This window comes from Carcharodon carcharias, chromosome 19, assembly GCF_017639515.1.
Source record: "Carcharodon carcharias isolate sCarCar2 chromosome 19, sCarCar2.pri, whole genome shotgun sequence".
Taxonomy (NCBI): Eukaryota; Metazoa; Chordata; class Chondrichthyes; order Lamniformes; family Lamnidae; genus Carcharodon; species Carcharodon carcharias.
The window spans coordinates 95,567,230-95,855,587 of NC_054485.1; the positions used below are offsets into that span (position 1 = coordinate 95,567,230).

At 44.5% G+C, this 288,358-nt stretch overlaps 3 protein-coding genes and 3 pseudogenes across 6 annotated transcripts; 3 read left to right on the forward strand and 3 right to left on the reverse strand.

Annotated features, from left to right (window-relative positions):
• Positions 1-34,962: 34,962 nt before the first annotated feature.
• Positions 34,963-130,611, reverse strand: LOC121291391 (zinc-binding protein A33-like). Of its 2 annotated transcripts, none has more exons than XM_041212493.1 (6): positions 130,174-130,611; positions 51,803-51,898; positions 51,476-51,709; positions 50,374-50,396; positions 46,413-46,531; positions 34,963-36,771 (listed from the first exon to the last, which is right to left on the reverse strand). In XM_041212493.1, exons 1-6 carry the CDS (start codon positions 130,582-130,584, stop codon positions 36,248-36,250), a joined length of 1,407 nt encoding a protein of 468 aa, XP_041068427.1. In that variant the 5' UTR covers positions 130,585-130,611; the 3' UTR covers positions 34,963-36,247. The 2 variants fall into 2 exon arrangements, with proteins under 2 accessions (XP_041068427.1, XP_041068428.1); XM_041212494.1 differs by lacking the exon at positions 130,174-130,611 and adding an exon at positions 51,989-52,445.
• Positions 89,584-89,730, forward strand: LOC121292080 (annotated as a pseudogene).
• Positions 106,020-211,648, reverse strand: LOC121291389 (zinc-binding protein A33-like). 3 transcript variants are annotated; one of them, XM_041212489.1, is made up of 7 exons: positions 211,157-211,648; positions 210,971-211,066; positions 210,644-210,877; positions 210,381-210,464; positions 207,928-207,950; positions 204,007-204,125; positions 187,437-188,416 (listed from the first exon to the last, which is right to left on the reverse strand). In XM_041212489.1, exons 1-7 carry the CDS (start codon positions 211,565-211,567, stop codon positions 187,866-187,868), a joined length of 1,518 nt encoding a protein of 505 aa, XP_041068423.1. In that variant the 5' UTR covers positions 211,568-211,648; the 3' UTR covers positions 187,437-187,865. The 3 variants fall into 3 exon arrangements, with proteins under 3 accessions (XP_041068425.1, XP_041068423.1, XP_041068424.1); XM_041212491.1 differs by lacking the exons at positions 187,437-188,416; positions 204,007-204,125; positions 210,381-210,464 and adding exons at positions 106,020-107,820; positions 122,675-122,793; XM_041212490.1 differs by lacking the exon at positions 210,381-210,464.
• Positions 142,847-142,988, forward strand: LOC121292076 (annotated as a pseudogene).
• A 12,235-nt stretch (positions 211,649-223,883) lies between the features above and the next one.
• Positions 223,884-224,025, forward strand: LOC121292074 (annotated as a pseudogene).
• A 12,448-nt stretch (positions 224,026-236,473) lies between these two features.
• On the reverse strand, positions 236,474-274,603 carry LOC121291394. The gene is made up of 10 exons (XM_041212496.1): positions 274,218-274,603; positions 269,274-269,588; positions 263,273-263,542; positions 261,936-262,013; positions 261,615-261,716; positions 260,508-260,630; positions 257,257-257,352; positions 245,938-246,039; positions 244,217-244,277; positions 236,474-240,632 (listed from the first exon to the last, which is right to left on the reverse strand). Exons 1-10 carry the CDS (start codon positions 274,312-274,314, stop codon positions 240,479-240,481), a joined length of 1,398 nt encoding a protein of 465 aa, XP_041068430.1. The 5' UTR covers positions 274,315-274,603; the 3' UTR covers positions 236,474-240,478.
• Between the last annotated feature and the right edge of the window lie 13,755 nt (positions 274,604-288,358).

The window sequence follows — 288,358 nt, forward strand, 5'->3', positions numbered from 1 at the left end:
GGAATGAGTTATAGCTTTAAAGTTTAAATTTGATTTGTATTTCTGTATCTGTGTGTTAAGAAAGGTCAAATTGAGTTTTAGTTTCACTTTAACAGGGTGCTTGCATATCTAATGAGAGTTTTATGGCTGTAAGCTAAATTAAGCAAAACAAGAGTAGAAGAATTGGGCTGTTGCCTAGCAACAGGTGGGGGCAGAGAGTCCCATAGACACACAGAAAAACTAAAGAAACAGCAGTTTTAAATTCAGTTGAAGCCAGGACCCCAGAGAGACTGGACACTGGGAGGGGGAGCTGCAGATTTCTCAAATGGGCCCAAGGCCAAAGGAGTGAGACAGGAACAGGGTAAAGTCTCAAGAAGACCTAGTCAAAGGAAGGACAGGAACCTAGAAAAGGTCTTGTTAATGGAGCTAAGAGTGAGATACAGAGAGAAAGGCTCCAAGCTTCAGATTTAAAGAGATAAAAGCTGCAGAGAGCATATTTAAAGTGAGAACAGCCTGCAAGAGGCAAGAAAGTCCAAAGAGATGGCTGAAGATCTGTAACTCTTGCTCTGAGCATGTGAAGCAGTGGTGTACTGTTGACGGCTGAATTAGTGAGAGAGAAAGCATGGAGGACAGCTTGAATGCATGTGGTGACCATGGATGAGGAACATTGGAAGGAGAGTTCAAAACCCTGGAGGTAAACCCTTTTGGAAGGCATCTGAGAGAAAGCGTCAGTTTGGGAGAAGATACCAAGGTGAGGTCTTGGAGAATGGAGATTGGAAAACCTCATGTGAAAGATGGGGTGCAGTGAGACCGATTGTCTCACAGTGTGACAAGCATCTGGGGGAGTTGATGAGAGATCCATAGCATCTGGTTGAGGTGACATCTGTCGCTTGGTTACAAAGTGTGGGGTCTCTTACCACAGGGTGCCATAGATTTATATGGACTGTGTATTTACTGTGAATATTAAAGTATAATATGGCTTCTGTAACTTCAGTTATCCTTACAACACTGTATATATCTATAAAGGTATAGTTGTGGGTGAAAGAGTGTTGTAATATAGTTAATCTTTTCTGGTTTAATAAATGTTTTATTCTTTTGTTAAAAGTTAATCAGCTGACTTCTGTGACTGTATTCAGTAGCTACTCTCCGTGTATCTAAACAGACAGAAGTTAGGATCTATCAAGCTTGGTTCCACTCTGGGATCAGACTTGCCCGGGGATAACCTCAGCTGGGATCATAATAGGGTGTAATGTGGGCCACTCCATCCCAGGTCCGGAACCTCTCCTTGCTGATGTGATCCAGCTTCTCCTGCATGGAAACAGATGGAGAGTGTGTGAGCAGGACATATTGGCATTGTGTGGAATGTTTGTGTGGTGGCAGAGCCATGTACAGGAATGAGGAGGTGAGCTCCAGAGGTTATGAGCTTGGTGTGTGTGGGAGAGTTAGCGCGTTGTCCCTTAAGGTGTGAGATCCCTGTGGATGTGTGATGGGTTTGTGAGTGTGTGAGTCGAGGGTGATGAGAAGAGTGAGTTAACCTAGCAGAACTGATGAGACCATTCATCCTGTAAGGGCATTGGTTAACTGTTTCCTTTTGGCAGGGCATTGGAACTAGTCACCACTGTCATGCTGGATTAGTGATGTTGCTGCCCGTCCTGTGGCCAGAGGCGAGCACACAGCTGGAATTTAAATATGTTGCCCGGCGTGATGAAGCGGAGGGCTGATGGTTACCTGCCTGATACTGCACTTGGTGCAAATCTGGGACAATTCCACCCATAGCTCCTTTATGCTTTTCACACAGGTAACACTTTTGACCTTGCTGCTCAAATATCAGCATCAACAGCAACTAATTTATATGTAACATCTTTAACCTAGTACAAAAAAACCCTAAGGTGCTTGACAGAATTTGTCACTGAGCCAATAAAAGGAGCTAATAGGACAGATGGCCCAAAACTTGGTCAGAGGAGTGTTTTGACGTGGCAGGTACTGTGTGCCAGGTGGACCAAGGGAAATGTGGTCACACTATCACAATGGTTTTGCAATTTGTATTTATTATGAGATGTGTGCACTGAATCCAGAAGTACTAAGTCCACCAAGAACTTTAGAGATTTTTTAAAAATTAAATTAAAATATTTATTAACAAAATAAAAGATGTCAAGCACATATATAAGACGACAATTACCACTATAATAACTCCTAAAATTCCTAATTAACCTGACACCCAGTTACACTCCCTTTAAGGCAATGGTTCACAATAGATTTTAGATTTAAAACAAACTCAGCAAGTTAACACAATACCCTGGGCAGTGAAATTCCACATGGCTTTTCTTCGGCTTCAGTATTGGTAGATAGCAGACTTATGCACAAATGCTGGACACTTCATTAAGGCTATTTTACACACTTCTGTTAGATCTTACATGGCCTTCTGACACATAACCTTTCATTCTCCTTTATATATGTTTCTCTCTTTTTAATATTTAAATTCTATTGTTCCATATGTCTTTGTATCTTTATGGTAATATAAAAACTTTTATGTTGCCAGTATTATCAGTAACCTTTGGTAAAAATAAACACATTCGTTAGCCTTGCTTAGCTGGCTACTTGTAAACAGACTAAGATCCCTTTGAAATCCAAATACCCCTCCATTTATCTAAAAATGCAAATTCCCTTAACACCTAACATGCTAAGCCATCATCCATGTTTACTCATTTGCATGTCAAGCACCTAGTTTCTTTTCAGCAGGTCTGGCAGCATCGGCGGAGAAGAAAAGAGTTGATGTTTCGAGTCCTCATGACCCTTCGACAGAGTTCTGTTGAAGGGTCATGAGGACTCGAAACGTCAACTCTTTTCTTCTCCACCAATGCTGCCAGACCTGCTGAGTTTTTCCAGGTAATTCTGTTTTTGTTTTGGATTTCCAGCATCCGCAGTTTTTTGTTTTTATTTTGTTTTTACCTAGTTTCTTTTGATGATTTAAAGCTCGCAGTCTACTTCACTACAAAATGTAATTAAATCACACACAGACCCAACTCTACTTACCCCCATAAACCTACTTCACAATAAATCAGAAAAGTATTATGACAAAAATGTTAGTTTCATCACAGCGGTAAATTTAAGGAGTGCTTTAAAAGGAAGATAGAGAGGCAGAGAGATTTAGGGAAGGAATTCCAGAGCTGAAAGCTGCTAGGAGAATTTGAATCAGGTTTGCCAAGAGATCAGAATTGAAGAAGCACAGATATCTTGAGGGGTATAGTGCTGGAGGAGGTTACAGAGATAGGGAGACTTGAAACCATGGAAGGATTTGAAAAAAGGTTGAGAATTTTAAAATCAGCTCAGGATTTCGGCATATTGGAAATTGGCAACAAATAATATGAAACTCACTGTCTTGCTTACTGATCTCGTCGTTGACAACTTTCACCTTGTTTTCCTACATTAACTGTTCATTAAGTGTTCAATCGTTTTGTTACCATTCCAAACTTGAACTATTCATTCCTATTAATGGAGGGAAGGGAGGGTTGATGAAGCCATGTGGGAGAGAGGGAGGGGATAGAAAGGATGGGAAAGGAAGAGTTTGAAAGGAAGACAGGAAATATGGTGGAGGGAGGGAATGAGTGAGGAGAAGAGAGGGAGGGAGTGAGTGAATGTGGGGAACGAAGGGGGAAAATGGAGGGAAGGAGTAGCAAAGAAGTAAAGGAGTGTAGAGAGGGAAGGAGAAAGCAAAGGAGCTGGGGAGAGAAGGGAGGAATGTGGAGATGTGAGAGGGCTGGAAGGACAAAGGGAGATGGGGTAGGAGTGTAATGGAGAGAAGGAGTTTTGGAAGTGGGGGTGAAATAGAGAGAAATGGAATGTAGAGGAGGGAGGATTAGTGGAGAGGATTATGGGAAGGGAAGGAAGGAGTGAGGAAATGTGGGGGAGGGACAGGAAAGGAGTGCGGGCATGAGAATGAAATAGGGAGGGAAGGAGTGTAGTGGTAGGAGGGAAAAGAGTGTGGGCATGAGAGTGAAATAGGGAGGGAAGGAGTGCAGGGGTGGGAAGGAAAAGAGTGTGGGAGTGGGAGAAAGGGAGGAAAGGAGTGGAAGAGTGGGAGAAAGGAAAGGAGTATGGGAGTGAATGTGAGGAGGGAAGGAGTGCGGGGGAAGTTGCAGTGAAGGATTGTTGGGGAGAGACAGGGTAAAGGAGTGTTGGGTGGGGGTAAGGATGGGGTGAGAGGAGGGAAGGATAGAGGGAAGAAGAGACTCGGGATGGGAGGAAGGGAGGGTGTCTGGGAGAGGGATGGGGTGGTGGGTGTGTGGGGAAGAGAAAGATGTAGGGCGTCTGTAGGAAAAAGAGAAAGGGAGCATGAGGGAAGTGAGAGAGAGGAGGAAAGGATCAAGTATGGGGCACAAGGTTGGGAGGGAAGAAGGGAGTGTGAGTGAAGGAGAGACAGAAGGAACGAGAGGGTTCAGGGGAGGAAGGGTAGGAATGTGGGGGCAAGAGACTGAGGTAAAGAAGGATTGTGCATATAGAGGGCGCACAGGAGAGGGAGGGAGGTGTTGAGTGTTGTGGAGGGATTGGGGAATAATTGAGCATGGGTTTGGGAGAAAGACAGGGGAGGACTGTGGAAATGGGGAGAGAAATGTGGGTACATGGCTGTAAATGTGGACGAGGGAGTACAGTGGAGGAAAAGGGGCAAGCGGTTTGAGGAATGGAGGTAGAGAAAGAGTAAAAACAGAAAATGCTGGACAAAGTCAGCTGCTCTGGCCGCATTTGTGAAGAGAGAAAGAGAGTTCCTGTTTTGAGTCTGTATGACTGTTTTTCAGGTAGAGAAGGAGTGTGGGGGAGGGAGGAAAAGAGTTTGTTTCAGAGGAAGAAAGGTTGGTATGGAGTGTGGGGGAGGGGATGAAGAAAGGAGTTTGCAGAAGGGAGGGAGTGTGTGTAAGGAGGGAGGCAGGAAGCAAGTGTTAGAGAGAGGGGAGTGAGTGTGAGGATGCGCTTATAAAGGAATGAGTGGGAGGGAGGGAAGGAATGTGGGGAAAGAAACAAGAAAAAAAGCAAAGCTTATTTCGTGACCACCAGAGAGTTCAAAGCACTTTACAGCAATGGAGTAGTTTTTGAAATGAGGTCAATGTTATAGTGTATGAAGCGCAGCAGCTGATGTGTGCAGAAAGCTCCGATAACAGCAACGTGACAATGGTCAGGTAATCTGCTGTGATATTGATTGAACAGTGTATTTGTGTTTTTGTGTGTATATTTAACGCTTGGAGTGAGTAATTCAATTTAAAATGATCCATCCTTGATAAGGTAAAAAGGGTAGGTTATTCCACATTACTGCTCCAAAGTCACTTACGAAAAGATAATATGATTAACATATACACACACAAAGATTAGTTACAGATGAAGTAAAATGATGCTTACAAAAATGGAATCAGTTCATTTTTTATTGTTCAATGCAAGTCAAAGTAATGTTTGAAGTTGAAATGTTGCATTTTCTGAAATGAAGGTTTTGAGGTTATCGGATTGCTCATGCAGCTGTGACGGCCTCCATAGCTGAATTTCCAGAGTTCACTTTCACAGGTGGCTGGGCAGTTGGAATCAGGTTTACAGGGAGGAGAGAAGGTTCTTCAGGTGCAGTACTTTCAAACTGCCTCGATACTGAAAGACCTCTCTCCCTGGGTTGGAGCTTTTGTCTCTTTCTCTGAAGGTGTTTCAATATGGATTTCCAAGATGGTTCTGTTTTGTAGACAGTTTGTCCCACCTTTTCCATGCTTTCTTTATTTGCAAGCAAGTCAAGATTCTCAAAAAGGCTGAATGATACCCTAAATAAGGAAACTGGAGAGCCCAGTCCTGATTTACCACAATTAATTTCTATTTGAGTACCATTGAACTTCAAATGTCTTATTTGATTCCTCTTGAGGTAAATATTGTTTGTTTGGTCCATGTCTGGGTGGTAAGAGTCAAATCCGCAAGAAATTATGTGACCATCAGAATATGTCAGAAATTGCAGGGGCACTGGCCATAATTTTTCAGTCTTCCCTAGACTCAAGGGAGATGCCAGAGGACTGGAGAATTGGAAACATTACGCCCTTGTTCGAAAAAGGTTGTAAGAATAAGCCCAGCAATTATAGACTGGTCAGTTTAACTTCTGTTGTGGGCAAGATTCTAGAAACAATTATTCGGGATAGAATTAGTCGCCACGTGGAAAAAATGTGGGCTGATGAGGAAGAGCCAGCATGGTTTTCTAAAGGGGAAATCGTGTTTAGCTAATTTGCCGGAGTTTTTTGAAGAGGTAACAGAAAATGTTGATGAGGGTAATTCTGTTGATGTGGTGTACATGGTCTTTCAAAAGGCATTTGATACAGTGCCACACAACAGACTTGTGAGAAAATTTCTTGTTCATGGAATAAAAGGGACAGTAGCAACGTGGATACAAAATTGGCTGAAAAATAGGAAGCAGAAAGTAATAGTCAATGGATATTTTGGGGGCTGGGGGAAGGTTTGTCGTGGAGTTCCCCAGGGTTCAGTATTGGGACCCTTGCTTTTCCTGATATATATTAATGATCTAGATCTTGATGTGCAGGGGACAGTTTCAAAGTTTGCGAATGATATGAAGCTTGGGAGGGTTGTGAACTGCGAGGAGGATGGTTTGGAACTTCAAGAGGACATTGACAAGTTGGTGGAATGGGCAGAAAGGTGGCAGATGAAGTTCAGTATGGAGAAGTGTGAATTGATGCATTTTGGTAGGAAGAACATGGACAGACAATATAAAATGAGGGGTGGAATTTTGAAGGGGGTGCAGGAGCAGAAAGACTTGGGTATATATGTGCATAGATCATTGAAGGTGGCAGGACAGGTGGAGAGAGCAGTTAATAAAGCATATAGTATCCTGGGCTTCATTAATAGGGGCATAGAATACAAGAGCAGGCAGGTTATGCTGAAAACCTCTAATATGCAAATTAGGTTGACTATCGGGAGAAACGAGTTGTAAACCCTTGTTTGATGGTCTCCATAATCCTGGAGTTTATTAAGTCAGGTGACAGCTCACTGAGAACCCTGATTTCTAAGTTGGTGGATTGGGGTACGTCAGTTTCAGACCCCCGGGAGGTGTCAGCAGCACTTGCACTGTTTTTTGGGCTCTTACAAACGTGGCCTTGCTTAAGGGGCAGTGATTTTACCCAGTTCTGTTATTGTGGAGAAGGGTTGGTGCCCATTCTGTTCCACGTCTTTTGGGACACACTTGCTCACATGTGATGGGCTAGCTGCTGCTGTTCTGCCCTGTGGCTGTTTGACTGGGTGAGGCATCACTGTCTCTGTTTGGGAACTCCCCAGGACCCAGTTCAACTCTGACAAGAAGGTGTCTGTTAACCCAATTTCTGGGTCACGCCCTTTATCACTTTGGAATTCCATGGGCCAATCCCCTTTTAACTCGGATGGCCTGGCTCCAACCTCTTTAAATTCAAATAGCTTTCCCTGAGCTACTCCAGTCCTGATGGGTTCAATCGCCTCTTGCAGGGCACCTGATCCCTTTCCAGCTTTCTGTCCCCCTGCAAAATTCTGATGGAATTGTCCAGTCTGTTCAGCCTCTCTGGACTGCCCTTAAATTTTTGGGGGTAACACCTCCCTCCCCCATCCCCCCTCCTCCCCACCCCCTCCAACCAGCAGGCCAGGTCATTTCCCAAAAAAAGGTCAGCTCTTTGCGTGGGCAGGCTCGGCATAACACCCATTGTTACCACTCCCGTAATAAGCTCACTCTTTAAATGAACTCTTACTAACGTCGCTTATACATTCTCCACTGTGCCCTTTCACCAAGACATTGGAATTCATCCTGCTTCCGTGTGGGAAATCTTCAACTATATTGTCCTCAACAATAAAAACAGGCGGTGTTGGTTTATTTTATTTTTATTCATTTACAGGACCTTGGCTTAGCTGGCTAGGCCAGCATTTATTGCCCATTGCTAATTGCCCTCAAGAAGGCAAGAAGGTGGTGAGCTGCCTTCTTGAACATGTGGTCCATGTGGTGGAGGTACACCCAAAGTGCTGTTAGGAATGGAGTTCCAGGATTTTGACCCAGCCACAGTGAAGGAACGGCGATATATTTCAAAGTCAGGATGGTGAGTGGCATGGAGGGGAACTTCCAGGTGGTGGTGTTCCCATCGATCTGCTACACTTGTCCTTCTAGATGGTAATGGTCGTGGGATTGGAAGGTGCTGCCTAAGGAGTCTTGGTGAATTCCTGCAGTGCATCTTGTAGATGGTGCACGCAGATGCAACTCCAATCATTCCAATATGGTCATTACAGACAATCAGAGAGTGCAATGGTATTGGAGTTATCAACATACATCATGTTGCACTCTGAGATGCTTCAATACAATTATAATACAATTAGTATTCACTAGATACATTCATTGTGAGCTATAAAGCCCGAGGGGTCTATGTAATTCCCAGCCCCTCGGTGCACTATGGCAGAAAGGTCTTAGGCAATGACCTTTCCCCATTGAGCCTTTGCGGCGGCTGCCCCAAGCTTTACTGTGTCCCTCAGCACGTAGTCCTGGACCTTGGAATGTGCCAGTCTGAAACACTCGGTTGGGGACAACTCTTTGCATTGGAAGACCAACAAGTTTAGAGCAGATCAAAGAGCGTCTTTCACCGAGCTGATGATCCTCCAGCTGCAGTTGATGTTTGTCTTGGTGTGTGTTCCTGGGAATAGTCCATAGAGCACAGAGTCCTCTGTACCAGAACTGCTCAGGATAAACCTCGAGAAAAACCACTGCATCTCTCTCCAAACCTTTGCAAAGGCACAATCCACATGGAGGTGAACAATGGTCTCGTCCCCACCACAGCCAACTCGAGGGCAACGTGCAGAGGGGGTGAGATTCCTGGTGTGTTGGAAGGATCAGACGGGGAGGGTCTTTATCATGACTAGCCAAGCTACGCCTTGGTGTTTGTTGGAAAGTTCTGGCAGTGAGGCATTCTGCCAAATGACTTTGACAGTTTGCTTGGGGAACCATCCCATAGGATCCACCATCTCCTTTTCCTTCGGGGCCTCTAAGACGTTACGTGCCGACAACTGCCTGATGGACTTGTGGTCAAAGGTATTTTGCATAACTCTGCATAAATTTTTCCATGAGGGACAGGTGGGACGGCACGGTCCAACTACTTGGAGCATTCCCCAGCAGCGTGGCCAGTCTCATCCTTCACAATACCGGGGACAGGTAGAACCTCAGCACAAAGTGACTCTTGGCGTTTGTGTACCGAGGGTCTACGCACAGCTTGATGCAGCCGCACGCAAAGGTGGCCATCAGGATGAGGGCGATGTTGGGCACCTTTTTTCCCCTCTTATCTTGAGGCTTGTACATCGTGTCCCTGTGGACACGATCCATTTTCGACCTCCAGATAAAGTGAAAGATGGCTCAGGTGATCGCCATCGCACAGGAGTCTGGAATGGGCCAGACCTGCGCCACATACAGAAACAGCGAGAGTGTCTCACACCTGATGACCAGATTCTTACCTGCCATGGAGAGGGAGCATCGCTCCCACATGCCCAGTTTTCTTTTCACCATAGCCACTCGCTCCTTCCAGTTTCTAACACATGCCCCAAATGATCAGTTAGCCCAGTTCCCAAAGAACATGGCCTCACTCTTCCCATGATTTACCTTGGCTCCCCAGGCCAGTTCAAACTGGTCGCAGATGTTTATCAGTCTGCACACTGACAGCAGATCCGAGCAGAAGATGGCGACATCGTCCATGTACAGGGAGGCTTTGACCTAAGTGCCTCCACTGCCTGGGATCGTCACTCACCCTATGCCCGGATCCTTCCTGATGGACTCAGCACAAGGTTCTGTGCAACACACAAACAGAACAGGGGAGAGAGGGCAGCCCCGCCTGACTCCAGATTTAATTGGAAAGCTTTCTGATTCCCACCCATTGATTTGAGACTACGCTACTGGTGTTAGTGTAGAGCAGTTGGATCTAGTTGCAGATTCCCTCCCCAAACCCCATTTTGGAGAGCACATCCACCATGTAGGTGTGCGATATTCTGTCAAAGGCCTTCTCCTGATCCAGGCTGATGAGGCAGGTATCCACACCCCTGTCCTGCACAAAGGTAATCATATCCCTGAGTAGCACAAGTCTGTCAGAGATCTTCCTGCCGGGCACAGTGCAGGTCTGGTCAGGGTGTGTACCTGACCCGATTGGCGATGAATTTGGACAGAATCTTATAGTCCACATTCAACAGTGAAATGGGTCGCCAATTTCTAATTTCCTCCCTTTCCCCCTCATGCTTGTAGATAAGGGTGATGATGCCTTTCCTCATGGATTCTGACATGCTGCCGGCTAGGAGCATACTCTCATACACTTCTAGCAGGTTTGGGCCGATCCAATCCCACAGAGCCGAATAGAACTTAGCCGGTAGTCTTACTCTTCTTGAAGGACTCAAGGGCCTTAGTCAGTTCGTCAGGAGTTAGCGGTTTGTCCAGGCTCTCCCGTGTACTGTCGTCTAAAACCTCCGTGATAGTGGACAGGAAGGACTGGGAGGCTGTGCTCTCTGTGGGCTTCATATCATACAATCCGGCATAAAAGGATTTGCTGATCCTCAAAATTTGGATTGTGATGACTTTACTGAGCCGTCTTCTTCCTTCAGGCTGCTGATCACAGAGCTCTCTCTCTGCACCTTTTGGAAGAAGAAACGTGAGCACTTCTCATCCTGCACCACGGAGCGGACTCTGGACCAGAAGATGATATTGGAGGCCTCTGAGGCAAAGAGCGAGGCTTGCTGGCTCTTCACCTCTTGGAGTTCCTCCTTGACATCGACCCCCATCAACTGCAGCCAGAGCAGGTTCTGCATGTTTTTCTGTAGTCAGGACATTTCCCTCTGTTCCTTTCTAGCTTTCTGGATGCCTTTGAGAATGAAAAACCTCTTGATGTTTTCTTTGATCGCTTCCCACCAATGTGTCAGGGACTCAAAGAGGGGTTTCATGGTTCTCCAACCTTTGTAATCCCTTTTGAGCTCCTCAATGTTCTCTGGGGTCAGCGGTTGCTTGTTTAGCTTCCATATCCCCTTGCCAACCCTCTGGTCTTCCTGTAAATGACAGTCAGCCAGTAGGAGGCAGTGGTCAGAGAAGAACACTGGCTTGACTTCGGTGGATCTGATTGCGAAAGCTCTGGACACAAACAGGAAGTCTATCCTGGAACGGATGGACCCGTCAGGCCGCCACCAGGTGTATCTACACTGTGCTCCGTCTGCAGGGTTGCTGAAGACGTGCAGCTTGGCATCCTTAACTATTTCCATCAGGGATCTGGACATAGCGTCCAATCTGCTGTCGGCCCTGCCGGGTCGTCCAGCCGCATCGATGATGCAGTTGAAGTCACCGCCCAGATTGACCGGCCTGGAGATCGCCAGCAGCAGTGGGAGCTGCTGAAAGAACGCCAGCCACTCGCCCTTTTGTTCTGGGGCGAACACGTTAATTAAACGGAGTGGAGCATTCTTGTACATTACATCTGCTACGAGGAGGTGCCTGCCCACCACCTCCTTAACCTCGGGAGATGGTGATGTTGCCTCCCTGCAGCAGAATACCTAGGCCAGAGGAACGTGAGTCGTTTCCTCCTGACCAGATCGATGGCCCATGGGACCACCATCGTGACCATTGCCTGTAGGAGCTGATGTGTGGGATCACATACTCCTGCAGAAACAACAGGTCAGCTTTGACCTTGGCAAGGTAATCCAAGGTCGCAACACATTGCATAGTAAATTTGATGCTACGCACATTTATGGATACAATCTTTATCCCCATTTTTAAAGAATTTTGTCGCTTACCAAACCTGCTGTCTTTGAGGCAAGTGGGGAGTATTCCACTACACTCCTGACTTGTGCCTTGTAGATGGTTTCCAATTCCTGGCATCGAGAAAGCTCTCCCCAATTAAGTCGGGTGTAGGAAATTCCTGATACAGGAATCCCACCCACAGGTAGCAGGATGCTAATTAGGCTCATAACTGAGCCACTTAAAGATGTAAATTGTCTGTACGGCAACGCACACAGTGTCCATAATAAAACAGGAAATCTAGTAGTAATCACATGTTAGGAGGAATCAGAAATAGTAGGGATGGCTTTCGCAAAATCACGACCGGGAGTTAAAGATTGCTGGGCATAATACTTTTAGAAAAAATACAGAGGGAATGAAATGGAGGCGAGTTGCTTGTATTTTTAGGGATAACGTTATGTCAGCTGGAAAAGGGACAGAGCTTTTCCGCAAGACCAAAACATAATCCAAATGGATAGAGATAAAAAGATAATGAAAGGTCAATTAGGTGTTGTCTGTAGGCCATCTAATTGTGGGATAGAGGTGTTGGAAGAAACATGCAAATCAAGAAATAGAGTAAAAAGACCTAAAATAATAATCAGGAGGGTTTCAACTACCCTGACATTAATTGGATGGAAGCGGTAGGTAAAGGGGATAAGGGAATGGTGTTTGTACAACATGTACAGTAGGCCTTTCTAAACTAATATCGCTATTGGAAGATTCGCTATTGGACCGAGTAATGGGGAATGAGCCAGTGCAGTTAAGAGAAGGAAAAGAAAGGGAACACACCAAGGCAACAGTGACCATAACGTGATGATAGAGAAGGAAATAATTGTGACAAAAACCAGATTAATCAATTTGAAAATTTGATTTTCAAGGGCTGAGAATAAAACTTGGGAAAATAAATTGGACAACAACATTGCCAAACAAAAAGGTACAACAATGGAAAACATTTAAAACTGTGTTCAACAGAAGGCAGGAAAATATATTCTGCGAAACACGAGTAACTAAATAAGTTGTAGTGAGACTCCATGAATCAATAAAGACTTAAGGGACCAAATGTACATTAAATACATGGACAGCAGAGGGTGTATGACAGAAGGAAATATGAAGTGATTAGGAGCGAAATCAAAAAAGATTAGAGAAGCAAAGAAGAGCCCTATAAAAGCAAATTGTCAAGAAAGATAAAAATATTTTGCAGGCACATTAATAAAAGTAGGGAAATAGGACCATTAAGAGATAGACAGGATAATGCCACAGATAAAGAAAGACAGGGCAGAAATATCAAATGATTACGTACTGTGGGCACCATTGTGTGCAGCTGCATCAAGCTGTGTGTAGACCCTCGGGATGCAAACACCAAGTGTCACTACATCCTGAGGTCCTGCCTGTCCCTGGTGTTGCGAAGGATGGGTCTTGCCACACTGTCGCGGAATGCTCTAAGTGGTTGGACCGAGACGTACCATTGTATACAGAGAAACACCTTTCGCCACATTACGTCCTAAAGGCCCTGTGGGAAAAGGAGATGGTGGATCCTGTCAGATGGTTCCCCGAGCAGACTGTCAAAGTCATTTGGCAGAATGCCTCACTGCCAGAACTTTCCAACAAGCACCAAGATGTAGCTTGGCTGGTGGTGAGAAAGGCCCTCCCCGTCAGATCTTTCCAACACACCAGGTGTCCCACCCCCTCTGCACATTGCCCTCGAGGCGGCTGTAGTCGGGAAGAGACTCCTTGTGGAATGTGCCTTTGCAAAGAAGGTCTGGAGAGAGATGCAGTGTTTTTTCTCGAGGTTCATCCCGAGCAGTGTTGTGATACAGGACTCTGTGCTCTGTGGGCTGTTTCCAGGGACACACACCGAGACAACATCAAATGCAGCTGGAGGATCATCAACTCAGCGAAAGACGCTCTTTGGTCTGCCTGAAACTTGTTGGTCTTCCAATGCAATGAGTTGTCCCCGACTGAGTGTTGCAGACTGGCACATTCCAAGGTCCAGGACTAGGTGCTGAGCGACGCACTAAAGCTTGGGGCAGCTGCCGCAAAGGCGCAATGGGGAAGGTCACTGTCCAAAAGGGTCTGTGAATTGTATAGACTCCTCAGCTGTATGACTCACATTGAATGTATGCAGTGAATACTATATGTATCACAATTGTATTGAAGCACCTCAGAGTGCAACGTGATCTATGTAGATAATTTAAATACCATTGCACTGTGTGACTGTCTGTAATGACCATTGTGCAATGTCTGTAATGTGCATTGATTATATTGAAGCACCTCGTGACCTATGTGGAAAATTTCAATATGATTTCACTTTTGCTGATGGCCATTTTGAAATGTTTTGTAATGTTCATTTAGATATTTTAATGAATAAAGTATATTTTTGCAAAAAAAATTAAATTATTACTTACTGATCAACATCTGCAACCAGTTTGAACTGGCCTCAGGAGCCAAGGTAAATCATGGCATGAGTGAGGCCATGTTCTTTGAGAACTGAGCTGACTGATCCTTTATCTTCTTCACCATCAGGTCAGACTGCCTGAAGGTGCTGGGGATACGGTTCAGAGGGACCAGGTCATGAGTCCATGGTGGAAAGAAAACTGGGCATGTGGAAGCGACGTTCCCTCTCTATTGCGGGTAAGACGCTGGTCATTAGTTGTGAGGCACTCTCGGTGTTGCTATATATGTTGCAGGTCTGGTCCATTCCTCACTGCTGCGCTGTCACAATCACCTGAGCTTTATCTGGAGGTTGAAAATTAATTGTGTTCGCAGGGATATAATGTACAAACCTCTAGATTATGAGGGAAAAAACGAGCTCAACATTGCCGGAATCCTGATGGCCACCTGTGTGTGCGACTGCATCAAGCTGTACGTAGACCCTCAGTACACAAACACCAAGTGTCACTATGTGCTGAGGTTCTACCTGTTCCTGGTGTTGTGAACGATAGGTCTGGCCACGCTGCCGTGGAATGCTCCAATTGGATTGGACTGTGCCGTACCACCTGTCCCTCGTGGAAAGATTTATGCAGAGAAGCACCTTTGACCACAAGTCCATCAGGCAGTGGTCAGCACGTAACATCCTAGAGACCCTGCAGGAAAAGGAAAGGGTGGATCCTGTGGGATGGTTCCCCGAGCAGACTGTCAAAGTCATTTGGCAGAATGCCTCATCGTCAGAACTTTCCAACAAGCACCAAGACGTAGCTTGGCTGGTGGTAAGAAAGGCCCTCCCCGTCAGATCCTTCCTACATACCGGGAGTCTCATCCCCTTTGCATGTTGCCCTCGAGGTGGCTGTGTTGGGGAAGAGACCGTTGTTCACCTCCTTGTGGAATGTGCCTTTGCAAAGAAGGTCTGGAGAGAGATGCAGTGGGTTTTGTTGAGGTTATATTGAAGCATCTCGGGGTACGACATGATCTATGTGGAAAACTTGAATATAATTCCACTTTTTGTGATGGCTATTTTGAAATGTTTTGTAATGTTCTTTCAGGTATTTTATGAATAAAGTATTTTTTTAAATTGAATGATTACTTAATTTCAGTATTTAACAGTGAGTTAGAACAGGTAGACATGTTATTGAATGATGATCTAAGTCATCAGGTAAGTGCAATTAAAATAAGAGAAAAGGGATTTAATCAAACTCAGAGGATAAAACCCCAGCCCAGAAGTTTCACACCCATACATTTAAAAAAAAATCTATGGCAGAGATAGCAGAGGTATTACCGCAGATAAAAGATATTTTCTTAGGAAAAGGTGTAATGCTGGAGGACTGGCGGATAACGAATGTAATTCCTATTCTTAAGAAGGCAGGACAGAATGTGCCCAGGGAATTGTAGACAAGTTAGCTTAACGTTGGTTTTTAGAAAGGATAATGCAATCCCTACTAGAGAACAGAGAAAAAAAATAATCATTAGCTTGGGTTTCAAAAGTTATGAATTTGTTTGTTGAGGTAACAGAGATAGTAGACAATGGTAATGCAATTGATGTAATTTACCTGGATTTCCAAAGGGCCTTTGATCAGGTGTCATATAATAGGCTATTGAACAAGGTCAGAGAAGAGGAGTCAGGGGGCAAATGAATTGCTAGCTGGCTTCAACGTAGAAAGCAGAGAGTCGGAGTAAAGGATAGTTATTCAGAGTGGCAAAATGTGGTAAGTGCTGGGATCACTGCTGTTGGCAATTTACATTAATAGTTTGAACTTTAGAATCAAAGATGCAATTTCTACATTTGCGGACACAAAATTTTACGTACACATTTGTGTTGGTGTGTGTGGAGGGAGGGATTGTCAATACTGAGGAGGATGATAAATTACAGGAGAACATTAAAAAGCTCACAGAATGGGCAAATAATTGACAAATGAAGTTCAACGCAGTGGTTGTGTATTTTGGTCAGAAGAACAGGGAAGTCAGCTATTACACTGAAGGTACAAGTCTAGTTAAGGTAAAGGAAGAAAGGGAACTCGGAGTACAAATACATGAATTGCTAAATGTTGCAACACAGGTTATCAAGTCTGTAAAGAACCAAGCATTAGGATTAATCTCTAGCAGAATAGAATTGGAAAGTCAGGAATTTATGCAAAACCTGTATCTAACTTTGATTAGATCACACAGAGTACTGCATACAGCTCTGGTCAGCGTATTAAAGAAAAAGGATATAGAGATATAGAGGCACTGGAGAGGGTGCAGAGAAGATTTACAAGGATGACATGAGAAATATGTGTGTATATGCATATCAGGAATGGATTGACAGACTTGGTCTCTTTTTCTCTTGAAAAAAATAAGGTTGAGGGGGGCGACCTGACAGAGCTCTTTAAAATGAAAGATTTTGATAGGACAGTGTTTCCTCTTGTGGGGAAGAGCATAACTAGAGGTCATCAATATAAGGTCGTCACCAACAAATTGAACAGGGATTTCAGAATTAAGAAAATGTTTGTCCAAAGTGCAGTGATAATGAGAAACTTGCTCCCACGGGGAGACTAGTTGATGTAAATAGTATAGATGCATTCAAGAGGAAGTTAGAGGGAGAAAGTAACAGATAATCCCAGGTTAGATTTAGATGAGGAAATATGAGTGGAGGTTTGAATACAGCAACATGGAATGGATTTGTTGGGCCAATAGCTCTGTTTCTGTGCCATATAACTTATGTAATCCTATGTAACAACTAGGTATTCCCTTCATCCCTGTGTACTCTAATGATTATTGAATTTATTGACAAAAAGCTTTCACTCACCAAATTCATAGATAAACCAATGCTCACTGGTATCCTCACTGCCAGGTTGATTTTCAATATTTGAAAAGACCCAAGGAGAGAGTTCTCTTATTGTTGTACAGCTCGGTCATTACTGTTTTTGAATTTTTGAGATAACTTTTCATCTCTTGACTCGGAACAAAGCCGAGTCATGAAGGCCAAAGTCACTGCAAATATGAATTTCCCTGGTGATTGCCGCCACTCACTATTTTCATTGGTTTGGGAATTGTCTCAGTTTGTGACCCAGCGCTCACAGCTACAGAGGGCAGTGCAAACTTTGTTTGATTGTCATCTTTATGACCTTGAAATAAGTTATTATTTCTTTGATGTGGTTTTTCAATGGCTGGAGGATATGAGGGGGCAATGGAATGAGCATGAGAATATTCAGGACATAGGGGTAGGTGGAGAAGGGGTGAAGGGGCCGAACAGTTACCCGCGTAATTGGGCTGATGTCCTAGAGTGCCGACTTCGGATTTTTTATTGGGCCCGAGAAGTAAGAACCCATCACCACACCTGACATCTTCTGGGACCTCCCCCTTCACATCTGCACTCACTCAGGATGCAGCAGACCAGACTCCAGTCTGCACCCCTGTTGAGTGCATGAGAAATTGTGGGTGTTTCGGTTGACTTGCCGAATTCACAAAAGTTTGGGAAATGGCCTCCCTCACTGAAGAGGGAAATTCAGCCCTATAAATCCTGAATCCCACAAGCTCTGACCCAGTGGTGAGTGAGCTACCTGCTGGTCCATGGTTAACACATACGTAATCACTGACTTGATTTGAAGCACAAAACTTTAAATGCAATTCATTTGGTGGAGGTGACTAATATACTGATTATAAAATCTCTCAGGGCAGAATCGTCCCAGATTTGCACTGAGTGCAGTAGAGGAAATGAAAAAAGATGTTCCACCTGCTGTCTAAAGTGCCGGGTTTTCGGACCGTATTATCCCCTTACTGACATATCCCGCCTCATTAATTATGCATTCACGGGAACACACTGGATCGCTGGCGGGAGGGCTCGGCTTTGCCCACCACGCCATGACCTCACTGCTTCCTCGCTCTGGGCGCCATTTTTAAAGCGCACCAGAGCGCAGCCTACTTCATGTCTACAGACCAGGACTGCTCCAGGCGATAGGTGGCCCCAAAAGCAAAGAAATTGGCAGCCCCCAAATTTAGTGATGCCTCTCTGGAGCGCCTGCTGGACACAGTGGAAGGCCACTGCAATGTCCTCTGCCCACACTTTGGCTGCAGGAGGTCCACCAGAGTCAGCAATCAGGCCTGGGAGGTGGTAGCAGTGGTAGTCAGCACTACCGGAACACAGAGGAGGTCAGCGCAGTAAGAGGATGAATGCTCTCATCCATTCCACCAGGGTGAGTCAACCATAACTCTCAATTCACACTCTCTCAAACTCATCACACATCCACTGGGATCTCACACCTCAAGGGGCAACACCATTAACTCTCACACACCCTCACATCCCCATCAGCCTCATATCCTCTGAAGCTCATGTCCTCATCCCATCCATGGTTCTGCTCACCACACAAACATTCCACGCAATGCCATTCATCCTGCTCACACACTCTGTTTTCATGCAGGAGAAGCTGGCTCACAACATCAGGGAGAGGCCATAGGTTGGGGGTGGAGTGGCCAACATTAGGCCCCTCACTCACTTTGAGGAGTGTCCCATCGCACTGACTGTTGAGGATGTGGACCTTGCCTGCGGTGACAGTGAGGTCGGCGGTGAACACCCTCGTGAGGATCCTGCACCCATCATCCCTCTCTCAAGGCAACTGTGAGGGCTCTCGCTTCTGCTTTTGACTCTGCTGCCGTGCACTCATTATCTTTACTTTGGTTCACAGGGAGCTCTGCCCAGTGACCAACGCCCTTAGCCTGCTAGTCCCTCAGCTCCATTCAGATCCTCACCTCCAGCTAAGAGGACACCTCCTCCATTGAAGAGCTGGTAATAAGCAGCCTGGAAGACCCATCACAGCGCTTACCCACACCCTCCACCAGCGCAGAGACACACCACTCGATGGGACCTAGATCTAGAGCAGGCTCGGGTTCACAGTCTGGTGGACACCGCATGGACACATGTCCGCAGCAGGAGGAGGCAGGTTCAGCTGAGCTCCCTGGCACTCAAAGGACTGCTGTGGGAGAGGCACCTGTGAGGTCCCAGTCAGATGATGAGTCTCTGAATTTGGCCTTCGAACTCGTCGTGGAGAGTCAACAAAGGGAAACATCACACAGAGCTGTTGGAAGCCCTCAGAGTGGTACGCAAGTCAGAGGAGTGTGTCCGCCTGCCCTCTGAAGTGGTACCCACATGTGTCTCCAAGGGAGGGATGGCAGACACCATGGAGACCCTGGTCCAGCAGAGCCCAGAGATGCGCACAGACCTGCACTCCATCGCTGTACCCGTTGGTGAGTTTCTGCAGTGGTAAAGTGAGAAGGAAGCGGGGCACCTCGACAACCCTCGAGGTGCTCCTTCCCCTCAAGGAGTCAGGCTGGGGCCCTTAGGCACCCAAAGAGAGGCGGAGTGGCAGCTGGACACCCTTGGGTCATCCACTCAGAGGCTGTCTGCTCCCTCTGAATCCCCTTTCCCTGTGACACCCTCAACCTCATCCTCCGTCACCACAGAGGGAGCAGCTATCCCACAGGAGGAAAAGCCAAAGCAAGCAGAGGCCCTCAAGGCCTTGGCTCTCCAGAGGATGCTTGCCAAAGTCACCAGAGGCAACAAGGCCAACCATTGCACAGGCTGTCTCCACCCTTGCTGCAGATGTCAGGGCAGCACCTAGGAGAACTGGTAGGCCTGGAAGAGTTAAGAAATCCTGATCACAAGTGTTTGCATGGGTGAACGCATTTTGTCACTTATAATCTGAAAATAAATCTACTTTCACTGAATAACATGCAATGGTGTCTTTCAGCTTCATTGACAGGTTTCACAAATCCTCCCACTGCATCTCCCCAGCCCGTCACTAGCAGTTCAGCTGCACACAACCAGACCGTGAGTGATTCTGGAGGGAGAAGTGTGTGGGGGCCTTGTGCAAGCTCTAGCCCACATTCGCGGAGCCTTTAACCATCACAGTCATCTCAATATCCCGATGATTTTCAATGCTGCCTGCTGGGGTTCTCTTTCAGTTGACTATCTGAGCTGACCTGCATCTCCGCCCACCTACTGATCACACTCCCATGCAGATCCTGTCACCACCCAACACGAGGCTCCACTCACTTTTGATTTTGAAAACCACGGTCATGGTCAAGTATCTCATCTGCACCCCCATCCATTCCCCTCCACCCAGTCACCCATGTCCTTTCCCCCATCACCATGGACACCCCTGGCATCACCTTCCACCTCCCCACTGTCACCTACCAACCCGAATCCTTGTCGTTCCAGGATGTCCAGGTCAATGTGCGCATTCCCTACCTTCCTGCGAATCACACCCTCATCCACACTGACCTTCCCAACCTCCTTCTTTCCACCCCAAGGGTCCGTGTCTGCCTCCGATTTACCGTTACGGTAAACCAACCACCCTCACTGTCCCCTTACCATTACCAATGAACCCTCACCCTCCCACTTTACCAGCTCCCTGTGCCCTCTCTCACACTCGCCATTCCCTCTTACCACACCCACCCTCAGCTCGCTCCCCAAGAGGCGGTCATTGACTCGACAGACGACTGCCTTGCACGTTCACCCGAACATCCCCTCACAGCCCCACTTCCTCCATCCTGCTGACCCCCCAGACACTTTTCCCTCCTCCAAACTCCCTCCCTTACACGTTCCTTCCCTACTTGCTGCATTCTCCTCCATTACACCCTCCTCTCCCCCGACACCTTTGTCACCCTCACTCCCAACCTCATCGCTGCCCCCCACCCCCCACCACCTTCACACCCGGTACACCTTCCCCTCCCACTGCCACCCCAGGCACAACCTCCTCTCCCACTCACAGCTGGACCTTCCTCTACCCCCCGCCACCTCCGTTGCAGCCCATGGCCAAGACCGTGATGTTCCAAAGCAGACATGAAGCATCAGCGGAGACCTCCCACCTTCCGAGAGCTGCTTTGCGGCAGAGCCATGTGCATGAGGATCCACCCAGCATGCGATGCACCTGTTCCTCCAGGGTCCGGGAGTTGTCAGGCTCCAACATCTTCTGTTCCTCGGATTCCCGCGATCTGAGCAAGGCCCTAACGGTAAATCCTGACTTCTGAGCGTCACACTTGTCCAGACGTGTTCTGTGCCGGTGTGTTTTTGCACCAGCGAGAAGGTAAATCTGGTGTGGGGGTGGTGAGGGGGAGTGTTGGCGATTCCAGTCAGGCCTTACTTTGCATCCCGTTACTGGCATTCCCGTCACATCAGGGGGACATGTTAATAATTTTTTAATTTTCTGTTTTTAAAGTTTACAAAGCTTTCACCGATCTCCCTGAGACAGCACCTAGTCTCAGGGAGCAGTATGTGTGTGAAAGAGCGCACTTTGACAGATGGGGAATCCCTCTCCGCCCCCCGCACAGGAAGCGCATAGTGCTTCCCGTCGGACAGCCCGCTCGGCGGGCTTTTAATTGGCCTGTCCACTCAAAATAGCGGTAGAGTTCAGCTGCCCGCCCGTCGCCGCCGAGTCGGTGGGGCCCGCCCGCCCATCGAGGGCTAAATTCTACACTTCGCGCGTCCGTATGGCCCTTCTTCAGAGTGAGGCTTCAGATTGGATAATGCCTGCTTTGCTCTGCCACCGAAGGTGAATTTCTACTTCACAGGTTTCTACTGAAGGATTCATTTGACGGGTTGTTTGTGTGATCGTTTTGTTTGCCAGCGACGTTAGACACTAGAAACATGTCAGGGCCTGTATTGGTAAAGCTCTGTCACCTTCCTCACCCCTCTGGTAGTGACGGAGGCGCCTTGTTAGGGCCAAGAGGCAGCGAATCCATGTTAAGGAGTAGAGATTATCAGAATTAGCTTCTTTCATATAATTAAACAGCAAAGCAAAGATAAGCATCAGCTTGTCATTCTTCATGAGGTAAGTGCTGAAGAAATATTGTCACCATGTTGAAGGGCAAGTTATCAGGTACAACATGCATCACAAATTAACCCTTACGCTTTGAAATAACATTTCGCAATCATTAAAACTGCAATTCCACTACATTTATACAATAAAACAGAACAAACAAAATCTGTATTTCTTGCAGAGCAGGTGTAATTTTAAGTTTGGCTAAGTGTAAACGGGCGATATTGAATTAGCTGCCGGTTGGTCGCCGCACCCGATTTTCCTTTGTCTCAAAGTCAAGAGTTGGAATTACTTTCCCACCGCCCAACCTGCCCCGTATAAATCTCCATCTCGGTCACCCAGAGTCACGGTGATGAAGTACCGAAAAAAAAGCTTTAAGGATAACCTTGGCACAGGGATACGGAGCTTTACGGTAAGAGGGGGAGGGGGGATGCGGACCCAAAAGAGGAGAGGGGCATATGCGGACCCAAGAATGGGGAGTGAGGGGTTATCGCTTCTGGTTCATCAATTCAGTCGGAGTGCTTTCCAGCATCAAAACTAATTACATGCTGGGGAGACACACGGAAGCGAAGGAAGTTCGCAAAAGAAGAAATCGGGGACAAAATTCATCCCAGGAAGGCCTGATCTGGGACTCGAAACGAAATTCCAAACCACGTTGGAGCAGGAGGAGGCCATTCAGCCCGTCGAGCCAGCTCAGCTATTCAATACGATCATGGCTGATCATCCACTTCAATGTTTTTTCCCCACACCCTTATAAGGATACACTTATCCCTTTAGGCATCATTGGTATTTTGAAATCTGTCAATCTCTGCTTCAAACATACTCAATGACTGAGCTTCCACAGCCCTCTGAGTAAAAGAAATTCTCCTCATCTTGATCCTAAGTGACTTCCCCTTATTTTGAAATTGAGTCCCCTGGTTCTGGACTCGCCAACCAGGGGAAGCATTTGTAGGTTTCAATGTGATCACCTCTCATTCTTTGCAACCGTAGAGAATACAGGCCCAGTTTCACCAATCTCTCTTCATAAGACAGTCCCGCCATCATGGGAACAAGGCTGGTGAACCTTCATTGCACTACCTCTGTGGCAATAATCCTTCCTAAGGTGAGGGGACCAAAACTGCACACAGTGCTCCAGGGGCAGTCTAACCAAGGTTCTATAAAATTGAAGTAAGACTTTGCTCCTCCTGTACTCAAATCCTCTTGTAATAAAAGCAAACTTACCATTAGCCTTCCCAGTTGCCTGCTGAACCTGCCTGTTTGCTTTGTGATTTATTGACAAGGCTACCCAGGTCCTTTTGTACATCTACACTTTCTAATCACTTACCATTTAAGAAATACACTGCACACCTGTTCCTCCTACCAAAATCACATTTTTCCACATTATATTCCATCTGCCATGTTCTTGCCCACTCACTAAGTATGTCCGAATCCTCTTGAAGCCACTTTGCATCTTCCTCACAACACACATTCCCACCTAGCTTTGTGTCACCCATAAACTTGGAAATATTACATTTGGTCCCCACATCCAATGCATTGATATATATTGTGAACAGCTGGGGACCAAGTACTGATCCTTGAGATACCCCTCTCATCACAGCCTGCCAACACAAGAGTCACCCCTTTACTCCTACTCTGTTTTCTGCCTGTCAGCCAATCCTTAATCCATGCCAGCATATTACCTCCAATCACATGTGCTTTAATTTTGCTAACCAACCTCCTGTGGACCATTTTATCAAAATTTCTGAAAATCCAAGCAAGATATGTCACCAACTCCTCTTTAAAAATTGTAAGTAACATCCTCAAAAAAACTCCAACAGTTTCATCAAACATCATTTCCCATTCATAAATCCATGTTGACTCTGCTCAATCAGATCATTATTATCCAAGTCACATCCTTTGTAATAGATACTAGCATTTTACCTACTACCTATCTAAGGCTAACAGGTCTGTAGTTCCCCATTTTCTCTCTCCCTCCCTTCTTAAATAATGGGGTGACATTTGCAATCTTCAAATCTGCAGCAACCATTCCAGAATCTTTAGCATTTTGGAAGATGATCACCAATGCAAAATAGCTTTTTTCACCATATCATAATTCATTGATATTCCTTCTGAAAGCGAAGCATACACCTCATGTGCCCTACCTAACATTTGGACTGTTATAATAATGTCCAGTTTTCCTGTGGCCATTTCAACTGCTTAGCTAGCTTCTCAAATAAATAAAAAATGCTTCAATATCTTTTCCCTCAAACTTTGGAAGTGCGTGTACAAATTTAAGCATATCCCCACTAGGTTCTACTCCAGAGATAAATCCTTCCTTACCCACTAACAGCTCTTTTTTAACTGCCAACATTTGCAGTTGGAATTCTCTCTTTCTCTTTCCTCCTTCTCGATCCTCACAATTTCTAATTCCATTTTAAAAGCCATTTCTCTGTCTTTTGCTTCAAATTCAACCTTTTGCAGTTCCTTTGCTTGTTCAGATTCTAGCATCTTCATTTGTTACGGAATGAATCTGTGCAACACCTCTATTTCCAAACCCTGTTTTGAATTAGGCAGTAGAAGCAGCACTTTAAAAACAATAACATATGGATTTTCAATTAAATCCCAGATGCACAAAATAATTTTTTTTTGTTTGCACCTTGCTCCAGACTGGTCAACGCCCATGCCCAATTTATTGGGTCAATTCAAAAAGCCTGATGTAAATCGAATGGTAGTCATGTGAAAATGGCACAAAAACTGGTGCTTTAGCTGTAGGCATCTTGATTAGGGTTGTGAGGTGAGCATCGAGAATGCCTGTTACAGGTAGAGGAACCAGAGTCCCACAATGTACAGACGGCCCAGTTTGCAATTTTGTGGTCGAAAGGGGTGGATCCGAAACAACTGCTGTTCAAAGGACCATTGGAGGCTGCTCAGAAACAAAGTTTATTTCCTTTTGAGGCCTGGAAGCGCAGAGCCAACATGAACTAATCCTAGCCCTCTGCTGGGCATTTAAGACCCCTCACACCCTGGTCGATTACCCACCAAACTCAATCTCCATTGGTCTGAGACACATTTGGTCAACATATTTGAAACGACTGGAAGTGCTCTCAGGTCAAATCCGTTCAGAATCTTCTTTGTTTCAATGAAATCACTTCTCATTCTTCAAAACTCCAGAGAGCATAGGGCCAATTTATTCAGACTCATCATAAGAAAATCCTCCATTCCCATGTACCAGTTCAGACTGTACTGACAGATACTTTTTCACGATAGTTTATTCCTTCTTTTTTTCAAAAATAGTTTTTAGTATTATTTGAACTGTAAGCTATGAATCAGGTATATTAAATGCCACTTCATTTATTTTTCATTTGATGCCAGCATGAATAATATTAACTTTTTTATTCATTCAAGGGATAAGGGGGTTGCTGGCACGGCCAGCATTTATTCTGATTGCCTTTGAGAAGGTGACAGTGTGCTGCCTTGTTGAACTGCTGCAGTTCATGTGGTGATCGTACACCCAGAGTGCTGTTAGGAAATGAGTTCCAGGATTTGGACCCAGCGACAGTGAAGGAATGATGACAGATTTCCAAGTCACAATGGTAAGTGGCTTCGAGGAGAACATCCAGGTGGTGGTGTTCCCATCTATCTGCTGCCTTTGACCTTCCAGATGGTGGTGGCTGTGGGTTTGGAAGGGGTTGCGTAAGGAGCCTTGGTGAGTTTCTGCAGTGCATCTTGTAGATGGTGCACGATGCTGCTACTGTGTGTCAGTGGTGGAGGCAGTGAATATTTGTAGATTGGGTGCCAATCAAATGGGCTGCCTTGTCCTGGATGGTGTCAAGTCGCTTGAGTGCTGTTGGAGCTGCACTCATCCAGGCAAGGGGAGAGTATTCCATCACACTCCTGACTTGTGCCTTATAGATGGTAACAGACTTTAATTGCCCTTGAGGAGGTGTTGGTGAACCACCTTCTTGAATATAACTCAGTGGCATGCCAGTAAATTTCAGAGGGCAGCTAAGAGTCAACCACAATTCTGTGGGTCTGAAGTCACAAATATGGTAGAGCAGGTAAAGACAGCAGATTTCCTTCCATAAAAGAAGTTGGTGACCCAGATGTGTTTTACAACAATCCTGTTGTTTCCCAGTCACTCTTTTGATCCTAGCTTTTTATTTCAGATTTGTTTTCAGTTCATTGAATTTCAGTTCCCCAGCTGCCGTCGTGAGATTTGAACTCATGTCTCCTGATCATTATTTTAGGTCTCTGGATTACTAGTCCAGCAACATAACCATTCTGATGTTTTTCTTGTGACAAAAGGAGAGGTGAACAAATAAAAGCAATGGAACCGGTCAGGAACATTGAAGTAGCTACAAGAAGAATTTATGCTGGAAAGAAGAGAGAAGACCAGGAGAAAATGTGATCCCATATGACATTGATTAAAGAATGAAATCCACAGAGCAGCTGAGTGATTTGCAAGGACCAGGTAACATTAACAAGGGTAAACTACGGACCAATATGGTAATAGCTACACTCAGCTTTATAAACATGAATGCTAAATGCATTCAGAATTAACAATTCTCAAAGACAAGACCACTGTCTAGGGAACTAGAACGTTGTAGGAATATTATAAACATAATTGAATGCCCTTCGAGCCAGTTCCACCATTTGGTTAGATCATGGCTGATGTATACCTGAACTGCATTTACCTGCCTTTGCTCCGTATCCCATGTTGCCCTCAATCAACATAAACCCATCCATTCCAGTCTTTAACATTTGGAAATTCGTGATTCCAGCACCTAGTATTTTGAAGGGACAAGTTCCAAATTTCCAGTGCCCCTTCTGTGAAAGCATAAAATATACAAAAACGTATTCAGAGATAATTGAACAGATTGGAGGATGGTGTGATATGCCCCAGGATCTCAAAGACACACAGGAGATTAAAGATGGTCATCCTGAGGGCAATGCAAAGTTACACCATTAAACGCGCACAGTCAGATCAGAACATGAAGGTGGGCTTTACTCCATGTAGAGATGAGGAGGGAATGGGAAAGCAGGAAGGGTTATGTTAATGTATCCTTCAAACAACCAAGTGGATACCAAAATGGTTCCAAATCTAATTTGATAAAGCTAATGCATGGCTTCTTCGTGACCCATTGCATGAGGGAAGTCACGGAAGGCAATGCACATTTCGACGTGATGATGGTAAGTGGTTTATGAGGCCAGGAATGAATGTAGCAGAAGCCCTTGCAGCAGTAACCATAGGTGCTGCGGTATAAATATCACTGTGAGACTGGACACAATTCCAGGTCTGGTTTATCCTGACAGGAACAGGAGAAAGCTGTGGTATTCCTTATGGATTCTAGATTGGATTGAGGTGGGATTCAGTGAACTGGAGCTCAGGTGAGTAAATGGAGTTCAGGTACATGATTGAAACTAAATCAGGAAAATCACTGAATCATAGACTGGTTACAGCTCAGAAAGAGGGCATTTGGCCCATTGCGTCCGTGCTGGCTTTCTGCAAAATCAATTCACCAAGTGTCACAAACCTGCCTTCACCCCATAGCCTTGAAAGTTATTCCTCTTCAGACAATGATCCAATTCCCTTTTGAAAGTCCTGATTGAACCTGTCTCTACCAAACTCTCAGACAGTTCATTCCAGATCAGAAACACTCGCTGTTAAAAAACTTTTTCCTCATGTCCCTTTTGCCTATCACCTCTGGTTACGGACAGTTTTTCACTCTCTGGGATTTTTCTTGATTTTGAAGACCTCCACAAAGCAACACTCCACTTTCTCTTTTCGAAGGTGAATAACCTCACCTTCTCCAAGTTACCCTTGAAACTGAAATCCCTCATTTTCGGAACCAATCCCTTCAAAGTCTACACATGCTTCCTAAAGTACCGTGCCCAGAATTGGATAAAATGCTCTAATATCAGTCAAACCAGTGTTTTATAAAGTTTTTCCCAAGTTCCTCGCTTTTGTGCATTTATGAAAGGCTAAGATTCCTTCTGCTTTTTATTCACTTTTTCAAGCTGCCCTGGCACCTTCACAAATTGTGCACACATACACATAATTCTCTCCATTCCTCCACACCTTTAGAATTGTACCCTTTTGTTTTTATTGATTCTCCAATTTTTCTACCAAAATATATCACTTCATATTTCCCTGCATTAAATTTAATCTGTCACATGCCTGTCCATTCCACCAACCTGCCGATACCTTCTAGTTGTCCCCTCACATTTCACAGGACTTACAAGTTTTGCAACATTTGCATTTTTTCAAATTGTGCCCCATACACACAAGTTCAAGTCATTAATATGTACAAAAATAGCAGTGATTCTGGTACCGTGTTATGAAAATATAATAACTTTCAGAATATGTTTCTAGTTTATGGTAAAGTCGGCTTATGGATGTGAGTATTGTTGGTGTCTGTGATTTAATTACATTTGGAATCAGGTAGACTGCAAGCTGGAATCATCAAAAGAAGCTTGGTGTAGAAAAGTGCTTGAAATACTAATAAGTAAACATGGATTCTGGTTTAGCATGTAAGCTATGAAGGGAATTTGCATTTTTAGATAATTGAAGGGATTGTTGGATTTCAAAGGGTGTTGGAGATAAATCACACCGAGGCATCATTAATACATAGAAACCCCATTTGTTACTTGTGCACAAAGGAGAACAATACAGCGAGAGCTATTGTACCATCTCGAAGCTGAATACACAAAGACTTGCTTAAAAGCATTTTTCAACCAATCAGTAAATTTTGTACATCTCAATCCACTTATTTGCATAAGTTTACTGACCAATCCATGTTCCAGTAAATTTCCATTCCTACACCACAAGTGCGGTTGTTTATAATTTGACTATCACAACTTTGATTATATTCGGCCCAGGAGAGTGACACATGGGATGTCTCAAGGCCCATCCTGCTATAGTGGTCAGACAAGATGCTATTGTTCTTCAAGGTTGCAGTGCTTTTCTCTTAGGCCTAAGCATTTAATTCAATTTCTTCATTAACCCTTTTAGTACTAAGTGGGTTCCCTATTTGTCTAGGCCACCACACTTCCCCCCTTTTGTCCTAAAAGGACAATCCACCACCCTTAGCCAAGTTCTATGTATCCTAGTTGCCAAGCTTCTTCCTCAGTGGAATCCTGATTCCAGAGGATAGGGAGGGAATAGATAGCTGACTTGAATCAGCAAGGTAGGCACAGGAACCCAATGGCAACTCACCCACCCAAGTACTACCGTTGGTATAATTTCTCCTGACGCATAGCCAGGCCGGGCCGTTAACAACCACAAAGGTGGGCTCCCGTCTCCAAATGGATGTTCGATGAATGAGGGCCCCTGTATTAACTAGGGATCATGTAGAATCTGAGGGGAAAGCCAAAAAATGAATCTCTGAGGAGAAGGCGTTAACAGGAAAATGAGTACAAATACAACTTTTAGACTGATTAACTTGTGGGGCGACGGCCTGCATTCGTTGAACCGCAGAATTGGTATTCCATGCCTCCGCAAGGACCATGCAGGACAGGGGCCAAATCAGCATTCTGACGGCTCAGTTAAAGTTCTTGCACAAGCACTTCCATCCGAGGTCAGCGTTCGCTTGATGTGTGATGCGTGGATCCACACGGGTCGTCCTTCAACCCACGGCCGTATGGGTGGTGAGCAGGACTTGGAAAGGCCCCTCCCATCGAGGTTCCAAACAGTTCTTTCTCCTGAAGGTCTTTAGCTGGACTAGATCCCCGGGCTGGTATTGATGGCAATCTTCAATGGTCTGCTTTTTCTGAGCTTCTACTACCTGTATCTGCAAGCTCTTGAGAGAATTAGTGAGCGCTATACAGTATGTAATCATTCCATCATCCAGAGCTTGGATGTCCATTTCCCTAGCAGACAAAGGTGGGGCCACTGGAGGCGCATAGGCCATCCCATTAAAACTTCATAAGGAGAGAGGGAGGTGGTACAGTTAGGGTGAGAGCGCATTGTCATGAGCGCCAAGGGTAGAGTTTCAGGCCATTTTAAACTGGTTTCTTCACATAATTTAGCTAGTTTGTTTTTCAAAATACCGTTTTGTCTTTCCACCGCCCCAAAAGACTGGAGGTGGTATGGGCAGGAAAGGTGATGGTTGCATTGTAAGACCTTCAACAGTTCCTTTATCACTTTAGCAGTAAAATGAGGCCCATTATCACTCGATAAAATCTCTGGTATCCCAAATCTGGGTATGTATTCACATAACAACAATTTTACAACAATAACAGCATCATTTCGTCGGGTGGAATACGCCTCCACCCATCGCGAGAACAAACACACTATAACTAAAACATAATTATATCCCATACATTTAGGCTTTTGTATAAAGTCTATTTGTAGGTGTACAAATGGGCCCCATGGCTGGGGTCCCGTACCAGCAGTCACTGTGGGCGTCTTGTCTGGGTTATGTCATTGACATAGGAATGACAGGATTATGAATACAATGCCTATTATCATATTACTATTCACTTTACATTCAACATTCATCCTATATACACGTGTTAAACCTCTGAGCTGGCAACCGAAAAGTCATGATTCTTGTGTTGTGAGAGATTCAATAAATGCTCATTAGTTACCCATAAAGGGACTACTCTTTCTTTAATCTGTCTTAAATTTTCTTGGGCTTGTTCCAGTGCCCAAGATCTATAGGTGCTGCATACATCATTTTTGCTCGCTTCTTCTGAAATATTTTTCCCTATTTCAATTAATTTATTGATAGTCCCGCATGATTTTCGAGCATGGTAGCCAGGCTTTGGATTAACCAATGATGTCCCTATACTGAATATTGTAGCGGCATCATTTATCTGGCTGCACTTAACGCGGTTCCCTCCCAAGCCTGATCGCATCTCGCCATTGAACTGAACTGCTTCAGTCATTAATTGGTGCGTCAGAGCCGTATAGAGTGCTTGGGTATGGGTTGAGCACCACTGGGGCAGGACAATTCCGGATATATTCAAGACTACAGGTACCAGCTCATGGTGTACATTATCATACAAAACTTCTGATTAACCAGAACCAAACAATTCGTCGGTCCTGGATGCATAGTCGGACAAGATGGGTCAGTCGGTGTGGTTTGAGGGTCTTCAATTATCTCTACGAGGACTTTGAAAGTAAAGGTGGGAGGTGGCTGGGTAGTGGCGGACCTCCCATGCCCGATCTGAAGCAAACCCTTACTACAATTTGAAAGCACTCGTTCTCCTACTGTTACATTTAACATTCCCCGTTGCGTGAGGCATTCGGCACTGTCCGTGCTGTACCAAAGTTCCTCCTGTGGTGCGGGATGAGCAATGATGATCCCCGACCTTGTTACCAGTACTGATATGCCCACGATCAATATCGTAGATCTGTGGAGACATTAACATCGGCTCTTGTTCTCATATCTACAAGTGCGCATGTATCACCTGTCATAATTACCTCGTATGGTCCATGCCTGTTCGCTCTGAGCTCACCTTGATCATCACCTTATCCCCCACTTGGGGGGTTCCGTTGTTGCTCTTTGGATTTGCCTGTTTCCATAGCCTTAATCATCTGTCACTCTCTAACTTCCTCTCTCAACTCATGTAATTGCCTACTTAATTCCTTTACATTGTCCTGTATTTTTCCTTTCAGTGGCCCTACACCTCCTACTATAATGCCCTTCAGGTAATTGCATGGCACTTCCTGTTATCATTTCAATGCGGTGAATCTGGTAGTCCTATTTGGTGTAGCCCTAAGGTGCATCAGAATGCTGGGCAATACTGTGGCCCAGTTGTTGCCTGTCTCCTGAATTGCTTAGGCTATAGATGTTTTTAAAGTTCAGTTCATCCTTTTCCACCATCCCTGGACTCTGGGGTGGTAAGGAATATGGAATTTCTGTTTTATCTCCATAAGATTACACACTTCTTTAATGACTCTTCCTCTGAAATGAGTTCCCTGATCTGAATCCATCTGGGTAAGCAACCCCACTCCTTCCAGTTTACACTCTCCTGCTGCTGTCTCATGTCAGACCTCAATTCCTTAAACAACTCTACAATGCATCTTTTTATCCTATCTTTCAATGGCTCAGTATCTTCACTTCCTATGATGTTTCGCTCTGGGAACCGCTTAACTCTGCCTGTCATCAAGGTGTTAATCCTGTGGTCTTACATTTTGTAGCTCGCAGGCATAGTAATATAATCAGTAATACACCTACTTAGCCTTTTTCCAACTTTCCCTTTACCTGTATCCATCTTGTGGTAAATTGTTATTAAGTATTATTTCTCCTTACATTTCAATTCCTGAACTACAGATTCCACATGGTTTTACCTCTAAATTTTTTCCCTGACCACGATCATCCTAAGATTCTCTTGAGTTCAGTTTTTCTATTGTCTTGATTGTTTAAAATGTTTCCTTACTCTTTAGGCCATATTAACTATTCCATTTCAATGGGGATCTCTGTCTCTAGATCTTTGCTTATCTCCCCCTGTGCAGTTCCAATGCCTCAGTTGATGGCCAGATTATCAAATTCATTTCATTTAAAACAGTTTGTACATTATGTCCTCTTTCCCTAACTCATTCTCCTACTTGCCTCATACCATTTTACACATGCAACAGCTACCATCTTATCTTGTTCAGGTTGCCTGGAGAGACTTTAAAATAAATAAAATATTCTCATAACAGTTTTAAAACAGAAATCAAGCATTGACATGTTTTGCTTCCTTATCTTCTTCTCAAACAACTTCTTATTGTCTCAAAAGTAACTCACTAAATTATGTCTGACTTTTTTTTTGCATTATCCCAGATTCATTAACTCGGCCAAAAAATGGATTTCTGCCAAAGTTTGTCAAGATCTTGAGCTTAACTTCACATTTTGGGAACAGACTTACAAACACAAAAGCTTGCAGCATTTGAATTAGTGCCAATTGTTGTCAAAACTTTTAAAATGAAAATTCCCTTTTGAGAACTTTATCAAGAACCAAACCTCAAAATTTCAAACTTTGTAAGAACTGTAATTTACACTACCAAAATTAAAACAACCTCTTTTTCATGTGTAACAATTTGTATCCAAGTTATAATTTCCTTATGTTTATCGACGCATCCTTTATCTTTATATAGCATCCTCGTTATTTAAAGTAACCTGTTAAATTACACTGCACTTTACATCTCAAGATTGTCCCAAATTCAAATTCCAGTGCTTTTGGAAAGCAGATTTCCTTTAATATTTAATTCATCTCTTCATAATAAACCCCTTTTTATCCAATGGAACCACCTAGACCTTGTGTTTATGTCTTTTGGTTTTCCTAGAATACTTCTGAATTTCAAGTAATTTTTTTCCCTCAGAATTTTAGAATACGAACTCGTATGTATTAATCCCAATCAGTTTGGAAGCTGATGATGAGGTTATTCCCTACTAGTCTGCAAGGGGGTGCTACAAGGGTTGGTTCATCTCAAACAAAGGCAAGCCCTGTTTTATCTTCACACTACCTTCAAATTACGATTTTTGCCAGAAATCTCAACTCAAACCTTATACTCAAAACTTTGGAATATTTGAATAAACTTTTCCTTTAATCTATTATGAGGCTTTTGACTCTAAAGTGCCCAACTACACACACAAAAGACAATTCAGGGAAGAAAATACATTAAAGCTCACATACAAATGCTTCATTGCACACAAACAAACACGTAGATAAAGGTATGTATCGATACTCATATAATATTGAACTTAACACTAAACGAAGCTTCGAGTAGCAGTGAGGGAATAAAGGGATCTTGAAGGGTCCATCTACAGGGACCTTCAAACTGACGAAAGCTCACATTTTTTCTGCTGCTGCTTGTCAATTGCTCATTAACCCTTAGGGGTACCCCCTCTCTCTCTCTCTTTCTTCAGCACAAACAGTTCTTGTAACTTAGATCAATTCATTTTTTTTTAAGTTACAGAAAATTCAGTAGCGGACTATCTACCTCCCTTAAAACATATTATAAGCGCTCAATTCTGTCCCGATTGAAAGTTCCAGCTGGTGGGAAGCTCTCTCCTGTACCTTGAGTCCATTTAACCCAATCAGAAACATATTGGACAACTTCAGGACTGTAATGGACATACACACAAGCATTTTGGGTTCCCTTCAAAGGGGGCCCCTGGGGTTTCTTTGATGTCATATTTCCCATTATTACTTAATAATATACACAAAAAAAAACAGAAACTAAATCTTCAACTCCAGGGGGCTCAAACCCCTGGGTATACTACGACTACTTTTTTCCTCCCTGGGTATACTACTAATAACTTACACTAAATTACTGGCCAAATTAATCTCCCAAATATTTAAATAGATGACTTACCCTTAGAGTCAGCCACAGGCAGGCGAAGGCAGATCGCAAGTCAACAAACCCCAGAAGCCCAAATGGGGCTGCCGCGGACTGAAGAGTCCTTGAACCATCAGGTCCTAACGCTGGCGTTCCGTGACTCAACCCCAGGGGTTAGTCATCTCGGTGGAACTTCCAGAAACTGTCGGAAATTAATCAAACCGAGGCATCATTAATACATAGGAACCCCATTTATTACTTGTCCCTATCCACGGTAGCGATGGCTGAAGTACCAGAGTAAACTACAGGACCATTTGCAGGCAACTGTCACTCCATTTACTCCAGCCAGAAGCTCTTCAGATCATCCAGCTGAATTTGGAATGGGGGCTGTAAGGATCCAGGCTCTGGAGCCATTTGAAAATGAAACAAACAGCATGTTTTGTTTCTGTTTCTTAGATTTAATGATGAGCTTGTCCTTTTTGAGAAAACTGCTTACATTTCACTCGTTTTCAGATTCTTTTGGATGAAGAACCAATTTACAAAGGTAATCATGGACTCTCAATGTAAATTATAATTCTATATAAAAATGACAATATGAACAGGTTACGTGTACAGAGAGCTTTAATAATGTTTTTAATAAAATAGGTAACTACATACTAGTGATTTAAGGACTTTTTCACTGACACAGACAGTCATGAGGCAGAACAGACAAACCAGAGATAAATGATAACTGTGACTCCACATTTTGTTTTGCACGATATACTTTATTCCTAAAATATCTTAAAGAACATTTCAAAAAGACCATCACAGAAATTGCAATGATATTCAAATCTTCATGTTGCACTCGGAGGAGCTTCAGTTCATGAGAAAGACCTTGACAAGCATTCTCGTGCAGCAACTGAACTACTTTCCATGTGGTTAACACTGCCTGTTAATGGCATACATACCCGATCAGTTCACACATCACGTTCAATGCAGACAGACAATCACATCAGTATTCACAGCAGTGTCACATCATTTACATGCTCAAACAGTCTCAAAGCACATTCCAATTTTAATGTAAAACAAACCACAAACGCCTCTCCATTTTTATTACAGAATACCCACTTGGATATGACAGTCTGGGCAATATTTAGAGACCTGAACAAACCCAGTCCAGTTTCTCAGTGTTATTGAAACATGGTGAGAGTTTGAAGAAATTCAAACTGACAGTTTTATCGCGATTACAAGAAAGAAGCCAATAAGAGATTAATACAAACAGAAAATGATAGAAATACTCAGCAGGCCAGAAAGTATGATAACGGCACTTGCTCACTGTCTGAGCCGAAATTCAAGACAGACAAATATCACAGCAGTAGCTGGACTGCCACCTCCCCTCCTATCGAAAGGAAATGTCAGACTCGCCGCTGAAAACCATGACAGCCGAAATGTCCATCACCGTGAAGAAGGGAGAGAATTCGGGAGGTTTGGGGGTGGAAATCTTGACAGCTGCTCATGCAGAACTAACACTAACTCCTGGGAATTTATCCAAAGTGGGGAGCTCGTTATTTCCCCCACTTCACTTCCTCTCCCTCATGTGCTTTTCTCTCTCTCTCCCACCCTTTGGAGAAATTATTTCTTGGACCCCCCCTGGAAAGACTCCCTGGGCCCCAGTTTGAGAATCACTGAACTGATTCGTCTCAAACAAGCTGATGTCCCACCACCTTCCGCCTGTGGAGCAACATTACAGGCAGGAAGGTCACCAGGTTCCTGCAGTTCACAGCTCATTCTACCCAGTAAGTTCCTCTCTACAATTGAGCTTCTATTTGTTTCTTCTCTCCACCTCCTTCTTTCCCCCAGCCCTACAGAGTCCTCGCTGATCTTTCAGTTCCCAGTTCCCATACAGGGTTTATATCCGGAATGTTAACCTGGCTTCTCTCTCCACCTGTGGCTGAGAGCGACACCCATCAGTTTACAGCTGGCAGGAGGCAGGGAGACAGTGTGAAATTATGGGATGAATCTGTTAGTGACCTTGAATCCCGCAGATTCTCAGCGGTGCCCAGTTTTACCACTGTCATTCAATCCTGGGTGGAAGAAGGGAAAGATTCTCTCAGTGAAGGTGTGGGTGAAAGTGTGGAGATGGGACATGTTGTCCGCATTGTAAAATGACACCTGTCCACCCTCGTAGTCCAGGAAAACCCCGATCTTCCGGGGATTCACACTCGGAGTGAGGGGGGTCCGTGAGGGGGAGGTGGCGGCTAAATAACCACTTCTGGGAACCAGCCCCACAACCCACAATCCGGACTCGGGGATCGGGCAGATTCCCCCTTTCCTGTTTACAGACTCTCGGGCCACCCCGAGCCACCACTCAGTCTCCTCCCCCACCTCCACCTCCCAGTAATGTCTCCCTGATGTGAATCCCTCTGATCCCAGGACACAGACCCAGGAATCAAACCTCTCCGGGGTGTCAGGAAGCTGCTGCGGGTTGACTCTGAGTCTCACACTGGTCCGGTCCTCAGACAGGATGAGCTGAGAATTCGCTGTATTCAGATCCAGAGTCAGAGAGGCTGGAGCTGGGGGAAAGTTAAAATAACACAGTCAGTGATTTAGAGAGAGGGGCTGGGGAGGGGGAGAGAGTGTGAGGAAGGAACCTGGAGGGGGAGAGGAAGTGGGAGAGAGAGACAAAGAGAGAGAGGGAGCTGGAAAGAGATGGAGGGGGGGCGGGGAGGTGAAGTTGAGGAGAGAAAATGGCAGCAGAGGAGGGAGCAGGAACGTGGAGAGGGAGAGTGTGAGTGGACTGATTGCGAGGAAGAGGTGGCAGAGAGTGAAAGCAGGAGGGTTTGATTACATGCAAGCAGGAGAGAGAGAGAGAGAGATACCAGGACGACAGAGATTGGGAGAGTGAGTGAGAAAGAGAGGGTGGAGTAAAGAGAGCAGGGGAATGGCAGGAAGTGTGTGGGGATGTGAGAGTGAGATGGAATGGCAGAGAATGCAGGGGGGCTGGGAGAGTGCGAGGGTGAAAGTGAGATGAAGGGGTCAAGAGTGCAAGGTGGCTGGGGGAGAGGGTAGATGTGAGAGAGCGAGATGGAGGGGTAGAAAGTGCAGGGCGGCAGGGAGAGTGTGATGGTGAGAGAGGGAGAACGAGATGGAGGGGTAGAGAGTGCGGGGGCAGGGAGAGTGTGATGGTGAGAGAGGGAGAACGAGATAGAGGGGTAGAGAGTGCAGGGGGCAGGTCGAGTGTGATGGTGAGAGAGGGAGAATGAGATAGAGGGATAGAGAGTGCAGGGGGGCAGGGAGAGTGTGATGGTGAGAGAGGGAGAACGAGATGAAGGGGTAGAGAGTGCAGGTGGCAGGTCGAGTGTGATGGTGAGAGAGGGAGAACGAGATGGAGGGGTAGAGAGTGCAGGGGGGCAGGGAGAGTGTGATGGTGTGAGAGGGAGAATGAAATGGATGGGTATAGAGTGTAAGGGGGCAGGGTCAAGGGCAATGTTGTGAGAGGAAGAGCGAGATGGAGGGGTAGAGAGTGCAGGGGGCAGCTTGAGTGTGATGCTGATAGAGGGAGAACGAGATGGAGGGGTAGAGAGAGCAGGGCGGCAGGGAGAGTGTGATGGTGTGAGAGAGAGAGAGCGAGCAAGAACTGGTGGGTGAACACAAATCGGGGAGAGTGAAAAAGAGAGAAGGGGAGGGCTTGCAAGGGTGGGAGGGAGAATGTGAAGGTCTGAGAGAGAGAGAAGGAAAGGGGATAGAATGTGCAAGACAGGAACGAAAGCAGAATGGGAGGGGTGAAAGTACAGAAGAGGAAAGGGAGAGGGTGGGAGGAGGGGAGGGCGTGGGAGAGGTATAGTGGAAGGATGAGGAAAGGGGAAAGGAGAGGAAGGCGAGAGAGTGTCTGGGTCAGTGGAAGAAAGAGCGAAAAGCCCAGACAGGGACAATGGGTGGGGGATGGAGGTAGAGGGCAGGAGGGACTGATGTTAGATCGAGCAGGAGCAGGGATGGGATGGTGAGTGCATGGCAGGAAGAGGGAGAGTGTGTGTGGAAGGGGAGAGAGAAAGATTGTGGGAAGGGCAGAGGTAAGAAAGAGAGCAGAAGTTAAAGAGAGAAAGAGAAAGGGAGAGTGAGAGGTGAGTGAGAGAGTGTGGGAACAAGGGGAGTGAGAAAGTGTGGGTGGAGAGAAGGATGGGGAGAAGAGGGAGAGCGTGAGGAGGGGAGAGCATGAGCGACAGGGTGTGGAAAGAGATCGTGGGGCAGGGAGAGACAGAGTATGAGAGAGGGAAGAGAGATTGTGAGAAGGAGAGCGGGAGTGGGAAAGATAAGGTTGGAGAGAAAGGAGGAGGAAACAACAGGCAGGAGAGAAAGAGAGCTGGAGAGAGTGGGTGGGGAGTAATACTTCTGCAAAACAGGTATGAAAATGTCACCACACAGGTTGCATACAATCTGATCCTGTAAGGTACCAAAGAAAACTAAATTACAAGAACACTATGATTAGGAGCAGGGGTGGGTCATTGGGTCCCTCAAGCCTGCTCGACCATTCGACAAGATAACGGCTGATCTGATTGAATATATTCAATGACCCAACCTCCACTGCTCGCTGGGGAAGAGAATTCCAAGACTGCAAGACTGAGATGGATAGTTTTCTACATATTAAAAACATCAATGGATTCGGGGATAATGCAGGAAAATGGTGTTGAAGTAGATGATCAGCCATGGTCTCATTGAATGCCAGAGTGGACTCGAAGGGCTGGATGGTCTACTCCTGCCGAGAGCAGTTCTACTCCAGCATCTTGAAAGGGTTAAACAATTTTAGTTAGAATTGTCTTTTAGTAAAAATAAAATATAAGCAGAAAAGCAGAATGGGAGAATAGCAGACGTGTTTTAGACAGAATAAGAAAGGAGACGGGCAAGGCAGTAGAACAAAGAACAAGGCCAGGGAGTGAGTGGCTGTTGAAGTCAGGAGGCACAGACTCCTGCACAATCAGCAAGAGATGGTGGTCTTGCGAGGATGAGAACAATGTCGAGTGTCTGTACACATGGGAAATAAGTGACAAAGGTCGAAGGCGTCTTTAAGCATGTGATTGTGAATTGACAAGATTAGATTACGAGTCTGTGACTAATTGTGTATAAGTAGATTTCGCTGTAATCTGCACAGCTTGGTCTAGGACTGCCCAAGGCTGTCTCTCCCTGCTTGAATCACTAATGTTATTAAACATGAGGTTTTAATGAGAAACAATGACCGAGATGATCCATCTTGGTCTCCATCCAACCTCACCAATGTCACAGATGCCAGTCTTCAGATGATGCAACTGACTCCACATGATCACAAGTAATGGATGAACTCACTGGATACAGCAAAGGCAATGAGCACTAACAACATCCCAGCTGTTAGTACTGAAGATTTTAACTCCAAAATTAGTGACACCCATAGCCAAGTTGTTCCAATAGAGTTACAACACAGGCATCTGCCTGACAATGTGGGAAATTGCCCAAGTATATCCTGTCCACATAAAGCAGGACAAATGCAATGCGGACAATCACTGATCCATCAGTCTACTCTCAATCTTCATGCAAGTGGTGGAATGTGACGTTGACAATGCCATCAAGTAGTACTTACACAGCAATAAAATGCTTATAATCCTCTGTTTTGCATCCCACCAGAGCCACTTGAAATCGAATCAGTTAGATAAAAATGAAATAAAGATGGGCAGGTGATATGTTGCTGTTGCAGCAGGTGGGGACCGGAGACTACTCGCCTGATTCACGGCAACCACATCTGCAGTAAGTGTCTGCAGCTTGAGGAACCTCAGCTCCGAGATGATCCACTGGAATCTGTGATTTGGACAGTGCAATGCATTGGAGAGGGGTAAAGTTACCAACACATTTTGTTCCAGGAGGCAGTGACACCCTTAGGTATTTCCGATTTGTTTAGTGTCAGGGAAAGGGAAGAAAGTCAGGTAAGAAAGTCCAACACTTGCAATTGTCCAACAGATTCAAAGCCCTTGCACTTTATGTGGACGAGAGCATGAATGCAGGGAGGATGAGCAAACTGACTATGGCACAGTGGTGCAGGACGCTATCCAAATTCAAAAAGGAATGTAATTGGAAGGATAGGAGGAAAGGAAAAGGAGATCGGGTAGCTCTGTTAATCAGGAACGTAATCAGCACAGTTGTGAGAAATTATTTTGTTTCCGAGAATCAAAAGGTTGTAACAATTTGGGTGGAGATAAGAAGCATCAAGGGAAATAAATCATTAATGGGAGTGTAGTAGGGGACAGGTTAATTAGGGGGATAGAAACTGTTCACTTCAGGCAAATGCATGTATTCCAAAGGCTGCATTGCCTGTCCTGTGCCAGAGTCAAAGTAATCCTCTCAGGGCTGGCGAGGAACTTGGATTGGGAGGAAAAGCATCCAGTTCTTATAGTCCCCGTGGGTACCCGTATTGATAGGGCTAAGAAAGTGGTTCTCCTGAGAGAGTGTGTGCAGTTAGGCACTAAATTCAAAGGTAATAATCTCTGCCTGAGGCATGAGCTCATTAGCATGGAGTGAATACGATCAGAGAATTGAATGTGTGGCTCAAAGATAGGTGTTGGAAAAATTTGTTTCAATTCATGGGGCACTGGCACCAACACTGGGGAAAAAGGCAGCGAAACTATTAGAATGGCCTTCACTTGAATTACACTGGAACCAGTGTCCTGGCAAATTGTATAACTAGGGCTGTAGAGAGGACTTTAACCTAAAGAGTGGGGGAGGGGGAGGAATTGTTCATGTGCAGCGAGATTTTGAACACTGAAGAAAAAGGACAAGGCAATAATGCAGGATAGCATTGCAGGTGATGATAAACAGAGTGTAACAGGAAGCGATAGAGCTTACAAACATAAGAGTATCCCAGCTAATAAGGTCAGGGTAGGGAAAAATTGTCCAAAGACCAAAATAACAGCTCCTTATCAGAATGCACACAGAATTCGTATCAAGATGGATGAATTGAAATGATGGCATTTACAGAGATATGGTTGCAGAGTGTCCACAGCTGGGACCTAAATATTCAAGGGTATGTGACATTTTGGAAGGACAGGAGGAAAGGAAAAGGAGATCGGGTAGCTCTGTTAATCAGGAACGTAATCTGTACAAATATAAAAACAAAAAAACTGCGGATGCTGGAAATCCAAAACAAAAACAAAAACAGAATTACCTGGAAAAACTCAGCAGGTCTGGCAGCATCGGCGGAGAAGAAAAGAGTTGACGTTTCGAGTCCTCATGATCCTTCGACAGAACTTGAGTTTGAGTCCAAGAAAGAGTTGAAATATAAGCTGGTTTAAGGTGTGTGTGTGGGGGGCGGAGGGAGAGAGAGAGAGAGAGGTGGAGTGGGGGTGTGGCCCCAGCTATGCCTGTCTCTTTATGGGGTATGTGGAACATTCCTTGTTGCAGTCCTACTCCGGCTCCCTTCCACAACTCTTTCTCCGGTACATCGATGATTACTTCGGTGCTGCTTCATGCTCTCGTTGGGACTTGGAAAAATTTATTAATTTTGCTTCCAATCTCCACCCCTCCATCATTTTCACGTGGTCCATCTCTAGACGCTTCCCTTCCCTTCCTTGACCTCTCTGTCTCAATCTCTGGTGATAGACTGTCCACCAATATCCATTACAAACCCACCGACTCCCACAGCTATCTCGACTACAGCTCCTCACACCCCGCTTCCTGTAAGGACTCCATCCCATTCTCTCAGTTCCTTTGCTTCCGTCGCATCTGTTCCAATGATGCTACATTCAAAAACAGTTCCTCTGACATGTCCTCCTTCTTCTTTAACCGAGGTTTTCCACCCATGGTCGTTGACAGGGCCCTCAACCGTGTCCGGCCCATCTCCCGCGCATCCACCCTCACGCCTTCTCCTCCCTCCCAGAAACATGATAGGGTCCCCCTTGTCCTCACTTATCACCCCACCAGCCTCCGCATTCAAAGGATCATCCTCCGCCATTTCCGCCAACTCCAGCATGATGCCACCACCAAACACATCTTCCCTTCACCCCCCCCTTATCGGCATTCCGTAGGGATCGCTCCCTCCGGGACAGCCTGGTCCACTCCTCCATCACCCCCTACTCCTCAACCCCCTCCTATGGCACCACCCCATGCCCACGCAAAAGATGCAACACCTGCCCCTTCACTTCCTCTCTCCTCACCGTCCAAGGACCCAAACACTCCTTTCAAGTGAAGCAGCATTTCACTTGCATTTCCCCCAACTTAGTCTACTGCATTTGTTGCTCCCAATGTGGTCTCCTCTACATTGGAGAGACCAAACGTAAACTGGGCGACCGCTTTGCAGAACACCTGCGGTCTGTCTGCAAGAATGACCCAAACTTCCCTGTCGCTTGCCATTTTAACACTCCACCCTGCTCTCTTACCCATGTCTGTCCTTGGTTTGCTGCATTGTTCCAGTGAAGCCCAACGTAAACTGGAGGAACAACACCTCATCTTCCGACTAGGGACTTTACAGCCTTCCGGACTGAATATTGAATTCAACAACTTTAGGTCGTGAGCTCCCTCCCCCATCCCCACCCCCTTTCTGTTTCCCCCTTCCTTTTTTTTCCAATAAATTATAAAGATTTTCCTTTTCCCACCTATTTCCATTATAAAAAAAAACCCCACTAGAGCTATACCTTGAGTGCCCTACCATCCATTCTTAATTAGCACATTCGTTTAGATAATATCACCAACTTTAACACCTATGTGTTCTATTGTACTCTTGTCGTTGACATCTTTTGATGATCTGCTTCTATCACTGCTTGTTTGTCCCTACAACCACACCCACACCCCCCCCCACCTCTCTCTCTCTCTCTCTCCGCCCCCCACACACACCTTAAACCAGCTTATATTTCAACTCTTTCTTGGACTCGAACTCAAGTTCTGTCGAAGGGTCATGAGGACTCGAAACGTCAACTCTTTTCTTCTCCGCCGATGCTGCCAGACCTGCTGAGTTTTTCCAGGTAATTCTGTTTTTGTTTTGGATTTCCAGCATCCGCAGTTTTTTTGTTTTTATCATTAATGGGAGTGGTTTATATGCCATTAACGTTTCGAGTTCGAATGACCCTTCTGTTGAAGGGTCATTCGGACTCGAAACGTTAACTGTGTTCCTCTCCGCAGATGCTGCTAGAGCTGCTCAGTTTTTCCAGGTATTTTTGTTTTGGATTTCCAGCATCCACAGTTTTTTGCTTTTATCTTAGTGGTTTATATGTCTCCTGAAAGTAGCTAAACTGTAGGACAGAGTGTAAATCAAAATATAATGGGAGCTTGTAAGAAGGATACTGCAATATCTGTAGGCAGTTGTAATCTTCATTCAGTTTGGCTGAATCAAATTGGAAAAGGTAGACGGAGGATCAGTTCGTAGATTGTATTTGGAGCAGATTCTTTGAACAATATGCTCCTGAACCAACCAGGGAACAGGCTATTTTATACCTGGTAGTAACTAATGAGGCAGGTTTAATAAATGACCTAATGGTGAAAGATCCTCTAAGTAAGAGAGATCACAATAAGATAGAATTTCACATTCAGTTTGAGGATAGCCAAATTATGTCTGAAACTCATGCCTTAAACTTAAATGCAGGCAATTACAAGGGTTAGAAGACAGTGTTGGCTAAAATAGGTAGGGAAAATAGATTAAAGGCAAGTTGGTAGGGAAGCAGTGGCAGACATTTAAGGGGATATTTCATAACTCTCAACATAAATACATTCCATTGAGAAAGAAAGGCTCAATGAACAGAGCACACCATCTGTGGCTGACTTAGGAAGGTAATGGTGGCATCAAATTGAGATAAAAGATGCACAATGCTGCAATGATTAGTGGTAGGCCAGAAAATTTGGAAAATTTTAGAATCCAGCAAAGATTGACTAAAAAAATGAAGGAGAAATTGGAGTATGAGAGGAAACTTGCAAGAAAACTAAAAACAGGCAGTAAAAGCTTCGACACATACATAAAAAAGAAGAGTAGTGATAGTGAGTGTGGGCCTCTTAGAGGGTGAGATTGCAGAATAAATAATGGGAAACCAGAAAATAGCAAAGACATGGAACAGGTACTCTTCACAGTAGGAGGCACAAGAAGCATCCCAAGAATAGTAGAGAAACAAAGGGAAAAAGGAGAGAGGGATTTGAAACAATCAAGATCACTAGAGAAAAAGTAGGAGGAAAATAATGGGACGAAAGGCTGACAAGAAATTTGGACCTGATGACTTGCATAGTTGGGTCTATGAGGCAGTGACTGCAGAGATAATGGATTCACTGGTTGCAATCTTCCAAAATTTTCTGGGCTCTGGAAAGGTCACAATGGACTGGCAAGCCATGAATATAACACCACTGTTCAAGAAAGGAGGGAGACAGAAATCAGTGAACCATAGGCTAGTTTAATATCTGTCATTAGGAAAATGCAGGAAACCATTGTTTAAAGTAGTAGCAGGACATTTAGAAATCATGACATTATCAGGCAGAGTCAATACAGTTTTGTGAAAGGGAAATCATGTTTGACAAATCTATTGGCACTCCTTGATGATGGAACAAGCAGGATGGAAAATGGGGAACCAGTAGATATCGTGTATTTTGATTTCCAAATGGCATTAGATAAAGTGTCAATAAAAGTTTATTGCGGAAGATAATTGTTAGGGGTGATACAATGACATTGATAGAGGATTGGTTAATGAGCAGGAACAGAGATTCAGGATAAGTGGGTCATTTTCAGTCTGGCAAACTGTAACTGGTGGAGTGACTAGAATCAGTGCTTGGGCCTCAACTAATTACAGTTTATAGACAGGACATATTAAAAGGACTGACTATATTGCAGCCAAATTTGCTGATGATGCAATAAGTAGGAACGCTAGTTGTGAGGAGGGATTAAAATTGTCTGCAAAGGGATATGGATAGATGATTTAAGCGGGAAAAATTGGCAGCTGGAGTATAATGTGGGAAAATGTGAGGTAGTCCGCTTTGTCAGTAAGAATTAAAAAATAGAATATTATTTAATGGAGAGAAGTTGCAGAATGCTGGAGTATAGGGGAATGTATATATTAATTACAAAGGTGAGCACAAGAATAGAAGTATTAGGAGCAGGAGTAGGCCATTTGGGCCCGCGAGCCTGCTCCACCATTCAATAAGATTGTGGCTGATCTGATTGTCGCATTAGCTCCACTTCCCTTGTGCCTCCCCATGCAGGTACAGAAAGTAATTAGGAAGCAAATGGAATGTTGGCCCTAATTGAAAGGGAGACAGAGTATAACAGTGGGGAATTCTTGATATAGCTGTACAGGTCATTGGTGAGAGTAACAGTACAGTTTGGGTGTCGGTTAGCTCAGCTGGCTGGACGGCTGGTTTGTGATGCAGAGTGATGCACCAGTACAATTCCTGTACTGGCTGAGGTCATTCATGAAGGTCCTGCCTTCTCAACCTCACCCCACACCTGAGGTGTGTTGACCTTCAGGTTAAACTCACCACCAGTTGTCTCTCTCTCAGGAGAGCACAGCCAATGATCCTCTGGGACCATGGTGACTTTCACTTCACAGTTATCGTTTCCTTACTTAAGGGAGTTATATTTATGTCTTACAAGCAGTTCAGGGAAGGTTTGCTAGGTTGATTGCTGGATGAAGGAGTCGTCTGATGAAGAAAGGTTAAACAGTTTAGGCCTATACTCTTGAAGTTAGAAAAATTAGAGGTGATCTTATTGAAATATATGTGATTCTGAGGAGCTTGATAGGGTAGATAGTGGGAGGATGATTCCTCTTGTGGGGGCATCTAGAAGCAGTGGACATAGTTTATAAATCATGGGTCTGTCTCCCTTTTAAGACAGAGATGATATGGAATTTATTCTCTTTGAGGGATGTCAGTCTTTTGAATTCTGTTCCACGGAGAGCAATGGAGACAAGGCTGTTATATAGACTCAGGGCTGAATTAGGCAGATTTTTGATCGACAGTGCAGTTAAGGGCTATAGGGAACAACAAAAAAGGGCAGTTAAAGCCACAGTTAGATGAGCCATAATCTTATCGAATGGTGGAACAGGTTTAATGGGCCAAATGGCCTCCTGCTGCTCCTATTTCTTATGATCTTATGATGATCATACTACCACAACCCCTCCCTGGAGGGACGTTGGATTTCCTGTTTCCCCCACACCCCTGGAACTTTGGAGCCCATTTATTTCCTTCACAACTGGAATTATAGTTAGGAGAATTAATATAAAAGTTTTACCAGGGTTAATGGAATTGATCATTTCCCTCCAAGCTGTGTACTGTAATGGTCCTTTGAACTTTCCGACAGACCCGGCTGCAGCATCTGCTACTGAGGGTTTCAGAAAGTCATCACTGATCCTGTAAATATTAAAGAATTGATGGTATAAATTCACCCCATTTAAGCAAATAGACATGACTGAAATGGTGAAGATACCCCAACATTCATATCTTGCAGCATTTTTCATATTAGAACAAATGTGATAGAAGGTGAAATTTCTCTCTATAACTAAGCAAAAGGTAACTTGGAAATGCAAGGGCAGAGGATGGAAACACTCATGTCCTGCAAAAGGCCCACAGCCTGATAACAAATTAGTTGCCAGTATATCACAGATCACAGGAAAGATAAACATTTAGCCTGTCCACGAGCTATATTACAAACAAAGCTTGTAGAATAAAAGCAAAGGCTGAAAACATCAAACCAACTCTCCGAGACGCCTGCGCTCCTCTACTTCTGGCCAATTGAATATCCCTGATTTTAATCGCTCCACCATTGGCAGCTGGACCTTCAGCTGCCGAGGCCCTGAGCTCTGAAATTCCTTCCCTGCACCTTTCTGCCTCTCTATTTCTCTTTCTTCATTTAAGACGTTTTAAAACGTACCTCATCTTTGGTATTAATATCTCCTTGTGGCTTGGTGCCAATATTGCTTTATATCTTAAAACACGTTTCTGCTGCTGCGTTTTTTTTTTCATTCATTCATGGGGTGTGGGCTTCGTTGGCTGGCCCAGCATTTATTGCCCATTCCCAACTGCCCCCTGAGACGGTGGTCATGAGCTGCCTTTTTGAAACCCTGCAGTCCAAGTGGTCTAGGTACACCCACAGTGCTGTAAGGGAGGGCGTTCCAGCAATTTGACCCAGCAATGAAGGAATGATGATAGAGTTTCAAGTCAGGATGGTGAGTGGCTCGGAGGGGAGCTTCCAAATAGTTGTGCTCCCACACATCATCTGCCCATGTCTTTCCAGATGGTAGCAGTGGTGGATTTGGAAGGTGTTGTCTAAGGAAGCATGGTGAGTTCCTGCAGTGTATCTTGTAGATGGTACATACTGCTGCCACTGTGCGTTGGTGGTGGAGAGAGTTAATGATTGTGCATGGGGTGTCAGTCAACTGGACTGCTTTGTCCTGGATGATGTCAAACTTTTTGAATGTTATCAGAGCCACACTCATCCAGACAAGTGGAAAGTATTCATCATGCTCCTGACATATGGCTTGTAGGCTGAGTTACTCATCACAGGATTCCTAGCCTCTGACCTGCACTTGTTGCCATTGCATTTATATAGCTAGTCAAGTTCAGTTTGTGCTCGATGGTTCAATGGTAACCCTCAGGATGTTGATGGTTGGGGGATTCAGTAATGGTATTGGCAAGCAATGGAATATCAAGGGTTGATGGTTAGATTCTCTCATGTTGGCAATGGCCATTGCCTTGCACTTGTGTGGGGAAAATGTCACTTGCCAGTTGTCAGCCCAAGCCTGGATATTGTTTAGCTCTTGCTGCATTTGGACATGGAGTGCTTCAGTATGGTGCTGAACATTGTGCAGTCATCAGCGAACATCCCCACTTCTGGCCTTATGATGGAAGGTCAGCGATAAAGCAGTTGAAGATGGCTGGGCATGAAACAATGCCCTGAAGAACTCCTGCAGTGATGTCCTGGAACTGAGATGATTGACCTCCAACAACCACAACCATCTTCTTTTGTGATAGTTATGACTCCAACCAGTGGAGAGTTTTCCTCTGATTACTATTGACTCCAGTTTTGCTAGGGTTCCTTGATGCCGCACTTGGTCAAATGATGTAATGTTCAGTCACTTTCACCTCACCTCTGGAGTTCAGCCACACTGTCCATGCTTGAACCAAGATTGTAATGAGGTCAGCAGCTGAGCAAACCTGGCAGAACCCAAACTGAGCGCCAGTGAGATGATTATTGCTAAGTAAGTGCTGCTTGATAGCACTGCTGAAGACCCTTCGTCACTTCACTGATGAGCGAGAGTAGACTGACGGGGCAGTACTTGGCCAGGTTAGATTTGTCCTTCTTTTTGTGTACATGATATACCTGGGCAATTTTCCACATTCCTGGTTAGATGCCAGTGTTGTAGTTGTACTGGAACAGCTTGGCTAGGGGTGCGATAAGTCCAGGAGCACAAGTCTTTAACTCTATTGCCAGAATATTGTCAAGCCCCATAGCCTTTGCAGTATACAGTGCCTTCAGTCATTTCTTGATATCACGTGGAGTGAATCAAATTGGCTAAAGGCAGGCATCTGTGATGCTGTGGACTTCTGGAGAAGGACGAGATGGGTTATCCACTGGGCACATCTGGCTGAAGATGGCTGCAAATACTTCAGCCTTAATCTTTTGCACTGATGTGCTGAGCTCCCCATCATTGAGGGTGGGGTATTTGTGGACCCTTCTCCTTATGTTAGTCAATTAATTGTCCACGACCATGCAACGCTGGATGTGGCAGGACTGCAGAGCTTTGATCTGATCTGTTGGTTGTGGGATCGCTTATCTCTGTCTATACATTGCTGCTTACGCTGTTTGACATGCAAGTAACCCTGAGTTGTCGCTTCACCAGGTTGACACCTCCTTTTTAGGCATCCATAGTGCTACTCCTGGCATGCCTGCCTGCACTCTTCATTCAACCAGGGTTAATTCCCTGGCTTGGTGATAATAGTCGAGTGCATGATATGCCGAGCCATGGGGACAGAGTGTGGCTGAGTCAAAAAATGCTGCTGCTGATAGCCAACAGCGCCTCATGGACGCCCAGTTTTGAATGAGGATATCCTCAATGCGAAGGCAGGAATTCATCTCCACAAGGAGTGTGCGGTGGTCACTCCTTCTGCTGCAGTCATGGACAGATCCATGAGCAGTAGGCAGATTGGTGAGGATGAAGTCAAGTGTGTTTTTACCTTCTTGTTGGTTCCCTCACCACCTGCCACATACCCAGTCTAGCCGCTATGTCATTTGGGACATAGCCAACTTGGCCAGTAGTGGCACTTTTTAAAAAATTCATTCATGAAATTTGGGCATAGCTGGCTAGGCCAGCATTTACTGCCCAACCCTAAGTGCGCTTGAAAAGTTGGTGGTGAGCTGCCTTCTTGAACTGCTGCAGTCCATATGGTGTAGGTACACCCACAGTGCTGTTAGGGAGGGAGTTGCATTAACGAGTCACTCTTGGTAATGGTCATTGAAGTGCCCCATCCAGTCTATATCCTGCACCCTTGCCACTCTCAGTGCTTCCTCCAAGTGGTGTTCAACATGGAAGAGTACTGATTCATCAGCTGAGGAGTGGGTGAGGTGAGGTGGGGGGTGGGGGGGGGATCGAATTGGTTAGTACGTGGCCATCAGCAGGATGTTTCCTTGCCCATATTTTACCCTATGCCATGAAACTCCAATGGGTCCCGAGTTGATGTTAATTACTTCCAGGGCAACTCCCTCCAAACTTTATACCACCTCTGCTGGGTTTGTCTTGTCGGTGTTAAGGATACAGGTCAAGGTTCTACACTGGAATAAAAATGAAACCCGTTCCCACTTTAACATGTGACTGTCTCAGTTTGGTCAGGAGACTTGCATGGATGTGGATGGTCGACACCATGGAAACATGGACGCTGTGGCTATCTCAGGGTCAGTTGGAAGGCCATAGCCACACTATCAGCAGTCTGCAGCCTGCAAGTGAGCACTTCAGGACTGCATAGCATCTTGTAATTTAATACAATCATGTAGACCAGTTATATGAAATTTAATTTAATATCTGCAAAAAGCATGTCATCACAATAAAAGACTAGTACTTAAACCATAAGCAGAGTTATTGTCGCCCGATGAACGACCCTTTAATGTTGCAATGGGAACTAGAAAAGAAATTCATAACAAAATCTTTCTGACTTATTTTACCAAATTGTGCAGAGTTTCAGCAGAAAACATGTCCTACCTTTTCTTCCAACAAGCTTCCTCCTGAAATAAATGAATCACGAACAGTGAGGAGCATAGGAACAGATTTAGAACCATAGTAAGTATACGGCACAGAAAGAGGCCATTTGGCCCATACTGTCTGTGCCAGATGAAAAACAAGCCACCCAGCCTCATCGCACTTTGCATCATTTGATCCACAGCCCTGCAGGTTACAGCACTTGATGTCAATATCCAGGCAGCTTCTAAATGAGTTGAGGGTTTCTGCCTCTACTACCCTTACAGGCAGTGAGTTCCAGATCCCACAACCGTCTGGGTGTAAACATTTTCCTTCATCTTCCCTCCCATCTTTCAATGCACTTTAAATCTGTGCCCCCTTGTCACTGACCTCTCTGGTCAGTAAATAGGCCCTTCCCCAACCACTCTATCAGGCCCCTCACAATTCTGTATATCTCAAATCTCCCCTCAGCCTCCTCTGTCCCAGGGAGAACAGCCCCAGCCTTTCCAATATTTCCTCATAGCTGCAATTTTCTAGTCCTGGTAACATCCTTGTAAATCTCCTCTGTACCCTCTCTAATTCAATTACACCCTTTTTGTCATGAGGTAAATAGAAGCACACACATTTCAGGGGGACATAAACAGGGTGGCTGGTGAAATGAGCAGACCCAGAGCATATTAGATTTAAGATAGAAGGGTAAAGTGATGCATTTTGGAAGGAAGGTTGTGGAGAGTCAAATAAACTGGATCTCAACATCAGTCCCGCTCACAGACACAGTGACTCTCACACACCTTACCAGGCATATCCACACACTCAAAACATGAACTGGAACGGGATTACAATGGGCGTTCCAGGAGAAAATTAAACTTGGCAACACGGAGATAATCACAAAGCAAGTGTGAAAATTAGGAAAACTCATTCTTGGGAGGTTACTGGTATTCCCGGGAATTTGTAGACAATGTGGAAGGCGATTATTTTAGGGAGACCACAGAACTGCCATGAAACAGACGGAAATTTGTTTAACTCAGTTTTTATTCATTCAGTAAATTCTATATTTAATCCACAGTTATGTTATTTTGTCACTGTGTGACATCTCAATGAACTGACCCGCAATATATTCCCTCACCTTCAAGAATATCAACTCGTCCTTTTGCTCCATCTGTTTCTGCAACTTTGAGAGCTTCTCCTCAATAGAATTTAAATTTTCCTCAATCTCTCGAATGTTTTTCTCCGTTATTTCCAGAATCTTCTCCTCTTCTTCCCTGAGATCTCTGAGTAGTCGCTGCTCTTTCTCAGTGAGAATCTGGTGCATTTTAGTGAACTCGGATTTGATGTGGCTCTGCAGACTGCTCGACTGTTCCTACCAAATGAAATGTGAAACATAATTAATGTTCCGCGATAAAGGGAGCAAAACTAACCGAGATCCCAGAAAATCAGCACAGGGAGACCTTACCCTGATTTCGGAAATCTTCCGCCTCTGTTTGTGTTCCGTTTCTCGAACCGCCGATTTCTTCTGTGTGAGAGAATCTAAGGAAGATTTCAGCTGATCCTGGGGTTGGGAGAGAAAATCACAGAATTGAAGTGTTAGACAATGAAAATGTGATCAAACTATCAGCTTAGAAAATATTTCCCCTTTTACCTTGTAGATTTCAACAGCTTCTTTAATCGGCAGGAAGTTGTGAGATTTGTGTTCCCGAGAAACTACACAACTAACACAGATCAATTTCTTGTCAGTTTCACAAAACAGCTTCAGCTCTTCCTGATGTTCCTCACAGTGAAGTTTACTTTCCTTCTCTTTCGGATCTAGCTTTAATTTTCGAGTTTTCTCCGCCAGATTCGCTAAGGCCCGATTTACCCTGAGGTTTCTTTCCGGAAATTCCTCTCTACATTCCGGGCAGGAGTTTATCTCCTTTTTCCAACACTGGGTGAAACAGGAGCGGCAGAAGTTGTGTCCACAATCCACTGTTACGGGATCAGTGAAGAAATCAAGACAAATGGGACAAATTGTCTCCTCGGTCAAACTCTGGACCTGTTCTCTGGAAGCCATGTTCACACTCACCACTTCCTGATTCAAACCACTTTCAGTTTCGATGTAGCTGCCGCGCACCCTCAGTTCAGAATTTTCGTTATTACGTTCACTGCGATTCTCAGGGAATTATTATTCCATCGTGGTCTATGTCCTCGCGACTTTCACACAGGAGAGTAAAAATAACACGCCCAGTCTAAAGGGGGAAAAGCAGAGTTAAAGCACGGAGGGGAATAATTGACCCTGTCGAGGGCGGGTTGGGCTCCAGGGAATGTTGACAGTGGACAGAGAGAGAGAGAAAGAGGGAGGGAGAGAGGTCGGGGGATCGAGATTCCATTGCAATTTTCTCCAGTCTGGACTCACTGCCGATTACAAACCCTCTGGTGAAACAAGCTGTGAGATCCAGAACCTTGAAATGCGTTACTGATTGCAGTCGCTCACAGTAAGGCAAGAAGTATCATAACTTCAAGAAAGCATTTCGAGTGATAGATACAGAGAATTTAGAGGGTTCGACCTGTCAAGTTCCTTTATATTTTTTAACAGAAAATCTTGCGTTTTAATTGCACCTTTCGCAGCCGCTGGACGTCCCAACGCGCTTTGAAGCAGAGGAAGTACTTTAGAAGGGGAGTCACTGGTGTCACGTTGGAAAATACATCAGACAACATGAGATAAAAACAAAAAACTGCGGATGCTGGAAATCCAAAACCAAAACAGAATTACCTGGAAAAACTCAGCAGGTCTGGCAGCATCGGCGGAGAAGAAAAGAGTTGACGTTTCGAGTCCTCATGACCCTTCCACAGAACTGATTGAATATTAGAAGAGGGGTGAATTATAATCTGGTTTAAGGTGGAGGGGGGGGGGGGCGGAGAAGTAGGGGGAGGGTGGGGGTTGGTGTGGTTGTAGGGACAAGCAAGCAGTGATAGGAGCAGATAATCAAAAGATGTCACAAAGTAACAAAGAAGTGTTGAAGGTGGTGATATTATCTAAACGAATGTGCTAATTAAGAATGGATGGCAGGGCACTCAAGGTACAGCTCTAGTGAGGGTTGGCTGGAAAGACTAGCAGGGCATACAAGATTTAAAAATAATGGAAACAGGTGGAAAAAGAAAAATCTATATAAATTATTGGAAAAAAACAAAAGGAAGGGGGAAGAAATGGAAAGGGGGTGGGGATGGAGGAGGGAGATCAAGATCTAAAGTTGTTGAATTCAATATTCAGTCTGGAAGGCTGTAAAGTCGGAAGATGAGGTGCTGTTTCTCCAGTTTGCGTTGGGCTTCACTGGAATAATGCAGCAAGCCAAAGACAGACATGTGGGCAAGAGAGCAGGGTGGAGTGTTAAAATGGCAAGCGACAGGGAGGTTTGGGTCTTTCTTGCGGACAGACTGCAGGTGTTCTGCAAAGTGGTCGCCCAGTTTACATTTGGTCTCTCCAATGTAGAGGAGACAGCATTGGGAGCAACAAATGCAGTAGACTAAGTTGGGGGAAATGCAAGTGAAATGCTGCTTCACTTGAAAGGAGTGTTTGGGCCCTTGGATGGTGAGGAGAGAGGAAGTGAAGGGGCAGGTGTTACATCTTTTGCGTGGGCATGGGGAGGTGCCTGAGGTAGGGGTTGAGGAGTAGGGGGTGATGGACGAGTGGACCAGGGTGTCCCGGAGGGAACGATCCCTACGGAATGCTGCTGGGGGGGGGGGGGGGGCGGGGTGGTTGGGGGTGAAGGGAAGATGTATTTGGTGGTGGCATCATGCTGGAGTTGGCAGAAATGGCAGAGGATGATCCTTTGAATGCGGAGGCTGGTGGGGTGATAAGTGAGGACAAGGGGGACCCTATCATGTTTCTGGGAGGGAGGAGAAGGCGTGAGGGTGGATGCGCGGGAGATGGGCCAGACACGGTTGAGGGCCCTGTGGAAAACCTCGGTTAAGAAAGAAGGAGGACATGTCGGAGGAACTGTTTTTGAAGGTAGCATCATCGGAACAGATGCGACAGAGGCGAAGGAAATGAGAGAATGGGATGGAGTCCTTACAGGAAGCGGGGTGTGAGGAGCTGTAGTCGAGGTAGCTGTGGGAGTCGGTGGGTTTGTAATGGATATTGGTGGACAGTCTATCACCAGAGATTGAGACAGGGAGGTCAAGCAATGGAAGGGAAGTGTCAGAGATGGACCACGTGAAAATGATGGAGGGGTGGAGATTGGAAGAAAAATTAATACATTTTTCCAAGTCCTGACGAGAGCATGAAGCAGCACCAAAGTAATCATCGATGTACCGGAGAAAAAGTTGTGGGAGGGGGCTGGAGTAGGACTGGAACAAGGAATGTTCCACATACCCCATAAAGAGACAGGCATAGCTGGGGCCCATGCGGGTACCCACAGCCACACCTTTTATTTGGAGGAAGTGAGACGAGTGAGAACAAGACTGAGTTCTGTACCGAAGCATCTGGAGTGAGACTCGATCCCACCACTTTCTGACTCAGAGGTAAAAAGCTACCAACGAGCCACAGCTGACAGGTGGCACTAAAACGATACATTTGTTCACCTGTTTCTGGAATGTGGAGAGATGAAGCAGCGGATTTACTGGCGAGTGTGTCTCCTCCCAGGTAACCCTGTATCACAGGCCTCTGTGCTTCATGGATCCTTCCCAGGGACACCTCAACTGATGCAGGAAAGCTTTGGGGTGCCATATTTCCCTCAATATTAGGAAGAATTTCTCCATCTGGTGATTGGTCACAATGTGGAACTCGCTGCCACATGATGTGGCTGAGGTCGAGAGCATTAATGCATTGACAAGGAGGCTTGAAATCCAAAATGTTGTTATGCAGAGTGTATTTTGAGTTTCTGTGTAAATGCTTGAGAAAATAAGATTTAGTTTCGGAAATCGAAAAAAAAATCCAGAGATATTCAAACTCCGCCTCGGGGATTTTAAGCTCTGTGCATTCATGTCTCAGGCAGTGCAGCCCTCCCAGTCCCTGGTAAAGAGGAAGGACATTACAGGATGTGGGGGCAGGGCTGTGGGACAGGCCAATGGAAAATGGGAGGGGGGGTCAAACGGCATCCTATTGGGATTAAACTTGAAGAGCTTCCCCCGACCCTCGTGCTACGGCCGCAAGGAAAACCACAGGCTATTGAAGTTTTGAGCTACATCAGAATTACAAACAGACAATTCAGTAAAGTTGGAAAAATATAGGTCAGAATTTAGCCCTCGATGGGCGAATGAGCCCCGCCCTCGACTCGCCAACGTAAAAATTCTGGCCATAGAGTTAAGGCGGCAGGGGCGAAGTGGAGAGATCCAGAAACCCCTTCCTCCACCTGGCTGAACTTGTTCTCACTTTGAACTACTTCTCCTGGAACTCAAATCACTTCTTCCAAACAAAAGGTCTTGCTCTGAATATCCGCATGGGTCCTATTTATGCCTTTTTTATGTTTCGTGCAATAGGTGCAACATTCCTTGTTCTAGTCCTACCCAGTCGCTGTCTCTCACCTCTTTTTCTGCTCCCCTTCGTTCTTGCTGCCTTACCTGAGACTTTGCGACAAACTCTCTGAGATCTCTGCGCTTTCCAAATTCTGAGATCTTCTTCAAACCCCGGTTTCCTTTTCTTCACCATTGGCGGCTGTGCCTTCAGCTGCCCTGATTCTAACCCCGGAATTTCCCCTGCACCTCTCATCCTCTCTCTCACTTTAAGATGCTCCTTGCTGTTGAGCAAGCTTTTGAACACCTGGTAAATATCTCCTGAAAGGGGCTCAATGCCTTTCCCGGGCTCCCCTCCCCATCGCGCGCTTCCCGCCACGTGATGCTGTGCTCAGTACTGCCCCCGCCCCTCCCCGCTGACGCTTTCTGATCCTCCAATCAGAGCCGCGCTCCTTCCCGCGCACCCCTCTCTCTCTCTCTCTCTCTCTCGCGCTTCCCACCACGTGATGCTGCGCTCAGTACTGCCCCTCCCCACCCCCAACCTCCAGCTGACACTGTCTTATCCTCCAGTCACACCGAGCTTCTTCCCGCTCTCTCTCTTTCGGGCCGCTCCCGCTCTGACCTTGGGCATGGAGGTCAGCGCGCGGCGGTTCCTCGCGCTCAGGCCGGAGCTTTTCCTCCCGAGCGGCTGCTTTCCCCCTTCAGCCGCCCAGAACCGCCTAATGGGCGTTCATCTAACTCCTTTTATAGGAGGGCAACAGTTTCTCGTGGGGTGTCCAGTTTGACTCCATTCCATGGCCGCCTGAGAGTTTGGACCAAGGCTGGAATGAGGTCTGGAGCCGAATGGTCCTGGAGGAACCCGAACTGAACATCTCCCCGAGCCGGAGCAAAGAGCTGGATTCCAGAGGTGGAGTGAGAGTGACTGCCCTGAACATCAAGGCAGCATTTCACCCAGTGTGGCATCAAGGAGCCCCAGCAAAACTAAACTCAATGGCAAAACTCTCCACTGGCTGGAGTCAGACCCAGCACAAAGGAAGATGTTTGACCCCCAACAACTACAATCATCTCAGCCTAATCTAAACTTTCCAGCGATGCTCACATCCCATCAACATGACATTTATTATTCATGTTTGAGATGTGGGTGTCACTGGCTGAATGAATTCATTGCCCATCATCCCGAACTGCCCTGAGGAACTGAGTGGTTTGTTGTTGGTCTGGAGTCACATGGAGGAGGTCTGGAGACCGGATAAGGTGTGTTTTTAAACACATTGATAATGGTTTCATGGTCATCATCGAACTTTTAGTTCCTGATTTTTATTGAATTTGAATTTCGCCCTCTGCTGTGATGGGGTTTGAACCTGAGTCCCCCAGATCAGTAATCCTGGGTATTTGAAGGACTGGCTCAGTGACAATACCACCACCTGACTGCCTCCCTCCCCAAACCCCTGATGTTATGAGCCTTCATAAGCTTTGGTGTAAATGTTGAGAATTCACAGGTCCACCCTTTACCTCTTTTTGCCACTGTGCTGTCATCTCGGGTGTTGTTGTCCTGCCATTGGGACAGGACATGACTGGGGTGGGGGGTGGGGGTGGGACGTTGATTGTGGAGTCTGGGTCATTGGCTGTAAGGTGTGACTCAGTGAGTTTGAATGTGTAAGGCAGTCCTTGACTAATCTGTGGATAATTCTCACAGTTTTGGACAATTTTCCACATGCTTCTCAGCAGAACTTTGAAGAGTTGATTGGGCAGATCACGCTTTCTTTATATCCCATGTCTGGCTCAAAGCCAGGCAATCCAACCAGTTTTATTCTTATTTTATTTTTCTGCAGCAGTTTTTTTCCTGAATGGTTTACTGGGGCAGTTCAGAGTCAACCACAATGCTGCCGGTGTGAAGTCACATGTAGACCAGACCACGATTTCTTTCCGTCGTGAACCGAGTGTGTCTTTACTACAATCCATTGGTTTCATGATGGCCATTACTGAGGCTAGCTTTATATTCCAGAATATTTTACTAATTTAAATTCTAAGGTGTCATGCTGGGAATTGAACTCTTGTTTCCGAAGCCTTATTCCAGAGCTCTGGATAAATACTCCAGGAACATTACCATCATGCTGCTTGTTCTAGATACAGGTGAACCATCTTCCCAGCATCTACCATGTGTCAAGCCCCTAAAGAATATTATGTGTTTCAATGTGATTATCTCCCATTCATTTAAACTCTGGGGAAAACAGGAGCAGTCTATCCATCCTCTTCTCATAGAACAACCTCCTCAGAAATCAGCCTATGAGCCTTCATTGCACTCAGTCAAATGTATCCTTCCTTCAGTAAGGAGAGCAAAGCGGTACACCCAGTTCTCCAGGTGTGCTATCACTGATGAATTATGCATTTGCAGAGACTTCTTTACTCACAGAGTCACAGAATCACACAGTGCAGAAGAGGCCCTTCGGCCCATTGAGTCTGCACCAACACGTGAGAAACACCTGACCTACCTACCTAACTCCATTTACCAGCACTTAGCCCATGGCCTTGAATGTTATGACGTGCCAAGTGGTCATCCTGGTACGTTTTAAAGGATGTGAGGCAACATGCCTCCACCACCCTCCTAGGCAGCACATTCCAGACCATCACCACCCTCTGTGTAAAAAAGGTTTTTCCTCACATCTCCCGTAAAACACCTGCCCCTCACCTTGAACTCGGGTCCCCTCGTGACTGACCCTACAACTAAGAGGAACAGCTGTACTCTATCCACCCTGTCTATGCCCCTCATAATCTTGTACACCTCAATCAGGTCGCCCCTCAGTCTTCTCTGCTCCAACAAAAACAGCCAAAGTCTATCCAACCTCTCTTCATAACTTAAATGTTTCATCCCAGGCAACATCCTGGTGAATCTCCTCTGCGCCCTCCCCAGTGCAATCACATCCTTCCTATAATGTGGCGACCAGAACTGCACACAGTACTCCAGCTGTGGCCTCAACAAGCTTCTAAACAACTCCAACATGACCTCCCTACTTTTGTAATCTATGCCTCGATTGATAAAGGCAAGTGTACCTTTTACCTTTTTCGCCACCCCACTAACATGCCCCTCTGCCTTCAGGAATCTACAGACACAGATGCCAAAGTCCCTTTGTTCCTCAGAACTTCCTAGTGTCATGCCATTCATTGAATACTTCATAGTAAAGTTACTCCTTCTAAAGTGTATCACCTCACACTTTTCAGGTTAAATTCCATCTGCCACTTATCTGCCCATTTGACCATCCCATCTATATCTTCCTTTAGCCTAAGACACTCAACATCACTGTTAACCACCCAGCCAATCTTTCCGTCATCTGCAAACTTACTAATCCTACCTCCCACAGTCATCCGTCATTTATGTAAATGACAAATAATAGGACACTGGACACTGGCTTCCAGTCACTAAAGCAGCCTTCTGTCATCACTCTCTGTCTCCTACAACTAATCCAATTTTGAATCCACCTTTTCACATGTATCCCATGCGAATTTGCCTTCTTTAAAAGTCTTCCATGTGAGCCCTTGTCAAAGGCTTTGCTGAAATCCATATAAACTACACCAACTGCACTACCCTTGTCTACACACCTGGTCACCTCCTCAAAAAATTGAATCTAATTTGTTAGGCATGACCTCCCTCTGACAAAGCCATGCTGGCTATCCCTGATCAAACCGTGCCTCTCCAAGTGGAGATAGATTCTCTCCTTCAGAATTTTCTCCAATAGTTTCCCTACCACTGACGTGAGACTCACTGGTCTGTAGTTCCCTGGCTTATTTCTACAACCCTTGTTAAATAGCATTAGCTGTTCTCCAGTCGTCCGGCACCCCGTGGCCAGAGAGGAATTAAATGTTTGGGTCACAACCCCTGATTCTCCTCCCTTGCCTTCTTCAGCAGTCTGGGACACAAATCATCTGGACCTAGAGATTTGTCAACTTTTAAACCTGCCAACGGCTCCAATCCCTTGTCACTCCTTATATCAATTTGCTCAAGACCCTCGCAGTCTCTCTCCCCGAGTTCCGTACCTTGATCTTCATTCTCATACAGCCCAATCCTTCTGTAATAGAAATAAATACAGTAGTTAACGGTGAACACAAAACAAGGAGTTAGAAATAAGAACACACTTTACATGGATGTCACTGCTTACGTAATCGATTTTCAAAAGTTATTGGCCCCATAGGATCGATCCTTTGCTAAATCTAACGAGGTCCGGAGAGAGTCTTGAGCCTCACACATTTTGCCTCGCCGAATAAAACTCATTGCGATATTCACTTAGAATACCCTGATGTCAATCAGGTGGTTTTTGTAGCGCAAACCAGAGTAACCTAAATATTTCCTATACATATCAAACCTCATTAATGGGAAATCTTAATGCGTATAGATTTAACACATAATTATGGATATCAACGTGGCAGATTATAACTAAACTTTCTTAATAATGGCCATCGAACAGAAACAAATCATGGGATTGAATGAAGTCAACTTTAAAAAACTGGATTTGATGCAATCGAAATATAAGAATGCACAACAATCATTTTACGATGCTGAAGGAAACCATTCGGCCCCCACCCCCCACCCCTTCTCGGTCTGTTTTTAATTGGGAATTATTTCCTGCAGCACTGAGATTCTGTCAGCAGCTGGCAGTGTTGCACTTTGTAACAAGGAAAGGCGCGTTCACACAGTCTCAACCCATCCCAGAAACTTACTGCACCCGCGATGAATTACTCGCAAGTGGAGAAGCCGCCAATAATTGGGAAAATGCAGCAGCCATTTTACGCAAAGCACGATCCCACAGAGTGAAAAAACAGATGAGTGATCAGTTAATCTCTCTTTGGTGGTGCTAGTTGAGGGAGGAATGTTGACCAAGACACAGGGAGAATTCTCCTGCTCCTATTTTCCGTGGTGTCCGAGACATCCACTTGAGGCAGACGTGGCCTTGGTTTAACCTCTCAGCGGAAGAGCTGAGCTGGTCAGAGGGAGTGGGCCATTCAGCCCGTCAAATCTTTTCCTACTGTAAAGGAGGTCATGGTTGATTTATAACTCTACTTCGTTTACCCACCTTAGCGCGATAACCCTTGATACGCTGGAAACCTCCAATTGTCCCAGTATCGACAGGCTTTGGGTGGAGCGAATTCCACATTTTTCCCACACAAAAGATCGAGGTGACTGTTGTGGTTCAGTGGTAGCGCCCTTACCTCTGAGTGAGAAGAGCGCGGGATTGAATCCCCCTTCACATACTTCAGCACACAACCTATATTGAAGGGATCTCGCGGATCTCAAATTAGCTTAGGGGACGCGAGGGGGTGGTGAAAGAAACAAAATAATTGCAAGTCTTTCGTTCTTTCTAGCAGATAAAACAAAAGCTTCAAGTTCCTTTCCTGCTAAAGACCTTCTCTGAATGATGATTTCCCTGTACCAAATCAGTGACTACACCTCAAACCTACTTAGTGGCCCTTTAAGCGCTTTGCGATGCCACAGAAAGGCGCTATAAAAATGCCCAGTGTTTCTGTCTTGTAAATAAGATCGAATCTCACAGGTTCAATCCCTGGAAAGATCTCTGTACCTGTCATCTAAAATCTCTCCTTGACATTTGTAGTACTTATTTGTTAGTGTAAGTGGTTGCTAACATTAACACAATTCATTTTTTGAGCTGTGTTTCACCAGAGGGCTTGTAATCGGCATCGAGTTCAGGTTGGAGAGAAGTGCAATGGAATCTTATCCCCGCTCCTGGCCCTCTATCCAGCTCTACCTGTCCCCCCCACCCCCCAACCCTTTAAACCAGCTTAAATTTCGCCTCTTTTCTATTTTTCCTTAGTTCTGTTGAAAGTCATACGGATTCGAAACGTTAACTGTATTCCTCTCCGCAGATGCTGTCAGACCTACTGAGTTTTTCCAAGTATTTTTGTTTATGTTTTGGATTTCCAGCATCCGCAGTTTTTTTGCTTTTATCCGCCTCCTCCCTCCCTCCCTCCCTCCCCCTCTCTCTCCCCTTCTCTCTCCCCCTCCACTGTCAACATCTCCTGCAGCTCACCCCGCCCAGACTGGGTTCACTTATTCTTCCAGCGCTAACACTGTTTCCCCTTCATACTGTGCTAGGTTTTATGTTCCCGTCTGAGACAATCAAATTGCTTAACGAGATTAGATTATACTATTAATTTCCTGCATATTGCAATGGACTCCATCAGGAAATCACGGAACTGAAGATAGCGATTAGAGAAAAGCTTAAACCTGCTCTCGGATCCAGATTATGTTATCACTGATGACCGTGACTTGTGTCGAATTCAGGAGTCTTTACACTGGACAAGGGAGAGAGAATGATCTTATTGAATTACTCAAGATCCGAAACATGAAGAGAGAAGTGGACCAGGAGTGTTGAGAATGTGTTCGATGATCCATGATGAGGGAGGTAAGAGAAAGGAAATGAGGGATTGTCCCTGGGTGAAAGCGAGTAGGAGGTATTTAGAGTGTGAATGTAGGGTGGGAGTGGGGTTGGTTGGGGAGATGGTGAATGCAGTGTATCGGGGCTGTGGAAAGATGAGGAGCAGCCAGCAGCAGGCAGGATATTTCATGCAGCCTCCTGGGCACAAATTGTCAGTAAAGAGAACAAAAATAAATAACTTTGCATTTCTATAGCGCCTTTCGCGACCACATGATGTCTCAGAGCACTTTACAGCCAGTGAATTGTTTACAACGTCTGTCAACTGTTGTAATACAGGAAATACAACAGGCAATCTATAATAAAAACTCAGCAGGTCTGACAGCATCTGCAGAGAGGAACACAGTTAATGTTTTGAGTCCGTATGACTGTTCAACCGAACTAAGGAAAAATAGAAAAGAGGTGAAATATAAGCTGGTTAAGGGGGTGTTGGAACAGGTAGAGCTGGATAGAGGGCCAGTGATGTGTGGAGATAGCCAAAAGATGTCATAGACAAAAGGAGAAAGAGGTATTGAAGGTGGTGATAATATCTAAGGAATGTGTTAATAGGTGACATTGAGGGTAGAAAGCAGGATGAGCAAGGTACAGATAGAAACAAAAAAACTGCGGATGCTGGAAATCCAAAACAAAAACAAAAACAGAATTACCTGGAAAAACTCAGCAGGTCTGGCAGCATCGGCGGAGAAGAAGAGTTGACGTTTCGAGTCCTCATGACCCTTCGACAGAACTTGAGTTCGAGTCCAAGAAAGAGTTGAAATATAAGCTGGTTTAAGGTGTGTGTGTGGGGGGCGGAGAGAGAGAGAGAGAGAGAGAGAAGTGGAGTGGGGGTCTGGTACAGATAGCCCTGGTGTGGGTGGGGAAGGGATCGAAATAGGCTAAAAGGTAGAGATAAAACAATGGATGGAAATACATTTAAAAATAATGGAAATAGATGGGAAAAGAAAAACCTATATAAATTATTGAGAAAGGGGGATCAGAAAGTGGGTGGGAATGGAGGAGAGAGTTCATGATCTAAAATTGTTGAACTCAATATTCAGTCCAGAAGGCTGTAAAGTGCCTAGTTGGAAGATGAGGTGCTGTTCCTCCAGTTTGTCTTGAGCTTCACTGGAACAATGCAGCAGGCCACGGAAGGACATGTGGGCATGAGAGCAGGGTGGAGTGTTGAAATGGCAAGCGACAAGGAGGTCTGGGTCTTGCTTGCGGACAGGCCAACGGTGTTCTGCAAAGTGGTCACCAAGTCTGCGTTTGTCTCTCCAAAGTAAAGGAAACCACATAGGGGGCAGTGAATGCAGTAGACTAAATTGAGGGAAGTGCAAGTGAAATGCTGCTTCACTTGAAAGGATGTTTGGGCCCTTGGATGGTGAGGAGAGGGCGAGTAAAGGGGCAGGTGTTGCACCTTCTGCGGTTGCATGGAAAGGTGCCGTGGAGGGGGTTGAGGTGTAGGGGGTGGCGGAGGAGTGGACCAGTGTGTCCCGGAGGGAACGATGCCTGCGGAATGCCATTGTGGAGGGGGGGTGGGGGTAGGGGGGTGGTGGTGAAGGGAAGATGGTGTTTGGTGGTGGCATCATCTTGGAGTTGGTGGAAGTGGCGGAGGATGGTCCTTTGAATGCGGAGGCTGGTGGGGTGATAAGTGATGACAAAGGGGACCCTATCATGGTTCTGGGAGGGAGAGGAAGGTGTGAGGGCGGATGCGTGGGAGATGGTCTGGACACGGTTGATCTATAATCACGGCAATCTATCATCTACAGATGTGATAATAACCAGATAATTTGTTTCTGTGATGTTGTTTGAGAGATAAATATTGATTAACCAGGACACTCAGTGACATTCACTTCAACCTAGACTGTCACCCACTTTCACTGATCTGGTTTCAGTTATTTACAGTTTTTATATCGCCAATTAGATACACATCTAGCTCTGTTCTGATATGTTATACCAATATTCCTATTGGGGAAAAGCGGCAGAATTCGGATCAATCTTTTGATATTTTTACTTTATTCTCATTCCACTATTCTCTTTGCCACACATATTGTCACAAGTTGATATCCAATCAGAATCTGGGCTGCAGAATGGAGCCCCAGTCTCCTCTCCTGCACTGTTTAAGATTCCTGCCCCTAATGGTTGGTACAATTTAGCTCAGGCTACAAAGCCCTAAACTACAAGGTAAATCTAGGTACAGAACACATTGCCCATCCTCTCCTCTGTCTGTCCTGCGTCTGAACCTCTGCTCTTTTCAATGGCTGGAACTCTGTTATCCTATTAGATTTTCTGAACTCTGTAATCCCTGAGCCATTAGGACTGTCCCACCCTGCTGAGGAATGCTCCAGCCATATAAATGGACATTGGCCGGTGGTCAACACAGACCGTACCCAAATGGTTAGCTGTTCTGCTCTCCGCCAGATATTCACTTTCATTGACTTGAATAGAACACAACATCTGCCCTGTCAGTGGAAGGAGGAGGGGAAAAGTTGGGTAGGAAAGGAGTGAAAGGTGGCATAGTTGTACTGTCACTAGATTAGTATTCCAGAGACCCAGGGTTATGCTCTGGGGACCCAGTTTCGAATCCCACCACGTCAGAAGGTGAAACATAAAATCAATAAAAATCTGGAATTTAGCGTCTAATGATGACTGCAAAACCATTGCCAATTATTGGAAAAACTCATCTGATTGATTAATGCCCCTTTAGGGAAGGAAATCTGCCGTCCTTACCTGGTCTGGCCTACATGTGACTCGAGACCCACATCCCATGAACAATTGAAACAATTGAAAAAAATGTGATTCCACTGTTTTTCATCTTCACTGATTTCCCATATCACCCCCAGTGTTCACTGGATACCGTGACTCTGCTCTTCCACTCAATTGCTTCAAGTTTAAGGTCATTTGTTATAAACTCATGGTCAGAATAATACGTCACTGCACAGCTGGTCTCTGAGCTTCACTCTGCTACTTTGCTGGGTACTGCTCAGAAATTGGCTTTCGTCTGAGCTGAATTCCAGCTGTATTGTGATCTCCGTATTTGCTGCAGCTTTTTACTGAGATTGGATTCTCTTCTGGACCCTCCTCCAAGCTCCATCAACCACATTCCCACTGAACTGCTGCTTTCCAACTTCTCGTCCTGTTCCCATGTTAGCTCACATTGTAAGTGGGGGCATCTCCTCACTTCCTGTCCAGCTTATTTACAAATTCCCCCACTTTCATAACGCCCATTTCAAAATTACCGACCCTCAATCGCTCTATTCTTGCACTTGATCTCCAACCTTACCTTGACAAAGTCTGTGAATGTGTGCTTACTTCTGAAATCCATTTCCGTTTTCCAGCAGTTACATGTTTAAACCAACAACAGGATTTTCATCCATCATAGTGTCAGTGGGTCCAATAATTGTCACAAATGACATGTCCTATGACAGTGAGTATAGCGCATTAAACCTCATCATCCTTTGGAACATCCTGTAACCATTAACGTGGCCGTCATCACCATTCTCCTCCAATGTCTCTCCTCAATTGTCAGTGTGACTGTATTGATTTGGTTCCACATTTGCCAATTTGATCAACCGAAGTGTTTCTACAGCAATAGTTTCTCTTCCCCCCTCAGCACTGTATCCGGAATCCCCTCAAGATTTATTCTTTTCTTTTCTCTATTACTGATCCACATATTGCAGAGGTCAATCTCATCCACAAAATCAGGGTCAGTTTTCAGATGGACACCAATGACAACCACTCTACCTCTCCATGACAAAAACAGAATTACCTGGAAAAACTCAGCAGGTCTGCTAATTAAGAATGGATGGTAGGGCACTCAAGGTATAGCTCTAGTGGGGGTGGGAAGAGCATAAAAGATTTTAAGATATTTAAAAATAATGGAAATAGGTGGGAAAACTACCTCTCCATGATCTGTCTTGGACCTTCCACCACCAGTTTGTTTTCAGGCAGCTTATTTGGAATCCAGTTATGTAGGAACCGGAATTTCTTTCAAATGATTATTGAGAAGATTTCAGTTATCACCTTCCAAAATTGTCAACGATTCTCCATCCCCTCCTTGTCCATGGTATCTAGTTCTGACTGTGTCTCTAACTGAACCAGACTCTTGCTGTCCTGTTCAATCTGGAATCGCACTGCTGGTTGTGATCAAACTAAGAGTGTCTGGGACATTCTCTGGAGTACATGGTGTATCCTGTCTTTCCAATCTCCTCTGCTGAGTGTTTTTTTTTAATTCAGATTCCTTGGGTGATTTTTGGATCTCTTCATTTCTGCATTTGTTCTCCACTCACTTTTTCCATTTTTTCTTCCCTTCGCTCTGATGTTGTGAATTTCTCCCTCTCCCCACCTCAAAAGCATTAATTAGTGACACGCTAGTCAAGCCTCCAGAAATTGCAGGTTAAATTTGTTGAAGTGGTAAAGCAACATGTGGGATAGCAAATCAATAGCTCATTTCACATTGCACACTCCCGGGCTCATAATTACTTTTACCCTTCTCTATCTCTTGCATTCCCTGTCCTCTCCACCATTGCACTCTCTCACTCGCTGTGCACTGCCAAACATCCACCCCTGCACTCAACCATTCACAACTCTGCTCCCCCTGCAAAGTCTCCACCACCACCTTGCACAAACTGCAACTGTACAATCTCTCCAACCTCCTACTAGGGACACTCTACACTCCCACCTTACATATTCTACCCTGCCCTTATGGACTCTTCTCTGCACCATCCTCCTTAACCCTGCTCACTCTCCCCTTGCCTCAATGTACTTTCCCCTTACCCCACCATCATGCAGTTTGCCTTCCCCACTGAGCACTCTCCCTCTCCAACCACACTTTCCGACACTCTGCAGCCCACCCCTCCAGCCAATGTTTCCACTGAATTTCAGGTCTTTATCTCCAGACACCCAGGGTGGAAACTCGCAGGTAACAGTAAATTCCAAGCATTTAAACTACAACCTGACTGAGATCTTAAAAAGGAAAGCATTCAAATAAAACACAACAGGAAATTAAATCACTGACTGTGTTATTTTAACTTTCCCGCTGCTCCAGCCTCTCTGACTCTGGATCTAAACACAGCGAATCCCCGGCACATCCTGTCTGAGAACCGGACCAGTTTGAGACCTGGAGGCAAATGGCAGCCCGGAGACGTTTGACATTTGGGGCTGCATCCTGCGATTAGGGCAATTTACAAAAGGAAGACGGTACTGGGAGGTGAAGGTGGGAAACAAGACTCGGTGGGATCTGGGGATGGTCCAAGAGTCTGCCAGCAGTAAAAAGATGATCAACCAGAGACCTGAAACTGGACATTGGATAGTGTGGCTCGAAGCAAGAACAGGTTATTCTGGTGGAACCACCATCATCGAACCCCCTTACCCCAAGTGTTAATCTCCGGAAGATCAGGGTTTTCCTGGACTATGAGGGTGGACAGGTGTCATTTTACAATGCGGATAACATGTCCCATCTTCACACTTTCACCCACACTTTCACTGAGAGAATCTTTCCCTTCTTCAATCCAGGATGGAATAACAACAGGAAAATTCTGCTGGCATTCCGTGGTATTTAAGGTCACTAACAGGACGATCTCATAATTTCACAGCGTCTCCCTGCCTCCTGCCAGCTGTAAGCTGATGGGTGTCGCTCTCAGTCACAGGTGGAGAGAGAAGCCAGGTTAACATTCCGGGTGTAAACCCTGTCTGGGAACTGGGAACTGAAAGGTCAGCGAGGACTCTGTAGGGCTGGGGGAAAGAAGGAGGGGGAGAGGAGAAATATATGAAAGCTCAATTGTAGAGAGGAACTTAATGGGTGGAATGAGCTGTGAACTGCAGGAACCCGGTGACCTTTCTGCCTGTAATGGTGCTCCACAGGCGGAAGGTGGTAGACATCAGCGTGTTTGAGATGAATCAGTGCAATACCTTTGCTGCCAAGCACTGTTATTAAAATAGAAGCAGCACTTGCTCTAAAAAGAGGACTTGATGTTTAATTACATTCCAGAAGCCTCTCCAAGGCCTCACGGTGATAAAGGACAGGCGTTGGGAAACTCCACCATTGAGCACTTGACCGTAATCCTTCCTTTCGGTGAAAATGTATCAGTCAACCTCTTACATCACTTGATGGGAAAATTATAGTTTAACATCTCTGATCTCTCTCTCCTATAGGTTTTAAAAACACATTCCACACATGAACCATTACTTTCTGATTTTCCTCATTTCATTTTCAAATGTTTTCAACTTTCCTCACATTCCACACCCTTCAAATCCATTTCTTACTCTTTAATAATTCAAGTGCAAATATTTAATGCTGTAAGTTTTTTTTCTCTATTATCACTCAAATGTCATTTGACAAATCAGTTGTGAACATCCGTCTCAATTAATTTTCCAGTTTTAAGCATTTAAGAACCCACTGTGCTAAGCTTAATGTTTGAGATCAGTGTTTCTTATTAATGAATTGTTTTGATTAGACCAGAAGAACAAAAGAACCATGAGCAGGGGTAGACGATAGAGCCCAGACACTGCTCCATCATTCAGTATGATCATCTCTGATATTCTGCATCATCTCCACTTTCCTGCCCACTCCCCATATGCCGTGATTCCTGGAGAAATCAAAAATCTGTCCTTAATATGAAATACATACCAGGACACCCAGATCCCTTTGCGTCTCAGAGTTCTGCAATCTCTCAACATTTAAATAATGTACTGCTTTCCTATTCTTCTGGTGTAGAGAATTGCAAATCATCACAATCGTATGAGTGAAGAAATTTCTCATGGTGTCGTGCGTAACATATTAGCGTGGGTAGAAGATTAGATAGCTAACAGGAAGCAGAGAGCAAGCATAGTAGGTCATTTTCGAGTTGGCAAGATATGGTGAGTGGATTGCCATAGGGATTAGTGCTGGGGCATCAGCTGTTTACAATTTATATCGATGGCTTGAATGAAAGAACTGAATGTGTGATTGCTAAATTTGCTGATAACACAAAGATGGGAAAGTGAGTTGTGAAGATGACATAAGAAGCCAGCAAAGACACATAGATGGGTTAAGTGTGTGGACAAAAAATTGGCAAATGGAGTGAGAAAATGTGAACTTGTTCACTTTTTCAGAAGAATAGGAAAGCAGTACATTATTTAAATGTTGAGAGATTGCAGAACTCTGAGACGCAAAGGGATCTGGGTGTTCTGGTACACGCATCACAAAAGTGAGTATGTGGGTACAGCAGTGATCAGGGAGGCAAATGGAATGTAAGCATTTATTGCAAGGGGGATGGAATATAAAAGTGAAGATGTTTTACTCCAGTTGTACAGGGTGCTGGTAAGACTACATCCGACATATTGTGTACAGTTTCGGTCTGTTACATAAGGAAGAATATAAATGCATGTGCAGGACAGAGAAGGTTCACTCAACTGCTACCTGGAGCTGGGGAGGTGGAGTGGGAGTAATTTTGGCAGGACAGGTTGAGCAGGTTGGGCGTCTATCCACTGGAGGTTAGAAAAACGAGAGGTGATGCTATTGAAGAACATAAGATCCTGAGAGGACTTGACAAGGTGGATGCTGAAAGGATGTTTCCCCTTATGATTTGAACCAGGGGATACAGTTTTAAAATTCAGGATCTTCCATTTAAGACTGAGACGAGGAGAAACTTTTGCTCAGAGGGTTGCTCGTCTTTGGAATTAACTTCCGCAGAGAGCATTAGAGGCAGGGTCATTGAATATTTTTAAGGCAGAGATAAATAGAACATGGATCAACAAGGGAGTTAAAGGATATCGGGCATAGACAGGGATGCGGAGTTGAACCACAGTCACATCAACCATGATCTCATTGAGTGACAGAGCAGGCTTGAGAGGCTGAATGGCCTGCTCCTGCTCCTGAATTATACGTTTGTACATTTCTCATCTCAGTCCTAAATGATTTACCCCTTGCCCTGAGACTATGTCCCATGATCTAGATCCCCAGCCCAGAATCTTGTACATTTCAGTGAGATCATCTCTCATTCTTCGAAACTCCAGACACTATAGGCCTAATTTACTGAACCTATTATCACAGGTCAACCCTCTCTCATACCATGAACTAATCGAGTGATCCTTCACTGTAATTGGCTGATTGATTGCTGAGACCAAAATATTTATTTCCTGTCTTCCTTCACAAATATTTTTATTTATTATTTGCATTCAAAGCCACGAAGCAGACAAATAATAGCCAACATTTCATTTGTTTTTTCATTTTAGGTCAGTATGTATAATATTTACTTTTTTCATTCATTCAGGTGATGTAGGCTTCCATTGAGAAGTTGGTGGTGAGCTGTTTTCTTGAACCGCTGCTGCCCATGTGGTGCAGGTACAGCCACAACCTTCTAGGGAGGGTGTTCTAGGATTTTGACCCACCGACATTTAAGGAATGGCGATATATTTTCAAGTCATGATGGTGAGTGAATTGGAGGGGAACTTCCAGGTGGTGGTGTTCCAATCTATCTGCTACCCTTGCCCTTCTAGATGGTAGTGTTCATCTTGTTGCAGTCTAAGGAGCCTTGGTGAATTCCTGCAGTACATCTTGTCATTGGTACACACTGCTGCTAATGTGTGTTGGTGGTGGAAGGAGTGAATTTTTATGGATGAGGGGCCAATCAAGTGGGCCACATTGTCCTGGATGATGTCAAGCTTCTTGAGTGCTGTGGGAGCTGCACTCATCCAGGCAAGTGGGTCACACTCCAGCAAACTCCTGACTTGTGCCTTGAAGATGAATTACAGGCTTTGGGGAGTCAGGAGGTGAGTTACTCATTGCAGGCTTCCGAGTCTCTTAACTGCTCTTCTATGGCTGGTCCAATTAAGTTTCTGGTTAACACCCCAGAGTGTTAATAGTGGGGAATTCAGTGATGGTAATGCCATTGAACGTCAAGGGGTGATGGTTAGATTCTCTCGATGGAGATGGTCATTGCCTGACATTTGTGTGATGCAAATGTTACTTGCCAGTTGTCAGCCCAAGCCTGGATATTGTCCAGGCCTTGCTGCATTTGGACATGGACTTCTCCAATGTCTGAGAAGTCATAAATGCTGCTGAACATTGTGCAATCATCAGCAAACATCCCCACTTCTGAACTTATGATGGAAGGAAGTAGATTGATGAAGCAGCTGAAAATGGTTTGGCCTAGGACACTATCCTAAGCAACTCATGCAACGATGCCCTGGAGCTGAGATGACTGGCCTCCCAACAACGACACCTATCTTCCTTTGTGCTGGGTATGATTCCAACCAGTGGAGAGTTTCCCCCGACTCCCTGTAACTCCAGTTTTGCTGGGGATCCTTGATGCTTCACTCGGTCAAATACTGCCTTGATGTCAAGGGCAGTCTTCTCACCTCACCTATATCTGGTATTTGGTAGATGTGCACACTCGAGGAGTTTGTGGGTTAAATAAGTAAACAGCAAAGTATCTCCACACCAGTTTTGAGAAGGTCTAATAAGTCATTCCATTCTCCATCCTGGGTGCATCCAATAAATGCTCCCAGAGACAGACAGCTTTCTGCTTTGATTGGCTGATAGACTTTTTCACTAATTATGTAAATGTGATATATTTAATCGCGGAAACTGAAACAAACACTTCATAATGTTGCTCAGTAATTTTTCAAGAACATGTCATCAGATGTACTGTCCTGGAATATACAAAATTCAAATGTTAACACACTGTAGACTGATGAAAGTCCAAAAATAGACTCAAAAAGCTTTGATTTTCCAGCATGAAAGAGTACAAGAGTCAATAATAAAATGATGAGCAACTGGCTGATCTCAGCTGCAAAGAACCTGAAGGGAGAGATTTGGGTCTTGGACAGGAGTGGAGGTGAATGAATGGAAGGAAGCGATTGAAAAGCTAATTAGGAAAGGATATTGAATAATACAGGACTAATTGGGTAAAAGTTCAGTGCACAGGCTGGTATTCAATATTGAGGGGGATCACTGGAGAATTTTGTTATGGATTTTTACCAACAGACAGAGTCAGCAAGAAACAGAACTAAGTGCAGGGGGAAACCAAACAGATAAAATAATAGGGGATGCACTGACAACAGGGAGAACACTTGTAAAGACACTGATAAAGCCACAACAACGGGAAGCTACAGGAACAGGAGTAGTCCTTTCAATCTCTTGAATCTCCCCACCATTTCATTAAATCAAACACTAATGCTTAATACAGAAGATCCAGTCACGGAAGAGGTAGCAGTTCAGAAGCTAGAGAACGTGGTTAGGACAAACATGCTGTTGGGAAGGTGCAGCGAGATTCTGGCTGTGAGGAGTGATGAGTGTGGGAATGATGATGAGTTGAGTATCTAGAGATAGATATGTGTACATTGAGGATGAATGAGAAAAGGTATTAGAGGAGAGAGAAGGACTAAATAACAAAGTAAGAAATGATGGAAAACAATTCTTCCTTCTTCCTTAACTGAGATTTTCTACCAACGGTGGTTGACAGGGCCCTCAACCGTGTCCGGCCCATCTCCCGCACATCAGCTTTTACACCTTCCTCTCACTCCCAGAAACATGATAGGGTCCCCCTTGTCCTCACTTATCACCCCACCAGCCTCCACATTCAAAGGATCATCCTCCGCCATTTCCGCCAACTCCAGCATGCTGCCACCACCAAACACATCTTCCCTTCAACCCCGCCGACAGCATTCCGCAGGGATCTTTCCCTCCAGGACACCCTGGTCCATTCCTACATCAACCCCTACATCTCAACCCCCTCCCATGGCACCATCCCATGCAACCGCAGAAGGTGCAACACCTGCCCCTTTACTTCCCCTCTCCTCACCATCCAAGGGCCCAAACACTCCTTTCAAGTGAAGCAGCATTTCACTTGCACTTCCCTCAACTTAGTCTACTGCATTCATTGCTCCCAATGCAGTTTCCTCTACATTGGAGAGACCAAACGCAGACTGGGTGACCGCTTTACAGAACACCTTCGGCTTGTCTAAAAGCATTACCCAGACCTCCCTGTCACTTGCCATTTCAACACTCCACCCTGCTGTCATGCCCACATGTCCGTCCTTGGCCTGCTGCATTGTTCCAGTGAAGCTCAACGCAGACTGGAGGAACAGCACCTCATCTTCAAATTAGGCACTTTACAGCCATCCAGACGAATATTGAGTTCAACAATTTTAGATCATGAACTATCTCCTCCATCCCCACCCCCTTTGCGATCCCCCCCCCCTTTTTTCCAATAATTTATATAAATTTTTCTTTTCCCACCTATTTCCATTATTTTTAAATGTATTTCCATCCATTGTTTTATCTCTACCTTTTTGCCTATTTCGATCCCTTCCCTTCACCCCACCCCACACCCAGTAGGGCTATCTGTACCTTGCTTGTCCTGCTTTCGACCCTTAATTAGCACATTCCTTAGATAATATCACCACCTTCAACAGCTCTTTGTCCTTTTGTCCATGACATCTTTTCGCTATCTCCACCTATCACTGGCCCTTTATCCAGCTCCACTTGTCGCACCCTCTTAAGCCAGCTTATATTTCACCTCTCTTCTATTTTTACTTAGTTCTGTTGAAGAGTCATATGGACTCGAAACGTTAACTCTTTTCCTCTCCGCAGATGCTGCCAGACCTGCTGAGTTTTTCCAGATATTTTTATTTTTGTTTTGGATTTCCAGCATCCGCAGTTTTTTACTTTTAAGATATGATGGAAGTTATTCTGGAAAAACGAGCCAGACCTTACAGGAGTGAAATGAGGAAATACTTCAAGATGAAAAGAGTGGTGGAAGTCTGCAACTCTCTTCCCTAAATGGCAATCGGTGCTAGATCAATTTTGAATTTCAAGTCAGAGATAGATATTTGTCAGCCAAGGGATAAGGGAAAAGGCAGATATGTGGAGTTAGATCAAAGCTCAGCTATGATCTCACTGAATGACAGAACAGCTCCAAGGGGCTAAATAGCCCCTCTGCTGTTCCTATGTTCCTTTAGGAAAATGATGGCCTGGACAAATGTGTATTTTGATGCCCTTTGAGTTGTATGTAGTAATATTTAGTGAAAGTTTCAGAAAGAAAACTGCAATCTCGGAAGTTTCTCTACGGTTGGTTATTATTTAAATTATAAGAATAACGTTGCATTTAAGTGGCAAATAATCTACACGTTAAACACTCAACTAATAAATAATAATAAAGATTTAAAAAAAAACCTTGTTCACCAAGATATTTTGAATCACATAATTTTCGATAGACAGGGTCACAAGTGAAGATAGTCTGTCCTCTCCCATATTTGATCACTAATGTGATTTTCTAAGCTACAATTGTTGACTGCTCACCACTGATGGGAGTTAACAGGGTCTTGAGTGATATCCATGTGTTCAGAAACCTGAAATTTGTTCTGTTTAACTGACACTAGTGTTAGTTGGAAGCAGATGTTGGAGTTAGCCAAATTCTTTGCAGAGGTTGATTTCAGTATTATCAGGCTCTCCCCAGGCAGTCAACCAACATTAAGACTGGCCCTGTCTAAACAAGTCCATTTAGGTTCTGATGTCTCTACATCTTTCCACTATGGAAATGCATCACTTATCCACATTAAATCCCATTTGCCTTGAGCCTGTCCATTTCACCAGTCCATATGCTCCTGAAGTCAGCTACTCTTCTCTTCACTGTTTAGGTTGCTGTCAAGTTTAGTATCATCTGCAAATTTTAAAAGTGTAATTTTTATAACCAAGTCTAACTTATTATATATGAAATATTTTCTTGTCAATTTCCTTGTATTTCTCGTGGATCTTTCTGCATTTGTCTCCTCAACACCCCAACTCACCTCCTTCTCAGCCTCTTACCCCTCCTCCTCAACTACCATTCGTCCCTCCTCCTTTCCCCATCTCAATCCTCCTTAAGCCATCCTCCCTCCACCTCACCCCATCTCCCTTTTTACCATCACCCTCCTCCTTCTTCCTCACCCCAGTCCCCTTTTCCCCGTCTACCACTCGTCAGCCCCCAGATTCCTGCTCCTCAGCTCCCCATCACATCCTCCTCCTTACCCTCACCATGCCCCTTCCTCTACATCTCCCATTCCCTTCTTTCTTAACCCATCCCCCTCCTCCTCACCCACTCATTCCCCCTCGTCCTCACCTACCCATTCCCCCTCCTGCTCACCCACCAATTCCCTTTACTTCTCACTCACCCATTCCCCCTCCTCCTCACCCAACCATTCCCCTATCCCTCATTCACCGTCCTCCTCAACACCATCCCCCACCTCCTCAACCTCATCCCACTCCTTCTCACCCCCATCTCCCCACCCTCATGCCTCCTGCTCCTCACCCCATTCCCTCCTAACCCAGATCTCCCCTGCTCTTTACCCCACAAGCCCTCTTCTTCCTTACCCCATTCCCCCCTACTCCTTACCACCATCCCCTCTCCTCCTCACCCCCATCTCCCTCCTCCTCACCCCCATCCCCCCTCCTCCTCACCCCCATCCGACCTCCTCCTCACGCCCATCCCCTGACCTTTTTACCCCTAATTCTCTGACCTCCTTACACCCCATTCCCCGACATTAAAAATAGAAAAAAAATCCTGACGTGTACCCTCATGTGACAATGTCACATGACTTGGGACATATCCATAATTTTTAAAAAAACTTTAATAAAATGTTTTAAAACCTACATGCAACCTTATCCCGCCCGTGGATGAGATTTCATGTTTTTTCTAGTTCCCGCCGGGGCTTCTGGCCTGCTCGCCAGCCTTAAGGTTGGTCGGGCAGGTCCATTAATTAGTTTAATTGCTGTGTCAATGGCCTCAATTGGCCATTGACAGGTCGGTGGACGCGCAGCTGATTTTGCTGAGCCCCCGCCTACCTGAAAATTTAAATGGGGCGCGGTGACGTCGGGAGTTCTGCCCGCTCACCGACGGGAAAGTCCTGCCCAAGGTCAACTGCGCTTCTTGCATCACAACAGTGACTACATTTCAAAAGCATTTCATTGGCTGTCAAGCACTTTGGAAGCACTGAAGCTGCGAAATACATTTCATAAATGAGCCGTTTTTATTTCTTCCATCACTTTATTGATTGGAGATAGGAGGCTGATAGGTCAGTAAATGCCTCTTCCCTGAATTAAGCTTTCAGAACTAAACAATTAGCACAACATTGCACTGAATGAACTGGTATATGATAAATGAAAATGAAGTTGTATACTAACAGATTTAAACAACCAAATAAAAAACTTAATCTTAAACTAGGATGTCAAACTCACTTTCTTTGGTTGGCCTGATCCAATATCTTGGCAAAAGTTATTAAAATAGAAATGAAAGTTAAACTATATCGGTATTTATTTACACTTAGATTTAAATTACTACTGTTACTGCTCTGCAATAATTGGCATCTTGAATATTACTGAAGTCTTTCATCTTACTCCTCAGGACAAACTCAAGGATGCCAAATTTCAGACAAACAATCACAACAACTATACCACAGGGGAAGAGGCTGCAGAGTGAGACCTGTACTGGGGAAGTGGAGGGTATACCAGGGTTTGTGTGGGGCACCAGTTGATCTGTGCAAGTGAGTCAAGATGGTGAGGGCTGAGGAGGCAGTCTCCAGAGCAGATAAGGCCAGATGGAGATGTGAGGGTGTGTGTGAAAGGGCGAGTTGGTGGTATCCCTTAAGCTGGCAGTGAGTGAGATACCAGTGCATGTATGATGGGCTTGAGTGTGTGAGTTTTGTGTGATGAGATGGTTGCCATAACCTGGCAGTACGGGTGAGAGCATTCATCCTTTATCTGCATTGGATGGCCAACCTCCTCTGTGCAGCATTGACTCTGATCACCAGAGCCATCATCCACCAAGCCAGGGTGGTAATGTTGCTGCCCTTGCTGTGGCCGGAGCGGAGGTAGAGTACATCATGGCGAGCCCCCACGGTGTCCAAAAGGCGCTTGAGAGACACATCACTAAACCTGGGGGCTGCAGTCTTCTTGCCTTTAAGGGCCAGGTCTTACTTGTAGCTGTCCTGAGCTGGAAGCACTGAGAGATGTGCGTGTGGCTGTAATTTGAATGTGGCACCTGGCATGATGAAGTGGCAAGATGATGGCATGGCAGGCAAATCAGAACCTGCCCACCATCGAAATGGCGTGTTTCCCGGGAATGCATACTTAAAGGCGGCAGGTTTGGGATGATATGAGATAAGAAGCCACCATTGTGGCTGGCTGGCAAAACATCATTTTTCCTTCCTGCTACTGCACTTGGTGCAAATCTGGGACAGTTCTTCCCATTGCCTTTGAGAAGCAACAGGGAACTATAAGCTCCCCAAGCTGCCGGGTAATTCATAAAAGCGCAAAGCTTGAACTTATTCCTTTTGGTTGTAGGGAACGGATCTCTATATATGAAAATGTGTTGCTTTTAACAAGCATGAATGAGCCACATTATGAGCTCGATTGTTATCGTAACTTGGTTGTTAGTGTAGCTATTAGCACAATCAGGATTGTTTAGTAAGTGCTGCCCAATCACGGAATCACATCGGACAACTTTGCAAGTGTGGGCTGGTTGCTTACTCTGCCTATTATGAACAACCAAAGGAACAAGCTGTTTGATTCCAACAGCTAATCGCTGAGACATATGACATCCATAATTAGCTCACACCAGCACTGAGATTCATCTCTGACATCTCTTAGCTTGAATCAATGCATCAAAACTTGGAGCAAAATGATTGGGCTGAGGCCTGAATTGTGTAAACCCCTTGTCACGATGGAACATTTTGTTCCAACCACTAACCCCGGAAGTGAATTCCACAGCCTCGCTGTTCTGCGTAGAGAAGTTTCTCTTGATTACTGTTCCAAATCTCATACATTTCATTTTGTACCTATGGCCCTTTGTGTTGACCACTCACTGGAAATAACCTGCTGCTGTCTATCCCATCACATTTTTGCATAATTTAATCATTTGTATGCTATCAACCTGGAACATCTGTAAATTTGAGATAGTTCAATCCTACCAGAAAGGGTACAAAGTCAGAATAGACCTAGGACTGAGCCACCTAACTTTCTGGTGAACTATATACCTGTCTTGTTAAATTCCTCCATTCCTGCTCTGTTTTACAATCACAACTGGCCGCCTTCACGATTATTACATGTGACCCATAAAGACCTAATGCTAAAAACAAAAATAAAACCAAAAAACTGCAGATGCTGGAAATCCAAAACAAAAACAGAATTACCTGGAAAAACTCAGCAGGTCTGGCAGCATCGGCGGAGAAGAAAAGAATTGACGTTTCGAGTCCTCATGACCCTTCTGTCGAAGGGTCATGAGGACCCGAAACGTCAAGACCTAATGCTTTCTGCTTCAGGGGTGTGGTGCCAATTTTTCAGGTGCAGAGCTCCAAGAAAATATGTTGACCACATCATCTCTAAATCAATTATTATGTCGTTTTCCTACATATTAACTTTTTGAGTCCTCAAAAATCAGTAAAACTATGCTTTTTAAGTGAAAATATGACTGCCGGTGGGCAAATGGGCATTTTATTTTCAACTGTGTGGTATTTTGAATCATTCCTCTCTAGCATAGCTAGAATTTCATTACTCAATATCCTACAGGTTGAGTATCTGTTATCCGAAATCCTCGGGGCCAATCGCGTTTCGGATTTCAGATCATTTCGATTTTCGGGATACTACATATAGGACTGGGCCTACTTACATTACAATAGTCCAAGCCTAAATTGAATAAAATGGCTAGAAAAGTAAGATGCATAACTGAATATTAAATGCAGGCTACCTGTTATTGTACCCGCCCATGGCACCGTCTGCAATTCTGCTTGTACGAGAGGGTTCAGAGTGTCGATGTTCTCTCCTGGGAGGCATTCTTGAATATTTCCCCCAGCTTCATTTGCCTCATCAACATTGGCTTTTCTTTCGTAAGTTTGCCTTTTGATTGACGTTATTTCTTTCTCACTTATAATTGCACGTTGTTCGAATGCATCTATCAACCTGTCACACATCTTAATAATATCCTCTATAGGCAATTTCTCTCCTGGGTTCACTCATCAATACTGTATTTATCAAGTAGATCTTGATGTAACACCATTCCTGCAATCTCCCTGTCAGTCGAAGAATGCCATTGGGAGCATTGTTAACGGTGTTAAACACTTCCTCAATATCCACAGCCTCCAATATATTCACACATTCCATTCATATGCATCTTGAGCAATCAAGGAGCTAGTTTACCAGATTGTTTTCCCTTGTTCACATGAAAATCTTCAAAGTTCTTTGTCAATATTATCGTTTCGATGAACACTGGTGCAGTCCAAAGTTTGTACCAGCGTTGGTCGGTGTCTTTATCAACAAGGCACCACACAGTAGCAGATGCATAGATGGTGTCAGGGGGAGCTGGTGGCATTGTGGTATTGTCACTGGACTAATACTCTAGTGATCTAGGGCAATGCTCTGGGGCCGCAGATTCATAATCCCACCAAGGCAGATCGTGAAATTTGAATTCAATCAAAATGTGGAATTTAACATTTAACAATAACCATGAAACCATTGCGGATTGTTGTAAAACCCCATCTGGTTCACACGTGTCCTTTAGGGAAACAAATCTGCTGTCCTCACCTGGACTACATGTGACCCTGAACAAGGTCAATAAATGCTGGTCTGATCAACAACACCCATATCATGTGAATGAATTTTAAAAAAAAAACTTTAAACTCCTTTTGGAAGCCTTCCACCCCCCAGGCCTATGTCATAGCACCAAATATACTATTCAAGAAGGAGTCTTTATATTTACATTTCATGATCCGAATATTGCCTTGGTCCGTTTACTGATGTTTATGACGTTACTTTGGGAGAAAAGTAAACAGCGAAAATATTGTTCTTCACCAAGAGTTCAGCAGGAGGATGTGCTTAACCATTGTCCAGGAGCAACATGATTTCACAGCTACCCAACGTGCCTCTGGTATAAAGTGGTTGTGAAACCAATCAGAAAACATGTCCCTGGTTATCCTCATTGGCAGAATAGTGAACAGGTAATATCCGAACACTCTTGAAGTATCTGAGGCATTTGCTCTTCCCAATTACAGACAATTTACATTTGCTTCTGCCGGCTGCATTGGCACAACCAAGGACAGTCAGTCTGTCCTTAACACCCTTAACACCTGTTGGTGCACTCTCCTCAGCCGCTGTTAGCATTTTCCTGGGGGTGTATCACCAGAGCAGAGGCACGTGTTGATCGCTGAAACAATTGGGGAGGGTTCGGTTACATGCGGCCAGACATAGTAGTCAATGATGAGCCTGTGATGGAAGGATCAGTGGATGGGTTCAGAGCCCGGGAGGAGGCAACCTTCAGATGCAGGCATTCAACGTTTCGAGAGACACTGGCAGAAATTTCCTCACAGTCAGTCCGCCTCTGAGGGACAGTCAGTAGCCCTGAATAAATCTACCCCACGGGAACACGGGCCTAGCGTTTGACATCCTTTGCCTTTGCCCAGGATGCTTCATTTTTGTCACATCATTGTCCCGCCATCCATTCTGAAACTGAGACGCATTTCTTCCAAGTAGCACTCTCCAATTTTAAAGAAAGTCTGACTGTATAGATAATTCCATCACCACCACCACCATCACCCCACCCCCACCCAAGTAATTCAAACCCAAAACATTGAACACTGATCTGGTTGAATTAATGAGTAAAAATGGTCAAGTCATGATATTTAATATTTGGTATTTGTTGAGCAAGGTGATTGTGATCCTCAGCAAGTAAACATTGCAGATCATCAGTGGCATTTTAAATTGCAGAAAAGATGTATGGTGCATTTGGTGAGCACCCTGGCCTGGAGCCTCTTAGACCTGAGCACCTTTACTGCCCAGTCTCCTCTCTCTCTAAGGACCCCTGGAAAGCTGGTTTGCCAGTCAAACCCAGCTCCCAGCTTCACATCACAATGCTGGTTATAATCCAGCATCATTTTGATAATTGTCTTGGGTTACTAGCTCAAAATGACCTGACATGGTTCCTCTTAATGTGGACCTGTGCAGAGATTTAGGTAAGAAAGAGATTTGGTGTCATTGTGAAAGGCTGATGAGTCAGATGGGGTTCAGCGTCTGTGTGAACTGGGTCCAGAGAAGATAGGATACTTGGGAATAACTGGTGAGCTAAGTTTGGTTAAGTGGTATTTGTTGATCATAGAAATGTCACTTTATCTCTCCCATTTCTAAAAAAACATTAAATCTGATCATTCTGAAGCAAAAAAGGGATTAAAATTACGAATTATTTTCTGGGGGACAAGCCCCAAGGAAATGCATCACCAATCTTCCACAATTGTTCATGCTTTTGTTCACTTAAATTTTCTTAGAACATACATACGAATTAGGAGCAGGGGTAGGCCACTCAGCCCCTCGAGCATGCTCCGCCATTCAATATCATGGCTGATCTGATTGTAACCTCAACCCCATATTCCTGCCTACCCCCGATAACCTTTCACCTCCTTATTTAATCAAGAATCTATCTACCTCTGCCTTAAAAATACTCAAAGGCTCTGCTTCCACTGCCTTTTGAGACAGAGATTTCCAAAGACACTCAACCCTCTGAGAGAAAAAAAAATTCTCATCTGTCTTAAATGGGTGACCCCTTATTTTTATCCTTTCCACATCAACCCTGTCAAGACCTCACAGGACCTTAAAGGTTTCAATTAATTTACCTCTTACTCTTCTAAATTCCAGTGGATACAAGCCTAATCTGTGCAACCTTTCCTCATAAGACAGCCTTCCCATTCCTGACATTAGTTTAGTAAATCTTCTCTGAAATGCTTCTAATGCTTTTCCAACATTCATTAAATAAGGAGACCAGTACTGTGCACAGTACTCCAGATATGGTCTATGCAACGCTCTGTACAACTGAAACATAACCTCCCTACTTTTGCAATCATTTCCCCTCACAATAATTGATAACATTCTATGAGCTTTCCTAATTATCTGCTGGACCTGCATTCTAACCTTTTGTGATTCACACATGAGGACACCCAGATTCCTCTGAATCTCAGAGCTCTGCAATCTCTCACCATTTAGATAATAAGCTTTTTTATTCTTCCTGCCAAAATGAATAATTTCACATTTGCCCACATCATTCTCCATCTGCCAGATCTTTGCCCACTTAACCTATCCATGTCACTTTGTAGTTTCATTTCATCTTCTTCACAATTTACTTTCCTACCTAGCTTTGTGTCATCAGCAAATTTTCCAATTATTCCTTCGGTCCCTTCATCCAAGTCATTTAAATAAATTGAGGACCCAGCTCTAATCCCTAAGGCATACACTCGTCACATCCTGCCAGCCAGAAAAAGGCCCATTTATGCCAACTCTCTGTTTCCTGTTAGCTGGCCAATCTTCTATTCTTGCCAGTCTGTTACCCTCTGCACCATGAACTTTTATTTTCTGCAATATCCTTCAATGTGACAATTTATGGAATGCCTCCTGAGAATCCAAGTACAGTACATCCACCCTTTTTCCATGGCACATGTGACTCCTTCAAAAAACCTCCAGTAAATTGGTTAAACATGATTTCTCTTTTACAAAACCATGCTGACCCTGTCTGATTGCCTTGAATTTTTCTAAGTGCTCTGCTAGAACATATTTAGTAATAGCTTCTAACATTTAACCCGGGACAGATACTAGGCTGACTGGCCTATAGTTTCCTGCTTTCTGTCACCCTCCCTTTTTGAATAAAGGAGTTACATTTACTATTTTCCAATCTACTGGAATCTTCCGCGAATTTAGGGAATTTTGGAAAAGTAAAACCAATGCATCAACTATCTCACTAGCCACTCCTTTCAAGGCCTTAGGTTGAAGACCATCTGGACCTGGGGATTTGCCAGCCACAGCCCCAACAATCTGCTCAAAACCACTTGCCTGGTGATGGTAATTTTCCCAAGTTCCTCCCTTCCTCCCATTTCCTGATTTACAGCTAGTTCCAGGATGTTACTTGTTTCCTGTATAATGAAGACTGAAGCAAAACACCTGTTTAATTCACCACCATCTCCCTACTTTCCATGATCAATTCCCCAGACTCATTCTCTATAGGACCAACACTCGCTTTGTTAACTCTTTTATTTAAATATCTATAGAAATTCTAACTACCTGTCTTTATATTACTAGCTAGCTTTCCCTCATACTCTAATTTTCTCTCCTTATTAATCTTTTTGTCATTCTTTGTTGTTCTTTATATTCTTTCCAATATTCTGACCTGCCACACGGCTTTGTGTAAGTATATGCTTCCAAGTGAAGACTTTTGTTTACGATAAAAGGTATAAAACCTGTTTTCACGCAAGGGAAATGTTCTTGAGGATACAGCACTTTTGGATTCTGTACAAGTTTGACACTGGTTCACTGGGAGATAATGAACGAAGAGATAAGACAACATTATTAATTTGGACTATGTTAGACTAGTTAATCAGTGCGCTGTCTTTCACACATTTCGATAATGCTCCAACCCGGAAATGAACTGCGGACCCCATGATCACAAAAACTCCATTCCTGTAACATTGTCGAGCTTTGCACAGACTTCAGCCCGACTGACACATTCAGCCATGACTCTGACTCCAGTCCTGACTATTCCAATGTTCCCATCGCCAGTAAGCCGCCCACCGCCCAACATAAACTTGAGTTCATCTGTAACTCTATCGCTGATATCCCATCTCTTGCCAAGTCCCTGTTACACATCACCTCCGTCCTCACTAGTCTACAGGGGAACGAAGCGAGTGGCCTGTCAGAAACTCAGTCAAACGGAATCTCTGTCTCTGCTTCCCGCCACACTTACAGACACTATTCCTTGTATATGGGAGCTAATGGCAGCGGCCTTCCTTTGCCTACCTTATCTAAACCTGTCATAATCTTGTCCACCTCTATTAGACCCACCACCTTCGCTCCAGGGAGAACAAGCCTAGCTTCTCCAACCTAACCTCAAAACCAGTGGGGGTTAACCCCAGGGGCCACCCAGCAATCCAAAGAGAAATTTGGGCGGCACAGAGGGGTGGACCAGAAAGGAAGGGAGAAAAAAACTTCGCTTTTTAAAAAAAAATTGAAGGAGACAAACTGAGTGAAGCGTTGAGAATGCCTTGGACCAGGCCAGGACTGTTTTGCCGTGAGGATGCCTGAGTTTTGGAGAAAGCAAAATGAGGAGTCAGCCTGAGAGGTGAGGGAGTGGCGCCACCAAATGGGGAATATCCATACTGCAGGCAGCATTCCTTCAGTGAGTTCGAGCGAGCCTGCCACAGACCCCATCACCGCCAGGACCACACCGTGACCTCCGATAAACCCCCTGCCGTGTTCCCACCAACATTATGCTGAACTCCAATAGTCACCCGGTGCCCCCAGTAACATTATCCTGAACCCCAATAATACCCCGGTGCGCCCAATAACATTATGCTGAAGCCCAATAATCCCCGTCCCCACAAGCATTATCCTAAATCCCAATAACCCCCATCCCCAATAAAATTATCTGGAACCTCAATTAACACCCGTGCCGACTAACATCATTTTGAACCCCAATAACACCCCCCGTCCCCCTAACATTATCTGGAACCCCAATAACCACCCCTGTTTCCCCACCAACATTAACTTGAATCCCAATAACATCCCCCCACTAACATTATCCAGATCCCCAATAACCACCCCTGTTTCCCCACTAACATTATCCTGAACACCAATAACCCCCACATAAACCCCAATAATGGAGCTTTTAATGATCTCCTCAGATCCTCCCCATGGCTCTAATAGCCTCTCCTGGAGACAACAAACTACATCAGAAACAACAGAAAATGCTGGAAAATCTCAGCAAGCCTAGCAGCACCTGTGGGGAGACAGACAGAGTTAATGTTTCGAGTCTCTATGACCCTTCTTCAGAGCTGTATTTAGGTTTTACGATAAAGAACATCTTTACGACTCCAAAAACCTCCTCGTCAACCTTACCCCAACCACCAATTTTTGAATGGTGCTCCAAGTGGGAGAGCCTGGAAAAACCGCTATCGCCTGATGCCCTTGAGTCCTTCGAGAAGTGTAAGACTCCCGGAAGCAATGGCTTACCGGCTGAGTTGTATTCAGCTCTGTGGGACTGGATCAGCCCAGACAAGCTAGAAGTGTACGAGAGTATGTTCCTGGCCAGTAGCTTGTCAGAATCCATGAGGAAAGGCATCATCACCCTCATCTACAAGCACAAGGGGGAAAGGGAGGAAATTAGAAATTGGTGACTCATCTCACTGTTGAATGTGGACTATAAGATTCTGTCCAAGGTCATTGCCAATCCGGTCAAGTCACTCTGGAGTTGGTGATCCACCCTGACTAGACCTGCGCTGTGCCCGGTAGGAAGATCTCTGACAGACTTGCGCTGCTCAGGGATACAATTACCTATGTGCAGGACAGGGGTGTGGATACCTGCCTCATCAACCTGGATCAGGAGAAGGCCTTTGACAGAATATCTCAAACCTACATGGTGGATGTGCTCTCCAAAAAGGGGTTTGGGGAGGGAATCCACAACTGGATCCAACTGCTCTACACTAACATCAGTAGCGCCGTCTCAATCAATGGGTGGTAATCAGAAAGCTTTCCAATTAAATTTGGAATCAGGCAGGGCTGCCCTCTCTCCCCTGTTCTGTTTGTGTGTTGCATAGAACAGTTTGCTGAGTCCATCAGGAAGGATCCGGGCATAAGAGGAGTGACGATCCCAGGCAGTGGAGGCACTCAGACCAAAGCCTCCCTGTACATGGACGATGTCACCGTCTTCTGCTCGGATCCGCTTTCCCTGCGCAGACTGATAAACATCTGCGACCAGTTTGAACTGGCCTGGGGAGCCAAGGTAAATCATGGGAAGAGTGAGGCCATGTTCTTTGGGAACTGGACTGACTGATCCTTTGTCCCCTTCACCGTCAGGTCAGATGGCCTGAAAGTGCTGGGGATATGGTTCAGAGGGACCAGGGCATGTATTAGCTACTGGAAAGAGTGAGTGTCTATGGTGGAAAGAAAAGTGGGCATGTGGGAGTGACGCTCCCTCTCCATTGCAGGTAAGAACCTGGTCATCAGGTGTGAGACACTCTCGCAGTTGCTGTATGTGGCGCAGGTCTAGCCCATTCCAGACTCATGCGTGATGGTGATCACCCGAGACATCTTTCGCTTTATCTGTAGGTCGAAAATGGATCATGTCTGTTTGGACGCAATGTACAAGTCTCTAGATAAGGGGGATAAAACGTGCCCAACATTGCCCTCATACTGATGGCCACCTGTGTGTGCAACTGCATCAAGCTGTGCGTAGACCCTCGGTACACAAACACCAAGTGTCACTACGTGCTGAGTTTCTACCTGTCCCCAGTGTTGTGAAGGATGGGTCTGGCCACACTGCCATGGAACGCTGCAAGTAGTTGGACCGTGCTGTACCACCTGTCCCTTGTGGAAAAATTTATGCAGAGAAACACCTTTGACCACAAGTCCATCAGGCAGTGGTTGGCACATAATGTTTCAGAGGCCCTGCGGGAAAGGGAGATGATGAATCCTATTGGATGGTTCCCCAAGCAAACTGTCAAAGTCATCTGGCAGAACGCCTCATCGCCAGAACTTTCCAACAAGCACCAAGATGCCTCCCCATCAGATCCTCACCCTCTCTACTCCTTGCCCTCGAGGTAGCTTTGTTGGGGGGGGGGGGGGGGGTGGTGGTGGTGGTGAAGACCATTGTTCACCTCCTGGTGGAGTGTGCCTTTGCAAAGAAGGTCTGGAGAGAGATGCAGTGGTTTTTATCGAGGTTCATCCCGAGCAGTGCTGTGACACAGGACTCAGTGCTCTACAGGCTGTTCCTAGGGACACACATGTAGACAAACATCAACTGCAGCTGGAGGATCACAACTCAGTGATCAGTCTCAATTTCTCTGCTCCTCTCACCCATTCTAACCTGTCTCTCTCTGAACTTACTGCACTCCATTCTCTCAGGTCCAACCCTGACATTGTCATCAAACCCGCTGACAAGGGTGGTGCTGTTGTTGTCTGGCGCACTGACCTCTACCTCGCGGAGGCTGAGCGTCAACTCGCAGACACTTCCTCCTACCTCTCCCTGGACCATGACCCCACCACTGAACATCAAGCCACTGTTTCCAGGACTGTCACTGACCTCATCTCCTCTGGGGATCTCCCTCCCACAGCTTCCAACCTGATAGTCGCCCAACCTCGGACGGCCCGCTTCTATCTCCTACCCAAAATCCACAAACAGAACTGCCCCGGTTGACCGATCGTCTCAGCTTGCTCCTGCCCCACAGAACTCATTTCTCGTTATCTTGACTCCCTTCTCTCTCCCCTTGTCCAGTCCCTTCCCACCTACATCCGTGATTCCTCTGACACCTTACGGCACATCAACAATTTCCAGTTCCCTGGCCCCTACCGCTTCCTCTTCACCATGGACGTCCAATCCCTCTACACCTCCATCCCCCACCAGGATGGTCTGAGGGCCCTTAGCTTCTTCCTCGAACAGAGGCCCGAACAATCCCCATCCACCACTACTCTCCTCCGTCTGGCTGAACTTGTTCTCACGCTGAACAATTTCTCCTTCAACTCCTCTCACTTCCTCCAAATAAAAGGTGTGGCTATGGGTACCCGCATGGGCCCCAGCTATGCCTGTCTCTTTATGGGGTATGTGGAACATTCCTTGTTGCAGTCCTACTCCGGCCCCCTTCCACAACTCTTTCTCCGGTACATCGATGATTATTTCGGTGCCGCTTCATGCTCTCGTCAGGACTTGGAAAAATTTATTAATTTTGCTTCCAATCTCCACCCCTCCATCATTTTCACGTGGTCCATCTCTGACACTTCCCTTCCCTTCCTTGACCTCTCTGTCTCAATCTCTGGTGATAGACTGTCCACCAATATCCATTACAAACCCACCAACTCCCACAGCTATCTCGACTACAGCTCCTCACACCCCACTTCCTGTAAGGACTCCATCCCATTCTCTCAGTTCCTTCGCCTCCGTCGCATCTGTTCCGATGATGCTACATTCAAAAACAGTTCCTCTGACATGTCCTCCTTCTTCCTTAACCGAGGTTTTCCACCCACGGTCGTTGACAGGGCCCTCAACCGTGTCCGGCCCATCTCCCGCGCATCCGCCCTCACTCCTTCTCCTCCCTCCCAGAAACATGATAGGGTCCCCCTTGTCCTCACTTATCACCCCACCAGCCTCCGCATTCAAAGGATCACCCTCCGCCATTTCCGCCAACTCCAGCATGATGCCACCACCAAACACATCTTCCCTTCACCCCCCTTATCGGCATTCCGTAGGGATCGCTCCCTCTGGGACACCCTGGTCCACTCCTCCATCACCCCCTACTCCTCAACCCCCTCCTATGGCACAACCCCATGCCCACGCAAAAGATGCAACACCTGCCCCTTCACTTCCTCTCTCCTCACCGTCCAAGGACCCAAACACTCCTTTCAAGTGAAGCAGCATTTCACTTGCATTTCCCCCCAACTTAGTCTGCTGCATTCGTTGCTCCCAATGTGGTCTCCTCTACATTGGAGAGACCAAACGTAAACTGGGCGACCGCTTTGCAGAACACCTGCGGTCTGTCCGCAAGAATGACCCAAACCTCCCTGTCGCTTGCCATTTTAACACTCCACCCTGCTCTCTTGCCCACATGTCTGTCCTTGGCTTGCTGCATTGTTCCAGTGAAGCCCAACACAAACTGGAGGAACAACACCTCATCTTCCGACTAGGGACTTTACAGCCTTCTGGACTGAATATTGAATTCAACAACTTTAGGTCGTGAGCTCCCTCCCCCATCCCCACCCCCTTTCTGTTTCCCCCTTCTTTTTTTTTCCAATAAATTATAAAGATTTTCCTTTTCCCACCTTTTTCCATTATTAAAAAAGATTAAAAAAAAACTCACTAGAGCTATACCTTGAGTGCCCTACCATCCATTCTTAATTAGCACATTCGTTTAGATAATATCACCAACTTTAACTTTAACACCTATGTGTTCTATTGTACTATTGTCGTTGACATCTTTTGATGATCTGCTTCTATCACTGCTTGTTTGTCCCTACAACCACACCATCCCCCTCCACCTCTCTGTCTCTCTATCTCTCCGCCCCCCCCCCACACACACCTTAAACCAGCTTATATTTCAGCTCTTTCCTGGACTCGAACTCAAGTTCTGTCGAAGGGTCATGAGGACTCGAAACGTCAACTCTTTTCTTCTCCATCGATGCTGCCGGACCTGCTGAGTTTTTCCAGGTAATTCTGTTTTTGAACAGGATGTATGTTGATAACTCCAAAACCATTGCACTGTCTGACTGTCTGTAATGACCATATTGAAATAACTGTAATATTCATTGATTGTATTGAAGCACCTCGTGATCCATGTCTAAAAGTTGAATGTGACTGCACTTTTTGTGATGGCGATTTAGAAATGTTTTATTATGTTCTTCCAGATATTTTATGAATAAATTATATTTGTCCAAAAAAGAGGTGGTTCTCCCCGGACGAGTCCAGCCCATTGCATTTCAGGTGTGCTGACGCCTGCGATGTCCCCAAATTCGGGATACTCGACTGTAACATTTATGGTAGCGGGGTGACTGCGTTCGTGCTCTCCCCTGAATAACTAATTAATGTCAGAATTTACTGTAACATATTTGTTAAACAACCGAGACCGCTGTTGCATGTACTACAAAGTACTCGAAAAATTAACACATACAGTGGGTAGTAGACATGTATGTGGAGAAGCAAACAGTGTTAACGTTTCGAGCTCCAAGATCACCAACATCCGCAGTGTTTTGCTTTTATTTTAATGTTAGCATTTGAGGGCGCTCTGCACTCACTGCATTTATCATGATTTCCTATCTGTTTCTGTACTAACGTTCATCCGCCAACAGAGGGTGGCCTAAGCAAGAGAAACGGTTTTGAGGAAGAGAAGCTTTTTAATTTCATTCACCTAGAAACAAATGATTCCCCCATTGCAGCAGCGAGCTGCTTCTAATATGACTTTAGGCTTTTAACTCCCAATGTCAAATCGGCTCTTGAAATAATCTTTTTCATTTCTCTTTTATTATTTATCCAATTCCCTTTTGAGCAGCATCTGATTCACAGAATGTGACGGGGAAAGATAATGTCATTGTCGGTCTGCACAGGCTGAACACGTCAGGATCAACAGCAGAAGAGCTAAAGGATCCCCAAAAGATATTGGGCGACTGGTGCAGAATCAGGTTCAACTTCTGTCTTCATCAATTTGAGTTCATGTCATTTCGACAACAGCCTACAGAATCCATGCCCACATGTCCTTGGCCTGCTGCAATGTTATAGTGAAGCTCAATGCAAATTGGAGGAACTGCACCTCATCTTCCGATTAGGCACTTTACAACCTTCTGGGCTTTACATTGAGTTCAACGACTTCAGGTCATGACCTCTCTCCTCCATCCTCACCCCCTTTCTGATCCCTCTTTTTTCTAATAAGTTGTAATTTTAAAAATATATTTTTTTAAATATACTTTTCTCTTCCTACCTGTTTCTATTATTTTTCAATTTATTCCCATCCATTGCTTTATCTCCACCTTTCAGCCTATTTTGATCCCTTCCCCTCACCCCACCCCCACTCGGTCCATTTGTCACTTGCGCATCTTGCTTTCTAGCCTTAATGTCACCATTAGCACATTCCTTAGATAATATCACCACCGTCAACACCCTTTTGCCCTTTTGTCTATGACATCTTTGGTAATCTCTTCTTTGCCTCCACCTATCACTGGCCCTTTATCCAGCTTGACCTGTCCCACCCCCTCAACCAGCTTATATTTCACCTCATTTCTATTTTTCTTTAGTTCTGATGAAGAATCATATGGACTCGACACTACAACTGTATTCCTCTCCTCTCTGCAGATGCTGTCAGACCTGCTATGTTTTTCCAGCTATTTTTGTTTTTTTTTTTACAGAATCCATAGACCACTTCATCAGCAGGTGCAGAGAAAAGGGTGCGTACTGTGATTTTTCAAATGCAGGGCCAGAGACAGAATTGTTGAGTTGGTGATCACATCCACTCCCATGGAAGGATTCCAGGAAGACCTGTTTAACAAGCCAAAAACATGTACCATTGAAGAGCGACTGAAGAGGGTGGATAAGTACAAAGCGATCCTCACAGGTTGATGAAACTTACAGGTCCAAAGTACAACCCAGTTGTTGACGCACTCACTAAGGCGCACAAACCCAGCAGGATGTATGGAAGGAGTGCTTTTCTGCATGCACCAAGGAAATGCCCTGCTTTTCGTCGATTCTGTAAGGCATGTGGCAGAAAGGGCCATTGGCAGAAGCTGTGCACTCGAGCAAAGGCTGATGCAGCTACAAAGAGTCGTGCGCTGATCCAAACAAATCGCACGCAACAGGTACTTTTCAGCAATAGGGATGGCCAGCTGGTATCCCGCCAGAAACATATACACAAAGTGACTGACAAACCAGAAAATGACAATGTGTATGACAAGATGGAGAGTGAAGAGCACCTATCTCACACCAACAATCTTGTGGAAAGCATTGATACGATCTCACCATTTGAAGTGTTTGCCAAGATTCGAATTAGCTGCCCTAAGAAAGTTGGTAATGATTCATTATTGGTCAAAACTGACACAGGGGCAAGAGCCAACATATTACCCCTGATAATTCTAAAAGATGCATATCCACAACCATGGCAAAACCCACTGCTGCGAAACTCTCAGCGTACAACAGCTCACTAATTTCATGTGCAGGATCATAGTCCTGGACTGTAACTACAGTCAATCCTCCTGGGTGACACAGAAATAATGGTGACAACTGTGGAAAAAGACTGATTTCGTAAGAAAATCATAGCAGAGATCAAGGTGACGAGATCACCAGATCCGATGTCATGTAACCTGGACTATGAATGGAAGTCAGAGAGGAGCTAACGGAGGCTCTGCCTTCAATTTTCCACATGTCCTTAGATATGAAAATTGTTCCAGGGCTCTTTGGGAATGAGAGAAGAATTAATTGGGTGATTATGGAGCACCCGTGTAATATGGTGTAAGCAAATGCATAATTTTAGAAACTACTTGTAGATGTCTGGAATTGCTGAAGTTGACGAATAAACAGCCAGCACAGATTTAATAGCATTACTAAATCAACTATCTGTTCTACATCTGTCTGATATTCCATTTCATTCTCTTCACTGGGACTCAATATCGGAAAGGACAGATACTGGCAGCTGATTGGATAATGAGGCAAAAACAGAAAAAGCTGGAAAATCTCAGTGGGTCTGACAGCATCTGTGGAGACAGAAACAGAGTTGCATTTTCGGCCAGAATTTTCCCGCCGGCGATCCGGGTGCGGGGCCCACTCACCGACAGGAAAATGATGCGGGATAACGTCGGAAGGAACCCCTAATATCATCCCACCCTATTTAAATATTCAAGAAGGTGGGCAGACATTGAAATCTGGATCTTCCTCTCACAGCTTCCAACCTGATAGTCGCCCAACCTCGGATGGCCCGCTTTTACCTCCTACCCAAAATCTACAAACAGAACTGTCCCGGTAGACCGATCATGTCAGCTTGCTCCTGCCCCACGGAACTCATTTCTCGTTATCTTGACTCACTTCTCTCTCTCCTTGTCCAGTCCCTTCCCACCTACATCCGTGATTCCTCTGACACCTTACGTCACATCAACAATTTCCAGTTCCCTGGCCCCAACCGCTTCCTCTTAACCATGGATGTCCAATCCCTCTACACCTCCATCCCCCACCAGGATGGTCTGAGAGCCCTTAGCTTCTTCCTCGAACAGAGGCCCGAACAATCCCCATCCACCACTACTCTCCTCAGTCTGGCTGAACTTGTTCTTACACGGAACAATTTCTTCTTCAACTCCTCTCACTTCCTCTAAATAAAAGATGTGGCTATGGGTACCCGCATGGGCCCCAGCTATGCCTGTCTCTTTATGAGGTATGTGGAACATTCCTTGTTCCAGTCCTACTCCGGCCCCCTTCCACAACTCTTTCTCCGGTACATCGATGATTACTTCGGTGCTGCTTCATGCTCTCATCGGGACTTGGAAAAATTTTATTAATTTTGCTTCCAGTCTCCACCCCTCCATCATTTTCACGTGGTCCATCTCTGACACTTCCCTTCCCTTCCTTGACCTCTCTGTCTCAATCTCTGGTGATAGACTGTCCACCAATATCCATTAAAAGCCTACCAACTCCCACAGCTACCTCGACTACAGCTCCTCACACCCTGCTTCCTGTAAGGACTCCATCCCATTCTCTCAGTTCCTTCACCTCCGTTGCATCTGTTCCGATGATGCTATCTTCAAAAACAGTTCCTCTGACATGTCCTCCTTCTTCCTTAACCAAGGTTTTTCACCCACGGTGGTTGACAGGGCCCTCAACCATGTGCGGCCCATCTCCCACGCATCTCCGCCCTCACACCTTCTCCTCCCTCCCAGAAACATGATAGGGTCCTCCTTGTCCTCACTTATCACCCCACCAGCCTCCACATTCAAAGGATCATCCTCCGTCATTTCCGCCAAGTCCAGCATGATGCCACCACCAAACACATCTTCCCTTTACCCCCCCAACCCCATTGGCATTCCGTAGGGATCATTCCCTCCGGGTCACCCTGGTCCACTCCTCCATCACCCCCTACTCCTCAAGCCCCACCTATGGCACCTCCCCATGCCCACGCAAAAGATGTAACACCTGCCCCTTCACTTCCTCCCTCCTCACTTTCCAAGGACCCAAACACTCCTTTCAAGTGAAGCAACATTTCACTTGCATTTCCCCCAACTTCATCTACTGTATTCGTTGCTCCCAATGCGGTCTCCTCTACATTGGAGAGACCAAACGTAAACTGGGCGACCGCTTTGCAGAACACCTGCAGTCTGTGCGCAAGAATGACCCAAACCTCCCTGTCGCTTGCCATTTTAACACTCCACCCTGCTCTCTTGCCCACATGTCTGTCCTTGGCCTGCTGCATTGTTCAAGCCCAATGCAAACTGGAGGAACAGCACCTCATCTTCCGACTAAGCACTTAACAGCCTTCCAGACTGAATATTGAATTCAACAACTTTAGGTCTTGAGCTCCCTCCTCCATCCCCAACCCCTTTCTGTTTCTTCCCCCTTCATTTTGTTTTTTTTCCAATAATTTATATAGATTTTTTCCCCACCTATTTCCATTATTTTTAAATCTTTTATGCCCCCCACCCCCGCTAGAGCTATACCTTGAATGCCCTACCATCCATTTTTAATGAGCACATTCGTTTAGATAATATCACCAACTTCAACACCTCTGTGTTCTTTTGTTCTTTTTGTCTGTGACATCTTTTGAAGATCTGCTCCTGTCACTGCTTGCTTGTCCCTATAACAACACCGCCCCCCCCTCCACTTCTCTCCCCCCACCCCACCTTAAACCAGCTTATATTTCACCCCTCTCCTTGTAAAGAAAAATCAGTTCTGTTGAAGGGTCATGAGGACTCTAAACGTCAACTCTTTTCTTCTCCGCCGATGCTGCCAGACCTGCTGAGTTTTTCCAGGTAATTCTGTTTTTGCATTGAAATCAGGTGACCGACCTGTCAATGGCCAATTGAGGTCATTGGCAGGATAATTAAGCAAAGTAAAGGACCCGCACGTCTAACCTTCAGGCTGGCGAGCAGGCCAGGAGCGCCGGCAGGAAGGAGAAAAAACATGAAACCGCATCCACTGGCGGGATGAGGTTTCATGTCTGTTTAAAAAATATTTAATCAAGTTTATGTAACATTTATTAACATGCCCCATCTCATGTGACATTATCATATGAGAGGGACATGTTAATACTTTCATTTTATTTTTCTGTTTTTTAAGTTTACAAAGCTTTCACCCATCTCCCTGAGACAGCACCTAGTCTCAGGGAGCAGTATGTGTGTGAAAGAGCGCACTTTGACAGATGGGGAATCCCTCTCCGCTGCCCGTCGGACAGGCCGCCCGGCGGGCTTTAATTGGCATGTCCACTCAAAATAGCGGCAGAGTTCAGCTGCCCGCCCGCCGCCGTCGAGTCGGTGGGGCCCGCCCGCCCATCGAGGGCTAAATTCTACACTTCGCGCGTCCGTATGGCCTTTCTTCAGAGCGAGGCTTCAGATTGGATAATGCCTGCTTTGCTCTGCCACCGAAGGTGAATTTCTACTTCACAGGTTTCTACTGAAGGATTCATTTGACGGGTTGTTTGATCGTTTTGTTTGCCAGCGACGTTAGACACTAGAAACATGTCAGGGCCTGTATTGGTAAAGCTCTGTCACCTTCCTCACCCCTCTGGTAGTGACGGAGGCGCCTTGTTAGGGCCAAGAGGCAGCGAATCCATGTTAAGGAGTAGAGATTATCAGAATTAGCTTCTTTCATATAATTAAACAGCAAAGCAAAGATAAGCATCAGCTTGTCATTCTTCATGAGGTAAGTGCTGAAGAAATATTGTAACCATGTTTAAGGGCAAGTTATCAGGTACAACATGCATCACAAATTAACCCTTACGCTTTGAAATGACATATTTCGTAATCATTAAAACTGCAATTCCACTACATTTATACAATAAAACAGAACAAACAAAATCTGTATTTCTTGCAGAGCAGGTGTAATTTTAAGTTTGGCTAAGTGTAAACGGGCGATATTGAATTAGCTGCCGGTTGATCGCCGCACCCGATTTTCCTTTGTCTCAAAGTCAAGAGTTGGAAATACTTTCCCACCGCCCAACCTGCCCCGTATAAATCTCCATTTCGGTCACCCAGAGTCACGGTGATGAAGTACCGAAAAAAAAGTTTTAAGGATACCTTGGCACAGGGATACGGAGCTTTACGGTAAGAGGGGGAGGGGGGATGCGGACCCAAAAGAGGAGAGGGGCATATGCGGACCCAAGAATGGGGAGTGAGGGGTTATCGCTTCTGGTTCATCAATTCAGTCGGAGTGCTTTCCAGCATCAAAACTACTTACATGCTGGGGAGACACACGGAAGCGAACAAGTTCATGCCGGGAACAGCAAAAGAAGAAATCAGGGGAAAAAACTCATCCCAGGAAGACCTGACCGGGACTAAAGGCCGAACCGCGTTGGAGCAGAAGGAGGCCATTCAGCCCGTCGAGCCAGCTCAGCTTTTCAATGCGATCATGGCTGATCATCGACTTCAATGCTTTTTTCCCCACACCCTTATAAGGATACATTTATCCCTTTAGGCGTCATTGGTATTTTGAAATCTGTCAATCTCTGCTTCAAACATACTCAGTGACTGAGTTTTCACAGCCCTCTGAGTAAAAGAAATTCTCCTCATCCTGTTCCTAAGTGACTTCCCCCTTATTTTGAAATTGAGTCCCCTGGTTCTGGACTCGCCAACCAGGGGAAGCATTTGTAGGTTTCAATGTGATCACCTCTCATTCTTTGCAACCCTAGAGAATGCAGGCTCAGTTTCACCAATCTCTCTTCATAAGACAGTCCCGCCATCATGGGAACAAGGCTGGTGAACCTTTGTTGCACTACCTCTGTGGCAATAATCCTTCCTAAGGTGAGGGGATCAAAACTGCACACAGTGCTCCAGGTGTGGTCTAACCAAGGTTCTATAAAATTGAAGTAAGACTTTGCTCCTCCTGTACTCAAATCCTCTTGCAATAAAAGCAAACTTACCATTAGCCTTCCCAGTTGCCTGCTGAACCTGCCTGTTAGCTTTGTGACTTATTGACAAGGCCACCCAGGTCATTTTGTACATCTACACTTTCTAATCACTTACCATTTAAGAAATACACTGCACAGCTGTTCCTCCTACCAAAATCACATTTTTCCACATTATATTCCATCTGCCATGTTCTTGCCCACTCACTAAGTATGTCTGAATCCTCTTGAAGCCACTTTGCATCTTCCTCAGAACACACATTCCCACCTAGCTTTGTTTCATCCGCAAACTTGGAAATATTACATTTGGGTCCCACATCCAAATCATTGATATATATTGTGAACAGCTGGGGCCCAAGTACCGATCCTTGCGATACCTCTCTCATCACAGCCCAGCAACACAAGAGTCACCCCTTTACTCCTACTCTGTTTTCTGCCTGTTAGCCAATCCTTAATCCATGCCAGCATATTATTTCCAATCACATGTGCTTTAATTTTGCTAACCAATCTCCTGTGGAGAATTTTATCAAAAGCCTTCTGAAAATCCAAGATCTATGTCACCAACTCCTCTTTATAAATTGTTTGCAACATCCTCAAAAAGCTCCAACAGTTTCATCAAACATGATTTCCCATTCATAAATTCATGTTGACTATGCTCAATTGGATCATTATTATCCAAGTCACATCCTTTATAATAGATACTAGCATTTTACCTACTACCTATGTAAGGCTAACAGGCCTGTAATTCCCCACTTTCTCTCTTCCTCCCTTCTTAAATAATGGGGTGACATTTGCTATCTTCAAGTCTGCAGCATTTATTCTGATTGCCCTTGAGAAGGTGATGGTGAGCTGCCTTGTTGAACTGCTGCAGTTCATGTGGTGATGGTACACCCACAGTGCTGTTAGGAAATGAGTTCCAGGATTTGGACCCAGTGACAGTGAAGGAACGATGACAGATTTCCAAGTCACAATAGTAAGTGGCTTGGAGGAGAACATCCAGGTGATGGTGTTCCCATCTATCTGCTGCCCTTGACCTTCCAGATGGTAGTGGCTGTGGGTTTGGAAGGGGTTGCGTAAGGAGCCTTGGTGAGTTTCTGCAGTGCATCTTGTAGATGGTGCACGATGCTGCTACTGTGTGTCAGTGGTGGAGGCAGTGAATATTGGTGGATCGGGTGCCAATCAAATGGGCTGCTTTATCCTGGAAGGTGTCAAGTCGTTTGTGTGCTGTTGGAGCTGCACTCATCCAGGCAAGGGGAGAGTATTCCATCACACTCCTGACTTGTGCATTGTAGACGGTGGACAGACTTTGGGGAGTCAGAAGGTGAGTTACGTGCTGCAGGATTCCTATCCTCTGACCTCATCTTGTAGCCACAGTGTTTATATGGCAAGTCCAGACCAGTTTCTGGTCAATGGTAACCCCCCCAGGAGGTTAATTGTGGGAGATTCAGTGATGATAATGCCAAGGGGCGATGGTTAAAATCTCTCCTTGGAGATTGTCATTGCAGGCCACTTGTGTGGCACAAATGCTACTTGTCACTTGTCAGCCCGAGTCTGGATGTTGTCTGGCATTCAGCAGGTGTACACATTCAATGAGGGTTTCACATGTTGTATTAGGAAAGAGGAAAAGTCAATGTACCAGGGTTGAGAATGTCTATTACATGTCTTCACACTCTGTACTGGGTGGGTCTTTTAAATACTCCCAGAGACAGACTGTCTTCTGTTATGTTTGGTTGATAAGTCTCTCCAATGATTGGAAAAAATGAAATATTCAAGAGAAAGTAAAATGAACCATTCAATAACCCACTTTATAATGTTGCTCAGTTATTTTTGGAAGCCGTATTACATCTTTGCTCCTCAGACATACTCTCCTGAAGAGAAAACACAAACGTTGACACACCACAGACTGATAACAGCACACACAGACTAAACAAGGCACAAACTACAGCATGAAAGAGCAGGGGAGTCAACAGTAAAATGTTGAGCAAATCATTGACCTCAGCTGCAAAAATATGAACAAAAAGGTTTGGGCCTTGGAGAGGAGTTGACATGAACTTATGGAAGGAAATAAGTGTAAAGCAAATTACAAAAGACAAGTGAATAATACTGGATTAATTCAAAGTTTAGTGAAGCGGATGGCTTGGTATTCAATATTGTGTGTGAATCACTGTGGAGCTGAGGCAGAGATTTTTACCAACAGGTTCAGTAGGGAACAGGAGCAGGTTCTGTTGGAAAGTAAGTATTTAAGATAATAGAGGATGAACTTACAACAGGGAAAACATGAATAAGGCGACAGAAAAAAGCTGCAACAATGCTCAGTCATAAAAGCACGAGTGGTCCATTCATCCCCATGAGCCTGTCCTACAATTTCATTTGTCAAGAAAACAAGAAACAATAACATATTTAATCATCACTGTCATATTTCTTATGTATTAGAAGTCAGGCTGTTGGGGGCTGTAAATATGGTAATTGGAGTAAGAGTGAGAGTGACCTCAAGAGTCTGAAACCAACAGTAAGAAGTGGTTTTGATATGTTACTGATCCAACTGGAATGCTAATCATAAGTTTACATAAAGCAAGAACAGGAGTATTTTTGAATTGAGTTGTTTTCCATTAAAGGAGGATATATGTAGACTGTAAGAAGGTGTAAGAAAATAAGGTAAAGATAGGCTAAGTTTATTTTTTTAAATAAGCGTAAGAGCTAGAGCAAAGAAGAGTCTAATCAAGTCTGTAAAAAAGTATTTCTAAACAGGCTGGTTGAGACAATAGGGAGCTCAAATGAAAGGAACAGATTTAAGAAAATACTGAAGCCTATGTGAGTGGTAGCTGTTTAGATCTCCCAGAAGATAGCATGATAGCTGGTTCAAACTCCCGGAGGACAGAATGAACAAGGCTAGGCCTGCAGACCCAGTTGCCTCCGAGGACACCCCAAGATAAAATGGCACTGTGTGGTAAAGAAATTACTGAATTATGGAATTTAAAATATGTAAGGATAGTTGCTGAACAGGAAAGGGGACAGTTAGCGCTAAGGCTCGGTAAAATCTTTTTTAATTGTAGTAAATTACTAATCGCCGTGTGAGGCCATTCTTATTTTTAAGTGTAAATATGCTTCTTTTGTTTTTTATGAATAAATGTTTACTATAAAATCAAGACAATTAGTCAGGGACATAATTTCACGTAAACCCTCTGAAACCCCCTCTGCAAGAATAATTTTGTTATATGCGAGTTTTATGTGAGTAGTGAGGAGGATGTAAAGAGACTTCAAGATGATTTAGACAAGTTGAGTGAGTTGGCAAATACATGACAGGTGAAGTATACTGTAGATAAATGTGAAGGTTCCACTTCAGTAGGAAATACAGAAAGACAGAGTATTACTTAAATAGTGATAGATTGGGAAACGTTGATGTAGAAAGGGACCTAGATGTCCTTGTACGCCAATCATTGAAAGCAAGCATGCAAGTGCATCAAGCAGTTAGGAAGGCAAATGGTTTGTTGGCCTTCATTGCAAGAGGATTTGAGTACAGGAGCAAGGATTTCTTACTGCAGCCGTACATGACTTTGGTAAGACCACACCTCGCAAATGGTGTGCAGTTTTGGTCTCCTTACTTAAGAAAAGATATACTTGCCACAGAGGGAGTGTCGTGAAGGCTCACCAGACTGATTGCTGGGATGGCAGGATTGTGGTATGAGGACAGATTGAGTACAGACATAGTTGACCCACTGGAGTTTAGAAGAATGAGAGGGAGTCTCATTGAAACATATAACATTTTGACAGGGCTGGAGAGGGGTCCGATTTTGTTTGTTTCTATATTTTCTACAACCATACAATCAGTACAGCACAAAAGAGGCCATTTCCACCGGTAATATCCAAGCTGGTTCTCGAGGAAGTTAACCATTCCCCTACATACAATGATGATTCAGAGAAGCAAGAAAATTTCTTATGTTGTATATCATGTTCTGTTGAAAGAGGAATTTCCGTAAAGAAAACTGATAATATGGAATAACAGTTTGGAAAATAACGGCACTTTGAAAAATATATCTGCTGTTATAATTCATTCATCCATGGGATGTGAGTGGTGCTGACAAGGCCAGCATTTATTGCCCATCTCTAATTGCCCTCGAGAAGGAGGGCATTCGGCCCGTGGTGTCCGTGCTGGCTCTCTGCAAAATCAATTCACCGAGCGTCACAACCCTGCCTTCACCCCATAGTCCTGAAAATTATTCCTCTTCAGACAATGATCCAATTCCCTTTTGAAAGTCCTGATTGAACCTGTCTCCACTAAACTCTCAGACAGTTCATTCCAGATCAGAAACACTCGCTGTTAAAAAAGTTTTTCCTCATGTCCCTTTTGTCTATCACATCTGGTTATGGACAGTTTTCCACTCTCTGTGCTTTTTCATGATTTTGAAGACCTCCAACAAAGCAACGCTCCACTTTCTCTTTCCGAAAGAGAATAACCCCACCTTCTCCAAGCTATCCTTGTAACTGAAATCCCTAATTTCCGGAACCAATCCCTTCAAAGCCTTCACATGCTTCCTAAAGTGCCGTCCCTAGAAATGGATAAAATGCTCATTAATCAGTCAAAGCAGTCTTTTATAAATTTTTTTCATAAGTTCCTTGCTTTTATGCATTTATGCAAGGCTAAGATTCCCTCTGCTTTTTAACCACTTTTTCAAACTGCCCTGGCACATTCAAAAATTGTGCACATGTACACATAAGTCTCTCCATTCATCCACAGCTTTAGAATTGTACCCTTTTGTTCTTGTTGATTCTCCAATTTTTCTACTAAAATATATCACTTCATATTTCCTGCATTCCCTGCATTAAATTTAATCTGTCACATGCCTGCCCATTCCACCAACCTGCCGATACCTTCTAGTTGTCCCCTCACATTTCACAGGACTTACAAGTTTTGCAACATTTGCATATTTTCAAATTGTGCCCTATACATTCAAGTTCAAGTCATTAATATGTACAAAAATAGCAGTGATCCTGGTACCTTGTTATGAAATATAATAATTTTCATAATATGCTTCTAGTTTATGGTAAAGTAGGCTTATGGGTGTGAATTTGTTGGTGTCTGTGATATAATTACATTTGGAATCAGGTAGACTGCAAGCTGGAATCTTCAAAAGAAGCTTGGGGTAGAAAAGTGCTTGAAATGCGAATAAGTAAACATGGATTCTGGTTTAGCATGTAAAGTGTGAAGGGAATTTGCATTTTTAGATAATTGAAGGGATTGTTGGATTTTAAAGGGATGTTAGTTGGTTTACAATGAGCAACTAGATAAGCAAGGCTAAGGACTGAATTTTTCCCAAAGGTTATTGGCAACATGGAAGTTTTTATATTAAGAGGAAGATACAGTTTCTGAGTCAAATCAATCAGTTGAATTTACATGTTAAAGAGAAAATTAAAGAAAAATGAAAGGCTATGTGAGGAGAGGGCCATATAAGATCTAATAGGAGTGTAGAAACATAGAAAAGTAGAAGTAGGAGTAGGTCATTCGGCCCTTCGAACCTCCTCCAGCATTCAATTTGATCATGGCTGATCCTCGATCACAATGTCATACCCCCAATTTCTCCCCACCCTCTTTGATGACTTTAGTATCTAAATATCTACCGATTTCCTCCTTCAACATATTCAGTGAATTGGCCTTTACAGCCCTCTGTGGTAGAGAATTCCCCACCCTCAGAGTGAAGATGTTTCTCCTCATTTCAGTCCTAGATGGCCTACCCTGTATCCTAAGATTGTGACCCCTTGTTCTAGACCCTGCTGCCAGAGGAAACATCATCCCTGTATCCAGTCTGTCCAGCCCTGTCAGAATTTTACATGTTTCAATGAGATCCCCTCTCATTCTTCTGAACTCAAGTGAATACAGGCTTAGTCGACCCAATGTCTTTTCGTAACCACAATCCCAGGAATCAGTCTGGTGAACCTTCGCTGAACTGCCTGTATGGCAAGCTTTCTTTCTCCGCTAAGGTGGCCAAAACTGCACATAATACAGCAGCTGTGGTCTCACCAAGGCCCTGTATGGCTGCATGAAGACATACTTACCCCTGTACTCAAGTCCTCTCACAACTGCTTGCTGCACGTGCATGCTTGCTTTCATTAATTGGTATGCAAGGACACCCAGATCCCTTTGTACATTTTTTTTTGAAAAATTTACTTGATTCATAAAATATCTGGAAGAACATTCCAAACCATTTCAAAATCACAATCACAGAAGTACAGTCAGGTTCAACTTTTACACATGGATCACAAGGTGCATCAATACAATCAATGAATATGACAATCATTTCAATATGGCCAATGCAGACAATCAGACAATGGGATTGGAGTTATCAACATACATCATGTTGCAAACTGAGGTGCTTCAATACAATTATAATACAATTAGTATTCAATGCAGACATTTATTTGGAGCTGTACAGCCCGAGGGGCTCTCAACTGTTCCCAGTCCCTCGGTGCACTATGGCAGAAAGTTCTTTGACAGCGACCTTTCCTCATTGCGCCTTTGCGCCAACTGCCCCAAGCTTTAGTGCGTCCCTCAGCACGTAGTCCTGGACTTTGGAATGTGTCAGTCTGCAACACTCGGTCAGGGACAACTCTTTGCGCTGGTAGATCAACAAGTTTCAGGCAGACCAAAGAGTGTCTTTCACCGAGTTGATGATCCTCCAGCTGCAGTTGATGTTTGACTTGGTGCGTCCCCCTGGGAACAGGCCGTAGAGCACAGAGTCCTGTGTACCAGAACTGCTCAGGATGAACCTCGACAGAAACCACTGCATCTCTCTCCAGACCTTCTATGCAAAGGCACAATCCACAAGGAGGTGAACAATGGTCTCGTCCCCACCACAGCCACCTCGAGGGCAACGTGCAGAGGGGGTGAGACTCCTGGCGTGTTGAAAGGATCTGACAGGGAGGGCCTTTCTCACCACCAGCCAAGCTATGTCTTGGTGCTAGTTGGAAAGTTTTGGCGATGAGGCATTCTGCCAAATGACTTTGATAGTCTGCAAGGGGAACCATCCCACAGGATCCACCCTCTCCTTTTCCCGCAGGGCCTCTAAGATGTTACACGCCAACCACTGCCTGATGGACTTGTGGTCAAAGGTGTTTCTCTGCATAAATCTTTCCACCAGGGACAGGTGGTACATCACGGTCCAACTACTTGGAGCGTTCTGCAGCAGCGTGGCCAGACTCATCCTTCACAACACCGGGGACAGGTAGATCCTCAGCACATGGTGACACTTGGTGTTTGCATACCGAGGGTCTATGCACAGCTTGACATTTCCCAATCTGTCACCATTTAAATAATACTCCATCATTTTGTTTTCCCTAGGGAAGTGGTTAACTTCACACATATCACCATTATACTACATCTGACATGTATTTTCCCACTCACTCAACTTCTCTAAATTGCCTTGAAGCCTCTTAACATCCTACTCACCACTCACATTCCTGCCTTCAAGAAGCCCCCAGCCATTTGTGCAGAAGTCTGCTATGTAAAGTAACTGAAGTTGGGGAGGCCATTTGGAATTCCATTGTCAAGTGGGTACTGTGTTAACTTGCTGGTTTTTTAAAAAATTCTAAAATCTATTTAGTTCTGTTGCCTTGAAGAGGGATGTGTAACTGGGAATCAGGTTAATATTAGGAATTGGTAGAGTAGTAAGTAATTTGTAGTCTTATGCATGTGTTTGAAATCTTTTATTTTGTTAATAAATACTCCAGTTTAATTTTTAAGATCTCTAAAGTCTAGGTGGACTCTTATTTCTGAATTTAGTGCACACATCATCTTGTAATAAATACAAATTGTAAAACCATTTTGATAGAGCGACCAAGTTTCCTGTCTGGATGTGGTCCGCCTGGCACACATCATCTGCCTTGTCATAACACTGAGCCCTTGGGAACAACACTGTAAAACTACTCTAGTCTGAAAAACAACCATTCACCATACCTGTTTCTGCTGCTGAGGCAAATTCATATTCATTCTGTCACTGTCCCTTTTATCCCGTGGGCTTCAAATTTTCCTGTTAGCCTATTATGTGACTTTTGCCAATTTGGAAGTCTAGAAATACCACATTAGCCATGTTACCCTATCAATCCTACCTGTTACCCCATTAGAAAACTCAATCATGTTGGTTGGACACATTTCTTTTGAAAAGTCTGGGTTGGCTTTCCTTAAATACTCCACACAATTGTCTATGTGTTTTTTAACTGTGTCCAAGGTTATCACTTCTAAAAGCTTTCCCAGCACAGAGGTTAAACTGTCTTACCTGGAGCTGCTGGATTTATTGTTAGACCGTTTCTGAACAAGGATGAAACATTTACAATTCTCCAGTCCTCTGGCTCCTCTCTTGTACCTAAGGGGATTAGATTATGGCCAGTGCCTCTGCAGGGAAGTTTAATGGAAAATTTACTAGAGAAGTTCAAAATGATGAAAGGTTTTGAGTAAATAGGGAGAAACTGTTTCCAGTGGCAGAGGGTTCAGCAACCAAAGGATACGGATGTAAGGTATTGTTTAAAAAAAATCCAGAGTGAGATGAATACAGATTTTTCCGCAGCCAGTTATTATCTGGAATGCACTGCCTACCAATGTGGTGGAAACAATATTCAAAACTAAATTTCAAAAAGGGATTGGCTGTGGGGGAAAAGGAACTGGACTGGGACCAGTTGAATAGTTCTATCAAGTTGCCTCTCCAGAGAGAGGGGGCTGATTGACCACAGTCTGTGCATTGTGATTTTATGATTTTACATTGCTTCCCACCTGAAGCAGGCTGGCATTCCCACTGCCCATCTCAGGTCCCTATTCATGGTAGCGATGGCTGAAGTACCAGAGTAAACTTCAGGACAATTTGCAGGCAACTGTCACTCCATTTACTCCAGCCAGAAGCTCTTCAGATTATCCAGGTGAATTTGGAATGGGGGCTGTAAGGATCCAGGCTCTGGAGCCATTTGTAAATAACACAAAAAGCATGTTTTGTTTCTGTTTCTTAGATTTAATGATGAGCTGTGTTCTTTTTGAGAAAACTGCTTATATTGCACTTGTTTTCAGGTTGTTTTGGTTGAAGAACCAATTTACAAATGTAATCATGAACTCCCAATGTAAATTATAATTCTATATAAAAATGATAATATGAACAGGTTACATGTACAGACAGCTTTAATAACGTTTTTAATAAAATAGGCAGCTACATACTAGTGTTTTAAGGACTATTTCACTGACATGGACAGTCATGAGGCAGAGCAGACAAACCAGAGATAAATGATAACTGTGACTCCACATTGTTTTTTGCAAAATATACTTTATTCCTAAAATATCTAAAAGAATATTTCAAAATGACCATCACAGAAATTGCAGTGATATTCAAATGATCATGTTGCACTCTGAGGTGCTTCAGCACAACATAACAAACATTCGAGTATAGCAACTGAACTAATTTTCACGTGGTTAACACTGCCAGTTAATGTCACAGATACCTGATCAGTTCACACATCATGTTCAATACAGACAGACTATCACATCAGTATTCATAGCAGTGTCACATCATTTACATGCTCAAACAGTCTCAAAGCACGTTCACATTTTAATGTAAAACAAACCACAAACCACTCTCCAATTTTATTACAGAGTACCCACTTAGATGTGACAGTCTGGGCAATATTTACAGACCTGTACAAACCCAGTCCAGTTTCTCAGTGTTACTGAAACATGGTGAGAGTTTGAAGAAAGTCAAACTGACAGTTTTATCGCCATTACAAGAAACAAACCAATAAGAGATTAATATAAACAGAAAATGATAGAAATACTCAGCAGGCCAGACAGCATGATAACGGCACTTGCTCACTGTCCGAGCCCAAATTGAAGACAGACGAGTATCACAGCAGCAGCTGGACTTCCACCTCCCCCTTCTACCGAAAGGAAATGTCAGACTCACCGCTGAAAATCATGACAGCCGAAATGTCCATCACCGTGAAGAAGGGAGAGAATTCGGGAGGTTTGGGGGTGGAAATCTTGACAGCTGCGCATGCAGAACTAACACTAACTCCTGGGAATTTACACAAAGCAGGGAGCTTGCTATTTCCCCCACTTCACTTCCTCCCCATCTTGTGCTTTTCTCTCTCTCTCCCACCCTCTGGAGAAATTATTTCTTGGACCTCCCTGGAAAGACTCCCCGGGCCCCAGTTTGAGAATCACTGAACTGATTCATCTCAAACAAGCTCATGTCCCACCACCTTCCGCCTGTGGAGCAACATTACAGGCAGGAAGGTCACCGGGTACCTGCAGTTCACAGCTCATTCTACCCAGTAAGTTCCTCTCTACAATTGAGCTTCTATTTGTTTCTTCTCTCCCCCTCCTTCTTTCCCCCAGCCCTACAGAGTCCTCGCTGATCTTCCAGTTCCCAGTTCCCAGACAGGGTTTACACCCGGAATGTTAACCCGGCTTCTCTCTCCACCTGTGACTGAGAGCGACACCCATCAGCTTACAGCTGGCAGGAGGCAGGGAGACGCTGTGAAATTATGGGATGGATCTGTTAGTGACCTTGAATCCTGCAGATTCTCAGTGGGGCCGAGTTATTCCCGTCGTCATTCGGTCCCGGACTGAAGATGGGAAAGATTCTCCCAGTGAAAGTGTGGGTGAAAGTGCGGAGATGGGACATGTTGTCCGCATTGTAAAATGACACCTGTCCACCCTCATAGTCCAGGAAAACCCCGATCTTCCGGAGATTCACACTCGGGGTGAGGGGGGTATCATCGGGGGAGGTGGCGGCAAAATAACCAAATCCGGGCTCCAGCCCCACAATCCAGGATCCGGACTCGGGTTTCAGGAAGATTCCCCCTTTCCTGTTCACAGACTCTCGGGCCACTCCGAGCCCCCACCGAGTCTTCTTCCACACCTCCACCTCCCAGTAATGTCTCCCTGATGTGAATCCCTCTGATCCCAGGACACATTCCCAGGGATTAAACCTCTCCGGGGTGTCAGGGAGCCGCTGCCTTTTGTCTCCGAGTCTCACACTGGTCCGGTCCTCAGACAGGATGAGCCGGGGATTCGCTGTGTCCGGATCCAGAGTCAGAGATGCTGGAGCTGGGGGAAAGTTAAATTAACAGAGTCAGTGATTTAGAGAGAGGGGCTGGGGAGGGGGAGAGAGTGTGAGGAAGGAGCCCAGAGGGGGAGAGGGGGGAGAGGAAGTGGGAGAGAGAGAGAGAGGGGGAGAGAGGGCGAGAGGGAGCTGGAAAGAGATGGAGGGAGTCGGGGAGGTGAAGTTGAGGAGAGAAAATGGCAGCAGAGGAGGGAGCAGAAACGTGGAGAGGGAGAGTGTGAGTGGAGTGATAGAGAGGTAGAGGCGGCAGAGAGTGAGAGCAGGACGGTTTGAGAACATGAAAGCCGGAGAGAGAGAGAGAGAGAGAGAGAGGACAGGATAACAGCGATTGGGTGAGTGGGTGAGAAAGAGAGGGTGGAGTATAGAGAGTAGGGGGCGGGGGTAGCAGGAAGTGTGTGGGTATGTGAGAGTGAGATGGAGCGGTAGAGAGTGCAGAGGGTCAGGGACAGTGCGAGGGTGAAAGTGAGATGGAAGGGTCGAGAGTGCAGGGTGGCTGGGAGAGTGTGATGGTGTGAGAGGGAGAACGAGATGGAGGGGTAGAGAGTGCAGGGGGCAGGAAGAGTGTGATGGTGTGAGAGAGAGCGCGATCAAGAACTGGAGGGTGAACGCAAATCGGGGAGAGTGAAATGAGAGAAGGAAATGGGGTCAAGGGTGGGCGGGAGAATGTGAAGGTCTCAGAGAGAGTGGGAGACTGGAGAGAATGTGAAGAAAAGCAGAAAGGGGAGCGATGAAAGTGCAGAAGAGGAAAGGGAGAGCGTGGGAGGAGGGGAGGGCGTGGGAGAGGTATAGCGGAATGATGAGGAAAGGGGGCAGGAGAGGAAGGAGAGAGAGTGACTGGGTAGGTGGAAAAGAGAGTGAAATGGGCCTGACAGGGACAATGGGCGGGGAATGGAGGTAGAGGGCGGGTGGGACTGATATTAGATCGAGCAGGAGCATTGTTGAGAGGGTGAGTGCATGGCAGGAAAAGGGAGAGTGTGTGTGGAAGGGGAGAGAGAAAGATTGTGGGAAGGGCAGAGGTAGATGTTAAAGATAAGTGTAGATGTTAAAGAGGCAAAGAGAAAGGGAGTGTGAGAGGTGAGTGAGAGAGTGTGGGGACAAGGGGAGTGAGAAAGTGTGGGTGGAGAGAAGGATGGGGGAGAAGAAGGAGAGCATAAGGAAGGGAGAGCATGAGCGACAGGGTGTGGAAAGGGATAGTGACACAGGGAGAGAGAGAGTATGAGAGAGATTGAGAGAAGGAGAGCGGGAAGGGGAACGATAAGGTTGGGGAGAAAGGAGGACGAAACAGCAGGCAGGAGAGAAAGAGAGCTGGAGAGAGTGGGTGGGGAGTGATACTCCTGCGAAACAGGTATGAAAATGTCATGACACAGATTGTGTACTATCTGATCCAGTAAGGTACCAAAGAAAATTAAATTACAAGAACATGATGATTAAGAGCAGGGATAGGCCCTTCGGTCCCTGAAGCCTGCTCGACCATTCGATGAGATAATGGCTGATCTGATTGTATATAATCAATGACCCAGCCTCCAATGCTCGCCAGGGAAGAGAATTCCAAACACTAATGACCGTCTGACAGAAAACAAATTCTCCTCATCTCAGTATTAAAGGGGGAATCCTAATTTTAAAACTGTCCCCTAGTTCCAGATGCCTCTCCAAGGCAAAGGTCCTCTCAGCATCCACCTTGTCAAATCCCCTCAGTGTCTTACACATTTCAATAAGATCACCTCTCATTCTTCGAAACTCCAATGAGTAAAGGCCAAACCTGTTCAACATTTTATCATAAGATAATCCATTCATCCCAAGAATCAGACGAGCGAACCTTCTCTGAACTGCTTCGTAATTAACTATCTCATTTCTTAAGTAAGGAGATCAAAATGGTACACAAATTTCGGATGCAGTCTCACTGAGACCCTGTACTGGTGTAGCAACAATTGCATAGTTTAATACTCGATTCCTCTTGCAATAAACACGAACATTCAATTTACCTTCCTAATCACTTGCTGTACCTGCAAAGTAATTTTTGTGATTCATGTACCAGATTGCCCAGATCGCTCTCTACTGTAGAGTTCTGCTGTCTCCCTTGTTACATTGCTAGGCCAGACCCCAAAATTTGTTACAGTCCCAGGCAAGAACCTCAAATTTGGTTATGATCTGCTTCGTGACCATTAACTTTTTTCTGTTCGTAGACCAAATTTGAAATCCCTGTTGTTTCTTAAGCGGATAAATCCATAAGATTCCATGTTTTGAAACAAACAGAAGACTATTACTAACCAAGAGTCAACAATGCAAACAGATAATTTTACCTCTTATATTCTAACATAAAGAATCAACATGAGGTAAACATTAATTAACAGGAAAACTGCGGTCGAACACACTACAAACCGCATGTTTAATGACAGACACAAGCAAGGCAAATCACATGAACTTGCTCATAATCTGCCCAAATGTCAATTATCACCATTAAAAACCCCCCAAAATACTGGAGGATCAAAGGACAAATATCAACAAGGAATTGCAACACAATATTCTTAGTTTAAAAAAAAGTATGAGAGAAATTAATGGGACTTAAAGTAGATAAATCCCCTGGACCTGATGATCTACATCCCAGAATGTTGAATGAGGTGGGCTGTAGAGAAAGTCGGTGCATTGGTGGTCATCTTTCAAAATTTGGGACACTCTGGAATTGTTCCTGCTGATTGGAAGGTGGCAAATGTAACCCCACTATTTAAGAAAGGAGGAAGAGAGAAAACATGGAACTACAGACCTGTTCGTCTAACATCAGTCATAGGGGCAATGCTAGAGCCTATAATAAAGGATGTGATAAGAGGACACTTAGAAATAATGGGAACCTTGGGCAGAATCAACATGGACTTGATGAAAGGGAAATCATGTTTAACAAACCCCTGCTGGAATTCTTGGAGGATGTAACTAGGAGAATAGGGAAGGGGTAACTGGAGGATGTCATGTATCCAGATTTTCAGAAAGCTTTTGATAAGGTCCCACAGCAGAGGTTTGCAAACAAAATCAGAGCAAATGCAATTTGGCAGAATGTACTGGCATAGATTGAGAACTGGTTTACGGGCAGAAAACAAAGAGTAGCAATCAATGGGTCATTTTCAGCAGAACAGGCTGTGACTAGTGGGGTATTGCAAGGATAGGTGCTTGGGCCCCAGCTATTCACAATTCATATCAATGATTTGGATGTTGGGATTAAATGTAATATGTCCAAGTTTGCAGATGGAAGTGTCAGTTGTGAGCAGGATGCAGAGATGATTCAAGGAGATTTGGCGAGATTCAGTGAGTGGGCAAAAATGTGGCAGATGGAATTCAAGGTAGAGAAATGTGAGGATATCCACTTTTGTGGGAGAAGCCGAAATGTAGGGTATTTCTTAAATGGAGAGATGCTGGGAAATGTTGAGTGTAAAAGGGACTTGGGTGTCCTTGTTCATGAGTCACTGAAAGCCGGTACAGCAAGGAATTTAGAAGGCAAATGCTATGTTGGCCTTTATTGCAAGATGATTTGGGTACAGGAGTAAAGGTGTCTTACTACAATTATATATAGCCTTGGTGAGACTGCACCTGGACTATTATGTGCAGCTTTGGTCTCCTAACATGAGGAAAGGTTTATTTGCCATTGACTGAGTGTACTGAAGGTTCACAAATAAATTCCTGGAATGGAGGGATGTCCTGAAGATGCAGAAAATTTGGATTTATTTTGAAGTGCCAGCTAGGACCAGCATCTAGGATGCCAAAGCATACACAGACAATCACAGCCTTACATGAAAACTAAAAACTTGGACAAAGGGCTCAGCTGTAAATTTGCAATTAGGAAATGGGAGAAACACAAGGGCAGGGACTCAGGATGACTCGATCAAGACATGGGGAAGGTCATTTAACACAGTCTCAAAGCCTCGAAACACACCCAGTCAGCCCCCATAAACCTTTTGTTGAGAACAAACACACATTCTTTGTTGTCTCCCAAAAGGACAATGCCCAGTCTCTGCACTGCAATTACTGTACAAGAACACAATGATCAGATTATTGTGCTGTGGCCTTTGCCTAACTAGCATCATTAAGTTGTACTGGTAGTAAAATATATATTAACTGTGTTCATTTGAACCTCGGTGGAGAAGCGCCTGGATTGCCCAGCGTTTGCTCCCCACATGTGTAATAAAGGAACCACTTGAATATTGCAGTTGGATTCCGAGTGTTGAAATTTTGTACCAGAGTATTCCTCGGACCTTTCAGTCCTGTGAGGACAGATTAAATAGACGGGTCCTTTGCTCTCTGGAGTTTAGAAAAAGGAGAGGTGATCTCATTCAATCATACAAAATCTGACAGGTCTTGACAGGGTAAATGCAGGAAGGATCTTTCCCTGGTTGTGGTGCTGGGGGCTCTAGAACCAGGGGCCACAATTTCAGATTAAGGGGTAGGGCATTTAAGACCGAGATGAGAAGGAATTTCTTCACTCAGAGGGTGATGAATCTTTTTAAGTTTCTGTCCCAGATGGCTGTGGAGGCTCAGTCATTGAGTATGAGCAACACTGAGATGGATAGTTTTCTACAAATGGAAAACATCAATGGATACGGGGATAGGGCAGGAAAATGATGCTGAAGTAGAGAATCAGCCATGATTTCATTGAATGCCAGAGTGGGCTGGAAGGGCTGGACGATCTACTCCTGCCAAGAGCAGTTCTACTCCAGTATCTTGAAAGGGTTAAACAATTTCAGTTAGAATTGTCTTTTAGTAAAAATAAAATATAAGCAGAAAAGCAGAACGGGAGAATAGCAGATGTGTTTTAGACAGAATAAGAAAGGAGACTGGCAAGGCAGTAGAACAAAGAACAAGGCCAGGAAGTGAGTGGGTGTTGAAGTCAGGAGGCACAGACTCCTGCACAATCAGCAAGAGATGGTGGTCTTGCGAGGATGAGAACAATGTCGAGTGTCTGTACACACGGGAAATAAGTGACAAAAGCCGAAGGCCTCTTTAAGCATCTGATTGTGAATTGACAAGATTAGATTACGAATCTGTGACTAATTGTGTATAAAAAGAAGATTTCGCTGTAATCTGCACAGCTCGGTCTAGGACTGCCCAAGGCTGTCTCTCCCTGCGTACGCTTGAATCACTAATGAAAGATCGTGGCCTGTACCTGAGTCTCCTGGTGGTTTCTAAGGCAAATTATAACCTGCTGACAGCAGTTCTACTCCAGCATCTCAACACAGGCACGGTCCCAGCTCCTCAGCTGAGCTGCTGCACCAACTGCTGCTCCCAATTCTTTAAACTATAAACAACTGAACACAAACTGTTGTTCACTGACCTTTGAATTCACCTGTTAACCTGTGATCTCCCAGCAGGGTTCAGCCCCCTGTCCTGAGACAGGATCTGAATGTATCAACCCTTGGGACATTCTGAACCTTAAATGTTACAATCACCAGTCAACACAAAGGTTATTCCCACAGGTATGAACTTACAATCACTCCACACCGAAAATACACGTCAGAACTCCAACAATATAGGTTTAATCATCCTCTCTATTAAAATAATACATTGCCTTGATATTCTTCCTGCCAAGTGGACAAGTTCATGTATTTGGACATTATAATCCACCCGCTAAGTTAACTATCAATTAACCTATCTAAATCCTTCATGTGCTCTTAACAAGTTAAATTCCTAATATGTTTGTGTCATAAACAAATTTAACTACCATACATTCAGTCCTTTCATCCAAGTCATTGATATAGATTGTAAACAGTTGAGTTCCCAGTGCTCATCCCTGTGTCACTCCATTAGTTACAGCTCAGCAACCCAAACACAGGAGCGGGATTGGGAGAGAGAGAGAGTGAGAGAGAATATGTGAATATAGAGAGGGGAGAGGGAGGGGCAGGGGAGAGAGAAAGGGTGATGAAGGAGTGAGAGATTGGGAGGAGTGGAGGTGTGGTCAGTGAGTGGACAGAGTGGATACAGAGTTAGCTGGAGAGGACAGTGACAATGCTGGAAGGGGGGTGCTGAGAAGGTGGAAGGGGGAGGGGAAAGAGGTTGGTAGTTGGAGCGGAGAGAGAGCAAGGGAAAGGGAGGGGAGAAAGAAAGCTCGAGGGAAAGGAGGGATGATTGCGAGGGACAGTGTGCGGGACGAGGAGGACAGGGAGAGTATGGGACTGAGACGAGGGAAGAAGTGCGGAATGGGAAGGGAAGACAGACTGGAGGGAAGTGAGTGAGAGAGGTGATGGATGGGGAGTGGAATATGTAGGAATAGGCGGAGGGAGAGAACAGAGGGCAAGGGAAGGGAGGTGGAGGGGAGCAGGGGACCAGGACAGTGAGCTGAGAGAGAAAGCAGGTGGGGACGGAGGGTTGTGAGGAAAATCTGCAGGGGAGGGAGGCAGAGAGAGCATGGGAGCAAGAAAGCGAGGAAGAGAGGACTGGGGAGGAAGAGGGAGTGTGTGGCGAGTATACAGGGTGGAGGAGGGGAGAGAGCAGAAACGCGCGAGGAGCAAGTGCAGATTTGGGTGGGTGATATTGGGGAGACGGTGTGTAGGGGAGAGTGGGCAGGAGTGTGAAGGGGCCAGGCAGCAGTGGGAGGGGGGTGGGCATTGTGTCATCCAGCGTGGACAGGAGCATTGAGGAGCCGAGAAAAACTCTGCTGCCTCCCCCATCTCCATATTGTAAACAGGAAAATAAATGTGCTCAGCTTTCCACTGCTGCCCACATCAATGTCCAGGAAACCCAAGGCTCAGGGCTTGAGTCTCAGGACATCCCAAATTTTGGACAGAGTCCAAAAAAAAACCAACACCTGTTTTCGGGACTTCTAGTCCCTTAAAAACATCCCAGCCCAATTATGAGTTGGACTAGATAACGGAATCTTACAGCACAGAAGGAGGCCATTCAGCCCATCGTACTTGTGCGGGCTGTCCAATTTAATTTCCTGGTCCAGCTTTTTGCACGGAACCCTGCATATTCACCAATTTGAGAACATGTTCAATTCATTTTTCAAAGTTCCGATGGAATCCACATTTTCAGACAATGGGTTGCAGATCATGAACATTGTCTGTGAGATTTCATTTTTGCTTATTACCCCTCGAAAACTTTTGGTGATTATTTTAAATCTTAGCCTTTAGTTACAGACACACTTTCCAGAGTAAACAATTTCTCCTGATCTGCTCAATAAAACCCCCATAATTCAAATTCCTGCATTAAATTTCCCTTTAAACTTCTCTGTTCTAGGGAGTGCATTACCAGCTTATCCAACTACCCTGTAAACTGAAGTCCCTCATCAGTGCTATTGTGCTGGTAAGTCTCCCCTGTACCCTCTCCAGTGACTTGACATCCTTCCTAAAGTGTGGTGTCCAGAAATGCAGAAATTACTCCTCCAGAGGCCTATTTGAAGTGCTCATTGGTGCAAACACTGCACCTGAAACTGCTCCACTCTATACTCATACACTTGCACATGAGGGACAAGTTCACTATATTGATTTTCTAATCCAGATGGCGATCAAGAGTCACCAACAGATACTCCAAGGTCACATGGAGACACCGAGGCAGGGGGTGAAAGTTGTCATGGACGGTTGTGTGACACGGACAACACTGAAATAGCAACTCGGAACACATTCCTCTCAATATCTGTTTCCATTAACTCAAATGGAGATTGATATTGAGCATGATGTAAACTGGGTTACTGATTTACTGTCTGATTTTCTCATATTGCGTCACCATCCAAACAAGGTTTACTCTTTCTGAAACTCTTATTGAACTGTTTAAAAATAAAGACAGTTTTAAATAAACAGGGGCACACACAGACATTTCAGGACATGTCATTGAGGTGGTGGCTCACCAACAGACACTCCGTCTACAGCAACTTTCATAGACAATGGACTCTCTGGATATGTGTGAATAGCTTTCTTCCTGCCTTATCAAGATACAGATATTACATCCATAGTTGGCATACACCTGGAGATATCCCCTGCTGAGAGCAGGAAATGACCACATGCAGGTGGCAGGACTGATAAGGCATGAAACACAATTGGATGACCCGAATCAAGGTAATAACGTATAAATCAAGGGACCAGGATCAGAAAGGGATATAAAGCCACAGCCACAAGGAGAGTGTTGCTGCAGCCAGGAAAGCGTGACGTGGTCAGTCACAGGAAGTCGTGCAGAAGAAGTCATTCAGCAGACTGACCACGTGGTAACGTCTCCGACAAGCGGATCTCACTGAACAATTGGTGTTGGAAATGTATATTTTTGCTTAGTTGGTTAATGTACATGGTAACCTGTGCATTGATGCTGAGGATGTGCGCAGGGTTCTCAATGCGTACTTTGTCTCTGTCTTCACTAAAGACAGGGATGATGCAGACATTCTAGTTCAAGAGGAGGAGTGTGAAATATTAGATAAAATAAGTATAGTGAGAGAGGAAGCAATGGAAGAACTGATATCCTTCAAGGTGGATATATAACCAGGACCACATGGATTGTATCCTGGGTGTTAAAAGAAGCCAGGGAGGAAAGAACGGATAGCCTGAGGATTATTTTCCAATCCTCACTAGAGACAGGTGAGGTACCAGATGATTGGAGGTCTGCGAACATTGTACCATTATTTAAAAAGGTTGTGAGGGATTGGCAAGAAAATGATAGGCCGGTCAGCCTGACTTCAATTCTGGGCAAATTATTGGAATCAATTCTGAGAGGCAGGATAAAGTGTCACTTAGAAAGGCATTGATTGATCAGGGATAGCGAGCATGGTTTTGGAGGGGAAGATCATGTCTTACTAATTTAATCGAAATTTTTGAGGAACCGACAAGTAGGATTGATGAGGGCAGTGGAGTGGATGTTGTCTACATGGATTTTAGTGAGGCATTTGACAAGGTCCTACATGGCAGACTGATCAGGAAAGTGAGATCACATGGGTCACAGGGAAGGTGGAGAGTTGGATCCAAATTTGGCTCAGCAACAGGAAACAAAATGTCATGGTCGATAGATATTTTTGCAAATGGAAAATGGTTTCCAGTGGTGTTTGACAGGGCTCAGTGTTGGAGCCCTTGCCGCTTGCTGCATATATTAATGGTTTGGACGTAAATGTGGGAGTTATGATTGGGAAATTTGCTGATGACACAAACATTTTCCCTGTAGTTGGAAGTGAAGGGGTTTGCTGTTATATCCAGAATGATATCAATGGTTTTGTTGAGAGGGAAAATTGAATGCAATCCGGATAAGTGTGAGTAATGCATTTGGGGTGGGGTTGAGGAAGTGAGAGATGTTGGCATGCATGTGCATGTCCTGGAAGGTGGCAGTACAGGTGGGTACAGTGGTCAAGAAACCATATGGAATGCTTTTGTTTATTGGACGAGGTATTGAAGTCCAAGGCAAGGACGTTTTAATGGAACTGTATCAGATGCTGGTTACCACAGGGCACAGAAGTAAGGTGATTGGGAAAAGGATTAAAGGGAAACGAGGAAAATATTTTTCGCCCAGAGGATATTGGGCATCTGGAAGTCTTGGCCTGGTTGGTGATTCAGGCTGAAATGCTCAACTCATTTGAAAGGTACCTGGATCTGCACCTGAAGTGTTGTAACCTGCTCAGCTATGTGCCAGGAGCTGGAAATTGGGATTAAAATGAGCAGCTAGATTCTTTTTTCTTTGGCTGGTGCAGGCACAATGGGCTGAATGGCCTCTTACTGTGCCGTAATGTTTCTATAATTCTATGGTTGCAAACCTTTATGTGAGGCCTACCGCCACCCTTGATAATGGAGATAAAATAGACGAGCAGGTGACCAAACTCTCCATGTGCGGTCTGACAAAGGATTTAGGCAAACGCACAAACATCTCTTTAATCTTATCCCCAAATCCCTCTTGCAGTCAAGAATAATGTGCAGCCTCTGGTTTCCTACTGTTAAGAAGACAGTGTAGAGCTTCAAACTCTTCGCCTTGAAACTTCATCCGTGCCACTCACATAGCAGATTGAACTCTGAGTACTGGTGGCAACCACCAGGGCAACAGTTGCAGGAGAAACAATGACCTAGATGATCCATATTGGTCTCCTTCCAACGTCACCAATGTCACAGATGCCACTCTTCAGCTGATGCAACTGACTCCACATGATAACAAGTAATGGATAAACTCACTGGATATAGCAAAGGCAAAGGGCACTAACAACATCTCAGCAGTTGTACTGAAAATTTTAACTCCAAAATTAGTGACACCCATAGCCAAGTTGTCCAGTAGAGTTAAAACACAGGCATCTGCCCGACAATATGGGAAATTGCCCGAGTATATCCTGTCCACAAAAAGCAGGACAAATGCTATGCGGACAATCACTAATCCAACAGTCTACTCTGAATCTTCAGGCAAATGGTGGAATGTGATGTTGACAATGACATCAAGTGGCACTTACACAGCAATAAAATGCTTATAATCCTCTGTTTGCGTTCCACCAGAGCCACTTGAAATCGAATCAGTTCCATAAAAACGAAATAAAGATGGGCAGGGGTTGTGTTGCAGTTGCAGCAGGTGGGGACCGGACGCTATCCGTCTGATTCAGGGCAAGCACATCAGCAGTAAGTGTCTGCAGCTTGAGGAACCTCAGCTCTGAGCTGATCCACTGGAATTGGTGATTTGAACAGTGCAGTGCATTGGAGAGGAGTAAAGTTATCAGCAGATTTTGTTCCAAGAGGCAGTGACACCCTTAGGTATTTCCGATTTGTTTAGTGGTCAGGGGAAGGGAAGAAAGTCAGGTAAGAAAGTCCAGCCCTTGCAATTGTCTAACAGATTCGAAGCCCTTGCACCTTCTGTGGATGAGAGCATGAATGCAGGGAGGATGAGCAAACTGACTACGGCACAGTGGTGCAGGAAGCTATCCAAATGCAATAAGGAATGTAATTGTAGTAGGGGACAGGTTAGTTAGGGGGATACAAACTCTTCACTTCAGGCAAGTGCATGCATTCCAAGGGCTGTATTGCCTGTCCTGTGCCAGAGTCAAAGTAATCGTGTCAGGGCTGGCGAGGAACTTGGGGTGGGAGGAAAAGCATCCAGTTCTTATAGTCCCCATGGGTACCTATATTGATAGGACTAAGAAAGAGGTTCTACTGACAGAGTATGTGCAGTTAGGCACTAAATTCAAAGGTAATAATCTCTGCCTGAGGCATACGTTGATGGGCATGGAGTGAAAACAATCAGAGAAGTGAATGTGTGGCTCAAAGATTGGTGTTAGAAAAATGTGTTTCAATTCATGAGACACTGGCACCAACACTGGGTAAAAAGGGAGTGAAACTATTAGAATGGCCTTCACTTGAACCACGCTGCAACCAGTGTCTTGGCAAATTGTATAACTATGGCTGTGAACCTAAAGAGTGGGGGAGGGGGAGGAAGTGTTCATGTGCGGTGAGATCTTGAACATTGAAGAACAAGGACAAGGCAATAGTGCAGTATAGCATTGCAGGTGAGGATAACCAGAGTGTAACAGGAAGTGATAGAGCTTACAAACATAACAGTATACTAGCTAATAAGGTTAGGGTAGGGACAAATTGCCCAAAGACCAAAATAACAGCTCCTTATCAAAATGCACACAGAATTCATATCAAGATGGATGAACTGATAGCACATAGAGAAATAAATTATAATGTGATGGCATTTACGGAGATTTGGTTGCAGGGTGTCCACCTGAATATTCAAGGGTATGTGACTTTTTGGAAGGACAGGAGGAAAGGAAAGGGAGATCGGGTAGCTCTGTTAATAAGGAACGTGATCAGTACAGTTGTGAGAAATTATTCTGTTTCCGAGGATCAAAAGCTTGTAACAATTTGGGTGGAGATAAGAAACATCAAGGGAAAGAAATCATTAATGGGAGTGGTTTACATGCCTCCTGAAAGTCACTAAGCTGTAGGACAGAGTGTAAATCAAAAAAATAATGGGAGCTTGTAAGAAGGATACTGCAATAACTGTAGGCAGTTGTAATCTTCATACAGTTTGCCTGAATCAATTTGGAAAAGGTGACTGAGGATGAGTTCGTAGATTGTATTTGGGTATTTGGGACAGATTCTTTTTAACAATATGTGCCTGAACCAAACAGGGAACAGGCTATTTTACACCTGGTAATATCTACTGAGACAGGATTAATAAATGACCTCATGGTGAAACATCCTCTAGTTAAGAGAGATCACAATAAGATAGAATTTCACATTCAGTTTGAGGATAGCCAAATTATGTCTGAAACTCATGGCTTAAACTTAAATGCAGGCAATTACAAGGGTTAGAAGACAGTGTTGGCTAAAATGGGCAGGGAAAACAGATTATAGGCATGTTGGTAGATAAGCAGTGGCAGACATCTAAGGGGATATTTCATAACTCTCAACAAAAATACATTCCATTGAGAAAGAAAGGCTCAACGAACAGAGCACACCATCTGTGGCTGACTTAGGAAAGTAATGATGGCATCAAATTGAGATAAAAGATGTACAATGCTGCAATGATTAGTGGTAGGCCAGCAAATTTGGAAAATTTTAGAAACCAGGAAAGATTGACTAAAAATATGAGGGAGCAATTGAAGTAGGAGAGGAAACTCGCAAGAAACCTAAAGACAGACAGGAAAAGCTTCTACACATAAATAAAAAAGAAGAGTAGTGACAGTGAGTGTGGGCCCCTTAGTGGGTGAGACTGGGGAATTGATAATGGCAAACCAGAAAATGGCAGAGACATTGAACAAGTATTCTTCATAGTAGTAGACACAAGAATCATCCCAAGAATAATCGAGGAACAAAGGCAAAAAGGAGAGCGGAATTTGAAACAATCAAGATCACCAGAGAAAAAGTAGGAGGAAAATAATGAGACTAAAGGCTGACTGGAAACTTGGACCTGATGACTTGCATAGTTGGGTTTGTGAGGCAGTGACTGCAGAGATAATGGATTCACTGTTTGCAAACTTCCAAAATTCTCTAGTCTCTGGGAAGTCACAAAGGACTGGCAAGCCTTGAATGTAACACCACTTTTTAAGAAAGAAGGGAGACAGAAATCAGTGAACTATAGGCTAGTTAATCCAATATCTGTCATTGGGAAAATGCAGGAAAGGTAGTAGGAGGACATTTAGAAATCATTACATTATCAGGCAGAGTCAACATAATTTTGTAAAAGGGAAATCATGTTTGACAAATTTATTAGAGCTCTTTTATGATGTAACAAGCAGGATGGGTAATGGGGAACCAGTGGATGTAGTGTATTTTGATTTCCAAATGGCATTAGATAAAGTATCAATAAAAGTTTACTGCAGAAGATAAGTGTTAGGGGTGATACAATGGCGTTGATAGAGGATTGGATAGTGAGTTGGAACAGAGATTCAGGATAAATGGGTCATTTTCAGTTTGGAAAACTGTAACTGTTGGAGTGCCCCTAGGATCAGTGCTTGGGCCTCAACTAATTACAGTTTATAGACAGGACATATTAAAAGGACTGACTACATTGCAGCCAAATTTGCTGATGATGCAATAGGTAGGAATGCTAGTTATGAGCAGGGATTAAAATTGTCTGCAAAGGGATATGGAAAGATGAAGTAAGTGGGAAAAATTGGCAGCTGGAGGATAATGTGGGAAAATGTGAGGTAGACCACTTTGTCACTAAGAATTTAAAAATAGAATATTATTTCAATGGAGAGAAGTTGCAGAATGCTGGATCATTGGGGGATCTTATATATTAATTACAAAGGTGAGCACAAGAACAGAAGTATTAGGAGCAGGTGTAGGCCGTTTGGGTCTGCGAGCCTGCTCCGGCATTCAATAAGATTGTGGTTGATCTGATTGTGGCATCAACTCCACTTTCCTTCTACCTCCCCATGCAGGTACAGAAAGTAATTAGGAAGCAAATGCATGTTGGCCTTAATTGAAAGGGAGATGGAGTATAATAGTGGGGAACTCTTGATATAGCTGTACCGGTCATTGGTGAGAGTAACAGTACAGTTTGGGTGTCGGTTAACTCAGCTGGCTGGACGGCTGGTTTGTGAGGCAGAGTGATGCACCAGTACAATTCCTGTACTTGCTGAGGTTATCCATGAAGGCCCTGCCTTCTCAACCTCACCACACACCTGAGGTGTGGTGACCCTCAGGTTAATCTCACCACCAGTTGTCTCTATCTCTAATGAGAGCGCAACCGATGATCCTCTGGGACTATGGCGGCTTTAACTTCACAGTTTTCGTTTCCTTACTAAAGGGTGTTGTTTTATGTCTTAGAAGCAGTTCAGGGAAGGTTCGCTAGGCTGATTCCTCGGATGAAGGGGATGTCTGATGAAGAAAGGTTGAGCAGTTTAGGCCTATACCCTTGAAGTTTATAAAAATTAGAGGTGATCTTATTGAAACATATGTGATTCTGAGGAGATTGATAGTGTAGATAGTGGGAAGATGATTCCTCTTGTGGGGGTATCTAGAAGCAGTGGACATAGTTTATAAATCAGGAGTCTGTCTCCCTTTTAAGACACAGATGAGAAGGAATTTCTTCTCTTTGAGGGATGTTAAATTTTGGAATTCTAATCCACAAACAGCAATGGAGAAGAGGCTGTTGTTTATACTCAGGGCTCAATTAGGCAGATTTTTGATCGACAGTGGAGTTAAGGGCTATAGAGAGCAGGAAAAAAGGGCAGTTAAAGCCACAGTTACATGAGCCATGATCTTATCGAAAGGCACAACAGGTCTAATGGGCCAAATGGCCTCCTGCTGCTCCTATTTCTTATGATCTCATGATGATCATACTACCACAACCCCTCACTGGAGGAACGTTGGATTTCCTGTTTCCCCCACATCCTTGGAACTTTGGAGCCCATTTATTTCCTTCACAACTGGATTATAGTTAGGAAAATTAATATAAAAGTTTTACCAGGGTTAATGGAATTGATCATTTCCCTCCAAGCTGTGTACTGTAACGGTCCTTTGAACATTCCGATAGACAGGGCCGCAGCATCTGCTACTGAGAGTTTCATATTGTCATCACTAATCCTGTAAATATTAAAGGAATGATGGTGTAAATTCATCCCAATTGAACATTTTAGACATGATTTAAATGGTGAAGTTACCCCAACATTCATATCTTTCAGCATTTTTCATATTAGAACAAATGTGATAGAAAGTGAAATTTCCCTCTATAACTGAGCAAAAGATAACTTGGAAATGCAAGGGCAGAGGATGGCAACACTCATGTCCTGCAAAAGGCCCACAGCCTGATAACAAATTAGTTGCTTGTATATCACAGATCACAGGAGAAGATAAACATTTAGCCTGTCCACTTGCTGTATTACAAACAAAGCTTGTCGAATGAAAGCAAAGTCTGAAAACATCAAACCAACTCTCCGAGACGCCTGCGCTCCTCTACTTCTGGCCAATTGAATATCCCTGATTTTAATCGCTCCACCATTGGCAGCTGGACCTTCAGCTGCCGAGGCCCTGAGCTCTGAAATTCCTTCCCTACACCTTTCTGCGTCTCTATTTCTCTTTCTTCCTTTAAGATGTTTTAAAACATACTCATCTTTGGTATTAATATCTCTTTGTGGTTTGGTGCCAATATTGCTTTATATCTTAAACACGTTTGCGTTGATTTTTTTTCAATCATTCCCGAGGTGTGTGCTTCACTGGCTGGCCCAGCATTTAGTGCCCATCCCCAACTGCCCCTGCAGAAGGTCGTTGTGAGCTGCCTTCTTGTACCCCTTCAGTCCAAGTGGTCCAGGTACACCCACAGCACTATAAGGGAGGGCGTTCCAGGAATTTGACCCAGGGACAGTGAAGGAACGATGATATAGTTCCAAGTCAGAATGGTGAGTGGCTTGGAGGGGAGCTTCCAATTAGTGGTGCTCCCACACATCTTCTGCCCGTGTCCTTCTTGGTGGTAGCAGTCATGGATTTGGAAGGTTTTGTCTAAGGAGGAATGGTGAGTTCCTGCACTGCATCTTGTAGATGGTACAAACTGCTGCCATTGTGCGTTGGTAGTGCAGAGAGTTAACAGTGGTGGATGGGGTGTCAGTCAAGTGGTCTGCATTGTCCTGGATGATGTCAAACTTCTTGAATGTTTTTGGAGCCGCACTCATCCAGGCAAGTGGAAAGTATTCATCATGCTCCTCACATGTGGCTTGTAGATGATGGGCAGCAAGAGTTACTCATCGCAGGATTTCTAGCCTCTGACCTACACTTGTCGCCGTTGTATTTATATGGCTAGTCCAGTTCAGTTTGTGCTCAATGGTAACCCTAAGGATGTTGATAGTGGGTGATTCAGTAATGGTAACAGCAAGCGATGGAATATCAAGGGGCGATGGCTAGAATCTCTCATGTTGACGATGGCCATTGCCTGGCACTTGTGTGGGGAAAATGTTACTTGCCAGTTGTCAGCCCAAGCCTGGATATTGTTTAGGACTTGCTGCATTTGGACATGGACTGCTTCAGTATCTGAGGAGTCACAAATGGTGCTGAACATAGTGCAATCATCAGCGAACATCCCCACCTCTGACCTTATGATGGACAGAAGATCAATAATGAAGTAGTTGAAGATGGTTGGGCATAAGACAATGCCCTGAAGAACTCCTGCAGTGATGTCCTGGAACTGAGATAATTGACATCCAACAACCACAAGCATCTTTTTTTGTAACAGTTATGACTCCAACCAGTGGAGAGTTTTCCTTTGATTACTATTGACTCCAGTTTTGCTGGGGTTCCTTGATGCCACAATCAGTCAAATGATATAATGTTCAGTCACTTTCACCTCACCTCTGGAGTTCAGCTCTACTGTCCATGCTTGAACCAAGACTGTAATGAGGTCAGGAGCTGAGCAACCCTGGCAGAACCCAAACTGAGTGTCAGTGAGATGATTATTGCTAAGTTAGTGCCACTTCATCAATTCACTGATGATGGAGAGTAGACTGCCAGGGCAATACTTGGCCAGGTTAGATTTGTCCTTCTTTTTGTTTACATGATATACCTGGGCAATTTTACACATTGCCAGGTAGATGCCAGTGTTGTAGTTGTACTGGAACAGCTTGGCTAGGGGTGCGATAAGTCCTGGAGTACAAGTCTTTAGTACTATTGCCAGAATATAGTCAAGCCCCATAGCCTTTGCAGTATACAGTGCCATCAGCCATTTCTTAATATCATGTGGAGTGAATCAAATTGGCTGAAGACAGGCATCTGTGATGATGCTGACTTCTGGAGAAGGGCAAGATGGGTCATCCACTGGGCACATCTGGCTGAAATACTTCAGCCTTAATCTTTTGTACTGATGTGCTGGGCTCCCCATCATTGAGAGTGGGGGTATTTGTGAACCCTTCTCCTTACATTAGTCGATTAATTGGCCACCACCATGCGAAGCTGGATGCGGCAGTACTATGGAGCTTTGATCTGATCCGTTGGTTGTGGGATCGCTTATCTCTGTCTATTCATTGCTGCTTACGCTGTTTGACATGCAAGTAGCCCTGAGTTATAGCTTCACCAGGTTGACACCTCCTTTTTAGGCATCCATCGTGCTGCTCCTGGCATGCCCTCCTGCACTCTTCATTGAACCGGTGTTAATTCCCTGGATTGGTGATAATAGTCGAGTGCAGGATATGCCGAGCCATGTGGTCACAGTGTGTGGCTGAGTACAAAGCTGTTGCTGCTGATAGCCAACAGTGCCTCATGGACGCCCAGCTATGCTCAATGTGAAGTCAGGAGTTCATCTCCACAAGGACTGTGCAGTGGTCACTCCTACTGCTGCAGTCATGAACAGATGCATGTGCAGTAGGCAGATAGGTGAGGATGAGATCAAATAAGTTTTTACCTTCTTGTTGGTTCCCTCACCACCAGCCACATACCCAGTCTATCAGCGATGTCCTTTGGGACATAACTAGCTTGGTCAGTAGTGGCGCTTTTTAAAAAATTCATGAGATGTGGGCATCGCTGGCTAGGCCAGCATTTACTGCCCATCCATAATTGCCCTTAAAAAGTTGGTGCTGAGCTGCCTTCTTGAACTGCTGCAGCCCATGTGGTATAGGTACACCCACAGTGCTGTTAGGGAGAGAGTTGCATTAACGAGTCACTCTTGGTGATGGTCATTGAAGTGCCCCATCCAGTGTACCCTTGCAACTTTTAGGGTTTCCTCCAAGTGGCGTTCAACATGGAAGAGTACTGATTCATCAGCTGAGGAGTGGGTGGGGCGGGGCGGGGGGGTGGTTGGCAAATGGTGGGTACGTGGTCATCAGCAGGATGTTTCCTTGCCCATATTTTACCCGATGCCAAGAAACTCCAATGGGTCCCGAGTCGATGTTAATTACTTCCAGGGCAACTCCCTCCAAACTTTATACCACAGTGCCGCCACCTCTGCTGGGTCTGTCTTGTCGGTGTTAAGGATACAGGTCAAGGTTCTATACTGGAATAAAATTGAAACCCGTTCCCACTTTAACATGTGACTGTCTCGGTTTGGTCAGGAGACTTGCAGGGACATGGATGGTCGACACCATTAAAACATGGACGGTGTGGCTCTCTCAGGGTCAGTCGGAAGGTCACAGCCACACTAACAGCAGACTGCCGCCTGCAAGTGAGTACTTCAGGACTGCATGGCATCTTGTAATTTAATACAATTATGTCGACCAGTTATATGAAATCTAATTTAATATCTGCAAAAAGCATTTCATCACAATAAAAGAGTAGTACTTAAACCATAAGCAGAGTTATTGTCGCCTGATGATCGGTACTTTAATGTTGCGATGGTAACTAGTAAAGAAATTCATAACAAAACCTTTCTGACTTATTTTACCAAATTGTGCAGAGTTTCAGCAGAAAACATGTCCTTCCTTCTCTTCCGACAAGCTTCCTCCTGAAATAAATGAATCACGAACAGTGAGGAGCATAGTAACAGATTTAGAAACATAGAAAGTTTACGGCACAGAAAGAGGCCACTCGGTCCATCGAATCTGCGCCAGATGAAAAACAAGCCACCCAGCCTCATCGCACTTTACATCATTTGATCCACAGCCCTGCAGGTTACAGCACTTGATGTCAATATCCAGATAGCTTCTAAATGAGTTGAGGGTTTCTGCCTCTACTACACTTGCAGGCAGCGAGTTCCGGATCCCACAACCATCTGGGTGTAAACGTTTTTCCATTAGACCATAAGACCATAAGACACAGGAGTAGAAATTCGTCCATTCGGCCCATCGAGTTTGCTCCGCCACCCAATCATGGCTGATAAGTTTCTCAACCCCATTCTGTTGCCTTCTCCCCAAAACCTTTGATCCCCTTACCAATCAAGAACCCATCTATCTACGTCTTAAATACACACAATGACCAGGCCTCCACAGCCTTCTGTGAATGAATTCCATAGATTCACCACTCTTTGGCTAAAGAAGTTTCTCCTCATATAAATATAAAAACAAAAAAACTGCGGATGCTGGAAATCCAAAACAAAAACAGAATTACCTGGAAAAACTCAGCAGGTCTGGCAGCATCGGCGGAGAAGAAAAGAGTTGACGTTTCGAGTCCTCATGACCCTTCGACAGAACTTGAGTTCGAGTCCAGGAAAGAGCTGAAATACAAGCTGGTTTAAGGTGTGTGTACACACACCTTAAACCAGCTTATATTTCAGCTCTTTCCTGGACTCGAACTCAAGTTCTGTCGAAGGGTCATGAGGACTCGAAACGTCAACTCTTTTCTTCTCCGCCGATGCTGCCAGACCTGCTGAGTTTTTCCAGGTAATTAAGTTTCTCCTCATCTCTGTTCTAAAAGGTCTTCCCTTTACTCTCAGGCTGTGCCCTCAGGTCCTAGTCTCTCCTACTAATGGAAACATCTTCCCCACGTCCACTCTATCCAGGCCTTTCAGTATTCTGTAAGATTAAATCAGATCCCCACTCATCCTTCTAAACTCCATCAAGTATAGACTCAGAGTCCTCAAACCTTCCTCGTATGTTAAGCCTTTCATTCCTGGGATCATTCTCATGAACCTCCTCTGGACCCTCTCCAGGGCAAAAACATCCTTCCTGAGGTACAGGGCCCAAAATTGCTCACAATATTCTAAATGTGTTCTGACCAGAGCCTTATAAAGCCTCAGCAGCACATTCCTGCTTTCATATTCTAGTTCTCTCGAAATAAATGCCAACATTGCATTTGCCATCCTAACTACTGACTCAACCTGCAAGTTAACTTTAAGAGAATACTGAACTAGGACTCTCAAGTCCCTTTGCACTCCAAATTTCTGAATTTTCTCCCCAGTTGGAAAATAGTCTATGCTTCTATTTTTCCTACCAAAGTGCATGACCTCACCCTTGCTCATGTTGTATTCCATCTGCCACTTCTTGGCAATATTCTCCTAACCTGTCCAAATCCTTCTGCAGCCTCCCCGCCTCCTCAATACTACCTGTCCCTCCACCTATCTTTGTATCATCTGCAAAATTAGCCAGAATGCCCTCAGTTCCTTCATCTAGATCATTAATGTATAAAGTGAAAAGTTGTGGTCGCAACACGGACCCCTGCGGAACTCAACTAGTCACCGGCCGCCATCCTGAGAAGGACCCACTTATCCCCACTCTCTGCCTCCTGCCAGATAGTCAATCTTCTATCCATGCTAGTACCTTGCCTCTAACACCATGGGCTCTTATCTTACTGAGCAGCCTCCTGTGTGGCATCTTGTCAAAGGCTTTCTGGAAGTCCAAGTAGGGAACATCCATTGGCTCTCCTTTGTCTAACCTACTTGTTACCTCCTCAAAGAATTCTAACAGATTTATCAGGCATGACATCTCCTTGATGAAACCATGCTGACTTTGCCCTATTTTACCATGCACTTCCAAGTATTTTGAAATCTCATCCTTAATAATGGACTCTAAAATCTTACCAGTGACTGAGGTCAGGCTAATCAGCCTATAATTTCCTGTCTTTTGCCTCACTCCCTTCTTAAACAGGGAGGTTACATTCGGGCAATTTTCCTTTCCTCTGGGACCCTCCCTGACTCGAGGGATTCCTGAAAGATCACCACTAACGCCTCCACTATCTCTTCAGCTATCTCCTTCAGAACTCTGGAGTGTAATCCATCTGGTCCAGGTGGTTTATCCACCTTCAGACCTTTCAGTTTTTCCTAATCTTCCATCTCATCTTTTTATGCACTTTAAAACTGTACCCCCTTGTCACTGATCTCTCTGGTAAGCAAATGCGCCCTTCCCCACCCACTCTATCAGGCCCCTCACAATTCTGTATATCTCAAATCTCCCCAAAGCCTCCTCCGTCCCAGGAAGAACAGCCTCAGTCTTTCCAATCCTTCCTCATAGCTGCAATCTTCTTGTCCTGGTAACATACTTGTAAATCTCCTCTGTACCCTCTCTAATTCAATTACACCCTTTCTGTAATGAGGTAAACAGAACTGCACACATTTCAGGAGGACATAAACAGGGCGGCTGGTGAAATGAGCACACTCAGAGCATATTAGATTTAACATGGAAGTGTAAAGTGATGCATTTTGGCAGGAAGGTTGTAGAGAGTCTAGTAAACTGGAACTCAACATCAGTCCCGCTCACAGACACAGTGATTCTCACACACCGCACCAGACACACCCACACACTCACACCATGAACTGGAACTGGATTACAATGGGCGTTGCAGGAGAAAATTAAATTTGGCAACACGGAAATAATCACAAAGCAAGACAACTCGTTCTAGGGAGGTTACAGCTATTCCCGGGTATCTGCAGACAATGTGGAAGCCGATTATTTCGGGGAGACCGCAAAACTGCCACGAAACAGCCAGAAATTTGCTTAACTCAGTTTTTATTTATTCAATAAATTCTCTATTTAATCTACAGTTATCAGTTATTTTGTGATTGTGTGAAGTTTCAAGGAACTGACCGGCAATATATTCCCTCACCTTCAAAAATATTAAGTCCTCCCTTTGCTCCATCTGTTTCTGCAACTTTGAGAGCTTCTCCTCAATAGAATTTAAATTCCCCTCAATCTCTCGAAGGTTTTTCTCCATTCTTTCAAGAATCTTCTCCTCTTCTTCCCTGAGATCTCTGAGTAGTCGCTGCTCTTTCTCAGTGGGAATCTGGTGCATTTTAGTGAACTCGGATGTGATGTGGCTCTACAGACTGCTCGACAGTTCCTACCAAACGAAATGTGAAACATAATTAATGTCCCGCGATAAAGGAAACAAAACTGACCGAGATCCCAGAAAATCAGCACAGGGAGACCTTACCCTGACTTCGGAAATCTTTCGCTTCTGTTTCTGTTCCGTTTCTTGAACCGCCGATTTCTTCCGTTTGAGAGAATCTAAGGAAGATTTCAGCTGATCCTGGGATTGGGAGAGAAAATCATAGAATTGAAGTGTTAGACAATGAAAATGTGATAAAACTATCAGCTTAGAAAATATTTCCCTTTTTACCTTGTAGATTTCAACAGCTTCTTTAATCGGCAGGAAGCGGTGCTCTCTGTGTTTCCGCGAATCTCGACAAATCACACAGATCAATTTCTTGTCAGTTTCACAAAACAGCTTCAGCTCTTCCTGATGTTCCTCACAGTGAAGTTTACTTTCCTTCTCTTTTGGATCTAGCTTTAATTTTCGAGTTTTCTCGGCCAGATTCGCTAAGGCCCGATTTACCCTGAGGTTTCTTTCCGGAAATTCCTCTCTACATTCCGGGCAGGAGTTTATCTCCTTCTTTTCCCAACACCAGGTAATACAGGAGCGGCAGAAGTTGTGTCCACAATCCAGTGTTACCGGATCAGTGAAGAAATCAAGACAAATGGAACAAATTGTCTCCTCGGTCAAACTCTGGACCTGTTCTCTGGAAGCCATGTTTACACTCAGCACTTCCTGATTCAAACCACTTACAGTTTCGATGTTGCTGCCGCGCACCCTCAGTTCTGCTTTTTCCTTAGTACTTTCACTGCGAATCTCAGGGATATATTATTGCATCGTGGTCTATGTCCTCGCGACTTTCACACAGGAGAGTAAAAATAACACGCCCAGTCTAAAAGGGGAAAAGCAGAGTTAAAGTACAGAGGGGAATAATTGAAAACAAAAACAGAATTACCTGGAAAAACTCAACAGGTCTGGCAGCATCGGCGGAGAAGAAGAGTTGACGTTTCGAGTCCTCATGACCCTTCAGTGGAACTGAGTAATATTAGGAGAGGGCTGAAATATAAGCTGGTTTAAGGTGGGGTGGGGGGTGGGGGGAGAGAAGTTGGGGGTGGTGGTGGTGTGGGTTGTAGGGACAAGCATGCAGTGATAGGAGCAGATCATCAAAAGATGTCACAGACAAAAGAACAAAGAGGTGTTGAAGGTGGTGATATTATCTAAACGAATGTGCTAATTAAGAATGGATGGCATGATACCCAAGGTCCAGCTCTAGTGGGGGTAGGGTGGAAAGACTAACACAGCATAAAAGGTATAGATTTAAAAATAATGGAAATAGGTGGGAAAAGAAAAATCTATATAAATTATTGGGAAAAAACAGAAGGAAGGGGGAAGAAATGGAAAGGGAGTGGGGATGGAGGAGGGAGTTCAAGATCTAAAGTTCTTAAATTCAATATTCAGTCTGGAAGGCTGTAAAGTGCCTAGTTGGAAGATGAGGTGCTGTTCCTCCAGTTTGTGTTGGGCTTCACTGGAAAATGCAGCCAGCCAAGGACAGACATGTGGGCAAGAGGGCAGGGTGGAGTGTCAAAATGGCAAGCGACAGGGATGTTTGGGTCTTTCTTGCAGACAGACTGCGGGTGTTCTGCGAAGCAGTTGCCCAGTTTACGCTTGGTCTCTCCAATGTAGAGGAGACTGCATTGGGAGGAACGAATGCAGTAGAATAAGTTAGGGAAAATGCAAGTGAAATGCTGTTTCACTTGAAAGGAGTGTTTGGGCCCTTGGACAGTGAGGAGAAAGGAAGTGAAGGGGCAGGTGTTGCATCTTTTGCGTGTGCATGGGGAGCTGCCATAGGAGGGGTTGAGGAGTAGGGGGTGATGGAGGAGTGGACCAGGGTGCCCCGGACGGAATGATCCCTATGGAATGCCGCTAGGGGGGTGAAGGGAAGATGTGTTTGGTAGTGGCTTCATGCTGGAGTTGGCAGAAATGGCAGAGGATGATCCTTTGAATGAGGAGGCTGGTTGGGTGATAAGTGAGGACAAGGGGGACCCTATCATGTTTCTGGGAGGAAGGAGAAGGCATGAGGGTGGATGCGCGGGAGATGGGCCAGACATGGTTGAGGGCCCCATCAACGACCGTGGGTGGAAAACCTCGGTTAAGGAAGAAGGAGGACATGTCAGAGGAACTGTTTTTGAGGGTAGCATCATCAGAACAGATGCAACAGAGGCAAAGGAACTGAGAGAATGGGATGGAGTCCTTACAGTAAGTGGGGTGTGAGGAGCTGTAGTCTAAGTAGCTGTGGGAGTTGGGAGGCTTGTAATGGATATTGGTGGACAGTCTATCACCAGAAATTGAGACAGAGAGGTCATGGATTGGAAGGGAAGTGTCAGAGATGGACCATGTGAAAATGATGGAGGGGTGGAGATTGGAAGCAAAATTAATAAATTTTTACAAGTCCCGACGAGCGCTTGAAGCAGCACCGAAGTAATCATCGATGTACCGGAGAAAGAGTTGTGGGAGGGGGCCGGAGTTGGACTGGAACAAGGAATGTTCCACATACCCCATAAACAGACAGGCATAGCTGGGGCCCATGCGGGTTCCTATTGCCACACCTTTTATGTGGAGGAAGTGAGAGGAGTTAAAGGAGAAATGTTCAGTGTGAGAACAAATTCAGCCAGGCAGAGGAGAGTAGCGCTGGATGGGGATTATTTGGGCCTCTGTTCAAGGAAGAAGCTAAGGGCTTTCAGATCATCCTGGTGGGGGAATGGAGGTGTAGAGGGATTGGATGTCCATGGGGAAGAGGAAGCAGTTGGGCCCAGGGAACTGGAAATTGTTGATGTGGCGTAAGGTGTCAGAGGAATCACGGATGTAGGTGGGAAGGGACTGGACAAGGGGAGAGAGAAGGGAGTCAAGATAATGAGAAATTAGTTCTGTGGGGCAGGAACAGGCTGACACAATTTGTCTGCCGGGCCAGTTCTGTTTGTGGATTTTGGGATGTGGTTGAAGCAGGCTGTCTGAGGTTTGGCGACTATCAGGTTGGAAGCTGTGGGAGGAAGATCTCCAGAGGAGATGAGGTCAGTGACAGTCCTGGAAACAATGGCTTGATGTTCAGTGGTGGGGTTATGGTCCAGGGAGAAGTAGGAGGAAGTGTCTGCGAGTTGACACTCAGCCTCCGTGAGGTAGAGCTCAGTGCGCCAGACAATAACAGCACCACCCTTGTCAGCGGCTTTGATGACAATGGTGGGGTTGGATCATCCCCACCCCATCTTCCAATCCCAGCCCCGGCCGTGTATTCACTATAACCCCTGACATTCCCCTCTCTGACGCCGAACGTTCAGTGCTCAGCAAAGGATTTCGTTTCATACCCTTTTGCCCTCATCTCAATGAATTTCGGGCTCGGCACAATGCTGCATCTTGAGCAATCAAGGAGTTAGTTTACCGAACTTTTTTCCCTTGTTCACCTGAAAATCTTCAAAGTCTTTGTCAATATTATCATTTCGATGAACACTGTTGCAGGCCAAAGTTTCTGCTAGCGTTGGTCGGTGTCTTTATCAACAAGGCACCACACATTAGCATATGCATAGATGGTGTCAGGGGGATCTGTTGGCATAGTGTTATTGTCACTGGACTAATACTCTAGTGACCTCGGGCAATGCTCTGGTGACCCAGATTCATAATCCCACCAAGGCAGATGGTAAAATTTGAATTCAATCAAAATGTGGAATTTAACTTTTAACAATAACCATGAAACCATTGCTGATTGTTGTAAAAACCCATCTGGGTCACTCATGTCCTTTAGGGAAACAAATCTGCTGTTCTTACCTGGCCTACGTGTGAACCTGAACAAGGTCAATAAATGCTGGTCTAATCAACAACACCTACATCACGCAAATGATTTTTTAAAAAACTGTAAACTCCTTTTGGAAGCCTTCCATCCCCCAGGCCTCTCTCATAGCACCAAATATACTATTCAAGAAGGAGTCTTTATATTTACATTTCATGATCCAAAAATTGCCTTGGTCCATTGACTGAGTTAATGATGTTACTTTGGTGGGGAAGTAAACAGTGAAAACGTTGTTCTTCACCAAGAGTTCAGCAGGAGGATGTGCTTAACCATTGTCCAGGAGCAACATGATTTCACAGCAACCCAACGTGCCTCTGGTACAAAGTGGTTGTGAAATCAATCAGGAAACATGTCCCTGGTTACCCTCATTGGCAGGATAGTGAACAGGCAATGTCCGAATCCTCTTGAAGCATCTGGGGCATTTGCTGTTCCCAATTACAGCCAATTTACAGTTGCGTGTGCTGGCTGCATTGGCACAAGGACAGTCAGCCTGTCCTTAGCATCTTTAACACCTGTTGGTGCACTCTCCTCAGCTGCTGTTAGCATTTTACTCCTGGTGTATCACCAGAGCAGAGGCGCGCGTTGATCGCTGAAACAATTGGGGAGGGTGCGGTTACATGGGGCCAGAGATAGCAGTCAAAGATGAGGCTGTGATGGAAGGCTCAGTGGATGGGTGCAGAGCCCGGGAGGAGGCAACATTCAGATGCAGGCATTCAGCGTTTTGAGAGGCACTGGCGGAAATTTCCCCACAGTCAGTGCACCTCTGACGACCAGGCAGTAGCCCAGAATAAAACTACTCTGTGGGAACACGGGCCTAGTGATTGACACCCTTTGCCTTTGCCCAGGATGCTTCATTTTCGTCACATCATTGTCCCACTGTCCATTCTGAAACTGAGAAGCATTTCTTCCAAGTATCACACTCCGATTTTAAGGAAAGCCTGACTGTATAGATCATTCCATCACCACCACCACCATCACCCCACCCCCACCCAAGTAATTCAAACTCAAAACACCGAACACTGATCTGGTTGAATTAATGGGTAAAAATAGTCAAGTAATGACATGTAATATTTGGTATTTGTTGAGCAAGGTGATTGTGATCCTCAGCAAGTAAACATTGCAGATCATCAGTGGCATTTTAAATTGCAGAAAAAATGTAAGGTGCATTTGGTGAGGGCCATAGCCAGGGGCCTCTTAGACCTGAGCACCGTTTCTGCCCAGTCTCCTCTCTCTCAAATCTGTAATGAGGCAGATTTGATAAGGGAGCTTAAGGTGAAGGAACCCTTAGGAGGAAGTGAACAAAATATGATAGAATTTACCAAGCAATTTGTGGGTAAAAAGCTGGAATCAGAAGTAACGGTATTACAGTTGAATAAGGGCAACTACAGAGGCATGAGGGATGAGCCGGCCAGAATTGACTGGGAGATGAGCCAAGCAGGAAAGACAGTGGAACAACAATGGCAGGAATTTCTGGGAGTAATTTGGGAGACACAGTAAAAATTCATCCCTAGGAAGAAGAAGCATACTAAAGGGAGGACGAGGCAATCATGGCTGATAATGGAAGTCAGGTAAAATTGGACATTGGGCCACTGGAAAAAGACGCTGGAGAAGTAGTAGTGGGGAACAAAGAAATGGCGGAGGAACTGAATAGGTACTTTGCATCAGTCTTCACGGTGGGAGATGAGAGTAACATTCCCAAAGTTCAAGATAGTCGGGGGGCAGAGGTGAATAAGGAGGCCATTACCAAGGAGATGGTGCTAGGAAAACTGAAAGGGCTGAAGGTGGATAAATCAACTAGACCAGATGGATTGCAAACCAAAGTTCTGAATGAGATAGCTGAAGAGTTGCTGTAGGCGTTATTGGTGATCTTTCAGGAATCACTGGAGTCAGGGAGGGTCCCAGAGGACTGGAAAATCGCTAACGTAACCCCCCTGTTTAAGAAGGGAATGAGGCAAAAGACGGGAAATTACAGGCCGATTAGCCTGACCTTGGTCATTGTTAAGATTTTAGAGTCCATTATTAAGATTGAGTTTTCAGAATACTTGCAAGTGCATGGTAAAATCGGGCAAAGTCAACATGGTTTCATCAAGGAGATGTCATGCCTGATAAATCTGTTAGAATTCTTTGAGGAAGTAACGAGTAGGTTAGACAAAGGAGGGCCAATGGATGTTATCTACTTGGACTTCCAGAAGGCCTTTGACAAGGTGCTGCAGAGGAGGCTACTCAGTAAGATAAGAGCCCATGGTTTTAGGGGCAAGGTACTACCATGGATAGGAGATTGGCTGTCTGACAGGAGGCAGAGAGTGGGATAAGGGGTCCCTTCTCAGGATCGCGGCCGGTGACTAGTTGAGTTCTGCAGGGGTCAGTGTTGGGACCATAACTTTTCACTTTATACATTAATGATCTAGATGAAGGAACTGAGGACATTCTGACTAAGTTTGCAGATGATACAAAGATAGGTGGAGGGATAGGTAGTATTGAGGAGGCAGGGAGGCTGCAGAAAAATTTGGACAGATTAGGGGAATGGGCAAAGAAGTGGCAGATGGAATACAATGTGGGGAAGTGTGAGGTCATGCACTCTGGTAGGAAGAAAAGAGGCATAGACTATTTTCTAAGTGGAGAGAGAATTCAGAAATCTGCAGTGCAAAGGGACTTGGGAGTCCTAGACCAGGATTCTCTTAAGGTTAACTTGCATGTTGAGTCGGTAGTTAGGAAGGCGAATGCAATGTTGGCATTTATTTCGAGAAGACTAGAATATAAAAGCAGGGGTGTGTTGCTGAGGCTTTATAAGGCTCTGGTCAGACCACATTTAGAATGTTGCGAGCACTTTTGGATCCCATATCTCAGGAAGGATGCTCTGGCCCTGGAGAGGGACCAGAGGAGGCTCACGAGAATGATCCCAGGAATGAAAGTCTAAACAAATGAGGAAACGTTTGAGGACTCTGGGACTATACTCGATGGAGTTTAGAAGGATGAGGGGGATCTGATTGAAGCTTACAGAATAATGAAAGGCCTGGATAGAGTGGACGTGGGGAAGGTGTTTCCATTAGCAGGATAGACTAGGACCCGAGGGCACAGCCTCATAGTAAAGGGAAGACCTTTTAGAACAGAGATGAGGAGAAACTTCTTTAGCCAGAGAGTGGTGAATCTATGGAATTCATTGCCACGGAAGGTTTTTGAGGCCAGGTCATTGAGTATATTTAAGACTGAGATAGGTTCTTGATTGGTAAGGGAATGAAAGGTTACAGGGAGAAGGTGGGAGAATGAGCTTGAGAAACTTATCAGCCATGATTGAATGGCGGAGCAGAATCGATGGGCTGAATGGGTTAATTTCTGCTCCTATGTCTTATGGTCTTATGGTCTTCTGTTCTCCCTAATGACCCCTGGGAAGCTCATTTGCCAGTCAAACCCAGCTCCCAGATTCACATCGCAATGCTGGTTATAATCCAGCATCGTTTTTGTAATTGTCTCGGGTTTGGAGCTCAAAATGACCTGACATTGTTTCTCTTAAGGTGGACCTGTGCTGAGATTTAGGGGAGAAAGGGATTCAGTGTCAGTGTGGAAGGCTGATGATTTGGATGGGGTTCAGCGTCTGTGTGAACTGGGTCCAGAGGAGATAAGATACTAGGGAGTAACTAGTGAGCTAATTTTGGATAAGTGGTATTTGTTGATTGTAGAAATGACACTTTCTCTCTCTCATTTCTAAAAAACTTAAATCCGATAATTCTGAAGCATAAAGGGATTAAAATGATTCATTGTTTTCGGGGGGACAAGCCCCAAGGAAATACATCACCAGTCTTCCACATTTGAGTTTCCGGTTCATGCTTTTGTTTAAATATAGTTTCTTAGAACATACGTACGAATTAGGAGCAGGGGTAGGCCATTCAGCCCCTCGAGCCTGCTCCACCATTCAATAAGATCATGGCTGATCTGATTGTAACCTCAACCCCATATTCCTGCCTACCCCCGTTAACGTTTCACCTCCTTGTTAATCAAGAATCTATCTACCTCTGCCTTAAAAATATTCAAACGCTCTGCTTCCACCCCCTTTTGAGGCAGAGGGTTCCAAAGAAACTCAGCCCTCTTAGAGAAAAAAATTCTCCTCATCTCTGTTTTAAATGGGTGACCCCTTACTTTTATACAGAGATCCCTAGTTCTAGGTTCTCTCACTAGAGGAAACATCCTTTCCACATCCACCCTGTCAAGACCTCACAGGATCTCAAAGGTTTCATCTAATTCACCTCTTGCTCTTCTTAAACCCTGTGGATACAAGCCTAACCTGTCCAACTTTTCCTCATAAGACAGCCTTCCTATTCCCTGACATCAGTCTAATAAATCTTCTCCAAAATGCTTCTAATGCTTTTACAACATTCTTTAAATAAGGTGACCAGTACTGAGCACAATACACCAGATATGATCTCACCAGTGCTCTGTACAACTGAAACATAACCTTCCTACTTTTGTAATCAATTCCCCTCACAAGAAATGATAACATTCTATTAGCTTTCCGAGTTACCTGCTGTACCTGCACACTAACCTTTTGTGATTCATACACGAGGATACCCAGATTCCTCTGAATCTCAGAGCTCTGCAATCTCTCACTATTTAGGTAATAAGCTTCTTTTTTATTCTTCCTGCCAAAATGAATACTTTCACATTTGCCCACATCATACTCCATTTGCCAGATCTTTGCCCACTTAACCTATCTATGTCACTTTGGAGCCTCATTTCATCCTCTTCACATCCTTTCCTTTCCTACCTATCTTTGTGTCATCAGCAGATTTACTAATCACTCCTTCGGTCCCATTAACCAAGTCATTTATATAAATCGAGGCCCCTGAGCTGATCCCTATGGCAAACCACTCGTCACATCCTACCAACCAGAACAAAGCCCCATTTATGCCAACTCTCTGTTTCCTGTTAGCTGGCTAATCTCCTATCCTTGCCAATCTGTTACACCCTGCACCATGAATGTTTATTTTCCACAATAACCTTCGATGTGACACTTTATCGAATGCCTCATGGGAATCTCAGTTCAGTACATCCACCGGTTCCCCTTGATCCACGGCACATGTGACTCCTTCAAAAAACTCCAATAAATTAGATAAACATGATTTCCCTTTTGCAAAACCATGTTGACTCTGTCTGATTGCCTTGAATATTTCTAAGTGCCCTGCTATAACATCTCTAGTAATAGCTTCTAACATTTAACCCATGACAGATGCTAGGCTAACTGGCCTATATTTTCTGGCTTTCTGTCATCCTCTACTGGAACCTTCACCAAATTCAGGGAATTTTGGAAATTTAAAACCAATGCATCAACCATTTCACTAGCCACTTCTTTCTAGACCATAGGCTGAAGTCCATCTGGAACTGAGGATTTGCCAGCCCACAGCCCCAACAATCTGCCCAATACCACTTGCCTGGTGGTTGTAATTTTCCCACGTTCCTCCCTCCCTTCCATTTCCTGATTTACAGCTATTTCCAGGATGTTACTTGTGTCCTCTATAGTGAAGACTGAAATAAAATACCTATTTAATTCATCTGCAATCTCCCTACTTTCCATTATAAACTCCCCAGACACACACTCTACAGGACCAACACTCACTTTGTCTCCAATTTTTAAAAAAGATCTATGGAAATTCTAACTACCTGTCTTTATATTACTAGCTAGCTTTCCCACATACTCAGTTTTTTCCCTCCTTATTAATTTTGTTGTCACTCTTTGTTGTTCTTTATATTCTTTCCAATATTCTGCACTGCCACTCGTCTTTGTGTAAGTATATGCTTCCAAGCGAAGATTTTTGTTTACGTCATAAGTTACAAAAGCTGTTTTCACGCAAGTGAAATGTTCTTGAGGATACAGCCCTTTTGGATTCTGTACAAGTTTTGACACAGATTCAATAGGAGATAATGAACGAAGAGATAAGACAACATTATTAACTGGCACTCTGTTAGGCTAGTTAATCAGTGCGCTGTCTTTCACACATATCGATTATGGTCCAAACCGGAAATGAACTGCAGACCCAGTGATCACAAAAACTCCATTCCTGTAACATTGTCCAGCTTTGCCCAGACTTCAGCCCGACTGACACACTCAGCCATCATTCTGACTCCAGTCCTGACTATTCCAATGTTCTCATTGCCCGTAAACCGCCCACCGCCCAACATAAACTTCAGTTCTTCTGTAACTCTACTACTTATATCACATCTCTTGCCAAGTCCCTGTTACACATCACCCCCGTCCCCAGTAACATTACCCTGAACCAAATAACCACTGTCCTCAAAAAGATTACCCTGGTACCTACTACCCCCGATCCCCAATAACATTACCCTGAACCCCAATAACCCCTTATCCACACCAACATTACCCTGAACTCCAATAGCCCCCATCCCCACTAACATCACCCTGAAGACCAAAAACACCACGTCCCCACTATCATTACCCTGAACCCCAATAACCAACCCTGTGTACCCACTAACATTAGCCTGAACCCTAATAATCCCCACATGAACCCCAATAATGGACCTTGCTAATGATCTCCTCGGATCCTCCCCATGGTCCAGTAGCCTCAGCTGGAGATAATAAACTACATCCGAAACAACGGAAAATTCTGGGAAATCTCAGGAGGCCTGGGATCATCTGTAGTGAGACAGACAGAGTGAATGTTTCGAGTCCCTATGACCCTTCTTTGGAGCTGTATTTAGCTTTTCCAACAAACAAGATCTTTGCAACTCCAAAAACCTTCTCATCAAACTTACCCCAACCACCAATTTCTGACTGGACAAAGTGCTAATGCCTAACGAACTGACTAAGGACCTTGAGTACTTCAAGGAAAATAAGACTCCCAGAAGCGACGGCTTGCCTGCTGAGTTGCATTCATCTCTGTGGGACTGGATTGGTCTAGTCCTGCTAGAGGTGTGTGAGTGTATGCTCCTGGCCGGCAGCATGTCAAAATCATCACCCTCATCTACAGGCACAAGAGGGAAAGGTAGGAAATTAGAAATTGATGACCCAAATCACTGTTGAATGTGGACTATAAGATGCTGTCCAAGGTCATCACCAATCGGGTCAAGTCTGCTCTGGTTTTGGTGATCCACCCTGACCAGACCTGCGCTGTTCCCGACAGGAAAATCCCTGACAGCCTTGCGCTACTCAGGGATATGATTACCTACATGCAGGACAGGGGTGTGGACCATTGCCTCATCAGCCTGTATCATGAGAAGGCCTTTGACAGAATATCGCACACCTTCATGGTGGATGTGCTCTCCAAAATAGGGTTTGGGGTGGGAATTCACAACTGGATCCAACTGCTCGACACCAACATCAGTAACTGAGTCAATGGATGTGAATCAGAAAGCTTTCCAATTAAATCTGGAGTCAGGCAGGGCTGCCCTCTCTCACCTGTCCTGTTTGTGTGCTGAGTCCATCAGGAAGGATCCGGGCATAAGAGGATTGACAACCCTGGCAATGGAGGCACTCAGGTCAAAGCCTCCCTGTACGTGGACAATGTCGCCGTCTTCTGCTCGGATCCACTGTCTGTGCACAGACTGATAAACATCTGCGACCAGTTTGAACTGTTCTCGGGAGCCAAAGTAAATCGTGGGAAGAGTGAGCCCATGTTCTTTTGGAACTGGGCTGACTGATCCTTTGACCCCTTCACCATCAGGTCAGATGGTCTGAAGGTGCTGGGGATATGGTTTGCAGAGACTGGGGCATGTGTTTGATACTGGAAGGAGTGAGTGGCTATGGTGGAAAGAAAACTGGGCATGAGGGAGTGATGCCCCCTCTACATTGAGGGTAAGAACCTGGTCATCAGATGTGCAGCACTCTCACTGTTGCTGTACATTGCACAGGCCTGGCCCATTCCTCACTCCTGCGCAATGGTGATCACCCAAGCCATCTTTTGCTTTATCTGGAGGTCCAAAAATGGATCGTGTCCGCAGGGACATGATGTACAAGGCTCTAGATAAAGGGGGAAAAACGTGCCCAACATCGCCCTCATCCTGATGGCCACTTTTGTGTGTGTCTGCATCAAGTTGTGCATAGACCCACAGTACGCAAACACCAAGTGTCATTATGTGCTGACTCACTACGCTACCTGTCCCCGGTGTTGTGAAGGATGAATCTGGCCAGGCTGCTGCGGAACGCTCCGAATAGTTGTAGCACATGTCCCTCGTGGAAAGATTTATGCAGAGGAAAACCTTTGACCACAAGTCCATCAGGCAGTGGTCAGCACAAAATGTCCCAGGGGCCCTGCAGGAAAATAAGATGGTGGATCCTGTCGGATGGTTCCCCGATCAGACTGTCAAAGTCAATGGGCAGAATGCCACATCGTCAGAACTTTCCAACAAGCACCAAGACGTAGATTGGCTGGTGGTTAGAAAGGCCTTCCCCCTCAGATCCTTCCCACACACCAGGAGTCTCACCCCCCCCCCTATGCACGTTGCCCTGGAGCTGGCTGTGGTGGGGAAGAGACCGTTGTTCACCTTCTTGTGAATTGTGCCTTTGCAAAGAAGGTCTGGGGAGAGATGCAGTGGTGTTTGTCGAGGTGCACCCCTAACAGTGCTGTGACACAGGAAACTGCTCTACAGGCTGTTCCCAGGGACACACACCGAGACAAACATCAACTGCAGCTGGAGAATCATCAACTCGGTGAAGACGCTCTTTGGTCTGCAGGAAACTTGTTGGTCTTCAGTGTAAAGAGTTGTCCCCGACCGAGTGTTGCAGACTGGCACATTCCAAGGTCCAGCACAAGGTGCTGAGAGACACGCTAAAGCTTGGGACAGCTGCTGCAAAGGCCCAATGGGGAAAGGTCGCTGTCTAAGACCTTTCTGCCACAGTACACCAAGGGGTTGGGAATTGTATAGACCCCTCAGGCTGTATGGCTCACAATGAATGTATACACTGAATTGCATCATAATTGCATTGAAGCAGTTCAGAGCGCAACATGATGTATGTTGAAAACTCCAACCCCATTGTCTGACTGTAATTACCATACTGAAATGACTGTAATATCCTTTGATTGTATTGAGAACCTCATGATCCATGTGTAAAAGTTGAATCTGATTGCATTTTTTGTGATGGCGATTTACAAATATTTTATGTTCCTTCTGATATTTTATGAATAAAGTATATTTGTCCTAAAAAAGAGGTGGTTCTCCCAGGATGAGGCTAGCCCATTGCACTTTGGGTGTGCTGACGCCTGCGATGCCCCCAAATGCGGGATAGTCAACTGCAAAATTTCTGGTAGCTGTGGGACTGCGTTCGCGCTTTCCCCTGAATAACTAATAAATGTCAAAATTCACTGTTACATATTGGTTAACCAACAGAGGCCGCTGTTGTACGTACTGCGAAATACTCGAAAAATTAACACATACAGTGGGTAGCAGGCATGTATGTGGAGAAACAAAGTGTTAACGTTTTGAGCTCCAAGATCGCAACAACCACAGTGTTTTGCTTCTATTTTAAACAAAAACAGAAACAGAAATACCTGGAAAAACTCAGCAGGTCTGGCAGCGTTGGCGGAGGAGAGCATGGTTGACGTTTCGAGTCCTCATGACCCTTCAAAAGAACTAATTAAAAATAGGAAAGGGGTGAAATATAAGATGGTTTAAGGGGGGAGGGGGTTGTTGGGACAAGCAGCCAGTAATAGGTGGAGATAACCAAAAGACGTCACAAACAAAAGGACAGATGTGTTGAAGGTGCTGCTATTATCTAAAGGAATGTGCTAATTGAGAGTGGAAAGCAAGACAAGCAAGGTACAGATAGCCCTGGTGGGGGTGGGGAATACTAGAAGTGCTAAAAGGTAGGGTGGAAATACATTTAAGAATAATGAAATTAGGTGGGAAAAGAAAAATCCATGTAAATTATTGGAAAAAACAAAAAGGAGGGGGAGGAAACGGAAAGGGGGTGGGGATGGAGGAGAGAGTTCAAGATCTAAAATTGTTGAACTCAATATTCAGTCCGAAAAGCTGTAAAGTGCCTAGTCGGAAGGTGAGGTGCTTTTCCTCCAGTTTGCGTTGAGCTTCACTGGAGCAAAGCAGCAGGCCAAGGACAGACATGTGGGCATGGGAGCAGGGTGGAGTGTTGAAATGGCAAGCGACAGGGAGGTCTGGGTAAAGTTTGCGGACAGACCAAAGGTGTTCCGCAAAGCGGTCACCCAGTCTGCGTTTGGTTTCTCCAATGTAGAGGAAACCGCATTGGGAGCAACGAATGCAGTAGACTAGGTGAGAGAAGTGCAAGTGAAATGCTGCTTTACTTGAAAGGAGTGTTTGGGCCCTTGGACGGTGAGGAGAGAGGAAGTGAAGGGGCAGGTGTTACATCTTCTGTGGTCGCATGGGAAACTGCCGTAGGAGGGGGTTGAGGAGTAGGGGGTGATGGAGGAGTGGACCAGCGTGTCACCGACGGAACGATTCCTACAGAATGCCGACTTGGGAGGGTGAAGGGAAGATGTGTTTGGTGGTGGCATCATGTTGGAGTTGGCGGAAATGGCGTAGGATGATCCTTTGAATGTGGAGGCTGGTGGGGTGATAAGTGAGGACAGAGACGAAGGCGGCGGAAGAAGAGTTCAGCATCGTTCCGAGCCCGAAATTCATTGAGATGAGGGTGTAAGGGTATGAAACGAAGTCGTTTGCTAAGCACTGAACGTTCAGCATCGGAGAGGGGAAGATCAGGGGGTATAGTGAATACACGGCCGGGGCTGAGATTGGAAGACGGGATGGGGACAGAGGGACAGGCAGGGGTGGAGGGTCCTGGATGGGTGTTCGTGTCGATGAGTTGTTGGAGCTTGCGTTTCTTAGCACTTGAGAGAAAGAGAAAGAGTTTCTTGTTGAGGCGTCTAGATCTGCTAAATACGTATTACAATGTCCAGCTTACCCAGCCACTTCATTAAGCACCAGTCTGTAAAAACAAAGCGGTAAATACATGTCATTGATGAAACACCGTCATGCTCTGGCAGCAATGTGGGTAATTTCCCCAGTCAACTGCAGCAACTTAATTTCCCTCCCTCCTTTAACCTTATAAGATGTCACTAGGCGCTTCACCAAGGTCTGCCTGAGCGAAAGGGGCAGGCACTAGAACAACTTGGTGAGTCCGTTAACATGCAGCAATCGGTGTAACTCACCCAGTTCCCCTGAGCTGTAACACGGAGCCTGCAGTCATTCACTATTTCTTACTTTTATTCCTGAGCTCTTTCCGATCCCGGTGCTTAATGAGGAATCGGTCATATACACCGGAGTTTGCCCCGTGTGTGAAAAGCGGCAACGCTGGTCAGATCCGCCTTTAAACTTGAGTGTAGAATTGACGGTTCCCTCAGGCTGGTTCAGTGGTGGGTTACCAGCAGGTAGGGGTACCAGACTCTCCGCTACCGGGCAGAGTTTGAGAACTGGTCCAGAATGCGGAACTGCTCCTCCTGTGAACCTAGGGGACAGCTCAAGAACGGCTGCTCCTGTCACAGTCACTCGGGAGATTACTCTCCAAACCCCGCCCATAAACACATATCTATATGTGTTTAAAATCTCGCAGCAGAGGGACCTAGGCTAAACCTCATCTGTGCAAAGTACAAAGCCACCCCCTGCAGCAGAAAGCGAGCGTCAATCCACGGGAACAAGTGGAGTTTCTCAGTCAATAAAATGTTACACATGACTTTCGTGACGTCTGTGATCGATTTCACAATGCAATCCAGTCCCGGATTGGATAACAACATATCTGTTCTCCGAGGGGTGTGAGAGAGAAGACCAAAGACCGTTAAAGAAATCAAAATACATGGATTGGGGGGATAAATAACAACGTGAGTCAACAGTTCTCTCAATTAAACACGGTTTCAGATTTACTGGAAAAAACAAGTATCGTGACCTTACACTTAAGTGAACATTTACATGTCACAGTTAACCACATATACCGTTAATTCCTAGAATGCACACACATTGGCAGAAACACATACAAAGAACGAAGAAAAGTACAGCACAGGAACAGGCCCTTCGGCCCTCCAAGCCTGCGCCGATCATATTGCCTGTCAAGCTAAAACATTTTGCACTTCCGGGGTCCGTATCCCTCCATTCCCATCCTATTCACGCATTTGTCAAGCTGCCTCTTAAAAACCACTTTCGTATCTGCTTCCACCACCTCCTCTGCCAGCGAATTCCATACACTCACTACCCTCTGCGTAAAAAACTTGCCCCGCACATCTGCTCTAAAGTTTTATCCTCTCAACTTAAATCTATGTTCCCTAGTAATTGACTCTTCCACCCTGGTATACATATAAGCAACATACAAACTGCAGCATACATACAAATACAAACACAAGCACACTCTCAAATATACATAATCACACAACGTGGTCAAAGTACGGGTAAAGTCATGTGTAGAATGCAGAAAAAGAGTTGGTTAAAGAGCTGAGGTTATAATAACATGAAATGATAAATAAAAGCGCTATAGAAAAATGAAAGGAATCTTGGAGAGGTGAGAGGGTTGCAAGGCTGGTCTGAAATGGACAGAAATGTTGGTAACGCAATCCTGAGCACGGGAAATAGCAAGTTCAGTTGTGAGTGAAGGGTTTCCTGTTGTTAGTTCACGGTTGGCGGGTGTCGCTGACGAGGCCAGAATTGATCGCCCATCTCTAATAGCCCTTGTACAGCTGGCGGTCAGCCGCTTTCTTGGTTCCTTCTCCGAATCCAAGATGTGTTGTGGCAGTCAACCTGTCCTCAAATAACATATCGATTCTTAACCATTAAACTCTGCCCCTGGGGCCAGTCCAGGGGGAAAACTTTGTTTGGACCACCTTGATCAACCCCCTTCCGAATGTGGTCACTTTTCCAATCTGAAGTCACAATCTCCCACAGTTGACCAGACGCAGATCCCGGTAGCCACCATCCCGCTGCCCTCCCTCCATCCGCACAGAAAGGTCAGAATATCCTTTGCACATCAATTAGTTGATTTTCACTTTAAAAAAAAATAAATCTACAACTGGCGCCTAGTTTTTTTTACTCTAAGCCACAGATAAATAATTCGGTACTTTGACACATTTATTCAATTATTTTTAAAGTTGAAGCGTGTTCCCCTGACTGTGATGAAGCGCCTGTAGACCACACACATTTACATTCATATACGATCAATGTAATATCATTAAGGCCGGCTGCTTGCCGCAGTACGAACCGGCGACATGGAGCTATATAACGGGCCAGTCTTTTACAGAGCTTCGGGATCCCAGGTCTTGTTAATGTTTGAAAGTAGTTACTCACCCCTACAGTAGGAAGAAACTCGCAACCGACCAGTACAATGTGTGTGCAACCTAAATAGACAGTAAACCTTGACACTACATGTACATGGTTAATGAGTCATCGCTCCTCCCAAATCAAGTTTCAAGTTACAGCCGATTGGATTTTTTTTCGAGATGTTTTTATCTAAAATTCCTATACCCTGCGAACGGTAGTGGTGTGGAACTTGGTGTGGATGAGTCATTGCCGGATGGCACTGGGCACTTGCTTTTGTCAATTCACACCAGCACTTCCATACTCTATAAAACATATTTTTCTCTAGTAATTCCCATTCCAAATCTTTGATCAAGGATTTGATTGTCGTGTGGTTCTCCCGGTGAACCTTGTAGAACAGTACTCATCCGATCGCTTCATTCCTGTTGATTAATATCGCTCTCTATAGCAGGATCCCACACACACTTTGCATGCTCCAGGACTGGTTGAAAAAGGGTAAGCTGCAACTTTTGATTTTTATTCTCAGGATCTGAACGGCACTGAATAAGGCCATTCGGCCCATCATGTGTGCACTGGCTCCGCAAATTAGCATGATGACCTAATGCCATTGCCTAGCCTTTTCCTTGTAACTTTTGCACATTGTCTCTATTCGAAGAATCATCCACTGCCCTCTTGAATGCTTCAATTGAACCTGCCTCCACCACACTCCCAGGCAGTGCATTCCCGCAAATACACGCTTCCTGTATTTTTTTTAAACTCACCTGGGAAGGTAGTTTATGTGTGTCAGTAAGAGTCCCAAAATAGTTCACTGTGGTACTTCTGGGAGGGAGTCTCTATGAGAGGGCGATTGGTACCAGATCGAGGGCCTCTGCTCTCCCCTACCCCTGCCCACCGCCTTTTCACAATTAAAGGTTTCATATGGCTCAGTGTACTGCGTCCAACCGGGCAGCCTGTAGCCCTGCTATCAGTCCGTTTTTTCATACATATGCTCGTCAATATCTAATACACTGTCTGTATTGCAAATATGTAAGAACGAGGTAAATGTTTGCTATACAATTTAAAAAGGCAAGAATTGAGTCATAGATTGAAAAATACGGGAACTGAGGCACAGATTGAAAAAGACGGGAACTGAGGCACCGTTTGAAAAAGGCGGCAACTGAGGCACAAATTGAAAATGGCGGGAACTGTGGCACAAATTGAAGGACGGAACTGAGTCATAGGTTGAAAAAGTCGGGAACTGTGGTACAGATTGAAAAAGACGGGAACTGAGGCACAGATTGAAAAAGGCTGGAACTGAGGCACAGATAGAAAAAGGCTGGAACTGAGGCACAAACTGAAGGAGGGAACTGAGTCATAGGTTGAAAAAGGCGGGAACTGAGGCACAAGATTGAAGGAGAAGGGAACTGACGCACAGCTTGTAAATGGTGGGAACTGAGGCACAGATTGAAGGAGGAGGGAACAGAGGCACAAATTGAAAATGGAGGGAACTGAGGCACAGACTGAAAAAGGCGGGAACTGAGGCACAGATTGAAGGAGGAGGGAACAGAGGCACAGATTGAAAATGGTGGGAACTGAGGCACAGACTGAAAAGGCGGGAACTGAGGCACAGATTTACAAAGGCGGGAACTGAGGCACAGATTGAAAAAGACGGGAACTGAGGAACAGTTTGAAAAAGGCGGGAACTGAGGCACAGATTGAAGGAGGAGGGAACAGAGGCGCAGATTCAAAATTGTGGGAACTGAGGCACGGACTGAAAAAAGTGGGAACTGAGGCACACATTGAAAAAGGAGGGAACTGAGGCACAGATTGAAAAAGGCGGGAACTGAGGCACAGATTGAAGGAGGAGGGAACTGAGGTATAGAATATAAATGGTGGGAACTGAGGCACAGATTGAAAAAGGCGGGGACTGAGGCACAGATTGAAAAAGGCGGGAACTAAGGCACAGTTCGAAGGAGGAAACTGAGTCATAGGTTTGAAAAGGAAGAAACTGAGGCACAGATTCAAAAAGGCTGGAACTGAAGTACAGATTCAAAAAGGCGGGAACCGAGTCATAGACAGAAAAAAGCGGAAACTGAATCATCGATTGACAAAAGCGGGAACTGAGGAACAGATTGATAAAGGCGGGAACTGAGGCTCAGATTGAAAAAGGTGGGAACTGAGGCACAAATTGAAGGAGGGAATTGAGTAATAGGTTGAAAAGGGCGGGAACTGGGGCACAGATTGAAAAAGGCGGGAACTCAGGCACAGATTGAAGGAGGAGGGAACTGAGGCATAGATTGTAAATGGTGGGAACTGAGGTACAGGTTGAAGGAGGAGGGAACTCAGGCACAGATTGAAAAAGGAGGGAACTGAGGCACAGATTGAAAAAGGCGGGAACTGACTCACAGATTGAAAAAGACGGGAACTGAGGCACAGATTGAAGGAGGGAACTGAGTCATAGATTTGAAAAGGCGGGAACTGAGGCACAGATTCAAAACGGTGGGAGCGGAGGCACAGATTCAAATAGGCGAGAACTGAGACATAGAAAGAAAAAGGCGGGAACTGAGTCAGATTGAAAATGACGGGAACTGAGTCACAGAATGAAAAATCTGGGAACTGAGGCACAGATTGAAAAAGGCGGGAACAGAGGCACGGTTTGAAAAAGGCGGGACTGAGGCCTAGATTGAAAAGGCGCGAACTGAGCCACAGATTTAAGAAGGCGGCAACTGAGTCACGGCTTGAAGAAGGCGGGAGCTGAGAAATATGATGTCACAGATCTGCCTAATGGCATTATCGAATTTGGGGATGTTTGCTGATGATTGCACAATGTTTACTATCGTTTACAACTCCTCAGATATTGAAGTATTCCATGGGCTAAATTTTGTCGCCGGTGAGCTGGGATCGGCTCCCCGCCCGCCCGGTAGGCAGAAAATTTTGCCCCATGTCTGAATGCAACATGCCCACCATTCAGGCTGGAGCAATTATGCCACAGAAGTGCCAAGCAATGACCGCCACCAACAAGTGAAATTTTAATCATCTTCCCTTGTTGTTCAGTCGTATTACCATCGCTGAACACATAGGTCACCAACAGCTTCCCTTGATGTTCAGTAGTATTACCATCGCTGAACACAAGAACATCAACATCTTGTGGTTTACTATTGAACAAAACTGTAACTATTTTTTAAATTGCCACAACAACTGGTCAGAGGCCAGGATTTCTGTGGACAGTAACAAATCCTCAAAGCCTGTCCATCATCTACAAGGCACAAGTCAGAAGTGTGATGGAATACTCGCCACTCACCTAGGTGACTGCAGTTCCAAGAGCACCTAAAGTGCCCAACATCACTCAGACAAAGCAACACACTTGATCATCGGCCCATCCACTAGATAAGTATTCTCTCCCCCCACCGACAGCAGACAATTGCTACACTGCAGCATCTCACCAAGGCTCCTTTGACAGTGCATTCTAAACCTGTGGCCTCTACCACCTGGAATGACAATGACAGAGTATATGGATATATTTCAAACTACAACTTCCTTTCTGAGTCACACTTCATCCTAAATTGGAACGATATCACTGTTCCTTCACTGTTTTTGAGTCAAAAACCTGGAACTCCATTCATAACAGCGTTGACAGTGTACCTGAACCAAGTGGACTACAACCATTCAAGAAAGAAGTTCACCACGATCTTCTCACTGGCAATTAAAGATTGGCGACAAATACTCACCTTGGCAGCAATGCTGACATCCCATGAAAGAATTAAAAACAATGAATAAGTCGCATTCATTTGTGGTGCAAAATCTCCTGAGCTTGCCAACCTGCATCTTCGGGTTTTAAAGGAAGAAGCATTAGAGATAGTAGATGCATTAGCATTAATCTTCCACAGTTTCATAGATTCTAGAACTGTTCCGAAGAGTAGGTGGATATATAACCCTGCTATTTAAGAAAGGAAGAGGAGGGAAAAGGAGAACTGCAGAACAGTTAGCCTAACACCAGCTGTAGGCTAAATGCTTCATACAACTTTTTATTAGTGATGTGGTGACAGGACACCTAGAAAGTTACAATTTGTGTGAGAAGGGCTGAAACAAATTCATGAAAGGGAAACCACGTTTCCCAAATCTGTTGGAGTTCTTCGAGGATATAATTAGCAGGATGGATAAGGGAGAAACAATGGATGCAGTGTATTTGGATTTCAAAAAGTATTCAGTAAGATGTCACAAGAGGTGCTTACACAAAATTAATGATTGTGGGATTTGCGGCATTATTTTAGCATGGATTGAGGATTGCTGAATGAATAAAAAACAGTAATAATAATCGGGGTATTTTTAAATTAACAGGCTGCAACTGGGGGTACTGCAAAGATCAGTATTTGGGCCTTACAGTCTATATTAATAGTTTAGATGAGGGGATGGATTGTTACATATCCACATTTGCTAACAATACAAATTTAGTTGGGAAAGTAAACTCATGAAATTGCAATAAGGCAGCAAAAGCATATAGACATGTTGGGTGATTGGGCAAGAACATGGTAAATGCAAAATTATGTGGATAAGTATTAAGCTATCAAACTCCTTCTGTATATTCCCAGCCTTTTCTGCTTTTATTCCAGGTTTCCAGCATCTACAGTATTTTGCTTTTGTATCAGTACCAGGTTAGATCTGACTGTAACACTGGACGTTTGTGGGTTAACTTTAATAATTTTATTTGACTGCACCTTTCATGAACTCAGGAACCCCTTAAGTCATTTACAGCCTACAAAGTATTTTTTGAAATGTATCTCTGTTGTAATGTAGAATATATAGCAGCAAATTTGCGAACATCAAGATCCCATAAATGTCAATGTGACCTTGAACCTACAAATTGGCTGCAGCATTTCCTACAAGTGATTGCACTGTAAACATAATTCATTGGTTGCAAAGTGCGTTTGGACATTCTGCCATTCTGAAAGGCATGACTACATGGAAGCTTTTCAGCTTTCCTTTCATTCCCTGGTCCTCACCTTAATTAATTCTGTTCTGTGCTTGAAGCTCAGCTCTTCTTTCACCACCTTCTTCCTCAACCAAGCGTTTTCATATATTGTAATAGACAATGCCCAAATATATCATCCTTATTATCTGGATGTGGGTCTGTACACTTTCCCTCCACCCTCTCTCAACTCCAGTGATGAATTTCCCCATGTCAGAGCACTGTACCCATGAATTCAGCCTGAATCTTGTAAGAGGTTGCTTACTCGACAAGAAAACGAGCATCAGTCAGAGCGTGGATATTCTCTGCACCAATTCAGAGCGTCTTCCTGTATACAGTGTAAATTGCAAGGCAAGTATTCCTTCCCCGTTGGAATCAACAGTTCCTGTTGATTAACTGGGATACTTCACCAAACAGTTTCCTTCAGAGATCAGCAGCAAATTTAATCTTTTTCTGTGTTTGTGTGTGTGTGAGAGAGAGAGATGAACTTGGATCAAGGTAGGACAGAGTAAAACACAACTGAAATGACCTAGTTTCCTTGGCGATCCCTTGAATCTCATCACCTCCTGTTGAATCCCTACTCCTGCTTTCTCAGTCATTAACAAGAAGGTTTCTGCCTCCTCTTCTTGCTTCATTCCAAAACTCCTTTAACCCACTTCCTCTGTATCTAAAACACAGAGCAATGCTTTCCCTGGTACTGCCCAAACATTGCCCTTCATTCGCTATGATATCTCAATAGTTGTTGATTGGCTCACCCCTACTCTCACCTTCTGCCTCAAAATATACACCCCCATTTAAACTTGCACTATCCCCTGTTCCTGCTGTCTTCCAAGTGTGACCCACATGTTTACTACCTGAGGTTCAATAGGTTACAAGCTCCCACATACTGGATGCATGATTAGCTTAGCCATTCACTGCCAGATTACTGGAATTTGTCACCTGAAAGGGTAGTGGAAGCAGATTCAATAGTAACTTTCTGAAGGGAATTGGATAAATACTTGATAAAGGAAAAACGTTGCAATTCTGGGGCCAAGTTCAAGGCACTGAGGCTAATTGCGTAGTTCTATGCAAGAGCCAACACAGGCATAATGGTCTGAATGGCCCCCTTCACTGTGATGTAGGATTCTATCTGGCTGGACCGCATCAAGCTATAATGAGCTTCGGACTTCTTGACTGACACTGTCCATTACTTGCAGATATACCATATGTGTAGCCCAGATTTCACTTTTCTACCAACAACCTGCTTAAGTAAAAGTAAAATACTACAGATGCTGGAAATCTGAAATATAAACAGAAAACGCTGGAAAAGCTGCTTAAGTGCTTTTGTCCCTCTGCCCCACCCTACATCTTCATTTCGCACACAAAGTGGACACATTTCTGTGCTCCCAAATTTGAATCCATCTATTCAGCTGCTTCTTTTTTTTACGCCCCTCTAGCTCAACTCCCCCAATCTTCCTAATCTGATGTTTTCCCATTTTCCCCCATGCACCTGATGACTTTCTTGGGGACTCAAATGTGTTATAGTCATGTGCTTAGTACATGACATCTTTGTGAATCCAAATAATCCTTAAAACTGCCTCTCTATACATTTCTCAGACCCTCTTTCATTTACAATCGTACCTTCCTTTCTCTTTCGTCTTTCTGCATGTTAGAGTCCCTACCATGCTGGTTGACCACCCTTCAAATACAGTGACTACAATAGCAGGTCAGAGGCTGGGAATCCTGCAGCAAGGAACTCACCTCCTGACTCCCCAAAAGCTGTCCACCATCTACAAGGTACAAGTCAGGAGTGTGAAGGAATAATCTCCACTTGCCTGGTTGAGTGCAGCTCCAATTATACTCAAGAAGCTCAACACGATCCAGGACCAAGCAGCCTGCTTGAGTTGCACCCCATCCACCACCTTCAATATTCACTCACTCCACCACCACTAACACACAGTGGCAGCTGTGTGTAGCATCTACAAAATGTGCTGCAGCAACTCACCGATGATCCTTCAACAGCACTTTCCAAACCTGTGACCTCTATCATCTAGAAGGACAAGGACAGTAGACATGTGGGAACACCACCACCTGAAGTTCCCCTCCAAGGTACACACCACCCTGACTTGGAACTATATCACCATTCCTTCAATGTCACTGGGTAAAAATCCTCAAACTCTCTTCCTCACAGCACTGTGGGTGAACGTACACCACATGGACCGCAGAAGTTCAAGGAGGAGTCTCACTACCGCCTTCTCAAGGGCAATTATAGATGGGCAATAAATGTTGGCCTAACTGGTGATGGCCATATCCCATGATAAAGTAAAACATTGGACAACTGGTCACAAGCCCTTCCCATTGATCAAGGCTGGGGACTAGCACCAATGGCTTGCCCGCACCAGTGGCTGGGTTCCTTTTTTGGGTAAAATATATTTTATTTATAAAATATCTGAAAGAACATTACAAAACATTTCAAAATGGCCTTTACAAAAAGTACAATCATATTCAACTTTTACACATGGAGCACGAGGTGCTTCAATACAATCAATGAATATTACAGGCATTTCAACATGGTCATTACAGAAAGTGCAATGGTATTTAAGTTATTGACATACATCATGTTGCACTGAGGTACTTCAATACAATTATGATACATACAGTGGAAATTTATTGAGAGACATACAGTGCGAGGGTGGTTATACCTTTCCCAGCCCCTTGGCTCACTATGGCAGAACGGTCTTAGACAGCGCCCCTTCCCCATTGCGCCTTTGCGGCAGCTGCCGCAAGCTTTAGTGCGTCCCTCAACCTGTAGTCCTGGACTTGGAATGTGCAATTCTGCAGAACTAGGTCGGGGACAACTCTTTGCACTAGAAGATCAACAAGTTTTGGGCAGACCAAAGAGTGTCTTTCACCGAGTTGACGATCCTCCAGCTGCAGTTGATGTTTGTCTCGGTGTGTCCTTGGGAACAGACCATAGAGCACAGAGCCCTGTGTCACAGCACTGCTCGGAATGAACCTCGACAGAAACCACTGCATCTCTCTCCAGACCTTCTTGCCAAAGGCACAATCCACCAGGAGGTGAATGGTCTGCCCCCCAAAAAAACCCCCACTTGAGGGCACTTTGCAGGCAGGGTGAGACTCCTGGCATGAAGAAAGGGTCTGACGGTGAGGGCCTTTCTCACCACCAGCCACGTTACATCCTGGTGCCGGTTGGAAAGTTCTGGCGATGAGGCATTCTGCCAAATGACTTTGGCAGTTTGCTCGGGGAACCATCCGACAGGATCCACCATCTCCTTTTCCTGCAGGGCCTCTAAGACGTTACGTGTCGACCACTTCCTGATGGACTTGTGGTCAAAGGTGTTTCTCTGCATAAATCTTTCCACGAGGAACAGATGGTACGGCACGGTCCAACTTCTTGGAGTGTTCTGCAGCAGCGTGGCCAGACTCATCCTTCACAACACCGGGGACAGGTGGAACATCAGCACGTAGTGACACTTGGTCTTTGCGTACTGAGGATCTACGCACAGCTTGATGCAGCCACACATAAAGGTGGCCATCAGGATGAGGGCAATGTTGGGCACATTTTTCCCCCCTTATCTAGAGGCTTGTACATCGCATCCCTGTGCACATGATCCATTTTCGACCTCTAGTTAAAGTGAAAGATGGCTCGGGTGATCGCCATCGCTCATGAGTCTGGAATGGGCCAGACCTGCGCCACATATAGCAACAGTGAGAGCGCCTCACACCTGATGATGAGGTTCTTACCTGCCATGGAGGGGGAGCGTCACTCCCACATGCCCAGTTTTCTTTCCACCATAGCCATTCGCTCCTTCCAGTTTCTAATGCATGCCCCGGTCCCTGCGAATCATATCCCCAGCACCCTCAGGTGAAGGGGACAAAGGAACGGTCAGCCCAGTTCCCAAAGAACATGGCCTCACTCTTGCCATAATTTACCTTGGCTCCCGAATCCAGTTCAAACTGGTCACAGATGTGGATCACTCTGTGCACCGACAGCGGATCTGAGCAGAAGACGGCGACATCGTCCATGTACTGCGATGCTTTACCCCGAGTACCTCCACTGCCTGGGATTGTCTTATGTCTGGATCCTTCCTGATGGACTCAGCAAAGGGTTCTATGCAACACACAGACAGGACAGGGGAGAGAGTGCTGTGATCGTTTGTAGCCAACAAGTCCTGTAGTGGGACTTGAACCTGGAGCCTTCTGGCTCAAAGGCAGGGAGTTACCTAATATGCTCCACCTGTTTGTGACAACATAAATATACAAATTACATGAAAGTTAAAATATAACCCCACCATAGAACTTAATTAACTTCTGTATCACAGAACCACACAGTGCAGAAGAGGCCCATCGAGTCTGCATCGACACGTGAGAAAGATAAACAAATGTCATCCAAACAAATTCCAAATGACGTACGCCAAGATTTTATCCCTTGCAGGTCTAACTGATTTCCTGCACATCAAATAATTACTATTTTCACATCGTTATGGAAGGTTACAGCAGTTCAATAGTTCTCAAGTGCACCTTGGGATAATCACTAAATGCTGGTTTGGCCAGCAAATCCCACAGCTCGAGAAGGAACAATAATAAAAATAAATGGCTGAATCTGTATGACCCAGCAACGGAGCATAAATAGTGCCTTGTTAACATTTCAGAAGGAAACATTTAAATAAATTTCAAAAAACAAAAGAAGTGTTTCACTTAAATAATACTTCTTCATACGAAATAAATAAAAGAGGGTTTTCATTAAGCAGACCAATCTTGCTACGAATCAACTCTTTTGGCAGAATTTTCTGAGATTTAGAGCTAACGCCAGTGGGTGGTTTGTTGAAAAATTGGCATCTTGTGTTTACCTCATAGCTTTAATGCACTTCAAGGTACAAAAAGAATAGACACTAAGCCAAAAGAGGATAGTGCTGGAGGGATCACCAAAAGCCGGTTCAGGTGTAGGGTATAAGGCAAGTCAGAATGGAGTTGTTAAAGGTGAAGCTGAGGGATTTTGGAAATTTTTAATGATTTGCCAGCTGAAGGCATTTCCATGAATGGTGAAATGGATGGGGATGGAGGCCTGCAGGGAGGGGAGTAATGCTTGAGGCCAAAATCAGAGAGAGAGAGAGGGTTGGGAAGAGTGGCAAAAGCCTATATTGATGAAGGTTAGAGAAGAAGGGAGATCCCCCATGGTGCCATGGATTTAGTGGGTTGAAATTGGCTTGGGTCTGGTGTATAACAGGGGTTAGTGGCTTAGCTGCCCAGTACACACAGCTCCTGATATTTAATCCTATTGATTAATATTCTGTTCCACTCCAGATGCTGGGAAGGACATGCTGTAGATCCACTACCTCCTGTTTTACACCACCATCCAAGGCAAATTTCTATGTAAAGGAAGTTAAGATTGAAGATCATGGAAAAGGGGATTTGAAGGTGATCTTTTATTCTGGGGCTTATGGGGGAATGGGGAGAGGGGTGTAGTGATATTTGTTTTTGGAAAGAAGACAAGATTCAGAGCAGAGAGAATCATTCACAATGTCACTTGGGGTCAAGAAAGGAACCTGAATGGTCAAAAGCTTAGTTGAAATGAGTGAGAGGAAGCAAACTCCGTTGGCTCTTGGAGATGGCCTAGGGGAGGGGAAAATGGGAAAATAGCTGGTTAAGAAGTTGTGGGGAATTGCTGGCTTAAAGGGGGGATACAAAAGAAACAGCTGAATGGATAGATTCAAACTATAGCAAAGAAATGCAGGAGCTGTTTTCACTTGCTGTGAGAAATGAGGGTGCAGGGATGGGGCGGGTTTGCAGGGGCGGGCGGAGTGGTAAAGCACTTAAACAGGCTGTTCGTAGAAAACTGAAACCTGGAGTAAGCTTTACCCATCAGGATGATCCTCAAATAATGGATAGTGAGAGTAAAGAAGAGCGAAGCTCAGTAGAGTGTGATGTGATCCAGCCAGATAGAATCATACATTGTAGAGAATGAGGCCATTCAGCCCTCTGAGCCTGTTCTGGCTCACTCTTCGAACTACCCAGTTAGCCCCGCTGCTTGGCACTTTGGCCACAGAATTGCCAAGTTTCCTTTCCAACTATTTATCCTATTTGGTTCAGAAAGTTACTATTGAATCTGCTTCCACCACCCTTTCAGGTGACACATTCCAGTACTTTGGCTGTGAATGGCTATGCGGAATGGCCATGTGGAAGCTTGCAATCTCTTGGACTTCAGGTGGTAAAAATGTAGTTTATACTGTGAGGAAAACTGCAACAGGGGACAGTGGAAGATTATATGGGGACATATGTTTAGAGGGGGAGGTGAGAGCAGGGGTGAGCCAGTCAACAACGATTGAGATATCATAGCGAATGGAGGGCCAAAAGTTGGACAGCTGTGAATTCACTGAGGGAAGCACTTGTCTATGGGATAGTTGCAGGAGGAATTGGTTTGAAAGAGGTTAGGGGAGCAGCACGGAAAGGAATCAGAAATCTTCTGGTCAATGACTGAGAAGATACGAGTGGGGATTCAATAGGAGGTGATGAGGTCGAGGGGATGGCCATGAAAATAGGGAAACAGCATTTTTATTTGAATACTGAGGTTTCGGACAGGAGGGCAATGATGTGAGAGGCGATAAAGAAAAAGAAATAAGATGAAAGTTCAAAACAAGAGGACGAGGATTTTCTCAGTGCAAAGTTTGAGGGAGTGTATGAACAGAAAGACTTAGAGTGGCACCTAAATGGTAAAAAAAATGAAAATGTTGAAAGTGAGCTACTTGGAGTTGAAATTGGTGTAATTTGTTGATGAGTATGCTCTTAAAATCTGGTCAACTGGTCGAACATACAGCCAAGTGCAGTAAAGGAAAAGTTGTTGCCAACTGTTGTTAACTGGCTTTTGATATTAGAGCACAAGAAATTAGATCAAGAGAAGACCAATCTTTCCTGTTGAGCTTGCTCCACCATTCAATATGATCATAGCTGATTTCTGGCTTCAACTCCACTTTGCCATATCTTTCTACTCCGGTTATCCCTCGATTCCCTGAAAGACCAAAAATCTATCCCAGCCTTAAATATATTCAACAATGGAGCATCCTCTGAAATAGAGATATTTCCAAGATTCACAAACCTTTGAGTGAAGAAATTTCTCCTCATCTCAGTCCTGAGACTGCACCCCCTTGTTCTAGATTCTAGTTATGGATCTCCAGTCAGGGCAAACAGCCTCTCAGTGTTTACCCTTTCAAAATCTTAAATATTTCAATGAGATCACCTCTCAATTTTCTAAATGTCAAAGAATATCACCTCAGCCTTTCATCATAGGGCAGCCCTCTCATCCAGGACCAATCTGGTGAGGCTGTACTCCTGCCAGTGCAAGTATATCTTTCCTTAAATGTGGAGACCAAAGCTGCACACAATATTCCATTTGTGGTCTCACCAAGGTCCTGGGAAACTAGCAACACTTCTTTAAACTTGCATTCCCCTTGCAATAAAGGCCAAAATATCATTTGCTCTCCTAATTGCTTGCTGTACCTATATGCTAACTTTCTGACAAACCAGGATATCAATACAAATAATTGGCAATAAACTTTTGGATGGCAAAAGACTTGGTTTGTCAGTAAAGCGGCATTCTGAAGGGAAACACAGAAAGGATTGGTGATAGTTGATCCTTCATTAGAGTCCAGGTGTTTGGGGATGTTGCGAATACCAGCACTGGAAGAGGGCTGGCAGGAAAACTGAGCAGCTAGACAGCCAAAGAAGGATAGGCCAGTTGGGGGTTATAATTTGACAACACAGTGATCAGTGCCAGAATAGACCCAGCCCCGTTATAATAGCAGGGAAAGACAGAGAGATAATGGCCAATTGAGTCGAGAGAGAGAGAGAAGCAGGAAGGGAAGACTAACCAGGGTGGAAGAGGTTAGTTAAGAGTAATGCTAATGGATACAAAAATTGTAGGGAAGGCACCTGCTCTTTTCTGATGAGCCATCCTCTGTGAACCCCACAGCTTGCACAAAGCCTCAGAACAGTCTGCCTTGCAGAGTTAAAGTGCTGTTTCTCATGTGTTCAATATTGCCTTTAAATAGTAGCAGTGGTGTAATGTTTAAGGCAATTTTCCTGGGGAGCGGTGCTGCTGCCAATAAGCAGTTCTTCAATGGTGACAGTGCCCCTCGGTTCAGGCTTTTCTTTGCTGCGAAGATTACTCACAGCATGAACACTCCCTAAAATAGATCTTGGAGATAATTGAAGGTAAAGAAAATAAAGACAAAATAGTGAATTAAAATGTCTGAAAACAGTTGACTTTTTCGCTCAAATTAATAAATGCAAAACAAATTAGTAAGACTTGTTAATATATATTTGATTTGTCTCATTAAAATAGACTTTCAATAAAGTGTTTCCCTTTTAGACATAGGAATGAGCTTTACAGGGAGGCATATTGCTTGCCACAGCCCCCAAAATATATTGCAAAAGTTGGTTTCAAAGCGAGCAACATCAGAAAAAGGTTCTCCTGCAGCAAATCTGTGCTCCGTGCAGCCTCAATTTTTACTTAGCGGTGTTGAAGGGTCATGAGGACTCGAAACATCAACAGTACTCTTCTCTGCCGATGCTGAGTTTTTCCAGGTATTGCTTATTTTTTTATTTTTTGTCTCAGCTACCTGAGCTGCGACTTCCACCCCTCGGTGGGAGGAAGTCCCGCTGTCAAGAACTACTGGCCAATCTGATTGGTTGGCGGCTGTAGCTGTCCCAGCAGCACAAGGAGAGCAATGAATCTCAGACTGAGATAAGACCTGGACTTTGGGGACAGGAAGCGATCGGGCACCCTAGGGAGGAGGACAAGTTCGGAGGCGAGGTCGGAAGGGACAAAGGGACAAAAGGGGGATATCATCTTTTATGATGGGGGGGGGGGGGGGGGGGGGCGAGGGAGGGGTGGGCAGGAGTGGGTGGGGGGATGTGTTGTGCCACCTGATGCCCACTTATAAATAAAGTTATTTGAAAAACAGCGTCTGAATCTTGCCCGCCTGCCCACAGAGCCGTATTATGGGCTTGGGCAGCGGAATATTTGGGCCGAAGCAAAATACTGTGGATGCTGGAAATCCGAAACAAACACAGGGAATGCCTGGCAAAACTCAACAGGTCAAACAGCGTCCGCGGAGAGAAAGACGTTTCGATTCTGTGTGAAGCTCCTTCAGAGCTCTGAAGCTTCTCCAGCTCTGATGAAGAATCATATGGACTCGAATCGTTGACTCTGTCTTTTTCTCCAAGGATGCTGTTAGACCTGCTGAGTTTTTCCAGTATTTTCTGCTTTTGTTTAATATTTGGGTCAATTGGCTTGTTCACAACCTCAAATGTCCGTTATCTTTTTTAAGAATGACGGGCGGGCTGCTCATTTTGGCGCTTGCCAGATTATCACATTATGGGGACTGAGTCAGGGGGTGGGTGGATGGCTGCGGACTAGCTATATTTTATGTGCCCCTCTGCTGAAAACATGCCCAGCGGAGTGCGATAAAGTCCAGCTCAAAGTCATTTAAAGCACAAGAGGTGGCCATTCTATCCATCGAGTCCATGTCAGCTCCCTATGGTGCAATCAAGTCAGTCGCACTCCCCTGCTCACTCCCTGTGGTCCTGTGAGTTTATTTCCTTCAGGTTCCCAGCCAGTTTCCCTTTGAAATCATTGATTGCTTCCATTCCCATTGCTCTCATGGGCAGAGAGTTCCAGGTCATTACCACTCACTGCGTAAATAAGTTCTTCCTCACATCATCCATGTATCTCTTACCCAGAATCTTAAAAGCTGTGTCTCTCAGTCATATACCATTAGCTGATGGGAAGAGTTTTTCCTTGTCTAGATATCCAAGTCTGTCATAATCTTGTGCACATCTATCAACTTTCCCCTCAATCTCCTTTGCTCCAATGAGAACAACCTCAGCCTTGCCAATATACCTAGAAACTGAAACCCTTTTCTCCTTGGAGCCATTCTGGTAGATCTCCTCTGCACCCTCTCAAGTAGCTTCACATCTTTCTTAAAGTGTGATGACCAGAACTGGATGCAATACTCGAGTTGCGAGCTAACCAGACCTTTATAAAGGTTCAGCATAGCTCCTCTGGTTTTGTGCTCAATGGTTCTATTTAGGAAGCCCAAGATTCCATAAGATTTGAAGGTGGCAGGACATATTGGCAGAGTGGTTAGCAAAGATCGATAGAAATGCACCCATGTCTCTCGATTTTTGCACACACTCTTTAGAATTGTGCCATTAAGTTTAAATTCCTTCTCCCTACCCCTTCTGCAAAATGCATCACCTCAGACCTCACTGTGATAAACTCTACCTGCCACTTGCCTGCCTATTCTGCCAGCCTATCTACGTCATGGTGAAGGCAATTTGTATCATCTTCACATCTTGCACTCTCAAGTTTGGTATCATCAGAACATCTTGAAATTCCACTCAATTTTCCAAGATTCAAGTCATTTATAAATAGCAAAAAAAGCAGTGGTCCTAGCACTGATCCTTCGAGAGCTCTATTGTCTGCCATCATCCAGCCCGAAAAACAAGCATCTACCATGACTCTTTGCTTTCTCACCTCAAGCTATTTTTTATTCAATTGGACACTAATCCTTCTATTCCACAAGCCTCAACTCAGTTAACCAACCTTTTATGTGCTACTTTGTCAAAGGCTTTCTTAAAATCCATATAGACAACATCCACCTCATTACTTTCATCAAAATTTGATAAGTTTTGTCAATTTTTTTTTGTACCATATCATTTAGGTTTAATGATAAACATTATTATGGACAATGTAATAAAACTGAAGCAGTCCAAGTGCAAATGCAGCAAGACTGTGACAATATCCAGGCTTGGCCCGACCAGTGGTAAGTAAGATTTGTGCCACACAAGTGCCAGGCAATGACCATCTCCAACAAAAGACAATCTACCCATCACCTCTTGACATTTAATGGCATTACCATCACTGAATCCCCCGCTATCAATGTCCTGGGGTTGCCATTGACCAGAAACTGAACAGGGCTAGCCATATAAATACTGTCGCTACAGGAGTAGGTCAGAGTCAAGGAATCCTGTGGCTAGGAATCCTTCCAAACCCATGACCAACTATATCTAGAGGGACAAGGACAGCAGACACATTTGAAGTTCCCCTCCAAGCTACTCACCATTCTGACTTGGAAGTATATCCCCATTCCTTCACTATTGCTGGGTCAAAATTCCAAATACCACAGGGACTGCAATGGTTCAAGTAGGCATCTCATCACAACCTTCTCAATGACAATTAGGGATGGATAATGAATGCTGGCCTAGCCCGCGATGCCCACATCCCATGAACAAATAAATAAACATGGCGTTTAATACAGTTAAATCCTCTCTATACATGCAAACCTACAGTATTTCTCCTATTTTCTAAAGCCGAGGCTCTTATCAAGAGGGCATTTATTGCAAATTCTGGCATTGATATCTTGAATATAATTTAGTCTTGTACATTTTGCCTAAAAGGAGGGATTTGATTTTGTTTCATTCCCCTCTCAGATATTGAATGAAGCTTAGCTTTGGATAAAAAATCTCCTTCATCTACACATTATGAGGATCAAACACCTTTGCCTGCTGTCAGCACAGTTGCATGCATCCATTTTGCTCAATAGATATTAGGACATTTGCTCATTCTCCATAAAAAAACACTCTTTAACAGGAAAATGAAACTATATCTCCCATTTCTGACTATAATACTATGAAAACTACAGGAAGGCTCATTTACAGAAGGGTTCAGAGAAACAGCTGTATTTTTAACTTACAATTGTACTTGATACCAATACTTACTCCACATCCACTGTGACACGTAGGCTGGGTTCCTGATGTCCCTTTTTCTTCCTTTTATTAACTATTGATGTGAATATACAACGAGTTGTATTGATGAAAAACTTTACTGAGCAAAGCTTTTCAATAAATTGATGATCAAAATATCAGGCTGTCAATTCTTTTCCAAGCCCTTTATATTTTACCATGCAATGTACCAAGGTTTCATAGCTCATATGAAACATTCCTGCCAATTACATTGTTTATCTGCTTATTCTAATGCCTCTGCTGAAGTGGCAAATAAAGCAATTTCACAGAAATGCATGTGTCTCAAGCGTCAATTCAAAACTCGAGACATTGTCCTGTTTCCCTCTTCCTAGGAAATCTCTCAGGATCGAGGATGACTTGCTTCCACTCCAATTCAGTAGGTTCTGGGATGGCTGATAAGTTCTTCCCTCTAACCAAATGGACTCTCTCCTTGCTCCCTCAAAACAATCCTCTCTTTTCAACATTATTAAGTCTTCCCTGATCTCTACTGCCATGTACTGGAGTCGTACGAATCATAGAGAAAAAGTGTTAAAAATACCCTACAGCAAATTCAAGTCCTATAATACGCAACAACGGTAGGTTCTGGGAACAGCTGAGAAAAACAAAGGCCGCGATTAGCTAAAATGATTTCACTATTTCGCTTTATTCAGAAGAACACTAATTGAGTAGCTGCTAATAGGGAGATTGTGAATTCTTTTAGTTAGCATGTTATGATGAGCATTCTAAAATAGGTGAGAATGCTCTAGACTACACCTTTTCCGAAATAAACCAAAGCCTTGGTTTGTAATTGGCTTTAGTGCACAGGAGTGCTCTTCACTTGGCTTTTCAGAAGAATGGAGAAACAAATGTGGTTGTCTGTGCAAAACTAAGCATCCATTTCACGCAACAATTTCACTGTTACGACTCCCAAGTCAACTATCATATAACAAGATATTGTGCAGTACGTAGCATAAAAGGTCTGGCATATAGAGGGTTAATGCGGGACCGAGTACAGTACCCCCCATACAGTGATGAAAGAAGGTACATGACCCAGACCCAGAGTCAGTGTGGTGTTGAGCAGAGCCACGTATAGGCCTAAGCATGGAGACAGTTCCGAGCTTGTACCCTTTACTGTACATGCGTAAATAGTTCTTGTAGTTAATACAGACTTGCAGTTAACCCACAGAACACTATGGAGACTTCTTTACGACATAGCGATCCGAAACCAACATCCGCCCAACAGGTTAAAGGTCAACTCCCGATCATAAACTTACAGGAGCCTGATGGCACTGGGTCGAATGACCTAATCTAGTACAGACCATAAAATGACATTCTCCAGCCAACCCACACCCAAGCAGACTATTGTAAACTATCGCAGAGCGCCAAGCTGTCAAACGGCCAGGTTAGTAAATGGAGGTCTTTCACACATATAACAAAATCCCAATAACAAATGATGGAATGAAGAACCTGGAGCAGTATTGCACACTTCAGCACACTTAACACAAACCAGGCATTAATATCAGTAAATTCCCAGACCATAATGTTTTTTCACTTGGTAGAAATAAGAGGTTGGATAATCATGGCTGGCGGTACATAATTTGTTAATATGCTCACCCAGTGATCACCGGGACTCATTAAAGTGGAAAGTCCCAGCCAGTCTCAGTCCCTGCCACAGCACTTTGTGTCCATTACAACCCGTAACTGCATCCACAATACTTAAGTATGCCGCAAAGTGTTAACACGATCAAAGGGAAAGTGAATAGCATCGCCACAACGAGAATTAAAATTATTTGTGGATGGGTTGCTGGCTCACATCCTTTACCTGCAATAGATATCATCATATAAGTACACACATTGTAGTTCTAATCATATTATTTCAAAGACTCAGTATAATAATGTAAGATTTTTTGACATGTATATCGGTCACAGCTCATTAGCTGTACCCTCATTAAAGGCCTCTCAGTTATAACATTCCATTAGAAATTCTTGGCTTCCAACAGCTACAGTTTGTATTATTCTCACCAGTGCATTTGTTTGGATGTGCCTCTATCTCGTTTATTGTAATGAAGTGACTGGCCAGTGCAATCCGGACACAATTGGGCGCGTGCATCACAAAATGATGCATTTCTCTTCCCGATTTCCAATCATTGATCTTAACTACCTGAAAACATGAGCGGTTGGGCAGAATTTTCATATGCTCCCTTTCAGGGTGGGGAGGAGCGCTGAAAACTTCAGTTAGCAGTAAACGTTCCTTGTTCGTCACATTTCAAATGTTTCTATTGGGCTTTTTTAAAAAAAGCATTAGAAAAAAATAGCTGTTGGCTTTTGGGGTGTATGGGAAAACTCTCCAAGGAAATGAAAATGCCAGAGTCAGATGTGTGCAGTTTCTTCATTGGCTCCTCATTCGAATGCACCAAGCATTTATTTGACAGCAATTAAGGTGTTGGGGGCCCCGTGAGCCGAGGGCTGAGGTTTCCTGCCCTGACGCGGATAAACCTGTGTTGGGCGGGTAGCTATGGATGCAGGTCCCACCTGTGGAAGTCCAGCCCCCAGACCCATCACTGACCATTTTGATTAGCGTTGAAATGGGACGGATCACGAGCCCACACGTAGCAATAGTGACGTTGCCGCCTCCATTGTGGGAGTAGGAATTTTAGACCTCCTGTAATTTTGATGGATTCTGGCAGGATTCTGAAAGCAACATGATTTGTGCCAGCTCAGAGGCGTCATGAATCATGGGGGAACACTAGTCTGGAGTCGGAAACCTTTCAACAGGTAGGTTCAAAAGGTGTTGACAATTTCACATGCCATAACGTAATGCTGTATGTATAAGTTAAATACATTTTTAATACATGCTTTGTTCTTAAGAGGTAAGTGATCTTTAAATTAACCAATGTTTTCTTTAAATTTGTTCATGGGATGTGGACTTGGCTGACTAGGCCAGCATTTATTGCCCACCACTGATTGCCCTCATTCAGAGGGCATTTAAGAGTCAACCACGTTGCTGTGGGTCTGGAATCACATGTAGGCCAAAGCAGGTAAGGACAGCAGATTTCCTTCTGGATGGTTTTTTACTGCAATAATTTTCTGGTCATCATCAGACTTTAATTCCAGATTTTTATTGAATTCAAATTTGGGATTTGAATCCAGGTTCCCAGAGCATTACCCTGGGTCTCTGGAATACTAGTCCAGTGAAAATACCACTATGCCACTGCCTCTCCCCTTGCAGCTGCTGAAGTTGAAAAGTGTGCAGATGCAGTAGAGCACATTATCGAATGGATAAAGTGCTTTACCGCATTAAAAAGTACTGATAATCAGATTTGACATGTCAATTCTACCCTGTGATTAAATCTTTCCATTGATTTACAGCTCAGACAGCCATTCTCTTGCTTTTGGATCAGATGACTGAGCTCTTTCAATGGCTTCAAAGGTTTTAATGTATTCAGCACTGGAGGCTTTGTTTATACAACTGTACAATGCAATCCCATTATGATTATATTGTTATGGTTATTGCTTAGCTGAAGTCCAAAGCCCACTACTGAGTTCAGTTCAGCAGGTGTTGTTGAAACGGCAGTCAAGGGAATGTGAGTTTGTTTACCTTGACGGTTTTGAGTATCTCTAAGACTTCCCAATGTTTGTTCATTGTGGATACTGGGTGAGTGAGTTTGGGGGTGTGAAGGTATATGGCATGTAGGCAAGTGTGTGAGAAGGCATGGTTGAACATGGAGTGGGATACAAGAGTGCGTAGGAAAATATGAAGGGATATGGGGGACATGCTGTCCTTGTAGACAGTGCAACACCTGACGTACTGTGAGCAATGCCACAGGAGATCTGCTTTAATGAATATATCTTTGCTACTTGGTGACTGTGATATAATTAATCTTAAATCAGAATTTCTGACAGGCACGAGAGTTCCATTCACTTGGAACAGCTATTGTAAATCTGGGAACAGGTTGTCACCAATTTCTGTCCATGAGTTTTATAGTTGATAGAAAGCCATGGAAAGCACATGTTCGAATTTGCCCTTGGTGCTTTTGAATCAAGCTCTGTATGCTAAAGAGGAAAGCCTGACATTTGTACAGCATTCTCATATCTGCTATTTAATGGTGGGAGCGAATCAATCTGTTTAAAGCTTGTTTTAAAAAAAAATCATTGCCTTATTTAGTCGGGGGATGGTATCATGAACAACACAATTAGCTTCTCACACGCATTCCCTTGAACACTTACAAACTAGATACTACTGATCAGGACAGACAAGCGAAGGCACTCAATCTACATTATTGTAAGAATTGACAGCGTTATTCTACATATAATCACTTGATAAGGTAAAAGTAATAGAAATGTAGATAATCATGACATTACATATGAACAAAATACTTTGTCAAAAATTCACAGCACCAAAACATGCACCACTAATCTGGTTCCAAAATAGAAAGTAGGTTAATTCTGATTTGGAATTAAGTTGCTTCAACTAAAGATTATATCCTAGCCTAGGAAACAGACAAATATTTATAAGGCCCAAGTGTTTTAGAATCAGAGAACTGTTGCAGCACAAAAGGAGGCCAATTGGCCCATCATGCACAGCTGGCCTAGCTGGTCAAAAGGTAAAATGTAGAATGAGTGTTAACTAGCCAGAAATATAAAAACAGGTTTTCTAAGAGCTTTTGTAAGTATATAAAGAGGAAGAGAGTAGCTCAAGTAAACATTGGCCTCTTGGAAGCAGAGACAGGAGAAATTACCATGGGGAATAACGAAAGGGCAGGTACATAGACAAAAAATATATTTGTTCAGTCTTCACAGTAGAAGACACAAGTTTCATACCAGAAATAAAATAAACAATAACCTAGGGGCTAAAAAGAGTGAAGAAATTAAGGAAATTAATATCAGCAAAGAAAAGTTATTGGCAAAACTTAAGGGACTGAAATCGGACAAATCCCCGGGGCCTGTAGGCCTACAACTTAGGGTTCCAAAAGAGATAGCTGCAGAGATGTTGGAAGTGCTGCCTATGACTTTCCTAAATTCCTTAGATTCAGGAACAGTCACATTAGATTGGAAGTTGGCAAATGTTACCCCACTCTTCAAGAAAGGAGGGAGAGAGAAAACATGAACCACAGGCCATTTAGCCTGGCATCGGGTTGTTGGGAAGATGCTAAAATCTATTATGAAGGCAATATTAACAATGCACTTAGAAAAGCATAGTATGATTTGAACAAGTCAACATGGTTTTACTAATAGGGAATCCTGCCTAACAGATTTATTAGAGATTATTGAGAGTGTAATTAGACAAAGGACAACCAATAGATGCAGTATACCTGCATTTACAAAAGGCATGTGATAAAGCGCTACACAAAAGATTAATAGGCAACAGAATGGCTCGTGGAGTTGGGAGTAATATTTTATCATGGATAGAGGATTGGTTAACAGACAAAGAAAAGTGAGCATAAATGGTGCTTTTCCAAGTTCCCAGGCAGTGAATAGTGAGTCCCACAAGGATCAGTGCTGTGGCCTCAGCTATTTACAATCCATAATAATTTAGATGGAGAGATAGAGTAATGTATCTAAGTTTTCTGGTGATACCAAGCTAAATGGGAAGGTAAGTTGTGGGACAGAGAGAAACTGCAAAGAGATATAGACAGGTTAAGTGTATGGGTAAAAAGGTGGCAGAAGGAGTATAATACAGGAAAGTGTGAAGTTATTCACTTTGGTCATAAGACTAGAAAAGCAAAATATCTTTTTTAAAGATGTGAAACCTACAAATGTTGATATCCAAAGATACTTGGGGGTGTTTGTACAAAGAACACAAAGTCTCAGCATGCAGTTGCAGCAAGCAATTGGGAAGGCAAATGACATGTTGGCCTTTATTGCAATGGGATTGGAGTACAAGAATAAAGAAGAGTTGCTGCGATTGTACAGAGTTTTGGTGAGACCACAGCTTGGATACTGTGTGCAGTTTGGGTCTCCACATTTAAGGAAGGATACACCTACATGGGAAGCGGTACAGCAAGGGCTCATTAAATTGTTCTCTGGAATGAGGGGGTTGTCCTACAATAAGACATTGAGTAAATTGGGCCTATATTCTCTGTAGTTTAGAAGAATTAGAGGCGATCTCATTGAAACTGTGGTAAAGTGGAGTACCATGTACCTTCAAGAGAATGCAAGTGGGCTAACTATGTGACAGTACTGAACAATCACTGTACAGTGTGGGCTACTGGTTAACTGTAAGTCTGGAGCTGGAGGTGGTTGTGGGACCATACAAGGATTTGGTGCTCTGCCTTCTGTTGCAATAAACAATCAAAGTTTGTTCTTATGTGAGTCTCTCTTCATTATAGATAGTGAGTATCAACTAACAAGTATATATGAAAGCATGCAATTCATGTTTACTTGGCTAGCAAACTGATAGACCCAAGACATAGAACTGGTAATGAAGATTAAAATAGCAGAACTGTAAGGCCCCTGAGTGAGAATCCACAAGATGTATGAGCAAATCATTAGAAAGAGAATCAGTACTTAAGTTATAAAATAGATGGTCAGAGCAGAAAGCAGTGCTGCAGTTTTAAAATTAAGCAGAAAATAAAGAAAGGCCCCATTGGACCATGAGGCCGCTGGGTCTCCCGAAGTGAGGGACGTCCAACAAGAGAAGAGTCTGTGGAGTGAAAATGGAAAAACACTGCAGATTCATTCAGAAAAGGGAGAAGGAATCGCTGTGATTCTTTTCCACAAACAGGAATAAAGTTTCACAAAGTTAAAAGAGAAGACGACTCATGATGGTGGGGATCCCGCCAAAACTCAAAGCACAGGAAACACAAACGCAGCACAGAAACACCGACAGGTGCAGGGACAGCCCGAGTTTAAAATAAAGGTGACTGCCTTTAAAGCCGCAATATATTTAAAGTGGTGCATGCATGTAAAATGGCTATGGACAGAAAATGATAAGAGACGGCGTAGGGAGAGTAACTCTGTGGAAGGCAAAACAGGAATCGATCAATGGCTGTCAAGAAAGCCGTGGTAAGCCAAACACCTGAATTTGCCATTAACTGGGAAGCCCATCGGAAGCGCAGTCCCCTTGCGGTCGATCACAATGCCGCAGTTCGGGCGTGTCGATCCATTTGACCCCATTTCAGATGACTGGTCTCAGTAGGGGGAGGAAAAAGAGAAGGCGATTCTTTTGTTCACATGCAGAAGCAAAACGTATGGGCTGATCTGCAGACTCACATCACCTAACCCCCGACGAGTTAATAAAAATTGTACGAATCCACCTGAGATCAAACCCTCAGTCACTATGCAGCACTGCAAGTTCAAATCAAGGAATAGGCTTCCAAGGAAGACAATAGCTGACTATGTTGCTGTTTTAAAGGCATTAACTGAACATTGCAAATTCAGAAAATCTATTTGTGATGTTGAGACACCGACTGAAATGCGGGATTGGAGGTGAGACTATTCAAAGGCCTTTGCTAGCCAAAGCTAATCTAGAATTCAATAAGGCATTGTAATTAGCCACAGAAATGAAGAATGCCTTTAGAAATTTGGAAATTATAAAAGATACACAACATGGCACCGTCAATCTGGTAAGGCGGGGTAGATCAGCAACAGAAGCCGCAAAAACACAGGAGCCCACAGAAAGGCAGGAAACACCCCCTATGTACAGGTCATTAAAAAACAGCAGTACTACAGTGAAAACCCACAAAATGAATGGGAGAAAGGGATCCAGGCATCCAGTGGGCAATCGAAAATTCAAACAGGTCAAATGCTTTTTCTGCCACCGCTGTGGTCATATAGTGCGGCGCTGCAGAGATCGGCTGAGACAGCATTTTAAAGACAAAGGGAGAAATTGTGAAATATATCTCATGGAAGAACCAGAAGAAATAGAATTAGACATCTATTCCTTACATAGCCTGAAAGTAGAACTGAGCCAATCTATGCAGTCATTAAAGTTGATGGACAGCCCATTAGATGGAAGCTGATACTGGAACATTGATGTCCGTCACTGGAGAACATACATTCTGATACATGAATTAAGGAACCCATCCTTTAAGATTGGAAGTTTCGGACTCTAAACTGAGAACATACACGGATGAAGAAATAAGACTGAAAGGGTTATGTCAAGTCTTGGTGATGTATGGAGGTCAATCTGAAAGGCGGCCTGTGATAGTGGGAGCTGGAGAGAGCCTCAGCTGAATAGCCCACAACTGGCTTGAAAAGATTAAATTGATATGTGCTGAAATTTTTCAAATTACGACGTGAGACTTATAGAATTATTGCAAAAGTATGCTTCAGTTTTCAACGAAGAGTTAGGAAGGATTCGAGGGCTACAGGCCCAAATCCATGTAGACCCAAACACAATCCCCAGCTTAATAAGAGCCAGACCAGTCCCTTGTGCTCTATGGGACAAGGTTGAAACCGAACCAAATAGACTGGAAAAAATGGGCATCCTACAACCAGTGCAATTTTCTCAGTGCGCTGCACCCACCGTACTGAAGCCGGGCCAAAATGTGCATTTATGTGGTGACTATAAGCTAACTGTCAATGAAGTGGACAAAGTTGAGAGACACCCAATACCCAAGATTGAGGATTTGTATTTGAAGTTGCTCAGTAAGATAAGAGCCCATGGTGTTAGAGGCAAGGTACTAGCATGGCTAGAAGATTGGGTGTCTGGCAGGAGGCAGAGAATGGGGATAAGTGGGTCCAACTCAGGATGGCGGCCGGTGACTAGTGGGCTTCCGCAGGGGTCAGTGTTGGGACCACAACTTTTCACTTTATACATTAATGATCTAGGTGAAGGGACTGAGGGCATCCTGGCTAAGTGCAGATGATACAAAGATAAAAACAAAAATCTGTGGATGCTGGAAATCCAAAACAACAACAGAAATACCTGGAAAAACTCAGCAGGTCTGGCAGCATCGGCGAAGAAGAGCAAAGTTGACGTTTCGAGTCCTTATGACCCTTTAACAGAACTAAGTAAAAATAGGAGCTGGGTGAAATATAAGCTGGTTTAAGGTAGGGGATGGGGGAAGAAGTGGGGATGGCAGAGGGGGTGGGTGGGGAGGTTGTAGGGACATGCAAGCAGTGATAGGAGCAGATAACCAAAAGATGTCACAGACAAAAGAACAAAGAAGTGTCAAAGGTGGTGATATTATCTAAAAGAATGTGCTAATGAAGAATGGATAGCAGAACAGGCAAGGTACACATAGCACTAGTGGGGGTGAGGTGAAATAGACTAAAAGGGCAAAGATACAAAGATAGGTGGAGGGACAGGTAGTATGGAGGAGGCAGGGAGGCTGCATCAGGATTTGGACAGGTTAGGAGAATGGGCAAAGAAGTGGCAGATGGAATACAACATGGGCGAGTGTGAGGTCATGCACTTTGGTAGGAAGAATAGAGGCATAGACTATATTCTAAATGGGAAGAGAATTCGGAAATCTGGAGTGCAAAGGGACTTGGGAATCCTAGTCCAGGATTCTCTTAAGGTTAACTTGCATGTTGAGTCAGTAGTTAGGAAGCCAAATGCAATGTTGGCATTTATTTCGAGAGGACTAGAATATAAAATCAGGGATGTGCTGCTGTGGCTTTATAAGGCTCTGGTCAGAACACGTTTAGCATATTGTGAGCAATTTTGGGCCCTGTATCACAGGATGGACGTTCTGGCACTGGAGAGGGTCCAGAGGAGGTTCACAAGAATGACCCCAGGAATGAAAGACTTAACATATGAGGAACGTTTGAGGACTCTGGGTCTGTTCTCGATGGAGTTTAGAAGGATGAGGGGGGATCTGATTGAAACTTACAGAATACTGAAAGGCCTGGACAGAGTGGACGTGGGGAAGATGTTTCCATTAGTAGGAGAGACTAAGACCCGAGGGCACAGCCTCAGAGTAAAGGGAAGATCTTTTAGAACATAGGTGGGGAGAAACTTCTTTTACCAGAGCGTGGTGAATCTATGGAATTCATTGCCACAGAAGGCTCTGGAGGCCAGGTTGTTGAGTGTATTTAAACCAAGATAGATAGGTTCTTGATTGGTAAGGGGTACAAAGGTTATGGGGAGAAGGCGGCAGAATGGGGTTGAAAAACTTATCAGCCATGATTGAATGGTGGAGCAGACTCGATGGGCCAAATGGCCTAATTTCTGCTTCTATGTCTTATGGTCTTATGGTCTTAAGGCATGTAATATTTGATATTTGTTGAGCATGGTAACTTGTGATCTTCAGCAAGTAAAGATTGCAGAATCATTGGTGGCATTTTAAATTGCAGAGAAGATGTAAGATGCCTTTGGTGTGCACCCTGGCCTGGAGCCTCTTAGACCTGAGCACCATTTCTGCCCAGTCTCCTCTCTGAGGACCCCTGGGAAGCTGATTTGTCAGTCACAACCCAACTCTCAGCTTCACATCTCAATGCTGGTTATAATCCAGCATCATTTGGTAATTGTCCCGGGTTACTAGCTCAAAATGACTTGGAGTGGTTACTCTTAATGCGGACCTGTGCTGAGATTTAGGTGAGAAAGGGATTCAGTGTCAGTGTGAAAGGCTGATGAGTCAGATGGAGTTCAGCATCTGTGTGAACTGGGTCCAGAGGAGATAGGAGTAACTGGTGAGCTAATTTTGGATAAGCGGTATTTGCTGATAGTAGAAATGTCACTTTCTCTCTCCCATTTCTAAAAGAAAACTTAAATCTGATTATTCTGAAGCATAAAAGGGATTAAAATAGCTAATTCTTTTCTGGGGGACAAGTCCCAAGACCCCAAGGATATGCATCACCACTCTTCGACATTTGAGTTTCCTGTTCATGCTTTTGTTTATTTCTAGTTTCTTAGAACATACATACGAATTAGGTGCAGGAGTAGGCCACTCAGCCCCTCGAGCCTGCTCTGCCATTCAATAAGATCATGGCTGATCTAATTGTAACCTCACCCTCATATTCCTGACTATCCCCGATAACCTTTCACTTCCTTATTATTCAAGAATCTATCCAGCTCTGCCTTAAAAATATTCAAAGGCTCTGCTTCCACCGTGTATTGCTGAAGAGAGTTCCAAAAACACTCAGCCATCTGAGAGAAAAAAAATTCTCCTCATCTCTGTCTTAAATGGGTGACCCTTTATTTTTACACAGTGACCCCTAGTTCTAGATTCTCCCAAAAGAGGAAATATCCTCTCCACCTGAACCCTGTCAAGACCCCTCAGGATCTTAAAGGTTTCAATAAGTCACCTCTTATTATTCTGAATTCCAGTGGATACAAGCCTAACCTGTCCGGCCTTTCCTCCTAAGACAGCCTTCCCATTCCTGACATTAGTCTAGTAAATCTTCTCTGAAATGCTTCTAATGCTTTTACAACATTCGTTAAATAAGGAGACCAGTACTGTGCACAGTACTCCAGATATGATCTAACCAGTGCTCTGTACAACTGAAGCATAAATTCCCTACTTTTGTAATCATTTCCCCTCACAATAAATGATAACATTCTATTAGCTTTCCTAATTACCTGCTGTACCTGCATTCTAACCTTTTGTGATTCATGCACTAGGATGCCCAGATCCATCTGAAGCTCAGAGCTCTGCAATCTCTCACCATTTAGATAATAAGCTTTTTTATTCTTCCTGCCAAAATGAATAATTTCACATTTGCCCACATCATACTCCATTTGCCAGATCTTTGCCCACTTAACCTATCCATGTCACTTTGTAACCTCATTTCATCCTCTTCACAATTTACTTTCCTGCCTATCTTTGTGTCGTCAGCAAATTTACCAACCATTCCTTCGGTCCCTTCATCCAAGTCATTTATATAAATTGAGGCCCCAGTATTGATCCCTGTGACACACTGCTCATCACTTCTTGCCAAGCAGAAAAAGACCCATTTAGGAAAATTCTCTGCTTCCTGTTAGCTGGCCAATCTTCTATTCTAGCCAGTATGTTACCCCTACACCATGAGCTTTTATTTTCTTGCATAACCTTCGATGTGACACTTTATCAAATGCCTTCTGGAATCTAAGTACAGTGCATCCACCTGTTCCTCTTTATCCATAGCACACGTGACTCCTTCAAAAAACTCCAATAAATTGGATAAGCATGATTTCCCTTTTGCAAAATAATGTTGACTCTGATTGCCTTGAATTTTTCGAAGTGCCCTGCTATAACATCTTTAGTGATAGCTTCTAACATTTTCCCCATGACAGATGCTAGGCTAACTGGCTTCTGGTTTCCTGCTTTATCCAGAATACAGGAGTTATATTCTGTTTTCCAATCGACTGGAACCTTCCGCAAATCTAGAGAATTTTGGAAAATTAAAACCAATGCATCAACTAACTCACTAGCCACTTCTTTCAAGACCTTAGGCTGAAGTCCATCTGGACCTTGGGATTTGCCAACTTGCAACCTCAATAATCAGCTCAATACCACTTCCCTGGCGATTGTAATTTTCCCAAGTCCCTCCCTCCCTCCCGTTTCCTGATTTACAGCTATTTCCAGGACGTTACTTGTTTCATGTATAATGAAGACTGAAGCAAAACACCTGTTTAATTCACCACCATCTCCCTACTATCCATGATCAATTCCCCAGACTCATTCTCTATAGGACCAACACTCACTTTGTTAACACTTTTATTTAAATATCTATAGAAATTCTAACTATCTGTCTTTATATTACTAACTAGCTTTCCCACATTCCCTAATTTTTCCCTCCTTATTAATCTTTTTGTCATTCTTTGCTGTTCTTTATTTTCTTTCCAATATTCTGACCTGCCACACGTCTTTGTGTAAGTATATGCTTCCAAGTGAAGATTTTTGTTTACGCCATAAGTTATGAAATCTGTTTTCATGCAAGGGAAATGTTCTTGAGGATACAGCACTTTTGGATTATGTACAAGTTTTGAGACTGGTTCAACGGAAGATAATGAACGAAGAGATAAGACAACATTATTAATTTGGACTATGTTAGACTAGTTAATAAGTGCGCTGTCTTTCATACATATCGATTATGCTTTAACCTGGAAATGAACTGCTGACCCCATAATCACAAAAACTCGATTCCTGTAACATTGTCCAGCTTTGCACAGACTTCAGCCCAACTGACACACTCAGCCATCACCCTGACTCCAGTCCTGACTATTCCAATGTTCTCATCACCAGTAAACCACCCACCACCCAACATAAACTTGAGTTCATCTGTAACTCTATCGCTGATATCCCATCTCTTGCCAAGTCCCTGTTACACATCATCCCCATCCTCACTAGTCTACAGGGGAATGAAGCGAGGGGCCTGTCAGAACCTCAGTCAAATGGAATCTCTGTCTCTGCTTCTTGCCACACTTACAGCCACTAATCCTTGTATATGGGAACTAATGGCAGCGGCCTTCCTTTGCCTACCTAATCTAAACCTGTCATAATCTTCTCCACCTCTATTAGACCCACCACCTTCGCTCCAGGGAGAACAAGCCTAGCTTCTCCAACCTAACCTCAAAACCAGTGGGGGTTAACCCCAGGGGCCACCCAGCAATCCAAAGAGAAATTTGGGTGGCACGGAGCGGTTGACCAGAAAGGAAGGGAGAAAAAAACTTCTCTTTTTGAAAAAATTATTGAAGGAGACAAACTGAGTGAAGCATTGAGAATGCCTTGGGAACAGCCCAGGACTGTTTTGCAGTGAGGATTCCTGAGTTTTGGAGAGAGCAGAATGAGGGGTCAGCCTGAGAGGTGAGGGAGTGGCGCCACCATATGGGGAATATCCATACTGCAGGCAGCGTTACCTCAGTGAGTTCGAGCGAGTCTGCCTCAAACCCCATCACGCCCATGACCACACCGTGACCTCCAATAAACCCCCTGCCGTGTTCCCACTAACATTATCCTGAACCCCAATAATCCACCGGTGCCCCCAATAACATTATCCTGAACCCCAATAATACCCTGGTGCCCCCAGGAACATTATCCTCAACCCAAACAATAGCCTGGTGCCTCCAATAACATTATTCTGAAACCTAATAACCCCCTATCCCAAAAACATTACCCTGAACCCTATGTGGAGGACAGGGGTGTGGATACCTGCCTCATCAGCCTGGATCGGGAGAAGGCCTTTGACAGAATATCACACACCTACATGGTGGATGTGCTCTCCAAAATGGGGTTTGGGGGGGGAATCTGCAACTGGATCCAACTGCTCTACACTAACATCAGTAGCGCAGTCTCAAATCAATGGGTGGGAATCAGAAAGCTTTCCAAATATATTTGGAGTCAGGCAGGGCTGCCCTCTCTCCCCTGTTCTGTTTGTGTGTTGCATAGAACACTTTGCTGAGTCCATCAGAAAGGATCCGGGCATAAGAGGAGTGACAATCCCAGGCAGTAGAGGCACTCAGGTCAAAGCCTCCCTGTACATGGACAATGTCACCGTCTTCTGCTCGGATCCGCTCTCCCTGCGCAGACTGATAAACATCTGCGACTAGTTTGAACTGGCCTGGGGAGCCAAGGTAAATCATGGGAAGAGTGAGGCCATGTTCTTTGGGAACTGGGCTGACTGATCCTTTGTCCCCTTCACCGTCAGTTCAGACGGCCTGAAGGTGCTGGGGATATGGTTTGGAGGGACCGGGGCATGTGTTAGATACTGGAAGGATCGAGTATCTATGGTGGAAAGAAAACTGGGCATGTGGGAGCGATGGACCCTCTCCATTGCAGGTAAGAACCTAGTCATCAGGTGTGAGAAACTCTCGCTGTTGCTGTACGTGGTGCTGGTCTGGCCCATTCCAGACTTCGATGCGATGGCGATCAACTGAGCCATCTTTTGTTTTATCTCGAGGTTGAAAATGGATCCTGCTCCAAGATCGCCAATATCCGTAGTGTTTTGCTTTTATTTTAATGTTGGCATTTGAGGTCGCTCTGCACTCACTGCATTCACCATGATTTCCTCTCTGCTTGTGTACTAACGTTCATCTGCCAGCAGAGGGTGGCATAAGCAAGAGAAACGGTTTTGAGGAAGTGATGCTTTTTAAATTGAAAAGCAAATTCAAATATCACCATTAGTACATAGCTTTGATAATATCACCACCATCAACACCCTTTTGTTCTTTTGTCTCTGACATGTTTGGCAATCTCTTCTTTGCCTCCACCTATCACTGGCCATATATCCAGCTTCACCTGTCCCACCCCCCTCAACCAGCTTATATTTCACCTCATTTCTATTCATCTTTAGTTCTGATGAAGAGTCATACAGACTCGAAACTACAACTATATTCCTCTACACAGATAATGTAAGACCTGCTGAGCTTTTCCAGCTATTTTTGTTTTTTTACAGAATCCATAGTCGAATTCATCAGCAGGTGCAGAGAAAAGGGCACGTACTGCAATTTTTCAAATGCAGAGCCAGCAGACAGAATTGTTGAGTTGGTGATCATATCCACTCCCATGGAAGGATTCCAGGAAGATCTGTTAGACAAGCCGAAAACATGTAGCATTGAAGAGCAACTGAAGAGGATGGATGTAAGTACAAAGCGATCCTCACAGGTTGATGTACCTTACAGGTTCAAAGTACAACCCAGTTGTTCGCGCACTCACTAGGACACTCAAACCTAGCAGGACGTATGGAAGGAGTGGTCTTCTGTATGCACCAAGGATATGCCCAGCTTTTCATCGATTCTGTAAGACATGTGGCAGAAAGGGCTGTTGGCAGAGGCTGTGCACTCAAGCACTTGATGCAGCTACAAAGAGCTGTGTGCTGATCCAAACAAACTGCATGCAACAGGTACTTTTCAGCAATGAGGATGGCCAGCTAGTTTCCCGACAAGAAACATATACACAAAGCGAATGACAAACCAGAAAATAACAATGTGCACGACGAGATGGAGAGTGAAGAGCACCTATTTCACACCGTCAATCTTGTGGAAAGCATTGATACCATCTCACCACCTGAAGTGTTTGCCAATGTTCGAATTAGCTGCCCTAAGAAAGTTGGTAACGATTCATTATTGGTCAAGATTGACACAGGGACAAATGCCAACATGCTACCCCTGCTAATTCTAAAAGACATATACCAACAGCCATGGTAAAACCCACTGCTGCGAAACACTCAGCGTACAACAGCTCACTAATTTCATGTGCAGGATCATAGTCCTGGACTGTAACTACAGTCAATCCTCCTGGGTGACACAGATGTTCTACATCATGGAGACTAAAGGCCCAGAGTCTCTAGGTATACCAGCATGCCATGACCTCACGCTAGCAACAACCCATGGAATCAATCAGACCTCACAAGGCAGATCAAACTCAGAAACTACGCCTTTCACCTCAGTTCGTGAACTAAGATGGAAATATCCAGGACGTTTAGACATAATTGTCAATTTCAAGGGAGCTGCAACATTACACTTGCAGGAGAATGCAAGTCTGTCAATTGATCTGGTACATTTTATGCAAAACAAATGCTAGCAGCTAAAAGAAGAAATGGTGAAAGGTGACACTACAGAAACTGTGGAAAAGGGATGGCCTGATTCAATTCAGTATCTCCACGAGCACATAAGATAATTTTGGCCATACTGGGACAAGTTAGGCACCTCCGGGGGTGTCATTTTCAAAGGTAGGCAGCTCATCAAACTGGAATCTTTATGATCTGATATTAGCTTGATCTAATGGCCTCACTGAATAAATGATTTGCACAGTGAAATCCCTAATTCTCATATGTAGACGTACCAATTTAAGGACTCTTACCCATTCTACCATCTCAGAGACTAGAGACTAACTTTTAAAACTGCAAGAGAAGACGGCCAACGTCTTGATAAAATGTGGGCACAGAGATGCCAAGTTTACAGTTGGGACAAGTTCACCTCCAGGGTCCCACAGAAGGGCAACCAGCTGAGGCATCAAAGATTTGTTCAGAACCAGGGCCCTATGAAGTTATTACACTCAAAAGCACAATGGTGAGATGTAACCGAGGACAAATCAGATCGATTCCAGCTCCTCAACCACCGTACATTCCTATTTAGGACAAGATGCCTAATGCAGTCAGAAACATTATCCAAGTCTGACAATGCGGCAGGTCACTGTGAGCAATTAAATACACCTCCAGATAAAGTCACCATCATAGGATCTGGCCATACCAGCAGATTACCTTTACCCTTCAGGGACTCATAGATTCAACTGTTTTATATGCTTATGTAATGGTAACTAAACATGAACATGTATTGTAAGTAGTTACACTGCTTTGGAAGGGGTTAAAGTATCTTTAAAAAGGAGGAATGCTGCAATATACCTTTAAGAGATAGCTGCATATCATCACTAGAAGAGAAGTGTGTCATGCAATCTAGCTTTAGTTTCACTTTTGATATTGAGCAGAGCACACAACAGTCAGATCTGCTTCTGATGCCTTCAATGTTTCCATCCATGTATATCTGTCCCCATGTTCCTCGTCTCAATAAATGAACCCACAGCATGTTTACACAATCACTTATGTGCAATTGATGCCTTTATATCATTGTAAAATCACCAACGGAGTACAAGATAATGTACCTGTACAGGTGAGCAAGGCTCCCTGTCAGCACAGGCTGTGTCTGTCCGGTGTCCCTAGGTGGTTCACACACTGAGCGAGCGGGAGAGAGTGCTGTGTGAGATAATGTACAGGTGAGTGAGCCTCAGTGCAGCAGCTCAGTGTCTGGTCTTCCTCAATATTTGTGCATTTTCCCCTCAATTATTTTCTGTTCTGGCATTTAAGTTTCTTTTCCCCAGACAATGTACCAGGAAATGTTTGATATGAAACAAGAGTTGTAAATCTATTTGTAATCTGTTTGTGAGCGTGCTGAAGTACCTGAGAATGTCATAGGCTGCATTAAGTAAAATTGAACTGTGTTGCACTTTATGTGATGTCAAATTGGAACTGTCACGTAATTTACCTTAACTTTGTGAATAAAGTTTATATTTTGAAAACAATAATATTACAGTTTCTAGTACCTGTCGAACTGTTTATCTTGGTGTGCGTCCCTGGGAACAGCCTGTAGAGCAAAGGGTTCTGTTTCACGAAACTGCTCAGGAATAAACTCAACAGAAACCATTGCATCTCCTTCTAGACTTGCTTCGTAAAGACACTTTGCAGCATTTAATCTGTCCTGTTTTCTATTTTATCATAGGCCTTCCCTTCTCCATCTCCCCCAACACACCCCACCAACCAGTGCATCAACTAGCTCACTAGCCACTTCTAAGAAGACCCTAGGATGAAGTCCACAGGATCCGGGGATTTGTCAGACCACAGTTCCAACTTTTGCTCAATACCACTTCCCTGGTGACTGTAATTTTCCTGAGTTCCTCACTCCCCTCCATTTCCAGAGATACAGTGATTTCTGGGAGGTTATTGATATCCTCTATAGTGAAGGTTCATGCAAAATATCAGTTCCATTCATCTGCCATCTCGTTATTTTCTATTATTAATTCCCCAGACTCACTTTCTGTAGGATTAACATTCATTTTGGTTAATAAAAACAAAAATTTATGGAAAAACTCAAGTCTGCCAGCTTCTGTGGAGAGAAGGATAGAGTTAACGTTTTGAGTCCAGGATGAGTCTTTTCCAGAACTGAACAGAAGTAGAAATGTGATGAAATATATACTGTTTAAGGGGGTGGGACAGATGATGCTTGATAGAAGGCCAGTGATAGGTGGAGGCAAAGGAGATATTGCAATAGATGTCATAAACAAAAGGTCAAAGGGGTGTTGAGGGTGCTGATAGTGGCTAAAGGAAGTGCGCGTGGTGACATTAACGATAGAAAGCAGGATAAGCAAGTTATATTTGACCCTAGTGGTGGTGTGCTGGGGTGGGGGGTTGAGTTGGGGGGGTTGGGGGGGTTGGGGGGGGGGGCGGTGTGATGGTGTGGGAGAAAAGATCAAAATAGGCTAAAAGGTGGGGATAAAACAATGAATGGAAATTTAAAAAATACTAATAGAAATGGGTAGGAAAAAATGTATATTATCAATTAAAATTTAGATATTTTGAAATAAAGGGGATTGAAAATGGGTAAGCATGGAAGAGACAGTTCATTATCTGAAGTGGTTGAACTCAATGTTAATTCCAGAAGGCTGTAAAATGCCTAATCAGAAGATGAGGTGCTGTTCCTCAAGTTTGCGTTGAGCTTCACAGGAACATTGCAGCAGGCCCATGATGAACATGTGGGCATGAGAGGGGGATGGTGTGTTGAAATGGCAAGGGACAGGAAGGTCTGGGTCATGCCTGCAGACAGACCGAAGGTATTCTGCAAAATGATCACCCAGTCTGCCTTTGGTATCTCCAATGTAGATGTGACATCATTGGCAGCAGCGAATGCAGTAGACCAAATTGAGGGAAGTGCAAGTGAAGCACTGCTTCACTTGAAAGGAGTTTTTGGGCCCATGGACTGTGAGGAGTGGAGGGGACTAAAGGGACAGACATTGCACCTTCTGTGATTGCATGCGAAGGTGCCATGGGAGAGGGGTTGAGGTGTTGGGGGTGATGGAGGACTGGACCAAGGTGACAGTCCCTACGGAATGCCGATGGGGGGGATGGAGGGAGGATGTGTTTGGGGGGTGGTATCATGCTGGAGTTGGCAGAAATGGCAGAATTTTTCAAATCCTCTCTGCACCCTCCCCAGTTCCTCTATCCTTTTTAATAATACATTGACCAGAGCCACGTGCAGTACTGTAAGTATGATCTAACCAAAGGTTGAAATAAATTTAGTTTAACTTCCCTAATTTGCAATTTGATCCTTCAAAAAGAAGTCCTCCTGCTTGGTTTGTTTCTCGTCAGCCTTTCCCTCCCCAGTATTGACTGACTGACTGACTGTTTCTCTCACAGACACACGCACACACACACGTTCTCAAGCACACATGGACATATAAAGACACAAGTCATCCATTTATAAATTGTATTTCTGATTCTGAAGTTCAAGGCTTAAAGCAAATTATCAACTGCATTGGGCCCAGTACTGATCCTTGTCAAATACTATTTCCCACTTTCTGCCACTCTGAATAACTACCCTCTGCTTTCTACCTGCTAGCAATCCATTCTTCCCTTCTCCCCTGACTCCATATTCTCTGACTTTATTCAGTAGCCTATTGTAAGAGGCATTGTCAAAGGCCTTTTGAAAATCCAGGCAAATTGCATCTACTACATTACTATCATCCACTGTCTCTATTACCTCCTCCAAAAAAAATCATAATTTTGGTCAAGAGAGATTTTCCCTTTTGAAATCCATGCTAATGATCATTTTTTTTTTTGAAGTTCTTCTTGTCTCTAGTAGGAATTACATCATTTCTTCTAGTACCAACATTAAGCTGACTGATCTACTATTCCCTGGACACATTCTGTCCTGCTTTTATAAGAACAGGAATTACTTTCGCAATCCGCCAGTCCTCTAGCACTACACCTTTTCCTCAAAAAAATATTTCAAATCCGCAGTAATACCTCTGCTATCTATTCCCTAGATTTATTTTAAATGTGTGGGTATGAAACTTCTGGGCCAAGGTTTTACCCTCTTTGAGTTTGATTCAATCCCTTTTCTCTTATTTTAATTGCACTTACCTTAAAACTTCGATCATCGTTCAATATCATATCTACCTGTTCTAGCTCCCTGTTAAACACTGAAATTAAGTAATCATTTAATTTATTTAGAAAAGTATACTTTACTCATAAAATATCTGAAAGGATTTTACAAAACATTTCTAAATGGCCATCACAAAAGGTGCAATCAGATTAAACTTTTAAAGAGGGATCACGAGGTGCTTCAATACAATCAATGAATATTACAGTCATTTCAAGCTGGTCATGACAGTCAGACAGTGCAATGGTATTGGAGATATCAACCTACATCATGTTGCACTCTGAGGTGCTTCAATACAATAATGATACATTTAGTATTCACTACATAAATTCTTTGTTAGCTGTACAGCCTGAGGGGTCAAGTAATCAATTAATATTTCTGCCCTGTCTCTATCCTTATCTGTGGCATTGTCCTATCTATTCCTTAATGGTCCTATTTCCATTCCAGCCTTCCTATTTTTATTTATGTGCCTGAAAACATTTTATTTTTTACCCTTTTCAGAGTTCAACATTTCAGAGTCATATCAAACATTTGAATTTCCATATTAAAGGGAAAATTAAAGGAGAATGAAAGGTTATGTGCGGAGAGGGTCATGTAAGATCTAACAGGAGTGGAAAAACATAGAAAAATAGAAGCAGGAGTAGCTCATTCGCCCTTCGAGCCTCAATCTCAACGTCATAGTCCTGACCTCTCCCCAGCCCCTTTGAAGACTTTAGTGTCTAGATATCTACCTATTTCCTTCTTCAACATATTCAGTGAATTGGCCTTCACAGCCCTCAGTGGTAGAGAATTCTCCACCCTCTGAGTGAAGAGGTTTCTCCTCATTTCAGTCCTAGATGGCCTACCCTGTATCCTAAGATTATGACCCCTTGTTCTAGACCCCGCAGCCAGAGGAAACATCATCCCTGTATCCAGTCTGACCAGCCCTGTCAGAATTTTACATGTTTCAGTGAGATCCCCTCTCATTCTTCTAAACTCGAGTGAATACAGGCCTAGTCGACCCAATGTCTTTTCATAACCACAATCCCAGGAATCAGTCTGGTGAACCTCTGCTGCACTGCCTGTATGGCAAGTTTTCTTTCTCCACTCAGAAGATCAAATCTGCACACAATACTCCAGGTGTGGACTTACCAAAGCCCTGCAAAGCTGCAGGAAGACATACTTACCCCTGTACTCAAGTCCTCTTGCAAATGCTTGCTGCACGTGCATGCTTGCTTTCAGTGATTGGTATACAAGGACACCCAGATCCCATTTTATATCAACATTTCCCAATCTGTCACCATTTAAATAATACTCCGTCATTCTGTTTTTCCTAGGGAAGTGGTTAACTTCACACTTATCCACATTATACTACATCTGACATGTATTTTCCCACTCACTCAACACGTCTAAATTGTCTTGAGGCCTCTTAACATCCTACTCATCACTCACATTCCTGCCTTCAAGAAGCCCCCGGCCATTTGTGCAGAAGTCTGCTATGTAAAGTAACTGAAGTTGGGGAGGGCATTTGGAATTCCATTGTCAAGTGGGTACTGTGTTAACTTGCTGGATTTTTTTAAATTCTAAAATCTATTTTGTTCTGTTGCCTTAAAGGAGGAGGTACAGCTGGGAATCAGGTTAATATTAGGAATGTTAGGAGTTGGTATAGGAGTAAGTAATTTGTAGTCTGATTTATTTGTTTGAAATCTTTCATTTTGTTTATAAATTCTCTAATTTAATTTTTAAGATCTCTTAAGTCTGAGTGGACTCATTATTTCTGAATTTAGTGCACCCATCTTCTCATAATAAATACAAATTGTAAAACAATTGTGATAGAGCGACCAAATTTCCCGTGTGGATGTGGTCCGCCTGGCACACATCATCTGCCTTGTCATAACACTGACCCCTTGGGAACAACACTGTAAAACTACTCCAGTCTAAAAAATAACCATTCACCATACCTGTTTCTGCTGCTGAGGCAAATTCATATTCATTCTGTCACTGTCTCTTTTATCCCATGGGCTTCAAATTTTCATGTTAGCTGATTATGTGACTTCTTTCAAATGCCTTTTTGGAAGTCTAGAAATACCACATTAGCCATGTTACCCTATCAATCCTACCTGTTACCCCATTAGAAAACTCAATCAAATTGGTTGGACACATTTCATTTGAAAAGTCTGGGCTGGCTTTCCTTAAGTATTCCACACAATTGTCTACGTGTTTTATAACTGTGTCCAAGGTTATCACTTCTAAAAGCTTTCCCAGCACAGAGGTTAAACTGTCTTACCTGGAGCTGCTGGATTTATTGTTAGACCGTATCTGAACAAGGATGAAACATTTACAATTCTCCAGTCCTCTGGCTCCTCTCCTGTACCTAAGGGGATTGGAACATTATGGCCAGTGCCTCTGCAGGGAAGTTTAATGGAAAACTGAATACAGAAGTTCAAAATCATGAAAGGTTTTGAGTAAATAGGGAGAAACTGTTTCCAGTGGCAGAGGGTTCAGCAACCAAAGGATACAGATGTAAGGTATTGTTTTAAAAAAAATCCAGAGTGAGATGAATACAGATTTTCCCGCAGCCAGTTATTATATGGAATGCACTGCCTGCCAGTGTGGTGGAAACAATATTCAAAACTAACTTTCAAAAAGGGATTTGGTGTGGGAGAAAAGGAACTGGACTTGGACCAGTTGAATAGTTCTATCAAGGTTTCTCTCCAGACAGAGGGGGCTGATTGACCACAGTCTGTGCATTGTGATTTTATGATTTTGCATTGCTTCCCTCCTGAAGCAGGCTGGCATTCCCACTGCCCATCTCAGGTCCCTATCCACGGTAGTGATGGCTGAAGTACCAGATTAAACTTCAGGACCATTTGCAGGCAACTGTCACTCCATTTACTCCAGCCAGAAGCTCTTCAGATCATCCAGATTAATTTGGAATGGGGGCCTTAAGGATCCAGACTCTGGAGCAATTTGTAAATAAAACAAACAGCTTGTTTTGTTTCTGTTTCTTAGATTTAATGATGAACTGTGTCCTTTTTGAGTAAACTGCTTATATTCCATTCATTTTCAGATTCTTTTGGTTGAAGAACCAATTTATAAAGGTAATCATAGACTCTCATCATTTTTATATAGAATTATAATTTACGTTAATATGAACAGGTCACATGTACAGAGAGCTTTAATAATGTTTTTAATAAAATAGGTAACTACATATTAGTGATTTAAGGACTATTTCACTGACACGGACAGTCTTGAGGCAGAGCAGACAAACCAGAGATATATGATAACTGTGACTCCACTTTTTTTTGCAAAATATACTTTATTCCTAAAATATCTTAAAGAACATTTCAAAATGACCATCACAGAAATTGCAATGATATTCAAATGATCATGTTGCACTCTGAGGTGCTTCAGTACAACAGAAAGTCCATGACAAACATTCTAGCGCAGCAACTGAACTACTTTTACAGTGGTTAACACTGCCCTTTAATGACATACATACCCGATCAGTTCACACATCTCGGTCAATACAGACAGACTCTTCCCCCTCCTTCTTTCCCCCAGCCCTACAGAGGTCCTCACTGATCTTCCAGTTCCCAGTTCCCAGACAGGGTTTATACCCGGAATGTTAACCTGGCTTCTCTCTCCACCTGTGACTGAGAGTGACACCCATCAGTTTACAGCTGGCAGGAGGCAGGGAGACGCTGTGAAATTATGGGATGGATCTGTTAGTGACCTTGAATCCCGCAGATTCTCAGCGGGGCCGAGATATTCCCGTCGTCATTCCATCCCGGGCTGAAGATGGGAAAGATTCTCCCAGTGAAAGTGTGGGTGAAAGTGTGGAGATGGGACATGTTGTCCGCATTGTAAAATGACACCTGTCCACCCTCATAGTCCAGGAAAACCCCGATCTTCCGGAGATTCACACTCGGGCTGAGGGGGGTATCATAGGGGGAGGTGGCGGTAAAATAACCAAATCCGGGAACCAGCTTCACAACCCAGAATCCGGACTCGGGTTTCAGGGAGATTCTCCCCTTCCTGTCCACAGACTCTCGGGCCACTCCGAGCCACCACTCAGTCTTCTCCCCCACCTCCACCTCCCAGTAATGTCTCCCTGATGTGAATCCCTCTGATCCCAGGACACATTCCCAGGGATTAAACCTCTCCGGGGTGTCAGGGAGCCACTGCCGTTTGTCTCCGAGTCTCACACTGGTCCGGTCCTCAGACAGGATGAGCCGGGGATTCGCTGTGTCCGGATCCAGAGTCAGAGAGGCTGGAGCTGGGGGAAAGTTAAAATAACACAGTCAGAGATTTAGAGACAGGGGCTGGGGAGGGGGAGAGAGTGTGAGGAAGGAGCCCAGAGGGGTCGAGGGGGAAGAGGAAGTGGGAGAGAGAGAGAGAGGGGGAGAGAGGGCGAGAGGGAGCTGAAAAGAGATGGAGGGAGTCGGGGAGGTGAAGTTGAGGAGAGAAACTGGCAGCAGAGGAGGGAGCAGAAACGTGGAGAGGGAGAGTGTGAGTGGAGTGATAGAGAGGTAGAGGCGGCAGAGAGTGAGAGCAGGACGGTTTGAGAACATGAAAGCCGGAGAGAGAGAGAGAGAGAGGACAGGATGACAGAGATTGGGAGAGTGGGTGAGAAAGAGAGGGTGGAGTATAGTGAGTAGGGGGCGGGGGTAGCAGGAAGTGTGCGGGAATGTGAGAGTGAGATGGAGCGGTAGAGAGTGCAGAGGGTCAGGGAGAGTGCGAGGGTGAAAGTGAGATGGAGGGGTCGAGAGTGCAGGGTGGCAGGGAAAGTGTGATGGTGTGAGAGGGAGAACGAGATGGAGGGGTAGAGAGTGCAGGGGGCAGGGAGAGTGTGATGGCGTGAGAGAGAGCGCGAGCAAGAACTGGAGGGTGAACGCAAATCGGGGAGAGTGAAATGAGAGAAGGAAATGGGGTCAAGGGTGGGAGGGAGAATGTGAAGGTCTCAGAGGGAGTGGGAGACTGGAGACAATGTGAAGAAAAGCAGAAAGGGGAGCAATGAAAGTGCAGAAGAGGAAAGGGAGAGCGTGGAAGAGGGGAGGGCATGGGAGAGGTATAGCAGAATGATGAGGAAAGGGGGCAGGAGAGGAAGGAGAGAGAGTGACTGGGTCGGTGGAAAAGAGAGCGAAATGGGCCTGACAGGGACAATGGGTGGGGAATGGAGTTAGAGGGCGGGAGGGACTGATATTAGATCGAGCAGGAGCATTGTTGAGAGGGTGAGTGCATGGCAGGAAGAGGGAGAGTGTGTGTGGAAGGGGAGAGAGAAAGATTGTGGGAAGGGCAGAGGTAATAATAAGAGCAGATGTTAAAGAGGCAAAGAGAAAGGGAGAGTGAGAGGTGAGTGAGAGAGTGTGGGTACAAGGGGAGTGAGAAAGTGTGGGTGGAGAGAAGGATGGGGGAGAAGAAGGAGAGCATAAGGAGGGGAGAGCATGAGCGACAGGGTGTGGAAAGGGATAGTGACACAGGGAGAGAGAGAGTATGAGAGAGATTGAGAGAAGGAGAGCGGGAGGGGGAACGATAAGGCTGGGGAGAAAGGAGGATGAAACAGCAGGCAGGAGAGAAAGAGAGCTGGAGAGAGTGCGTGGGGAGTGATACTCCTGCGAAACAGGCATGAAAATGTCATGACACAGATTGTATACAATCTGATCCTGTAAGGTACCAAAGAAAATTAAATTACAAGAACACTATGATTAAGAGCAGGGATAGGCCCTTCGGTCCCTGAAGCCTACTTGACCATTCGATGAGATAATGGATGATCTGATGGTGTATAATCAATGACCCAGCCTCCAATGCTCGCTGGGGAAGAGAATTCCAAACTCTAATGACCGTCTGACAGAAAACAAATTCTCCTCATCTCAGTCTTAAAGGGGGACTCCTAATTTTAAAACTGTCCCCTAGTTCCAGATGCCTCTCCAAGGCAAAGGTCCTCTCAGCATCCAGCTTGTCAAATCCCCTCAGTGTCTTTCACATTTCAATAAGATCACCTCTCATTCTTTGAAACTCCAATGAGTAAGGGCCAAACCTGTTCAACATTTTACCATAAGATAATCCATTCATCCCAAGAATCAGACGAGTGAACCTTCTCTGATCTGCTTCTTAATTAACCATCTCATTTCTTAAGTAACGAGATCAAAATGGTACACAGATTTCAGATGCAGTCTCACTGAGACCCTGTACTGGTGCAGCAACAATTGCATAGTTTAATACTCGATTCCTCTTGCAATAAACATGAACATTCAATTTACCTTCCTAATCACTTGCTGTACCTGCAAAGTAATTTTTGTGATTCATGTACCAGATTGCCCAGATCGCTCTCTACTGTAGAGTTCTGCTGTCTCCCTTGGTACATTGTTAGGCCAGACCCCAAAATTTGTTCCAGTCCTAGGCAAGACCCTCAAATTTGGTTATGATCTGCTTCGTGATGATTAACTTTTTTCTGTTCGTAGACCAAATTTGAAATCCCTGTTGTTTATTAAGAGGATAAATCCATAAGATTCCATGTTTTGAAACAAACAGAAGACTTTTACTAACCAAGAGTCAACAATGCAAATAGATAATATTATCTCTTATATTCTAACATAAAGAATCAACATGAGGTAAACATTAATTAACAGGAAAACTGCGGTCGAACACACTACAAACCGCATGTTTAATAACAGACACAAGCAAGGCAAATCACATGAACTTGCTCATAATCTGCCCAAATGTCAATTATCACCATTAAAAACCCCCCAAAATACTGGAGGATCAAAGGACAAATATCAACAAGGAATTGCAACACAATATTCTTAGTTTAAAACAAAGTACGAGAGAAATTAATGGGACTAAAAGTAGATAAATCCCCTGGACCTGATGATCTACATCCCAGAATGTTGAATGAGGTGGGCTGTAGAGAAAGTCGGTGCATTGGTGGTCATCTTTCAAAATTTGGGACACTCTGGAATTGTTCCTGCTGATTGGAAGGTGGCAAATGTAACCCCACTATTTAAGAAAGGAGGAAGAGAGAAAACATGGAACTACAGACCTGTTAGCCTAACATCAGTCATAGGGGCAATGCTAGAGCCTATAATAAAGGATGTGATAAGAGGACACTTAGAAATAATGGGAAGCTTGGGCAGAATCAACATGGACTTGATGAAAGGGAAATCATGTTTATCAAACCCTTGCTGGAGTTTTTGGAGGATGTAAGTAGGAGAATAGGGAAGGGGTAACTGGAGGATGTCGTGTATCCAGATTTTCAGAAAGCTTTTGATAAGGTCCCACAGCAGAGGTTTGCAAATAAAATCAGAGCAAATGCAATTTGGCGGAATGTACTGGCATGGATTGAGAACTGGTTTACGGGCAGAAAACAAAGAGTATCAATAAATGGGTCATTTTCAGCAGAACAGGCTGTGACTGGTGGGGTATCGCAAGGATAGGTGCTTGGGTCCCAGATAGTCACAATTCATATCAATGATTTGGATGTTGGGATTAAATGTAATATGTCCAAGTTTGCAGATGGAAGTGTCAGTTGTGAGCAGGATGCAGAGATGATTCAAGGAGATTTGGAGAGGTTCAGTGAGTGGGCAAAAATGTGGCAGATGGAATTCAAGGTGGAGAAATGTGAGGATATCCACTTTTGTGGGAGAAGCCGAAATGTAGGGTATTTCTTAAATGGAGAGATGCTGGGAAATGTTGAGCATAAAAGGGACTTGGGTGTCCTTGTTCATGAGTCACTGAAAGCCGGTACAGCAAGGAATTTAGAAGGCAAAAGCTATGTTGGCCTTTATTGCAAGATGATTTGGGTACAGGAGTAAAGGTGTCTTACTACAATTATATATAGCCTTGGTGAGACGGCACCTGGACTATTATGTGCAGCTTTGGTCTCCGAACATGAGGAAAGGTATATTTGCCATTGACTGAGTGTACTGAAGGTTCACAAATAAATTCCTGGAATGGAGGGATGTCCTGAAGATGCAGAAAATTTGGATTTATTTTAAAGTGCCAGCTAGGACCAGCATCTAGGATGCCAAAGCATACACAGACAATCACAGCCTTACATGAAAGCTAAAGACTTATACAAAGGGCTCAGCTGTAAATTTGCAATTAGGAAATGGGAGACACACAAGGGCAGGGACTCAGGATGACTCGATCAAGACATGGGGAAGGTCATTTAACACCGTCTCAAAGCCTCGAAACACACCCAGTCAGCCCCCATAAACCTTTTGTTGAGAACAAACACACATTCTTTGTTGTCTCCCAAAAGGACAATGCCCAGTCTCTGCACTGCAATTACAGTACAAGAACACAATGATCAGATTATTGTGCTGTGGCCTTTGTCTAACTAGCATCATTAAGTTGTACTGGTAGTAAAAAATATATTAACTGTGTTCACTTGAACCTCGGTGGAGAAGCGCCTGGATTGCCCAGCGTTTGCTCCCCACATGTGTAATAAAGGAACAACTTGAATATTGCAGTTGGATTCCGAGTGTTGAAATTTTGTACCAGAGTATTCCTCAGACCTTTCAGTCCTGTGAGGACAGATTAAATAGACGGGTCCTTTGCTCTCTGGAGTTTAGAAAAACGAAAGGTGATCTCATTCAAGCATACAAAATTCTGACAGGTCTTGACAGGGTAAATGCAGGAAGAATGTTTCCCTGGTTGTGGTGCTGGGGGCTCTAGAACCAGGGGCCACAATTTCAGATTAAGGGGTAGGGCATTTAAGACCTAGATGAGAAGGAATTTCTTCACTCAGAGGGTGATGAATCTTCGTAAGTTTCTGTCCCAGACGGCTGTGGAGGCTCAGTCATTGAGTATGCGCAAGACTGAGATGGATAGTTTTCTACAAATGGAAAACATCAATGGATACGGGGATAGGGCAGGAAAATGATGCTGAAGTAGAAAATCAGCCATGATTTCATTGAATGTCAGAGAGGGCTGGAAGGGCTCGACGATCTATTCCTGCCAAGAGCAGTTCTACTCCAGTATCTTGAAAGGGTTAAACAATTTCAGTTAGAATTGTCTTTTAGTAAAAATAAAATATAAGCAGAAAAGCAGAACGGGAGAATAGCAGCCGTCTTTTAGACAGAATGAGAAAGGAGATGGGCAAGGCAGTAGAACAAAGAACAAGGCCAGGGAGTGAGTGGCTGCTGAAGTCAGGAGGCACAGACTCCTGCACAATCAGCAAGAGATGGTGGTCTTGCGAGGATGAGAACAATGTCGAGTGTCTGTACACACGGGAAATAAGTGACAAAAGCCGAAGGCCTCTTTAAGCATCTGATTGTGAATTGACAAGATTAGATTACGAATCTGTGACTAATTGTGTATAAAAAGAAGATTTCGCTGTAATCTGCACAGCTCGGTCTAGGACTGCCCAAGGCTGTCTCTCCCTGCGTACGCTTGAATCACTAATGAAAGATAGTGGTCTGTACTGAGTCTCCTGGTGGTTTCTAAGGCAAATTATAACCTGCTGACAGCAGTTCTACTCCAGCATCTCAACACAGGCATGGTCCCAGCTCCTCAGCTGAGCTGCTGCACCAACTGCTGCTCCCAACTCTTTAAACTAAAAACAACTGAACACAAACTGTTGTTCACTGACCTTTGAATTCACCTGTTAACCTGTGATCTCCCAGTAGGGTTCAGCCCCCTGTCCTGAGACAGGATCTGAATGTATCAACCCTTGGGACATTCTGAACCTTAAATGTTACAATCACCAGTCAACACAAAGGTTATTCCCACAGGTGTGAACTTACAATCGCTCCACACCGAAAATACACGTCAGAACTCCAACAATATAGGTTTAATCATCCTCTCTATTAAAATAATACATTGCCTTGATATTCTTCCTGCCAAGTGGACAAGTTCATGTATTTGGACATTATAATCCACCCACTAAGTTAACTATCAATTAACCTATCTAAATCCTTCATGTGCTCTTAACAAGTTAAATTCCTAATATGTTTGTGTCATAAACAAATTTAACTACCATACAGTCAGTCCTTTCATCCAAGTCATTGATATAGACTGTAAACAGTTGAGTTCCCAGTGCTCATCCCTGTGTCACTCCACTAGTTACAGCTCAGTAACCCAAACACAGGAGCGGGATTGGGAGAGAGAGAGAGAGAATGTGTGAATATAGAGAGGGGAGAGGGGAGAGAGAAAGGGTGATGAAGGAGTGAGAGATTGGGAGGGGTGGAGTTGTGGTCAGTGAGTGGACAGAGTGGATACAGAGTTAGCTGGAGGGGACAGTGACAATGCTGGAAGGGGGGTGCTGAGAAGGTGGAAGGGGGAGGGGAAAGAGGTTGGTAGTTGGAGCGGAGAGAGAGCAAGGGAAAGGGAGGGGAGAAAGAAAGCTCGAGGGAAAGGAGGGATGATTGCGAGGGACAGTGTGCGGGACGAGGAGGACAGGGAGAGTATGGGACTGAGACGAGGGAAGAAGTGCGGAATGGGAAGGGAAGACAGACTGGAGGGAAGTGAGTGAGAGAGGTGATGGATGGGGAGTGGAGTATGTAGGAATAGGCGGAGGGAGAGAACAGAGGGCAAGGGAAGGGAGGTGGAGGGGAGCAGGGGACCAGGACAGTGAGATGAGAGAGAAAGCAGGTGGGGACGGAGGGTTGTGCGGAAAATCTGCAGGGGAGGGAGGCAGAGAGAGCATGGGAGCAAGAAAGCGAGGAAGAGAGGACTGGGGAGGAAGAGGGAGTGTGTGGCGAGTATAAAGGGTGGAGGAGGGGAGAGAGCAGAAACGCGCGAGGAGCAAGTGCAGATTTGGGTGGGTGATATTGGGGAGACGGTGTGTAGGGGAGAGTGGGCAGGAGTGTGAAGGGGCCAGGCAGCAGTGGGAGGGGGGTGGGCATTGTGTCATCCAGCGTGGACAGGAGCATTGAGGAGCCGAGAAAAACTCTGCTGCCTCCCCCATTTCCATATTGTAAACAGGAAAATAAACGTGCTCAGCTTTCCACTGCCGCCCACATCAATGTCCAGGAAACCCAAGGCTCAGGGCTTGAGTCTCAGGACATCCCAAATTTTGGACAGAGTTAAAAAAAAAACCAACACCTGTTTTCGGGACTTCTAGTCCCTTAAAAACATCCCAGACCAATTATGAGTTGGACTAGATAACGGAATCTTACAGCACAGAAGGAGGCCATTCAGCCCATCGTACTTGTGCGGGCTGTCCAATTTAATTTCTTGGTCCAGCTTTTTGCACGGAACCCTGCATATTCGCCCATTTGAGAACATGTTCAATTCATTTTTCAAAGTTCCGATGGAATCCACATTTTCAGACAATGGGTTGCAGATCATGAACATTGTCTGTGAGATTTCATTTTTGCTTATTACCCCTCGAAATCTTTTGGTGATTATTTTAAATCTTAGCCTTTACTTACAGACACACTTTCCAGAGTAAACAATTTCTCCTGATCTGCTCAATAAAACCCCCATAATTCAAATTCCTGCCTTAAATTTCCCTTTAAACTTCTCTGTTCTAGGGCGTGCATTACCAGCTTATCCAATTACCCTGTAAACTGAAGTCCATCATCAGTGCTATTGTGCTGGTAAGTCTCCCCATGTACCCTCTCCAATGACTTGACATCCTTCCTAAAGTGTGGTGTCCAGAAATGCAGAAATTACTCTTTCAGAGGCCTATTTGAAGTGCTCATTGGTGCAAACACTGCACCTGAAACTGCTCCACTCTATACTTGTGCACTTGCACATGAGGGACAAGTTCACTATATTGATTTTCTAATCCAGACGGCGATCAAGAGTCACCAACAGGTACTCCAAGGTCACATGGAGACACAGAGGCAGGGGGTGAAAGTTGTCATGGACGGTTGTGTGACACGGACAACACTGAACTAGCAACTCGGAACACATTCCTCTCAATATCTGTTTCCATTAACTCCGATGGAGATTGATATTGAGCACGAGGTAAACTGGGTTACTGATTTACTGTCTGATTTTCTCATATTGTGTCACCATCCAAACCAGGTTTACTCTTTCTGAAACTCTTATTGAACTGTTTAAAAATAAAGACAGTTTTAACTAAACAGGGGCACACACAGACATTTCAGGACACGTCATTGAGGTGGTGACTCACCAACAGACACTCCGTCTACAGCAACTTTCATAGACAATGGACTCTCTGGATATGTGTGAATAGCTTTCTTCCTGCCTTATCAAGATACAGATATTACATCCATAGCTGACATACACTGGGAGATATCCCCTGCTGAGAGCAGGAAATGACCACATGTAGGTGGCAGGACTGAAGGCATGAAACACAATTGGATGACCCGAATCAAGGTATTAACTTATAAATCAAGGGACCAGGATCAGAAAGGGATATAAAGCCACAGCCACAAGGACAGTGTTGCTGCAGCCAGGAAAGCGTGACGTGGTCAGTCACAGGAAGTCGTGCAGAAGAAGTCATTCAGCAGACCGACCACGTGGGAATGTCTCCGACAAGAGGATCTCACTGAACAACTGGTGTTGGAAATGTATATTATTGCTTAGTTGGTTAATAAAGATTTTGAGGGGTTGGTTAGTTGGGGTCTCCACAGATCAGAACCCAGGGTCGGGAGGACATGTGGAGGTGGATCAGAATAATGCCCAGTGGAATGAAAGGCGGTTCAAGGGTGACAGAGCAGAGTGGAAAGTTGATATTGGATGGGTCAAAGTGATGGGGGGAAGTTGGTGGGTGGCAGGGGGGAGGGTAGAAGGTGGCAGATGAAGTTTGGAAGGTGGCACACACCATTTTTCAAATCTGACGTTGACCACGCAGTTAGTCAGTAAGTAAGATGCCTTGAAGTGGGAGGAAAGCTTTTCGGGGGCTGGTGCTCAAGGTCAGAACAAATGGCCGACTAAAGGGAAACACTAATAATTATGAGGTAACTGGATGTCATCCATGCTCATTCGTGTTCTACCCTCTATGGTGAAGCCCACACAGCAGCAGGTTTATGCCTGACTCATGGGTCTCATCACGGAGCTTCCTCTCATTCTGTGCCATTTGCCATCAGCTGCAGTCAGAGGCAGGGATGCATGGAGAGAGAGTGGTGGATGCCTCCAAGGAGCACGGGTGGTGGCCAACTCATGACTCCAAAACTCCATCCCCCCAGCTGAATGGTCATGCCTGACAAGGGCTCATGTGTTTAGTCTTTCTATGTTATCAAGGCAACGTTCTCTCTGTAGGGACTCGAGGGTAGTGGAGGGTATTAAAGGAACAATCTTGGTGATTGCCGGGCAGGATCCTGAGGGACAAGGCATACCCCCAGCAAAAATGGCTGATGATGCCAGTTCACCAAGCGCAGAGTACTGCTGAGGAGATAAAATGATGGCTATACCCCCACCAGGTCCCTGACTGAGCAGGTGATTGAGTACCTAAAGATGAGGTTCAGATGTTTGGATGGCTCAGGCAGTGCTTTCTCATACTGAGAATGTCTCAGATCATCATTGTCTGCTGCACCCTGCACAGCCTTGTGATACAGAAGGGAGACGTGTTGCCTGAGTGAGACATGGGGAAGCAAGATGTCTGCTCTGATGAGAAGGACAATGAAGGGGATGGGAGGGCCAGGATGTAGACAAACCACATGCAGAGGCTATAGCTGGAATATGATGTACACAGGCCCATACCAATCTGATAGTTACCAGATTCCAGGCAGAGTAAGCTGCCGGGACATTTATTGAACGTTTTGGTTTTCTATCCTTTGTAGACTGGAAGGCCCCAGCACCTTCTTGTTTACTGACCTTAGGTTTCTCAAATGTACCTTTATTTTTGAGAGCAGAGTTAAATTACAGTGGTGACATCTTCCCTGCTGTTGGCTTGAGCCTTGCATGTGCCCAACTATAATAAAATGCAGAACCCTGGTGCCAACTGCGCTCATTATGATCTGCACCGTCTCCTGCAACCTCAGGGGCCTGTAAGTAGAATTGTGATTTCAGCAATGCACTGACAAAGTCCTGAACATAACAGATTGGAAGGAATGTCAAATCTAAACTTTCCAGAGATGCACTATCCTGATTGGGCATTCTGAATACACTTGCGTGTCACTGACTGAAAGCTGATGCATTGGTCCCATGCGAAGCACTAGATGGGTCCATTATTAAAGATGTTCAAGGCGGGGGTGACTTTCAACGCCACCAGCATTGGATTCTCTTCAAGCCCTTGTGGCTGTAGCTCATTGTGGAGAAGCTGGCAGAAAGATCCCAGGATCTACGAAGCCGCCTCCGGCATTGGCTTTCATCTGTTTGTCGATAAGAGCACCGCCTGTGATACACCTGTGGTCAGGCCAATGGCCGCCATCTTGACTTCCCTGAGGCCGGCTCTTGCTAACCCTGACACCTGCTCTCAAAGGGGAGCTGACCTCGCAGAGAGCTCTTTCAAGCTGAACCAGACAGGGAGGAGCAATATGAGAACAAAATTTGGCCCCTATAAATCGCTGATCCATGCATATTGATGAGAGATTATCATGTTCCTGCCCCACCCCAGTCACCACTCACACATCATAATCACGTATCCCTTGACATCTTCATCATGCCAATAAGTTTATAGGTTACTTGTAGTCCACTCACTGAGTGCCTCACCTGCACTATGCTTCTGAGGTACAAGGGCCCTGACCCTCCAGTCACAGAGACCCCTACAAGTCTTAGTCTCAGATGGGCCTTAGCTTTAGTGGAAGACCGTGATCTATCATTGTGGCACCCACAGCCAAGGTAAACTTCTTTCCTGCATGGACCCTGCACAGGACAGTTAGAACTGCTGACCCTTCTCATGGATCTCCTCACAGTCCTCAGCACAGGTCCAATCTACACTCCCTCTCCTCGTGCTCTAAACAAGCAATGGTCCTTCAATGATGTCCAATGCACTTTGGTTAGACATAGCAGCATGATATCATCGCTATAACAGAAACTTAGCTTACGGAGGGGCAAAAATTGCAGATTACCATCCCTGGATATAGGGTTTTCAGGCAGGGTAGAGAGGGGTTGAAAAAGGTGAGGGTGAAGCATTATTGGTTGAAGAATCAATGGCAGCTGAAAGGAGGGATGACATCCAAAATGAAGCATGAAATGAGACCCTATGGGTGGAGCTCAGAAATAAAAAAGGGGCAGGCACAATACTAGGAATGTACTCAGGCCCCCAAGTAGTGGAATGGGTCAAATATGTAGGCAAATTTCTAAGTGCAAAAACAATAGGACAGCAATATTTGGAGACTTTAGCTATCCTAATATGAATTGAGATGCAAATAGTGTGAAGGGCACAGAAGGCACAAAATTCTTGAACTGCAGTCAAGAAAACTTTCTTAGCCAGCACGTAACAAGCCCAATGAGAGGGGTTGCAATTCTAGATTTAGTCTTCGGAAAAGAACCTGGGGAAGTGGATGAAGTAGCAGTGGGTGACCATTTTAGATTTACTGACCATAAGACAGTTAGATTTAACACCATTATGGAAAAGTGCAAATAGAAAGCAGGAATAAAAGTTCTAAATTGGGGGAGAAAAATTTTACAAAGTTGAGAGGTTAATTGGCGAAAGTGGACTGGATAGAGTTATTAGAGGGGAAAATGTTGTCAAATCAGTGGGAATTATTCAAAGGCAAGGCTCTACGAGCACAGTGTAGACATGTCCACATAAAAAAATAGGGTGATACTAACAAATCTAGAGCCCACTGGTTCCGCAGAAGCAGACAGGTCAAGATAAAGCAAAAAGTGAAGGCTCATGGCAGTCACAAAAAGCCTAATATTGTAGCGGGTCTAGAGGAGTATAGAAAGTACAGGGGTGAAATAAATATGTAAATTAGAAAAGCAAAGTGAGGATTTGCAAAGATATTGGCAGGTAAAATCATATAAAACCCTAAGGTGTTTTGCCAGCACATTAAGAGCAAAAGAGTAACTAAGGGAAGGGCAGGGCCTATCAGAGATGTACATGGTAACCTGTGCATTGATGCTGAGGATGTGCGCAGGGTTCTCAATGCGTACTTTGTCTCTGTCTTCACTAAAGACAGGGATGATGCAGACATTCTAGTTCAAGAGGAGGAGTGTGAAATATTAGATAAAATAAGTATAGTGAGAGAGGAAGCAATGGAAGAACTGATATCCTTCAAGGTGGATATATAACCAGGACCACATGGATTGTATCCTGGGTGTTAAAAGAAGCCAGGGAGGAAAGAACGGATAGCCTGAGGATTATTTTCCAATCCTCACTAGAGACAGGTGAGGTACCAGATGATTGGAGGTCTGCGAACATTGTACCATTATTTAAAAAGGTTGTGAGGGATTGGCAAGAAAATGATAGGCCGGTCAGCCTGACTTCAGTTCTGGGCAAATTATTGGAATCAATTCTGAGAGGCAGGATAAAGTGTCACTTAGAAAGGCATTGATTGATCAGGGATAGCGAGCATGGTTTTGGAGGGGAAGATCATGTCTTACTAACTTAATCGAAATTTTTGAGGAACCGACAAGTAGGATTGATGAGGGTAGTGGAGTGGATGTTGTCTACATGGATTTTAGTGAGGCATTTGACAAGGTCCCACATGGCAGACTGATCAGGAAAGTGAGATCACATGGGTCACAAGGAAGGTGGAGAGTTGGATCCAAATTTGGCTCAGCATCAGGAAACAAAACGTCGTGGTCGATAGATATTTTTGCAAATGGAAAATGGTTTCCAGTGGTGTTTGACAGGGCTCAGTGTTGGAGCCCTTGCCGCTTGCTGCATATATTAATGGTTTGGACGTAAATGTGGGAGGTATGATTGGGAAATTTGCCGATGACACAAACATTTTCCCTGTAGTTGGAAGTGAAGAGGATAGCTGTTATATCCAGAATGATATCAATGGTTTTGTTGAGAGGGAAAATTGAATTCAATCCGGATAAGTGTGAATAATGCATTTGGGGTGGGGTTGAGGAAGTGAGAGACGTTGGCATGCAAGTGCATGTCCTGGAAGGTGGCAGTACAGGTGGGTACAGTGGTCAAGAAACCATATGGAATGCTTTTGTTTATTGGACGAGGTATTGAAGTCCAAGGCAAGGACGTTGTGATGGAACTGTATCAGATGCTGGTTACCACAGGGCACAGAAGTAAGGTGATTGGTAAAAGAATTAAAGGGGAAATGAGGAAAATATTTTTTGCCCAGAGGATATTGGGCATCTGGAAGTCTTGGCCTGGTTGATGATTTAGGTTGAAATGCTCAACTCATTTGAAAGCTACCTGGATCTGCACCTGAAGTGTTGTAACCTGCGCAGCTATGTACCAGGAGCTGGAAATTGGGATTCAAATGAGCAGCTAGATTCTTTTTTCTTTGGCTTGTGCAGGCACAATGGGCTGAATGGCCTCTTACTGTGCTGTAATGTTTCTATAATTCTATGGTTGCAAACCTTTTATGTGAGGCTTCGTGCCACCCTTGATAATGGAGACAAAGTAGACGAGCAGGTGACCAAAATCTCCATGTGCGGTCTGACAAAGGATTTAGGCAAATGCACAAACATCTCTTTGATCTTATCCCCAAATCCCTCTTGCAGTCAAGACTAATGTGCAGCCTCTGGTTTTCTACTGTTAAGAAGACAGTGTAGAGCTTCAATCTCTTCACCTTGAAACTGCATCCGTGCCACTCACATAGCAGATTTAACTCTGACTGAGTACTGGTGGCAACTACCACATCTCACATCAGGGCAACAGTTGCAGGAGAAACAATGACCTAGATGATCCATCTTGGTCTCCTTCCAACATCACCAATGTCACAGATGCCAGTCTTCAGCTGATGCAACTGACTCCACATGATCACAAGTAATGGATAAACTCACTGGATACAGCAAAGGCAATGGGCACTAACAACATCCCAGCTGTTGTACTGAAAATTTTAACTCCAAAATTAGTGACACCCATAGCCAAGTTGTCCAGTAGAGTTAAAAAACAGACATCTGCCCGACAATGTGGGAAATTGCCCGAGTATATCCTGTCCACAAAAAGCAGGACAAATGCAATGCGGACAATCACTAATCCAACAGTCTACTCTGAATCTTCAGGCAAATGGTGGAATGTGATGTTGACAATGACATCAAGTGGCACTTACACAGCAATCAAATGCTCATAATCCTCTGTTTGCGTTCCACCAGAGCCACTTGAAATCGAATCAGTTCGATAAAAATGAAATAAAGATGGGCAGGGATTGTGTTGCATTTGCAGCAGGTGGGGACCGGATGCTATGCGTCTGATTCAGGGCAAGCACATCTGCAGTAAGTGTCTGCAGCTTGAGGAACCTCAGCTCTGAGCTGATCCACTGGAATTGGTGATTTGAACAGTGCAGTGCACTGGAGAGGAGTAAGGTTATCAGCAGATTTTGTTGCAAGAGGCAGTCACACCCTTAGGTATTTCCGATTTGTTTAGTGGTCAGGGGAAGGGAAGAAAGTCAGGTAAGAAAGTCCAGCCCTTGCAATTGTCCAACAGATTCAAAGCCCTTGCACCTTCTGTGGTTGACAGCATGAATGCAGGGAGGATGAGCAAACTGACTACAGCACAGTGGTGCAGGAAGCTATCCAAATGCAATAAGGAACGTAATTGTAGTAGGGGACAGGTTAGTTAGGGGGATAGAAACTCTTCACTTCAGACAAGTGCATGCATTCCAAGGGCTGTATTGCCTGTCCTGTGCCAGAGTCAAAGTAATCCTGTCAGGGCTGGCGAGGAACTTGTAGTGGGAGGAAAAGCATCCAGTTCTTATAGTCCAAAGGTGAGCACAAGAACAGAAGTATTAGGAGCAGGTGTAGGCCATTTGGATCTGTGAGCCTGCTCCGGCATTCAATAAGATTGTGGTTGATCTGATTGTGGCATCAACTCCACTTTCCTTCTACCTCCCCATGCAGGCACAGAAAGTAATTAGGAAGCAAATGGAATGTTGGCCTTAATTGAAAGGGAGATGGAGTATAATAGTGGGGAACTTTTGATACAGCTGTACAGGTCATTGGTGAGAGTAACAGTACAGTTTGGGTGTCGGTTAACTCAGCTGGCTGGACGGCTGGTTTGTGATGCAGAGTGATGCACCAGTACAATTCCTGTACTTGCTGAGGTTATCCATGAAGGACCTGCCTTCTCAACCTCACCACACACCTGAGGTGTGGTGACCCTCAGGTTAATCGCACCACCAGTTGTTTCTCTCTCTAATGAGAGTGCAACCGATGATCCTCTGGGACTATGGCGGCTTTAACTTCACAGTTTTCGTTTCCTTGCCAAAGGGAGTTGTTTTATGTCTTAGAAGCAGTTCAGGGAAGGTTCGTTAGGCTGATTCCTGGGATGAAGGAGTTGTCTGATGAAGAAAGATTGAGCAGTTTAGGGCTATACCCTTGAAGTTTATAAAAAATAGAGGTGATCTTATGTGAAATATATGTGATTCTGAGGAGATTGATAGTGTAGATAGTGGGAAGATGATTCCTCTTGTGGGAGGTATCTAGAAGCAGTGGACATAGTTTATAAATCAGGAGTCTGTCTCCCTTTTAAGACACAGATGAGAAGTAATTTCTTCTCTTTGAGGCATGTTAAATTTTGGAATTCTGTTCCACAAACAGCAATGGAGAAGAGGCTGTTGTTTATACTCAGGGCTCAATTAGGCAGATTTTTGATCGACAGTGGAGTTAAGGGCTATAGAGAACAGGAAAAAAGTGCAGTTAAAGCCACAGTTACATGAGCCACGATCTTATCGAATGGCACAACAGGTCTAATGGGCCAAATGGCCTCCTGCTGCTCCTATTTCTTATGATCTCATGATGATCATACTACCACAACCCCTCACTGGAGGAACGTTCGATTTCCTGTTTCCCCAACATCCTTGGAACTTTGGAGCCCATTTATTTCCTTCACAACTGGAATTATTGTTAGGAAAATTAATATAAAAGTTTTACCAGGGTTAATGGAATTGATCATTTCCCTCCAAGCTGTGTACTGTAACGGTCCTTTGAACATTCCGATAGACAGGGCCGCAGCATCTGCGACTGAGAGATTCATAATGTCATCACTAATCCTGTAAATATTAAAGAATTGATGGTGTAAATTCATCCCAATTGAACATTTTAGACATGATTTAAATGGTGAAGCTACCCCAACATTCATATCTTTCAGCATTTTTCATATTAGAACAAATGTGATAGAAAGTGAAACTTCTCTCTATAACTGAGCAAAAGATAACTTGGAAATGCAAGGGCAGAGGATGGAAACACACATGTCCTGCAAAAGGCCCACAGCCTGATAACAAATTAGTTGCCTGTATATCACAGATCACAGGAGAAGATAAACATTTAGCCTGTCCACTTGCTGTATTACAAACAAAGCTTGTCGAATGAAAGCAAAGTCTGAAAACATCAAACCAACTCTCCGAGACGCCTGCGCTCCTCCACTTCTGGCCATTGAATATCCCTGATTTTAATCGCTCCACCATTGGCAGCTGGACCTTCAGCTGCCGAGGCCCTGAGCTCTGAAATTCCTTCCCTAAACCTTTCTGCGTCTCTATTTCTCTTTCTTCCTTTAAGATGTTTTAAAACATACTCATCTTTGGTATTAATATCTCTTTGTGGTTTGGTGCCAATATTACTTTATATCTTAAACACGTTTCTGCTGTTGCGTTGATTTTTTTTTCAATCATTCCCGAGGTGTGTGCTTCACTGGCTGGCCCAGCATTTGGTGCCCATCCCTAACTGCCCCTGCAGAAGGTCGTTGTGAGCTGCCTTCTTGTACCCCAAGTGGTCCAGGTACACCCACAGCACTATAAGGGAGGGCGTTCCAGGAATTTGACCCAGGGACAGTGAAGGAACGATGATATAGTTCCAAGTCAGAACGGTGAGTGGCTTGGAGGGGAGCTTCCAATTAGTGGTGCTCCCACACATCTTCTGCCCGTGTCCTTCTAGGCGGTAGCAGTCATGGATTTGGAAGGTTTTGTCTAAGGAGGAATGGTGAGTTCCTGCACTGCATCTTGTAGATGGTACACACTGCTGCCATTGTGCGTTGGTAGTGCAGAGAGTTAACGGTGGTGGATGGGGTGTCAGTCAAGTGGTCTGCATTGTCCTGGATGATGTCAAACTTCTTGAATGTTTTTGGAGCCGCACTCATCCAGGCAAGTGGAAAGTATTCATCATGCTCCTCACATCTGGCTTGTAGATGATGGGCAGCAAGAGTTACTCATCGCAGGATTTCTAGCCTCTGACCTACACTTGTCGCCGTTGTATTTATATGGCTAGTCCAGTTCAGTTTGTGCTCAATGGTAACCCTAAGGATGTTGATAGTGGGTGATTCAGTAATGGTAATAGCAAGCGATGGAATATCAAGGGGCGATGGCTAGATTCTCTCATGTTGGCGATGGCCATTGCCTGGCACTTCTGTGGGGAAAATGTTACTTGCCAGTTGTCAGCCCAAGCCTGGATATTGTTTAGGACTTGCTGCATTTGGACATGGACTGCTTTAGTATCTGAGGAGTCACAAATGGTGCTGAACATTGTGCAATCATCAGCGAACATCCCCACTTCTGACCTTAGGCTGGACGGAAGATCAATAATGAAGTAGTTGAAGACGGTTGGGTATAAGACAATGCCCTGAAGAACTCCTGCAGTGATGTCCTGGAACTGAGATAATTGACATCCAACAACCACAAGCATCTTTTTTTGTAACAGTTATGACTCCAACCAGTGGAGGGTTTTCCTTTGATTACTATTGCCTCTGGTTTTGCTGGGGTTCCTTGATGCCACACTCAGTCAAATGATGTAATGTTCATCTCACCTCTCGAGTTCAGCTCTACTGTCCATGCTTGAACCAAGACTGTAATGAGGTCAGGAGCTGAGCAGCCCTGGCAGAACCCAAACTGAGTGTCAGTGAGATGATTATTACTAGGTTAGTGCCACTTCATCACTTCACTGATGATGGAGAGTAGACTGCCAGGGCAGTACTTGGCCAGGTTAGATTTGTCCTTCTTTTTGTTTACATGATATACCTTGGCAATTTTACACATTGCCAGGTAGATGCCAGTGTTGTAGTTGTACTGGAACAGCTTGGCTAGGGGTGCGATAAGTCCTGGAGTACAAGTCTTTAGTACTGTTGCCAGAATATTGTCAAGCCCCATAGCCATTGCAGTATGCAGTGCCATCAGCCATTTCTTAACATCATGTGGAGTGAAGAACATTGGCTGAAGACAGGCATCTGTGATGATGCGGACTTCTGGAGAAGGGCAAGATGGGTCATCCACTGGGCACATCTGGCTGAAATACTTCAGCCTTAATCTTTTGTACTGATGTGCTGGGCTCCCCATCATTGAGAGTGGGGGTATTTGTGAACCCTTCTCCTTACATTAGTCGATTAATTGGCCACCACCATGCAAAGCTGGATGAGGCAGTACTATGGAACTTTGATCTGATCCGTTGGTTGTGGGATTGCTTATCTCGGTCTATTCATTGCTGCTTACGCTGTTTGACATGCAAGTAGCCCTGAGTTGTAGCTTCACCAGGTTGACACCTCCTTTTTAGGCATCCATCATGCTGCTCCTGGCATGCCTGCCTGCACAATTCATTGAACCGGTGTTAATTCCCTGGCTTGGTGATAATAGTCGAGTGCAGGATATGCTGAGTCATGAGGTTGCAGAATGTGGCTGAGTACAAATCTGCTGCTGCTGATAGCCAACAGTGCCTCATGGACGCCCAGCTTTGAATAAGGGTATGCTCAATGTGAAGTCAGGAGTTCATCTCCACAAAGACTGTGCAGTGGTCACTCCTACTGCTGCAGTCATGAACAGATGCATGTGCGGTAGGCAGATTGGTGAGGATGAGATCAAGTATGTTTTTACCTTCTTGTTGTTTCCCTCACCACCTGCCACATAACCAGTCAAGCAGCGATATCCCTTGGGACATAACCAGCTTGGCCAGTAGTGGCGCTTTTTAAAAAAATCATGTGATGTGGGCATCGCTGGCTAGGCCAGCATTTACCGCCCATCCACAATTGCCCTTAAAAAGTTGGTGCTGAGCTGCCTTCTTGAACTGCTGCAGCCCATGTGGTGTAGGTACACCCACAGTGCTGTTAGGGAGGGAGTTGCATTAACGAGTCGCTCTTGGTGATGGTCATTGAAGTGCCCCATCCAGTGTACCCTTGCAACTTTTAGTGCTTCCTCCAAGTGGCGTTCAACATGGAAGAGTACTGATTCATCAGCTGAGGAGTGGGTGGGGCGGGGCGGGGGGGTGGTTGGCAAATGGTGGGGACGTGGTCATCAGCAGGATGTTTCCTTGCCCATATTTTACCCGATGCCATGAAACACCAATGGGTCCCGAGTCGATGTTAATTACTTCCAGGGCAACTCCCTCCAAACTTTATACCACAGTGTCGCCACCTCTGCTGGGTCTGTCTTGTCGGTGTTAAGGATACAGGTCAAGGTTCTATACTGGAATAAAATTGAAACCCGTTCCCACTTTAACATGCGACTTTCTCGGTTTGGTCAGGAGACTTGCAGGGACATGGATGGTCGACACTATTAAAACATGGACGGTGTGGCTCTCTCAGAGTAAGTCGGAAGGTCACAGCCACACTAACAGCAGTCTGCAGCCTGCAAGTGAGTACTTCAGGACTGCATGGCATCTTGTAATTTAATACAATCATGTCGACCAGTTATATGAAATCTAATTTAATATCTGCAAAAAGCATTTCATCACAATAAAAGACCATAAGCAGAGTTATTGTCGCCTGATGAACGGTACTTTAATGTTGCGATGGTAACTAGTAAAGAAATTCATAACAAAACCTTTCTGACTTATTTTACCAAATTGTGCAGAGTTTCAGCAGAAAACATGTCCTACCTTCTCTTCCGACAAGCTTCCTCCTGAAATAAATGAATCACGAACAGTGAGGAGCATAGTAACAGATTTAGAAACATAGAAAGTTTACGGCACAGAAAGAGGCCACTCGGTCCATCGAATCTGCGCCAGATGAAAAACAAGCCACCCAGCCTCATCGCACTTTGCATCATTTGATCCACAGCCCTGCAGGTTACAGCACTTGATGTCAATATCCAGATAGCTTCTAAATGAGTTGAGGGTTTCTGCCTCTACTACACTTACTGGCAGTGAGTTCCGGATCCCACAACCATCTGGGTGTAAACGTTTTTCCATTAGACCATAAGACCATAAGACATAGGAGTAGAAATTCGTCCATTTGGCCCACCGAGTTTGCTCCGCCACTCAATCATGGTTGATAAGTTTCTCAACCCCATTCTGTCGCCTTCTCCCCAAAACCTTTGATCCCCTTACCAATCAAGAACGCATCTATCTACGTCTTAAATACACACAATGACCTGGCCTCCACAGCCTTCTGTGAATGAATTCCATAGATTCACCACTCTTTGGCTAAAGAAGTTTCTCCTCATCTCTGTTCTAAAAGGTCTTCCCTTTACGCTCAGGCTGTGCCCTCAGGTCCTAGTCTCTCCTACTAATGGAAACATCTTCCCCACATCCACTCTATCCAGGCCTTTCAGTATTCTGTAAGATTAAATCAGATCCCCACTCATCCTTCTAAACTCCATCGAGTATAGACTCAGAGTCCTCAAACGTTCCTCGTATGTTAAGCCTTTCATTCCTGGGATCATTCTCATGCACCTCCTCTGGACCCTCTCCAGGGCAAAAACATCCTTCCTGAGGTACAGGGCCCAAAATTGCTCACAATATTCTAAATGTGTTCTGACCAGAGCCTTATAAAGCCTCAGCAGCACATTCCTGCTTTCATATTCTAGTTCTCTCAAAATAAAAGCCAACATTGCACTTGCCATCCTAACTACTGACTCAACCTGCAAGTTAACTTTAAGAGAATCCTGAACTAGGACTCTCAAGTCCCTTTGCACTCCAAATTTCTGAATTTTCTCCCCAGTTGGAAAATAGTCTATGCTTCTATTTTTCCTACCAAAGTGCATGACCTCACCCTTGCTCATGTTGTATTCCATCTGCCACTTCTTTGCAATATTCTCCTAACCTGTCCAAATCCTTCTGCAGCCTCCCCGCCTCCTCAATACTACCTGTCCCTCCACCTATCTTTGTATCATCTGCAAACTTAGCCAGAATGCCCTCAGTTCCTTCATCTAGATCATTAATGTATAAAGTGGAAAGTTGTGGTTGCAACACGGACCCCTGCCGAACTCAACTAGTCACCGGCCACTATCCTGAGAAGGACCCCCTTATCCCCACTCTCTGCCTCCTGCCAGACAGTCAATCTTCTATCCATGCTATTACCTTGCCTCTAACACCATGGGCTCTTATCTTACTGAGCAGCCTCCTGTGTGGCACCTTGTCAAAGGCCTTCTGGAAGTCCAAGTAGATAACATCCATTGGCTCTCCTTTGTCTAAACCTACTTGTTACCTCCTCAAAGAATTCTAACAGATTTATCAGGCATGACAGCTCCTTGATGAAACCATGCTGACTTTGCCCTATTTTACCATGCACTTCCAAGTATTTTGAAATCTCATCCTTAATAATGGACTCTAAAATCTTACCAATGACTGAGGTCAGGCTAATCGGCCTATAATTTCCTGTCTTTTGCCTCACTCCCTTCTTAAACAGGGAGGTTACATTAACAATTTTCCTTTCCTCTGGGGCCCTCCCTGACTCGAGGGATTCCTGAAAGATCACCACTAACGCCTCCACTATCTCTTCAGCTATCTCCTTCAGAACTCTGGAGTGTAATCCATCTGGTCCAGGTGGTTTATCCCCCTTCAGACCTTTCAGTTTTTCCTAATCTTCCATCTCATCTTTCTATGCACTTTAAAACTGTGCCCCCTTGTCACTGACCTCTCTGGTAAGTAAATGCGCCCTTCCCCACCCACTCTATCAGGCCCCTCACAATTCTGTATATCTCAAATCTCCCCAAGGCCTCCCCTTTCCCAGGAAGAACAGCCCCAGCCTTTCCAATCCTTCCTCATAGCTGCAATTTTCTTGTCCTGGTAACATACTTGTAAATCTCCTCTGTACCCTCTCTAATTCAATTACACCCTTTCTGTAATGAGGTAAACAGAACTGCACACATTTCAGGAGGACATAAACAGGGCGGCTGGTGAAATGAGCACACTCAGAGCATATTAGATTTAACATGGAAGTGTAAAGTGATGCATTTTGGCAGGAAGGTTGTAGAGAGTCTAGTAAACTGGAACTCAACATCAGGCCCGCTCACAGACACAGTGACTCTCACACACCGCACCAGACACACCCACACACTCACACCATGAACTGGAACTGGATCACAATGGGCGTTGCAGGAGAAACTTAACTTTGGCAACACGGAAATAATCACAAAGCAAGTGTGAAGATCAAGACAACTCGTTCTAGGGAGGTTACAGCTATTCCCGGGAATCTGCAGACAATGTGGAAGACGATTATTTCGGGGAGACCGCAAAACTGCCACGAAACAGCCAGAAATTTGCTTAAATAAGTTTTCATTTATTCAATAAATTCTATATTTAATCTACAGTTATCAGTTATTTTGTGACTGTGTGAAGTTTCACGGAACTGACCGGCAATATATTCCCTCACCTTCAAAAATATCAAGTCATCCCTTTGCTCCATCTGTTTCTGCAACTTTGAGAGCTTCTCCTGAATAGAATATAAATTCCCCTCAATCTCTCGAAGGTTTTTCTCCATTCTTTCAAGAATCTTTTCCTCTTCTTCCCTGAGATCTCTGAGTAGTCGCTGCTCTTTCTCAGTGAGAATCTGGTGCATTTTAGTGAACTCGGATGTGATGTGGCTCTGCAGATTGCTCGACTGTTCCTACCAAATGAAGTGTGAAACATAATTAATGTCCTGCGATAAAGGAAACAAAACTGACCGAGATCCCAGAAAATCAGCACAGGGAGACCTTACCCTGACTTCGGAAATCTTTCGCTTCTGTTTCTGTTCCGTTTCTTGAACCGCCGATTTCTTCTGTGTGAGAGAATCTAAGGAAGATTTCAGCTGATCCTGGGATTGGGAGAGAAAATCACAGAATTGAAGTGTTAGACAATGAAAATGTGATAAAACTATCAGCTTAGAAAATATTTCCCTTTTTACCTTGTAGATTTCAACAGCTTCTTTAATCGGCAGGAAGCGGTGCTCTCTGTGTTTCCGCGAATCTCTACAAATCACACAGATCAATTTCTTGTCAGTTTCACAAAACAGCTTCAGCTCTTCCTGATGTTCCTCACAGTGAAGTTTACTTTTCTTCTCTTTTGGATCTAGCTTTAATTTTCGAGTTTTCTCGGCCAGATTCGCTAAGGCCCGATTTACCCTGAGGTTTCTTTCCGGAAATTCCTCTCTACATTCCGGGCAGGAGTTTATCTCCTTCTTTTCCCAACACCGGGTGATACAGGAGCGGCAGAAGTTGTGTCCACAATCCAGTGTTACCGGATCAGTGAAGAAATCAAGACAAATGGAACAAATTGTCTCCTCGGTCAAACTCTGGACCTGTTTTCTGGAAGCCATGTTTACACTCAGCAAATCCTGATTCAAACCACTTACAGTTTCGATGTTGCTGCCGCGCACCCTCAGTTCTGCTTTTTCCTTATCACTTTCACTGCGAATCTCAGGGAATTATTATTGCATCGTGGTCTATGTCCTCGCGAATTTCACGCAGGAGAGTAAAAATAACACGCCCAGTCTAAAAGGGGAAAAGCAGAGTTAAAGTACAGAGGGGAATAATTGAAAACAAAAACAGAATTACCTGGAAAAACTCAACAGGTCTGGCAGCATCGGCGGAGAAAAGAGTTGACGTTTCGAGTCCTCATGACCCTTCAGTGGAACTGAGTAATATTAGGAGAGGGCTGAAATATAAGCTGGTTTAAAGTGGGGTGGGGGGGTGGGGGGAGAGAAGTTGGGGGGGGTGCTGGTGTGGGTTGTAGGGACAAGCATTTAGTGATAGGAGCAGATCATCAAAAGATGTCACAGACAAAAGAACAAAGAGGTGTTGAAGGTGGTGATATTATCTAAACGAATGTGCTAATTAAGAATGGATGGCAGGATACCCAAGGTCCAGCTCTAGTGGGGGTAGGGTGGAAAGACTAACACAGCATAAAAGGTATAGATTTAAAAATAATGGAAATAGGTGGGAAAAGAAAAATCTATATAAATTATTGGGAAAAAACAGAAGGAAGGGGGAAGAAATGGAAAGGGAGTGGGGATGGAGGAGGGAGTTCAAGATCTAAAGTTCTTAAATTCAATATTCAGTCTGGAAGGCTGTAAAGTGCCTCGTTGGAAGATGAGGTGCTGTTCCTCCAGTTTGTGTTGGGCTTCACTGGAACAATGCAGCCAGCCAAGGACAGACATGTGGGCAAGAGGGCAGGGTGGAGTGTTAAAATGGCAAGCGACAGGGAGATTTGGGTCTTTCTTGCAGACAGACTGCGGGTGTTCTGCAAAGCGCTTGCCCAGTTTACGCTTTGTCTCTCCAATGTAGAGGAGACTGCATTGGGAGGAACGAATGCAGTAGAATAAGTTAGGAAAATGCAAGTGAAATGCTGTTTCACTTGAAAGGAGTGTTTGGGCCCTTGGACAGTGAGGAGAAAGGAAGTGAAGGGGCAGGTGTTGCATCTTTTGCGTGTGCATGGGGAGCTGCCATAGGAGGGGGTTGAGGAGTAGGGGGTGATGGAGGAGTGGACCAGGGTGCCCTGGACGGAATGATCCCTATGGAATGCCGCTAGGGGGGGGGGGTGGTGAAGGGAAGATGTGTTTGATAGTGGCATCATGCTGGAGTTGGCAGAAATGGCGGAGGATGATCCTTTGAATGAGGAGGCTGGTTGGGTGATAAGTGAGGACAAGGGGGACCCTATCATGTTTCTGGGAGGGAGGAGAAGGCATGAGGGTGGATGCTTGGGAGATGGGCCCGACATGGTTGAGGGCCCCATCAACGACCGTGGGTAGGAAACCTCAGTTAAGGAAGAAGGAGGACATGTCAGAGGAACTGTTTTTGAAGATAGCATCATCAGAACAGATGCAACAGAGGCAAAGGAACTGAGAGAATGGGATGGAGTCCTTACAGGAAGTGGGGTGTGAGGAGCTGTAGTCTAAGTAGCTGTGGGAGTTGGGAGGCTTGTAATGGATATTGGTGGACAGTCTATCACCAGAAATTGAGACAGGGAGGTCATGGATTGGAAGGGAAGTGTCAGAGATGGATCATGTGAAAATGATGGAGGGGTGGAGATTGGAAGCAAAATTAATAAATTTTTACAAGTCCCGACGAGCGCTTGAAGCAGCACCGAAGTAATCATCGATGTACCGGAGAAAGAGTTGTGGGAGGGGGCCGGAGTAGGACTGGAACAAGGAAAGTTCCACATATCCCATAAACAGACAGGCATAGCTGGGGCCCATGCGGGTTCCTATTGCCACACCTTTTATGTGGAGGAAGTGAGAGGAGTTAAAGGAGAAATGTTCAGTGTGAGAACAAATTCAGCCAGGCGGAGGAGAGTAGCGCTGGATGGGGATTATTTGGGCCTCTGTTCAAGGAAGAAGCTAAGGGCTTTCAGATCATCCTGGTGGGGGAATGGAGGTGTAGAGGGATTGGATGTCCATGGGGAAGAGGAAGCAGTTGGGCCCAGGGAACTGGAAATTGTTGATGTGGCGTAAGGTGTCAGAGGAATCACGGATGTAGGTGGGAAGGGACTGGACAAGGGGAGAGAGAAGGGAGTCAAGATAACGAGAAATTAGTTCTGTGGGGCAGGAACAGGCTGACACAATTTGTCTGCCGGGCCAGTTCTGTTTGTGGATTTTGGGATGTGGTTGAAGCAGGCTGTCTGAGGTTTGGCGACTATCAGGTTGGAAGCTGTGGGAGGAAGATCTCCAGAGGAGTTGAGGTCAGTGACAGTCCTGGAAACAATGGCTTGATGTTCAGTGGTGGGGTTATGGTCCAGGGAGAAGTAGGAGGAAGTGTCTGCGATTTGACACTCAGCCTCCGTGAGGTAGAGCTCAGTGCGCCACACAATAACAGCACCACCCTTGTCAGCGGCTTTGACGACAATGGTGGGGTTGGATCATCCCCACCCCATCTTCCAATCCCAGCCTCGGCCGTGTATTCACTATAACCCCTGACCTTCCCCTCTCCGACGCCGAACGTTCAGTGCTCAGCAAAGGATTTAGTTTCATACCCTTTTGCCCTCATCTCAATGAATTTCGGGCTCGGCACAATGCTGCATCTTGAGCAATCAAGGAGTTAGTTTACCGAACTTTTTTCCCTTGTTCACCTGAAAATCTTCAAAGTCTTTGTCAATATTATCATTTCGATGAACACTGTTGCAGGCCAAAGTTTCTGCTAGCGTTGGTCGGGGTCTTTATCAACAAGGCACCACACATTAGCATATGCATAGATGGTGTCAGGGGGATCTGTTGGCATAGTGTTATTGTCACTGGACTAATACTCTAGTGACCTCGGGCAATGCTCTGGGGACCCAGATTCATAATCCCACCAAGGCAGATGGTGAAATTTGAATTCAATCAAAATGTGGAATTTAACTTTTAACAATAACCATGAAACCATTGCTGATTGTTGTAAAAACCCATCTGGGTCACTCATGTCCTTTAGGGAAACAAATCTGCTGTTCTTACCTGGCCTACGTGTGAACCTGAACAAGGTCAATAAATGCTGGTCTAATCAACAACACCTACATCACGCAAATGATTTTTTAAAAAACTGTAAACTCCTTTTGGAAGCCTTCCATCCCCCAGGCCTCTGTCATAGCACCAAATATACTATTCAAGAAGGAGTCTTTATATTTACATTTCATGATCCAAAAATTGCCTTGGTCCATTGACTGAGTTAATGATGTTACTTTGGTGGGGAAGTAAACAGTGAAAACGTTGTTCTTCACCAAGAGTTCAGCAGGAGGATGTGCTTAACCATTGTCCAGGAGCAACATGATTTCACAGCAACCCAACGTGCCTCTGGTACAAAGTGGTTGTGAAATCAATCAGGAAACATGTCCCTGGTTACCCTCATTGGCAGGATAGTGAACAGGCAATGTCCGAATCCTCTTGAAGCATCTGGGGCATTTGCTGTTCCCAATTACAGCCAACTTACAGTTGCGTGTGCCGGCTGCATTGGCACAAGGACAGTCAGCCTGTCCTTAGCATCTTTAACACCTGTTGGTGCGCTCTCCTCAGCTGCTGTTAGCATTTTACTCCTGGTGTATCACCAGAGCAGAGGCGCGCGTTGATCGCTGAAACAATTGGGGAGGGTGCGGTTACATGGGGCCAGAGATAGCAGTCAAAGATGAGGCTGTGATGGAAGGCTCAGTGGATGGGTGCAGAGCCCGGGAGGAGGCAACATTCAGATGCAGGCATTCAGCGTTTCGAGAGGCACTGGCGGAAATTTCCCCACAGTCAGTGCACCTCTGACGACCAGTCAGTAGCCCAGAATAAAACTACTCTGTGGGAACACGGGCCTAGTGATTGACACCCTTTGCCTTTGCCCAGGATGCTTCATTTTTGTCACATCATTGTCCCACTGTCCATTCTGAAACTGAGAAGCATTTCTTCCAAGTAGCACACTCCGATTTTAAGGAAAGCCTGACTGTATAGATCATTCCATCACCACCACCACCATCACCCCACCCCCACCCAAGTAATTCAAACTCAAAACACCGAACACTGATCTGGTTGAATTAATGGGTAAAAATAGTCAAGTAATGACATGTAATATTTGTTATTTGTTGAGCAAGGTGATTGTGATCCTCAGCAAGTAAACATTGCAGATCATCAGTGGCATTTTAAATTGCAGAAAAAATGTAAGGTGCATTTGGTGAGGACCATAGCCAGGGGCCTCTTAGACCTGAGCTCCGTTTCTGCCCAGTCTCCTCTCTCTCAAATCTGTAATGAGGCAGATTTGATAAGGGAGCTTAAGGTGAAGGAACCTTTAGGAGGAAGTGAACAAAATATGATAGAATTTACCAAGCAATTTGTGGGTAAAAAGCTGGAATCAGAAGTAACAGTATTACAGTTGAATAAGGGCAACTACAGAGGCATGAGGGATGAGCCGGGCAGAATTGACTGGGAGATGAGCCAAGCAGGAAAGACAGTGGAACAACAATGGCAGGAGTTTCTGGGAGTAATTTGGGAGACACAGTAAAAATTCATCCCTAGGAAGAAGAAGCATACTAAAGGGAGGACGAGGCAATCATGGCTGACAATGAAAGTCAGGCAAAAGTGGACACTGGGCCACTGGAAAAAGACGCTGGAGAAGTAGTAGTGGGGAACAAAGAAATGGCGGAGGAACTGAATAGGTACTTTGCATCAGTCTTCACGGTGGGAGATGAGAGTAACATTCCCAAAGTTCAAGAGAGTCGGGGGGCAGAGGTGAATAAGGTGGCCATTACCAAGGAGACGATGATAGGAAAACTGAAAGGGCTGAAGGTGGATAAATCACCTAGACCAGATGGATTACACTTCAAAGTTCTGAAAAAGATAGCTGAAGAGTTGCTATAGGCGTTAGTGGTGATCTTTCAGGAATCACTGGAGTCAGGGAGGGTCCCAGAGGACTGGAAAATCGCTAATGTAACCCCCCTGTTTAAGAAGGGAATGAGGCAAAAGACGGGAAATTACAGGCCGATTAGCCTGACCTTGGTCGTTGTTAAGATTTTAGAGTCCATTATTAAGATTGAGTTTTCAGAATACTTGCAAGTGCATGGTAAAATCGGGCAAAGTCAACATGGTTTCATCAAGGAGATGTCATGCCTGATAAATCTGTTAGAATTCTTTGAGGAAGTAACGAGTAGGTTAGACAAAGGAGGGCCAATGGATGTTATCTACTTGGACTTCCAGAAGGCCTTTGACAAGGTGCTGCAGAGGAGGCTACTCAGTAAGATAAGAGCCCATGGTTTTAGGTGCAAGGTACTACCATGGATAGGATATTGGCTTTCTGACAGGAGGCAGAGAGTGGGATAAGGGGTCCCTTCTCAGGATGGTGGCCGGTGACTAGTTGAGTTCTGCAGGGGTCAGTGTTGGGACCATAACTTTTCACTTTATACATTAATGATCTAGATGAAGGAACTGAGGACATTCTGACTAAGTTTGCAGATGATACAAAGATAGGTGGAGGGATAGGTAGTATTGAGGAGGCAGGGAGGCTGCAGAAAAATTTGGACAGGTAAGGGGAATGGGCAAAGAAGTGGCAGATGGAATACAATGTGGGGAAGTGTGAGGTCATGCACTTTGGTAGGAAGAAAAGAGGCATAGACTATTTTCTAAGTGGTGAGAGAATTCAGAAATCTGCAGTGCAAAGGGACTTGGGAGTCCTAGTCCAGGATTCTCTTAAGGTTAACTTGCATGTTGAGTCGGTAGTTAGGAAGGCAAATGCAATGTTGGCATTTATTTCGAGAAGACTAGAATATAAAAGCAGGGATGTGCTGCTGAGGCTTTATAAGGCTCTGGTCAGACCACATTTAGAATGTTGCGAGCAATTTTGGATCCCGTATCTCAGGAAGGATGCTCTGGCCCTGGAGAGGGACCAGAGGAGGCTCACGAGAATGATTCCAGGAATGAAAGTCTAAACAAATGAGGAAACGTTTGAGGACTCTGGGACTATACTCGATGGAGTTTAGAAGGATGAGGGGGATCTGATTGAAGCTTACAGAATAATGAAAGGCCTGGATAGAGTGGACGTGGGGAAGGTGTTTCCATTAGCAGGATAGACTAGGACCCGAGGGCACAGCCTCATAGTAAAGGGAAGACCTTTTAGAACAGAGATGAGGAGAAACTTCTTTAGCCAGAGAGTGGTGAATCTATGGAATTCATTGCCACGGAAGGTTTTTGAGGCCAGGTCATTGAGTATATTTAAGACTGAGATAGGTTCTTGATTGGTAAGGGAATGAAAGGTTACAGGGAGAAGGTGGGAGAATGAGCTTGAGAAACTTATCAGCCATGATTGAATGGCGGAGCAGAATCGATGGGCTGAATGGGTTAATTTCTGCTCCTATGTCTTATGGTCTTATGGTCTTCTGTTCTCCCTAATGACCCCTGGGAAGCTCATTTGCCAGTCAAACCCAGCTCCCAGATTCACATCGCAATGCTGGTTATAATCCAGCATCGTTTTTGTAATTGTCTCGGGTTTGGAGCTCAAAATGACCTGACATTGTTTCTCTTAAGGTGGACCTGTGCTGAGATTTAGGGGAGAAAGGGATTCAGTGTCAGTGTGGAAGGCTGATGATTTGGATGGGGTTCAGCGTCTGTGTGAACTGGGTCCAGAGGAGATAAGATACTAGGGAGTAACTAGTGAGCTAATTTTGGATAAGTGGTATTTGTTGATTGTAGAAATGACACTTTCTCTCTCTCATTTCTAAAAAAAAACTTAAATCCGATAATTCTGAAGCATAAAGGGATTAAAATGATTCATTGTTTTCGGGGGGACAAGCCCCAAGGAAATACATCACCAGTCTTCCACATTTGAGTTTCCGGTTCATGCTTTTGTTTAAATATAGTTTCTTAGAACATACGTACGAATTAGGAGCAGGGGTAGGCCATTCAGCCCCTCGAGCCTGCTCCACCATTCAATAAGATCATGGCTGATCTGATTGTAACCTCAACCCCATATTCCTGCCTACCCCCGTTAACGTTTCACCTCCTTGTTAATCAAGAATCTATCTACCTCTGCCTTAAAAATATTCAAACGCTCTGCTTCCACCCCCTTTTGAGGCAGAGGGTTCCAAAGAAACTCAGCCCTCTTAGAGAAAAAAATTCTCCTCATCTCTGTTTTAAATGGGTGACCCCTTGTTTTTATACAGAGATCCCTAGTTCCAGGTTCTCTCACTAGAGGAAACATCCTTTCCACATCCACCCTGTCAAGACCTCACAGGATCTCAAAGGTTTCATCTAATTCACCTCTTGCTCTTCTTAAACCCTGTGGATACAAGCCTAACCTGTCCAACTTTTCCTCATAAGACAGCCTTCCTATTCCCTGACATCAGTCTAATAAATCTTCTCCAAAATGCTTCTAATGCTTTTACAACATTCTTTAAATAAGGTGACCAGTACTGAGCACAACACACCAGATATGATCACACCAGTGCTCTGTACAACTGAAACATAACCTTCCTACTTTTGTAATCAATTCCCCTCACAATAAATGATAACATTCTATTAGCTTTCCGAATTACCTGCTGTACCTGCACACTAACCTTTTGTGATTCATACACGAGGATACCCAGATTCCTCTGAATCTCAGAGCTCTGCAATCTCTCACTATTTAGGTAATAAGCTTCTTTTTTATTCTTCCTGCCAAAATGAATACTTTCACATTTGCCCACATCATACTCCATTTGCCAGATCTTTGCCCACTTAACCTATCTATGTCACTTTGGAGCCTCATTTCATCCTCTTCACATCCTTTCCTTTCCTACCTATCTTTGTGTCATCAGCAGATTTACTAATCACTCCTTCGGTCCCATTAACCAAGTCATTTATATAAATCGAGGCCCCTGAGCTGATCCCTATGGCAAACCACTCATCACATCCTACCAACCAGAACAAAGCCCCATTTATGCCAACTCTCTGTTTCCTGTTAGCTGGCCAATCTCCTATCCTTGCCAATCCGTTACACCCTGCACCATGAATGTTTATTTTCCACAATAACCTTCGATGTGACACTTTATCGAATGCCTCATGGGAATCTCAGTTCAGTACATCCACCGGTTCCCCTTGATCCACGGCACATGTGACTCCTTCAAAAAACTCCAATAAATTGGATAAACATGATTTCCCTTTTGCAAAACCATGTTGACTCTGTCTGATTGCCTTGAATATTTCTAAGTGCCCTGCTATAACATCTCTAGTAATAGCTTCTAACATTTAACCCATGACAGATGCTAGGCTAACTGGCCTATATTTTCTGGCTTTCTGTCATCCTCTACTGGAACCTTCACCAAATTCAGGGAATTTTGGAAATTTAAAACCAATGCATCAACCATTTCACTAGCCACTTCTTTCTAGACCATAGGCTGAAGTCCATCTGGAACTGAGGATTTGCCAGCCCACAGCCCCAACAATCTGCCCAATACCACTTGCCTGGTGGTTGTAATTTTCCCACGTTCCTCCCTCCCTTCCATTTCCTGATTTACAGCTATTTCCAGGATGTTACTTGTGTCCTCTATAGTGAAGACTGAAATAAAATACCTATTTAATTCATCTGCAATCTCCCTACTTTCCATTATAAACTCCCCAGACACACACTCTACAGGACCAACACTCACTTTGTCTCCAATTTTTAAAAAAGATCTATGGAAATTCTAACTACCTGTCTTTATATTACTAGCTAGCTTTCCCACATACTCAGTTTTTTCCCTCCTTATTAATTTTGTTGTCACTCTTTGTTGTTCTTTATATTCTTTCCAATATTCTGCACTGCCACTCGTCTTTGTGTAAGTATATGCTTCCAAGCGAAGATTTTTGTTTACGTCATAAGTTACAAAAGCTGTTTTCACGCAAGTGAAATGTTCTTGAGGATACAGCCCTTTTGGATTCTGTACAAGTTTTGACACAGATTCAATAGGAGATAATGAACGAAGAGATAAGACAACATTATTAACTGGCACTCTGTTAGGCTAGTTAATCAGTGCGCTGTCTTTCACACATATCGATTATGGTCCAAACCGGAAATGAACTGCAGACCCAGTGATCACAAAAACTCCATTCCTGTAACATTGTCCAGCTTTGCCCAGACTTCAGCCCGACTGACACACTCAGCCATCATTCTGACTCCAGTCCTGACTATTCCAATGTTCTCATCGCCCGTAAACCGCCCACCGCCCAACATAAACTTCAGTTCTTCTGTAACTCTACTACTTATATCCCATCTCTTGCCAAGTCCCTGTTACACATCACCCCCGTCCCCAGTAACATTACCCTGAACCAAATAACCACTGTCCTCAAAAAGATTACCCTGGTACCTACTACCCCCGTCCCCAATAACATTAACCTGAACACCAATAACCCCCGATCCCCAATAACATTACCCTGAACCCCAATAACCCCTTATCCACACCAACATTACCCTGAACTCCAATAGCCCCCATCCCCACTAACATCACCCTGAAGACCAAAAACACCACGTCCCCACTATTATTACCCTGAACCCCAATAACCAACACTGTGTACCCACTAACATTAGCCTGAACCCTAATAATCCCCACATGAAGCCCAATAATGGACCTTGCTAATGATCTCCTCGGATCCTCCCCATGGTTCCAATAGCCTCAGCTGGAGATAATAAACTACATCCGAAACAACTGAAAATGCTGGGAAATCTCAGGAGGCCTGGGATCATCTGTAGTGAGACAGACAGAGTGAATGTTTCGAGTCCCTATGACCCTTCTTCGGAGCTGTATTTAGCTTTTCCAACAAACAACATCTTTGCAACTCCAAAAACCTTCTCATCAAACTTACCCCAACCACCAATTTCTGACTGGACAAAGTGTTAAAGCCTAACAAACTGACTAAGGACCTTGAGTACTTCAAGAAGAATAAGACTCCCGGAAGCGACGGCTTGCCTGCTGAGTTGCTTTCATCTCTGTGGGACTGGATTGGCCCAGTCCTGCTAGAGGTGTGTGAGTGTATGCTCCTGGCTGGCAGCATGTCAAAATCATCACCCTCATCTACAAGCACAAGAGGGAAAGGTAGGACATTAGAAATTGATGACCCAAATCACTGTTGAATGTGGACTATAAGATGCTGTCCAAGGTCATCACCAATCGGGTCAAGTCTGCTCTGGTTTTGGTGATCCACCCTGACCAGACCTGCGCTGTTCCCGGCAGGAAAATCCCTGACAGCCTTGCGCTACTCAGGGATATGATTACCTACGTGCAGGACAGGGGTGTGGACACTTGCCTCATCAACCTGTATCATGAGAAGGCCTTTGACAGAATATCACACACCTTCATGGTAGATGTGCTCTCCAAAATAGGGTTTGGGGTGGGAATTCACAACTGGATCCAACTGCTCGACACCAACATCAGTAACTGAGTCAATGGACGTGAATCAGAAAGCTTTTCAATTAAATCTGGAGTCAGGCAGGGCTGCCCTCTCTCACCTGTCCTGTTTGTGTGCTGAGTCCATCAGGAAGGATCCGGGCATAAGAGGATTGACAACCCTGGCAATGGAGGCACTCAGGTCAAAGCCTCCCTGTACGTGGACGATGTCGCCATCTTCTGCTCGGATCCACTGTCTGTGCACAGACTGATAAACATCTGCGACCAGTTTGAACTGTTCTCGGGAGCCAAAGTAAATCGTGGGAAGAGTGAACCCATGTTCTTTTGGAACTGGGCTGACTGATCCTTTGACCCCTTCACCATCAGGTCAGATGGTCTGAAGCTGCTGGGGATATGGTTTGCAGAGACTGGGGCACGTGTTAGATACTGGATGGAGTGAGTGGCTATGGTGGAAAGAAAACTGGGCATGAGGGAGCGATGCCCCCTCTACATTGAGGGTAAGAACCTGGTCATCAGATGTGCAGCACTCTCACTGTTGCTGTACATTGCACAGGCCTGGCCCATTCCTCACTCCTGCGCAATGGTGATCGCCCGAGCCATCTTTTGCTTTATCTGGAGGTCCAAAAATGGATCGTGTCCGCAGGGACATGATGTACAAGGCTCTAGATAAAGGGGGAAAAACGTGCCCAACATCGCCCTCACCCTGATGGCCACTTTTGTGTGTGGCTGCATCAAGTTGTGCATAGACCCACGGTACGCAAACACTAAGTGTCATTATGTGCTGACTCACTACGCTACCTGTCCCCGGTGTTGTGAAGGATGAATCTGGCCAGGCTGCTGCGGAACGCTCCGAATAGTTGTAGCACATGTCCCTCGTGGAAAGATTTATGCAGAGAAACACCTTTGACCACAAGTCCATCAGGCAGTGGTCAGCACAAAACGTCCCAGGGGCCCTGCAGGAAAATAAGATGGTGGATCCTGTCGGATGGTTCCCCGATCAGACTGTCAAAGTCGATGGGCAGAATGCCACATCGTCAGAACTTTCCAACAAGCACCAAGACGTAGATTGGCTGGTGGTTAGAAAGGCCTACCCCCTCAGATCCTTCCAACACGCCAGGAGTCTCACCCCCCCTGTGCACGTTGCCCTGGAGCTGGCTGTGATGGGGAAGAGACCGTTGTTCACCTTCTTGTGAATTGTGCCTTTGCAAAGAAGGTCTGGGGAGAGATGCAGTGGTTTTTGTCGAGGTGCATCCCTAAAAGTGCTGTGACACAGGAAACTGCTCTACAGGCTGCTACAAGGGACACACACCGAGACAAACATCAACTGCAGCTGGAGAATCATCAACTCGGTGAAGACGGTCTTTGGTCTGCAGGAAACTTGTTGGTCTTCAGTGTAAAGAGTTGTCCCCGACCGAGTGTTGCAGACTGGCACATTCCAAGGTCCAGCACAAGGTGCTGAGAGACACGCTAAAGCTTGGGACAGCTGCTGCAAAGGCCCAATGGGAAATGTCGCTGTCTAAGACCTTTCTGCCACAGTACACCGAGGGGTTGGGAATTGTATAGACCCCTCAGGCTGTATGGCTCACAATGAACGTATACACTGAATTGCATCATAATTGCATTGAAGCAGCTCAGAGCGCAACAGGAGGTATGATCATAACTCCAACCCCATTGTCTGACTGTCTGTAATTATCACACTGAAATGACTGTAATATCCTTTGATTGTATTGAAAACCTCATGATCCATGTGTAAAAGTTGAATCTGATTGCATTTTGTTGTGATGGCGATTTAGAAATATTTTGTTATGTTCCCTCTGATATTTTATGAATAAAGTATATTTGTCCTAAAAAAGAGGTGGTTCTCCCAGGCCGAGGCTAGCCCATTGCACTTCGGGTGTGCTGACGCCTGCAATGCCCCCAAATGTGGGATACTCAACTGCAAAATTTCTGGTAGCTGTGGGACTGCGTTCGCGCTTTCCCCTGAATAACTAATAAATGTCAAAATTCACTGTTACGTATTGGTTAACCAACAGAGGCCGCTGTTGTACGTACTGCGAAATACTCGAAAAATTAACACATACAGTGGGTAGCAGGCATGTATGTGGAGAAACAAAGTGTTAACGTTTTGAGCTCCAAGATCGCAACAACCACAGTGTTTTGCTTCTATTTTAAACAAAAACAGAAACAGAAATACCTGGAAAAACTCAGCAGGCCTGGCAGCGTCGGCGGAGGAGAGCATGGTTGACGTTTCGAGTCCTCATGACCCTTCAAAAGAACTAAGTAAAAATAGGAAAGGGGTGAAATATAAGATGGTTTAAGGGGGGAGGGGGTTGTTGGGACAAGCAGCCAGTAATAGGTGGAGATAACCAAAAGACGTCACAGACAAAAGGACAGATGTGTTGAAGGTGCTGCTATTATCTAAAGGAATGTGCTAATTGAGAGTGGAAAGCAAGACAAGCAAGGTACAGATAGCCCTGGTGGGGGTGGGGAGTACTAGAAGTGCTAAAAGGTAGGGTGGAAATACATTTAAGAATAATGAAATTAGGTGGGAAAAGAAAAATCCATGTAAATTATTGGAAAAAACAAAAAGGAGGGGGAGGAAACGGAAAGGGGGTGGGGATGGAGGAGAGAGTTCAAGATCTAAAATTGTTGAACTCAATATTCAGTCCGAAAGGCTGTAAAGTGCCTAGTCGAAAGATGAGGTGCTTTTCCTCCAGTTTGCGTTGAGCTTCACTGGAGCAAAGCAGCAGGCCAAGGACAGACATGTGGGCATGGGAGCAGGGTGGAGTGTTGAAATGGCAAGCGACAGGGAGGTCTGGGTAAAGTTTGCGGACAGACCAAAGGTGTTCCGCAAAGCGGTCACCCAGTCTGCGTTTGGTTTCTCCAATGTAGAGGAAACCGCATTGGGAGCAACGAATGCAGTAGACTAGGTGAGAGAAGTGCAAGTGAAATGCTGCTTTACTTGAAAGGAGTGTTTGGGCCCTTGGACGGTGAGGAGAGAGGAAGTGAAGGGGCAGGTGTTACATCTTCTGTGGTCGCATGGGAAACTGCCGTAGGAGGGGGTTGAGGAGTAGGGGGTGATGGAGGAGTGGACCAGCGTGTCACCGACGGAACGATTCCTACAGAATGCCGACTTGGGAGGGTGAAGGGAAGATGTGTTTGGTGGTGGCATCATGTTGGAGTTGGCGGAAATGGCGTAGGATGATCCTTTGAATGTGGAGGCTGGTGGGGTGATAAGTGAGGACAGAGACGAAGGCGGCGGAAGAAGAGTTCAGCATCGTTCCGAGCCCGAAATTCATTGAGATGAGGGTGTAAGGGTATGAAACGAAGTCGTTTGCTAAGCACTGAACGTTCAGCATCGGAGAGGGGAAGATCAGGGGGTATAGTGAATACACGGCCGGGGCTGAGATTGGAAGACGGGATGGGGACAGAGGGACAGGCAGGGGTGGAGGGTCCTGGATGGGTGTTCGTGTCGATGAGTTGTTGGAGCTTGCGTTTCTTAGCACTTGAGAGAAAGAGAAAGAGTTTCTTGTTGAGGCGTCTAGATCTGCTAAATACGTATTACAATGTCCAGCTTACCCAGCCACTTCATTAAGCACCAGTCTGTAAAAACAAAGCGGTAAATACATGTCATTGATGAAACACCGTCATGCTCTGGCAGCAATGTGGGTAATTTCCCCAGTCAACTGCAGCAACTTAATTTCCCTCCCTCCTTTAACCTTATAAGATGTCACTAGGCGCTTCACCAAGGTCTGCCTGAGCGAAAGGGGCAGGCACTAGAACAACTTGGTGAGTCCGTTAACATGCAGCAATCGGTGTAACTCACCCAGTTCCCCTGAGCTGTAACACGGAGCCTGCAGTCATTCACTATTTCTTACTTTTATTCCTGAGCTCTTTCCGATCCCGGTGCTTAATGAGGAATCGGTCATATACACCGGAGTTTGCCCCGTGTGTGAAAAGCGGCAACGCTGGTCAGATCCGCCTTTAAACTTGAGTGTAGAATTGACGGTTCCCTCAGGCTGGTTCAGTGGTGGGTTACCAGCAGGTAGGGGTACCAGACTCTCCGCTACCGGGCAGAGTTTGAGAACTGGTCCAGAATGCGGAACTGCTCCTCCTGTGAACCTAGGGGACAGCTCAAGAACGGCTGCTCCTGTCACAGTCACTCGGGAGATTACTCTCCAAACCCCGCCCATAAACACATATCTATATGTGTTTAAAATCTCGCAGCAGAGGGACCTAGGCTAAACCTCATCTGTGCAAAGTACAAAGCCACCCCCTGCAGCAGAAAGCGAGCGTCAATCCACGGGAACAAGTGGAGTTTCTCAGTCAAAAAAATGTTACACATGACTTTCGTGACGTCTGTGATCGATTTCACAATGCAATCCAGTCCCGGATTGGATAACAACATATCTGTTCTCCGAGGGGTGTGAGAGAGAAGACCAAAAACCGTTAAAGAAATCAAAATACATGGATTGGGGGGATAAATAACAACGTGAGTCAACAGTTCTCTCAATTAAACACGGTTTCAGATTTACTGGAAAAAGCAAGTATCGTGATCTTATACTTAAGTGAACATTTACATGTCACAGTTAACCACATATACCGTCAATTCCTAGAATGCACACACTTTGGCAGAAACACATACAAAGAACAAAGAAAAATACAGCACAGGAACAGGCCCTTCGGCCCTCCAAGCCTGCGCCGATCATATTGCCTGTCAAGCTAAAACATTTTGCACTTCCGGGGTCCGTATCCCTCCATTCCCATCCTATTCACTCATTTGTCAAGCTGACTCTTAAAAACCATTATCGTATCTGCTTCCACCACCTCCTCTGGCAGCGAATTCCATACACTCACTACCCTCTGCGTAAAAAACTTGCCCCGCACATCTGCTCTAAAGTTTTATCCTCTCAACTTAAATCTATGTTCCCTAGTAATTGACTCTTCCGCCCTGGTATACATATAAGCAACATACAAACTGCAGCATACATACAAATACAAACACAAGCACACTCTCAAATATACATAATCACACAACGTGGTCAAAGTACGGGTAAAGTCATGTGTAGAATGCAGAAAAAGAGTTGGTTAAAGAGCTGAGGTTATAATAACATGAAATGATAAATAAAAGCGCTATAGAAAAATGAAAGGAATCTTGGAAAGGTGAGAGGGTTGCAAGGCTGGTCTGAAATGGACAGAAATGTTGGTAACACAATCCTGATCACGGGAAATAGCAAGTTCAGTTGTGAGTGAAGGGTTTCCTGTTGTTAGTTCACGGTTGGCGGGTGTCGCTGACGAGGCCAGAATTGATCGCCCATCTCTAATAGCCCTTGTACAGCTGGCGGTCAGCCGCTTTCTTGGTTCCTTCTCCGAATCCAAGATGTGTTGTGGCAGTCAACCTGTCCTCAAATAACATATCGATTCTTAACCATTAAACTCTGCCCCTGGGGCCAGTCCAGGGGGAAAACTTTGTTTGGACCACCTTGATCAACCCCCTTCCGAATGTGGTCACTTTTCCAATCTGAAGTCACAATCTCCCACAGTTGACCAGACGCAGATCCCGGTAGCCACCATCCCGCTGCCCTCCCTCCATCCGCACAGAAAGGTCAGAATATCCTTTGCACATCAATTAGTTGATTTTCACTTTAAAAAAAAATAAATCTACAACTGGCGCCTAGTTTTTTTTACTCTAAGCCACAGATAAATAATTCGGTACTTTGACACATTTATTCAATTATTTTTAAAGTTGAAGCGTGTTCCCCTGACTGTGATGAAGCGCCTGTAGACCACACACATTTACATTCATATACGATCAATGTAATATCATTAAGGCCGGCTGCTTGCCGCAGTACGAACCGGCGACATGGAGCTAAATAACTGGCCAGTCTTTTACAGAGCTTCGGGCTCCCAGGTCTTGTTAATGTTTGAAAGTAAAGTTACTCACCCCAACAGTAGGAAGAAACTCGCAACCGACCAGTACAATGTGTGTGCAACCTAAATAGACAGTAAACCTTGACACTACATATACATGGTTTATGACTCATCGCTCCTCCCAAATCAAGTTTCAAGTTACAGCCGATTGGATTTTTTTTCGAGATGTTTTTATCTAAAATTCCTATACCCTGCGAACGGTAGTGGTGTGGAACTTGGTGTGGATGAGTCATTGCCGGATGGCACTGGGCACTTGCTTTTGTCAATTCACACCAGCACTTCCATACTCTATAAAACATGTTTTTCTCTAGTAATTCCCATTCCAAATCTTTGATCAAGGATTTGATTGTCGTGTGGTTCTCCCGGTGAACCTTGTAGAACAGTACTCATCCGATCGCTTCAATCCTGTTGATTAATATCGCTCTGTATCGCAGGATCCCACACACTTTTTGCATGCTCCAGGACTGGTTGAAAAAGGGTAAGCTGCAACTCTTGATTTTTATTCACAGTAACTTAACGGCACTGAATAAGGCCATTCGGCCCATCATGTGTGCACTGGCTCCGCAAATTAGCATGATGACCTAATGCCATTGCCCTGCCTTTTCCCTGTAACTTTTGCACATTGTCTTTATTCGAAGAATCATCCACTGCCCTCTTGAATGCTTCAATTGAACCTGCCTCCACCACACTCCCAGGCAGTGCATTCCCGCAAATACACGCATCCTGTATTTTTTTTTAAACTCACCTGGGAAGGTAGTTTATGTGTGTCAGTAAGAGTCCCAAAATAGTTCACTGTGGTACTTCTGGGAGGGAGTCTCTATGAGAGGGCGATTGGTACCAGATCGAGGGCCTCTGCTCTCCCCTACCCCTGCCCACCGCCTTTTCACAATTAAAGGTTTCATATGGCTCAGTGTACTGCGTCCAACCGGGCAGCCTGTAGCCCTGCTGTCAGTACGTTTTTTCATACATATGCTCGTCAATATCTAATACACTGTCTGTATTGCAAATATGTAAGAACGAGGTAAATGTTTGCTATACAATTTAAAAAGGCAAGAATTGAGTCATAGATTGAAAAATACGGGAACTGAGGCACAGATTGAAAAAGACGGGAACTGAGGCACCGTTTGAAAAAGGCGGCAACTGAGGCACAGATTGAAAATGGCGGGAAGTGTACCACAAATTGAAGGAGGGAACTGAGTCATAGGTTGAAAATGGCGGGAACTGGGGTACAGATTGAAAAAGGCTGGAACTGAGGCACAAATTGAAGGAGGGAACTGAGTCATAGGTTGAAAAAGGCGGGAACTGAGGCTCAAGATTGAAGGAGAAGGGAACTGACGCACAGCTTGTAAATGGTGGGAACTGAGGCACAGATTGAAGGAGGAGGGAACAGAGGCACAGATTGAAAATTGTGGGAACTGAGGCACAGACTGAAAAAGGCGGGAACTGAGGCACAGTTTGAAAAAGACGGGAACTGAGTCATAGGTTGAAAAAGGCAAGAACTGAGGCACAGATTGAAAAAGACGGGAACTGAGGAACAGTTTGAAAAAGGCGGGAACTGAGGCACAGATTGAAGGAGGAGGGAACAGAGGCACAGATTGAAAATTGTAGGAACTGAGGCACAGACTGAAAAAGGTGGGAAATGAGGCACACATTGAAAAAGGCGGGAACTGAGGCACAGATTTAAATAGGCGGGAACTGAGGCACAGATTGAAGGAGGAGGGAACTGAGGCACAGATTGTAAATGTTGGGAACTGAGGCACAGATTGAAGGAGGAGGGAACAGAGGCCCAGATTGAAAATTGTGGGAACTGAGTCATAAGTGAAAATGGCGGGAACTGTGGCACAGGTTGAAAAAGACGGGAACTGAGGCACAGACTGAAAAAGGAGGGAACTGAGGCAAAGATTGAAAAAGGCGGGAACTGACTCACAGATTGAAAAAGACGGGAACTGAGGCACAGATTGAAGGAGGGAACTGAGTCATAGATTTGAAAAGGCGGGAACTGAGGCACAGATTCAAAACGGCGGGAGCGGAGGCACAGATTCAAATAGGCGAGAACTGAGACATAGAAAGAAAAAGGCGGGAACTGAGTCAGATTGAAAATGACGGGAACTGAGTCACAGAATGAAAAATCTGGGAACTGAGGCACAGATTGAAAAAGGCGGGAACAGAGGCACGGTTTGAAAAAGGCGGGGACGGAGGCCTAGATTGAAAAGGCCGGAACTGAGCCACAGATTTAAGAAGGCGGCAACTGAGTCACGGCTTGAAGAAGGCGGGAGCTGAGAAATATGATGTCACAGATCTGCCTAATGGCATTATCGAATTTGGGGATGTTTGCTGATGATTGCACAATGTTTACTATCGTTTACAACTCCTCAGATATTGAAGTATTCCATGGGCTAAATTTTGTCGCCGGTGAGCAGGGATCGGCTCCCCGCCCGCCCGGTAGGCAGAAAATTTTGCCCCATGTCTGAATGCAACATGCCCACCATTCAGGCTGGAGCAATTATGCCACAGAAGTGCCAAGCAATGACCGCCACCAACAAGTGAAATTTTAATCATCTTCCCTTGTTGTTCAGTCGTATTACCATCGCTGAACACATAGGTTACCAACAGCTTCCCTTGATGTTCAGTAGTATTACCATCGCTGAACACAAGAACATCAACATCTTATGGTTTACTATTGAACAAAACTGTAACTATTTTTTAAATTGCCACAACAACTGGTCAGAGGCCAGGATTTCTGTGAACAGTAACAAATCCTCAAAGCCTGTCCATCATCTACAAGGCACAAGTCAGAAGTGTGATGGAATACTCTCCACTCGCCTAGGTGACGGCAGTTCCAAGAGCACCTAAAGTGCCCAACATCACTCCGGACAAAGCAACACACTTGATCATCGGCCCATCCACTAGATAAGTATTCTCTCCCCCCACCGACAGCAGACAATTGCTACACTGCAGCATCTCACCAAGGCTCCTTTGACAGTGCATTCTAAACCCGTGGCCTCTACCACCTGGAATGACAATGACAGAGTATATGGATATATTTCAAACTACAACTTCCTTTCTGAGTCACACTTCATCCTAAATTGGAACATATCACTGTTCCTTCACTGTTTTTGGGTCAAAAACCTGGAACTCCATTCCTAACAGCGTTGACAGTGTACCTGAACCAAGTGGACTACAATCATTCAAGAAAGAAGTTCACCACCACCTTCTCACAGGCAATTAAATGTTGGTGGCAAATACTCACGTTGGCAGCAATGCTGACATCCCATGAAAGAATTAAAAACAATGAATAAGTCGCATTCATTTGTGGTGCAAAATCTCCTGAGCTTGCCAACCTGCATCTTCGGGTTTTAAAAGAAGAAGCATTAGAGATAGTAGATGCATTAGCATTAATCTTCCACAGTTTCATAGATTCTAGAACTGTTCCGAAGAGTAGGTGGATATATAACCCTGCTATTTAAGAAAGGAAGAGGACAGAAGAGGAGAACTGCAGAACAGTTAGCCTAACACCAGTTGTAGGCTAAATGCTTCATACAACTTTTTATTAGTGATGTGGTGACAGGACACCTAGAAAGTAACAATTTGTGTGAGAAGGGTTGAAACAAGTTCATGAAAGGGAAATCACATTTCCCAAATCTGTTGGAGTACTTCGAGGATATAATTAGCAGGATGGATAAGGGAGAAACAATGGATGCAGTGTATTTGGATTTCAAAAAGTATTCAGTAAGATGTCAAGAGGTGCTTACACAAAATTAATGATTGTGGGATTTGCAGCATTATTTTAGCATGGATGGAGGATTGCTGAATGAATAAAAAACAGTAATAATAATCGGGGTATTTTTAAATTAACAGGCTGCAACTAGGGGTACTGCAAAGATCAGTATTTGGGCCTTACAATCTATATTAATAGTTTAGATGAGGGGATGGATTGTTACGTATCCACATTTGCTAACAATACAAATTTAGTAGGGAAAGTAAACTCATGAAATTGCAATGAGGCGGCAAAAGCATATAGACATGTTGGGTGATTGGGCAAGAACATGGTAAATGCAAAATTATGTGGATAAATATTAAGCTATCAAACTCCTTCTGTATATTCCCAGCCTTTTCTGCTTTTATTCCAGGTTTCCAGCATCCACAGTATTTTGCTTTTGTATCAGTACCAGGTTAGATCTGACTGTAACACTGGACGTTTGTGGGTTAACTTTAATAATTTTATTTGACTGCACCTTTCATGAACTCAGGAACCCCTAAAGTCATTTACAGCCTACCAAGTATTTCTTGAAACGTATCTCTGTTGTAATGTAGAATATAAAGCAGCAAATTTGCGAACATCAAGATCCCATAAATGTCAATGTGACCTTGAACCTACAAATTGGCTGAAGCATTTCCTACAAGTGACTGCACTGTAAACATGATTCATTGGTTGCAAAGTGCGTTTGGACATTCTGAAAGGCATGACTACATGGAAGCTTTTCAGCTTTCCTTTCATTCCCTGGTCCTCACCTTAATGAATTCTGCTCTGTGCTTGAAGCTCAGCTCTTCTTTCACCACCTTCTTCCTCAACCAAGCGTTTTCATATATTGTAATAGACAATGCCCAAATATATCATCCTTATTATCTGGATGTGGGTCTGTACACTTTCCCTCCACCCTCTCTCCACTCCAGTGATGAATTTCCCCATGTCAGAGCACTGTACCCATGAATTCAGCCTGAATCTTGTAAGAGGTTGCTTACTCAACAAGAAAACGAGCATCAGTCAGAGCGTGGATATTCTCTGCACCAATTCAGAGCTTCTTCCTGTATAAAGTGTAAATTGCAAGGCAAATATTCCTTCCCCACTTGGAATCAACAGTTCCTGTTGATTAACTGGGATACTTCACCAAACAGTTTCCTTCAGAGATCAGCAGCAAATTTAATCTTTTTCTGTGTTTGTGTGTGTGTGAGAGAGAGATGAACTTGGATCAAGGTAGGACAGAGTAAAACACAACTGAAATGACCTAGTTTCCTTGGCGATCCCTTGAATCTCATCACCTCCTGTTGAATCCCTACTCCTGCTTTCTCAGTCATTAACAAGAAGGTTTCTGACTCCTCTTCTTGCTTCTTTCCAAAACTCCTTTAACCCACTTCCTCTGTATATACCCCACAGACCAGTGCTTTCCCTGGAACTGCCCAAATATTGCCCTTCATTCGCTATGATATCTCAATAGTTGTTGATTGGCTCACCCCTACTCTCACCTTCTGCTTCAAAATATACACCCCCATATAAACTTGCACTATCCCCTGTTCCTGCTGTCTTCCAAGTGTGAACCACATGTTTACTACCTGAGGTTCAATAGGTTGCAAGCTCCCACATACTGGATGCATGATTAGCTTAGCCATTCACTGCCAGATTACTGGAATTTGTCACCTGAAAGGGTAGTGGAAGCAGATTCAATAGTAACTTTCTGAAGGGAATTGGATAAATACTTGAAAAAGGAAAAACGTTGCAATTCTGGGGCCAAGTTCAAGGCAGTGAGGCTAATTGCGTAGTTCTATGCAAGAGCCAACACAGGCATAATGGGCTGAATGGCCCCCTTCACTGTGATGTAGGATTCTATCTGGCTGGACCGCATCAAGCTCTAATGAGCTTCGGTCTTCTTGACTGACACTGTCCATTACTTGCAGATATTCCATATGTGTAGCCCAGATTTCACTTTTCTACCAACAACCTGCTTAAGTAAAAGTAAAATACTACAGATGCTGGAAATCTGAAATATAATCAGAAAACTCTGGAAAAGCTGCTTAAGTGCTTTTGTCCCTCTGCCCCACCCTACATTTTCATTTCGCACACAAAGTGGACGCATTTCTGTGCTTCCAAATTTGAATCCATCTATTCAGCTGCTTCTTTTATTTTACGCCCCTCTAGCCCAACTCCCCCAATCTTCCTAATCTGATGTTTTCCCATTTTCCCCCATGCACCTGATGACTTTCTTGGGGATTCAAATTTGTTATAGTCATGTGCTCAGTACATGATGTCTTTGTGAATCCAAATAATCCTTAAAACTGCCTCTCTATACATTTCTCAGACCCTCTTTAATTTACAATCCTACCTTCCTTTCTCTTTCATCTTTCTGCATGTTAGAGTCCCTACAATGCTGGTTGATCACCCTTCAAATACTGTGACTACAATAGCAGGTCAGAGGCTGGGAATCCTGCAGCAAGTAACTCACCTCCTGACTCCCCAAAAGCTGTCCACCATCTACAAGGTACAAGTCAGGAGTGTGATGGAATAATCTCCACTTGCCTGGTTGAGTGCAGCTCCAATTACACTCAAGAAGCTCAACACGATCCAGGACCAAGCAGCCTGCTTGAGTGGCACCCCATCCACCACCTTCAATATTCACTCACTCCACCACCACTAACACACAGTGGCAGCAGTGTGTAGCATCTACAAAATGTGCTGCAGCAACTCACCGATGATCCTTCAACAGCACTTTCCAAACCTGTGACCTCTATCATCTAGAAGGACAAGGACAGTAGACATGTGGGAACACCACCACCTGAAGTTCCCCTCCAAGGCACACACCACCCTGACTTGGAACTATATCACCATCCCTTCACTGTCACTGGGTAAAAATCCTCAAACTCTCTTCCTTACAGCACTGTGGGTGAACTTACACCACATGGACCGCCGAAGTTCAAGGAGGAGTCTCACCACCGCCTTCTCAAGGGCAATTATAGATGGGAAATAAATGTTGGCCTAACTGGTGATGGCCACATCCTATGATAAAGTAAAACATTGGACAACTGGTCACAAGCCCTTCCCATTGATCAAGGCTGGGGACTAGCACCAAAGGCTTGCCCGCACCAGTGGTTGGGTTCCTTTTTTGGGTAAAATATACTTTATTCATAAAATATCTGAGAGAACATTATAAAACATTTCAAAATGGCTTTACAAAAAGTACAACCATATTCAACTTTTACACAGGGAGCACGAGGTGCTTCAATACAATCAATGAATATTACAGGCATTTCAACATGGTTATTACAGAAAGTGCAATGGTATTTAAGTTATTGACATACATCATGTTGCACTGAGGTACTTCAATACAATTATGATACATACAGTGGAAATTTGTGAGACACACAGTGCGAGGGTGGCTATACCTTTCCCAGCCCCTTGGTTCACTATGGCAGAAAGGTCTTAGACAGTGCCCCTTCCCCATTGTGCCTTTGCGGCAGCTGCCCCAAGCTTTAGTGTGTCCCTCAACACGTAGTCCTGGACTTGGAATGTGCCATTCTGCAGAACTAGGTCGGGGACAACTCTTTGCACTACAAGACCAACAAGTTTTGGGCAGACCAAAGAACGTCTTTCACCAAGTTGACGATCCTCCAGCTGAAGTTGATGTTTGTCTCAGTGTGTCCCTGGAAACAACCCATAGAGCATAGAGCCCTGTGTCACAGCACTGCTCGGAATGAACCTCAACAGAAACCACTGCACCTCTCTCCAGACCTTCTTGCCAAAGGCACAATCCACCAGGAGGTGAACAGTCTCCCCCCCAAAAAAACACCCACTTGAGGGCAACGTGCAGGCAGGGTGAGACTCCTGGCATGAAGAAAGGATCTGACGGTGAGGGCCTTTCTCACCACCAGCCACGTTACATCCTGGTGCCTGTTGGAAAGTTCTGGCGATGAGGCATTCTGCCAAATGACTTTGACAGTTTGCTCGGGGAACCATCTGACAGGATCCACCATCTCCTTTTCCTGCAGGGCCTCTAAGATGTTACGTGTCGACCACTTCCTGATGGACTTGTGGTCAAAGATGTTTCTCTGCATAAATCTTTCCACGAGGAACAGGTGGTACGGCACAGTCCAACTTCTTGGAGTGTTCTGCAGCAGCGTGGCCAGACTCATCCTTCACAACACCGGGGACAGGTGGAACATCAGCACGTAGTGACACTTGGTGTGTGCGTACTGAGGATCTATGCACAGCTTGATGCAGCCACACATAAAGGTGGTCATCAGGATGAGGGCAATGTTGGGCACATTTTTCCCCCCTTATCTAGATGCTTGTACATCGCATCTCTGTGCACATGATCCATTTTTGACCTCCAGGTAAAGTGAAAGATGGCTCGGGTGATCGCCATCGCTCATGAGTCTGCATTGGGCCAGACCTGTGCCACATATAGCAACAGTCAGACCGCCTCACACCTGATGATGAGGTTCTTACCTGCCATGGAGGGGGAGCGTCACTCCCACACGCCCAGTTTTCTTTCCACCATAGCCACTCGCTCCTTCCAGTCTCTAATGCATGCCCCGGTCCCTGCGAACCATATCCCCAGCACCCTCAGGTGAAGGGGACAAAGGAACGGTCAGCCCGGTTCCCAAAGAACATGGTCTCACTCTTGCCATGATTTACCTTGGCTCCCGAGGCCAGTTCAAACTGGTCACAGATGTGGATCACTCTGTGCACCGACAGTGGATCTGAGCAGAAGACGGCGACATCGTCCATGTACTGCGATGCTTTACCCCGAGTGCCTCCACTGCCTGGGATTGTCTTATGTCTGGATCCTTCCTGATGGACTCAGCAAAGGGTTCTATGCAACACACAGACAGGACAGGGGAGAGAGGGCTGTGTACGTTTGTAGCCAACAAGTCCTGTAGTGGGACTTGAACCTGGAGCCTTCTGGCTCAAAGGCAGGGAGCTACCTATTATGCTCCACCTGTTTGTGACAATGTACATATACCAATTACACGAAAGTTAAAATATAACCCCACCATAGAACTTAATTAACTTCTGTATCACAGAACCACACAGTGCAGAAGAGGCTCATCGAGTCTGCATCGACACGTGAGAAAGATAAACAAATGTCATCCAAACAAATTCCAAATGACGTACGCCAAGATTTTATCCCTTGCTGGTCTAACTGATTTCCTGCACTTCAAATAATTACTATTTTCACATCATTATGGAAGGCTACAGTAGTTCAATAGTTCTCAAGTGCACCTTGGGATAATCACTAAATGCTGGTTTGGCCAGAAAATCCCACAGCTCGAGAAGGAACAATAATAAAAATAAATGGCTGAATCTGTATGACCCAGCGACAGAGCATAAATAATGCCTTGTTAACATTTCAGAAGGAAGCATTTAAATAAATGTCAAAAAACGAAAGAAGTGTTTCACTTAAGTAATATTTCTTCATACGAAATAAAAAAAAGAGGGTTTTCATTAAGCAGACCAATCTTGCTACGAATCAACTCTTTTGGCAGAATTTTCTGAGATTTAGAGCTATCGCCAGAGGGTGGTTTGTTGAAAAATTGGCATCTTGTGTTTACCTCATAGCTTTAATGCACTTCAAGTACAAAAAGAATAGACACTGAGCCAAAAGAGGATAGTGCTGGAGGGATCACCAAAAGCCGGTTCAGGTGTAGGCTATAAGGCAAGTCAGAATGGAGTTGTTAAAGGTGAAGCTGAGGGTATTTGGAAATTTTTAATGATTTGCCAGCTGAAGGCATTTCCATGAATGGTGAAATGGATGGGGGTGGAGGCCTGCAGGGAGTGGAGTAATGCTTGAGGCCAAAATCAGAGAGAGAGAGAGAGAGAGGGTTGGGAAGAGTGGCAAAAGCTTATATTGATGAAGGTTAGAGAAGAAGGGAGATCCCCCATGGTCCCATGGATTTAGTGGGTTGAAATTTGCTTGGGTGTGGTGTATAACAGGGGTTAGTGGCTTAGCTGCCCAGTACACACAGCTCCTGATACTTAATCCTATTGATTAATATTCTGTTCCACTCCAGATGCTGGGAAGGACATGCTGTGGATCCAATACCTCCTGTTTTACACCACCATCCAAGGCAAATTTCTATGTAAAGGAAGTTAAGATTGAAGATCATGGAAAAGGGGATTTGAAGGTGATCTTTTATTCTGGGGGTTATGGGGGAATGGGGAGAGGGGTGCAGTGATATTTGTTTTTTGAAAAAAGACAAGAGTCAGAGCAGAGAGAATCATTTACAATGTCACTTGGGGTCAAGAAAGGAACCTGAATGGTCAAAAGCTTAGTTGAAATGAGTGAGAGGAAGCAAACTCCATTGGCTCTGGAGACGGCATAGGGGAGGGGAAAATGGGAAAATAGCAGGTTAAGAAGTTGTGGGGAATTGTTGGCTTAAAGGGGGGATACAAAAGAAACAGCTGAATGGATGGATTCAAACTATAGCAAAGAAATGCAGGAGCTGTTTCCACTTGCTGAGAGAAATGAGGGTGCAGGGATGGGGTGGGTTTGCGGGGACGGGCGGAGTGGTAAAACACTTAAACAGGCTGTTCGTAGAAAACTGAAACCTGGAGTAAGCTTTGCCCATCAGGATGACCCTCAAATAATGGATAGTGTGAGTAAAGAAGAGTGTAGCTCAGTAGAGTGTGACGTGATCCAGCCAGATAGAATCATATATCGTGGAGAATGAGGCCATTCAGCCCTCTGAGCCTGTTCTGGCTCACTCTTAGAACTACCCAGTTAGCCTCGCTCCTTTGCTCTTTGGCCACAGAATTGCCAAGTTTCCTTTTCAACTATTTATCCTACACCCTTCAGAAAGTTACTATTGAATCTGCTTCCACCACACTTTCAGGTGACGCATTCCAGTACTCTGGCTGTGAATGGCTGTGTGGAATGGCCATGTGGAAGCTTGCAATCTCTTGGACTTCAGGTGGTAAAAATGTAGTTTATACTGGGAGGAAAACAGCAACAGGGGACAGTGGAAGTTTATATGGGGACATATGTTTAGAGGGGGAGGTGAGAGCAGGGGTGAGCCAGTCAACAACGATTGAGATATCATAGCGAATGGAGGGCCAAATGTTGGACAGCTGTGAATTCACTGGGGGAAGCACTTGTCTATGGGATAGTTGCAGGAGGAATTGGTTTGAAAGAGGTTAGGAGAGCAGCACGGAAAGGAATCAGAAATCTTCTGGTCAATGACTGAGAAGATATGAGTAGGGATTCAATAGGAGGTGATGAGGTCGAGGGGATGGCCATGAAAATAGGGAAACTGAGGTTTCAGACAGGAGGTCAATGATGTGAGAGGCGATAAAGAAAAAGAAATAAGATGAAAGTTCAAATCAAGAGGACGAGGATTTTCTCAGTGCAAAGTTTGAGGGAGTGTATGAACAGAAAGACTTGAAGTGGCACCTAAATGGTAAAAAAAATGAAAATGTTGGAAAGTGAGCTACTTGGAGTTGAAATTGGTGTAATTTGGTGATGAGTATGCTCTTAAAATCTGGTCAACTGGTCGAACATACAGCCAAGTGCAGTAAAGGAAAAGTTGTTGCCAACTGTTTTTAACTGGCTTTTGATATAAGAGCACAAGAAATTAGATCAAGAGAAGACCAATCTTTCATGTTCAGCTTGCTCCACCATTCAATATGATTACAGCCGATTTCTGGCTTCAACTCCACTTTGCCTATCTTTCTACTCCGGTTATCCCTTGATTCCCTGAAAGACCAAAAATCTATCCCAGCCTTAAATATATTCAACAATGGAGCATCCTCTGAAATAGAGATATTTCCAAGATTCACAAACATTTGAGTGAAGAAATTTCTCCTCATCTCAGTCCTGAGACTGCACCCCCTTGTTCTAGATTCTAGTTATGGATCTCCAGTCAGGGCAAACAGCCTCTCAGTGTTTACCCTGTCAAGCCTTTCAAAATCTTAAATATTTCAATGAGATCACCTCTCAATTTTCTAAATGTCAAAGAATATCACCTCAGCCTTTCATCATAGGGCAGCCCTCTCATCCAGGACCAATCTGGTGAGGCTGTACTCCTGCCAGTGCAAGTATATCTTTCCTTAAATGTGGAGAACAAAGCTGCACACAATATTCCACTTGTAGTCACCCCAAGGTCCTGGGAAACTAGCAACACTTCTTTAAACTTGCATTCCCCTTGCAATAAAGGCCAAAATATCATTTGCTCTCCTCATTGCTTGCTGTACCTATATGCTAACTTTCTGACAAACCAGGATATCAATACAAATAATTGGCAATAAACTTTTGGATGGCAAAAGACTTGGTTTGTCAGTAAAGCGGCATTCTGAAGGGAAACACAGAAAGGATTGGTGATAGTTGATCCTTCATTAGAGTCCAGGTGTTTGGGGATGTTGCGAATACCAGCACTGGAAGAGGGCTGGCAGGAAAACTCAGCAGCTAGACAGCCAAAGAAGGATAGGCCAGTTGGGGATTATAATTTGACAACACAGTGATAAGTGCCAGAATAGGCCCAGCCCCGTTATAATAGCAGGGAAAGACAGAGAGATAATGGCCTATTGAGTCGAGAGAGAGAGAGAAGCAGGAAGGGAAGACTAACCAGGGTGGAGGAGGTTAGTTAAGAGTAATGCTAATGGATACAAAAATTGTAGGGAAGGCACCTGCTATTTTCTGATGAGCCATCCTCTGTGAACCCCACAGCTTGCACAAAGTCTCAGAACAGTCTGCCTTGCAGAGTTAAAGTGCTGTTTCTCATGTGTTCAATATTGCCTTTAAATAGTAGCAGTGGCGTAATGTTTAAGGCAATTTTCCTGGGGAGCAGTGCTGCTGCCAATAAGCAGTTCTTCAATGGTGACAGTGCCCCTCGGTTCAGGCTTTTCTTTGCTGCGAAGATTACTCACAGCATGAACACTCCCTAAAATAGATCTTGGAGATAATTGAAGGTAAAGAAAATAAAGACAAAATAGTGAATTAAAATGTCTGAAAACAGTTGACTTTTTCGATCAAATTAATAAATGCAAAACCAATTAGTAAGACTTGTTAATATATATTTGATTTGTCTCATTAAAATAGACTTTCAATAAAGTGTTTCCCTTTTAGACATAGGAATGAGCTTTACAGGGAGGCATATTGCTTGCCACACCCCCCAAAATATATTGCAAAAGTTGGTTTCAAAGCGAGCAACATGAGAAAAAGGTTCCCCTGCAGCAATCCTGTGCTCCGGGCAGCCTCAATTTTTACTTAACGCTGTTGAAGGGTCATGAGGACTCGAAGCGTCAACTGTACTCTTCTCCGCCGATGCTGAGTTTTTCCAGGTATTGTTTATTTTTTATCTCAGCTACCTGAGCTGCGACTTCCACCCCTCGGTGGGAGGAAGTCCCGCTCTCAAGAACTACTGGCCAATCTGATTGGTTGGCGGCTGTAGCTGTACCAGCAGCACAAGGAGAGCAATGAATCTCAGACTGAGATAAGACCTGGACTTTGGGGACAGGAAGCGATCGGGCACCCTAGGGAGGAGGACAAGTTCGGAGGCGAGGTCGGAAGGGACAAAGGGACAAAAGGGACATCTTTTATGGTGGGGGGTGGGGGGGGGGGGGGGGGGGGGTGAGGGTGGGTTGGGCAGGAGTGGGTGGGGGGATGTGTTGTGCCACCTGATGCCCACTTATAAATAAAGTTATTTGAAAAACAGCGTCTGAATCTTGCCCGCCTGCCCACAGAGCCGTATTATGGGCTTGGGCAGCGGAATATTTGGGCCGAAGCAAAATACTGTGGATGCTAGAAATCCGAAACAAACACAGGGAATGCCTGGCAAAACTCAACAGGTCAAACAACGTCCGCGGAGAGAAAGACGTTTCGATTCTGTGTGAAGCTTCTTCAGAGCTCTGAAGCTTCTTCAGCTCTGATGAAGAATCATATGGACTCGAATCGTTGACTCTGTCTTTTTCTCCAAGGATGCTGTTAGACCTGCTGAGTTTTTCCAGTATTTTCTGCTTTTGTTTAATATTTGGGTCAATTGGCTTGTTCACAACCTCAAATGTCCGTTATCTTTTTTAAGAATGACGGGCGGGCTGCTCATTTTGGCGCTTGCCAGATTATCACATTATGGGGACTGAGTCAGGGGGTGGGTGGATGGCTGCGGACTAGCTATATTTTATGTGCCCCTCTGCTGAAAACATGCCCAGCGGAGTGCGATAAAGTCCAGCTCAAAGTCATTTAAAGCACAAGAGGTGGCCATTCTATCCATCGAGTCCATGTCAGCTCCCTATGGTGCAATCAAGTCAGTCGCACTCCCCTGCTCACTCCCTGTGGTCCTGTGAGTTTATTTCCTTCAAGTTCCCAGCCAGTTTCCCTTTGAAATCATTGATTGCTTCCATTCCCATCGCTCTCATGGGCAGAGAGTTCCAGGTCATTACCACTCACTGCGTAAATAAGTTCTTCCTCACATCATCCATGTATCTCTTACCCAGAATCTTAAAAGCTGTGTCTCCCAGTCATATACCATTAGCTGATGGGAAGAGTTTTTCCTTGTCTAGATATCCAAGTCTGTCATAATCTTGTACACATCTATCAACTTTCCCCTCAATCTCCTTTGCTCCAATGAGAACAACCTCAGCCTTGCCAATATACCTAGAAACTGAAACCCTTTTCTCCTTGGAGCCATTCTGGTAGATCTCCTCTGCACCCTCTCAAGTAGCTTCACATCTTTCTTAAAGTGTGATGACCAGAACTGGATGCAATACTCGAGTTGGGAGCTAACCAGACCTTTATAAAGGTTCAGCATAGCTCCTCTGGTTTTGTGTTCAATGGTTCTATTTAGGAAGCCCAAGATTCCATAAGATTTGAAGGTGGCAGGACATATTGGCAGAGTGGTTAGCAAAGATCGATAGAAATGCACCCAGGTCTCTCGATTTTTGCACACACTCTTTAGAATTGTGCCATTAAGTTTAAATTCCTTCTCCCTACCCCTTCCGCAAAATGCATCACCTCAGACCTCACTGTAATAAACTCTACCTGCCACTTGCCTGCCTATTCTGCCAGCCTATCTACGTCATGGTGAAGGCAATTTGTATCATCTTCACTTCTTGCACTCTCAAGTTTGGTATCATCAGAACATCTTGAAATTCCACTCAATTTTCCAAGATACAAGTCATTTATAAATAGCAAAAAAAGCAGCGGTCCTAGCACTGATCCTTTGAGAGCTCTATTGTCTGCCATCATCCAGCCCGAAAAACAAGCATCTACCATGACTCTTTGATTTCTCACCTCAAGCTATTTTTTTTATTCAACTGGACACTAATCCTTCTATTCCACAAGCCTCAACTTAGTTAACTAACCTTTTATGTGCTACTTTGTCAAAGGCTTTCTTAAAATCCATATAGACAACATCCACCTCATTACTTTCATCAACATTTGATAAGTTTTGTCATTTTTTTTTGTATACCATATCATTTAGGTTTAATGATAAACATTATTATGGACAATGTAATAAAACTGAAGCAGTCCAAGTGCAAATGCAGCAAGACTGTGACAATATCCAGGCTTGGCCTGACCAGTGGTAAGTAACATTTGTGCCACACAAGTGCCAGGCAATGACCATCTCCAACAAAAGACAATCTACTCATCACCTCTTGACATTTAATGGCATTACCATCACTGAATCCCCCACTATCAATGTCCTGGGGTTACCATTGACCAGAAACTGAACTGGGCTAGCCATATAAATACTGTGGCTACAGGAGCAGGCCAGAGTCAAGCAATCCTGTGGCTAGGAATCCTTCCAAACCCATGACCAACTCTATCTAGAGGGACAAGGACAGCAGACCCATTTGAAGTCCCCCTCCAAGCCACTCACCATTCTGACTTGGAAGTATATCCCCATTCCTTCACTATTGCTGGGTCAAAATCCCAAATACCACAGGGACTGCAACGATTCAAGTAGGCATCTCATCACAACTTTCTCAATGACAATTAGGGATGGATAATGAATGCTGGCCTAGCCCGCGATGCCCACATCCCATGAACAAATAAATAAACATGGCGTTTAATACAGTTAAATCCTCTCTATACATGCAAACCTACAGTATTTCTCCTATTTTCTAAAGCCGAGGCTCTTATCAAGAGGGCATTTATTACAAATTCTGGCATTGATATCTTGAATATAATTTAGTCTTGTACATTTTGCCTAAAAGGAGGGATTTGATTTTGTTTCATTCCCCTCTCAGATACTGAATGAAGGTTAGCTTTGGATAAAAAAATCTCCTTTATCTACACATTATGAGGATCAAACACCTTTGCCTGCTGTCAGCACAGTTGCATGCATCCATTTTGCTCAATAGATATTAGGACATTTGCTCATTCTCCATAAAAAAATACTCTTTTACAGGAAAATGAAACTATATCTCCATTTCTGACTCTAATGCTATGAAAACTACAGGAAGGCTCATTTACAGAAGGGTTCAGAGAAACAGCTGTCTTTTTAACTTACAATTGTACTTGATACCAATACTTACTCCACATCCACTGTGACAAGTAGGCTGGGTTCCTGATGTCCCTTTTTCTTCCTTTTATTACCTATTGATGTGAACATACAATGAGTTGTATTGATGAAAAAATTGACTGAGCAAAGTTTTCAATAAATTGATGATCAAAATATCAGGCTGTCAATTCTTTTCCAAGCCCTTTATATTTTACCATGCAATGTACCAAGGTTTCACAGCTCATATGAAACATTCCTGCCAATTACATTGTTTATGTGCTTATTTTAATGCCTCTGCTGAAGTGGCAAATAAAGCAATTTCACAGAAATGCATGTGTCTCAAGTGTCAATTCAAAACTCGAGACATTATCCTGTTTCCTTCTTCCTAGGAAATCTCTCAGGATCGAGGATGACTTGCTTCCACTCCAATTCAGTAGTTTCTGGGATGGCTGATAAGTTCTTCCCTCTAACCAAATGGATTCTCTTCTTGCTCCCTCAAAACAATCCTCTCTTTTCAAAATTATTAAGTCTTCCCTGATCTCTACTGCCATGTACTGGAGTCATACGAATCATAGAGAAAAAGTGTTAAAAATACCCTACAGCAAATTCAAGTCCTATAATACGCAACAACGGTAGGTTCTGGGAACAGCTGAGAAAAACAAAGGCCGCGGTCAGCTAAAATGATTTCACTATTTCGCTTTATTCAGAAGAACACTAATTGAGTAGCTGCTAACAGGGAGATTGTGAATTCTTTTAGTTAGCATGTTATGAGGAGCATTCTAAAATAGGTGAGAATGCTCTAGACTACACCTTTTCCAAAAAAACCAATGCATTGGTTTGTAATTGGCTTTAGTGCACAGGAGTGCTCTTCACTTGGCTTTTCAGAAAAATGGAGAAACAGATGTGGTTGTCTGTGCAAAACTAAGCATCCATTTCACGCAACAATTTCACTGTTACAACTCCCAAGTCAACTATCATATAACTAGATATTGTGCAGTACGTAGCATAAAAGGTCTGGCATATAGAGGATTAATGCGGGACCGAGTACAGTACCCCCCATACAGTGATGAAAGAAGGTACATGACCCAGACCCAGAGTCAGTGTGGTGTTGAGCAGAGCCACGTATAGGCCTAAGCATGGAGACAGTTCCTAGCTTGTACCCTTTACTGTACATGCGTAAATAGTTCTTGTAGTTAATACAGACTTGCAGTTAACCCACAGAACACTATGGAGACTTCTTTACGACATAGCGATCCGAAACCAACATCCGCCCAACAGGTTACAGGTCAACTCCCGATCATAAACTTACAGGAGCCTGATGGCACTGGGTCGAATGACCTAATCTAGTACAGACCATAAAATGACATTCTCCAGCCAACCCACACCCAAGCAGACTATTGTAAACTATCGCAGAGCACCAAGCTGTCAAACGGCCAGGTTAGTAAATGGAGGTCTTTCACACATATAACAAAATCCCAATAACAAATGATGGAATGAAGAACCTGGAGCAGTATTGCACACTTCAGCACACTTAACACAAACCAGGCATTAATATCAGTAAATTCCTAGACCATAATGTTTTTTCACTTGGTAGAAATAAGAGGTTGGATAATCATGGCTGGCGGTACATAATTTGTTTATATGCTCACCCAGTGATTGCCGGGAGTCATTAAAGTGGAAAATCCCAGCCAGTCTCAGTCCCTGCCACAGCACTTTGTGTCCATTACAACCTGTAACTGCATCCACAATACTTACGTATGCCGCAAAGTGTTAACACGATCAAAGGGAAAGTGAATAGCATCGCCACAACGAGAATTAAAATTATTTGTGGATGGGTTGCTGGCTCACATCCTTTACCTGCAATAGATATCATCATATAAGTACACACATTGTAGTTCTAATCATATTATTTCAAAGACTCAGTATAATAATGTAACATTTTTTGACATGTATATCGGTCGCAGCTCATTAGCTGTACCCTCATTAAAGGCCTCTCAGTTATAACATTCCATTAGAAATCCTTGGCTTCCAACACTTGCAGTTTGTATTATTCTCACCAGTGCATTTGTTTGGATGTGCCTCTATCTCGTTTATTGTAATGAAGTGACTGGCCAGTGCAATCCGGACACAATTGGACGCGTGCATCACAAAATGATGCATTTCTCTTCCCGATTTCCAATCAGCGATCTTAACTATCTGAAAACATGAGCGGTTGGGCAGAATTTTCATATGCTCCCTTTCAGGGTGGGGAGGAGCGCTGAAAACTTCAGTTAGCAGTAAGCGTTCCTTGTTCGTCACATTTCAAATGTTTCTATTGGGCTTTTTTTAAAAAAGCATTAGTAAAAATAGCTGTTGGCATTTGGGGTGTATGGGAAAACTCTCCAAGGAAATGAAAATGCCAGAGTCATGTGTGTACAGTTTCTTCACTGGCTCCTCATTCGAATGCACTAAGCATTTATTTGACAGCAATTAAGGTGTTGGGGGCCCCGTGAGCCGAGGGATGAGGTTTCCTGCCCTGACGCGGATAAACCTGTGTTGGGCGGGTAGCTATGGATGCAGGTCCCACCTGTGGAAGTCCAGCCCCCAGACCCATCACTGACCATTTTGATTAGCGTTGAAATGGGACGGATCACGAGCCCACACGTAGCAATAGTGACGTTGCCGCCTCCATTGCGTGAGTAGGAATTTTAGACCTCCTGTAATTTTGATGGATTCTGGCAGGATTCTGAAAGCAACATGATTTGTGCCAGCTCAGAGGCGTCATGAATCATGGGGGAACACTAGTCTGGAGTCGGAAACCTTTCAACAGGTAGGTTCAAAAGGTGTTGACAATTTCACATGCCATAACGTAATGCTGTATATATAAGTTAAATACATTTTTATTGCATGCTTTGTTCTTAAGAGGTAAGTGATCTTTAAATTAACCAATGTTTTCTTTAAATTTGTTCATGGGATGTGGACTTGGCTGACTAGGCCAGCATTTATTGCCCACCACTGATTGCCCTCATTCAGAGGGCATTTAAGAGTCAACCACGTTGCTGTGGGTCTGGAATCACATGTAGGCCAAAGCAGGTAAGGACAGCAGATTTCCTTCTGGATGGTTTTTTACTGCAATAATTTTCTGGTCATCATCAGACTTTAATTCCAGATTTTTATTGAATTCAAATTTGGGATTTGAACCCAGGTTCCCAGAGCATTACCCTGGGTCTCTGGAATACTAGTCCAGTGAAAATACCACTATGCCACTGCCTCTCCCCTTGCAGCTGTTGAAGTTGAAAAGTGTTCAGATGCAGTAGAGCACATTATCGAATGGATAAAATGCTTTACTGCATTAAAAAGTACTGATAATCAGATTTGACATGTCAATTCTACCCTGTGATTAAATCTTTTCATTGACGTACAGCTCAGACATCCATTCTCTTGCTTTTAGATCAGATGACTGAGCTCTTTCAATGGCTTCAAAGGTTTTAATGTATTCAGCACTGGAGGCTTTGTTTATACAACTGTACAATGCAATCCCACTATGATTATATTGTTATGGTTATTGCTTGGCTGAAGTCCAAAGCCCACTACTGAGTTCAGTTCAGCAGGTGTTGTTGAAACGGCAGTCCAGGGAATGTGAGTTTGTTTACCTTGACGGTTTTGATTATCTCTAAGACTTCCCAATGTTTGTTCATTGTGGATACTGGGTGAGTGAGTTTGGGGGTGTGAAGGTATATGGCGTGTAGGCAAGTGTGTGAGGAGGAATGGTTGAACATGGAGTGGGATACATGAGTGCGTAGGAATATATGAAGGGATATGGGGGACATGCTGTCCTTGTAGACAGTGCAACACCTGATGTACTGTGAGCAATGCCACAGGAGATCTGCGTTAATGAATATATCTTTGATACTTGGTGACTGTGATATAATTAATCTTAAATCAGAATTATAGGCAGGCACGAGAGTTCCATTCACTTGGAACAGCTATTGTAAATCTGGGGACAGGTTGTCACCACTTTCTGTCCATGAGTTTTATAGTTGATAGAAAGCCATGGAAAGCACATGTTCGAATTTGCCCTTGGTACTTTTGAATCAAGCTCTAAAGAGGAAAGCCTGACATTTGTACAGCATTCTCATATCTGCTATTTAATGGTGGGAGCGAGTCAATCTGTTTAAAGCTTGTTTTAAAAAAAACATTGCCTTATTTACTCGGGGGATGGTATCTTGAAGAACACAATTAGCTTCTCACACACATTCCCTTGAACACTTACAAACTAGATACTACTGATCAGGACAGACAAGCGAAGGCACTCAATCTACATTATTGTAAGAATTGACAGCGTTATGCTACATATAATCACTTCATAAAATAAAAGTAATAGAAATGTAGATAATCATGACATTACATATGAACAAAATACTTTGTCAAAAATTCACAGCACCAAAACATGCACCACTAATCTGGTTCCAAAATAGAAAGTAGGTTAATTCTGATTTGGAATTAAGTTGCTTCAACTAAAGATTATATCCTAGCCTAGGAAACAAATAAATATTTATAAGGCCCAAGTGTTTTAGAATCAGACAACTGTTGCAGCACAAAAGGAGGCCAATTGGCCCATCGTGCACAGCTGGCCTAGTTGGTCAAAAGGTAAAAAGTAGAATGAGTGTTAACTAGCCAGAAATATAAAAACAGGTTTTCTAAGAGCTTTTGTAAGTATATAAAGAGGAAGAGAGTAGCTCAAGTAAACATTGGCCTCTTGGAAGCAGAGACAGGAGAAATTACCATGGGGAATAACGAAAGGGCAGGTACATAGACAAAAAATATATTTGTTCAGTCTTCACAGTAGAAGACACAAGTTTCATACCAGAAATAAAATAAACAATAACCTAGGGGCTAAAAAGAGTGAAGAAATTAAGGAAATTAATATCAGCAAAGAAAAGTTATTGGCAAAACTTAAGGGACTGAAATCGGACAAATCCCCGGGGCCTGAAGGCCTACAAATTAGGGTTCCAAAAGAGATAGCTGCAGAGATGGTGGAAGTGCTGCCTATGACTTTCCAAAATTCCTTAGATTCAGGAACAGTCACATTAGATTGGAAGTTGGCAAATGTTACCCCACTCTTCATGAAAGGAGGGAGAGAGAAAACATGAACCACAGGCCAATTAGCCTGGCATCAGGTTGTTGGGAAGATGCTAAAATCTATTATGAAGGCAATATTAACAATGCACTTAGAAAAGCATAGTATGATTTGAACAAGTCAACATGGTTTTACTAATAGGGAATCCTGTCTAACAAATTTATTAGAGATTTTTGAGAGTGTAGCTAGATAAAGGACAACCAATAGATGCAGTATACCTGCATTTACAAAAGGCATGTGATAAAGCGCTACACAAAAGATTAATAGGCAACAGAATGGCTCGTGGAGTTGGGAATAATATTTTAGCATGGATAGAGGATTGGTTAACAGACAGAAAGAAATGTGAGCATAAATGGTGCTTTTCCAAGTTCCCAGGCAGTGAATAGTGAGTGCCACAAGGATCAGTGCTGTGGCCTCAGCTATTTACAATACATAATAATTTAGATGAAGAGATAGAGTAATGTCTCTAAGTTTTCTGGTGATACCAAGCTAAATGGGAAGGTAAGTTGTGGGACAGAGAGAAACTGCAAAGAGATATAGACAGGTTAAGTGTATGGGTAAAAAGGTGGCAGAAGGAGTATAATACAGGAAATTGTGAAGTTATTCACTTTGGTCATAAGACTAGAAAAGCAAAATATTTTTTTTAAAGATCTGAAACCTACAAATGTTGATATCCAAAGATACTTGGGGGTGTTTGTACAAAGAACACAAAGTCTCAGCATGCAGTTGCAGCAAGCAATTGGGAAGGCAAATGACATGTTGGCCTTTATTGCAATGGGATTGGAGTACAAGAATAAAGAAGAGTTGCTGCGATTGTACAGAGTTTTGGTCAGACCACAGCTTGGATACTGTGTGCAGTTTGGGTCTCCACATTTAAGGAAGGATACACCTACATGGGAAGCGGTACAGCAAGGACTCATTAAATTGTTCTCTGGAATGAGGGGGTTGTCCTACAATAAGACATTGAGTAAGTTGGGCCTATATTCTCTGTGGCTTAGAAGAATTAGAGGCGATCTCATTGAAACTGTGGTAAAGTGGAGTACCATGTACCTTCAAGAGAATGCAAGTGGGCTAACTATGTGACAGTACTGAACAATCACTGTACAGTGTGGGCTACTGGTTAACTGTAAGTCTGGAGCTGGAGGTGGTTGTGGGACCATACAAGGATTTGGTGCTCTGCCTTCTGTTGCAATAAACAATCAAAGTTTGTTCTTATGTGAGTCTCTCTTCATTATAGAGCATCAACTAACAAGTATATATGAAAGCATGCAATTCATATTTACTTGGCTAGCGAACTGATAGACCCAAGACATAAAACTGGCAATGAAGATTAAAATAGCAGAACTGTAAGGTCCCTGAGTGAGAATCCACAAGATGTATGAGCAAATCATTAGAAAGAGAATCAGTACTTAAGTTATAAAATAGATGGTCAGAGCAGAAAGCAGTGCTGCAGTTTTAAAATTAAACAGAAAATAAAGAAAGGCCCCATTGGACCATGAGGCCGCTGGGTCTCCCGAAGTGAGGGACGTCCAACACCAGAAGAGTCTGTGGAGTGAAAATAGAAAAACACTGCAGATTCATCCAGAAAAGGGAGAAGGAATCGCTGTGATTCTTTTCCACAAACAGGAATAAAGTTTCACAAAGTTAAAAGAGAAGACGACTCACGATGGTGGGGATCCCGCCAAAACTCAAAGCACAGGAAACACAAACGCAGCACAGAAACGCCGACAGGTGCAGGGACAGCCCGAGTTTAAAATAAAGGTGACTGCCTTTAAAGCCGCAATATATTTAAAGTGGTGCATGCATGTAAAATGGCTATGGACAGAAAATGATAAGTGACGCCATAGGGAGGGTAACTCTGTGGAAGGCAAAACAGCAATCGATCAATGGCTGTCAAGAAAGCCGTGGTAAGCCAAACACCTGAATTCGCCATTAACTGGGAAGCCCATCGGAAGCGCAGTCCCCTTGCGGTCGATCACAATGCCGCAGTTCGGGCGTGTCGATCCATTCGACCCCATTTCAGATGATTGGTCTCAGTAGGGGGAGGAAAAAGAGAGGGAGATTCTTTTGTTCACATGCAGAAGCAAAACGTATGGGCTGATCTGCAGACTCACATCACCTAACCCCCGACGAGTTAATAAAAATTGTACAAATCCACCTGAGATCAAACCCTCAGTCACTATGCAGCACTGCAAGTTCAAATCAAGGAACAGGCTTCCAAGGAAGACAATAGCTGACTATGTTGCTGTTTTAAAGGCATTAACTGAACATTGCAAATTCAGAAAATCTATTCGTGATGTTGAGACACCGACTGAAATGCGGGATTGGAGGTGAGACTATTCAAAGGCGTTTGCTAGCCAAAGCTAATCTAGAATTCAATAAGGCATTGCAATTAGCCACAGCAATGAAGAATGCCTTTAGAAATTTGGAAATTATAAAAGATACAAAACATGGCGCCGTCAATCTGGTAAGGCAGGGTAGATCAGCAACAGAAGCCGCAAAAACACAGGAGCCCACAGAAAGGCAGGAAACACCCCCTATGTACAGGTCATTAAAAAACAGCAGTACTACAGTGAAAACCCACAAAATGAATGGGAGAAAGGGATCCAGGCATCCAGTGGGCAATCGAAAATTCAAACAAGTCAAATGCTTTTTCTGCCACCGCTATGGTCATATAATGCGGCACTGCAGAGATCGGCTGAGACAGCATTTTAAAGACAAAGGGAGAAATCGTGAAATATATCTCATGGAAGAACCAGAAGAAATAGAATTAGACATCTATTCCTTACATAGCCTGAAAGTAGAACTGAGCCAATCCATGTAGTCATTAAAGTTAATGGACAGCCCATTAAGATGGAAGCTGATACTGGAACATTGATGTCCGTCACTGGAGAACATACATTCTGATACATGAATTAAGGAACCCATCCTTTAAGATTGGAAATTTCGGACTCTAAACTGAGAACATACACGGATGAAGAAATAAGACTGAAAGGGTTATGTCAAGTCTTGGTGATGTATGGAGGTCAATCTGAAAGGCGGCCTGTGATAGTGGGAGCTGGAGAGGGCCTCAGCTCAATAGGCCACAATTGGCTTGAAAAGATTAAATTGATATGTGCTGAAATTTTTCAAATTACAAAGTGAGACTTATAGAATTATTGCAAAAGTATGCTTCAGTTTTCAACGAACAGTTAGGAAGGATTCGAGGGCTACAGGCCCAAATCCATGTAGACCCAAACACAATCCCCAGCTTAAGAGCCAGACCAGTCCCTTGTGCTCTATGGGACAAAGTTGAAACCGAACCGAATAGACTGGAAAAAATGGGCATCCTACAACCAGTGCAATTTTCTCAGTGCGCTGCACCCACCGTACTGAAGCCGGGCCAAAATGTGCATTTATGTGGTGACTATAAGCTAACTGTCAATGAAGCGGACAAAGTTGAGAGACACCCAATACCCAAGATTGAGGATTTGTATTTGAAGTTGGCAGGGGGCACCACATATTCAAAATTAGACATGAACCATGCCTATCAGCAGGTAGAGTTGGAAAAGGACTCTAGGGAGTTTGTCACCATTAATACACACCGAGGATTGAATTAATACACACGTCTAGCCTTTGGGGTCTCCTCGGCATGTGCTATTTTCCAAAGAAAGATGAAAATTTGCTTCAAGGATTGCTCCATGTTATCGTTTACTTTGGTGGCGTATTGGTCACAGGACTGATGACAATGAACACTTAGCAAATCTAAACGAGAGAAGTGCCTGTTCCAAACTAAGGAAGTCGTTTACTTGGGCACCAAGGTTAATGCACAGGGTCTGTATCCTGTGGAAGAAAAGGTCCAGGCCATTTGCGAGGCACCTGACCTGAGGAATACCACAGATCTTAAGGCTTTCTTAGGCATGGTAAACTATTATGGCCGATTCCTCCCAAATCTCTCGATCGTGCGGCCCTATTGTATGGCCTGCTTAAGAAGAACCAGAAATGGAATTGGCAAGCCCCGCACCAGGATGCCTTCCTGAAAGTGAAGTGATTGTTAAGATCGTCGACCTTGTTGGTCCACTTTGACCCTGAGAAGGAATTAATTTTAACATGTGATGCGTCCCCTTATGGAATAGGGGCTGCCCTTTCACATCGGATGGTGGATGGCTCAGAATGATCCATTGGTTATACATCTAACACACTCAGTGTCGCGGAGAGATGATATTCCCAAATTGAAAGAGGGTTTATCTATTGTGTTCGGCGTCCGGAAATTTAATTATCTTCACAGTTGCCTTTCCCATATTATATCCGACCACAAGTCTCTACTGAGATGATTTCAAGATAAAGCAATACCCCCTATCACATCGGCTCACATCCAGAGATAGGCACTAATATTACACACCTACAAACACACTTTTGTTCACTGTTCAGGTCGTCAAATCGCACATGCCAACACACTAAGCAGCCTTCCCCTGCCAGCTAATAATGGGGAGACTCCGATTCCCCAGGAACTGGTCTTAGTGCTAAATTTTCTGGATTCCTCCCCCGTTCAATTTAGACAAATCCATGGGCAGAAAAGCCAGGACCCACTATTATCTGATATTGATGAGCAGGTCTTGAATGGTTGGTCAGGTGGATCTAAATCCAAGGAGAAGAAGCCCTATTCTGATCTCAAATATGAACACTCCTGCCAGGATGGCATATTACTCTGTGGAGCAAGGGTTATCGTGTCCCCGAGGGGGCAAAGGTCATTATTAGCCAAGCTACATAGCGCCCGGGCATTAGCAGAATGAAGGTGCTCACACACAGCTATTTGTAGCGACCAGGCATGGGCTTGGATATTGAAACCCTGGTCAAAAGCTGTCCTCAATGCCAGCAGGTGCAAAAGCTCCCCTCCCCACCCTGAGCTCCATTGCACCCATGGGAATGGCCGGGGAGGCCATGGGTGCGCCTCCACGTTGAATACATGGGACCTATCTTGGGCACAATGTTCCTTTTACCGATTGACTCCCACTCCTAATGGACGGACGTCTATGAAGACCACTTTCCCATGGCGGCTGCCACCATAGAACGTTTGCAGCAGAGTTTTGCAGTGCATGGGTTGCCGGAGGTCCTCGTGTCTGACAATGGGACCGCTTTTACCAGCGGGGAGTCCCACAGGTTCACGACTCTTAACGGCATTTCCCATACAAAACCTCACCCTACCAGCCAGCAACAAATGGCATGGATGAGCGGGCAGTCCAAACCTTTCAATCTGGAATGAAAAAGATGGAAGGGGATTCCATCAACACGAGATTGTCCCGGTTCATGTTCACATGCCGGACCACGTCACACACAATGACTGGCATTGCCCCTGCAGAACTACTAATGAAGAGACGTTTTCACACATGCCTGATACTTATCCAGCCGAATTTAGAGAAATTTGGAGAAAAGCCAACATCAGGAATGATGGTCATGGTCGCAAAAGAACTTTCACGGTGGGAAATGGGGTCCTTGTGAAGAACTTTGGAGATGGGCCCACCTGGCTGTTAGGCAAGTTGAGTGCAGTAACTGGATCCCTCTCCTATAATGTATCAGTAAACGGCCAAATAATTAGATGATACATGGATCATCTGCGCAAAAGAACGCCAGCCCCACAAGAAGAAATGCTGTCTTCAACTATGCTTGAGCCCGTTCCGCAGGTAGAGGACAATTCACATGATTTGGAAGTGCTGGTGGAGCCTGTGGGACCCGAGGGGGTTGGGGAGACAAACCTGCCAATTTCCACCGAGCAACCTAGTGGACAACCAACCCCTGAAAAGGACGTCTCGGAAAAACCAGCCGAGGTTGTTGAACTGCGACACTCAGTGCGTCTGAGAAAGCCTCCTAGGAGGCGCACTTTGTAGATGGTTATTATGTAAATAGTTCATGTTATTAAGTTTGTCAACTGTATTTTTTCATTACGGGGGAGGGATGTGGAGTGTCATGTACCTTTAAGAGAATGCAAGTGGACTAACCATGAGATAGCACTGACCAATCACTGTACAGTGTGGGCTACTGGTTAACTGTAAGTCTGGAGCCGGAGGTGGTTGCGGGAGCTTGCAAGGATTTGGTGCTCTGCCTTCTGTTGCAATAAACAATCAGTTTGTTCTTAGGTCGGTATCTCTCCATTATTGATAGCGAGCATCAACAAACAAGTGCATGTGAAGGCATGCAGTTCGAGTTTACTTGACGAGTGAACTCAGACTCAAGACATAAAAGAAACCTGCAAAATTGAGTGAGTTTGACAGGGTAGATGCTGAGAGATTGCTTCTGCTGGTTGGGGAATCTACAACACAAGGGCACAGTCTGTGGATGAGGGGCTGATCATTTAGGACTGAGATGAGGAGAAATTACTTTACTCAAACAGTTATGAATCATTGGAATTCTCTGCCCCAGAGGATTGTGGATGCTACATCATTGATTGCAGTTAAGGCTAGGATAGACAGATTTTTGATCTCTCAGGGAATTAAAGGATACAGGAAGTGGGTGTGAAAATAGAGTTGAACCGTAAAGGCAGCCATGATTGTATTGAATGGTGTTGGGGGCTCAACAGGCCTTCTGGTCTAATCCTGCTCCTATTTCTTGTGTTCTTATGGTCGTCACTGGAGCAGTTCACTTCGTGCTGCTCTCCTGCCTTTTCCCTGTAGCACTGCACGTTTTTCCTTTTCGGATAGTGATCCAATTCTCCAATGGAACACGTTCTATCTTATGTTGGTTGAAGGAGCGAACTGCATTCAAACATATTCTCCTGCTTATTGTCCTCTCCCCCACCCATGAGGCACGAACCAAATAGGCGAAATGCCAATTTGATCGCAGGACCAACTGAACTGAACACCAAGTGGCTCAGAGTCAACAAAACCTCATACCTTCCCTCTCCCCTGTGCTAGACACCAGCTCTGATAGTGAGGCCTGCAGACTCTATATAACCTATATTGCTGCCCCCAATTCTCCTGTATTCGCTGAACGCGGGCGTCTAAAATACAGCTAGATTAACCATATCCCTTCTCAATTTCAGTTGGGAAGTCAGTACCTTGGTCTCCTTTCTCTTGATGAGGAAATGCTGCTGTGTGGCCTGTTAGAGACCTATGAAATTCGGACACATTTTAATTGAGTAAACACAGAGTGGCCAGGATTTTCCGGCCCCGTTGTGCCAGGACCCACAGTGGAGGATGCTGCAAGCCAGGCAAAAGTCCAGCGGCATTTGGCAAAACTGGAAGATCCTGGCAGTGGGCGGGGCTGGAAAATCCCGGGCATTGTTTCCACATGGGGAAGAATAAACCTCAAGGTCATTAATAATAAGACAAGGAAGCAAATAGGGAATGTCGAAGAAAATTCTTTACACAAGGAATGGAGAAAATGTAGAACTCATGAAGCAAATATTATAGATGCCTTTTAAGAGGAAGCTGGCTAAGCTTGAGAGAGAGATGCAATTAAAGGGTTAGGCCAATAAGAGTTAGACAAGGAAGGATGGGGACGAGGTTTGTGAGATACATTAATGCTGGCAGAGACTGGTTGTGCCAAGTGACCTATTTCTACACTCTATTTCCTATAGAATTCCAGGTCATTTCTTTAAAGCTGTCGCTCAAGTGAAAATGCAGCTTAGAAGAAATTTCTTTTACACAGCAGTTTCTGAAGCATAGAATGCTTGACCACAGGGTTGAGATAGGAATTACTACCTCATTCAAGCAAAAAGTGGGTAAATATTTGAAACAGAGGGAGATGCAGAGCTATGAGGAGAGTGGGGTTAGATTTGGACTACTCTAGCAAAGAGCTGGCACAGGCACAGCGGGCCAAATGGCCTCCTTTTGCACTGTAAGCTTCAATAAATTGACAGTTTCCATTGAAAATTGTGGCAAAAATGACTGCATAATTAGCTCTCCTAATCACATTATTCCCGACAGGGTATTGCTTTCAGCATTGATTTGTTAGTTACAATTTTATCATTTAAAACTCACCAGCTAGTTTCAATGTTTCTGCAATCAGCATCGATGACATACATATGACAGTGACTTCACGCAATAGAGTTGCTGCATCCAGAATTAGACAGCAAACTGGAACCGAAGAAAACAGAATCATAGAGTGCACACGTGTCTGTCTGTGTCTCTCACTCACTCACACACACACAAAAACGCACGCGCGCATGCACACAGACAGACAAATACTGATCCCTGCCTCCTCTTCTGCCTCTGGAGAAATCAAATTGTCAGGGACAGTCCAGGAAAGGTTTTCCTGCTCCTGTGCTTGGATTATTGGATCACCTGCACAGAGCAAATACAGGAAAATCAGGAAGTTAACTGTATTTGCCAGGTGATCCAACAGTCTCAGGAGCAGGAACCTTTTCCCCACTACCTTCCTCTACCGAGGTTGTGGTCCCTATGCGAGCATGTAGGTGTCGGCCATGGCTCAGTTAATGCCACTCTCACCTCATAGTCAGCAGATTGTGGGATTGACTCCACTCCCGGAATTTCAGCCCACAATCTAGGTAAGCACTTCATTGCAATACTGAGAAAATATGGCACTGCCAGAGGTGCCATGTTTTGGTAGAGATGTTAAACTGAGGTCCCTCATTCCTTTTCAGGTAGCTGTAAAGGATTCCATTATTTTAAAAGAAGAGGAGGAGAATGTTCCTGAAGTCTGGTACAACATTCATGCTTCAAACATCACATAATACTACTTGGTCATTTATCTCATTAATGTTTCAGGGACCTCGCTGCTCAATTTAACCATGCTGTTTCCTATTTCATAACAGGGACAAGAGCTCAAAAAGTAATTTATTGGCTGGGAAGTGCTTGAGGTTGTGAACGGAGGTATAAAAATACAAGTTTGTCCATACAATTTGCAGTGCGCTGCATTCTCAGCCTGTCTTCTATCCCTATAGAATTAATCACTGATACACCCCATGTCATTCACAAACCATACTCTAGAGCATTATAAAAAATATGCTCAAATTATAAAAATAGGAAATGGCTTTCCAAATCTCACGTAATTAACGTCAGTCCTTCTCCCAGTTTGCTCCTGGTCGCTTAGATAGTGAAATTAAGTGGTGATTAACCTAGTTTTGGCCTTTCTCTTAATTACACATCAAACTTTAACTATAAACATGTTTTACTCTCCATCAGTCCAGTCAGTATTTGTTTCACGACATTTACAGCATAGATGGAGGCCTTTTGGCCCATCATATTTCTGCTGGTTCTGGCTTCACCATTTAGAGCTGTTAGCAGCAACATCTTTTAGACCCCAATCTTGGGCTGTGGAGGGTTCATTATTATACTGAGGACAGGCAGTAAAGATGTCCACCCAGCAATAAAATTTGAGAGCGGCAGCCTGATCCTCCAGACAGAGAACCACAGGCTGACCTAATGACTCAAAGCAGAAGTATCAAATCCATTTCTTTTGGTGAGCCTGATCTGATGTTCTAGCACATGGCATAGGCCACATTCAGCACAAGTTATTGGGAAACACTGGGTTAGAAATAGGTAGAATGGCAGCATCTCTCACCTGGCTCCACAGTACAACTGCTGGACACTGCCAGTCCACACTCAGGACCATCCTGCATTTTTCTCTACCTACATCCCAAGATTTTACCAGAAATGAAGCAGGTTTGGATTTGAAATGCAACATTGAACAAGTTAACTCGCCACCCTCTCAACTCTCTCTTCTCTTCCCCTCACTGCCTCCATCTCCCACAATTGACCTTGAACACTTCAATAGTGCAATATAAATATAAATATTCTGTAGATTCTGGAACAGTCCCGGCAGATTGGAGGTGGCAAATGTAACCCCATGATTTTAATAAAAGCAGGGAGGGGAAAAAACAGGGAATTACAGACCAGTAGGGTAAACGCTAGAGTCTATTATCAATTATGTGATAACAGGGCACTTAGAAAATATCAACGGGATTAGACAAAGTCAACATGGGTTTATGAAAGGGAAATCATATTTGACAAACCTACTGGAGTTTTTTGAGGATGTAACTAGCAGAATAGATAAGGGATAACCAGTGGATGTGGTCTATTTGGATTTTCAGAAAGCTTTTGATAAAGTCCCACATAAGAGGATTGTGCAAAATGAAAACACATGGGATTGGGGTAATATATTGACATGGACTGACAGTTGGTTAGCAGACAGGAAATAGAGAGTAGGAATAAATGGCCTTTTTCGGAATGGCAGGCGGTGACTAGTAGGGTACTGTAGATCAGTGCTTGGGCCCCAGTTATTGACAATATATATCAATGATTTGGATGAGGGAACCAAATGTTTCCATGTTTGCTGACAACACAAACTAGGTGGGAATGTTAGTGGTGAGGAGGATGTTAAGGGGCTTCAAGGTGATTTAGATAAGTTAAGTGGGTGGGCAAAAACATAGCAGATGCATTATAACATGGATAAGTGTGAATTTAGCCACTTTGGTAGGAAAAACAGAATGGCAGAGTATTATTTAAATGGTGATAGATTGGGAAATCGTGATGAACAAAGGGACCTGGGTGTCCTTGTACACCAATTATTGAAAGCAAGCATAGAGTTTCAACAAGCAATTAAGGCAGCAAATAGTATGTTTGCCTTCATTGCAAGAGGACTTGAGTGCAGGAACAAGGATGTCTTACTGCAGCTATACAGGGCCTTGGTGAGACCACATCTGGAGTATTGCGTACCGTTTTGGTCTCCTTGCCTAAGAAAGGATATACTTGCCATAGAGGGAGTGCAGCAAAAGTTCACCAGACTGACTCCTGGGATGGCAGGATTGTCATATGATGAGAGATTGGGCTGACTAGGCCAGTATTCAGTGGAGTTTGGAATAATCTGAGGGGATCTCATTGAAACGTCTAGAATTCTGACAGGGTTGGACAGACTGGATGCAGGGATGATATTTCTTCTGGCTGGGGATCCAGAACAGGGGGTCACAATCTCAGGTTACGAGGTAGGTCACTTAGGACTGAGATGAGGAGAAACTTTTTTCACTAAGTGGATGGTGAACCTGTGGAATTCTCTACCACAGAAGGCTGTGGAGGCCAAGTCACTAAATATATTTAAGAAGGAAATAGATAGATTCCTGGACTGTAAAGGCATCAAGGGGTATGGGTAGAGGGCAGGAGTCTGGCATTAAGATCCATGATTAGCCATGATCATATTGAAAGGTGGAGCAGGATCTAAGGGCCAAATGACCTACACCTGCATCTATTTTTGATGTTTCTATGTCTGAACTTACTTTCGGTCTCCAAGATCTTATTTAACCATTTTATGGCACAAGCCTTCGTAAACGTCAATAATGCAGGTAGTATTAGCAAGAGACTCAAAAGCACCAACAGGAACACTGTGAGTTCATCAGCTCCTATTAAAAGAACAAAAAACAAATACAATTACATATATTCATTAATTAGAGAAGAAAAAGTGTTGCCATTTAATTCACCCCCATGCCTCAATAATATGTAGCACGCAAACGACCATACATGATGGCATTTATGACTCCATGGAGGAGGACTCAATGGCAATGTTGTGTTCTTTATTGATCAGGTGTACAGACAATATAGGGAAATGATCAGTAACTGCACGCCATGCCAGCATTCCCCATTTCAGACCACAGAGAGCTAACAGCCCCCAAGGGGTGGTAATGTACAGTAGAGGTGCCACAACTCTGCTAATGCTCACACACTGATGGCCGGATAAAGTGCATCAAGTCTGTTGACTGGAGCAGGACGGCCTGGACTCTTAGTAATCTTCTCTATGTCGGAGGACACTGCAGTGTTACTGAAATGTGCTAACTTTTCCAATTGCCGCAAGTCAGTAACAACACACTCCTGCTTTGGCAGAATATCCAAGGCAGGCCTGAAATTTATTCCATGGTGGGCAGAACATTGACCTGCCATCTTGTGCACTCCAGGAGAGCTTCAACAGCTGATAGTATTATAGAGGCGTGAGGCCAATAGTTAGCAGCATTGCCTTCTGCTCCCTAGTCATTAGAGATATAAATAAAAACAGGAAATGTTAGAAATACTCTGCTGGCCTGGCAGCATCTGCGGAGAGAAAAACAGAGTTAATGTTTCAAATCAAATATGACTCTCCTTCAGAACTCAGTTGCTTTCGCCATGGCAATGCCTTAGCCAATCAGAGTTGGCTTATCAACTTATCAGCACCATTTTCTCCTGTAGTATAAATTGTGATTGTTTGAAATTTGGTATTCTTGTGTTTGTCCTGATGGGTGCAAGATGAAAAGCTTTAGCAACATGTCTCTCTTTTCAGCAATATGTCAAAGGAACGGTATTGAAGAAATACAATTGTCAAGTAGGAACAAAGAAATGGGAGCCATTTGCTTTACCTTGAACCCGCATCCAACACACACATGAACCGATTAGAAGCACAAACGAAAGCACTGGGAGAAACCGCAAGACTTTGAGTACACCTTCAAATAACCGAGGACCTGGACAATAAACAAATTCATAAACATTATTTGAGCAAATGATACTCTCACATTCAAATTAATTGCTCCATACAAAAGGAGCAGAATTCAAACTGTCACATTTAAATGTTTCACAGGCTCTCTTACTAAATTGAAACGTTTTGAAACTAACAACAAAAATGGTGTTATTATCATATTTCTCACTTTCTATTTGTTCTTGAATGAGTGAATTAATTTTACCGGCAAAGGCAGCAGAAGCGAGAGTCGTCAGTGCAGCAATGGAGAGTCCTATTGTGTAATAATGCAGCTCTGGAAGACCTGAAATATAAAAATGTATTTGAAGATGATGTTATTTTCAAACCAGATTACAGACAGGTTCCTCTTTCACCTAGAAATGTGATGATCAAAGGGCTGAATTTTCCCGTCGGTGAGAAGGGGGCGGGGCCCGCTCGCCGATGCGAAAGTGACGCAAATGACGGTGGGGGGAACCCCCGACGTCATCCCGCCCCACTTAAATCTTCAGGAAGGCGGGATCACAGCTCGATCAGCTGTCCGCCCGCAGACCTGTCAAAGGCCAATTGAGGCCATTGACAGGATAATTAAAACAAATAATGGACCTGCCCATTCAACACTGTGGCTGGCGAGCAGGCCAGGAGCCCCGGCGGGACAAGGAAAAACATCAAGCCTCATCCACCGGTGGGATGAGGTTTCATGTCGGTTTTTAAAAAGTTTAATTAAGTTTTTGTGCACTTTATTAACATGTCCCATCTCGTGTGACATTGTCACATGAGGGGCACATGTTAATGATATTTTTATTTTTCTATTTTGAAACTTTAAAACCTTTCAGCGATCTCCCTGAGGCACCACTTAGCCTCAGGGAGATGTGCGCTCTCTTGCGCGCATTCGGGAACGAGCACTCTCTCGGATTTGGGGAAATCCCCCCTGTCCCCCACCCACCCACACAGGGAGTGCATAGCGCTTCCCGTCGGGCGTCAAGCTGGGCCCGCCCAGTTAAAATGGCAGCGGGGCCCATTTCGGCGGCGGCATTCGGCTGCCCGCCTGCTGCTGAGTCGGTTGGGCCTGCCCATCAAGGGCAAAATTCGGCTCAATGTCTTATTTGTTGGCAAAAGGACACTTCCCACCAGGCACAGCTATTACGCTCAAGCACCCCTACATGCCATTCCTTCCAAGCAAGATATCACACACCGAGGGGAGAAGAATGGAAGTGAGGTGTGGGAAGGCTGCGCCCACTTCTCTGAATCTTCCATGGAGGTCCTGCCGAAGGCTGCAATGGACCACAGTCAAGTTTTGATCCACGTAGATGGGGACAAAAGAGGCCAGCCTCCCAGAACAGGCAGCCAAGGCTAGAGGTGGTGGAAGCAGTGAGCAGGAATATGGGACCATCAAACCTGGACTCAATGCCACAAAAGGTTCATGACCTCCTAAGTGTAGTAAAGGTGAATGGCATCCCATTTTGAGATATCAATCCTCACACTCAGACTTTCCCAGGATTTTCGTGCACATAGTGAGGTGCACATCACAAGCATTGTAACTAATAACAGACAGGCTTGACTCACCGTAAATAGCCAGAGAATATGAATTGTTCTTCTTGCTAACAGTGTCTTCCACGGTGCAAATATAGATCCCACCATCTGATTTCATGGCTTTGGAAATAATCAACTTGCTGTTGTTTTGCACTAACTGATAACATTGGCCATTCATTATCACTTTGTTATCTTTCCACCACTGAATGGACCTCACTCCCCCTGCAGACACTTGACAGATCAGTTCAATGGTGGTATCTATGTAGGTAGAATTACTGAAGATCAAAGGCTTTGACAGTGGTTCTGTGGGAGATAATGAATGATCAGGTAAACAGTTCTGAGCATGAGGTCATCATTCCTTCACATTATGCTGGTGCAGTTAACTAACAAGAGCTCTGATCATTGCAGGGTAAATCATTATATTTCAACATGGTGCTAACTTCGGATGTCAAAATCTTATCACAAAGACTTTCTACCTCCAACATCACTTGATTTCATCCCTGCTTCAACCCAGCTGCAGCTGAAATTCTCGTCCAATACCATTCCAGCCCCAGACTCCATGGCCAGGATTTTACAACCCAGCTATGACGTGTCTCCTCCCAGTGGATGCAGACAGCCATTTAACTCCCCCTTCAGTTCAGCAGGGCATTAATATCTCGCCGGCCAGGAGGGGCCATCAAGTCCTGGCCCATGTTACAATTGTGAGGCTTATAAGATTAACATGTTTTAAGACTATATCTTTTGGTTTATAAGATTATTATAGTTTGGGTAAATGAAGGGGCTCATGCAACATATGTGTTGGAGACTGCCCAACTTAAAGTTGGGTGGTTTAATTGTCAAAGATCAAATGGAAAACTCACATTATTTATTGAGGGGGACGTGCCAGGTATTTACACTTGAGGATAAATGACCGATGTTTCTAAATCGGCAATGAGATTTAATTCCCCTAAGACCCAGAAAGGTTAATGATATCAAGCTGTAAACAGTTGTGCTGGACCATGTCCCTTTGTTTCTAAGATGAAAGGCAGTTGTGATCAGAGATAAATGATTAACATCTCTGTTTGGACACAAAACAAATGTTTTTCCATTGCCATGCGGAAGACAGTTATGGAAGGCATTTTTAGATCAGGTTACAGGCTTCCCTACAAACCCAGAAATATTGGACAAGGGCAGTTGCAGTTTTGTCTGATGTGGTCTCCAGCAAACTGAGAGGAGCAACGCTGAAGGACTATACAGTTATCCAGGCTTGCACCTTAAGCAGAGAAAATGCTGACCCAATTGTTCACCACACGGAATGTGGGTGAGATTTCAGTTTGAAGACTGATTTCAAGAGTAGTTAAAACAAAGCTGGAGGGTTTGCCTAGCTAGAGCTAGCCTCAAAATTCCCTGGAAAACTCTCACTGTGGGAGATAGCATTGGGAAAAGAACAGAATTTGGAGCTACGCAACACTTTGGATTGCTTCCAGGAGAATTGGATGTCTACTTAAGAGACAGAATAACATAACAAAACTGGTGATTTTGGTTGTCAGTAAAAATAGAAAGGGGCAAATTCTGTTCAGTTCCTTAAAGTATACATTGCCTACGAAAAGAAAGTAGTATTTAGTCAATAGTGTTTTTCTTTTGTCATTTGACAAAATAGAAGTTCTTTTAAAATGTGAAATCTTGGCATGTCAACCTTTTGGCTGGTAACTGGAAATTCAAATTTTTCGTTAAAATTTAACGGTCTCTAAGGAAATTGTAAGAGTCCACTTTTCCAATGCTGTCCTGGCTGGCTTCCCAGCCTCGATATTTCAGCTCATCTAAAACTCTGCTGACCATACCCTCTCTTGTACCATGTCCCAGTCACCCATCATCCTGGCCCACACTGACCTGAATTAATCTTAAAATTTAAATTTTCATCGTCATATTTAAATCCCATCACCTTTACCCTTCTCTATCTCAAACTACTTCCACCCCCACCCCCCAAAAATCTCCATTTCTCTCGCTCTGGTCTCTGATGCATGCTACCCTCAGCTACCATTGGCGGCTCTATGCTTTAAGCCACCTATTCCCAAGCCCTGGAATTCTCTCCTTTAACCAAGGTGGACTATTGAAGATTATAGGAGGACAGAGAGAGTTAATTTAATGTGGGAAAAAAAGGCAAGATCGTCTATTTGAAGAGAGAGTATACATTTAATGCAAAGCCATAAAAGGTGTCAGTGAATAGAGATAGTGAGATGCAAGTACATTTCCTGGAAATGCAAGTGCAGGAATATAAAGCAATTACAAAAGAAGACCAAATGTATTCTGGGTAACGGATATAAAGACACACGATAAAAGAGCGAGTAAAGCAACGAGGTCCTGATAAGTCTTTATGAGACAATAAATAGACTCTAGATTAATTGATCTTAGGCTTTGCATTACAGAAAATACATTAAACTCAGAGTGGCGGCTTGGAAACATGAGTTAATAGCAGTAATAATTGGTCACATTCGTGTCATGGTTACATTACTAGAGGAGAAGACCAGGGACCATGAGCTCCAATCTCACCATGACACATTTTCACTAATTCGCTTCAGGGAAGGTAACAATCTGTCCTTACCCAGTCTAATTTACACATGACTCCAGTCCCACACCATTGCAGTTGACTAAATTGTCCTCTGAAGTGGCTAAGCAAGCCACTCACTCAACCAGGTCAACTCAGGATGGAGAATAAATGCTGGCCTTGCCATCAATGCCCACGTCCCAAACATGAATGGAGCAATGAGAATCTATAATGCAAGAACAGGATAAGGAGCAATCCAGCGTCATGGTAACTAATTGGGGGAACAGCCAAATTTTAGTGAAGTGAGAATGTATCTGGCCTTGGTGAATTAGAACCACATTTTGTCAGGCAAAACTCTAATGACATGATGGGCTGCCTTTAAAGAAGAGATAAACTGGGTATCGTTAAGCTACATTCCCATGAGTAGAAAGGTAGGGCAAACAAATCCAGAACTCCCTGGATTATGAAAGAGGGAGGGAGTGGGTCATATGACAGTTGTCAGACAAATAATACAAGTAAGAACAAAGAGGGTTCAGAGGAGAGCATGAATAAAAAGAGAGGGAAGCAGAGAGAAAGAATGAGAAGAGATTAGCAGCAAATATAAAAGGGATTCCAAAAGTCTTCCTTTGGCATATAAATAGTAAAAAAGAGGTGGTAAGAAGAGGAGTGGAGTGGGGCCTATTGGGACCAAAATAAGAGAAATTTATACATGGAAGTAGGGGGCATGCATGAAGTATTTAATTAATGCTTTGCAACAGTCTTTACAAAGGATGAAGATGCTGATCAAGTCATAATTAAAGAGGAGGTAGTCAAGTCACCGGATGGGCATATTAGGAATAAATAAAGTTAAAGTTGAAAAGTCAGTAGTGACTGATGGAGGAGCTTCCATGGATACTAAAGGAAGTAAGGCTGGAAATTGCAGGGGCACTGGCCATAATCGTCCAAAATTCCTTTGATACAGGGTTGATGCCAGAGGACTGGAGAATTGTAAATGTTATATTCTTGTTCAGAAAACGGTATGAGGGCAAACTGAGCAACTATAGGCCAATGAGTTTAACCCCAGTGGTGGGGAAGCTTTTAGAAATGATAATCCAGGGTAAAATTAACAGTCACCTGGATAAGGGTGGGTTAATTAAGGAAATACAGCACCGATTTGTAAAGGCAAAACCATGTTCCATTAACTTGGTTGAGATTTCTAATGAGGGTTGATGTGGTTGGTACATGGACTTCCAAAAAATGCCACAAACAGACTTATCAGCAACGTTAAAGCTTATACAATAAAAGGGTCAGTGATTGCTTGACTACAAAGTTTCCCCGAGTGACAGGAAACAGGGAGGAGTGGTGAATGGTTCCTTTTCAGAGCAGATGAAGTTATGCCTTGGGGTTTCCAGGGGTCACTGCTAGGACCACTATGTTTGTTGAAATATATCAAAGACCCAGGTTTGGAATATGCAGGGCACAATCTGAAAAACTTGAAGATGACACAAAACTTGGAGGTATCGTGAGCTCTGAGGAGGAGAATGATAGACTACAAGCTGCTTTAGTTGCATTTATCCCATTTTATACAGTTTACCTTTAATTCCTACATCTGAAAATTATATACTAAAACACATAAACCACGAACTAGATATTCACAATGAAGGGAGGGATTGTCCAGCCTTGCCCTCTGTCAGGATCGTCCTGTGACGTCAAGAATTTTGGCTGGGCCTCCAAATTTCCCACAATGGGTCCTGCCACAACAGAGTTAGGAAATTCAGGCCAGAGCCTATTATACTTAAGGTTGGGGCCACATTGCTTTACGAAATTAACAGCTAGAAAGGCAAGATCATTTTAAAAAAGCAGTTGGCCTACTTAGCTGCAGAGCTGGAGACGTGATGCCTACACTGCTTAAAAAATACAGCCCAGGGACATGTTCGATTTTGTACGTTCGAGCTAAATCAGTTTTAAAAACATCCGCTGAACCCCGAAAGGCAGTAAAAGCCATTTCCTTCATCAGACCAAATAAGGAATTTTAAATGAGGGATAATTCACCTAATGGTCAGGCTGAGGATATCCCAGAGCAGGTTATGTCATCATGGAGATGGATGGAGCTCAAGTAGGTTGTCTTGTTTCAAATTATCTGTGATTACTTGGGGGTACTCTACAACAGGGCAGCAGGCTAGACCAAAAAGGGGCTGCTGTTAGCAGGTTCTAGACAATTAGGGCTCAAAGAAGGCCTAAACAAAAACAGAATTACCTGGAAAAACTCAGCAGGTCTGGCAGCATCGGCGGAGAAGAAAAGAGTTGACGTTTCGAGTCCTCATGACTCTTCGACAGAACTTGCGTTCGAGTCCAAGAAAGAGTTGAAATATAAGCTGGTTTAAGGTGTGTGTGTGGGGGGCGGACAGATAGAGAGACAAAGAGGTGGAGGGGGGGTGGGGGTGTGTGGTTGTAGGGACTGCTTCTATCACTGCTTGTTTGTCCCTACAACCACACACCCCCACCCCCCCTCCACCTCTTTGTCTCTCTATCTCTCCGCCCCCCACACACACACCTTAAACCAGCTTATATTTCAACTTGTTCTTGGACTCGAACGCAAGTTCTGTCGAAGAGTCATGAGGACTCGAAACGTCAACTCTTTTCTTCTCCGCCGATGCTGCCAGACCTGCTGAGTTTTTCCAGGTAATTCTGTTTTTGTTTTGGATTTCCAGCATCCGCAGTTTTTTTGTTTTTATCAAAGAAGGCCTGTTCGTTGCGCTCAGCACATTGTGTGGTTTGCAGCTCACAGAGAAACTCTCAGAGCCATTCAATGCAGTTAGGGCTCAGGAGAAGTCCTGGGGAGCTGAGATGGTGGTGCAAGGTCGCTGGTTCCATGCTGGAGACAGTTAGGGCTCAGAGAATCCCTGGGAGCCATTTATAGCTGGGTGTAGCCAGGAGGCTGGAGTTTGGAGAAACCCAGGGGCAGTGCCAGCTTAATGAAGCTAGTGTTCTGTGAGAGAGTAGGAATTGTGCTGGGAATTAGAGGCAGGGGAGCAGCTTTGTGAATCCTAGGGAACAGAGTGTCAGGAGAAGAGATTGAACCATTCTTTTCTACTCGAACAGTGATCCAGTTTAATCTTGAAAGAAGACAAATACCACTAATTTGTCTAGTCAGAGAACCCAGAACAAGAGGACATAACTTTAAACATTAGAGCAAGGCCATTAGACACTGAAATAAGTGAAACATTTTATTCCCACACAAGGAATAGTGGAATTCTACTGCTAGAACCTGTGACTGTTGTGCCAATTGAAATTTGCAATACTGAGATCATTACTCGTTTTGTTGTGTAATGGACATGAGAGATAAGGACTAAAAACAGTTAAATGAAGGTGAGATACAGATCAACCATGATTTAATAGAATGACAGAACAGGCTTGACGGGGTGAATGATTTATTTGCACTATTATTCTGTGATTGATCATAAGTAGGAAATGGTTAGTCAGCTGAAATGTTCATCACTTTCAAAGTGGTGAAGTACTGAAAGCACTTACCAATGAGTTTCAAATCTGTACTCCATTTCCAATTTTCACCTGCAATGATGGTATAAAGCCCTTGGTCACTGGGTTTTAAATTGTTTATCATCAGAGACCCATTGAATGTATTAAATTGCAAGCGTGATTTGAAGTGTTCATTTGGTTCCTCTTTTTGGTGATCTCGGTGACCTGGTGCATAATCCAGAATATTTACAGGGTTTCCATTACTGCCATTGAATGTCCATATAACATTACTATTGCTGAGATTATCGCTGCATTCAGGATCCAGTAAAACTGATGAACCAATGACACCAAACACTTCATTCCTTCCAGCTGATCAAGATAAAAGAGCAAATGTAATCGGTTAGACTGTAGCAATACAACACTAACATGTAATTTAAAAATTTATGAAGGAAAGCAGCAACAAACGTGATAGAGAAACAACTCTCCCACCCCTCACTGCACTGAACAGGGCAAAGCAATGGCACATCTCTCTCTCTTTCACACACACTCCCTCCCTCTCACCCCCACAGTAAGGAGGCAGGGTAGCAGTGGGAAGGGTAAGGGAAGAGGCTCCATAGAAACAGCAACCCCTCATTCCTCACCTGGGGACACAGACACTGTCCCTTCCAGAGGAGACCCAAGCCCAAGCAAAGAGGATAAACTTATTGCTTTGGATAGGGAATGATTTGGGAGGTAGGTAACAGAGTAAGAATAAGGGGCATGTCCTTAAATTGGAAGGATATAACAATGGTATCATCCCCCATGGATGTGTATAACTTGACAACCATTATTCCAAGTTCACTGATGGCAATAGGTTGGATGGCACAGCAAATAATGTAGAGCAGAGCAGGAAGTTGCAATAGGATATTGTTATTAAAGATTAAATGAGTGGACAAAACTGTGGCAGGGTGGAGTTCAGTGTGGGGAAGTGAGAGGTCATCTTCATTGGATCTCAGGAAGATTGGAGTACAGAGTATTTTCAAAATAGTGAGAAGCTAGGAAGTATGGATGAGCTGAGAGACTTAGGGGTCCAAGTTCAGAAATCACTAAAAACTAGTCGACAGGTACAAGAAGAATTAAAAAGGATTGTTAGTGCTTAGCTTAAGAGAACTGAAATACAAAGGCTGGAAGTTACATTACAGATGTTTACAGCTCCAGTTTGACCCTATCCACAGAACTGCAATCAGTTCTGAGTCCTGCACCTAAGGAAGGATAAAAAAGCCTTGGGTGCAGCACAGATTCTGGCCTAAATTATGAGGGTAACTGATGGGTTGCATAGACTTGACCTGTATTTACCTGAATATAGAAGACTAAGAAATGATCTAATAGTTGTGTTTACAATGATTAAAAGAATTGATAGTTTCTCCCTATCTATCCTATTTCCTCTGGTAGGACAGTTCAGAACCAGAGGGAAAACCATTGAATTGGAGCCAGATTGCTAAGGGGTGATGTCAGGAAACACCTCTTCACAAAAAGGCTAGTGGAAATCGAGTACTTTCCCCTCCCAAAAAAAGGCTGTTAAAACTCAGGATCAATTGAAAACTTCAAAACTGCGATTGACATATTTCATTAGGCAAGAGTATTAATGGTTAGGGAACCAAGGCAGGTAGATGGAGTTAAGGTTCGGATCAGTCATGGTCTAAATAAATAGCGGGAACAAGTGTTCACATTTGGGAATGATCTACCCCTGTTACCTGGTGCTTCCTTGCGATCAAATACTTCCATGGCACCACCCTCCTCATCTCTAACCTCCTCTAACTCTAACTTTGTCCAAGTCTATCGCTTTGAAAGCACCAATTTTCCTCTAATTCTAGCCTCTCGCATATGCTGAATTCCTCACTGTCAACATCCTATGGGTTACCATTGACCGGAAACTGAACTGGAACAGTCATACAAATACCGTGGCTACAAGACAGGTTGAAAGCTGCGAATTCTGCGGTGAGTAACTCAGCTCCTAACTCAGAAAAGACTGTCCACCATCTGCAAGGCACAAGTCAGGAGTTTGATGGAATAATCTGCCATTGCCTGGATGAGTGTAGCTCCCACAACACTCAAGTAGCTCGACTCCACCCAGGACAAAGCAGTCTGCTTAACTCATACCATCCACCACATTAAACATTCACTCACTGCATTACCGACACACAGTGGCAGCAGTGCGTGCCATCGACAAGATACACTCCCGCGACTCCCCAGATAGCACCTTCCAAACTCGGGACCTCTAGCACCTGGAAGGGCAAGAGCAGCAGATGCATGGAAACACCACCACCTGCAACTTCCCTTCCAAGCCACACACCATCCTGACTTGGAATTATATCGCCATTCTTACACTGATGCTGGGTCAAGATCCTGGAACTTCCTCCCTGCCAGCATTGTTGGTGCTCCTACACCACATGGACTGCAGTGGTTCAAGAAGGTGGCTCACCACCACCTTCTCAAGGGCAATAAGGGATGGGCAATAAATGCTGGCCTAGTGAGTGACACTCAAATCCCATGAATGAAAACAATAAAAAAAAATCCTTCCCCTACCATTAGCAGCTGTAATTTCCTGGGTTCCAAGCTTTGAAATTCTCCATAAATCTCTCTACCTCCTGTAAGAAAACACTTGAACACTACCTATTTCACCAAGTCTGTTTTAATATCTCCTTTTGTGGCTCAGTGTTAACTTCTGTTTGATAAGGATCACATGAAGCACCATATGAGGTTTTAACATGATAGATGCTGTACAGATGCAAGTAGTTGTTGAGGGGAGGGTAGAAGTTAAATGTCCTGGCTCTGCAAACCTTTACATCCTGGAGGAGCTTGTCCACAAGCCCTCCCTGTTGTCATGTCAGGGGGGCAGAAGTGAACTGGAGGTGGGCCTGCCACCTCCTCAGACATGCCCAAGCTGGCTACAGAGGCAGGCGCATGGCAAGGTCAGCAGGTTAGAAGGCCCGCCTCTGTTTACTGGGGCATTGGCCCAGTTTAATTTGTGGTTGTTAGGCCTTCAATCCCATAAGCCAGCCACCATGCCATGCCATGCCATATCTCCCATTCCCTCTCTGTGCCCCCTCATATTCCCATATCCTTTCCATGCACACTCACCCAGTATGCACTAAATACACAACCAATGAGCTATATAACAACATTGGCAAGTCTTTGTGATCCTCATGAAGTGAAAAAAACAGCTACTCAAAAATCCCCTTGAAAAGCATTGCCCTTCCTACCTTCTCAATCAAACATGGGAAATTCCCATTGAGGAAACTATGAATCCTTTCCAAACGAATACACAAGACACTGAAATGCTTCAGGTTTTTACAATATATTAAAACTGTCCATCAAACAAAGCTAGCAATAGCGATGCAAACAGCCTCCTGCTGGGCTGAGACCGTTATTCATTTTGGAACTCAGCCAAGCATTCATAATAAGGTCACCTGGCATCTGTATCAACAGAAGCAGACTGAACATCTGTTTTTCCAGATGGAATCATTATAAATTCTTACCTGAGCTCCAGGAACGACTACCCCGTGAGGGGCTGTGGACACATTTACAACGGGGGCTGCTAGCTTTGGTTGATTGAAAGTTTTATTACCTTCTACTAATGTAATCTTTCTTTGAAGTGGCTTTTCAATGCCCATGTGTATATTTGGACAAGGTTAAGTATTTCTTCAATGGCAATTTCACTGGCTGTGGTTGAATAAAAGTTTTATGTGAAGGGGACATTTTTTTTCCCCGCAAAAGGCATATTGAATGCCTGATTATTTATTTGGGCCCCGACTCCAAGCTGGGGTTCCCACAAGGTTCATGGCAGCTCTGAGGAGCCGTGTGCCTCATTTCCTGGAAAAGCTGGCTCATCTCCATCTAATTTGCAGTGAGGGTTTTAAATGCACACAGATTAAAAAAAAACAAAAGCACAAACACGGACACACACACACACTGAGCCACATAAGGACATAAAAGGGCAGATGGCCAAAAGCTTAGGCAAAGAGGTAGGTTTAGGGAGTTTCTTAAAGGAGAAACATGAGAGGTGCAGGAAGGAACAGCCATCAGTGATTCAAATTAGGGATGTACAAGAGTCTGGAATCGGATCAGAGCAGATATCTCGGAGGGTTGCGGAGCTGGAGGAGATTATAGAGATAGGGAATGGTGGGGCTTTGGAGTGATTATAAAACAAGGGTGAGAATTTAAAAATCAGCCCATGTAAATCAGAGAGTACAGGGGTGACAGGGGAACAGGACTTGGTACATATAAGGGCATGTACAGCAGAGCATTGGATGCCCTCGGTGCTGACAGTAGCGGGAAGGAGAGACACCAGGCCAGGGTCTTTTGAAATAGGCAAGTCTGGAGGCTACAAAGACATGAATGAGGATTTCAGCAGCAGATGAACAAGAGGCGGAGACCGAGTCAGGCGCTGTTACAGGGGCCGAAATAGACCGTGTCAGTGATGGAGTGACTGAGGGGTCAGGAGTTCCTCTCAGGGTCAAGCATTACACCAAGGGTGCAAACAGCCTAGTTCAGTCTCAGGCTGTTGTCAGGGCGAGAGAAAGGAAATTTCTACCCACCCATTCTGGATAAGCAGTCTGACAATTTAGCAACAGTGAAGAGAGGCAGAGCTGGGTGTCCTCAGCACACGTGTAAAACTAACTTTGTGCTTCGGATGGTGTTGCACGCCCAAGGGTCGGGGCAGTAAAATCCCCCAGCTGCAGGGGAATTTCCAGCTCAAGTTAAAGGGAAAGTGACGCAAACGTTACTTGATACAGATGCCAAGCGGCTTACTAACTCTTGGTGTAACAACCGCATCTAGAAAGCTAGAATATCCCAGCAAAAAAATTCCTCTGCTCTGCTGTGTCCCTCTACAGGGGGATGTGACCAACTGCCAGGACCGGCTCACCTTCCCGACCCACCTTCCCACCAACAACCCCGCTTTCCCCTCTATCTCTGTCCCAACCCGCCCGCCATCGCCGCCCCCAGTCAGTTCCTCACCAACTGCACCGAGGGACCAGACGCTGAGGTGGTCGAGAAGCTGCAGGAGGAAGAGGGCGGCGAAGGGCAGAACGGAAAGAGGGAATCCGTACTTCATCCAGCCAAACGAATCCGCTAAAAAAAATACTTAAAAGCCACGGTTCACCGGGGCAGGGCGCCAGCCGCTTTAAAATCTTTCAATCCAACCACTTCTGTGCAGAGCGAGTCTCGAACCAACTCTTTAAATCTTCTTCAGCTCCCTTTGGGCTGTATCAGGAAACAACAGCTGCAACACAACATTCAGGAAAAAACTTCCGGGGTTTGACAACGCCCTGTGTAATTTTCTAAGCCTTCCGAATAAATAATTCCAGAGCCAGAATGATAGGATTGGCAGCTGAATTGCTCCAGTGAGGTTGTTGGGTTGAAAGCTGCACACAAAGGAGGAATCAGGAAGAACAACAAACACACTCACGCTTCCCGGATTCCGGCTACGTCAAAGCAAGGGGAGGAGCTTTTCTGATTCGTTCGTGAGATGTGGACGTCAACTTTTTTTTTGAAAAATATACTTTATTCATAAATTATCTGGAAGAACATTACAAAATATTTCAAAATGACCATCACCAAGAGTGCAATCATGTTCAACTTTTACACATGGATCACGAGCAGCTTCAATCCAATCAATGAATAGTACAGACATTTCAAAGTGGTCATTACAGACAGTCAGACAGTGCAATGATATTGAAGTTATCACCATACATCATGTTGCACTGAGGTGCTTCAAAACAATTATAATACAATTAGCGTTCACTGCATACAATAATTGTGAGCCATACAACCTGAGGGGTCTATACAATTCCCAGTACCTCGGTGCATTATGGCAGAAAGGTCTTAGACAGCGACCTTTCCCCATTGCGCCTTTCCGCCGGCTGCCCCAAGCTTTAGTGCATCCCTCAGCGCCTAGTCTTGGACCTTGGAATGTGCCAGTCTGCAATACTCCGTTGGGAACAACTCTTTGCACTGGAAGACCAACAAGTGTTGGGCAGACCAAAGAGCATCTTACACCAAGTAGATGATCCACTAGCTGCAGTTGATGTTTGTCTCGGTGCGTGTCCCTGAAAACAGCCCGTACAGCATAGAGTCCTGTGTTACAGCACTGCTCGGGATGAACCTCGACAAAAACCATTGCATCTCTGTTCAGACCTTCTTTGCAAAGGCAAATTCCACAAGAAGGAGAACAATGGTCTCTTCCCCACCACAGCCATCTCGAAGGCAAGGTGCAGAGTGGGTGAGACCCAAGGTGTGCTAGAAGGATCTGAGGGGGAGGGCCTTTCTCACCACCAGCCAAGCTATATCTTGGTGCTTGTTGGAAAGTTCTGTCGATAAGGCATTCTGCCAAATGATTTTGACAGTCTGCTCGGGGAACCATCCAACATGATCCACCATCTCCTTTTCCCACAGGACCTCTAAGATGTTACGTGCCGACCACTGCCTGATGTACTTGTGGTCAAAGGTGTTTCTCTGCATAAATTTTTCCACGAGGGTCATGTGGTACAGCATGGTTCCACTACTTGGAGCATTCTGAGGCAGCGTGGCCAGACCCAGCTTTCGCAAGACCGGGGACAGGTAGAATCTCAGCACGTAGTGACACTTGGTCTTTGTGTACCGAGGATGTACGCACAGCTTGATGCAGCCACACACAAAGGTGGCCATCAGGATGAGGGCAATGTTGGGCACCTTTTTTCACCCTTTATCTAGACGCTTGTACTTCGTGTCCCTGCAGACATAATCCAATTTCAACCTCCAGGTAAAACAAAAGATGGCTCGGGTTATCGCCATCGCGCAGGAGTGAGGAATGGGCCAGACCTGTGCCCCATACATCAATAGCGAGAGTTCCTCACACCCGATGACCAGGTTCTTACCCGCAATGGAGAGGGAGCATAGTTCACACACGCTCAGTTTTCTTTCCAACAGAGACACTCGCTCCTTCCAGTTTCTAACCCATGCCCAGGTCCCTCTGAACCAAATCCCCAACCTTCAGGCCATCTAACCTGACGGTGAAGGGGACAAAGGATCAGTCAGCCCAGTTCCCAAAGAACATGGCCTCACTCTTCCCACAATTTACTTTGGCTCCCCAGGCCAGTTCAAACTGGTTGCAGATTTTTATCAGTCTGCACACCGACAGCAGCTCTGAGCAGATGATGGCGACGTTGTCCATGTACAGGGAGGCTTTGACCTGAGTGCCTCCACTGCCTGGGATCATCACTTCTCTTATACCCAGATCCTTCCTGATGGAATCAGCAAAGGGTCTAAACAACACACAAACAGGACAGGAGAGAGAGGGCAGCCCTGCCTGACTCCGGATTTAATTGGAAAGCTATTTGATTCCTACCCATTGATCAAGATTGCGCTACTGATGTTAGTGTGAGAAGTTTGATCCAGTTGCAGATCTAAACCCCAATTTGGACAGGACATCAACCATGTAGGTGCAATATTCTGTCAAAGGCCTTCTCCTGATCCAGGCTGATGAGGCAGGTGTCCACACCCCTGTCCTGCACATAGGCAAGCTATCCCTGAGTAGTGCAAGGCTGTCAGAGATCTTCCTGCCGGGCACAGCGCAGGACAGGTCATGGTGGATCACCTACTCCAGAGCAGACTTGACCCGATTGGCGATGACCTTGGACAGAATCTTATAGTCCACATTCAACAGTGAATTGGGTCACCAATTTCTAATTTCCTCCCTTTCCCCCTTCTACTTGTACATGTGGGTGATGATGCCTTTTCTCATGGATTCTGACATGCTGCCGGCCAGGAGCATACTCTCGTACACTTCTAGCAGGTCTGGGCTGATCCAGTCCCACAGAGCCGAATACAACTCAGTCGGCAAGCCATCGTTTCCGGGAGTCTTACTCCTCTTGAATGACTTGAGGGCCTTAGTCAGTTCTTCAGGAGTTAGCGGTTTGTCCACTCTCTCTCATGTACTGTCATCTCAGACCTCTGTGATAGAGGACAGGAAGGACTGGGAGGTGGTGCTGTCTGTGGGCTTCATGTGAAACAATCTGGCATAAAAGGATTTGCTGTCAGACTGCGATGACTTTACTGGGCTGTCTTCTTCCTTCAGGCTGCTGATCACAGAGCTCTCTTCTTGTACCTTTTGGAAGAAGAAATGTAAGCATGTCTCATCCTGCTCCACGGAGCAGACTATGGACCGGAAGAGGATCTTGGACGCCTTCGATGCAAAGAGCGAGGCTTGCTGGCTCTTTACCTCTTGGAGTTTCTCCTTCATATCGACGCCCATCGACCACAGCCGGAGCAGATTCTGCATGTTTTTCTGGAGTCGGGACATTTCCCTCTGTTCCTTTCCAGCTTTTTGGACACCTTTGAGGATGAAAAACCTCTTGATGTTTTCCTTGATTGCTTCCCACCAGTGTGTTAGGGACTCAAAGAGGGGTTTCACGGTTCTCCAATCTTTGTAATCCCTCTTGAGTTCCTCAATGTTCTGTGGGGTCAGTGATTGCACATCTGCTTCCATGGCCCCCTTCCAACCCTTTGATCTTCCTGTAAATGACAGTCAGCCTGTAGGAGGCACTGGTCAGAGAAGAACACTGGCTTGTCGTCGGTGGATCTGACTGCGAATGCACGGCACACAAACAGGAAGTCTATCCTGGAACGGATGGACCTGTCTGACCGTGACCAGGTGTATCTACGTTGTGCTCCATCTGCAGGGCTGCTGAAGACATTGTGCAGCTTTGCATCCTTAGCTGTTTCTATCAGGGATCTGGACGTAGCATCCAATCTGCTGTTAGCCCTGCCGGGTCATCCAGCCGCATCGATGATGTAGTTGAAGTCATCGCGCAGAATGACCGTCCTGGAGGTCACCAGCAGCAGTGGGAGCTGCTGAAAGAACACCAGCCACTTGCACTTATGTGCTGGGGCGTACACGTTAATTACCCGGAGTGGAGCATTCTTGTACATTACGTCTGCTACGAGGAGGCGCCCGCCACCACCTCCTTAACCTGGGAGACGGTGAAGCTGCCTCCCCGCAGCAGAATACCCAGGCCAGAGGAACGAGAGTCGTTTCCTCCTGACCAGATCGATGGCCCCCATGGGACCACCATCGTGACCATTGCCTGTAGGAGCTGAGGTGCGGTATCGCACACTCCTGGAGAAACAACAGGTCAGCTTTGACCTTGGCAAGGTAATCCAAGGTTGCAACACATTGCGTAATAGATTTAAGGCTATGCACATTTATTGGTACAATCTTTATCCCCATTTTAAAGCATTTTGTCTCTTAACAAACCTGTTGTCTTTGAGAGGCCCAGACTTTTGGCTGCTCCTGCATACCCATGGTGTTCACAAATTGCCTCACTTTGGATGGGCTGAGGAAACTGTCCAGAACTACCCCATTGGAGATGTTCTGCTCAGGTGGCATCTGGGGGTTCATGCAAGGAGCGAGGTTTGAATTGTTCTCTGTTGTAGAAGCCTCTCCGATCCTCTCCCCCTCTGGGACGTTGCCACTCCCGGCTTCCCAGAGCTGGGGTGCACTGAGCACTTCACTACTCCCAGATCACTGGGGCTGGGGTGCGCTGGCCTCTTCAAGTTGTGGGCAAAATTGGGGTGCGCTGGTCTCCTCATTGTGTCCAATGTTCTGGAGCTCGGGTGTCTCATCTTTCAACTCTTTAGAGCTTTGCCGCTTCTTCTGTATGCACCGCCCTTGCCCTTCTTCGTTCAAACAGCAGCCGCCCTTGTCATCCGTGTCGGATGGGAGAGGCCTCTTGCCACTTGTCTGGGAAGTGGCTTGGTCCCTTCTTAGCCCCTTCTTCCTTTTGGCTCTCTTCACCAGCTGCCACTCCCCCTGCTGATTTTCCACTGCATCCTCCACCATTGATTCGCTCTACTGAGGAGTGGGAGTTTCAGGGGGCAGTGCAGTTGTTTGGCTGTCTGCTGCCTCAATCTTCTCCTTCATCTTGTTGCTCTGTGTCCTCCTTTGTCTCATTGTTCTCATTGGAGGCCTTGGTGGTTGGAGGGTTGCAAGTGTCCTTGGTAGTTGTGACACTAAGCATTTCATCTGCTTCCCCTCTTTGGTTTTGGCTGCCTATGCATAAGTGAGGCAGCATTTGGGGCAGGTCCTGTAGAGGTGGCCTGCCTCGGCACACAGGTTGCAGCACTTAGTCTGTTTGCAGTCCTTTGTCTGCTTGCAATACTCGCAAATGATGGCGATGCAATTCGTCGCCGCATGAGCGACAAAGTTTAGGCTGCCCAGCGTGGATAAGGTAGCCATGGCTTCCCCCGATAGCGAAGCTGAAAGGAGGGTGGAGGATGGTTCCTTTACCATCCACCTTGACCATGACCTTGACCTGGCGCTTGCTGGTCCAAATCCCAAAGTTGTCTTTAACCTCGATGCAGCTCCCAACCTTGTTGACGTGCCTGGTGAGTTCCTCGGCAGGGACGTGGGGGTGGTCGAGGTGCACAGTCTCCACCCGGTCCCGTTGCAACAGCAGAGCAAAGAGTGTCTCCACCATCAGGATCATCATCAGTGGCTGGTCTCCCTTCTCCTTGAAGTCCTTGAGGAACTTGACGCAGACAGCAACATTCTTGAAGGTCGCATCGAAGTACCCAACGCTGGGGAAATCCTGCAGGCAGTGGATCTCCACGGCTTCAAATCCACATGACGTCAAAAGGATTCTCTTAATGAAGGAGGCACGATCCATGGGTGTTCCTCCTTCGCTGTCCTTCAACGCCACTCTAACGGTGTTACGTTTCCCTTGGTTTGGGGCTCGACTGGTCATAGACATCGCTTCACTCCACTTGATCTTAGCCAAAAGGCTAGACCACATTCATTACCCACCTGACCATCATGGTCAGAGAGCAAGGTCAACCAGATTACTGTGGGTCTGGAGTTACATCACAGTGGTTTTCCTGAACCAGATGGGTTTTTAACAACAATCAATAATGGTTTCATGGTCACCATTAGACTTATAATTGCAGATATTTATTGAGTTACCTGACATGGTGGAAGTCAAACCTAGTTCCCCTTGAGTATTACCCTGGGTGTCAGGATTACCAGTCCAGTGACAATACCACTATACCATCACCCCCCCTCGCCGCCCCCACCACCACCCCCCAACCCCCACCACCCATGGCTAATAATTGTTTACCACAGATTCATAACTGGACCTAAACGTTGAGTTGAGTTTTCTGCTTCTGCTTTAGTTATGACAACATCACCGATTAATATCCATATTCTGCCAATATTTATATGGGTAGTGCCAGTTAAACCTAGTGCTTTCGGTTTATGTCAACCCAGTTGTTAAAACATAAATAGACAATGGTTTTCATGAAATTTTGAAAGTTAGATGTAGGCATGTGCAATTCCCTGCCTCTTTCGTTTTGACAGCTTTCCCATCACTGAGACATCTATTTTCACCTCTGTCACATTACTGACTCAACTATGCCTCAATCTGTAAATGGCAAAAGAAGCAAAAGCGATATGAGATAAAAAAAAACGTTTTTAATGCATCGAGCGGTAAGGATAAGAATGCGCTGCCTGAGAGTGTGGCGGAGGCAGGTTCAATCGAAGCATTCACAAGGGAAATAAGTAATTATCTGAAAAGGAAGAATGTGAAGGGTCACGGGGAGGAGGCAGGAGAATGGCAGCAAGGGAGTTGCCCATTCAGAGAGCCTCCACAGACACAATGAGCGAACTGACCCCCTTTGGTACTCCAACAACCCAATGATTGTGCAGCCAGGACTTTCCGGCCCCATCGTGACAGGACACGCTGCGGGAGATTCGCGGGAGAGACCATTGACTTTCATCAGGACCGGATGAACCCGGCTGCAGGCCGGGCCAGAAATTCCTCCCCTGTCAACTTATCAGCTGAAATCCTCATCCATGTCTTTTCTGATGCTGCTGGTCTTCACTATTTCAACACGCTCCTGACTGGCCTCCCATATTCTATCCTCCTTAAACTGAACCTTATCTAAAACTCTGCTGCCCAGTTCTAACTTGCACCAAATCCCATTCCACTCCGCATCCTCTCAACCTTCTCTGCTCCAGTGAAAATAGCCCCGGACTTCCCATTCTATTCATGCAACTGAAATGCTTTATCCCTGGAAGCATTCTTGCAGATCTTTTCTTGGACCCTCTTTTAAAAAAAAGTGCCCAGAAAGGGACATAATTCTCCAATTGAGACTAAATGTGAGGGACTAAAACCTCACACTGTATATTTTTTAAATAAAATATCATATAGCGATATGATAATTGCTACCTCTAAAAAATTATAACTGGACAGTGAATCTATGCCTGCCTGTGACCTCCGAACAAAAGGACCTAACTGGCAGTATCAAAGGGAAATTCAAACATTGTTATCTCTAAAGATCCATTTATGACACCCTGTGGGCTGCACAGCCCAAATTCAAAGAGAGCCGTTCAAAGGCCATCTGCATTTCATAATCCAGGCTGGCCCGCAGGAGTCTGCCTGACTGAAGCAAGTCAAGTGAAACAATATTTAGTTTCTCCGTAGACACTCTACTGTAAGATATTTTTCTCTATCCCTCTCTTAACTGTCTGCAAAGTAACATTGTAACCCTCCTTTTATGTTTTGTGTGTCCAAACTAAACTAACCCTTTGAGTTCATCCTATTTTGAATTTGCCATGAGGTATTAGTGGAAAATCAGGTCACACCAAAATCGTGGGGGTTGGGAAATATTCCACCGCTTATAAAGAGGGAAACATATCAAAACACTTTTCTGTTTATGGACAGGTGGTGAGAGGAGAAACTAGTGCTGTTTAAATTAAGCCCCCTTCCTAACTGTAACACTGAAGCAGATAAATCTGTGTCATGGCTTCTTTCCTTTTGTACACTATGGGCAGGATTTTTCGCTTGGTGTGTGGATGCGCCTGGCTCGCCCGAGGATGAAATATCGCACGATGATGTCAGGCGAGCATCCCGACATCATCATGCACTTGTGCGATATTTCAGTCAGCAGGTGAGCACGCCCGCCGACAATTAAGGTGCCTATTAAAGCCATTAATATATTAATTAACTTAGATTTTTCGCTGGCCGTCTGAAGGTACAGTTGGCGGGCAGGCAAATCGGCCAGGCGGCCTTTGCATTTTTCCAAAAACCTCAACCGCGGGCGGGGTGAGATTTCTGATATTAATTTAAAACAAAATAAAAACGTTTGGACAGAATTTTGGTAATCCACATGTTCATGTGAGGGAGTTTGAAATGTGGACATTTTTTTTCTGGATTTCCAAATCTTTATTTCAGGGTTTAAAATTCTTCAGCTCCCTGAGGCAGCTCTTTGCCTGCAAGGGAGCTTTCATATCGCACTCCCCCGTGCCCACGCAGACTTCAGCACTCGCCCTCCTTCCACACCCGCCCGCCCCACCCTGGCAGCCCTGAGCCTTTCAGCGTGCCTTTCATGCTGGCTTCCCACTAATGGCCAGGCAGCGTGAAATCGCAGTTGGGGGCTGATGGCTGGCAGCAGGACATTTCCCAGCTGGTGGGCCTGCCCACCCCGTCCGCCCGGCAACCTCAACATTCTGCCCTCTGTCTCACATGCCCTTTTAAGCCACTTTGTGAACCCGCCCTGCCAGGTTCATTGATTTAGGCACATATACTGGAATGGAGATGCCTCACCCAGTTGAAGAGCCACAGGGCAGGGCAGAAGAAGCTAGCCAGCTACCTGTGGGAATTGGTGTCTCAAAGGACATAAGCTCCAACCCAGAAATTAACAGCAATCCTGCAAAAGAATAAGGAATATCAATGAATGAAATGATTTGAAGGGGCGGGGGAGGGGGGAGAGTAAGAGCCATGAAACAGCCAGAGCGGAGAGGTGTGTGTGTGTGTGTGTGTGTGTGCATGTGTGTTGGATGCATTTTAGCATGGGCGCTTCTTCTGATTCAAATATTTTAATTTCACCTCTTTCCACATTCTGATCACAACTATTTCTGTTGCCAAGTTCTTTGTGGACAATTACTGCACTCAGTTAATTGGCTCAAATGGCTGGATAATCAGTGGTGGAATTTCAATGGGGGACCCTTCAACTGCTGCAACTGTAGGTCGAAAAACATGGTGGCGCATCGAGGGCCACACTGGGAAGTCAGTGGCATCCCAACATCCGGGAGCACCATTGGAATGTGCCCAATAATATGCAGCTTGCCACTCATTAACAGCAGGGGCGTGTTAAAGGCCTTCATCCTGCCCAACTTGGACTGGAAGGTGGGATGTCCACTCTCACGTGACCTGGAGTAAGGTCACAGCCAGCACTTTACAGGGCCCGCTGGCATGGGACAGTGTCAGAGGGCCGAGCAGATGAATAATCTTGTGAGATCTTTGTGCTAAACCAAGACTTGTGCAGTTTCCAGTGTTTCAAGGTAAGAGCATCTAATTTTTAGTTATTGTCTCCAAATCTTGTCACTCTTCATAGGTGGCATTCTTTTTAAACATCAGCAGGTCCCGCACTTCTTGGCATGGAGTTGTCCATTTGTTACATGATTCCATACAGAGATATCTGCACCATCGGGGGAGCAGTGGGGGTGGGGTGGGGGGTGGGGTGGGGGGTGGGGGGGCGGGGGGGGGGGGGGGGAGGGTGGAGCAGAAGGGGCAAACCAGCCCCCATGTTCAGGGAGATCTCACTCATAGCCCTGTCAGGAGCAGTATCAGAGTGACAAGGGAATGGTTCCCTCTCTTAGAATGTATTATTCTGTCCTATATCTGAGATGGTGAATGTTGGGAATGTGAATACTCTGAGTCCAGAGTTAAAGCCTTTCTCTGCTCATCAATGTTACAGTTCTGACCCAGTCTAGACCCAAAGTCCGGGTCCAAACTGGCACTCAAGCAAAAAGGAATTAATCTCTCTAACGTGGTCTAAATTTGCCCTTTCATTGGATGGAAAACAAGCACAATTTCTGGGCATGAGGTTCTGCACAAAGAAGACCATCACAAAATATCACTGCTCACTGTTTTAACTCTGTCTGTTGCATCGTTTTAGACACATTAAGAAGGATCGTGCTCACAGTTCAGGAATAGTGTTGCCAGCCCTCCAGGATTGACCTGGAGTCTCCGGGAATTTGTTTTTTCTTTTTATTCATTCATGGGATGTGGGAGCCGCTGTCAAGGCCAGCATTACTGCCCATGCATTTTAAAGGATTCAAACACATTTCTGTGGGTTTCGAGTCACATGTAGGCCAGACCAGGTTTCCTTCCCTAAAGGGAATTAATGAACCAGATGGGTTTTTACAACAATGGTTTCGTGGTCATCATTAGACTTTTTAATTCCAGATTTTTATTGAATTCAAGCTATTCCACTATCTGCCATCCTGGGATTTGAACCTGGGTCCCCAGAGCATTAACTCTGGGTCTCTGGATTACTAGTCAAGCGAATATACCACTACGCCATCGCCAAAATTGGCAATCAATCTCCAGGACACTGCTGTGTGCGACCTGGAGCAAAATCATTGGAGCCTTAAAAAAAATTCCTATTTTCTTTGAACGTTTCTCTTCACCAGATATAAAAAATTGAAAATTTGGAGAAAAGGGCTGTTTGGGTGACAGTGAAGCATCAGCTGATTTGGTCATTTTTCCAATTGGCGTAATGAGCCTTTTTGCTTTCCAGTTGGCGTGGAAAGGCAGTGCGTCACAGGGGTGGATGTGTTGGCCAACAAATGGCTGAAATAAAAGCAAAAAACTGCAGATGCTGGAAATCCAACACAAAAATAAAAATACCTGGAAAAACTCAGCAGGTCTGACAGCATCTGCGGAGAAGAACACAGTTAACGTTTCAAGTCTGTATGTATGCCACACCTTTTATTTGGAGTAAGTGAGAGGAGTTTAAGAAAGTTCAGAACTCTCTCCTCCATCCCCACCCCCTTTCTGATCCCCCTTTTTTCCAATAATTTATATAGATTTTTCTTTTCCCAACTATTTCCATTATTTTAAATGTATTTCTATCCATTGTTTCATCTCTACCTTTTAGCCTATTTCAATCCCTTCCCCCCCCACCCCACCCTACCCCCACTAGGGCTATCTGTACCTTGCTCGTCCTCTACCCTTAATTAGCACATTCCTTTAGATAATATCACCACCTTCAATACCTCTTTGTCCTTTTGTCTATGACATCTTTTGGTTATTTCCACCTATCACTGGCCCTCTATCCAGCTCTTTTTGTCCCACCGCCCACCCCCCTATAAACCAGATTATATTTCACCTCTCTTCTATTTTTACTTAGTTCTGTTGAAGGGTCATTCGGACTCAAAATGTTAACTGTGCTCCTATCCGCAGATGTTGTCAGACCTGCTGAGTTTTTCAAAGTATTTTTGTTTTTGTTTCCCATTTTATAATGTTGCTCAGTTATTTTTGGATTCCGGATTACATCTTTGCTCCTCAGACATACTCTCCTAAAGAGAAAACACAAGCGTTGACACATCACAGACTGATGACCGCACACACAGATTAAACAAGGCACTAACTACAGCATGAAAGAGCACGGGAATCAATAGTAAAATGCTGAGCAAATCACTGATCTCAGCAGCAAAAATATGATCAAAAAGGTTTGGGCCTTGGGGAGGAGCAGACATGAACGTATGGAAGGAAATGAGTGTAAAGGAAATTACAAAAGACAAGTGAATACTACTGGATTAATTCAAAGTTCAGTGAAGTGGAAGGGTTGGTACTCAATATTGAGCATGAATCACTGTGGAGCTGTGGCAGGGATTTTTACCAACAGCTTCAGGTTCAGTAGGGAACAGAAGCAAGTTCTGGTGGAAACTAAGTATTTAAGATAATAGAGGATGAACTTACAACAGGGAAAACATGAATAAGGAGTCAGAAAAAACTACATCGATGCTCAGTAATAAAAACATGAGTGGCCCATTCATCCCTTTGAGCCTGTCCTACGATTTCATTTGTCAAGAAAACAAGAAACTATAATATATTTCATCTGGCAACATCACCTTCATATTTCTTATGTACTAGAAGACAGGCTGTAAATATGGTAATTGGAGTAAGAGTGAGAGTGACCTCAAGAGTCTGAAACCAACAGTAAGAAGTGGTTTTGATATGCTATGCAACCAAGAGGAACGCTAATCAGAATTTCACATAAAGTAATAAGAGGAGTAATTTCAAATTGAGTTGTTTTCCATTAAAGGAGGATGTATGCAGGCTGAAAAAAGCTGTAAAAAATTAATTAAAGATAGGCTAAGTTTATTTATTTAAAAATGCTAGAGCAAAGAAGAGTCTAATCAAGTCTGTAAATAAAGTATTTCTAAACAGGCTGGTTGAGACAAGAGAGATCTCAAATGAAAGAAACATATTTAAGAAAATACTGAATCCTATGTGAGGCGGTAGCTGTTTAGGTCTCCCAGAAGACAACAGGATAGCTGGTCCGATCTCCCAGAGACAGAATGAACAAGGCCAGGCCTGGAGACCCAGTTACCTCAGAGGACACCCCAAGATAAAAAGGCACTGTGTGGTAAAGAAATTACTGAAAATTTCTATGTAATTTAAAATATATAAGGATAGATGCTGAACAGGAAAGGGGACAGTTAGCGCTGAAGCTAGTTAAGATCTTTTTGAATTGTAGTAAAGTGCTGTTCACTGTGTGAGGCCATCCTTGTCTTTAAGTGTAATTGTGTTTCTTTTGTTTTTTATGAATAAATGTTTACTATAAAATCACCACAAGTTGTCAGGTACATCACTTCACATAACCTTCTGAAACCTCCGCTGCAAGAATGATTTTGTTTTTTGCGAGTTTTATGTGAGTAGTGAGGAGGATGTAAAGAGACTTCAAGATGATTTAGACAAATTGAGTGAATGGGAAAATATATGACAGGTGAAGTATACTGTGGATAAATGTGAAGGTTCAACTTCAGTAGGAAAAACAGAATGACAGAGTATTATTTAAATAGTGATAGATTGGGAAACGTTGATGTAGAAAAGGACCAAGGTGTCCTTGTACACCAATCATTGAAAGCAAGCATGCAAGTGCGTAAAGCAGTTAGGAAGGCAAATGGTATGTTGGCCTTCATTGTAAGTGAATTTGAGTACAGGAGCAAGGATGTCTTACTGCAGTCATACAGGGCATTAGTGAGACCACACCTTGAGTAGTGTGCGCAGTTTTGGTCTCCTTATCTAAGAAAAGATATACTTGCCAAAGAGGGAGTGTCATGAAAGTTCACCAGACTGATTCCTGGAATGGCAGGATTGTGGGACGAGGAGAGATTGAATAGAGACATAGTTGACCCACTGGAGTTTAGAAGAATGAGAGGGGATCTCATTGAAACATATAACATTCTGACAGGGCTGGACAGGGGTCCGATTTTATTTGTTTCTATATTTTCCACAACCGTACAATTGGTACAGCACAAAAGAGGCCATTTTCACCGATAATATCCAAGCTGGTTCTCGAGCAAGGAAACCATTCCCCTACATACAATGATGACTCAGAGAAGCAAGACAATTTCTTTTGTAATACATCGTGTTCTGTTGAAAGAGGAATTTCCGTAAAGAAAACTGACAATATGGAATAACATTTGTGAAAATAATGGCGCTTTGAAAAATATATCTGCACTTATAATTCATTCATTCATGGGATGCAAGTGGTGCTGACAAGGCCAGTTTTTATTGCCCATCCCTAATTGTCCTTGAGGAGGTCATGGTGAACCACCTTCTTGAATATAACTCAGTGGCACGCTAATAGATTTGAGAGTGCAGCCAAGAGTCAACCACAATTCTGTGGGTCTGAAGTCACAAATATGGTAGAGCAGGTAAAGACAGCAGATTTCCTTCCATCAGAAAAATTGGTGACCCAGATGTGTTTTACAACAATCCTGTTGTTTCCTGGTCACTGCTTTTGATCCTAGGTTTTTATTTCAGATTTGTTTTCAGTTAATTGAATTTCAGTTCCCCAGCTGCCGTCGTGAGATTTGAACTCATGTCTCCCGATCATTATTTCAGGTCTCTGGATTACTAGTCCAGCAACATAACCATTCTATGTTATTCTTGTGACAAAAGGAGAGATGACCAAATAAAAGCGATGGAATCGGTCAGGAATGTTGAAGTAGCTTCAAGAAGAATTTACACTGGAAAGAAGCGAGAAGGCCAGGAGAAAATGTGATCCCATATGACATTGATTAAAGAATGAAATCCACAGAGCAGCTG

What these genes read in the sequence shown, in the direction of transcription:
- LOC121291394 (XM_041212496.1), bottom strand. Translation starts at nt 274,314, where the DNA reads ATGAAGTACGGATTCCCTCTTTCCGTTCTGCCCTTCGCCGCCCTCTTC. An exon ending in CGCTTCTGCTGCCTTTGCCG is followed by an intron (nt 261,717 to 261,935) that starts GTAAAATTAATT and finishes TTTATTGTCCAG; the next exon opens with GTCCTCGGTTATTTGAAGGT. An exon ending in GTGTTGGATGCGGGTTCAAG is followed by an intron (nt 260,631 to 261,614) that starts GTAAAGCAAATG and finishes TTCTTTTAATAG; the next exon opens with GAGCTGATGAACTCACAGTG.
- LOC121291391 (XM_041212493.1), bottom strand. Translation starts at nt 130,584, where the DNA reads ATGGCTTCCAGAGAACAGGTCCAGAGTTTGACCGAGGAGACAATTTGT. An exon ending in GGAAGATTTCCGAAATCAGG is followed by an intron (nt 51,710 to 51,802) that starts GTAAGGTCTCCC and finishes TTCATTTGGTAG; the next exon opens with GAACAGTCGAGCAGTCTGCA. An exon ending in GATCAATTCCATTAACCCTG is followed by an intron (nt 36,772 to 46,412) that starts GTAAAACTTTTA and finishes ACTTTCCCCCAG; the next exon opens with CTCCAGCCTCTCTGACTCTG.
- LOC121291389 (XM_041212489.1), bottom strand. Translation starts at nt 211,567, where the DNA reads ATGGCTTCCAGAAAACAGGTCCAGAGTTTGACCGAGGAGACAATTTGT. An exon ending in AAGCTGTTGAAATCTACAAG is followed by an intron (nt 211,067 to 211,156) that starts GTAAAAAGGGAA and finishes TCCCAATCCCAG; the next exon opens with GATCAGCTGAAATCTTCCTT. An exon ending in ATGACTTGATATTTTTGAAG is followed by an intron (nt 210,465 to 210,643) that starts GTGAGGGAATAT and finishes CATTGTCTGCAG; the next exon opens with ATTCCCGGGAATAGCTGTAA.